This window comes from Argentina silus, assembly GCF_951799395.1.
Source record: "Argentina silus genome assembly, chromosome: 18".
In the NCBI taxonomy this organism is placed as follows: Eukaryota; Metazoa; Chordata; class Actinopteri; order Argentiniformes; family Argentinidae; genus Argentina; species Argentina silus.
In genome coordinates, this window is record NC_139672.1 from 5,574,790 (window position 1) to 5,857,311 (window position 282,522).

The window sequence follows — 282,522 nt, forward strand, 5'->3', positions numbered from 1 at the left end:
ACAAGAGAGATGTCTTGGGGTGCTGCTGCTGCTGCTGCTGCTGGGCTCCATTACCTCCTGGTGTGTTCTCTGCATCATCCTCCATTAATGATGCAAATCAAGTCTTTTGTCTCCTAGGAGCCATTCTTTTGATAAGCAAACTATATGATACGGCACTCTACCGACTCACTTGTACTGTAACACCCAGCCTGGATTTGATACTGTAGTGTACCGTGTCCTCTGCAATCTAAAGTCTGTAACACTAAGGGCTCTATGGTGCAACAAAAAAAAATGGTGCAAAAAAAAAAAACGGTCTTTGTGCAAACACAGGGTGTTTGTGGAGGGGGGGGGTGCTGGCGGGGGTGTGCTGGCGGGGGGGGTGCTGGGGGGGGACGCTGGCGGTGGCGCTCGGTGGTGTGTCTGAAATATTATTTCTTTTCAAGGCCAGAATTCTCAGCGCTCCTGATGGCACTTGACCTGGTCATTGACATGAACACGCCTCTACTACCAGTACCCCACCCACCTGAGCGCAGACAGCGCTCCAGTGCAGTGGTCATTTCACCTGTTACTGCCTGCACAAATTGCCAAGACTTGCATCTACAGTTGATAGTTGGTACTCCAGGTGTCAGGGCATGACAGCGTACGGCAATGCAAGAAGCCCCTAGCTTACCTCTGCAACAACCTTTGCAGCAGTGCACCAGAGCTCCAAGTCACATGTACCAATGTAACATGTCAGCTACCTTACCTGTATTGAATAGGCCTACCATTCTCCCACCAGCACTCCACTCTCAACAAGTCAATGGATTATTCAATTTGTATCCTACCATTAGACCATAATAAACCCAGCATCTATCATCAAGATGAGACAACAACAGGTAGGCCTATTTAGATTCACTAATTGATTAATTGCTCCCCTGCCTCGCACACTTCTTTCCAAAATCTCTCAAATCAGTGTTGCATTGGTGTCTATCCTCAAACTTGGTGGACTTTAAGACCATGCAGTACTACAACAGCCAACATCTGTCGCCTTCTCTCTATGAATTGCGCTTGGGTTCCAGTCCATCCACACGGGCGGTAATCTGACATACAGCTAGAAGCCATGCACTGCACTGTGTTGATGTGAGGCTGATACGACATGCGAGGTCTTTATAAATTGCGTACCATACCATGAGGAAAAGTGGACCCACATGTGGAGACCCGTGGAAATAAGACAGCGTGCCGCAAAATGAAGACACCTATGGTAACAGCTTTTTTAAACTACAGTTGTTTGTTTCTGTTCAAATTAATCATTCTTCTTGAAGTATTGCATGTTTTAATCGCCATAATGCTGAACACTGTCGGATCAAAAGAAGGAGACAATAGACAGCCAGCTGTGCGATTATAAAGAAATAGGGAATTTCTTATAAGAAAAGGACATTATTGCCCAGATGTTTAACTATCTTTTACAGCAAGTCTTCATACACACTTGAATAATGTTAATAGAAATAATGTTTGCCCATTTTTAATTATTTGATATTTGCGTAATGCATGCACTGGACGGTACAACAACACCATTTAGCCTACTGTAAAGAGAGCATATATTTCATGAAAAAATAAAACAATTGTGTGCAGTAGCATATAGTTGATCATATTTGCTGTAAATGTAGCCTAATCGATGATGATTGATGATGAAACCATGATTGGTTTTGACAAGCATTTGATCCACCTGTAACGTGCTGCTGGGCAAGACGGGAAAATTACAGGATTGGCCACCGCAGCCTGTAGGCTTCTGAACATCTGTAATTCCCTCGGAACTTCCATGGTGTTTATCTTGAAGTTGTGTAGGCCTACTTGTGTATTCATCATAGATAATCTGTGAAGTTTCGTTTTATTCTGTATTTGGTCTACCCCTTTGAGGACAAAATATCTGCCGCGCACATTCGGCAGTTCATAGCAGCAGCATTCCTTGATATCTACAGACACTCCAGGGAGCCTAAATCATTCAGTCTTGTGTGGGGGTAATGTCTACAGTGAGCCTACTGTAATGCGGCTAATTTGTCAGCATCTGTCTCTTTCCCTTGTTCCAGCGCCATGGGGTAGCCGTGTTTTTGGTGATTACTCTGTGCGCCAGCCTGTTCCTTGTGTACAACACCAGTTTCAGCAACGCTTCCAGAGATGCGAACGAAACGCGGAACCGACAGACAGAGCCGACCACCAAAACCCCCGTCAAAGTGCCCAAGCCGAAACCTCACCCTCCCGTGCTGCAGGGATACACTGGCATCATAGACCACAAGGTAAGCAGAGATGGCAAGACAAGATTAGTCTGATGACTAATGTAATACGCGGCTGAGGAGAGAGAGAGACTATGAAGGGCTTTTCTTCTGCCAATAAACAGTGCATCAAACCTCTCTCATGCTTTTTCATATGCCTCCCTCCCTCCCTGTCCCTGTCCCTTTCCCTCTCCCTCTCCCTCTCCCTCTCCCCCTCCCTCCCCCTCCCCCTCCCCCTGTCTATTGGTGATAGGTGTAATTTAATGAATTATTCGGCAGTCATCTGCACAGCTCTTTCCTCTCTGCTTCTGTCATTTATCACAATTTTCTCAGGCCCAGGGTAGCGCTGCACTTAATACACACCTGCACACACACACACACACACACACACACACACACACACACACACACACACACACACACACACACGCACACACACACACACACACACACACACACACACACACACACAGGCCCAGGGTAGCGCTGCACTCAATACACACCTGTCGTTACCAATATCAGCTTAGGGCGCAAATGAAATCCTTCACTGCACTCTTTAATGTCTAATTGATACACCCAGGGGAGTTACACCTAGGTGAGGCCTGACGTCACTGTAGGGCAATCGACTGGCGTCTATTTACAAAGCGATCAATGGAAACCCAAGGTAGTGCAAATAAAGCAGAACGGATCACTGCTGAAACTATGCATATACATAGGCTACATATCTCACTTCACATCAGTCAGTCAGTCACATCTCTTCTCCAGTTTAATGTGTTGTTTATTGTACAGATTAGATTCATGCCTGGACTAGGAGATATTATATGGCAGTGACGTGAGTTGTGGTCAATATTTGTTTTGTAGATTGGATTTTGGCTGTAATGTATGGTTGATGTTTGGCCTTGCCCTTTGCAAGTGAATCAACATCAACACACGGTTTATGCAGTGCACACTGACTGACACACACATATTTACCATGAGTCACCCATTTCCATGACCCATGTCCAGCCAGGCGGAAATATTTTTCTCTCTGAAATGTCAATATTCAGTGACCGAGCACATTTGATTTGATGAGGATCCCTCTGTAATGCTTCAGTACAACCCAGCGTATGGATAAGTATTGATTTTTTCCCCTCTGATGTGGGCAGCAGAGCATAAAAAATAAACGTCCAATTTATTCTCCTGTGTTTTTTCCTTCTGGCCATAAACCTATTGACATTTTGGAGACAAGGGACACCAATTAAAGGCCACGGCTCTACTGAACATCCTTTAAGCAACTGTGAAATCCTCTATTACAGACAACAATAGCATTCCTATGGTGCAGTAACATACAATGGGCCCATGTACTGTATGAACAGTACTGTATATCCATCAAAATACAGTAATAAAACCCACATGCTGTGCTACATGTTCAGCTGATACAATACAAAGATGAAAATCAACAATGAGCCGTCTGGAGCTAGCAGATTTCCAGTGTAAACAGCTTGGTATTGGCAGCTTGGAGTCATATTCAAAGACACTCCACTGCTGTTCTTGTATGTATGGGCATATGGGTTTACTACAAGCAGCACGTTTCTGCACTGTTTATTGTGTGGAAGACAAAAAAGTACCATGAATTAAACAGTCAAAAACAATTTTATCCAAATAAATTCCCATGCTGCATTGGCAATGTTTGTAATAGATAATCATTATATCACATGTCCATAGCCATGTCTGAGTCATGTCAAATTCACAATCATTCCAAAGGTCCAATTAATTGAGTGTGAAATACTGGTATTGATGAGGACCATGCAGCCATACATTGAATTGTCTCTCTCTGCCTCGTGTGATTTGTGGTTCTCTACAATAATAATAATAATAATAATAATAACAAGAATTTATTGATATTAAAAATAAAAATAAATTAAAAAAGCTAAACAAATATATATATAACCTTATCATAAGAGCAGCGATCAGGAGGAAGGGTAGGTCAGTCGAAAAAGATTAAGGCCTGCTTTAAAAGCTCCAACAGTGAACAGCCCTTAGATTGTCAGTAAGAGAGTTCCAAAAACAAGGAGGAATACCCCTGCCACTCTCCACGAGCAAGGATTTTAAATACGCTCACACCACACCATTGTCTCTCATTAAGGTACTGAGAATAAATGCAAATCCTATTGAGCAATCAGTGATAACAATTATCCCTGTGCACACATTTACCTTTGCATGTGCATTTTGTTGACAATTCTGTATTATCATCCTTTTTAAAGACATTTGCAAAACCATTCCCAGCTGGCATTCTACAGTCCCCTCTCGGTCTCCTGGGTCCTTCTTTTTGCCATAGCAAAAACATCAAACTAATCTACATTCAAAGAGAGGGAAGAGAGAGAGAGAGAGAGAGAGAGAGAGAGAGAGAGAGAGGGGAGAGAAAGAGAGAGAGAGAGAGAGAGAGAGAGAGAGGGGAGAGAGAGAGAGAGAGGGGAGAGAGAGAGAGAAAGAGAGAGAGAGAGAGAGAGAGAGAGGGGAGAGAAAGAGAGAGAGATGGGAGAGAGAGAGAGGGGAGAGAGAGAGAGAGAGGGGAGAGAGAGAGAGAAAGAGAGAGAGAGAGAGAGCTGCCAGGGGAATAGCTTCTGCTTCTACACACCATCCCTGAGTTTGATTTCTCCAGTGTAAGGAGGATTGGAGCCACTCTGCCTCTCCTCTCTGTGGAGAACAAAAAGAGAGAGCACAGCCACTTCTCTCAGATTGCCTCTCAGACACACAGAGTCGTGCAGACACACAGCTGAAATAACATGGTTGGACAGCAAGAGCACAGGGAGTGATGGAAGATGCAGCTCTGTACATCAGTGCAGAAAACAGCAAAAAAACCTCATAAAAGTACTCCTTCGTACTGTAGCACGAACCCACGCTAAAGTAGGAGGAACGCAGGTTGCTTTGCAGACTCGAACATCAAAGTCACATAAGAAGTTTCATAAGATTCTCTAGACCTGCTTTGTTTACAGCACAGTGTAGGTGAAGGACAAAGTACTGTACATGTCTATGTTGAAAGACTCTTTGACTTTCATGACTTTGGGTTCAGTCATGTTTGTTACTGTAGTTTAGTTTCAAGGAGAACCCAACCATCTGTGCCAGAGGAAGATATATAGGAGCACCTCAGTAACGGCTCTGGTGTTGACAGCTGGAGGAGTGAGATGTTTCATATTTCATTATTTCACAAGCGGCCACATCTTGTTGCTGTTTTTTTCTCTGATAGAGAAAGCCATTTTTCACCGTTCATTAGGATCTCTTCTAGGGCCATCAACCAGCTGGATACCAACACAACAACTTGCCAATTAGGCCTTTAAGTCTACCGCAGGTAGTTATGCCTCTTTCATGTAAAGCTTAGGCTTGTTCAATGGTCAAGGGTGTTTTCAGGTCATATGTGTATGAACAGTATTGTATATCCATCAAAATACAGTAACAAACCCACATGCTGTGCTACATGTTCAGTTGATACAATACAAAGATGAAAATCAACAATGAGCCGTCTGGAGCTAGCAGATTTCCAGTGTAAACAGCTTGGTATTGGCAGCTTGGAGACATATTCAAAGACACCCCATTGCTGTTCTTGTATGTATGGGCATATGGGTTTTCTACAAGCAGCACATTTCTGCACTGTTTATTATGTGGAAGACAAAAAAGTACCATGAATTAAACAGTCAAAAACAATGTCATCCAAATAAATTCCCATGCTGCATTGGCAATGTTTGTAATGGATAATCATTATATCACATGTCCATAGCCATGTCTGAGTCATGGACCATGCAGCCATACACTGAATTGCCTTTCTCTGCATTGTGTGATTTGTTGTTCTCTACAATAATAATAATAATAGTAATCATAATAATAATAGTAATCACAAGTTATATAATAACAAGAACACAATAACAAGAATGTGTAACTGCACAATAATAACTGTGTTATTAACATTGTACTTGCATAGTAACTACAGTACTATGTGACTGCTATATAATTAGAGTCTAGCAGTATCAGTTATTACACAAGTGGTTATGTGATTGGCCAGTCTGCTTGATCAATGTCAAAACTCTCTCTCCCTGGCAATCCAGTAGATAACAGTATAACTCTTTAACATGTTAAAAATAGTCAAAGGTGACGCCAAATATCCCAGTGCATTCCCCTTGTGTAATAACCAATACCGCTAGACTGTAATTATATAGCAGTTACATAGTAACAGTATGTAAGTACAATGTTAATACTACAGTTATTAATTCTGTATCTAGTTACTTACATATACGGGCAACTTCATGTAAAGTGTTAAGTGTTACCTCCTTATTTTTTCATATTATGTGAAAGCATACAGAGAGAATGACAAAACTAAAACCTGTGACTTTCAAATAATGGAAACAATGTGCTGGTTTTCATTGTGCCACACTGGTCCCTGTAGCCCCTCATCCTTGGATTCCAGCTTATCTCCGGTGCATTTCTCCACTGCCAAACAAACCCAAGCTCCAGGCTCTTTCCAAGCACAGGCCTGAAAAGCAATTATGGATGAGAGGGAGCGCTCTCTCTCTCTCTTGAAGCATTCCCATGACGGGGTAATCTCGCGCTCTGTGCCTTTTGGCATTCTCCTGGTTAGGGAATCACTGGTGAACTCAAACATTTTCAACACAAAAGAAAGTGGTGGCAGAAAGATTTGATGGTGTGCGTCGTGAGCAGAATGGGAATTTCATGTTTTAACCTTTTGGCAATCCGTAAGCCCAGCCGGCAGGCGTTCCCTCATACGCGGCCTTGTGAGAGAAGGAGCCTAAAAGGTTAAACAATGATAAATGGATGATACCGCTGGCAAGACGGCAACAGATAGATAAATGGCTGACTTCTAGTCCTGGGAGAGAGCGAAGACAGGGTAAGCGCGGATGAATGCATCACATTAAAAAGCCTTTCTTTTCTCTCTCCCACTCTCTCTCTCACTCTCTCTCTCTCTCTCTCTCTCTCTCTCTCCCTCTCTCTCTCTCTCTCTCTCTCTCTCTTTCCTTCTCCCACACACTCTCTCTCTCTCTCCCTCTCCCTCTCTCTCTCTCTCCCTCTCTCTCCCTCTGTGCTACCTCTATATTACTCAGCCATTTAGGCATGATTGATGAGCGTGTCCTTCACGCTGAGAGAAGAATGATCAAAGTATTGTTTGTGTTTCTGTGTAATCTCCCTCCATATGCCGATAGCATTTCCCCACAGATTAGCAACATATTGTATGTAGCTGTTATTAATTATGAGACTTGAAACTTTCCAAATGACATTCTTTTACTCCCCAGGAGAAAAGGAGCCATTTTGCTCTAAAATTGCAACGTTAGGACCAAGATGTGAAAGTAGGCTGCCCTGGACCGTGGATGTCATAAGGATGGTGTGTCAAGACTAATAGGTTACAGTGCAAATGGATGACATAGCACAAATACGTTTTTCCAACTTACATCCTCAAACACTGTGCTTGATGTCCATGTGTAACCTAGTGTAACATTGATGATAGACACCACTGACATCTCTGGCTGATGTTGAGGAGATGTTGTCGCATGGTTGAGCATCGATGGCGGCGCGTTAGTCTCAAACACTCCTTGACAGACCTCCTGATTACACGTCCACACAGTGCTGAAGAGTAAGCACTTTATTGAACTCATGCAGAGCCTCCCCATCTCCCGTGGGAAGTCAATTCAGGTTAAGTAGAATCTCTTACTCAAAGATCAACAGCAGGGGTTTCGTCATGGGAACTAAACCTTCTGTTGTGTGAAATGGATTCTTTGATGTGTAGGCATTTCTCTTTTCATGCCCCTGGGCTGTGAATGTGTGTCTGTGTGCTGTGCTGCATTGTAAGCTATGGCTGGAGTCCAGTAAACCAAGTTAGGTAATAAAAAAACATTCTGGGCTTTGTTTTTTAAGGTGCAGAGAAGTGCTGCCACAGTAGGGTTAAACAAGTCTGGATCATTTTTCCGATGCAGGGTCGGGATAATTTACCGGGGTTTGGGATGCAACGAGGTGGAGGTAAAAGATGCATGATGCTATTGTTGTCATTGTTGCAGAAACTAAAGGTTAATTACTTCTCATGAACAGGTGACAAAGGCTGTATATTCCAGCATTCTGGTTCCAGCATTCTGGATTAATTATGTTTTTAGAAAACAATACTGTAACCAATGTATCAGATAATAATAATAATAATAATAATAATAATAATAATAATAAGTATTGCCATTTCCATTTCCTCATCTTGTATGTTCCCCCTGTGCATAAAAAGTCACTGTTTTCTACCAATCTCATTACTAATTCAACAAAGGTGCTAACGATGATAGCATCTGATGCTAGTCGAATTACCTAGCAGAACCGCAACAACCAACTATACCAATATCAATAACAATCTTAATCCTCCTAATACCCTGTTGAGATCCGCAAAACACTGCCAACATGACACAGATGGTTATCAAACGCACACACGCCTTCCTTTCCTTCCTTCGGTGAGGAACGAGATATTGTGAAAGAGGCCTATCAGCCTCATTACGGGATAAAGAGGTGTTGGATAACTCCCTGTCAGAGGCAGAGGAGGAGGCAGAGGAGGGGGTGTGGGGAGGAGTCGACTCCTGTGGGGAGGAAGACACCAGATGAGACTAATGAGGCCTGTGTGTCTGTGTGGGAGGCACATCACCCAGGTTACTAACCTGCTGGCCTGAGAAACCAGAAGCACAGAACAGAACGACGAATGGTATCAAACACACTTAGTTTGATACCTTTCCTCATTCCGTTTCAATGCATTACAATGAGCCCTTCCTCCAATTTCTACCTCCACTAGCCTCCCCTGCTGCTCACAAACCCGTACAGGTTTCTTGATGTAAATCTACCTGTATGGTTGTTTTTTTTCTTATTTCAAGTGCTCACAATCACCAGTTCTTCTCTAATCTTAGGTGCATGGATGTTAAGGAAATAAATAGCCATTTGCTTGGTAGTAAACATGAGTTGCTCCTTGTATCACAATGTGCTACTGTATTCACTTAGGGACTATGTAACAATTGATGCTCAATGGTAGGTCATGGTAGGTCTGGTTCCTCCAGCCAGTTGTCAGGTCTGGTTCCTCCAGCCAGTTGCCAGTTGGTTCACACAGTAGCACTGTTAAGCCCTTCTTGAATTACATGTTCACACCTCTCTTTCGGCAGAATCATAGACTCCTACATCATGAGTTATTCCATCTTGCGGCGAGCGCGCGCGCGCACACACACACACACACACACACACACACACACACACACACACACACACACACACACCACTCATTCATACAAGACACCCAGTTGTGTTCTGATTGCCAACATGAAATCAATCTCCCTCTTCCCCAGGAGGCCTTGACAGCTTGACTGTTGCAGAGGAGGCTGGTGGGGGTTGAAATCGGAGGACGGGCTCCATGCATTACAATGACCCCATCCTTTGATTTCTATCTCCACCAGCCTCCACTGGACTGTTTACTTTCACCCCCCTTAGTGACTATGATAAATTACTTTTACAATTGCAGATAAATGGTCACACTAGAAATTATCACACTTTTTAAGTAGCACATTTGGACATTTGAGTAAACTTTTATTTGTCTTTGACAATCAGGACATATAGCTGGTGCAGTATGTATAATGAATGGCTTTTGTTTTCAAGTTTTGTGAAACTGCTGAAATATGGAAGTACACTACTAATTGCTCCTTTGGGATCATTAGACCTGTATTATTCCCGTTCTCTCTGAGATTTACCACTCTTGAGGAAGTTCTGTAGGTGTCAAATTGCTGTTTGCATCCAATTTGTCCATTTAAATTTGACAGCAAACAGTGCCATAGTCAGATTTAGTTTCTCGCAGCTTCTCTTCTCTTACATATATTCAACAGAATAACCAGTCTAGGATTATACTGCTCCTCTATCTTTACAGTTTAATTTTCAATTCCTTGAATCTTGTATAAAAAGGGACTTTTCCCTGGATGAGAGGCTGGACATGATCTGAATCTGTAATGGTTACAGCACATAGAGCATAGAGCTAGCCTAAGCCTTTACTTTCTTTTACCCATTAGTCTCACAAGATCTTACTGTAAAGGTTTGTTTGGTTAATTGTTTTCAACAGTCAGAAACTGTATGTAATATGAGCATAGCCTACTGATTTTAGACCAACTTGACAACATGTTGATATCTGAAAAACAAACCACATGTTGGGAAATCATGGGAAACCATTAGCAACAACCGTACCCACGTTGGTTTGACACCCACCCAATCACCTCCTTTTACAAGGAATATTGATTTAAATGTAAATACATTGATTTCAGTGGGAATACATAGATTTTAATGGGAATGTCAGTATTACCGCAAGGTAGAATACAGTGCCCAAATTAATTTTTAGAGGGTATCTCCTATCTCCTCTCTCTTATCTTTAACGATTGCTTGCAAAAACCTGAGTGTAGTAGTTATATCCTACTTTGTTGCAACGGAGAGAATGTGCTATCTTAACCATTCTCACAGAATGCCACAGAAATCCCTAATGCCTCTCCAAAGGCCCTGCCCTACTTTTCTATCTCTCTAAAGCACTTCTTTCTGACAGCCACTCCTCTTTTTTGCTCTTCTTTTTCATCTATCAGATTGCCTTTCATTTTTCCCCTCCTCCTCCCTACCCCCTCTCACCCCCTTCTTCCACCGCTCTGTCACCATTCTCCTTGAGAGAAAGGAACTGGTAACCATCTCTCTCACACGCACGCACACACACACACACACACACACACACACACACACACACACACACACACACCTGTAATTCAACATTGAAACAGTGGGGTGATCTCAAACAACTGGGTCTTTCACATATTCTTAACTGTCATAAACAACTTCTACTTCTCTATTCTACTTCTGCTTCTCTACAGTTCATAAGCAATACTTCTACAGTACTTATCTATTCTAATTGTCTACTCAAGTCATGAGCAAAGGGAGACTCTCAGGTCACACAGTTGTTATAGACAAACATGTTTAATGCTTACATGATTAAATGCTTAAATGATTAGCATTATCAACATTATTAACGCTTACTAGCATTTCATAGTACAGATACTAATTGAACCATTACATTCCCTCCTTTTGATCATTCAGCTGATCAACCAAAAAAAACAAAAAAAGTGAAATCAGCATGTGTCAGTCCTTTTACTCACAGTCCTGTGTTCTAGTCATAACTTCATAGTCAGGGATGGGATAGAGGTCAGGGATCTGAAACATTCTACGTGTGTGATTCATGCTAAGTGCCAGAAACGTATTGATACCGCTATGCCCATCTCTGTGGGTGTGGATAGCAATTTGTGTCTCTCTCTTTGTTCTAATTTGCCTAGAGTCAGTCCTGGTCCTTTTTAGAGTCGGTGTGCCATGTGGGAGTGAGGTGGTAGTAGGTGTAGGGAGAGGTGTCGGTGTGTGTGGGTGCAGGGGTGGAACGGCTGCTATTTGAGTCCTGCCGTAGGACCTTTCCTTCTAGAAGCCAAAAAGTGGGGATCACAATGAGGCAGGAGATGATCACTAGACTGCAGAGTCCTCATCGCAGGGAACATCCCAGTCCACCGGAACAGATGCCAGGGGCGCTTCCTCTCCATCTCTGGGCTGCTCTGCAGGTTGTGTTGGAGTCAGAGGTTACTAGCACATGACTCTTGTTGGAGTGTATCTCCCTGGTCACTCTGGTTAGGTGGGGCTGTTCTCCTCCAGGGTTTGGCTACCCTGGTCCGGCTGGGGCGTCTCCTCCTTGTCTGGCTCTGGCTCCAGTGGTGGTGCTTTCTTGCAGTGGCTGGCGTGGACCCAGGGGATGCGTTCCGCAACTTTTACCACTGAGTTGGTGCAGAGAAGAACCTGGTCTGGGCCTCGCCACCTCTCATCATGCCAGTATTTCCTACTCACCTTTGAAGACCACCCAGTTGCCTGGCTGGAGGGATTGCAAGGGTCCTTCCAGCAGCCATGGCAACGCTGCTTTCACCTGTGAATGTATAGAACTCGGAACCTTGTAGTTCAACATACCCTCGTTGCATTCTTCTGCTGCCAGCGGGGGTCTCTCCACTGGGCTTGACGCTTCCCCGTCTCCATTGGTCTCCCCATGAGCACTTCATACGCCGTGAGTGCCTGTGTTTACTGTGCCATTTTCTCTTTCCACCGCCCCTCCGCTCCGAGGGTGGTATGAACAGTGTTTTTTTTTTGCTGTGATAATAGTTGGATGCTGTTATTTACAAAATGGCTGCCGTTATCACTACATACACCGCTTTATTAGGTACACCTGTTCAACTGCTCGTTAACGCAAATATCTAATCAGCCAATCACATAGCAGCAACTCAATGCATTTAGGCATGTAGACATGGTCAAGACGACCTGCTGAAGTTCAAACCAAGCATCAGAATGGGGAAGAAAGGTGATTTAAGTGACTTTTACATTTACATTTATGGCATTTAGCAGACGCCTTTATCTAAAGCGACTTACAACAAATACATTTGTAAGTGAATAATCTATCCAACAGTCATCATAAGACAAAGTAATCAATGCTCAGACCAGGGGCCATTGGCAGTCGTAATGCCAGAAGCCTATTTTTTTTATTTTTTTATTTTTTTTATTAACAGGAGAGAACTTGTACAGGGGTGAAGAGGTCTCAAGGGTTGGGGTTAGGGTTAGATCTACTGGGATTTTCACGCACAACCATTTCTAGGGTTTACAGAGAATGGTCAGAAAAAGAGAAAATATCCAGTGAGCGGCTGTTCTCTGGGCGAAAATGCCTTGTTGATGCCAGAGGTCAGAGGAGAATGGCCAGACTGGTTCGAGATGATTGAAAGGCAACAGTAACTCAAATAACCACTCGTTACAACCAAGGTTGTAGAAGACCATCTCTGAATGCACAACACGTCAAACCTTGAAGCAGATGGGCTACAGCAGCAGAAGACCACACCGGGTGCCACTCCTGTCAGCCTAGAACAGGAAACTGAGGCTACAATTTGCACGGGCTCACCAAAATTGGACAATAGAAGATTGGAAAAACGATGCCTGGTCTGATGAGTCTTGATTTCTGCTGCGACATTCAGATGGTAGGGTCAGAATTTGGCGTAAACAACATGAAAGCATGGATCCATCCATCAACGGTTCAGGCTGGTGGTGGTGGTGTAATGGTGTGGGGGATATTTTCTTGGCACACTTTGGGCCCCTTAGTACCAATTGAGCATTGTTTAAATGCCACAGCCTACCTGAGTATTGTTGCTGACCATGTCCATCCCTTTATGACCACAGTGTACCCATCTTCTGATGGCTACTTCCAGCAGGATAACGTGCCATGTCACAAAGCTCACATCATCTCAAACTGGTTTCTTGAACATGACAATGAGTTCACTGTACTCCAATGGCCTCCACAGTCACCAGATCTCAATCCAATAGAGCACATTTGGGATGTAGTGGAACGGGAGATTCGCATCATGGATGTGCAGCCGACAAATCTGCAGCAACTGCGTGATGCTATCATGTCAATATGGACCAAAATCTCTGAGGAATGTTTCCAGCACCTTGTTGAATCTATGCCACAAAGAATTAAGGCAGTTCTGAAGGCGAAAGGGGGTCCAACCCGGTACTAGCAAGGTGTACGCAATAAAGTGACCGGTGAGTGTATTTTCCTAGGCGCTCCCCATCTGAGAATGATTTCTCTTTTCAATACTTTAGCTACAGCCATAGCATCAGCTTTTCCTGTGGGGAAAACTTTAACCCATTTTAAAAACATGTCAACAATTACCAGACAGTACTTTTTCTTTTCATATGGGGTTAGTTCAATGAAACCCATCATGACATGATCAAACGGGCCAGCCGGCACCGGATGACTGGAATTGAGCTCTCTGTTGTCCCCTGCCAATGTTGTGATTAGACATAGTTCACAAAAACATTTTGAGATTCATTTGAGAATGAGTAAGTGTGCCAATATCTGTTTACAAGGTCTACCATCCCTCCTTTTGACACATGGTCTTTCCCATGTGACAACTTTGCATAACCTAGAAACAGTGATATTGGTAAGCATGGTTTTCCTGTGGGGCCAAACCAGACCCCGTTCGTACAAGTGCCTCCTTTGTTCCACATCACTTTTCCCTGTGGAGAAGCATCCTGTTGACATTTGATTAGATCCTCAATTGAGGCTGTGGGTGTTAATTCAGCGTGTTTTACAAGTTGTAAGACAGGGGCGGCGTTACTTGATGCTGCGGCTTTGGCAGCTGCATTCGCTCAGGCGTTCCCCAGCGACACGGTATCACTTCCTCCTGTATGAGCAGCACACTAGCAGATAGCAGTTTGTTTAGGGAGCAAGATAGCATCAAGCAAGTTAGTTACAAGTTGGGCATGCATAATGGATTTACCTGTTGATGTGAGGAAACCCCTATTCTTCCATAGGGTACCAAAATCATGACATACACCAAATGCATCCCTGCTGTCAGTGTAAATTGTAACTGTTTTGCCTTTAGCTAATACACTTGCTCTTGTTAGTGCAAACCGTTCGGCTGTTTGTGCTGATAAATGGCCCGGTAGTCTTGCCGATTCAATTACATCATTATCAGAGGTTATTCCATATGCTGCTACTGATACATTTGTGGCAGTGTTTTTGCGCAGATCCATCTACATACAAAATCATGTCGCAGTTTGGTATGGGCGTTTCAGTCAGATCTGGGCAAGGAGTCACTTGCTTGCTTATTAGCGCCAGGCTGTCATGTGATTCACCATCATCTGGTGTGGGCAGAAGGGTTGCAGGGATAAGAACAGTACAGCGCTTTGCTTCCACATTTGGCAGAGACAACAACAAATGTTGGCGATGTAACAAACGAGGGGTGGAGAAATGGCTGGTGTTTTGTTTCAACAAAATTTCATTCACCCCGTGAGGCAGCAGCAGTGTTAGAGGTCGATAGGCCACAATCCCCCGTGACCAATTAACGACCATGGATGCTGCTGATACTGCTTTTAAGCATGCTGGTAACCCACTTACCACTGAGTCTAATTTGCTTGAGTAGTATGCGACAGGACGCATCTTCCCTCGCTGTTCCTGTAATAGCACTGAAGTCATATACCCACCCTACTCATCAGCTATTTGAGTGCGTGGTTTAGTCATGTCAGGCAGCCTTAGTCATGTCAGGGCTACAGTCAGTTGTTGTTTCAGTTCCTCAAAGCTTTTTAAAGCTTCTTCAGTCCATGTTACTTTGTCATTTGGGGTTAAGCCATGGCCACGTGCCAGATTTTGTAACGACTGAGCATGCTGTGCTCCTCTGTGGCTCAGTTGGCAGAGTGCTAACAACGCTTAGGGGGGTTCGATTCCCGCTGGGACCATATAGTCGCTTTGGATAAAAGTGTCAGCTAAATGGCATATGTAATCAGGTATCCCCTGCCTACAGTAGCCTGTCATGCCTAAAAAGACATTACTTGTTTTTTACTGACTGGTTTTGGAATATCCAGGATGGCCTGTGTTCTCTTTGTCCCTAACGTTCTACCAGCCTGTGAAATGTCATGCCCTATGTATTTGACCTTTGTCTGAGCAAACTGTAATTTGGAGAGGCTGGCCTTATGGCCTTCTGCTGAGAATTGGAGAAGTGATGGCTTATTGTCAAATTCAAAGCTGAACCGGTCCTGTGAGCTCCTAGCCACAGGTACTGAGAAAAATGCATTAGCTAGGTCTACCACACTAAACACTTTACTGTTAGATGGTACCTGAGACATGATTGTTGACGGATCAGGGACAATGGGAGCATGTGTTTGGACCAAGTTGTTGACTTTTCTTAAGTCCTGCACGAAGCACCATTGGGTTGGTTCACCTGGTTTACCAAGTTTTTTAACTGGGGGGATAGGAGTTCGACATGGTGAATCTGGACATGGAACAATTATGCCTGCCTTCAACAGCGACTGAAACACAGGCCTAATTCCTTCTTCCTTCCAACCATTACAGCACACACTCGCATACACACACACACACACACACACACACATGCATGTATGCACACACACACACACACACATACATGCACACACACACACACACACACACACACACACATACACATACACACACACACACACACACACACACACACACACATACACACACACGCACACACCCACTCTTTCACCCTTCCCTGCTATTCCTCTACCTTCTCTGCTGTATGTCTCCACCGGTTATCTCAGCTCAGAGAGGGAAGATTCTTTCGGCCCCGTAAATTGCACCCCATCTTTTGTATTCATGCCAAGGCAATCATCCCAACAGGGAATGTCTTCATGGCCTCTCGGCAGTAGTATTTCTCTCTCTCTCTCTCTCTCTCTCTCTCTCTGTCTCTCTGTCTCTGTCTCTGTCTCTCTGTCTCTCTCTCTGTCTCTGTCTCTGTCTCTGTCTCTGTCTCTCTCTCTGTCTCTGTCTCTGTCTCTGTCTCTGTCTCTGTCTCTCTCTCTCTCTCTCTCTCTCTCTCTCTCTCTCTCTCTCTCTCTCTCTCTCTCTCTCTCTGTCTGTGGGTGGAGGGTGTGAGGGATCAGGTGACTGGTTGTTTTATGACCAGTACAGGCAGCAGGCAGAGAACAATATTGTGCCAATTAAGAGAAAGATTGGGTTGCAACCTGCAAGTCTCAACCACTTCTCCAGAGTTGACACAGAGGGTTGATCTCTGCCTGCTGCTACACATATAAATGAGGCCTCCTGCCAAGAGGGAGCTTGTGTTGTATTCCAAGGGTCACTCACTGTGTACACGATGTTTGAAGACATGGATTTCATGGAGGTTACGAGACTAGTTTCACTGTGTACTGTTGTTCCCAGTGTTCTCCTTCTCTTGTGTTACAAGTGCACGTTAATGATATGGTGTCTGTGTGTGGCCCAGTGTTGAATAGTGGACTAGACGGGGACTGGGGTAGTGTTTGTTGTTTGGTCACAGGTTGACATTTGATGTCGTTTTAGATGTTGACTGGGAGATGAGAAGGAGATGTGATGTTTCGGTCAGATTTTCAGGCTTAGATATGCCTGCTTTAATCTGGTCCTCGTCAATAGCAGTACAAGATCAGTCAATCATGTGTGTGATACAAAGAGATACACACACACACACACACACACACACACACACACACACCGTGCTCAAAGTATAAGTCAAGTTCTGTCTTTCATTCCCTCTTACTATGAAGATCAGAGCTTTGCCACAAATCTGGCTTTCGTCTTCAAAAAACTGAATAATATCAGTTCTCATTTTAACAACCTCATGACAAGAGATCAACCGTGTTCGTGTCACTTATCCCCCCGATACTGAATCACTAAAACCATCTCTCAGCCTCAGCAGACCTATCTGATCAGTCCCATTCAGGTCAGGTGCAGTCATTTCCAGAGTAGATAATTGCCCTCCATCAAAGTTGTCTTTTTTTCAAGGGGACTCTCAGAAAATGGTGTCCCAATTAAGAGCTCACAGCGGGATGGGCGGAGCTCTAGCTCCAGCTGCCATCCCTGGGAATGATCACCGATCAGTGGAACTCTGTTAATTGCCTCTGTTTCGGTAGCGACCATCCATCCACCCCCCCCCCCTCCACCCCCCCCCCCCGCCCCCCTCCTCTCCTTCATTAGGTCTCGGTGGTGTCTCTTCCCTGAGTCCCTCTGATGTCTGGGCAGACGCGTAGAGCAGCCGGCCGGTCCCAGCAGATCCCTTCCATCCACTCTGTCCCCGAGCATCCGCCCGGCTCTTGTCTGCACAATGGAAACGCAGTTTGATTTAGTTTCAATAGTGCTTTTAAAGCAATATCTGGTTTTTTAGCTGTTGCTATTGAGTCTAATTGGTACCCCTCTCTCCTGGTCCTTACTCTCTCTCTTGTTCTCTTTTGATGCTATCGACCACAATTGATATCTGTCCTACTGGGTCTCTCTCGTTCTCTCTCCCCCTTCCCCCTCTCTCTCCCTCTCTCTCTGTCTCTCTCTCTCTCTCTCTCTCGTATCAAGCATTGCACATTTCCAGTTCTCAGTGTGAACAGCATTCACAGACATTATGACTCCAGTTTAGAAACAAAAGGCAGCTTTAAGAGAGCCCAGAGAGGTCTGGGGAGACAAAGCGCTGTATTGTGTTGTGGGAGAATGACACATGTGTCCTGCTGGGTAGGAGGATTGCTGCCTCACAGCAGTGCTGTTCACTGTTCTTAGCCTCCATTTCACCACTGTTCCTGTCTGTTCCGCTCTAGAACACCAGGCTTCTTCACCAAAGCCCATCCTGTGTCCTCTCTCACTGGATAACCCTAACCCTAACCCTAACCCTAACCCTAAGATCAACAACACCTGCCTAAGGCTATGGTCTTTGCTTTGAGGGTAATAATGCTGAAACCTTTATTTGAAGCTTTTTTTTTCATACATAACGTTCTCAGCATTGACGTACCCTGGCCAAAACAATCCACAGTGTACTTTAATCTTTCAACTCATTGTAAAATTGTTTAAGATTATATTCTAATCTTTCCTCAGGGAGGTCCTCCATGAGCTAGTAGAGAAAGGAAATGAAAGTCAGATTTAATCACATAAAACCTTGTGAGATTTTAATACCAATTACCACTCGTGCCCATGGGCAGTAACACTACAGAAGGGCACAGTGCTGACCACTGGGATAATCAAACAGGCAGATCTGCATAATCTTACAATCACATTGTAATTATAATGGTCAAGACAGCACAGACGCTCTCCTTCAAATCAGGACTAAAATATCACCTCTTCAGGCAGGGCTTCCTGTACTCTTCTTTGTTGTTAATACTGTATTGCTTGTTTTTCTGTTTATCTATTTTCAAATGCACTCAGCTCTATGCCCTTCAGATTGTTCAAATGATGAAAATGAAAATGAAAAGTGCTTTACAAATAAAATGTATTATTAGTTATCATTATTCCTGTCTCTACAGTAATGTTTTTAGGGCATTAGGAAGGATGGGTGAGAGAGAGGAGGGATGACATGCAAGATATTTCGAGGGTCTGAATCGAACCAGGAACCTTGCGATTACGTGGTATGCGCAGTAGTGTGCTACGCCACTAAGTTCCCTGTCTCTACACCTTTTATTTTGGGTTACTGTCCTGTCTAATGACACTCGAGTATCTCCTGCGTCTGAGTCACTAGTAGAGATGTAGAGAACTATAATTCTAGAATTGTCAGGTGACAGATACTGATACTGGTGGTTTTCTTGTTTATTATGCATATTTCTTGGAAACAACACGTCTGTTTTCTCAAAACACATTCCCTATTGTATTGAACTCTCCAGACTTGCTGGGGCTATTGGTTTGTCACCTAGCATTTTCCAGTTTACGGTCACGTTGCACTCCTGATGTGTAATTACAGAATATATCATTTAAAAATAACATTCATTGAGTTCAAGGTAAAAGTTAAGCCTGATCTAAACCACAAGTGCAGAAGACAGAGTGGAACAGAGCAATCAAGTTTAAGCAGCTTTGAGTCTAAATTCTGTACGTGTGTCTCTGTTGGATTTAGACAGCACGACTATGCTAAGCTAACTGTCAGAGCAATACCCCCGCTGTGTTCTCAAAGATATCCAACCTCCCTGGTGATGTGAGCCACTCCAACCTCCTCTTTGAGGCCCTTATGCTTTCCCAAGGTTAATCTCTGTAGCCCTTAAGATCACGTTTTCCTCCTTTAACTCATGGAGGGAGTCTGGCCACACAGTGATGTGCAACGTGACAGCTGGGTGAAAGACAGGCTCTCTGGCGGATGCTGCTTGAAATGCCAGTGGAATAAGGAAGAGTGGCCTGCTGCCCGGCGATCCGGCAGACGGAGTAGGGATATGACTGATTTAGTCTGCCGGTCTTGTCTGTGAGCTCAGCTCTCTTGCTGGGCCACGGGTGCTGAATGGCTGGGCTTAGTAATGAAACCAGGTCAGCTCACTGTCTCTGCTACAAGTTGAACAAATCTTTGTGCTCTATTTTCAGCCCGGTGGCAAAACGGACACAGGTCCAAGCGCAGGCGTGTCGCCAATTTGTGTCGGTGGTAACAGGTGAAAATACCACAGCGCTGGAGTGCTGTCTTGTCTGCGCTTAGGCGGGTGGAGTAGTGGTAATAGAGGCTTCTTCATGACAATGTTGACACAGGTCAGGTGCCATCAGTTGACACACCCCCTAGCGCCACCAGCAGCGTCCGCGTTTGCGCAAAGGCTCTGTTACAATATAGGCCTATCATTTTTGGCTAAAAACAGGGAGCAACAGCTTCAAATACCCAACAATTATATTGAAAACAATACATTTCATTCCATGCTGATTACAATGAGCCTATCCTCCGATTTCTACCTCCAACAGCCTCCCCTGCTCCGTACTAGGCTTCAAGTAGGCAACAGGTAAACTGCCCATGCATCACTGACAGCATCGTCTCAACTCAGCCACCCTGTTGGAAGGGTCATGCAGTTTCACCTGAGATAGAGAGCCTCATCCATACTACCATCCTTCTCTGTAATAGCCACAGTACCTTCCCAGAGAGCACAATCTGGCCAGTGGACCCACTTAAAAACTTGGTACAGAAGCCTATGTACCCACTTACAGTATAGAATGGGCTGCCTCTGACATGCTCCAGTATATGTATGTGTGTGTGTGTGTGTGTGTGTGTGTATATATGTGTGTGTGTGTGTGTGTGTGTGTATATATGTGTGTGTGTGTGTGTGTGTGTGTGTGTGTGTGTGTGTGTGTGTGTATATATGTGTGTGTGTGTGTGTGTGTGTGTGTGTGTGTGTGTGTGTGTGTCTGTGCGTGTGATGCCCTGGAGGATAGGCTGTCAAGCTAGGCTAGAGAGGGCCATGGAGGACAGGAAGGGAGAGCTGTGCTGTGAACCACTAGGACCTCATTAGGCCAATGCTTCATCAAACACTATGTCAGTAGAACCGCTCTGCTTCTATACAGTAGCTCTCTTTCTCTTTCCCCTCTCTCTCTTTCTCTCTATCCGTCTCTCTCTCTCTCTCTCTCTCTCTCTCTGTCTCTCACACCCTTTCAGTGTCCCCCTCTCTCTCTATCTGTCAGATACCCCCTTAACCACCTGGATCCAAGCCTACAGTAGTCCAATACTAAGCCAAAGACATGCCTGAAGAAAACATGTATGGTAATAACATCTTATTAGGAGACGTCCCCAGGGAGCTGCACGCCGTCATCGTTTGTTATTGTTATGGTTATGAGAATATAAATAATTATCATATTCTTGCTCAGGAGATATTTCAGTATATGTTACAGGGGTTTTTTCGGGGCCTAGTTTGCATATCATTGATTTAAAGAGCAGAGTGCTGTCTTGGAGCAATGCACTGGAAATAGAACACCTCCAGGGGGAAGACCTGGACACATACACACATACACACACGCACACACACGCACACACACACATACACCTGCATACATGCAATCACTCTGTATCCATATCTACACATCAGGGATTAGCCCCCTATGAATGACAATGGGGTCGTTCAGATATGCTGAATAATTCATATGAAAATGTGCATAGCAATATAGCCTACCATACAGAAGAGTGTGTGTATCATGGGGATGGATGTGTACCTTGTAAGTGTGTGTGTGTAGGCGTGACTTTCTAAGTGTGTGTTAGAGAAAGAGTTTCAGGGGAAAGCCTTGGTGAGAAGCAAAGGTATTTGACAGCTGTGAGGCAATGACAAGCCATGCTAGCCAACAGCCCCTGTCAGAATGAATTTGTCAACAAAGCTTTCTCTTCCTCATACAGGTGTGTCTTCCTTGAGGTGCACATTTCTCGCCTGCATATTGCTATGCTGGATATACATTACTGTGCTGATGCAGAATGTATTTCTCTAAGGCATTTTAACCATTCATCTTTCTCCCCTTTCTCTCTCTCTCTCTCTCTCTCTCTCTCAGCCTCTCAAGATGCACTGTAATAGCTGCGCCCTGGTAACCAGCTCAGGTCACCTAACCGGCGGTGGCCGTGGAGACGAGATCGACCAGGCTGAGTGTGTCATCCGCATGAACGACGCCCCCACGGCCAGGGGCTACGGCCGAGATGTGGGCCGCCGCACCTCCCTGCGCGTCATCGCCCACTCCAGCATGCAGAGGGTTCTACGCAGCCGCCATGAACTGCTCAACGCCAGCCAGGACACGGTCTTCATCTTCTGGGGTCCCAGTAGCTACATGAGGAGGGATGGTAAAGGCCTGGTGTACAACAACCTGCGGCTGATGAACCAGGTGCTGCCCAAGCTCAAGGTCTACATCATCTCCTGGCAGAAGATGCTGCAGTTTGACGAGCTCTTCAAGAGGGAGACGGGCAAAGACAGGTTGGTGCAGTAGAGCTGGATGTAGTTAAGAAACCCGGTAGGACTTGTTGAGAAGCCTCCTCCCAAAAGTTATAAAACAATAAGAGCAATGACATTTTTGGCTAGTGTAAAATCTGCATTGTGAGACAGAAAAGTATCCCAACAAAATGTTAATTAAATAAAACATTGTGGTTAAATTTGAGATTATTCTCTGAAAAGAAACTCATAAATTGATTGTAGACTAACCTTTCTACTACTTTGGCGAGGCATGGGAGAATTGAGATTGGTCGGCAGTTGGAGAATACAGAAGGATCATCAGATTTAAAAAGAGGAATAACTTTAGCCCATTTAAACTGATCGGGGAAATACACCGTTTAGAAGAGAGCGATTAACTGTATGCAATAGTGGTTTAGAGATGGATGACAAACACTTTTTGAGCAAGCTGGGTTTTAATGGCCAGCATCTGTTGTTTTGAGTTCAGAGATTATGCCTTATGACTATAACTAGCTAATGTTCTGATATTAGTTTAAATATGAATTCTGTCAAAGTGGGTTGGATGCAAGAATAGGACATCTGGGTATGGGGTATGTTATTAACGAGAGAGTGTCCAATATTCACAAAGAAGGATCAGAGGTAATGTCATTCCTAGTTTCCTAGTTTTCCAAACCTCTTTGTTAGGTGTGGAACGAATTTACACCTTTTTATTTATCAGCTGTTCAGAGTGTTCATAGCTCAATCCATTACCCAGCCTTGGGCCATTGATGCTGAATGGAAATGGAAATAGAAATCTCTCTCTCTCTCTCTCTCTCTCTCTCTCTCTCTCTCTCTTCTCTCTCTCTTCTCTCTCTCTTCTCTCTCTCTCTCTCTCTCTCTCTCTCTCTCTCTCTCTCTCTCTCTGTCTCTGTCTCTCTCTCTCTCTCTCTGTCTGAGGCATCGCCCAGAGATGTTTGTGGAGATTGAATCTGATCTCATCTCAAGACAGACATCCCAAGGGAAATTGCTTTGGAGAGGATTTTTTTGTGAATAACTTTTACACATTATCCCATTGAATCAGGCGTGCAAGTACAGCAATTGTTTACCTTATGTAAGGGCTAAGCTCTCATGACGTGTAATCCTTTCTTACCCAATCTGTGTGTCTTATCTCTCATCATACAAAGTCTATAAGGGTTTCTATTTGGTTTTGGCTGTCTGTTCCCAGAGGCGGATGCACTCTATATTGTTAAATATCATCAGTATGCAGCACGCATACTATATACCCGTTTTATATCAGGGCAGCGAATCATAAAACCTCTAACTGTAAATAGCCTTTTCAGTGTCACAGGAGTTTCAGCCATCAGGGGGAAAGTGCTGGTAACACACTGCCTTATTAATCAGTCAAAGCCACTGCAGAGCTATAATTGTGGATTACTAACTGTGTCATTTCACTGAAGGTAATTAGGATTGTGCGGGCCGTCATCGCCACAACACCCCGGGTTGATGACATCAACAGGACAGCGTAAAAAAAAGCAGGTGTCCTTCAGAATCCTCCGCACGTAATTGCAGGGAAAATGGCGTCACAGAACGATTAAAAAGAAATTACGTATTGAATGATCCCATCATTTCATCAGTTGAGTCTTTTATGTCCTCATTTACTTGTAATGGTATAGTTCAATCACTGACAGTGGATTTCAGTTCTCACAGAGCACCAGCTCATCATCTAGCCTCTGATTAGTGGCTGTTCTGTAAATCGGAAGTGTCCCTTTTGGACAAAATAAACAACATTGATATTTTATTCAACCTATATATTTAGCAGACACTCTTGTCCAGACCGACTTACAATACTTACAATATTTACAAGTACATTCGTCAAAAGTAAGTAAATCAACTGTACATCACAGTCATCACAAGTAAAACGTTCCTGTTCCAAAAGCAATGCAACAGTAAGGGAAGAAAATGTATGTTGTTTTTAGAATTGAGATGGAAACACTGCTATATTGGCTTGAACAATACACACAAATTTCCCTGTTATGTTTACTTACTGTATGTTCTGGCATTTTCTTCTTTGAAGACAATTACAAAATAGATGCAGATGGGGAATATGACATTTTGCACCACATTATTCATCCGCATGATGGTAAACAACAAAATTGAGAATCGTTATTTAGCAGGATTAGTGGTGCCTCTCACGAAGCACCCTGCATGCCCAAGACAGATTGTTAGATGACTGATTCTTACTCTTATTCAAGCATTTCTAATTTAAAATGAGAATGCTTGGCTTATTAAAAAACTGACAGGAACACTGCACTTGCACATCTCAACAAATAAACACGTTCCAGGCACCTGGTTTGTCTTTTAATTAAATCAAAAACAGACTTTTGTTTGAGACATGATATGATCAGTCTGAGTTTACTTTGTGTTTGTCAGTTTTAGACATTCCACTAAGATGAGTTGAAGTCAACCCCATCACGGTTTGATAAACAGTGTTTGGCCATTGTTGACGGACTGTCTCTGACTGTGTCAGAAATAACTGACATTGTTTTGGCTCTATTGGTTCTCTGTCTCCCTCTCATAAAATAACTGACATTGTTTTGGCTCTATTGGTTCTCTGTCTCCCTCTCATAAAATAACTGACATTGTTGGCTACCTTGTTTCTGTCTCCCTCTCAGCTATACCAAATTGCAGTATGACTTTAACCCTCGTATTGTCTTCACTTTTTGGACCCTTTGGAAGTCTTCGGGTCAAATTGACCCGGGACATTATTGGGGCTTTAAAAGCAATACAAAAATACAAATTTCCATTCAAAACTCTTTAACATATATTGTCTTTATCTCAATTCCAAACAATATAGATAACATGTATGATTAATATTTGCAATTAATCTCTGCTAGATCATATTTAACAGTGGAAGTGTAATTCGTTTTTTGTGATAAAGTTATAATTTATGTAAAAGATCTGCTATAATAAGGACTTGGGTGGAATGCTTATCTCTGAAAAGTTGAAATGAAACAATGTTTTCATTGATGTTTATTATTTTTGAGGAGATATTCTCATTTGATTTTCATCTTTATCTTATTATAATCAAAGCTGTGAAAAGCAAATACAGGTGATGAACGACAATAGAAACACGAGAACCAAACTTAGATCGATTTAGTCACTGGATATGAAATACATCTCTCAAAAATGTCTCCAAAATAATTTGAGATGATTTACAATAAATAGAAACACAAAACATGAACGAAATGCTTTATTCACTGTCAATGAAATACAGTACACTGAAAAATACATCTTTCAAGCAATTCTGAAATAATATTGGATACATACAATTTGAGAGTATGTGTACTACAGACTTTTAGCAGTTTCTGCATGTGGTTTGTGTCTTTGAGTCCTTTGAGGGTTCACACACCTCGCTGTGCTTCCTCTTGTTGCCACCAGCTGCAATCTAGAATAATGAAAATACTTTATTAGTTCAGGATTTTTTTCCCACCACATCTTCTAATAGTCAATTTCAATTTGACCCACATACATACAGAGATACTCAGAAACATACACACACACAGATACATGCACACATAAACAACAACAACAACAACAGGACACTTACTTCAGGCACTGGAGGTTGTGGTTGTGTGGGTCGTGCAGGTGGGACAGCAGGAGCCTCCTCCACCCTCCTCACTATGGCTAGAGAAGCTGGGTTCCTGGGCACATGTTGTCTCCTCTGTATGTGCGGTGTCACCAGTGCTCATAAGCATCACATTTTTGCCCTTTTTGGGTATGTAGGATACCAGGGCCATGTTGGCCGTAAACACAAAGTGGGAGGAATGGACTGGCCTGTTCTTTACAGTTAGAAGCTGAGGTGGGAGCTCTGTCTTATTTTTTCTGACTGTTCCACCCATTGTCAGCTTTCTTTTGAGAAGTTCCTGTCCCGGGCTGTACGATGTGAAAAAATTATCCCAAGTGATGTTGTGGCCACTGAGGCCCTGTGACATATCCAGTACCACCCGTGTTCCCTGGTGTCTCTCAGGGTCTCCTCCCTCTGGCTTCCCAGAATGTTTTGTAACAACATTGTGCAGATTCTGTGTGTGTGTGTGTGTTTGTATGTGTGTGAGTGAGTGTGTGTGTGCATGTTTCTGTGAGTCTGTGTGTCTCTGTGTATATGCGGGTCAAATTGACCCGAAGACCTTGTGAAGGACATAAATGTGTAGGGGGGGTGTAGCATGTGCACTCAATGATTTTTTTTCTTTGACATGTTCTTCACAGTAAATAAGCCAAGGCCATGGAGTTTCAGGTTGAAAAAATGTTTCCTTGTATATTTTTTCTTCAAGTAAAAATTTAAAACGGGTCAATTTGACCCGAAGACCACACAAGGGTTAAGAAGTTATAGTTTTATGAGGTTTTGTAAAAAATCTCAGCATACACACACACACACACACACACACACACATACACACACACTCCTACAGAGCCAAATTTCACAGACACCCCAGACAACTCAGCATGTCTTTCCAGACATGTTACTTGACACACACACACACACACACACACACACACACACACACACACACACACACACACACACACACACACACAGACACACACACACACACACACACACACACACACACACACACACTCCTACAGAGCCAAATTTCACAGACACCCCAGACAACTCAGCATGTCTTTCCACTTACACTGAGGGGTCCTGTATACTTGATCCCCCCTCAATTCAGACTGCCACTGTGAACATTCTCCCACCCAAAGGCATTCTGGGTAGATTGTCCTAGGTATTATCTCACCCCCCTAGGAGGAACTGTTCAAAATGCAAATGCTAAACCAGTCTTTTATTTTAGCGTTTTACCAGACACAAATCCCCTCTCCGCAGAGAGGCAGCAGTCTCAAACTGGCAGGTAAACCCTGCACTCCAGTTCCATCTCCATCCATCTGTCAGAGTTGAGTTGTGCTTGAAGGTGCCTGGTTGTTCTGGAAAAGGCTTTCTTACTGTTTGTTTTATGACTGTGTTTTGTCATGGGGAAACCAACTGTTATACAGTTGTCGTGTTGATTTGTAAAGAAAGAATAGAATGGTGATGATAACCATTCTGAAGAATTGTAGGTTTTAAAAAAAAAAGAAAGTTGAGTTGAGTTGATGAAAAATAGATGATTTATGATATTTTCTTGTTCTCCTTCTTTGGAGAGTTAGACCTACTGTAATTGTTGTGTTTTAGTAGACTTTGGTTGAAGAAACGCAACATGATAAATCCCTAAATGTCGACTTGGTACAGAGATTCAGATTCTGTTGGTATCCTTCTTGTTTTCATTTGACTACAGTTTCTCAGTAACACATTTCAGTGCGTAAATTAGATGTGTTCTTGATTGGCTCCAGAGAGCCAGCGCTCTTGTAAAAGTCAGCGAGATCTATGACTGACTGAGAGGCCCCTTTACAAAGTAGACACACACTGTTACTTCCCTTATACTGGAGATTATAGACATGGACCCGCAGCCCTGTGGCCAAGTGCCCAATGTTATGAATCCCCTATGAACAATCAAATGAATGAATGATACAAAAGAGGCAGTTTTGAATAAGTGGGTATTTAGGGACAGTCTTTCTTAAATTATATTTTAGTGTTTTTTCATTGCCACATATTTCTTTAGACTGTCATAAGGGCTCAATTATTAGTTGGCAAGAACCAAAATTGTGCAGTCTTAAAAAGGATAAATCACTCTGCCACCGAAGAGAGCAACATCGTTCTTAAGGTATCACCTCAAGCCTGGATGTACCTCCGCTCTTTTCTGATTAACAGTTAGATTATTTGACAAGCCTTGCTTGCACATCAATCAATATGTGGGATGGATTTGTATTTTAATTAAGCTTTGAAGGAACTTAAATGATCTTACAGCCAGGAGGATATTGATCTTTGAATTTTAATACATCTTTATTCTACCCCTATTGCATCGACATGGGATTGAAATCTATCCCAGGCAAACTGATGCCAGGAATCAGATCTCACCTCTCACCTCTATTTCCATTTGCTGCCCACATTTGAATATTTTCTCTCTCCCTCCCTCCCTCCCTCCCTCCCCCATCTCCCCCCCCCCCCCCTCCTCTCTCCCTGTTGTAGGAGGATCTCTAACTCCTGGTTAAGCACAGGCTGGTTCACTATGACCATCGCCCTGGAGCTGTGTGACAGGATCAATGTCTACGGCATGGTAGCTCCCGACTTCTGCAGGTGAGCCTGGCTCAAATGAGAAGCTCAGCCTTATACCTCATTAAAACGGTCTCTCTAACATACATCACACCCAACACCCAAGAGAACAATTTTACTAATCATTTTATTTTGCTACAGTATAGTATGCAGTATATGGTAGATCTTATGGGCTTATACATGAAACAAACTTTGGTAGCAATTAAATTCACATCTCTCACAATTGATTAAAATGTTAATTAGGATTTACGACTATTCTCAGGATGTTAACAAAGAGGTAAGTTGCCTCGATTATTGTTTTAGTGGAGTCATTAGCTACAGTAGTAGCTATTTATTCTCAGCGGTGTATAAGGTGGTTCTGTAGATATAAACAGTTTTGACAGCATTTTCTTCAAAACCCCCCTGTTCTCTCTCTCTCCTCGTATGTCCCCAGGGAGCCCCAGCACCCCTCTGTCCCCTACCACTACTACGAGCCCCTGGGACCAGATGAGTGTGCCATGTACATCTCCCACGAGCGCGGCCGCCGCGGAAGCCACCACCGCTTCATCACAGAGAAGAGGGTCTTCGCCAGCTGGGCTCGGACGTTCGACATCCACTTCTACCAGCCAGACTGGAGCCCCCCGGCCCTCCCCGCCAACCAGACACTGGGGGACAAGGTCACGTTGGCTCCCTACATGCTCCAGAACACGTGACTGGTGTCTACTGGGCTTCCTGAGGAAGACAGGCTACTCAGAAGGACTGAGGATTGGGTTGGAAGCACCACACAAGTCCTACACTGACCATAACTGGACCACAAGCGGTCTTTCACTGAGGAGCTTATTGTCCTCCTTTCTGCCTGACGTGGACAATTACGTTGGTTTATGATGTGATTCAGTGGAAAGGGGACCGGCAGAGAATGAACCACTGTATTATGTGAACCCCTCTGCGTTTTCACCTTCTGATTGAGAAACTGTTTGAAGTTGAATGTTCCTGTGGATACAGGGTGCTTTTCTAATATGGTTTTAAAGGTTACATGCCATTTTACATTCTACTCAGCCAAAAGGAACTCACTGAAGGTTGGGGTATTGTTGGAGCGTAGACTGTGTGTGTGAGTGGGGGTGAGAGAGAGAGTGAGACAGAGATAGAGACAGAGATAGAAAGAAAGAAAGATTTTACAGAGGGATATGGATTTTGGTTTGCAGGAGCTGTTGCACAGCCGTTAAAAAAAGTAGAAAAAAAGTAACACTTCTCTTTGTCATGTTGTCATCTCTGTGTAGGTGTCTAATTATTTCACTCAGTAAGACATTGCAGTATGGGTTAAATATAGGTAATTCAATTACAGTTTTTCTCGATTGCTTGAGCACATTTCTTGAAAGAGTATTCAACTTTTCAAAACAGTTAACATGTTTGCCAAATCACCACATTTCTTTTGCAAAAGGCACCACAACTTACTAACTTACTAACAATACATGTCACAAAAGCAAATCAATTCATCAAAAAAGTATAATTTGTCTTCTAATGAAAAATGTATTCCACCATTCATTTCATAATGACACTAAATAGTAACGATAACCATCAATATACATTGTGTAGGTTGACCAATTTTCCATTGAAAACAAAGGTGAAAAAATCACAATAAAAATTTTATTCAGCAACCTTGTACTATATCTTTTCTTTTTTGTAGTTCTGATTCAGCAGATATTTACAACAGCAACAATTGCATTACTGATTGTCAGTTGAACTGTTGAGCAATGAGAGTTTACTTGTATGAGGGTGATTCATTTATGATTCACTATAATGTAAGAAATAGCTATATGCTATAAGGAAATAATTCTGTTTTGTTTGTCAACACTTACTCAATTGATTGTTGTGTCTTATGTACAGTGTTGTGTTAACTGTTTTCCAAAAAGGTGCTTGAGATTTGTATTTTGTGAAAGCAATGAAAAATGACTATGTTTGACTATTGCTGTGGGCATGTGAACTTCAGTTTCATACAAATGGTGTTAGCAGTGGAAAAAAACACTGTAATCAAGGACAAGTACTAAGGACTTTCCACACACTGTTCATGGTGTTTCATAGACTCGTGTTTTATTTACTGGACCTGCAGTGCCTCACATCCCCAAATGATGAAAACAGCACTGTCCTATAGCGATCGAGAAAAACTGCTTTTTGGCTGTCAAAGGCAGAGACACATGAATCTTTTAGTAGGTCCTTACTCTGCCTGTCACATATGCAGATAGGCGCACATGTCACATGTCAAACCCTGCTCTTTATCTCTATCTGACTCTGAGCCGGGTGAATGACAGATGTGTGTGTGTGTGTGTGTGTGTGTGTGTGTGTGTGTGTGTGTGTGTGTGTGAGTGTGTGTGAGTGTGTGTGTGTGTCTAAGCACTGTGCTGTATGCATCACACCAGGCTTTGTGAGATCTGGCATCATTTAATAGGGCAATCTATACAGCGACAAGCAGGGTTGTCATGAAAATGCTGATGCATGTCACACAACACAAGCCAGAGATTAAGATCGAGGGCTCGGATGTGACAAAGCATTCATCCAATTGTATTCATTCATGGCTTCGCTCGGGATGAAGGTGGTGGAGAAGGTGGTGTCATTTTTTGAAGAAATATTAGATATGTACACTATGTGGACTGTCCAATCTCTCTTCCCCGCCCCCCCCCCCCCCCTTCTATCTCTCTCTCTCTCTCTCTCTCTCTCTCTCTTCAAAATGAATCAATGAGAATCAGGGTACATGGAGGAGAAAGGAAGGGGTTGCTATTCCTAATGATTGATCCTGGTGCTACAGCCATATCGATTCTGCCCTTATCGCTTTAATCTAAGTAATGTGATGTGAGCTGCTGTGGGCCAGGGACGTACGCGCTTACACAAAGGGAACATGCTTCATATCATGTTCTCATATCATGTTCTCATATCATGTTCCTCCACAGAACATTACAATTCCACTGATACCCCCAACCCGTCGCAAAGACCTGTTTCTACCACGATATCTGCTTGGGATCATGCGGTAGGCTACTGTAGCCTTTGTACCTGTTGCACATAAGTGTTTTCCAAAAGATTTCAACCATTCTTTTGATGTGAATTTGTATTGCAAAAGTCTATGTCCCATAAATTATTAGGACTCAAGGCTATTGGTCTTGACTTGCGTATTAACACACTGCCCAAGGTGTTTGGCAAAGGCCTTCTCTTTTTAACTCGGAAAACTGTATGAAAATTCATTAAACATAATAAAACACATATTTCTCAGAAGGCTGCACTGCTTTTCATTGTATTGTGCAAGGTTTTCTAAGAAAAGTGGACGGAATCGTGGAGGGAACAAAATAATTAAAAGGGAGAGAGAGAGACGGGGGGAGAGAGAGAGATGGGGGGAGAGAGGGGGGGGGGGGGGGGAGAAAGAGGGAGGCGTGTACATACCATATGTACTGTGGCTCAGTCCATGCAGTGAAAGACAGAAGGCCAGTAGCTCTACCTGCAGTACACTGACAGCAGGACCTTCCAGCATTTCATTCAATGTGCCTTCCTGCCACTCTGGCAGTGTTGCCATGCTCCCTCACACTGAAATAATAATGAAAGACAGGGAGGACAGGGAGGGCTACAAGGACTCCTCATCCCCAGGGCTAAATATAGCCTCTCTCATGGAGGCTGCTATTCAATGAACCCTCTGCTCCTCTTTCTCCAGCTCTGCCTTACAGTAGTAGACCACAGGCTGATATTGCCTCTCGGAAACATATGAACATAAATCAAACCGTAGCGTTCTCAAGATTAAGCCAACCTCAATCATTGTGCCTGCTCAATTCATCCTGGCTTCTGTCTTTTTTATGTCCGTCGTTAGCTTTGACGGTTAAAACCAAAAGACGACTAAAGACCACCCATTACTCCACCATGTTCAATGTGCGCCGTTTCTGCACTGTGGTGAGTGTGGGTGATCATTATGGACTATGAGTAATGAAATTACTATTATCATCACGGATGGTTGTCATTATAGAGGCTCACTGAGGCACAAGTAGACTCAAATCAAGAGTTTCTACAGCAGTCTGGCAGTAATCAGCCTGTCGTTCACTCCTCTCTCGTTTCCCAAACTGTGTGTGTGAGTGTGTGTGAGTGTGTGTGCGTGTGTGTGTGTGTGTGTGAGGATAACGTATGCCTGCGTAGGCTCCTGACCCTGTAAAAGAGAGTCAAGCATGGCAATCAAGGCTAAAATCTGCTTGGCTGTGGCTGTGAGTCTGCTCCACATCTTGTTATTCCTTCTCTTTCTCTCTCTCTCTCTCTCTCTGTCTCTTTCTCGAAGATCAATTGTGTGCGTCCATGTGTTAGTGAACGTCTATCCTACTTACCGTAAGCAAGATCATTTTTAAAAGGACAATAGGACATGCTACCCTGTGTGTACCCTCCATTTCTCTCAAGCCTGATTTGGTTCCTGCTCCTTTGAGGTGAGTCATGTACTGTAGTCTGTCCTATCAGCACTGGGCCTCCACCCAGGTGTGAAATAGGACAGACGCTGATCGCTATTAGCATGTAGAAACCATAGAGACAGCAAAGGCAGAGCGGGGAGAATACAAGGCACAAAGGATTCAATACAAATCAGCATGCTGTGTATGGGTGAGTGGGAGGATGGGCTATTCAGCAGATATATAGTATTCTGTCATATTTTAAAGTGGGTTTTGGAACAAACAAATTCAGTCCTGATAGTAGTGTCAATGTTTTGAGTGTGTGTGTGTGTGTGTGTGTGTGTGTGTATTTGTGTGCATAGCCAGGAAAAGAGGTTCATAACGCAGTAAGCTGGCACATCAATATACTGTGGTTCTTGAGGAATAAAATAAATCAGAAAAAAGTGCATTAAAATATCACTAGATAAGGTTTGGTTTAACCTTTCCAGTAAATAAGTTCAGCACACACAAATAATAATTATAATAATAAAACATCTTCTGATGTTTATTGATATTTAATTCATTTCTGTATGATATTTAGTGAGTTTTCATAACAGCTTAGCAGGCGTACCTTCAAATGTTTACTTAGAAAAACAATTAAAAGGCAGTTCACTGATTTATTTTTACCTCAAACTTGGTGTCCTGATCCCCTTACGAACGAGTAAAGTCACAAATACATTTTTAGATTCAAACAAAACCCTCATGTTTATTTAAGCAAGACGTAAAAAACATATGAATACAAGGCAAGAAAAAAAAAAAAACTGCTTTCACTCCCCAAAAGAGAATGAGAAAAATGAGATGAAAGAAACAGGGGGAGGGAATAAAGCGTAGGATAAATAATGTATAAGGAAAGTGGCGGTCGCTGGTGCAGCAGCACTCACAGCCATATGGCTTCATTTCCCAGTCCATCTCGGCTCCCCCACAGCCACGGGAGAGTGACGGGGGAGACAACCGCCAAAATAGAAAAGAAAAACTACCAGAGATTCAATCCATGTCATCAGTCACTCCCCCAAACAATGAGGCCAATGTGGGGCTGGTACCAGAGAGAGACAGGCAAGAGAAAACACACACACACACACACACACACACACACACACACACACACACACACACACACACACACACACACACACACACACACACACACACACACACACACACACACACACACACACACACATCTGTAGGGGAAACTGAATTTGGACAGGGCCTCTCAGGTGGTCACTCACTTACCACTGTTGTAACGAAAAAAGTAGTTTTAACTGAAAAAATGACTCCATTTAAGAATGGAATTGGTGGAGGGCAGGGCAGTGGGGCACTAGGAGGGCAGGGCAGCGGGGCACTAGGAGGGCAGGGCAGTGGGGCACTAGGAGGGCAGGGCAGTGGGGCACTAATGGATGGATCCAGGGGAGAGAGGGCAATTTGGTGGGAATGGAAAAGTGGCAGGTCCTTCTCCGTCAAGTGAGATTATCTATGATTGGTATCCATCACACCCTCTCAGACGTGGTGTAGCGGTCATGAAACACGTGTCCATGGCGGGCGCGACATTACGAACTCCTCTCAGCAGCACCTTCTAAGCCCTAAATACCACCGGTGCTGAAATATGCAAAGCAGTATGCTCAGAGACATTAAATGACTATATCCAAACCAGACCCAATTCAGTGCATTTCACCTCAATTGTGGAATAGACTGCAACGTGTACAGAACAGCACCGGACAAACAATGATTAAAGTCCACATACACATAAAACCATGCATCCCCCTCTCTCACAGTACACATCTGTTTATGCAAAACAGACAACCTGTATTTCCATGCTTACTGTGTATATCCTTCATCTAATTCCGTTTAAACCCGTTTAACGACTCTGATGCAAATAAATACAAACAAAGAAACATTGCAGACCAAGGATGAATGAGCATCCACAAGTCGTCAGTAGTTAATCCTCTCCCAAAAGGCACAGCATAAGCTCAGCATCTCTCTCTTTGAGCAGTTCAGTGTACAGTAGTTAGTGCCAAGAAATATCTCCTCCAATCCAGCTTAAAGCAACAGAAAATTAAAAAAAAAGCTGTGATGTGTTATAAATCTAAAGAATGTTCGGCTGGGAGTAAAAGCCTTGAAGTGTCCAGAGGGCTCCTGGTCGGTGGCAAAGTCAAGACGGGCCCTGAAGATGGGACGAGGAAGCCGTTGTGTATGGGTGGGGGTCAGGGGTCAGAAGATGTGTTTGAGGTGCTTGACACCGTAGGTCTTGAAGAACACCAGCAGGATGAGGGTCCACAGGCCCAGGATGAAGCCGTCCGGAGGGTGCCAGTCCTTCTGCTTGGGTTTCTGATGGAGGAGGTGGAGAGAGAAGGGTCAAGAGAAGAACACGACACTGTTGGTTAGCAACAGGCAATGGCATAGATCAACAAAGTGTTGATGCCATTGATGACGTTTTTACAAGACATTCACACACTTAAACGCAAAAACTGGTGAGCCTACATACACGTTAGGCAGACAACACACAATTTATCTCTGACACGCACGCGCACACACACACACACACACACACACACACACACACACACACACACACACACACACACACACTCATCAGTACACCTTCCTTGTTCGTGTTTGCCCGTTCCCTCCCACATCATCGCTTTATATATGATTATACTTTTAAATCTGGGCTGTATTAAACATGCATCACAAGGAGTGCATTTATATGCTAATGAAGAGAGAATATTCTGTTGAGAGAATAGATTTAACCTCTGAAGAATCTTCAGAAGTCTCCCATTTCCAGTACAGGCATCAAGGCAGCAGGGACACACTCAAGAGAGTTTGTTACCTACACAGCTCTCTACAAGAGCAAGAAACGCACACACACGCACGCACGACCACACACACACCCGCACACCCACACACAGACACACACACAAACACACACACAGACACCCACACACACACACGCACAGACACACAAACACACACAGACACCCGCACACAGACACACAAACACACACACACACGACCACACACAGACACACAAACAAACCCAGTAGTGAGAGACAGCGTGATGGCAGGCCCCACAGGAGAGGAGCTGGGTGAGAACACCCAGCCTGGGGTCAGGACTGACATGCACCGTTCCCACAATGTTGGGAGGATTTCATGTGAGCACAAGGTTCTATTTGAGTGTTTGTGTGTGTGTGTGTGTGTGTGTGTGTGCACCTGCGGCCCTCCTCCCCACTCACCCAGGCTCAGTGTGAGGTGAGGGCACTGCCACTTAACGGACTTATGTGCCAGAACTGCAGTTGGATCACGTTAAATCCAAATTCTTTCGTCAGCTCGATGGAACGGAATCAAGCTACAGTATTGTCACCAGTCGTGCAGTGGCAGAGCACCAGTGCTGGGTCAGGGGGCAAAAATGCGGGGGGTTAGGGTTAGGGGGGGGGGGGGGGGGGGGGGGGGGGGCAGTGGCAGGACTATGGGACGCCGATTAGATTGGAGAGAGAGAGCGCGTGGCAGCCGGGAATGGTTGACCTCCATGATAGAGAGGGAGGCAGGAGTGTGTGCTCAGAACCCACACAGAGCCCCCCTGGGTAGGGGACTAGAGAGGGAGATGGATGGGCTTTGACAGGGGGGCTGCGTCAGCAGACATACGAGAGAGGGAGGGGGAGAGAGGAAGAGAGAGGGAGGACCATATGTCAGGAGCAGAGAGATAGAGGGGGTGAGGAGGGAGTGAGAGAGAGAGAGAAGAGAGAAGAGAGAGGGAGGGAGTGAGTGAGCGAGAGAAAGAGGAAGAGAGAGAGAGAAAGGGAGAGTGAGCGTGTGAGAGAGAGAAGCAAGATATAGGGAAGTAGAAGTAGAAAAGAGAGAAGAATGCCAGCTTCACACTTTAGCTGTTTTATGTGCAAAGTACAGGGTGTCAGGAAACGAAACTTTCATTGAAAAAACTCAATTAATTACTGCCCATCTGATTGATGGTAACTAATTCACCAAGCCATGTGGGGTGTTAATGGTCGTTCAGGGGGGCTGAAAGGCCAATTAGAAGGCCTTCAAGGTCACACCGCCATTGGGAAATTAATGTTTTGTGGTGCCCAATGACGAAACACCAACTGTCCTACTATGAATATCCTTGACATTCACACCCCTGGCAAGAATAGTAGGATGAAATGTAAGCAACTCACACCTTCACAAGGGATGTTATCTGCAAGAAAAAATATTGTGAGTTCAAATGATGAGTACTGAAAGAAACTCTAATTGAAAAGTGGTGCTTTCAGAGCGTTATGCCTCGAGTTGGTCTATGAACTGCCGCAAATTCTGAATGTCAAATTCTCTCTTTTTGTTCAGCAAGCGTAAGAGAAGGAAAAAAACAACTATTAACTTTCACTGCGGCTTCTTTTAAATTCTACAAAAGCATATGGTACGACATCAAACTGGCAGGGTGACAAATAGCAATTTGACGCAAGAGAACAGGAATCATCACGGCAAAGGAAAAAACTTATAGAGTGAATAAGGGAAGGAGAAGAAAAAAAAAAAAAAAACCCTCACACCTTTTCAGTGGAACATATTGTGATTAGCGCTTTGGCATTGTGATGGGGAGTTGGATGGGGGTGTAGCATATGAGGGGGCTCACCCCATCTCCAGCCCTGAGACAGCTGCCACAGGAGACAGCACATTAATCAACTCCTCATTCACACTCACACACACACACACACACACACACACACACACACACACACACACACACACACACACACACACACACACACAGTGTTTGTATACCAGCAGGGCCATGCTACAGTGGCTTACATACTCACTGTCAGCGTCACAGAACTTTTCTATTACGCTGGCTGGAGACAAGCCATTGTCTTGTGTTCTCTAAGGGTATATTTGGAAAATGGAAAACTGGATGGATGAGTTGATGGATGAGGAGGACTCACAGACCTAGTCAGAAAGACGGCTGAGACCACCGTGTTCTGATGTTCAAGACAGATTTTGATCAAAGCCTTTATGTAAGAGGTTAGTGCACAGGTCCAGTGCTCTGCGTCAGTGTATCCCCCGAAATGAAAGGAAAATATCATTCCTTACAAATCACAAAGAACAAGACAACTGTGAAAACAACACCCGCATAATCCTTTACTTCTTAACGCACAGAATGTATGACATGAAACCAAAGTGAAGCGATTGTTCTGAGACGGTTGAGCTGCCTGGTGGCCGCCGGCCACGGTGCTCTGGCAGTGCCAGCCTGTGGTGATGTGAGAGAGGCATCTGCTAAAATGCCATAAATGTAAAAATGAAAACGCAACATCTCCAAGTGCTTACCCGGAAAATGTCACGCGAGTAGTCTGCAGCGGACTCGAAACAGGACAGGACTTATTTCGCAAGAGCTCTAGCTTCCATTCGGCGACTCATCGTTTCCATGGTTATACTGTAGGCTAATTCAATTAAATTCAGAATTCATTGGTAATCAATAATGTAAAAGGAATAAAGGAAACAATTGGAATTTGTCTGAGTGCCAATTATGTCAGACAATCGTGCAAGACGGTAGAGTAAAACAACAAAGAGACCATTTGTACTGTAAACTCACATGTCTATACAATGCCTGAGGGCAGAGAGAGTGTGTGGGGGGATAAAGGGCATGGGTTATTTAGAGTTCAGGGATTCGTACCGCCTTGAGGAAGAAACTGCCTGTTGCGGCCGTGTTGTCCTGGTAGCAACCGAGGCTGTTCTTTCTGATTCTGGTCACTCTCTATTGCTTCTGGGTGCAACTTCCTCTCCTTCAAGTCTGTGCCGTGTTTCTAACCGTTTGAGCAGCTTGGAATAGGTTGCGTTAAGAGAACTGACAGATCTTAGAAGATACTCTATCACGGTCCCGTACCTTTGCGGCGCGTGCCGTGTGTACACTGTGAATGCAAGGTGATGGGATTTCAATGGGCCGCAACTTGAGTACATTGCCAAGTCCATCACGGAGTGATGGGATGGGATTGGATTCACAATTCGAATGCAGTGGTGGTGGTGGCAGTCGTTCACTAGGGGAGGGAAAAATATATTCTTTTGTAAAAAAAGCGGTGCTCAGCCTCTGATGAAACTCCCATTCCATTCGGGATGTGGAGTACGTTTCGCTACAACACTCCCAAAAATCTATTCGGGAGGATTTCACAGCGCTTCACCGACATGGAGAGTGCTGGGGAGGCTCGCAATACACACACACACGCACAGACACAGACACGCATATGAACACACACGTTTCCATAGAAACAGCACAGACACATCTGCTCGCGAGTGTCGCATGTAACTTTCTGACTTGAAATGAAAGAGGACGGACAGACACAGAGCGCCTGCCACACACTCTTATCCAGAACGACCTGCCACGGTCGTGACAAAACTAGAGTGCGCCCGGGCATGAATCTTCATTATGCAAAGAACATCTGTGTATTAAAAGCAGTTGCATTGACTTCTCAGATCATAGAGCTTTATCATTGCACTTAATGATGTCAGACAGGTTCTGATAGGCTAAAGTGGGATAGTTTTGGCTTGTTTTGTGAGCGACGCTCTGACTGTGTCCTCGGGGAATGTGTGTGTCCAGGACTCACCTGATGAATGATCTCAGCCACTGGTAGCTGGTCCACGTACAACTGGGTCTCTCTCTGCCGCTCTGCATTCAAAGGCCTGGCAGGAAACAACACAGAGACACACCGTTAGATTCCACACTGACGCCCCCTTGTTAACAATGAAGAGAATACTGTTACCTCTGATACAGCATGTTGACTTATGTCATCTCCAGCACCATTATTCAAAGAAAGAAAAACAGAGAGCTGTTAGCAGACGGTGTAGCAATGATTGACAGGTCATTTTCGACCCAAACCAATGATACACAGTACAAATTGCTGCAAATGAACCCTATTTTCCCTGCTGATAAAAACCCAAATAACTAAATAACTGTCAAAGAATAATTTGAGGGACAAAATTGGTGTGCAAGGAGTGTGTGAGGTGACATAGTTGTGTGTGTGTGTGTGTGTGTGTGTGTGTGTATGTATGTATGTATGTATGTATGTATGTGTGTGTGTGTGTGTGTGTGTGTGTGTGTGTGTGTGTGTGTGTGTGTGTGTGTGTGTGTGTGTTTGTGTGCACGTGTGTGTGTGTATGTATGTATGTATGTATGTATGTGTGTATGTGTGTGTGTGTGTGTGTGTGTGTATGTATGCGTGCGTGTATGCGTGTGCGCGTGCGTGTGTGTCATAGTTGGACAGGCTTGAGTGTCTCTCAGCTAAAAGGTCACTCTTGCGTCTGTTGAGTGAGTGAAGGATGGATATTAATTCACACCGGCTGCCTGAACTCTCTGGCTGCTTTTCCCCCATTAGCCAATGGAGTGGGCTGTCACACCCAGCAGGGCCTCCTGCTATTGACCACCATGCCTCTGATTTGACCACTTGCTGCGTCAAGCTGTCTGTTCTATTCTGTTCTACTCATGCTGCTTAGGGCCAGAAATGAAGCACACTGCTCCTCTGATGGACAGACAGCCGGACAGACAGGGCAGCTTCCCGCTGAGCTCACAACATGGGCTGCCCTATTGCTGCCATTGGATGTGAGAGCACTAAGAACCAGGGTTGGGCTCAATTCCATTTCAATTGTGCACAGTCCAGGAGATGAACTGGCTTGGAGATGGCCGCTTTATTTCCTTCGGGGGATTTATCAATCCACTTCCAGTACTAGAGTTCCAAAGGATCTGACCCCAACTCTGATATTAAGAAGTAGGGAGCAACCACTTCAGGACAACCCAACATCCTTTTAAAGAACTAGACCACTTACGTTAACAAGTACTATATAATGTTTTTTTTAGTACTGCATAAAATGTAGTCTTTTTGGGGAAGAGGGATTTTCATTGAGTTAGTTTTTCATGGCTGAATGGCTGTTTGGAAATGAGAAAAAGATGGAGGGGGAGAGACAGAGAGAGAGAGAGAAATATACACCAGTGGCGGCTGGTGGAGGTAGAAATCGGAGGATAGGCTCATTGTAATGCATGGATTGGAATCAGGAATTCCTCATTCTATTCCATGCATCACAATGAGCCCATTCTCTGAATTCTGCCTCCGCCAGCCTCCCCTGATACATAGCATCACTACATCTTCTCCTTCACTTGTCTGAGTGAATCACAGTGATACTAGGTGCATTAAAGCTGGACTGTAATTAATCACAGTTGATTTCAAACGGGCATCCGTATACAGTAACCTCCGTACCGTGAGTGTACGGTCTGGGGCGAGGAATGGTGCATGTTCAGGGCTAGTCATTATATACATCGGGTAATGACTCATTAAGAGAGCTCTTCAGGTCCTCAGAAAGATACTCTTTGATGGTGATGATTGCTTGCAATGGGAGGCCTTAATGGGTGGCCTAAGCTAGGCGGAGACGTCTTATGTAGCCCAGTGACAGGTTTATCAGTACTCCGCTTTTGACCTTCATTTGGGCGGCCATTGGTATGAAGAAAGATACAATGAATGAATGGGGTCACTTTATGAAGTGATCATCATCTTCTTCTTCCAATACACAAAGATCTCATTGGAAATCAGAAGAGTTCAGCACTATCTGAAGCCATAAAATAACACATATTTCAACCATAGCGACTGTGTTTCCAAAGCAAGGCGCTCAGACAACTCCTTATTAACACATTGTAAAAAAAGAAAAGAAAAAAAAAAGAAAAAGTTTAAATGACTATAAATCTTCTCTATTAGTCTCAGCAACAAAACATTATGACTCATCGCTTGTGGAGCCTCAGCGAGGCACGATACCGCGTCTCATTAGCCTGTTCTCCTCTGCAAGTTAAGGACATGAGAATGAGGGACCATGGGCCTGTGCTGCTCTGCCTGCCACAAACACAGACGCAATAACAATAAGCGGGAATAACAAACTTCTAGCCTGAATCTGTACTAGGTGATAAATAAATCCTTGATATCACTCATTGAGGACCAGAGGTGCCGGCGCATTTGCCAAATTGAACAGGCAAATTGAACACCATTCAATGTCTACCCAAACAGGATATTACCAGTTCCTCAGGCTAGAATTAGGATAATGACTTTCTGTACGACTATGGAGTAATGTAAGGACACGCGGCTCAATTAGCTTTCTCATTTAGTTTTCGTGGCACTGCAGCTCTTCCATTCCATGCTAGGGATGGCGTGCTGCGTTAGCTTTCTAATCAATAATAAAGTGATGGGGAGGGGGGGGGTGTTGGTGGTGGTGAATCTCGTATCATACCACCCAAGGCCAAACAGCAAAAGCAGCAAATGCAAACTCATATCTGGAATGCCAATTAGCTCTAATTAGTAATTAGCAATAAACCATATCAGATATCTGTGACTATAGCGTAGCAGTGTTTCAATTATAATGACAACAGGCAGCCTAATCCTGGGTTAGTTTTAATTTGCAGGCATCTAACATACATCTGTTAGTAACTCAAGCAATTCATTACAAGTAGAGTAGGACTAACACTTCATATTGTGACTGGTTTGTTTATGTTTACATTTTGTGTCTTTACTATTGGTTTACTCCAATTCCCTTTGATGGTCTTTATTTATGGATTAGTGTGTTTGGGACTAATATGAGTAAATAACCACACGTGGTCGGCCTGCTTATTGAGATGTACCACAAAGGCCCACAGTAGAGTGAACCCAGTGTTGGGTAGGGCATGCGACAAGTATCTAGAGCCATCTAGTGGCCAACTCCTGTAATCACTGTCTGAGACGCAGTGTCATAGTAATAGTAACATGTGGATGGGATGAATTATAGTCACACTCACAGAGAGAAAACAAAGCTCTTTTTAAATGAATGAACTAATGAAAAGGTAAGAGCAACAATCGAATGACCATGAAGTCCATTACACACAGGCAGTGAGCTACAGGACGACCTCATGTATGCTCCACGGTAACCATAGTGACTACTACTAACCATAGTGACTAACCCATATGGACTACTGCTAACAGTTTATTCAACAGGTCATTAGCAGAATCATTATTCCCTAATGAGGGCTCTCTCTCTCTCTCTCCACAGAGCTAACACAGGCCTGTTATGTTATGACCAAAAATAAAATCATTTTTTTCCCAAACTGGAAAAAGGTTAATGCATTAAGGGCAAAAAAAAAAAATGAAGTGCACCATAATTTTAGGGTACTTCTAAGTGCACTGATTTTCTTTCAAAGCCAATTGAAATTTGGTTAACAATAGAATATGAATTTGGATTTCTTTTGACCTTTATGACATGGGATGGTGAGTGTACATGCGTACTTCCTGCTACTGAAGCTGTGAGCTGGGATTAATATGGCAGTGTATCAATAGATAGATATATTGAACTTAGAATGTGAGATATGAGGCAATATTCTACAACAGGGGTTCCCAAACCTTTTTCCCAAACATAGCCCGCAATCAAGTTGTTGGGGTCACAGGAAATTATTGATGTCAGTTTGGGACATCAATCATTTCCTGTGACCCCAACAACTTGATTGCGGGCTATGTCAACAACACATAATATTGACGTGCAGATGTATTCTAATTGCCTAGAAGATGCTCTAATTGGTTGGATATTAACCCAAAACACTGCAATATACAGCAGGCTACAGGTGCAATACACAGACAATGTTTGTCTTCATAAAACATTTAAATTATTATTGTTATTATTTTTTTAATCTAATTACAGAGGTTAGTTTGACTTTCTCAGGGGACCCCAATTTGAAATCAGGTGACCCCACATGGGGTCCTGACCCAAGCTTGGGAACTGCTGTTCTACCATCACCATGGCAATAATCAACAGGGTTATCATAGATGGAAAATCAGAACAGTCTGCTTACTTCTCCTCCAGAGGCACGATGGCAGATGTCAGGTCGATGGTCTCCATGGTGATCTCTATTTTGCGAACACTGCCAAAGAAGTCGGTGATGAGAACACTTCCAGGGTCCCTCAGGAAGAGGTCCGTACGGTGGCCCGGAGTGGACACACACTGACTCTTAGGACACACCTTGAACTGTGAAAACACACATAGACGCACACAGACGCAACAGTTTAAACAGCTACATATGAGACTATGACATGCAGAACAGAGACTAAGATGGAGAGTCATCAAGTATTTTACGGTTGACAAAATCATAACAAATTGTAAGCACCAGTTCATTTGGTAATCAAGAAATAATGATGGGGTCCTGAGTAACTTCTTATTCATCTCCCAACAGCTGACAGTTTGTGTCTGTTCTGGTTCATATCACTGAGCTGAGAGAACATGGAGAAAACCTCTGCGTGAAGAGAGACCAGTGAGACCTTTGAGGAGAAAGGTCGCTCCCTGAAATGACATTGATCTAATTGCAAAGGGGAAATGCCACTTCATAGGCATGGCACTTGACATTTGTGCATGTCATCTTCAACAGTTATTCTATTAATGGGGGGAATAAGGCGGGTTGTAATCCTCTTAAGTGTGTGATTGGTCATTGGGGTGTCAATCAAAGCTAAGGTGCTCTTCATTAAATTCTTATAAGTAAACTCTTATCTCCAGCTGTCAAACACCACTCACAGAGAAGGTGTCCTGGAGGATCTAGAGAGGTAGACAATTGGACAATTTCTATTTCATTAGAGCGCCCCTTTGCTGCTGGGATAAAAAAAACCTTTTTGGGCTAGGAGAAAATCTATAGTATTGATTGTTAAAACCACAAAATGGGCCTTTCAAAGAAAGTGCATCTTCAAAAACAAGAAAATTGGAGGAAATAATATGCGTTAGTGGAAGGCTCATCGATCAGAGCCGTGGTTCTGGCCAACACAGACCACAGTGGCCAGGGCTGGTCCAGTCTTGCGGGGGCCCCAGGTGAGAGCCAAAAATTATTTCAATTTTTAACATTTTAACATATTTAACATTTTAATTCACATTTTTTATAAATTTAGAAATATTTTTTCTGTCACATTTGGGGAGCCCTTTTGACATTCTGCGGCACTAGGCTGCCATCTGTTCGGCCTGTGGGCCAGGCCGGCCCTGACAGCGGTGGGGGATTGAAGTGTGTGATCGAATCCCCCTCAGGGTAGGAGGGAGTCGGAGGGGGTCGCCCAAGGGCCAGCCTATCTCCTTCGGAAACTGCCTAGATAAAGGGGGACGCCACAGAGCGCAAACTGTAGGCCAGAGATGTGAGGGCTGCCCCCTGCATCCTCTCAAAGACCCGCGCCATTAGCCAGTCTGTTTCAAGTGCTGTGTCCAGTGAGGCAGAAGCGGCCAGCCTGGGGCTTTCATCTATGCGGGGGAGGGTTAAACACTGGTATGCTCTGATCCACAAGGCTATTCTGGGAAGATTGCCGCTTTGTCAATGTTCTTCTTCGATCAAATGAGAAAATAAATACCAACTTCTCTCTCGCTTATTCTTAAAGGGACACTTCACCAATGTTTAACATCACATTCATTATCTCCAGCACCATACCAGTGTTTACATATGTGAAAACGGAGATTTCTACATTCTGTAGTCAAAAAGATAAGAGAAAAGGTGCTAAGGAAATTACCCCTTATGATGTCATTAGGGGGTAAAAAATGTGGGGGGTGTGTTTGTGGTTGTAGTTTTTGAAAATCTATGAATCCAATATATTTTTCACCCTCAAGAGAGAGATAAAGCCCTTAACACTTTCACATTCTGGCACTGCGGATTGTCCATTAATGAATAAAGGGTCATTATTGGTCGAGATTCTGTTTCCACCACAACACAGGCATAGAGAAGAGGAGCTGAACCTGGGCTGGAACCTCAGAAGTGCACATTCTACAATAAAATAATCCTGGTGTGAGTAAAAACAAACAAGTGAGAAAAGTGGAAGAAAAGGCCCCTTAGCAGGCTTAGGTAAAAAGAAAACAAACATTCAAAAGGAGTCTTACACTAGGAGGCAAACACCCAGCCTCCCCCACACCCCTCCCCACTCCACCCACACACCCACCCACACCCACACACCCACACCCCCCACACCCACACCCACCCATTCTTACCAGGTCATTCATGTTGGCTGAGCTGGAGGGGTGAATGTCCTCCAGGAACTCAAGCAGGTAGAAGGTGTACCTGTCCATCAGGTGAACCCCTATGGCCAGATCTGGCTGATGCTGGGGATCAAGGGTCAGAGGAAAGAGAATGGGGTTACTAGTCCCCAACTCACACACAGATAGCCAATGGAGGTTTGCTTTATGATCCAATTGGAAACAAAACAAAGGTCAGTGTGGAGATGTAGGTGTCATGTCATACGACTCTGCACTACACAGGTGCAAGAGGAAGAGTTGAAAAGGTGTCTTCCGTGGCGCTTAGTGGCATAGCACATGAACTTGGTCCAGGTCACCGTGCTTTCACAATCATTCCCTTCACGACTTTGGACATGTTGCCTCACTTAAATGGACATCTACTGTATGTTCAATGATCAGCTGTTAGATGGCCAGTGTCAAGACATGGATGTAGGTCTATGTGAGTGTGTTTCCCAGAGCCGGGGGTGTGGGGGGGTCTGGGGGGGTGTGGGGGGGTCTGGGGGGGTGTGGGGGGGTCTGGGGACCTGAGCAGTGAACTCACAGACAGGGAGTCCTCTCCCACTTGGCTGCTGGCCAGGGCCATGAGGTTTGGGGAGTAGAACCTCTCATACATGGAGGCCCCCTGGCAGGTGTCAATGATGAACAGTAGCTCGTTGTACCTGTAGAGCAGACACACACACACACACACACACACATTGTTCACTCACTGAGAACTTTATTAGGAACACTACACTAATACTGGGAAGGGCCTCCCTTTGCTTTCAAAACAGCCTCAATTCTTCGTGGCATTGATTTCACAAGAACATTGAGGCCACTGAAGAACAATGAACTCATTGTCATGTTCATGAAACCAGTTTGAGGCGACTTTTGCTTTGTGACATGGTGCATTATCATGCTGGAAGCAGCCATTAGAAGATAGGTAAATTGTGGCCATGAAGGGACGCACATGGTCAGCAACAATACTCAAATAGGCTGTGGCATTCAAGTGATGACCATTACACCACCTCCACCATGAGAAGGTGTACAGGTGTTCCTAATAAAGTGTTTTGTGAGTGTACATGCGCATGCACAGGCATGCACACGCACACGCACGCACGCACTCCAAAAGAGAGCTTAGCCCACAACCTCCAAATTCGGTTAGCAGTTGCCGTGGAGACGAGGAGAAGCCTACTGCTCCCTCCCACTCCTCTCCTCTCCTCTCCTCTCCTCTCCTCTTCTCAATGGGGAATTTTAATGTGACTTCCTTTTTCCACCATGCTTTTTCTATCAAACATTAGAAAGCACTTATGTCTACCTCTGTGACATGTGCGGAGGGAGGAGGGGAGGGACGGCTTAAAAGACTAATGAAGGACCCATCAGCCAAGAGGTGACACGGCAGCCCTAATTGGGCGGATCAAGCCTGCAATTAGCGCATCATTGGCGAAACCGGCGCCACTGTGCTTTTATCTACCTCTCTGTGTCCTGCTTCGCCAGTCAGACAGGCTCGATTAGCACGGACGCAGGACACATCTAGGGAGGGCTGGTGGGAGGCTGTTGTGCCTTGTTTATTCACATCTAAGCACACTCACTAATTTACCACCATAAACATAACATTAGCCCATACAAAAAGACTCAATAGGGAAAAGCCTCCCCTCTCAGGGTGTTGTGTTGATGTTGGTGTCAATTCCCTGGCCATAACAATGATGTCATTGTTCAAAAGCAAGAGTCAGCAAAACACCTTTTTTTCCTCTCAACACTTTTACCTCCTTTTCTGCCACATTTGCTCAAAGGCGTCAGCCAGTTCCACATTACTGATCTCTTCAGAGTCCTGGAACTTCAAGAAACCATTTCCACCATGGCCTGTAAATACACACACACGCGCACGCACATGCGCGCGCGCGCGCACACACACACACACACACACACACACACACACACACACACACACACACACACACACACACACACACACACACACACACACACACAGTGTAAGGATGCGTGCATTTGCCAATCATCATTACTGTCTTTCATCAACATAAATTCTTCAGACAACAATTGAGACAGACAGGGGACCGATCAAATGAAAAGTCATGCTGCTGATGTAGGACATAGCTGCTGTTTGGGTGCTTTAGGTAACAGATGAAAGGATCATACCAGTCAAGTAAATGAGGATGTTGCTGTTGTCATCAGAGAGAAGCCGTTTGGACCGTGGAGTGCTGGGTGGCAGCCTTCCTGTGAGAACACGTAGGAAGTTCTCCACAGTGACCTGAAACAAGGTCATGACAGAGAGGGACACTTAGTAGTCAATCGGCAGAAAACTTTTCAGTTCAACATGGCTCTACAGCTGCACGGCTTCTGTGCACGCACTAAAAACAAATATATATTATGTTTGTTTGTTTGTTTGTTTACCCTCAGGGAAAAAGACACTCTGTGCTGTCTTCCTTATCTATTAAATAATGCTCTGAGCCAGACGAGAGTGCGACGCGTAATCTATGTCTCGCAGTTCTTGGCCAATCAACGTGGTTTTGGGCTTCAGCGAACCACCGTGCCCGTGAGCATGATGAGGTCTACTTTACAATTTCCTCCGTTGCGCAGTGTTGTTTTTTTTGGGGTGATTTGGGTGAATTTTGGGGTGATTTCCGGTAGTCGGGAACGTGGGGCAACGGGCATTAGAAGCGATTGTGATCATATTTTGCTGTGGGCCATTTAGAACTACGTTAATGGGTTAGCCGTTATCTCTATAAAACATTCTGTTTTGTCATAATGAAATAAAGCTTCAGAAATGTTCCATGTGCATCCCTCTCCACAGAGCGCGCGTTGTGCATCTATGCCCACAGGCGTAGTGCAACTCTGCATCCACGATGTCCCGTCTAGCCTACCTCAACTCCTACCCTCAAATCCTTGCCCTTAATGGGCTGTCTCTCCAATAGGCCTAGTAAGCAAGGTTGACTATGAATTAAACAGGCTAAGCAACTTGGGCTACGATTAGTCACCTGCCTCGCACAAACCGTGCTCTCAAAATGACTCCCAACTCACCCAAATCTGTGGGCCGATTTCAAATAATGCTATAAAATAAGACAAAGTAAATGTATGATCCACGTGAATAAAAGAAGCATAGGCTACAATGTAGTCGACAAACATCCACAACTTTCATTGAATCAAGCACGCGTAAAAGGTATATCGTGATGCAAGACTCTGAAATGGAGGGGGATAGAGACCTTTTCTTTGAATGTGCTGTACCACTGCCACTTTCTGCTTTCCCACTTGGTGACAATGGCATTGTAAAAATGGCCTTGCTGTATAAAATATAGCCTCACAACATTCAGTTAAAGCAATCAGATCCAATGATTTTTGACCATCCATAGGATGGGTTGCCTCTAGTCATTTATACCTACAGTGTAATGGAAGTGGTCCAAATGTTAAAATCAGTTTTAGTCCTTTCATCTTTCTCTTTATGCACTTCACCATGGTAAGGTGGTTTGTCTGTGTGTCCTTAGTGAAACAAACACTTCAAACCAAGTAAATAATCGAAAACAAACTCTGATAAAACACTGATAAGCCACTGGAATGTTGCTATGGAGATGGATAAGCAATGTATGTGATATCAAGTCATTTCCAGACACACAGGCATGGTAAACATTGGATAGATCTGTGTGTACGTACGTACGGGGGGGGGGGGGGGGGGGGGTTCAGCAGGGTGTGTGAGAGAGCATAACACAAGCTCACCTCGTATCCACGGTAATCCACCTCCACATCGTCCCCGTACACATTCAGCTCCATGTTCTTGTGGCTGAACACCGTGGCTGGCTTGGGGTTTCTATGGTTACAGGCCATGTCGTCCGCCAACATCAGCACAATGTGACTGGAGGGAGGGTGGAAGGAAAAAGACAGAGAGAGAGAGAGAGAGAGAGAGCGACAGGGTTGCTATGTGTTTTGGTTTTCATTGAAACAAGACACTGCCTTTAAACTGGTGAGGACATGTATGTGATCAAAGAGCTGTCAGTTCCTGTCTACTCCACTTGTAGTGCATTACCTGTCTGGGATGCCCAGTCGCTTGACACTACGATACACTGACAGTGTATTGGCCACATGACGATAATTAAACCAGAATCTGGACGTACACACCTGAGGAAAGGTGACAAAAGCACATCATGACATCTGCAATGTTTAGCCCTCACCAAAAAAAAACACTTTTGTGCATTGTTTCGCTTTGGAAAATTGAAGGCTGAAAACTGCAGACAAATGACGCTGATTGATTATATTGATTAGTATATGAATCCTGATCCTAATGCCTTTACTCACCAAAACTGCCCAGTTGTTAGTGTGACCACTGCTGAAGAATTTCCCAGCTTTAGCCTTCATTGCAAAGAGAGAGAGAGAATAAGATACAATCGTGTCATTAAGCAAATATCTTGGTTTTCTGATAAATACGTTGCCTACCATTACTCACCGTGGGGCTAGCAAGCTAATCAAATCAAAGGAGTGATGAACCTGACATGGATGCTACTCTAGTTAGCTTGCAAGCTAAAATGACAGCGATTTTGCAGGTGAAAATGCAATATGAAACGAATGTCTAGAACAAAGATTTATAAAACAATGATGAGTATATGTATTTACCTCAATGTTATTACTTTCCACCACCGTTTGGAGAATGAATAAGCTAAAAATTGTAAATATGATCAGGGTGCAGCAGCTAGCCATGTTGATGCAGGAAGGGCTAACACTGACTGGCACCGCCCATAGAGGAAAGAGTACTTCCTGTTCAACTCTTATGTGTCAAAATAAAAGTCCAACATTGGAGCTGTAAATACATTTTCCCTAGCCCAAATACTGAGGTGTTTTAGGCATGATTTGACACATACTATTTCTATTATTAATAATGCAAATGTTTTGTTCATTTCACTCGAACCGTAGGCCTATCATTGCAGCTGCACATCCACTAAATGAAAATTTAGAGCTACATAAATAAAATATGTTATTTAATTCTCTGTAGTTTTTTTCTATATCAAAAAATAATGTTGACATCGAGACTGTTGAAAAAAGTGTGGCTGTATTATAGTGTTTTATGTATTATCCATGTGTCCTAATTGAGTGGAAACATACATCAACTGACAGCAAACTGTAGCTGTGAATCTATGTCAAAATTACACAGGCTCATGAATCTAACAGGCACATCAAACTGATTTGCCTTTACCATATTGGGAACATTCGAGATGCCATTAGATTGAGGGTCTGCACTGAGCCATTAGATTGAGGGTGTATAATTGTTTATATAATTGGGCTTTTTTCACAAAATGAATGTGAAATTCTAACGATCAAATAGACTTTGGTACTGGAGGCTACATTTATTTATTTTTTCCTTGCTGATGTTACAATGGGATTAGAATTTGTTGTCACATTTGGCTTGTTTTGAGTACACATTTGATCAACAGGTGACCAACTGCTGTCACCCTGTGAACCGATCGATAAGAAATCATCCTTTCATCGTATTCTCATCCAGCAGCACACCACAGACTCATCAGTCTGAGAGTAGCGACGGATCTAGAATCCTGCATCAAAATCAACTTTGTCACGCTATGGGGGGTCTTAAAATAGACTGTGTGCCTATAAGTCTGCCAGCCATTTAATCCACCTCTGCTCCTCCTCCACCTGCTGCTTTATGTCTCCAGGATTCAATCACTTACCACCACCACTGAGTTACAATGCTCCTCTAAAATATCCCCAGCATTTCATATTGAAATGATGCACAATATCCCCCCCCCCGAGTAGCAGAGGTGGTTTGGAACCACTCAAACACAATCACTACCCCCCCCCCCCCCCACCCCGCCAGTAGCAGAGGTGGTTTGGAACCACTCAAACACAATCACTAACTTTGCCTGAGACCCTAAAGATGTGCTTCAGTTTAGTGAGCTAAGTGGATTAGTATCCAGAGCAATCAAATCCTATATGGGCTATACTGCCATTTAATTGGGCCTTGCATAGAGCCACTAAATCTGGAATAGCCGGAAAAAGCCTTGCCCCTAACCTCATGCCCCAAAGAGGCTTTATCTCTTATTAAACCCAAAGAAGAGCTCCTGCATGCAGTCTTGCATAGCTTATGTTTATTATACCTTGCAACTAAACAGCAGTTAGGTGTATTGTACTGTTTTCCATTGTAGTGTATGGTATTGTATTGAACTGCATTTCATTGCATTTAGTTACTGTAATCAAATCATATGGAATTAGAATAACTGTGTGTTGATCGTTAGTGTTTTCTCTTAGTTTGTGGGAGACTAAACTATCCCTGTCCATTTTCACCAACATAAAAAATAACAAAAATAAACAGGTCTATTACAGGCGTGTGCTTTTGAATTGATAAATGTAATATGTTTGATTAATTAAAGCACATTCACTATAATTCAAAATCACGAAGCTGTATTTATGTTTTAGTAAATCAACTACTCAATATTACAAGGTAACAGTTCTCACCCCCGTTGCATTTCACTTATTACACTCAGGTAGACCACGTGTCTAAAACTGTGACAAAACTAAACAAGTCTAAACTTATTACAGTATAATATTCGCTTAGGTTTGGCTGAGCCTTTCGCAGTCACGATGCTCAATCCAACCCAAGGATGTACCAAGTCTATTGCCTACTCTTGGGCTTCTGAGCGCGTCGACTGAGAGGCAGGATATGTTATAGAGAGAGAGACAGGAGTCACACTGCTCTGAGGAGGGTGGTAAAGTGGCATTGCCTACAGGAATCCTGTTATAAAGTCACTGGGAAAATGCGCTGAGGCTCTATCAGACCTCGGAGTTCGTTCCGTCATCATTGTCACCAAACGACAACGCACTTCGCGTTATTATTATTTTTTACTAAGACAAAAACCGGTGAATACCGGAGGAGTGATATTTCTTAGGATCTCCGTAGAGATGAATACCAACGATGCCAAGGAGTATCTCGCAAAACGAGAGATACCTCAACTATTCGAGGTGAGATAAATTGAATACCGTGATTCGCGCGTTCTTGTTTGCAGAATACTTTTATGGAAATATATTGGTTTAGTCTGGGTTAGGTCTAAGGATGATAATGATATTCAGGAATGCTTTTTGATTTCGTTTTGACTGTAATCTACATTGAATAGCTCAGAAAATCTCTCAGATGGCAATGTTAAATGTGCACATAATTTATTACATAAACTGTATGTTTAGGCCTACTCTATCATCCAGATAATAGGTCATTCATTACAACTGATAATGGAAAAGAAAACACTGCGCACAGTGAAGGGCAGTCCCCATGTGCAACCAAATGTATTTCAAGCCATGCGCGTGAAATTGATGTTTACAACTAACTGTCAGACGAAATAAACAGCCGTTAATAATATGGCGCAAAGAGGCTAGACATTCCATTCCAATTGGTCTGAAATCTATATTTTACAGTTCAATTGTGTTATCCTTACCATAACATGTCTAACCTTCGAATGAATTGTCTTTTTTTCAAATTATATTGAAGAACTTGATTTTGTGTATAATGTAGCCTATGGATAGAACCCTAATCAGTTTATGCCAAAAATAATTAGCATCTTGCAAAATGGCAATAGCATTGATTACATGTGTGATGCATCATTATCATGCATACAGTCAACTGGCACCTGACATTGGCAATCTATCTAATTACTAATTTTGATGAAAATTGTATAGATGATGTAAACACATTTGACAATCATATAATCAATTAAGCAGGTTTAAATCTACCAACTAATTTGTTATAAAAGCCATTGTGTGACCCTTCATTGTAAATTAATTCATTATCTGTTACATTATTATCTTTGGCTACAAACCCCATCCATTGTGTAGTCTTGGGAAAGGCAATAAATTCTTGGGCTCTGGGAGTAATTCTTTAAGAGGGTGGATACTTAGTTGGAAGGATGTCTTTGTCCCAGGGGAAAGCATTGTTTAAGAACATTCAGGGTCAGCGGACAACTCACTTACAAACATACGCTTAGTATTTATCTCTGCATGGAAAATTCTCACATAAAATGGAGTCATTCATTACTCTACAAAATAGAACATAGCAATGTCACCCTAGAGGTCCTGTATCTTTGTGTGATTTCTGTGAATGTCAATTACTGATTTCATGGCCTGTACAAATTGCCTCAGAGTATTTCAAAATATGCCAGGGTGAAATATCTCTGTATCTCATTCCCATTGTGTTGTGTTGTCTTCTCCAGAGCTTGCTGACAGGGTTGATGTACTACCGGCCTGATGACCCTGTGGAGTACTTGGAGGGCTGTCTGAAGAAGGTGAAAGATCTGGGAGGGCCAGATAAAGTCAGATGGGACACCTTTGTGGGACAAGAGAAGAAGTCTTTGACCCCCCTCAATGGGGGCCAGTCTCGGAGGTCCTTCTTCAGAAACGGTAATTAGTGAGGAAGGAATAAGGGGGAAGGTGTGGGGTGGGAGGTTGTAAAGGGGGGCACGCTAATTCCAAATGATGAAGATGGTATATGATGCTGTTGGGGTGAATAAGATATGCAGGACTTGACAATGCCACTAGCCCGCTGGCCCGGAGAGGGTTCACAAAGCCTCCAGGCTAGTGAATTCTCCAATTCAATGGCCTGCTGGGCCAGTAAAAATGTAAGAAGAAATGATGAAAGTGCTGTCATTCTTGGCCTAGTAGTTGAGATAAATGATGAGAATCAGATAAATACCCTCGTTTGTTCGAACGCTGTGAGGTTTGTTTATAATATCAAGTCTAATTGTGCAAAATACAGGGAGCACTCAGCTCCAAAAACAACCGGTTGTTTGCCAGTAAAACGGTAGTGAAGAACGACAGATATGGAGCGGCCAAACATGTACGATGTAATGTTTGTGTGCCCCCTCTGACCTGTGTTATTGTTAGCTCATTACATGATAACATAACATTCCTATACTTAATCATCACTTTGACATGTGCACAATCCCAAGAGCACACGGATCACACAAGGCCTTTGTCCTTCCTTCAAGTCAGTGATATTGTAAGGTGCCCTCAGGTCTAGCAGATAGGGAAGTACTGTAGATGCAAAGTGGTTGTGAGCCGCAATTCATATGGAATCATTTGCTAATCAAAGCAGCTGTCATTGCCTGCCGTTGACCGCGGTGGGTCACAATGGCAGTGTTTTGACTATCTTCTTCTTCTTCTTCTGCATCCTGGCGCCATGTGTTTCATTTCTCTCTAGCTGTTTGTATTTGTATGATGTTGAGTCCATTTTGAATAAAGAGAATAGAAATCACAGAATGACAGTTTGATAGAACAATTTATTCATGGTAGGTCTAATGCTGGTACATACATTATGGTACATACATTATATATAGTAATAAAGACATTCATAGAATTTTACTAGAATTAGCTCTTATGGCATGGCCCAGCAAGTGTAAAGCCACATTAAAATATACTGACTACACAAGCAAGCATGTCATCTTTTGTGTGCTGGTGCATCGGAGGACGGGCTAATTGTAATGCATGGAACTGAATGAGGAACGGTAGGAATGGTATCAAACACCATGGCTGATACCATTCCTACCATTCCTCATTCCGTTCCAATTATTATTCCATTACAATGAGCCCGTCCTCCGATTTCTACCTCCACCAGCCTCACCTGGTGGAGACAGATATTATTTTGTCTGCGCGTTGTGCTTTCCATCTTACAATGTGAGCCTCAACCGCCAGCTGATGCTAAAGTAACTGCAGGTCACTGATGATTCATAAGGTCTGCTCAGTAGGAGCTGCTGCCTCACGTGGTTCTTCACCTAAGTTGTATGTCTCGCATGACTGCAGCATTGTGACGAAATGATGATGGAAATAAATGGGTGTCCAAGAGTTGCCTGTTTTGTCTTCGGTTCCCCTGAGTTAGGCACAGTGCACCTCCATTTCTTCAGTGAATAAATGTGTCACAATGAGAAAGAAACAATACTGTGTGTACAGTAAATGTCAGAATTACATCTTTGCATTTGTGTGCGTTCTGTTACCGCAGTGATGCCGGACAGCCCCAACTTCCCCTACAGGCGGTACGATCGCCTCCCTCCCATCAGCCAGTTCTCCATAGAGAGCGACTCCGACCTGTCGGAGACGGCAGAGCTCATCGACGAGTATGAGGTGTTCGACCCCTCCAGACCCCGACCCAAAGTTATCCTCATCATTGGTAAAAAAAAATTGACAGTGTGTGTGCGTATGTGTGTGTGCGTATGTGTGTGTGTGTGTGCGTGCGTGCGTGCCTGCCTGCCTGGGTGAGTGCGTATGTGTGTGTGTGTGTGTGTGTGTGTGTGTGCCTGCCTCCCTGCCTGCCTGGGTGAGTGCTTGCGTGCGCCCTGTTTATCCCATAGTCATAAGAACAAGGAACAACTCCAGTCAAATACAGAGCTATCAAAAATATATTAGCTAGCAGCAAATTTTCCTTTGTGATTTTATTGATTGTCCTTTTTGATAAAAGGAAATTACAAAAATATGTAACATTTTGTTCAGACCGTCAGATACTTATCCTCTCTTGATCTTATTATCATGATGGGCATGTGCACTTTACAGCACGTCAAATGAATTATCTATTTGAATTAGCATATCAGAGGGATGTTGAATGATAGCATGTTGTACAGTATTCACGTATTCAGTGCAGTGAATCGACCATGCTAATATGGCTACAGTAGCTTTTCCTAATGCCACTTTACCTGTGCTGAAATTCATGATCCCCCCCCCCTCAGTTCCGCTTGTTATGAACACATGACACACTGTGTGGGAGAAAGGCAGGATGGATGCAGTTGTCACCTCCTGTGTGGATCATGACAGACCTGTAGTCTATCAATTTCACACAGTGAAAAGGAGCTAGAGGGAGACGCAATTCGAGGGTTGTATGTTGAGAATCTCTTTCAGATGTCGGACGCTGAGTGTTGTTCGACATCCCTCACTGTTGTTGGGCCAATATGAAGCCATATGGACCATTGTGCCCCCGCTGTCTGTCCTCCCACTTTTCAATGTTGTCTGAGACAACACACATACAGATACACACACACACACACACACACAGATATACACCCCCACACACACATACACACACACACACACACACAAACACTTAGAAACACACAAACAACCACAACCCCTCCCTCTGTAACTCCCTCCAGGCGGCCCCGGCAGTGGTAAGGGCACCCAGAGCACCAAGATCGCCGAGCGCTACGGGTTTCAGTACGTCTCCGTGGGCGAGCTGCTGAGGAAGAAGATGATCCACAACGCAACCAGCAACAGGAAGTGGAGTCTGATCGCAAAAATCATCACCAACGGGGAGCTGGCACCCCAGGTATGAAAGAGAGGGCCCAGGAAGGGAGAGATGGAGGGTGGAAGGGAGAGAGGAGGGAGGAGGGAGGAGGGAGGATGGAGGGGAAGACAAGTCCTGCGTGTCCACACACCTATAGGTCATTAGCACAGCGTGAATGCAACAGGGGACTAATTAGGGACATCTATATCTCAAGCAGGCTGGAGACGGAGGGATGCTTATCCGCCTTATTAGGGTCCTCGTCTGCCAAGTAATGAGTCAGCCTGCGGAGAAATGAGAGCAGACTCCTGTGGTTTTTATTAGGCACGCAACCAGGCTTGTCATCTACCCATCCTCACTTCCATTAAACACCTTAAAAACCCCTTGTTTTCTGTATATGTGTGTGTGTGTGTGTGTGTGTGTGTGTGTGTGTGTTATGCCAAAGTGATTGCTTTATTTAATGCTCTGCTTAGATGGATGGACACCTCTGCACTAAACCTGAACCTATATGCTACATATTTGTTCACTGGGGAGCTAATCACATTTCATTACAGTGGATTACCCTGTTCTGTCCTCCTTTCCTATGTCGTCTTGCAACACATTTAAGCCTTTCTGAAATTGATGAATAGTTTCGTCCCCATTTCTATAGCAGAGAGTCTGCTCAATACCCCGTGCTAAGGCTCTACCATAACCCTCAGACCTCCCCAGTCACCTAAAAGACATCAATTCAGGGGCGCTCAAGTGGCGTAGCACACTAAGGCGCATACCATATTATTGCAAGGTCCCTGGTTCAATTCTGGCCATCGACATATCCTGCATGTAATCCCTCCCCTCTCTCTCTCTCTCCCATCCTTCCTGTCAGTCTCTATTATCTCTTTCCCAATAAAGCAGAAATGCCCTAAAAGCATATTGAAAAAAAAAGAAAAAAAAAGAAGACATCAATGCAGAGCATATTGAGATGATAAGTGGATTCCTCTATCGAACGTTGATGAGAGAAGATGATAATGACGGATTAGACGATGCCATTAGGCTTTTAATCCCAGGCCATATTAGATCTGCACCACCGTGATCAGCCTCGGAGTATGTTGGAGCACGGAAGACCTTGAGGCAATATGAGGGGAAAACAAGACTAGAATTATGATCAACAAGGCAGTATAACATGGTAAATGTAACAGGTACTATGCCTCTCTGTCATGGAAAATGTCATGTGACAACCATATGTATACATAGCAAGTATTTTTGACTGGGTTCATAATGTTTGAAAGTCTGTTAAAAGGCTTTTACTCTGCCAAGGTTGCAGGAAGTGCTATGTTTTTGGACTGTAGCCTCGCTTTCAGCAAAAATGCGATCACATTGGCACAGAGGTTTATGTGGGGGGGGCTTCGTGGATGGATGTTTTTAGTGTCTTTTAGAGGGTGTTATTGGTGACTTAATCTAAGCAGATGTTTTTTATTCTAGGGGTGGGCTGGGAGGGGATAGGTAGTTTTTCACCTCAGAGTTTGGGCGTCCGTAGGGAGAGTTGTTTGATGTCTGGCATTCGGAGCACAGCGTTAAACCTCAGGCCGGACACTAAGGCTTAACTTGTTTACAGGCAGAGCTCAATCATAAAGATGGATTTGACATAAAAGGCTAAGCTATATCTGCCCTGGCCTGCCTGTTGGAAAATAAGAACATTCAGTGGAGGAGAATTACAATTCCATATTCGTTATCGAAGGAAATAAATATGACTTTGGTCATTGATATTTTAGGTTCTTCCATGTACTAAATGATGCATCTCTGGAGAACAGTCTATTACTATGTACTATAATAATAATAATAATTTGCATGCATTTATATGATAGACCACGCCCACAAGCCCAACAGTATGGCCAATCAAGACCATGTTTAAGATATTGGTTAAGACTGTACTCTAGATAACATATGTTGCCTATGATATTGTTATACGGAGATTTCAAGTCTGATAGATACAATAGAGAAAACAACAACATGTGTTTTACAGTGTTACGGCTTATGGGAAAACAAGGTCGATACTGACAGGGGATTTTTACAGTAGAATTATCATGTCCGGGAACTTCCCCACTGTCCTCAGAGGACCGTTTGTGAGTGTTCTAGATTCACTCTTCATGTCTTTGTGTCTGAGTTGATTGATTTTACTATTGACTCAAGTTCCATTGTTGATTGTGTGGCTGTCTCTGTTGTCTGCCTCGCAGGAGACCACCATAACAGAGATCAAACAGAAGATAATGAAGATACCGGATGCTAGTGGCATCGTCATAGACGGGTTCCCTCGCGATGTCGGACAGGCCCTGTCTTTTGAGGATCAGGTGAGCTCTCCTCAAGCCTCCTTCAAAAACAGAGAAGCTGACAAGATTATTAACAGAGAGCTCCAGAGGCTGGTTATTCATCAGGCCCCCGGAACCTGCCCAGATGAGGTGCTTAAAATGAGCCAATTTCACATGCACCAACGGTTGCTTTCATCTTTACAATGTGAATAAAGGGGGCCAGGACCGACAGGACAGGTGATCCTCTGTGGCTCAGTTGGTAGAGCATGGCACTAACAATGCTTAGGTTGTGGGTTTGATTCCTGCTGGGACCATATATACTGAAAAAGAAGTGTATGCACTCGCTGCAATGTAAGTTGCTTTGGATAAAAGCGTCAGCTAAATAGCATATATATACAGTTATATGTCTGTTCGGACTGTGTAACAGATATGAGAGATTCTTTAACCATTCACAACATGTCGCCTCACTCCTCGATCAAGTTGGCGATCAGCTATTCAAGTGCTTTTCCGTTTCGCTGTGTGGTCGCCTCGCTACAGGCACGACGTCCCAGCGATGTTTGCTTGCCGCTTGGTAGCTTTGTTGTGGTTGTTGCTCGTCAGCTAGCGGCAAATTCCTCCTTTCCAGTTGAGTGGCCGATTGTGAGGACGGTCGATTGCATTTAAATGGCGGGGTGTTGTCATTACCACATTTAAGCTCACTTAGCATTTAGCAGCGTTTATACAAGTCCGGGTCAGTAGCGGGAGGCTTTGGCTTGAGAATAAAGGAAGACAGAGCAGACTTTGTCGTGTTCTACTTTTTAAGTCTTCTCTTTTTCTTCAAAATGTGATAGGCCTGCTTTCCCGTTTTCCGATGCTGATGGTAATCGGTGTTTTTTTGTTTTGTTTGTTTGCTGTCGTTTGTTTCCTGTTAGGCTGTTAACTGTCTTGCACAGCATGATAATGTCTTGATAGATGCCCATGTTGCTCTATGAATTAAAAAATTAATAGATGTTGACTGGTTGGCTGCTTTTGCACCTGGGTGTTGAATTGCAAGCAATACAATATGATTATGTTTTTATCTACGGAAATCATTTCTTCACACAACCTCTCACCATCTTATTGTTACTGTGGTTGTTTTTGTACATATTTGTACATATTCTATTGTAGTTCATATTTTTCATGCACTCTTTTTGTATCCATGTCAGATGTTTATGTACGTTGTAAAGACTACCCAGAAACTACAGAGACGACACACTCAGTGATTTCCCCCTGCAGGCACAGAATGACAGCTCATGTAGTGTGATTAAATGCATTTTATTGGCTTTTGGAGAGGAAACCGGCTTGCGGAGAGGCCTGTTGTGAAAAGGTTACCTCTTAAATAAGTGGGAGAGATCGTTAGGCTCTCTATCTCATCATCGCCGCGGTGGCCAGATGTAAATGTCCTCGTAAACAGGGCTTCCGCGACCACTCAGCTCGTTGAATTGGGTCTGTCTGCTTTGCTTGTGAAAGTTAACGAGGCAACAATGGCAATCTCCCGCCCATCCTGTCTGGTCCTTCCTTGTTTCACACCAATTACGGTGCCGAGCATCGCACACAAACAGGCGACAGTGTGGTGAAGTGGCTGGGGAATCAGCCCGGCGACCTGAATATAACAGATTTGAAATCCTTCTTAGATACAAGCTGAGTGAGACAGGAAGCCTCTCCCACCCCCCCTCCCCCCTCCTTCTCCCCTCCCCCCCCACGGTACTGGGTTTTCACTTGTATTAATAGATTATGATAAACTAGGAAGAAAGTGAGATGTAATTATGGGATTTCAATGTTGTGTTTGTTTTTATCTCTGTACAGTATGTGTGCTTCGATGGAGATATGGAGATATGGATTTGGCTCATTTGATTTCTATGTATATCATGTGTTTTGTTGTGGTTATCACAGAGATAAACCAATAACCAAATTCAGTGTCCTATATCTACACTTTATCTAGAAGTCACTCAAATTGATATTATTTCCGGTGTTAGTGGCAACGGTCCGTCTGAACTATCATACTGTACCAGGGGAGGCTGGTGGAGGCAGACAACAGAGGACAGGCTCATTGTAATGCATGGAATGGAATTGTTTGATACCATTCCTCATTCCATTCCATGCATTACAATGAGTCCGTCCTCCGATTTCTACCTCAAACAGCCTCCACTGTACTGTATTCATTGGGAATACATGTGCATGTCAACTATCATATGCTTTGGGAAGTTAATTTGTGAGTGTCTTTCATACGTACAGTATCTTCTGTGAATCTTCCAGCAATGTACTGCATCACGTCTATTTTGTGGTTGCTGCGGTTGTTCTTCTGGCTGGCTTAACGACGATCTGAGTTATGACTGCTGTCTTCATCCAGTTTTCCCTCTCTGCCAGCCGATCACAGTCAGTCAATTGTTTCCCTCTGATAGTGGGCCAAGGCAAACAAAACAAAGAAACTAAATAAATGATTTGTGACTAGTTTGAGTGCATCTGCCAAGGGGAGTATAATGCATTTGCGAGGAAGCTTGTCCAAGTCCTTGCTGTTAATCTAATGCCAGAATCTTCTACCACACAACTCTACCACCACAGATAATGTTCCTCTGAGCTCAAACATCAACCCTTTTTGATAAACTGTAGTGCTAGCTACTAACAAAATTGAGATGATTGGATGCATCTCTCACAGAGCCTCGGTTAGACCATTTGTTAGAGGTAACAGTGAAAGGCATAGCTTGCTACATAAACACCAGCCCATCTTATCACACATCTCACATCTGCTTGCAGTTACACACAGAGTCTCCCAGGGCCCGGAGTGGGTGGTCAGTCAGTGTCATTGCAGAAACAAGGCCAGGATGAGAAAACATAACAGGGATGGGAGCAAGGTAAAGGACAAGGTAGAGTTTACTGTTGGAGAGAGGTTGTTACGGATCTCCACTGTTGTCTTTATGGCCTTGTCCAAGCAACCAATTAGCATAACTCCTCCTCAGTCACTCTTTGATTGGGTCGCTGATGCTCTGGGAATAGTGAAGAGTTACTGCGGCGACAGGATCTCATTATGTGACAACTGGTTATTAAAAAGGGCTTTTCTCCAGCTTACAGACACAGGGACAAAATGGCTCTGAAATACTACAGTGACAGAAAAAATTATGAGCATTGCCAAAAAGCCAGGCGTACCTGGCTGGCTACACTTTTTGTGTCCACTTACAGTATATCATGAACAGTCATGAATTGTTATGAGTGATTCTAATCTTAGCCCATACAGTATATCTACAATTCAGTAGGATATAAATGAAGGTAGATGGTTAATTAAATGGTTGGAAGCTGAGTTTGATGAGTTGCCCTTGAATGAGTCCTATGGTGGTTGTCAGAACATAATGGAGGGGAGAGTCTGAGGCCTGTCAGCTGTGGTGGACCGAGCCTCTCTGTTTCCCTAGACACCCCGTGCAGCTGTTGCGCCCTTTAAAACATCACAACATCCATTTGTGTGCTGCCCTCTGGGACTCAGTACACCTTTTTTAGAACAGTCTTGCTCCCTTGTTGACTTCCCCTCAAGCCCTTCTCCTCCCTTTCCTCTCCTCTGTTTCCATCCCTCCATCCCTTCCCGGCAGTCTCTGGTGACTCCACCCCCTTCCCCCTCCACCACACCCTTCTGCTGTGGAGGAACCACTGCATCATGGGAAGTTGCCAGTTGGCACAAGCTTTGTCATATGTTGGGACTGGATTACAGTTGCACATGCCATGCGAGTATCTTTAGCCTAATTGAAAGTGCAGGCAAATTGCATTAGTTGGCTGGCTTAGTGGCACGGCTCCATGCAACTCTTTGCAAACTGTGCAGTCAATTCAATTTATTTTTTTCTCTAGGAGCAGTCATTTTAGAAATGATGTTTTTTAATTTAATCTTCTAATACTGATCTTTTTGGCCTCTACAAATTAAATGCCAGAGAAAGCATACATTAGGTGTAGATCCAATCAAACACGATCAAATTCCATTTAATTTAAATTTTGAACATGTCATTGTTATGAAAAATGACCAGCTCTTTGGTGAAACCGAATGGATTATCTAATGTGTGTGATGCATCTGATATGTTTATTCTATGTCTCTGGTGAGTCTATCCATGTTCCCTGTTGGGTCTGTGGACGGATGGGTGCTACCTCTCCTCTCTCCGTGTGTAGCTACGTGCTTTGTGAAGGATGCTGAACTTACTTACAGCAGCTGTGGGCATAAATAGCCAGATTGTTACGCTTGGTGGGTTGCCCTGGATCTGTTTTTTTAACTGACAGTCTGTGGTTTTTGGAGAGAGTCTAATTAAAAACATGTTCCCGCTAAAGGGGCCTTAAGAGAAGAAATCTCTGGAACTGCTCCTTCATCGGGTCAACATCCGCCTCTCTGTGTCGTTAATATAGGCTTATGCGTCACCATTTTGAAGAAACATTCAGTCTAAATACACACACTGTAGTTTGTGAAGACACACATTTTACTGAAATGCTAGACTAGACTAGAAACAAAGTTGGGTTTTTTTGGTGAGAAAAATACCACGTTAGTAATATTTGGGAGTAAAAGGGGGAAATACAGAGTGGACTCCAGAAATAGCAAACAGGAGGATAAGCAAGCATACACATCATTTAGTACTCACTCATGCATTACAGTCAACTCACAACACACATAAGTGCTGCTACCTGACACAGTTAGGGCAGAAGTTTGGTAGCTATGGAAACAGAAACTTTGATTTTACAAGTCCCACCACTCAGCTGTGCTGTAAAACAACTTCATTCATGTTCTATTTTTAGCGAAACCCTATTTGTACGAGTCAGCCAGATTAAAAATAGGACGCAGGAGCAACCTCTCCATATGCTGCCTCTATACGCTTCATCTTAACATCAGAGAAGAGACTAGGAAGAAAACAAAAGGTGTTTAAGATGCAGCGACGCGTGAAAAGCAATAGCTTGGCTCTTACTTTCTATAGACCACATACCCCACTGATAATCTGGACGGAACATTGAATGGTGGTGTGCATACCGTGAAGTCTTTCATGTGACAAACAACTGAAGCCTGTTGATAAATTCCTCCTCATGAGCATGTAACCATAGAAACCAAATGATTTCTCTCTCCGTGTAGATATTGGCTTACCAACCAACACCTCAGTCCTCTAACCCAGTGGTATGGAGGCAGCTTCAGTCTAAGTATTGCACCTGGATCCAATCATATTCATGCTGTTTCTCCTCCTCCACCCAGATCTGCACGCCTGACCTGGTGGTGTTCCTGTCCTTAGCCAACCACCGCTTGAAGGAGCGTCTGGAAAAGCGGGCGGAGCAGCAGGGTCGCCCAGACGACAACCCCAAGGCCACTGAGCGCCGCCTGACCAACTTTAAACAGAACACCATCCCCCTGGTCAAGTACTTCCAGGAGAGGGGTCTCATCGTCACGGTATGACTACTACTGTGTGTGTGTGTGTGTGTGTGTGTGTGTGTGTGTGTGTGTGTGTGTGTTTGCGTGTGTGTGTGTGTTTGCGTGTGTGTGTGTGTGTGTGTGTGTGTGTGTACATACATGGGTGTTTTCTAAGGAATTCACGGCTCACCTCTCTCTACTGCACAAACAGTTGCTTATCGCTGAGGTTCTTTATCTCTTCATCGATTTCACAGGCCGAAACCCATGACGATGGTTTGAATGTCGACAAGGGTGTTAATTTGATGCCCTCCGGAGCCTTGTGTGACGTGTGACCGGGATGCTAATGGAGTCGCCTCGCTTTGTTCTCAGAGAACAAAACAGGAACGGCTTGTCAATTCACGTCGTGTTGTCTAGGGCCTATCGATCTGTCTGAGTCCGTGATCATCATTAGCACTGTTCACGCACTGGACAGACCTTTATCACGTCACCACTGAGTTCATTGGATTAGATTAGCGACTTGAGAGGAAACGTCAGAGAATACTTTGTTCCTAGTCTCACTAGACTAGTCACACTCTCTTCATTTAAATGGAAAGTCTGAATGTGAGGATGAGAGGCGGTTCATCCGGTGAATTTTACCAGCACCACGGATTCTGGCAATCGAATAGACGGTTGAGGAGGTGCTTTAAAAGGCAGGGATTTCAACCAGATTTTATTTTAAAACATATAATTGAATGCACTGTGAAATGATGGCATTTTATTTATAACCTCCTCAGCTAAGTCCATGTTTTCATATCGTGCAACGCATGTAAATCGAGTTGTAAACAAGAGCATGTGCAGAAGAGGAGGGTCATCGCGAGCGTTTAGGCCGGCGGACACCAGCTGCCAACTTCCGCCCCCACTTTTCACTTCCTTCCCCCCCAGAATCTCAACCGAGAGATGAAATTCTGGGATCCCAGATTACTTTGTTTCTAATCCCTATCTAAATCAAAATATATAATCTTCTAAACCTAGCTACGTCATAATCCCTATCAGAACCCTACAGTAGAATAACTCCAGTTCCGCTCAAAGTTGGGGAAGCCATTAAAAGTGTAACCAGATGTCTCTCAGAAGTCAGAACCCAATGTTTACTTTCACCTCACTGCACACGCTGACTTTCAGTGCTTTAACCCTTTCCTCTACGGTTCACTGTGCAGTGTTGGAGAGTCAGCGGCCACTGGGTGAAACTGCCATGGAAGTAAACAACACATAATCACACAGAGACACAAGGACAGCACATGGGTGGGTGCTTTAGACCTCACCTTATGGCTGTCGTTAAAATTAAATCATCTCCCTCATCTCCATCTCTGTCTCTGATGTCGTTTCAGTGTCTGTCTCTGTCTATTTTTTTCTGTCTCCGTCTCTCTGTCTCTGTCTCTGTCTCTGTGTGTCTCTCTCTCTCTCTCTCTCTCTCTCTCTCTCTCTTAAAAGTCTTCTGTATATCTCTCTCACATGCACATTACTTGATCTTTGCCTGTGTGTCTACATTGTTATACACCTATGGCCTTGCTTCCGGCATACAAGAATATGAAGTTCATGAAAATGTCATGTCTGTATTGCCGACCCATTTCCCTAAAACATGATCTTCCCCCAGTAACTTGGTTCTGCAATCAGCTCTCCCAGCCAAGACTACAAATTAACCAACCAGGGTCTCTTGTAGCTGGCTGGGTCAAGAAGGGATTGATTTCTTATCAGCAGAGCAAATGTAAATGTAAATGGAAGCAGAGCATGCTTCTTGAGGGTGCCCTCCAAACTAACCTCCTATTACACATTCAGAGTCAATGAGGGGCTTTTGCGAGGCCAAGCTTTTGACACTATTCCTGATTAGGTGCTCTAATCCGCTGGGATGCACAAAGGAGCCTTTCAAAGAGACCATGCTAGCATAATATTAATGTATGTGTATGACAGTTCATAACAAAGTAAGATATGATTGCAAGGCAATTATTTTTCAGTTGGTTATTGTTAACCTCAAAGCCAATATACCTGTACCAGACTCACACGGGGCTACTGATAAACATAGAGCCACAGTGACATTCCCCTTATCATCAGGCTTACGGCTTTTTCTTTTTTTGGCTCTACAGTCCAAAAGTTTAGATTTTAAGTCAAACATGACATGCAAGTGAGGTTAAAGTAGAAAAAGTTTAGATTTGAAGTCAAACATGCTTTTATTTGAGGGTATTTCTGTACACGTTGGCTTCACCCTTTAGAAATGACAACACTTTTTGTACATAGTCCCCCTATTTCAGGGCAAAAATGCTTCACTGTTTCATTAATTATGCAGGTCACTTTGTGTCCTCTCTAATAGATCTTCATGACGAGCACAGACAGCAGGGAAGAGGAGGACTTGGTCCATGTCTCTCCCAGCAGAGAAATGTTTTGAAACAGAGTGTAGCATTCCCCTGCTGCATGGCCTTGGCCATCACAGAGTTGTTACCACAGAGAGGTTGTGGTAGAGGCAAGGACAGCGATGTCCTGTACCTACTACCTATTTAACAAAGAACTGCAGGCTCTGTTTGTCTGCTCAGTAGAGTGCTAGCTAGCTGGAGAAAGAAAAAAGGGAAAAGGAGATTAGATCATGTCGTGTGTAGCTGACACATCTGTTTCAGACCTCCTGGCTACAGCCGTCATCCTCACTCCTGGAATACCTCCCCCACAGACTCTGTGTATTCCCAGCGTTCCCTGTTACATACTGCAGCCGAGTTCAATCTGGCGTAGAAATGATATTATATTAACGCAAGGAGGCTGTGTACTGTATCTAGCGTGGCCATTGCTCAAAGTTCCACATTTTATCACAAAATATGGCAATACATGTGATGAATAGTCATCAAAGCAATGCATACACATTATACAGAACATATGTGGATAATGTATATGTCATTGGTTCACAAGGTGAATGTGTCAAGTTGCCACAACAGGTGTAGCTTCAAAGGATGTCTCAGGATGCTTCTGAACTGACAGGACTTGAAATGAACTGGAACCTTAGCATTTCTACTCCAGTTCTATCACACTTGTGAGTGAGTAAAGTCCATGCTGGTCATTTCAACCAGGCCATGCCTCTTTATTGATAGATTGCCTTTCCTGTGAATATTAGTTACTATTAGTCACTTCCTTTTGCCGTATGACAGCGTTTCAAGGGGGTTCCCTGAATTTCTCGGGGGAACTCTATTACACTGCTTTGAATACATTTCCAACACATGTCAAACACCCACCAATTGTCACGACAACCGTGCAAAAGCTTGACACCTTAAAAATAGGAATAGCTCATTTGTCCACTTATTTTTTAGCCTCTCTCAACAACTTTAGTTACTGTTTGTCACTCTCAAGCTTTATGCCAGGAATGACACTTACATTCATTAGTAGTATTTGCATTTAAATAGTAAAATCACATTGAAAGTATCCTATTTAGATGCTCAGAGCATCTCAAGTGAGACTGCAGTGACATTCATCTGAATAGCTGAAAATTATAGTTTATTTCACTCCCTTACTCCTTAAAGTGTTCAGTGCTTAAATGACATTGGAACATTTAACGTATAATTGAATTTCCAGAGAATATCCTAAATCAATCAAAGAATTAATTACTTAGAATTGGCAGTTAGAGCCACCATAAACTAGTATTTCTACATATTTCTATTTTGACACCCACACAACCGTCAAATTCACAGTAATTACTGTAATAATAATTACTGTGGCTAATAGAATCTATGTATGAGTCATTACATGCCGAGTCTTAAATTCTCATTGCATTTTGAATGTTTTGTTTTGTTGTACAAATCTGTGCGCATAAGCTGGACTCCAATGGTTAAAGCATTTACTACATTATATGATGCATGATCTTAATGTTTTGAGGAGTTAGGACAAATGCTCTGAGATAGGAGAGAAGACCTTTTAATCACACTTAAGGAAAGGTGAGGATTAAGGTTGTCATTAAACGTTCATTTAAGATTAGCGATTATTGTGATTCATCAACAGAATTGTACTCCATTAACTTTATCCCCTCTGAGAGATAATCCAATAAGGGGTAGGCAAAAAGCAAAGTCAGTAAACCAATCGTAGATCAAAAATCAGGAATACTTAAGACTAGGAAAATAGCTGTGACGTATGACACGAAGGTACAAAGACGAACTGGCGCAGAGACAGGGGACACACAGACTAAATACACAGGGAAGGATGATGAGGAACAGGTGAAGCCAATCAGGGCGGGGTAGACAATCACACAGGCGGGAAACACACAAGGGCAGGTGGTGAAGTGTCTGAAACGAGAGACGAAGGTGAGGGACACAAAAAATAAACAGGAAACAAGAAATGAATAACATGAAACAAAGACAAACGTAAACTAAGAAACAGGGCAAGACGTTACACAGGATCCCTCAGTAGAGTGCCTCAGCACTTTCTTGACTAATGAATGCAATAACATTGTACACGTAATTGCTTTTTCTCTGCATTAGAGTTGCAGTGGAAATAAGTCCATTAATTTAACTGCCCGTTCTAGTAGTGCAATAAACAACTCTCGAAGACAATCGCAGCAATGACCCTAGCAGGAATCAACATTTGATAAGTTATTACTGATATCAACACGTGGATATTACACACTGCTGTGCATTCAATTAAGATTGTTATATTGCTGTATTCTCAACTCTCCAGTCAAATTTGGCACGTCCACCATGGTGTTTGCTCAGACAATTACACCAAAAATAATTGTTCACCATTCATTAATGGCAACCACCAATGTAACAATGCCACCCCGTGAAGCTGCCGTTAAGTAACCATATGATGAGACCATCTTTATGGTATAATCTTGTCAGACAATGATCATTCTTATATAACTGTGAGATGTTAATAGATTGGTAGAGAATTGATTAAGATTACTGACATTTCTGCTTTAAACAGGCTCAGCAGGCTGAACATGCTGAGATGCAATTACATGGTTTTATTTGTTGTTGAGAATATATCAATTTCTACTGCCTTTCAGTTCCAATACACACACAGGGGATATGGAATTTCCAATCCTTAAAAATGAAATTGCTTTCTAACTGGTATGGAATTGCTGTTTTTGGATTGTAATGGCAATCCTTAGCAATCTTCTACAGGAAACCTCAACTGATTAGACCAACACACACAGGCACAGGCACACACACACCACATGCATGCACACACGCACACACGCACACGCACACACACACACACACACACACACCACATGTACATGCACACACGCGCGCACGCACACACACACACACACACACACCACATGTACGTGCACACGCATGCACACACGCACGCACACACACACCACATGCATGCACACACGCACGCATGCACACACACACACAGACACACCACATGCACGTGCACACACACTTGCAAGCATCATAGGAAATTGCTGCGGAGGGAGAGATAATTGTTTGTTGTGGCCTCGATTGAAGTTGGCTCATCATTCTAGGAAGTCGGACCAATTTAATTAACGGTCCCATGAGCTTGCTCAGCCCAGGCCTTCATCATTCCCACATGGGCCTTCATGTCATGCAAATGAAGAAAAACAATCTCAATTTGTTTCTCAGAAAGCTGTATACCTAGCTTAATGGCTTGTTGCTCTGGTGTCATACACAAAACCCCAGGTGACACGGTCCTTTCACACACATTTAATGTCACATCTCTGTCAATATGGTCAATATCAGTGCAATATACACTCACCGAACACTTTATTAGGAACACCTGTACACCTTCTCATGGTGGAGGTGGTGTAATGGCGTGGGGAATGTTTTCTTGGCACACTTTGGGCCCGTTAATACCAATCAATCATCGCTTGAATATCACAGCCTATTTGAGTATTGTTGCTGACCATGTGCATCCCTTCATGGCCACAATTTACCCATCTTCTAATGGCTACTTCCTGCATGATAATGCACCATGTCACAAAGCAAAAGTCGTCTCAAACTGGTTTCATGAACATGACAATGAGTTCAGTGTTCTTCAGTGGCCTTCCCAGTAACCGGATCTGAATCCAATAGAACACCTTTGGGATGTGGTAGAACGGGAGATTCACAGCTTGAAAGTGCACCTGAAACATCTGCAGCAATCATGCGATGCATTCATGTCATCATGGACCAGAATCTCAAAGGAATGTTTCCAACATCTTGTGGAATCAATGCCATGAAGAATTGAGGCTGTGTTGAGAGCAAAGGGAGGCCCTACCCAGTATTTGTATAGTGTCCCTAATGAAGTGCTCAGTGAGTGTATAATGTTTGTGAAATCACTCATAAATGTTTTTGTTATTCAAGAAAAAATGCCCCTAGAACCAGTCCCCCCCTCACCCTGTGATGATAAGGTTGACTCCCACTTGTACAGTGTTTCAGCTGATGATGGCAGGCTGTCTTTCCCCAAGTGGGGAAAATTGCTGTTTTACCATAGAAGAGAGCACTTGCGCTAAATAGCTTCAGTCAGTCCCTTACCAAATAAATGGATTACACTGGAGCGGCCCTTAGACACAGAGCATCACTGAGCAACAAGAGCCTATTGAATGATTATAAATTCCTAGTGTTTTTAAGGACCCAGCAACACAGCAAAGCTCCCATAATAACCCCCTCCACCACTCAACTGTGCAACAGGTACTGTACACTAGACAGGATCCAAAGGCTCGGGGGACTCGTCCCCACAACACACATGAGGCACTGGTCTCTTTTTTCGTCTGTTGTCATGGAAACCAGCAGATGGAAGTGGTGGGGGGTCATTCCTATGACTTCCCAGCACTTGTGATTTTTGTCTCCGTGGTTCTACAGTAACCCTGTGAAGTGCCGAGCACAAAGGCATCCCTGCAGGTCACTGATGGAGCAGCGTCAATTATCGACAACCCCCCCCCCCCCCCCCCACCACCCCCCAAATACACTGTATGTATGATCCTAGCAAATCAGGCAACTGCCGTTTCCTCAAGAATTTCAATGGCAGCCATTGAACGCCAGAGGATTAGGTAGGATGAGAAGTGCTTTTCCACTTTACCCCCTTATGCATGACTTAACACTGCAGGTGGATTTCATTTATAAGGGAGGGGGTGTGTGCAAAACCAGGTCAAGAATGTGAAAGAGGCCAATTAAAATGAGGAAATGAACCCCTAACCCAGTGTTTAAGACCCCCCCCCCACACACACACACACACACACACACAGTATTCTGCACTATGCTGTCTCCACAATCCCTCAATCCACAGTCTCCTCCAGAGCGCTGACTAACAATGCCGTAACAGTGATCTGACTCAAAATCAAATTGTTGTAGAGGTCATTTAAAAAAAATTAAAAAGAATAATCATAATTTCTTCTCTTTCAGCTGGATGCAGACAGAGATGAAGAGGAGGTCTTCTATGACATCAGCATGACATTCGATAACAAGCTGTTTCCCAATAAAGAACCTGTTGCTGGTAAGAACAATATAACTGTGTGGCCTGCGGTGGTCCAGTGGTCTAGCACCGCGGCCTACAGTCCACACATACGCCCATGTCTGCTGATATACCCTCTCCTCCTCACGTTCCTGTCTATCCTCACTATCTCTATCCAATAAAATATAGGAGTGCCACACTAAAAAAAGAACCTTGAAAAAAAAGAACGATATAACTCAGAGATAAACAAGGAAACACCTCAGAGGGATTCACACTTTGTTATTGTTATCACACTTGTTTGCTTCTGAAATCCTGGCTTAGGTTATTTGCAGAGATCGGGTAACAACAGGTCTGCCATGCTCTGCCAAATCCTTTATACAATAGATAAGAACCTTATATGTAACCCAATATGTTAAAGGACCTCAACGACATTGAAACTGCTGCATAACAAATCCAATATACAGTATGTTGTATGGAGAGTTTGCAGAGCACCTTGGAACTTGTCCCATCCAAGCAGAGCATTCAGACCTTGAGGTTGTATTAACTGCCAACAGGCTGTAGAGGAAGATTAGGATATGAATTAGGAGAGGGGGAGGCAGTGACTCTCAGATAATGTACGTATTAAAAATGTTCTCTTCCCATCAAGCATCAAACGGAGCCTAGCTTGCGTTGACCTTCACCAACATGGGCATAAATTGAACAGCCAAGCTTTGGTTGACAGCAGAGGTCTACAAATTGATGTGGCCATGAAAGGCCATGAAATCTAAAGCTTTGTACTAGTTGAATAGTATAGGATAGACATATAGAGGAAAAAACGATCGTTGTAACAGCAGAAATACAGTATATTTTCATAAAAACTTCAGTCAAAGTCAAGTTTAATGTCACATACACATGTTTCAGTAGGCTGCAAACGGTACAGTGAAGTTCTTACTTCACAAGCAGCTCTCAACAATGCAATATAAAGGATATCAAAATATCAATCTATCAACAATATAAATATATATAAATATAAAAATTATATATATATATATATATATATATCAAATTAAATCAAAGACAATATCACAAACAAAATGGCAGCAGTGGTAGAAATAAATATATGCAGCATTATGGTGAATGTCAAAGTACCTTAGTTAGTTAGTTAGTTAGTTAGGTGGTAAGATAATTGGATAGGAGGATGAGTTATAGACTGTAAAAACTGTGAGGAACGTTAGTTGTAGTCTTTTGCTAAATATGTATTTATTGGCATCATTAGACAATCCTGAGACAGCCGTTTTCGTCACGTTCTTGAGAGCTGAAGGCCATTTATTTTCCAAAGTGATTTTCAGCAAGCTAAAGAATTTATTCATTCTCAGACGATCATTAACAAATGATCAGTCAGACAGAACAAATTTCCGCTGATGTAGTCTCTCCACTTCAGATTATAGATAACTCCTGTGGAAATGGAATCTCTCACAGGAAATTGTTCTTTGGTCCCTCATCTATTTTGCTTTTCAATGACATAATAGGCTACTGTTCTTTGTGCCAAATTCCATTTACTTGCAGCAATTAAGCACTAACATTACCTAACAATGATGTACTTTAGTCTATAATTTTCTATCACCTGCACTTTTCATAAACCAGTTTGAGTTTGTGCTTGTCAGCTGTTTGATTCATTGCATTAGAGCACAAAGAGACAGTTGTCCTACCTCTACATGTTCTCTAGATGTTTTCAAGATGTTCTTAAGATTTTCTATCAGTGTTTTCTTAATTTTATGGAATCAAAAGCAGGTGTTACCATTATTCTCCCAGTGGGGAGGTGCTGACCATCTGAAAACACATCAACTTAGAGCGGAGCACCACTGTGGTCACTAAATGACTTTTGAAGTGGCTTTGTACACCTTGCATTCCAATAGGCAGACCTGCACAGACTCACTAGGAAACCCATTTGGAAGATGACCTGTCACTCTCATAGATAATATGTCCACAGGTTCGCTTCTCTACCTTCTGGTACCCAGGTGCACAATCTATTGTAGCATTAATACAACTCTCTGCCATCACTTCACCCCAAACCTTTGAAATCTTTGAACATTATCTCTGAGAGGTTTTCTTTCATCAGCAGATTCGTGGAAGATTGCTCTGCGAACAAGGGAGAGAGAGGTACATGAAGCCACAAAGGGGGACAAAGAGAGAGTGTGAATGAGAGAAACCAGCCTGGATCACAGATTAAATTTCTATCATGATTGTCATCTTAATGAGATGCTACAGGATTTTTGTAGCTAATTCTTCATGTTATAATGTTAGTGGATTTCCAATCTCATTAGACCACACAGTCCTCAGGCCCAACAAACTTTAACAAAATAAGCTTTTACACACGGGAGTGGGGAGTTCTGCCCCTCTTTGTCCAATCACGTAATTTCGTGTCTATTTCATTTTTTTGCTTGTGAACACTAATTTTAGTTATAATAATGTACACTCACTGAACACTTTATTAGGAACACTATACTAATACACTGGGTAGGGCCTCCCTTTGCATTACATTTAAGCTTGGTGTAATTGGATGGCTCCGCTCTGTAAAGCTCCCTGTCTGGAGTTTAAACGACCCAAACAAACAAATAACTATATTATTTATCAAACCCCCTGTACGTAGGCTAAATATAGAGCGACCAAGCAGGTGGAGGCACACCACACAAAACATACTCTCATAACCAGCACGATCACGTCACACTGTTTAACTATGGTGGAGTGTAAAACTGCTTTTAAGTCTGGTCCCTTGAACATGTGATGGATGTTTTTGCGTACGTGTGAACCAGCTCTCCTCTCACCTGTCTGAACTAACGCTAGCTTCATAACTAGAAAATAAATCCTGTAGTATCTCTTGAACACACTAAAGAGGGATCAGTGCTATTCTCTCCCTATGCTATCCCAGTGCTCCTCTCCCTGTGCTATCTCAGTGCTCCTCTCCCTGTGCTATCCCAGTGCTCCTCTCCCTGTGCTATCTCAGTGCTCCTCTCCCTGTGCTATCTCAGTGCTCCTCTCCCTATGCTATCCCAGTGCTCCTCTCCCTATGCTATCTCAGTGCTCCTCTCCCTGTGCTATCTCAGTGCTCCTCTCCCTGTGCTATCTCAGTGCTCCTCTCCCTGTGCTATCTCAGTGCTCCTCTCCCTGTGCTATCTCAGTGCTCCTCTCCCTATGCTATCTCAGTGCTCCTCTCCCTGTGCTATCTCAGTGCTCATCTCCCTGTGCTATCTCAGTGCTCCTCTCCCTATGCTATCTCAGTGCTCCTCTCCCTGTGCTATCTCAGTGCTCCTCTCCCTGTGCTATCCCAGTGCTACACCCTCTCTATGCTCTGCCAGAGTTAGCCTCTCCTGGGGCTTGAGACGGGGCCGGCTGCTGCTGGAAGCCATTTTCCCCCGTCCCCGACTGTCACTCTGCGTTTCCTGTCTCTCGACCGTGAGCTGAAGTACAGCTGACGGCCGCAGCCGTCGCGTGACACCCATGGCCTCGCCAGCGAGAAAGCAGAGATGCTTCCACCGTCATCATCTCTCCCCCAATGAATCCACTCCGGCATATCACTGAATCATCCAATCACAGTCCATACATGACTGCATGGGTGCAAAAGGCAAATTTAACTGCAGCCTCTGTTTCTATATGCCTGGTTTAAGCCAAGCGTACAATGACATATTTCCCACTTTTATTTCCGAATGTATTTATATTGCTGTGTATTTGAAGTTATGGCCTTCCTTTAAGTATCTCAGCCCCCCAACGTGACAAGCCGCTCTAGTCCCCAGCCCATGTCTGTAGCTACAGAGCTATGCAGACACAGTACCACAGGGCCTATTACTCACAGCCCATTTATACAGTACACACAAGAGGGGGCTTCTCTGCTAGTGCTTTGGTTCTCTATGCTTCTCTGAATTCAACAATGATGTACAACATGATAGGCTTTATTAGAATGAGAGAAACATTTTAGAAAATTAGATTTTGTATCGGCATTGTGTAGCATCAGTCAAGATTAAATGTCAACATCCAAAAAACTGTAACTGCCTTATTATGAAACATGATCCAATCTAGTGGTAATAATACGCATGGTGTTATTGTTCACAACCAAACAAGCAGTGCATACTGAATTGATTTAAAGGAATAAAAACAAATGATTTTTCATAAATGCATTTTTTTTTTCCATGCTGAGATATCAAAGGAACAGAAACGGAAGGAAAAAAAATCAAAAAGGAAAAATATCAATATCATAGATTTGGGGCAGTTCTGGTTAATGCCTGGAAACCCAATCAACATGATATGAATGGAAACATAGAACAAATACCATTGCCTGTGTTGTTGCTCAAAATGACCTGGGCAAAAACATAAAGGCTTTCTTTTGGATGTTTTCAAAGGTTTGTTAACATAATCCCATTATCCATAATATATTGCATGTGTAGTTGCATCTCCTAGTGAGTCACATGAGCCTTTTCAAGCCACTTTTTTGAAATATGAGAGAGATATGGAAGGAAAGTGGGTCATTTAGTATGAATCACCAGATGTAGCCCGCAGTCTCTGCTTTGGCTCCCCTGACCATACAGCACTCTCTCCCACTGTGTTAAGTGTTTATGGAGCATGTCATTAATGTCTTTCTCTCTCTCTCTGCCTCTCTCTGCAGGCCCTAGTGAACTGGACCTCAGTCTAGTGGGAGATACCAACAGCCTTGCAGATGTTGCCTGCAAATATGAGGATGAGGTAAGCCCTGTCTGAACTTCCTCTCTGATATAACCACCTGTTGGCTCTCTCTCAGAAAACCCCTGACACTTGTGCTTTCATGTGTCATAGCATCACAGGCACAGCCTCTTGTTCCACAGGGAACACTAAACGAATAACAATTCTTATCATACATTCAGAAATACATAATAAGGCGGTGTTAGGCCCATGGCTATTACTGTAATCAAATGTCACACTGGCATTTGAATCACCACAATCATTATAAAGCAAAATATCCTCCTCCCAATTCTTATCCCCCTGCACCTGCCACACTATAATTAATTTGCGAAAGTGATGTCAGAAATGAATGCACATATTCAAATTATCTTTTGAAGAAAGGAGATAGAGAACACAGCCATTTCAAAGGCCAGATGAATCATCCCTAGAGAGTCAGCCATTGTTTAATGCTAGTGGAAGGAGCATGCGTGGTGGTGAGCATGGGTGGTGAGCATGGGTGAGAATCAATCTTCTGCACTTTACCTGTCTCTTTGTGTGTACTACAGTATACCCTCTATAAGAATGTACTAAACCCTCTATTAGTGTGTACTGAACTCGCTATTAAATTACATTACATACATGACATTTATGGCATTTAGCAGACGCCTTTATCCAAAGCGACATTTAAATACATTTGTTTAAGTAAGTGAATCATCTATCCATCAGTCATCATAAGATAAAGTAATCAATGCTCGGACCAGGGGCCTTAGGCAGACACAATTAGTGTGTACTAAACCCTCTCAGTGTGTACTAAACCCTCTTTTAGTGTATACTAAACCCTCTTTTAGTGTGTACTAAACCCTCTTTTAGTGTATACTAAACCCTCTTTTAGTGTATACTAAACCCTCTTTTAGTGTGTACTAAACTTTCTCTAAGATTGTACTATACCCTCTATTAGAGTGTACTAAACCCTCTCTTAGAGTGCACTAAAGCCTTGACCATTACTGTTCTTATGTGACCCAAGATGAACAGCTTCATTCTCTCTCCTCAGCTTTCTGTGTCATCATCATCTGTGTCGTTGTCGAGAATTTGGTTAGGCCGTGATGAAAAACGAATGAAAAAAATGTCTGTTGTATTGAAACAACTGAGATTGGACCTTGAATCCTCTCAGGATTAATCGCACAAAGAGGAGGTGCTGGCTGGAGTTCTGTCAGAGCAGAGTGTGGGGGGGGGGGGGTGGGGGGGGCTCAGCACAGATCATCGTGCTGTGCCAGCCCGTGTCTGTGCCTGTGCCGTAGTCTGTCTGTCTGTTGGTCTGTCTGTCTGTCTTTCTGTCTGTCTGTCTGTATGTTTTGGAATGAAATCTGATAAAAGGACACGGTGAAGCTCTGTGTGTGTCCGCCCTCTCCGTCCCACACTGGGACCTCATCATCTGTCCCTTATCAGCGGGGGAGACTCTGTGCCATCAACAGCCTGCGAGCACCAGGCGCCTTCCCACATTGTTACCCACCTCCCCCACATCGTAACCCAGGGCTCGGTATGTGTCTTAGCAACTACATAATGCATACATACTGCACATACAGCCAGCAGAGATCTGTCACAATGGCCCTGTTATGATCATACTGAAGAACTAATAACCATGTCGGATTACATTTATTTAGCCATTGGAAAACGTCCATCTGTCTGTGCCACAGCCGCCTTGGCAGCCAGTAGCATAAACCTGTTCAGAAATGGACTGTTAATTATCTCTAGCAGGAAGGACGTGTTACGTGAAGGCTGCCCTCCCACTGGGTGTCTTTAACAGTTCATAGAAGTGACCGTACATGATGTCTTCATAACACTGATATGGAAATGACTGACCGGAAATGACAGGATATGACATCAAACTTGTGATAATTAGCAACATGATAACTCATATGTTAACAGACTGACATCACCTCACTGTTATCAGGTCTGAACATTGAATAGAGCACAGATGTTTGGTTTTCATCATTCAAATTTACGCAACATAGGATTATACGCACCGTTCTAATAACTGTAACCAAGTTGTAGGGTTTTATAACCGCCGATCCATGGACAATGGAAACTGGAGGATGGCCCTTCAGAAGCCCATCCCTGTGTGGTCGTCTGTGGAGAGTGGAGAGTGGCACTCCTCTGTTCGTTCCTGTGGTGCAAAGGAGGATGAGTTCCGACCTTGTTATCTCGGCGCTGTGGCCTTGCTAATGACGCAGAGGCAGATTTAGTACAAACATGCTGTTGCACAGGAGGACACTGGGAAGAGGGAGGGGAGGGAGGGAGGGAGGGAGGGAGAGGTGGGGGAGCTGTCATAAGCTCCTTTGATTACTACTCTGTGGAAAAACTTCTTCCCAATTTCCGACTTTCTGTCGCTCTTTTCTCTTGACTTGGGGAACATCGCTTGCACATAGTTCTTCTAGACTCAGTCTGACAGTTAAGTCGTGGAGTCTTGATGTTTAAATGTAATGACTGGTGGAACTTATTTGATTCGTTCAAACTGGTGACTCATTAAAGCAGGATGTCAAAGTCGTGTTGTGAATCTGAGTGCTAGCAAGGATGATGGCTGCTGCTAATGATGTTGTTCTCTCAGTTCATAAGATGTGATTGTACAGTGTGTTTATTTATGGACACATAGTTCGGGAGAGACTTTGTGTTTGAATGAATATATATGCATGTTTATGAACTGGCAAGGGCTATTTACATAGGAAGTCTCATCCGAAGGACGGCATCCTCTGCAAGGCAGTGCCCCATTCACTGCCCTGGGGCATTGGTGTCTCTTAGACCAGATCTTCCAGTAGCCTGTTTTGGTACCCCCATCCAAGGATTGATTGACCAAGAGGCATACACTGCTTAGCTTCCCAGACAAGCCAGCAGAGGGATGCATACTGTGGTGGAGAGTCTTCCGCCATATCTCTCACTAGCTCTAGCTCTATCTCTCTTGCTCTGCGTCCTTCTTCCCCCATTAACCTCTCCTTCGTCTTGTCTCCAGCACCACATTAGCAGAGAGAGACCTCAAAGCAGGCTAATTGATCTCTCTCTCCATCTCTCTCTCTTTCTCTCTCTCTCTCTTAGTTAGTGGAGAAGCTCTATGTCCCTCGTCCCCTACCAACCTTCCTCTCCTCCGTCTCCTCTCCCCACCATCTCTCTCTTTCTCTCTATCTCTATCTCTATCTCTGTGACTCATTGGACCGGCTGGTGTTCCCACGTGACAGTCAGTCTGGCTCATCATTGGCACCCCCAGTCAGTGCCACCACTCCCCCACAGAGACCAGAGCTGTAACCCACCAAAACTCAGGGCAACTCTCCTCCAGTCTCACTAGTAGGCCACTCAGGTTAACCACATCCTGGACAACCATCTGTCAGGCCATGTCAGGTCAATAGGTACAGCTGGAGTTGGATGCCTCTCCAGGAAACCAATTCCTCTTCCGTCTGGTCTCTTCTGGTGTAGTTATTACCACTGTGACCCTTCCCTTGGCATTTGGGTTGTTTTGGCCAGGGAATCAGTTTGTCCACTGACCTGGACTAATCGGAGTAAACCTCAACTCACTGAAACTGTACTCTTCCAATGACAGTTCAGAGAGAAACTAATTTGTTTCCGTTGTGAGAACATTGACTCCAACTGACTGTCTAAGCATGTCTGCAGCCAGCTAGCCAGCCAGCAGAGAGATGGACCCAGGGTTTAAGTCAGATGCCCCTGCTGCACGATCTGGAGTCAGGTTTTCTGATGCCCCTGTCAGTCAGGCTAGGCTCGGTGATGAGCAGAACTGGAGAGAGGATCATTAATGTCAATCAAAGCCAGCCGTCACGGCAACATGAATCACTCAATCTGAGTCTGTCAGTCCCGACCAGACATCCTGACAAATAATCTGGCACATCATGGAGATGTGTATGTCCATCGTGTTCTGTTTTTTCCCCCTCTGATCATCACAATCAGTCAAAAATATTAAATCATGCATGTTGCTTAAAGTCCTAATCCTAGAAAATCAAGGTTTTGGTCGATTTTAAGTTTATATAATGCATATAATGGCATGCTTTGATGGAATCTTTCTACAGCTGTGGAGTAATAGTCCTGAATCTTTTGTTGCTGACATTAGAGCTGGAAGTAGATGACCACTGAAACCTTAGTGAAATGTATCTAGTGACCTAAAACACTGTCCCAAAGTGCTGACCATGGTGTCACTTCCTCTCTGTTTCTGTTGAGTCATCATCTTGGTGCCTCTGCTGAGGACAGGCCCAGCCGGAGCGTACCGCATCCCGGTCAGAGTCAGACTCTCTCCTCCACTGTCCTCTGTCAGAGGCCACTGTTTTGCTCCAGAGAGAAGAAAGGGACTTATTTGAAGAGTGAGTCTTCATTCTCTTATCTCTCTGTCTCTTTCTCTGATAGGATGAAGGGGAGGAAGAGGAGATGGGGTACGCTGAAGGGACGGCAGAGAGTGAGTACATGAGCCTGGATTGATTTTGCGATAGGGCATGTGTGTGCGTGCGTGCGTGTGTGCGTGCGTGCGTGCGTGTCTCCCTAACTGTAGTGCTATGCCACTCACAAAGCCCACATACTGTTACATGATTAGTCTTGAACACACATCGATTTTCATAGAAACGGTTTCCTTTCAACTTCTTTTTCACACGTCCTGTGTATCCAAACTTGAAGATTGCTGAAAGAAAACTCAATCAAATATCTTGTTATGTAATATTCCGGGCATTTTATATTATGGAATGGCTCTTGTTAAATCATGAAATGTCATTGCTGTCATGTAATTCTTACAGCTGACGGTTACTTCCTCAGTTCCCTGTGTTTTATCTGACTGGCTCTGGCTACCCAGCAGTTAGTAGACAATGAGGAAGGTGTTCTGTTGACTCACCGTCTGCTGAAGACACGATGCTTATCTCCGATCACATCTGCTGTCGCTTCGCTAAATGCTCCATGAGGCATTTCAACCAGGGAGAGAATAAAGCAAAATTGATTCCTATCTGTCTGAATACAAGACTAAAAAAAAAGAGAAAAAGACACCATAGAAAAACATTTAAAAAAAACGACAGCATTACACATACAAGGGGATGTAGTGTAGAATGTGTTGTAGAATGTGTTATCATTTAGTAGGGGGTATGTTAATATGTCCCCTGTGCTCTGCCTCTGTTTTCTGACTCGCAGGTTATTCTACAGAGCGGAAGAAACCAAAGGTCATCTTTGTGATAGGTATGTACATACAGCAACGCAGGCACATGTCCCTCTGGAGGAAACCTCATTAGGATGTGCATACACCATGAGCACACACACACACACACACACACACACACACACACACACACACACACACACACACACAAGAAAATAACAAGCCCCTGTTATTTCTGCTTCACATTGCTTCTAAAGGAGTGGGGAGTGAGACTCCTTAGCTTTGAGCTAGGCCGGCCTTCATTCTCACTGCCTGACACACACTCCACCTCATTAGATTGTGCATACGCCATGAGCATGCACACACACACACACACACACACACACACACACACACACACACACACACACACACACACACACACACACACTGGCTGTAAACACACTGGTTAATGACATGGAATAATAATGATCAACTCCGCTTCAGCAAGGCTCTGTCTTCATGCAAGCAGCATTCTAAGCTAGTGTTCCTTAGTCGACGTGCATTAATGAATAAAAGAGAGTCTGCTCAAGGAGCAAATTAAAGTTTTTTCTTGGTGAATTGAGATTCTAAACAGAGGTGTTGAGTTGACTGACAGGGTAACATTATTGAACGTATGTGCCTTAGTTTTCCAGCACTCTTCCCACCCGGAGAAAACATTATAACAAGTCATTTATAATGGAGACATTGCAACAAATAACCAATGAGAGTAAAAGAAAGAAAGAGAGAGACAGACAGACACACAGAGAGAGAGAGAGAGAGAGAGGTAGAGAGAGAGAATGAGGGAGAGAGAGAAAACGAGGGAGAGAGACAGAGAGAGCGAGGGAGGATCAATTAGCCTGCTGTAAGAAAGGAGCCTGTGGTCTCCGTCTCATTCTGCTAATTGTGGTTGGGAGGAAGGTTAATGGGGGATGAGGAACATAGAGCTTCTTCACCCCTGTTCACTTTACACCACTGGGGAATACTGAAGACTGCTGGAATACATCATCATCAATGCATGAGCACTGAAAGTTGCTAGACTAGACTCAACTGTAATGGTGTGTGTGTGCGTGCCTGTGTGTCTGCCTGCAACTAATGGGTCAGATTTGTGGTGTGTAAGACAAGCACAATAAAATGAACCACCACTCTATAAAACGTTGTCTACGTCTTCAATTAAAAGATCAGTCACACAGGATTGGGTTAGAACACGGCGTTTGCCCTCCCTGTTGATCCTAATTAGGTTCTGTCGCAGAGCATCAAAGAGCTTCCTGAATAGACATTACAACAAGACATTACAACAACATTCTTTTAGAGAGACCCGGTAATTGGGAGCAATGTGAACTGCACACACAGTGGAGAAGAACGAATAATGATGCAGAAAAGGCAGGCGCTAGGCTCTCTCACACCCTCGCAGGACCTTCTGCAAATCAAATGTTTATGTCCTCAAAACGTCCCTTGGTTTCCTCTCCTACTGTGGGCTGTCACAGTGAACGGATGTGGCTCTTTAGTTATTGGTGCCTGTGGAACAGAGGTCTGCTGTCAGAGACGGAAGCTGGCTCCATGCAGGTCTATTTTAGGGGAGCATTACCTGGAGGAGTCACTTTGTACCCACTCTACGCCCTCTGAAATGCAGATGCGAGGCTTGTTGGCATCAGAGGAGAGAGAGAGAGAGAGAGACAGAGTAGAGTTGTTAACTCTCCCCATCAATCTCAATCTGGCGTTCTCTCTCTTCCCTTTGTCTTTTTCTTCTCTCTCCTTCGCTCTCTCTCTCTCTCCTTCTGCTCTCTCTCTCTCTACCTCACTGTTTTTTGTCTTCCCCCATCTCTCTCTCTCCTTCTGCTCTCTTTCTCTACCTCTCTCGAGCTTCCCTTAATCCCGGCTATCACTCTCTTGTTCTCTCTCTCTCTCTCTCTCTCTCTCTCTCTTTCTCTCTCTCTCTCTCTTACTCGTTCTCTCTCTCATCCCTCCTCTCTCTAATATGCTCCATCTGTCACCTTGGCTCTCCTCAAGGACAGCTCTGTGTGTGATTTACATGCGGTGGGATTGTGTGTGTGTGTGTGTGTGTGCGTGGATGAGTGCGTGTGTGTGCGTGTGCGTGTGTGTGTGTGTGTGTGTGCGTTTGCGTGCGTGCGTGTGCCTGTGTCTGTGTGTGCGTTTGCGTGCATGAGTGCGTGCGTGTGCGTGTGTGTGTGTGTGTGTGTGTGTGTGTGTGTGTGTGTGTGTGTGTGTGTGTGTGTGTGTGTGTGTGTGTGTGTGTGTGTGTGTGTGTGTGTGTGGTTGTCAGTGCACCACCACCACCTTGACAGAGCAGTCTGGTGGGGTCCTGTAGAACCATGTGGCTCCTGCTCCAATGCCTCGTCGTTAACTGCCGGGAGAGCAATATATGGAGTCATTTATTCAATTATTGAATATCCTGTCAAAGCCTTGAGAGGGGTTTAAATGGCCCAGGATATTACATGTGGTGGCTTAGCCATTCTATAGCATGGCACCTCACCAGCACACTCAACATTGATTATAATGGCTCTTGACAGACATGTTTGTCAGGGAGAAAATTGACGTTTTAACACAGCCCCACTTACACAGCTGGATACACTCTTGAGCTATTCAGGCTGAGTGGCTGTGCTAAAGGGCTTCACAGCGGGAACTTCTTAACCTCACTGGTCTTTAGTTCATTTCCTTACAAGTCAAGACTTCCTGTTGGTGTTAGAGAGCCACAGAGCGGACTAGCAGTGGGTTGTAACGCGTCAAGTTCAATGAATGCACAGTGAACAGTGAATACACCAGGGGAGGCTGGTGGAGGTAGAAATCGGATACCATTCCTCATTCCGTGTCATGCATTACAATGAGCATCATTGTATCATCCGATTTCTACCTCCACCGGCCTCCCCTAGAATACACATTGAATATACAATGAATGAATGTACTACTCTGAATAATAAAGAAAACCATTCCACCTCCGCCTTTGAGTGGAGGAATCGAGTCCTCCATCATACCTCTCGACCATATCTGGCGTTCCCTCAGAGAGACTGGTTATCTGGCTGCTTGTTTTGAAGCCCTCCTGCCTGCTCCTCGGAGGCAGTGGAGGGCAATGACACCTGCACTCAAGGAGAATATAAATGGCGTCGGATGCCACTGTACCTTCCTAGACAACTCAGACAGTGAGCCCTCTCATTTCCCCCCTCTCTCATCTCAGCTTAGACCCATCACCTTACCCCCCGAAGCTTCAACCCATCTGATTATGCAGATCATACTGTTATGTAGATCATCAAGTTGACTGCAAAATCAGCTTGTGAACAAAACAACGACATGTGGTTCCATAAACAGAGCATCCCACCCACTTGCTAGCTGTGAAATGACTCCTACTACTGACTTCAGTACCCGTAGCTAAGTAAAATCCATCAAACACTCAAACACACACAGACACAAAAAAAACAAACTGAAATAAACAGAGCTGGATTTGCCTGCGGGTGGTGTCTGACTGTCTGGCTAAGCAGATAAGTGTGTGGTGTGGGTTGGCTGTGGCCTACAGGTTGCGGGTTAATTATCTGGCAGATAGTGGTGGCAGGTAGGGGCAGTTAGGGTCCGTGGAGGTGGCCACAGGAACAACAGATATACATCTGTGCGATAACCTCGCTCCGAGCCGCAGGCGGTAGATCACACCAGTGCCACACTCCTCCTCGCCCACCTCTGCTTCCTGTTCTCCCTCTCTCTCCCTGACTCTCTCGCTCCCTCATTCCCACACTTCCCACCTCAGCTCATTTTCTGTCACTCGCTCGCTTGAACTTCCTTCTTCCCATCTCTCTCTCTCTTGTACTCTCCATACTTCATTGGTTAGCTCTCCGCAGCTTTCTGGCTAGTATTCTGTACTGCATGTCTTTATCTTTTGCTATTTCAGTATGTTAATGTGTGTGTGTGTGTGTGTGTGTGTGTGTGTGTGTGTGTGTGTGTGTGTGTGTGTGTGTGTGTGTGTGTGTGTGTGTGTGTGTGTGTGTGTGTGTGTGTGTGTGTGTGTGTGTGTGTGTGTGTGTGTGTGTCTCCAGGTGGCCCAGGTTCAGGGAAGGCTCTCCAGTGTGAGAAGATGGAGGAGAGGTTTGGTCTGCGACGTGTGACTCCGGGGGACGTGCTCTGCAGCGAGCTGCAGTCCCACAGCGAGAGAGGACTCTACCTACGGGACATCCTGGAGAGAGGTGAACAGCTACCCGAGGTCAGACACACTCCTGCACCCTCTAACACACACACATGCTCTACAATATGTGTAGACACACACACACACACACACACACACACACTCACACACACACACTCACACACACACACACACACACACACACACACACACACTCACACACACACACACACACACACACACACACACACACACACACACACACACACACACACGAACAAGCACACTCGTACAGTACAGCCATCACACACACTCTTGTGCCCTCCAAGACACTGTCATAAACAAATTTCATCACAGACACTGACACACATGCGCACACACACCGCACAATCACAGGCACTGTCCCAAATAGACCTGACACTGCTGTCCTACCAGATATTAATGCTAGCGATTGCAGAAACTGTGGCAGCAATTCACCTGGACAAAGCATAGAGGAACTGAGGACAGATGACAAAAGTCCAGATTGGTGTAACAAAGGTAAATGTAATTTTACCTCTGGGTAAAGTGATCTATGCCTTTTTGATACCCTCTATCCATAGCAACAATACAAATCAAACATACTCATCATAATTCATCATACTGCTATATGAACGCTGTACAACAGAATACAATGTTCCTCCATAGGCACTTTGCCAGGCGGTCATTATACAGAAGAATTCATTAACCTGCCTGGTTAAATAAAGGTTAAATAAATAAAATAAGAAGTGTTTGTCCCCTGCACCATAATGTAATCTGGTTGCTACAGGCACCAGGCAGCATCCCTCAGACCAAGGTGTTTCTGAGGTTTCTAATTAGAATATCCTGGAGTAAAGTCAGTGACATTTCACATCAAAACCAGTCCTTGCCATGCCCATATGTTCAAAGAGTAAGAGAGTGAGTGTGTGTGCGTGTGTGTGTGTGTGTGTGTGTTTGTGCATCTGAAATGGAAATTCTGATTGTCTACACACACGCACACACACACACACACACACACACACACACACACACACACACACACACACACACACACATTTGAAATGAAATCTTCACTGGATGGGAGTGCATCTACAATGAAATCTGCACTTGATCTCCGATGTTATGTTGGTTCAGACAGACAGTCAGACAGACAGACAGACAGACAGACAGATATGGTCCAGACAGACAGACAGACAGGCAGCCAGGCAGCCAGCCAGACAGACAGACAGACAGACAGACAGATATGGTCCAGACAGACAGACAGACAGACAGACAGACAGACAGACAGACAGACATGGTCCAGACAGACAGACAGACAGACAGATATAGTCCAGACAGACAGACAGACAGAATACAAATGGTATTCGACCATTTATAGATGGAGGCTTCTGAAAGATAAACCACCGTCTGCAATTAACTGATTATAGGCCTCTGTTTTATGAGAAAAATCATGGACCGAAATGAGTTATTCTACAGAGTTGGTTTCGTCTCTGTGCAAATTAAAGAGATCAATCTATCAGTGTATGTCTCAGTCCAAACAGCTATTGTACCATGTGTCTGCTCCAACTTGGGGCATAACCATAGGCATGTGTGTGTGTGTGTGTGTGTGTGTGTGTGTGTGTGTGTGTGTGTGTGTGTGTGTGTGTGTGTGTTTTGTGCATGGATGAGCAGATAAACACTCCATGAGTCACATACAGAGTGCTTCTCCAGGGTTAGACATACAGAACAACTAAACATCTGGTTAGCACTGTTCTGGGGCTAATGTCACAGTAAGCACCATTGAATCAAACCATAAACAGCCTGTACTATTACTATCACAGGGTCTTGGTCTTTAATCCGATATAAATCCTGTGGTTCTTCATGAAAGTGCAACTTGCCACAAAGCTGAGCACTCTTCTCGTGGTTCCTGTCGTGCAGTTTATGTCTTGTTGCCAGTAAATAACATGGGATTGGACATGAACGTTGAGATTTGGATTTGATTAAATGTTACAGTATAGTTGCCTAGCAACACAGATGTGAAGTGCGACATTAGTATTCTCTGTGAACTACATTCCACATTTGACTTCCTGTCTGTCCAGCTGTTTGTCATCTACAGTATATATGTACGTGAATGTGTGTGTGTGTGTGTGTGTGTGTGTGTGTATACAATTTAGGTATGTAGGTCAAGGTATGTATGTACAGTATGGGATTTTTTTTCCCCTTCCAATTTATACTCTCTGTATGTTCATGCCTCCTATGTGTGTGTGTGTGTGTGTGTGTGTGTGTGTGTGTGTGTGTGTGTGTGTGTGTGTGTGTGTGTGTGTGTGTGTGGCCATCAGGACACGCTGCTGGAGTTGCTGTGTGAGGCGGTTACGGTGGCCTTGCGACAGGGGAAGGGCCTCCTGATCAGCGGGTTCCCTCGAGACGTCCGGCAGGCAGTGGAGTACGAGGCCAAGGTCAGAGCACAGAGGACAGAGGGGGGGGGGGGAAGGTGACATCCCTTTGTGATGTCACCTTCCTGAGATCTACCTGTCTCTCCGGGACCAACAAGCTGTGAGATTGGCTTATAGTGCCAATATTAGCAGCCAGTCCCAGTAAGGACTGGTACCTAGATTCCACATGTGCTGATGCCTGTTCCCTGTGTGTGTCTGTGTGTGTGTGTGTGTGTGTGTGTGTGTGTGTGTGTGTGTGTGTGTGTCTTAGATGGAGGAGCCCAGTATGGTGCTGCTGCTGGAGTGTTCCTCTGACACCATGTCCACGAGGCTGCAGTGCCGCGCCCGCTCCTCCTTGTGCTCTGGCTTCCCTCCAGTCAGGGACAGAGACAGCGCCCCCCGCAGGAGAGTGGAGAGCTTCTGCGACAACGATTGCAAACCTGTGGCATCTCACTATGAACGCAGGAGGCTCCTACACAAGGTAAGGGACCCACTGTACCACGTGTGTGTGTGTGTGTGTGTGTGTGTGTGTGTGTGTGTGTGTGTGTCTGTGTCTGTGTAACGTGTGGATGTATATTAACAAGAATAGTTAAGTAATTAAGTACTTGTATAGGGTAATGTATTAAGTAATGTATAGGGCTTTGACCTAGATTTCTTAGATCAATAGCAAGGACTTGTCTAAATGTTGCTTTTGTGCAAAACTAGATCGATGCAGAGAGGCCCCCAGAAGAAGTGTTTGAGCAGATCTGCCAGGCCATGGATTCCTGCTAGAGGTTCTACAACCTCTAGAACCTCACTGCCACCCACCAGTGTCCAGGAAGTCCAACTGCTGCGCCTGAGCAGACTGACCTACTCTCCACCGGCGAACCAACTCTGAAGAGACCCAGTCAAAACAGACTCACAATCCCATGCTATCATACACAGACATGCTCATAAGACTCATTACAAATGCACGTCTCGTTCAATGTCCTGGAAAACTGCCAACATAATCAACCGTGAGAAAAACACGTGCTTGTATCACCGTCTCTACAGCAGTGGAGGCTAGTTGAGGTAGAAATCGGAGGACGGGCTCATTGTAATACCATTCCCTATTCCATTCCATATATTACAATGAATCTGTCTTCTGATTTCTACCTCAACCAGCCTCCCCTGCTCCACTGCACATGCTCCCAATTAGTACCCAAAACAGGTAGAGGAACATCTGTGCAGACTAATACTGCTGCCTGCTGTGTGAGAGTATGTGACTCTAGTTGAACGCTGAAACTCTCAGAATGAAGTGCTCTGCGTCCCCAAGGCACGGAGAGAGGGTTCCCACTTAGCTAAAAAGCTAACGTCAGGTAGCAAGTGGGTAGAGGTGTGTGTGTGTGTGTGTGTGTGTCTGTGTGTGTGTGTCTGTGCGTGCGTGTGTGTGTGTGTGTGCTCATGCTCTCATGTACAGTATGCTTTATATTGTAGCAAGCATGCAAGGATTACAATCAAGCTTAATGCCTGTATTTAATGAAAAATAAATGTTGCACTTATATATGTCGTTTTGCGAGCTTCTCGCATGGGACAATGTCACATCTAAGTGCTTGTTGAGTCCAATGCTTAACATCAAATAAAGCCAGTTATCTTGCTAAATCGAGACTCCTGAAATATATTTATAATGTACTGAATAAATCATCGCCACAGATTCAATATATTTTGTTAAAGCGCGCGGGGTTGGGGGGGGGGGGGGGGTCAGGGGGATTGGATGGCTGCCATAAATGTTGATAATGATAATGTAAATCATCATTGTAATTGGTCATTGTAAGTCACTGAGATTCAGGGTATACATCTCAATTGCCAAAAGTGGCCTCTCCGTCTCCTCTCTCCATCCTCTGCACTGATCTGTATCAATGAACTCAACATGATGTTGTGGCCCGACTGGGAATTTCCCTTCAGCATTCTAGTGTTCTTTCACCTCAGTGCAGAATGTGATGGATAGGACCCGAGGAGAGGCCACTAGACTATTGAAGTGCATCCTCCTCATCCCGTAGTCCTGCATCTGCCGCTGTGCAGTGGTGTGTTCATGGTGTCAGTGTGCAGTGATCTGTTCAGCAGGCAGCCAACACAGACATGCTGTTACGGTTAATCCTAATCCCTCTCTGCAGAATCCAGAAATAAAAGATGCATCTTTCTCTGCCTCTGCTGTGTTATTGTATGACAGATCCTAATCACCACCTTGTGTAATGAACATGCGCTTATGCGCTTCATAAATTGAATAAATGATTGTTATTATTGTTATGATTATTATTACCTCAGCAGTGGCTTCACTACATGTCTAAATATAGATCTATCTGCTTTGACTCTCTCAATAAGTGTGAAGGAAATATTTGAGGTCATATGAAAGTTTATCTCTCATGACTCATTTGAAACAATCCAGAGATAATTAAACAAAAATGGGACACCATTTACTTAATATTGTGATATGCATGTATATGTTTGTCTTATTTCCATCGACTGTATGAACAGTCTAAACCGATCTGATAGCTCCACCTAGTGGCTGAAGAATTCTACACAGTAAACGGGGCATTATGTAACAGTGTGTAACAGGGTTTAGGGTTATGGGCAGATACACATCCCTCCGCTGACATGCTATTGGTACTTCTCACTATACATGAAACTCCACTGGAGTTGTAGGAAATACATTTAGTTAACATACTCAAATGAATGAATGAATGTGAGTCATTAATATGTTTATTCATTCATTCAGAAATTCAGTGCGTGCTCTGGCACCCCTCACATACACAGTTGTGTCACTTGGCAAGGCAAATAACCCAAACAATAATGAACAGGGAGTCAGGGTGTAGAAAGACTATTTTCACATACTTTTATTTCCACAGTTCTCCTCTAGCATTTTTTCTTTTTTTTTTACATTATTTAAGAACAGACTGTTATACACAGATATTGAAGCGGGCAAGGGGTGAGGAGGGGGACGAAACAAAAACCATACAAAAATGGTGTCTAATCAAGCACAACAAAATCTATGTGTATAAAATAACGTGGGTTTTTTTCCACTGCTGCGGTGGAGGCAACCACCACCTCGATTCTTCTCTTCTTCTTTTTTTTTTAAATAGATTAATAAAAATACAATCTTTTTATGGACCTTAAGCAGACTGCAAAATCAAAGAGGATCTAGAGGTGTGATGATTGGGCAGATTCCATGGAGGACACGGTTCCGCAAGGTCGAAGGTCACGGCCAGGTTCAGAGGTGGAATTCTCCAGACAAGAATGGCACACTGCAACTACCACTGGCTACTTTTCACCATATATTTGTATACTCCACATGATCAACAACAGCACACAGAGAGAAAAAAAAAACAGGAAAAAAAAACAAAAAAAAACTCTACATCCTTTCATTTTCATACGTCTATAATATGCATCCCACAAGTCTTCCTTTTGCTTGTGCTCTCCATGCTGTAGTGCTTCTTTGTTGGAAACTGAACAGGTTTAGTGGAGAGAGAGAGGTTGAAACATTTAAAAAAGAAAAAGAAACAACAGAGTGAGAGAGAGAGAGAGAGAAGTGAGGAAGAGATAGAGAGCGGGGGAGAGAGAGAGAGAGAGAGAGAGAGACATTGAGTGACAGTGGTAAGTCGCCCCATGGAGAGACATGGTGCAGGGTTCGTTTACAGGTTTGTTATTACAGATTTGACTGGATCAGCAAGCTGATTTTAACCACTGGTTAAAAAAACCTGGTACGAGTCAATGACACTCATCTCCACACCAAGTTCCTCCCCCAAACCCCCCGCCCCCCCCCCAATATTCATTCATGACAACCCTGCTCACACTGAGGAAGCTTGATTCATAAATACTCGACTACAGATATCTAGCTATGACATTTTTCACTCTCGCGTCATGACACAGAGACCACACACACTACTGTCGGATGAAGAGTAGGTTAGTAGATCCACTACACTGGGAGACTGACCACACGTTCACATGGTTCCATACAGTGGAGCTTCACCAGGTTGGCCATCTCTTCTCCAGTTTAAAAAGCAGCACAGGGATGGAAAGGGGGGGGGGGGGGGTGTTGGGGGAGAAGGGCCCTCCTGGAGTCTTGGAGGCCTCGGGAATGTAGGTGTGCCTTTTCCTGCTTGTGTTTAAAATAGTGTGTTGTTGTTGTTGTTAATTTCAGAAGTCCTGTTTTCCGTTACGGTAACCTGGCCGAGGGGGGAGGGAGTGATGCCCCCCCCTCTCTGAAAGCCAACATGGCCTCCCTGTCCCATGGAAGGATGGCCAGTTTCCCACCACGTTCCCCACCACCACCACCACCACTGTGGTCTGGGCCCCAGCCGCCTGCCTGCCTACCTGGCGGCAGGTTAAGCGATTATCTTGGACTTGGAAGGTGGAGCCATGCACAGAGTTGGCCTATGGGTTGTTGCCGGGGCTGCTTGGGCCCCTGTCATCTGTTGGCAGGGAAGTAGTTGGGGTCCAGGTAGTTGTAGCCCGTGGTCTGAGGGAGACAGTAGTCCCGGTCCAGGAAGCTCTCATGGTGGTACACAGCCTCCAGGCGGTGGCTGGGTTTGTGGGTCTCTGTCTTGAACAAGCTGGGAAGGGAAGCAGAAATGTCAAGTCAACACAAGCTGAGGGGTTGATCAATATTGTGTGTGTGATACACTGCACTGCTTTGGGAAAAGAGCCGGTGCCAGTCTGAGTGTGTGAGCGGTGCGGAGTGGGAGTGGAAGGGACATAATTTGACAGAAGCGTGGAGAGGGTATTTATTGGCCTTATCTCCCAATCCACTACCACGTCACGAGCTCAGGGCATAATCCGACCAAAATATTTTGTAGATAATCCTGCGTGGGAACGCGTTTAGTCAATGACATGATAAAGCCACGACATCGCCTACCGCTCAGGTGCCAGTAGCTAACATCGTTTGGCAAAAGTAATATACTGTCAAGACATCAACACATCAAGACAACCAGCAAAATTAACTCTGTTTCACTGAAAATCCTTTTAGCTGTGGACCAAATGGTGAACACCTGTCACCATCAATGACAGTGACAGAAGTCGCTCCTCAGTACAACAGCGAAGCCCTCACCAGTCAGAGCAGTTGGAGCAGAAGTCCACAGCGTTGTCCGAGGGACATTCCTGACAGTGCCACCGCACCCCCTGGATAGGCTCCATACCACAGACGTCACACTAACAACAGAAATGTTACAGACACACAGTTTACCAACAGCCATAATGGTGTGTGTCACAGTCAGGCATACCGGTAATATGCACCTAGGCTTTGCGCATTGTACGAATCATGCAGTTATATATTCATGTATGATGTCAGTGAAGGGTAACACTTTACATTAAGGTCACATTTGTAAAAGATTTATAATTAGTTAATAAAAATCACTTATAATCAGTGTGTTATTCAATTATAAAACATTTACAAACTGTTGTATGTCATTAGTTTAGACTGTTTTAAGACTGTTTCGATGGCAGCAATGTCATGAGTATGTAACCTTCATATAGATTGTTTGTCTCCAACAGCCCTGCACCTTGTGCTTTATTCCTTTAGTAATGTCATGTATATGTAGCCTTTATGTATGCTTCATAGAGCATCACCTTGTAGCCTACGTGCTGAGCCAGATCGCTCTCTGCCTGGATCTCCTGCAGCTTCTGTTTCTTCAGCCTCTTGAGCTCCAGCAGTTCCTTGTACTCTGGTAAGTGTCTGTACTCCAGGGGAACACTGTCCTCATCCTGATGGGAGGGGAGGGGGAGAGGGAGAGAGAGAGAGAGGGAGGGGGAGAGAGAGAGAGCTTATCATGAGCCACAATGTTAGAAAATGTTCTGAAGCACTGCAGGAAGATGTCGGACAGCCCATAGACTAACCTTGGCTACAGGAGGTACATCATGTAACTATACAGTGACAGGGGATATAGAGTCTTAAGCCCACAAGCAGCCAGAGTTAAGATTCTCTTAGGGATCTCTCCAGGTCCCTGCTGGCATCACCTGTGTGACCTGCTCTGTATAAGTAGTGCTAGTGTTCTCTGCTGCTGACGCACTAGAAGCACTAGAAGACCAAGCAGCCTGTGTTCTCAGTAGGGCACAGCGACCCAGCTTTTCTTAAAAGGTTACAGGCATCAGAGGGAGAGACAAAATGTCAGCCATTGCATGACGGGAGTGTGAGCGTTGGTGTCGTACGGTGCAGGTGGCAATAAAGGTTATGCTGGGAGGAAGCGTAGCCCAGCCTTGCAATTTTGAATAACACTCACAGCCATGAGTGTTATCATAAATTATTTGAACGCGCAATCATCAAGGGCTAATTGCTCTGTTGTTTCACAAGCAAACAAGGTGAAGAGGACGGGGGGGTCTTCACTGAACGAGAGTGGGTGTGAGTAGAAGGGAAGGGAGCTTTCTCAGGGGAGAGGAGGAAGAGGGAGAAAAGAGGCTGATGCACAGAATGTATCAACAGTCTTATGCGTCTCATTTCCTCTATTTCGCACTGATGTGAACAAACTAGACAGGCGACAAAATAATTCCCAGTGGACATCAGTCTACCATATGGCTTTGTCCTGTACTGTGTTTGTTTACACATCACTGAGGGGAGGAAGCCACTGTAGACTATAACAATGGACAAGTCTAGGCCTAACTGGGACCCTTAGGATAGCCTGACTCTGACACCACTACATTTAAAGTTGAGATAAGAGAAAAAATACATTTAAAAAGTACATTTTATAGTTAGGGTCAGGGTTATGGTTAGGGTTCAGGGTAGGGTCATCCAAAGGACAGCACTTAGCATCTACCCTATTGAAAGGCAGCCATTAAGAAAAGGGAGGAGCTTCCATTGAGCGGTGGTCTCTGACTGACTGACTGACTGACTAACTAACTACCACCACTACCACCACACGAGTACTGACCGAGTCGTCTGCGTTGGGGTCCTGCAGGCTGTTGAAGAAGCTGGAGCGCTCATCCTCATCGTCCATGTAGACTGGAGGTTCGTATGAGGTCAGGAAGGTCGACGGCCGGTACAGGTGCTTGTTCAGGTGGTGTTGCCGCTTATTGGACACCTACAAACAACAACAACATGGTCAATAAGTGATCCTACAGATCACAGGGGAGTGAAGGTAGGGCTCCCCTTCATAAACACTGGTCCTTTATAACCTGATTTGCCTTAGCTCAAATTGATGGGTACCTTTTTGCTGTACATGCACATGTTGGGTGTCCTTCCAGGCACAGGGATACCAGCTTTTGTCAGTTTTATGAAATACTTCTGAACCCTACTGGCAACCTGGACAAAAACAAAACATGAACACAAAACGTTTTTTTTCTTAATCAGCCCCCTGTGGTCAGTTGTGGTACTTCAGATTCTCAATTGCAGTGCAAGTTAATTACATTGCGGTCTTATGTATGGGGGATAACACCTGATGAGTTCTGCTTCCAAACAAGTACATAGTGTAAAGGTGTGGGAGGTCACCTGTTTGGCAGTTCTGTTTCCAAGCGCATCAGCGACCTTCTGCCACCGCTTTGACTCCACCTCCTCAGGGGGGAACTTCAGGAGAAGCTGCTCCAGCTTTTTCTGCACATGCACACACACGTATGCAACACACACACACACACACACACAGTCATTAGTCCATAGAGGAAGATTAAGAGACCACCCACAGGTGTAATGATGGGTCAGATCACTAACAAATCTGGAGCAAAAAAATATCAATACGCTCAGCAGCTCAAAATAACTCAAATCGCTCGCTCACTCAAATCAATTCAAACAAATGGGTCCATTGACACTCCCTCCTACATACCTGCTCCTCCACGGTCCACAGCTGGTTAAAGGTATCTGGTTTGCTCTGGTGACATAATCTCCCTCTGATTATCTGTGAAGACATGAAGGATGGACATGTTCATAGACTGTGACAGCCAACCACAATGGTGCAGCATCCTGAACAATATGCATCCCGTCTATATGCACTGACGGGTGGATTGAGCATTCCAGGGAGGATGTGAATGCTCCCTCTGCCTGTCACCGTCTCTCTGAATACTGCTGCAAAGACAAAGGGAATGACAACTATTTTGATTGACTCTCTGGGCATGGAAATGCAAATGTGTTCACAGTGGGAAACAACAAGTGGACAAAAGAAATAATTACAAGATAATAATTACATTCCTTGGTTGGTCCGTCTACTCATCAGGATAAATTGAACAGACACATATATACACACACACACACACACACACACACAACAAAGCACATGAAAGAGGGGCAATAGGAGGGGGGTAGAGGGAGGGGTCATCTGCTCTCATGTTTCCATAGATACCATCTTTTGTGCTTGCATGCACTGCACGATTAACTCTGCTAGTCAGAATGGGGGAACGGGGTGGGAGGGAGGCAGGGTGCGGGAAAACGGCAATAACCTGCTGATTTATGAACCACACCCCCCAGCAGGAAACCCAAAGCTCTCTGAACACAACTGGTAGAGAATGTTGGCATACCTGCCGTTGAGGTTCTGCAAGACTGAGGAATCCATAAAATGTTCTTTCCATTGAGATGACAAAACTAAAGTGGCTTGTGTTGAATCAAGGGGTTTTACCTGTGCTTGCCTGCTGTTCTCTAGAGCATCACTAGAGGGCAGAGCAGAGTACAGGGTTGAGGATTCACCTTCCTTCTTCGGCTCCAAAGGACTTTTTGGTCGATCTGGTAACCCCACTGTAAAGAAAAAACATTTATTATAAAGTGATAAAAAAAAATGTAAGGATATCCAAAACAGTCAAACAGAAAAAAATAAAAATAAAAACAACATTTGCACCTCTCAAAATAAATAAATAAAATGCCTTTTCCATTGGGGGTACATACCCTTATCGAATATGAGCTTCAACCTCCTGGTTTTGCGTTTCTTGTCGCAAAACTCCCTTTCAAAGTCCCCTAGACCTGAGGTGTATTGGTCCCATGCAACGTCAGGGAGCTGCACCACTCGCTGGGGGCAGGGCAAGCCCAATTCCGCCTAGGGTGGTAAAGGTCAGGGGACAGGGGTCAGAGTTCAACAAGAAGCCGTCTAATACAGATTAATCAAACTTATGAAGCTAGATGTTAGCATTGCATAGGCACTAAGCAGATGGCCTTCCAACCAGTTACTCAGCAAGGCACTTGACAAACCGCCAACATGTACTGCTGAGAACTGTCATGTGAGCCATCTTGAGAAACAACAGCATCTTGTTGTAACCGAGGGAGAGTCGTGGAGCACGAGCAGCATGATGGCTACCTGTTTCTGCAGCTGCTCTACGAAGATGATGGGGTCTGAGAGCGCTTCTCTCTGGTGCCTCGCCAGCGTCTCCAGGTCCGCAATGGCCTGAGTGCGCTGGGCCTCCAACACTCCGATGGTCTGCAGCAGCCTCTGGTAGCTAACATGGGGGGGAAGGGTGAGACAAGTGAAGGAGTGTGAGACCAGGGAGGGAGGGGTGAGATGGGGGAGGGAGGGGTGAGACGGGGGAGGGAGGTGGTGAGACCAGGGAGGGAGGACATGACTTGCATTATTTAGGTTGACACTTGCCGCGCATCAAACTTTAAGGACTTGAGCAATGCATAATTCAATCACGGTGCTGAGAAACTAAATGGGTGAAAAAGACAAGAGGCATGTTATCACCTAACAGTTTGCCAATATTCAGAGGATACACTGAGGTCTTTTTGGTCTGCATAAGAACAAGATAAACTTTGGTTTTGATTTGCATGAATGTGAAGGTTCTCATTTTTTAATAATGCATCTGGCCTTATCAAAATCCTCTCATGACATCACAATGCTTAGTCCTCTCAGAGAAACTCCACTGGCAGGGAAATATGACCTTTCCACGCAAGTCCTCAAGCAAAACAGAAACCACAAATTAGCTCACGGAACACAGAAATGGGAGTGGGATTCATTGGTAATAGCATTTCACTGAACTGTAGAAGAGGTGGACTGGGAGGTTCCAGCATCCTGCATAGATTTAATCTAATGCAGGTGCTCAGCGGACCAAATAGAATCAATCTCCACTAACAAGACATGAACAAAAATCAATGGGAAGCCTGAATTCATTCAATATCTGCCGGTATTTCTGAAATCCTCCTTGAAGAAGCCCAACACTCAAAAGTTAGCTTAACCCCCCCCCCCCCTTCAGACAACCTTAAGACATCAGTTCATCTCTTCAGAAAATACAAAATGAACTGACCGACTTTCCCTGATGAAGAGATTGGGTTACCACTAGGGTTATCAAGTGAACTTCAGTATGGCAGTATTCAGTGGTATGGCAGCCATCCAGTAGTCGAGGAACAAGCCTAGTGCCCCTTCGCCACCTGCTGGGCCTAAGGTCCCACTGACTAACAGGGATGCCAACTACACAACAGTGAAACAAGAGGGGTGCCATGTCATAACCATAATGGCATGGGAGTCTGATTTTTGAAAGCCTTATTGAGACAGACAGCCTGGGGGGAAGTTGAAATAAGTTGTATTCCTGTAATCCTTAGAAATAACATTCGAGCCTTGAAAAATTAGGTTAAAGTTGAAACAACTGTTCGTCAACTGATCTTCCATCAACAACTACTGTAGCTGGTTGTGATGTCAGCTTCTCAGGAACTGCTCCTACAACCAACTATAACATAAATCATGTCTACATGGACAGCAGCCTTCCAGGAGCAGATTTCCCAGCACTGCTTTCACTGATCCCTACATTCATTCCAGCCTTCCAAAATCCTAATTCTCAGCTTTGCCAATCTGGCTGCCAATATGTCTGACAACCTTAATCGAATTACCAAGATTATATGGAACATCTTCCTCCTTGATAACTTACACTTTTCAAACCACGCCTTAAAATTGGATGCTAGCATTTGGGGTACCATTTGTTCGTGAAAGAGGGTTGGTTTGAGTGTGTCTACAAGTCCCAGAGGGCCCATTCCCCCTTCCCCCTCTAGCTGGATCAGCTGACCTCCCACGCCACGGAGAGCATGGTCTGATTGAGTACAGCACTGGACAACCTGTCCAACCAGCAACAGCTCACAAACCCACTGTCACAGGAGCCTCACCATCAAAAACTCATTTCCACCAGCTTATCATTCTTATCACAAGGTGAGAGGAGAAATCATTGCACATCATCTTTGACATTCAATTTGCTGGTTGCCATAGGTGTTATATCACACTGTGCTTGCAAACCCTGAATTTGGCAACTAACGACACAAAATCTACAGTAGCAACAGCACTACGGAGGAGGCACTGCTGATCTGCTGAAAAACTAAATGATAAGACATCATTCGAGCTGGGGGGCATTATGTGTGGCTCTGAAAAATAACTGGCATCAAACATAGCCCTTGTTGTAGTTAATAAATCTGAAAAGAATACTGCTCCGCTATTATACCAAAATATAGATTTTTCAAAACAACAATAATCTAAAAGAAATCTAAAATGTTAATGCCAAAGCCTACAACGAACAAAGGTATAATTAATGTTTTATTTATTATTTATTTATTATTACTGAGTTAACCAGCATGATGTGTTCTTGAGAGGGGTGCAGTCACAGAAACATAACGACCCCAGACAGGACAGAATACCCCGGGCTCTCACATACTCTTTGTTGTGTTTGAGAGCCAGGTGGTCAGACTCGAAGTAGTACACGTCTGGTTCCTCCTCCTCGTCCTCCTCCTCTGCAGCTTGGCTGCCTGCTGGCTCCTTGCTGGATCTGGCCCCTCTGCCCTCCAAATACCCACTGTCCCCACCTGCCTTCTCCCCATGTTCTACGGAGCGCTCCCCGCCCTGTTCACCGGAGGGGACTGAACCGTCTGAGGGAGCAGCTGGCTCCTCCAGCCTCAGACAGGCATCCTCCAATCCAACCATCCCCATTCCCCCCTCCTCCCTCAGGGGCCCGTTGTCTCTGGGAGGGGAGCTGGCCTTGGGGGAGGTAGCCTTGCCACCGCAGGCTGCTCTCCTGGGTGAAGTCCTCAGAGTGTATCTGTGTTCATGGGGCTCTGTGAACGAGGGGGGAGTACCAGACACTGAGGGCGTGCATCCTGGCTCTAAGGGTGATGGGGTTGGTGCTAGCAGGGGCGTTGTTTCTCCTGAGTTGTTGTTGTTGTTTGGGCTGTTGTCTATGTTGTTGTTGTTGTTGTTTTTGGTGACGGGGGAGGCAGCGGCGTCCGGCTCCGGCGTTACTGGCCGACCGTTAGTGCTTTCCTCCTCCGTCACTTGCTCTTCACGGACTGAACAAATAGAGTCCCCAACGACGTCCACCTCCACCTCCTCCAGCTCCTGCTCCCTGACAATGGGGGCAGGATCCTCCGGAGTGGCCGACGGCAGAGCAGGGGATTCCCCTGAGCTGCTGTCTTCCGTCTGCCCAGGGACAGAGTTTCTACAAGGCACAATGGGGTCAGGGGATGAGGGCGCCCCCACCTGCTTGCCATTGAGCAGTGCCGGGCTGTTGGTGACAGAAGTGGGATTCACACAAAGCTCTCCAGTGGGCGTGCACGGCTGAGTGTCCACGACACTGGTCTCTCCAAGCCCGTTAGAGGCCTTGTGGTGGGTGTTTTGGGGCTGAGCGGGACCATCACACTCAACATGACCATGACCATCCTCATCCTCCTCCTCCTCCTCCTTCTCACCTTCCTCTTTACTGAGGTCAGGTGAGGAGGAGGCTGGGATGGTCAGGTTTTGGCTGGGCGAATCCCCTTCATTGTTCTCCTTGACAGGTGTGGGGCCAGAAACAGGGCTCTCGGGTTTCAGGGGCGGGGATTCATCCTCAGGTCCCTGTGACTCACTAGATCGGGAACACCTCTTGGCCTTTTTAAGGATCGGCGAGGCATCCCGCACGGCTGCTTTCCCTCGCTCACAGTTCTCAGATTTCTCCGGACCACTGTCCCTGTCTGAGCAGGACAGGCCCCGTTTCCTGGGGCTCGCCCATGGCTCCCCCTCCGCCGAGGACACCTTGGAGTCGGCTACCTTTCCGTGCTGACTCCCGGGCTGCGACGAGGTCTTCTTGGGCGAGCGGGCCCTGGGCAGAGGAGACCCAGAGGACTCCTCCGGCGGGGCGATGCTCCGGTTCCTGAGGGTTCGGCCACAAAAGTTCTCGTCCAATCCATTGAGCCCCACTGATGACCTTGTGACGCGCGAGGAACGGGACGCGGCCATGCTACGGCGGATGCCTACTGTCTCCTCATCGTGGTGCTCTCTCCTCTGCAGCAGAATGTGGGGACCTACAGGAGACATAGAGAGTTCATCAGGGCTTCGGGGAACACATCTGTTGGCGTCATTTAGCTCTGAGTCCTTAAAAAGGAAATTATTGATTTTACACACTTTCTGAGTACATCTTTGTAAGCATGTAATATACTCTTGTGGGAAAATGGATCTTTTCGGATTAACAGAGAATATTCCAAGAAAACTGATTCAAAGTTGGGAGATGCTCTGCTGACATAAACAATGACTGAGGCCAGTATCTTTCATCTAGTCCTGGTTCAAAGAACCTCTGGACTTTTCAAATGTCAGCCGAGCTTTGAAGCTCAGCTGTGAGTGCTTTGTGACTGGAAAAACAGGGCAAAAAAACCTGAAACTTTGTCCACCTTATTCATGACAAGGAGATGGATGCAAATGCACCACACACATGCTGTCCTCTTTCCCCTAATACTGTGGAGATAAGGGGGCGCAGGTTGGTCATCATGGCAGATGTTACTTATCTACACTAAAAAGGTGCTCTCCACTATCAAAGCATCCATGTAAAAGATCATCACTCTGGATACGCCACTCCATCCTAGATCTATAGTATAGTATTACTATATTAGTACAATAATCTTAAACAGCACAGAATAAGCTTTCTGTGTGAATCACCATGCATGACATGATTAACGTCCAGTGCCTCATTGTCATTCAAAACTAACCTTCGTAAACCTGTTCTGAGTGCTGAGAAGCAGTATCCCATAAATAATAGTAAGTCCCAGCTACAACCATAAATCTGGCAGCGGTGGACAATACCACAGGGAGCATCAAAGTGACATTCAGGGGAAGTATGATATCAGAGACTGACTCCCTTCTGCATGTGTAGGATGAGAATTGGTTCAGTTTAGAACACAGCAACCTTGATATGAAATAGGGGACAAAGTACCCTTGCGTAAACTCTCTCTCGTCTTAACCCCATCTGTACTACGCCTTTATATGTCACAACTGGTTGAAAATCCCTTGACAAAGAGAGGTCTGTTAAGACCTAGGCCTGACCATTACTTTACCCAGTGTGTTTAACTTAACCAAAGCTAATCTAACAATTGTCTTACAAAATAATCAGGTCTGCCCATAACTGGAATCCTACAACATGAATCTGTCTACGGAGCTCTGAGGTGATGCTCACCTGGAATTAGTTCTACAGTGCAGTTGTATCCCTCATTCACACTCCCCAGAACTCCAGCTGAGCAAGCTAATGTGATTTGACCATGCATAACATAAGGGAGGGACAGAAAAACAGAAAGGGGGGTCATCCTCAGACTCCATATGACAACTAATTACTCAACAAATGCATTCTCAAAACCTATGATTAGGCTATTTCTTGCACACATATCTGCGATTAAAGCTAGATATTCTAACAATTTTGACGGTGCCATGGGGTTGCATAACGGCCTGTGGTTGGTCAATTATTGTAACACGTTCAGCTGACCATCTCTATCCCACAAACTGCTATATATTAGCTACTGTACAAAATAAGCACCAATAGAATTCCATATTTCTCAAATTCAACACACGCTTGTTTCACTTGTCAAGCCTCTGCAACTTCCTGCTCAGAGCGCGTGTTGCGTTATCATGAACTTTAAAATTGACACGTGCTAACTTAGCTGGTTACACTAGTAGTTGAACTCAGTTCCAATTCCAGCCTTCGCGTGGCATTGAGCCTCGCACTGAGCAAAGCAATACACGGCTTATGAATTTGTAATGTTTTGATACATGCTGACAAATAAAGCCAATACAACACTAACAGTCATAAATTGGCTTGTGAGACGATGAGCAAGCTAGCTGGATAAAATTGAATTAGTATGGGTGTTAGCTATCAAATTAAAAACCATTAGTGTTCGTTCTCACCCTAATCTCGAATTTTGTTGACTTCAGTAACCATCTTCATTCAGCGGGCCTCACTGGTTACATCAAATCCGCGGATTGTCATGGCACTAAAGCCGATAGGGAGCACGCGCTAACCCCCAGCCTGCCTGGACCCCCCGAGCCCAAAGTTGCAGAAGAAATGATGCGCGAGCTAAGGGTGCAGTTTGCATAAATAGTTTGTTGTGTCGCGCACAATCACAACATGTCATAAATTATGGTTTACTTTTTGTTCTTCAAATAGCAAGCTAGACAACAAGAACTAGAGACCTGAGGTCCTCTTAACAAGACTATCGTATAGCATAGCTAACCCCCTTAGCCCCACACATGCTAGCAAACCCATTAAAAGGCTGCGCAAAGCTGACCGAATGTGCAAGCTTGGTCGCACCCTTATGCATAATGTACCATAAAATGTTTGCTTATATCAAACAATTCGCCATATTCCTGGACATCTAACCTCTTCCTTTCAACTAAATTTGCAAGTGACCATAAAGCTAGCTCGAAACAAAGCTATGTAGCTTTGTTTTATTACATGCAATAACTCGCTACAATTTGCGCACAACGATAGCTAGGTGTCAGTTAGCAAGATAGCCAACTTAATTAATATTAGTCAAACTTGTCGATTGGCTGTAAACATTACATATTTCCCATACTCATTGATAAACGAGTTAAAACACTGAACTGCCCACATTAGTTGATAAAACACTTTGCAAGCTGAACCTGAGTAGTTACGAAGTGATGGACATTAGCTCACTGGCTAGTTAGCTTTTTAGCGATCTTGGATCATTGACATAGCAGGCTGGGATGCACACACACAGGCGCGAGGCTGCTGCTGTCGGCTAACTGCGGCTAGTAGCCGATTGTTCCGCGCAACAACTTTCCCAAAGCATTCACATGTACAATGACCCGACAAATAGTCGACTTCGCTAAAATGTCCAGTAGGCAAGAAGTTCAGGTTTCACGCCTAATCATATTAGGCGCGACCGCTTTATAGTTTATTGTAAAATGGTTTATGAAGCTACAGAATTACACTTACCTCACTTCCGCAAATCGTTTGCTGCACACTCGGCAGCAGCCATATTTTCTATCCAGTCAACTGGTCGGTGTGTGTGCTGCCCCGAAACCCACAATCCCGCCGCGCTAGTCAAAATGCAGCACAGTACATTTTTGCTCTTGCCAAGAGTGCAGTGTCAAAGTGGTCCATGGCCAAGCAAAAGCTGATCAAAACATGTGTCCCCCACGTCCCATGTAATATCTCAGGTAAGAGTCACATTAGCTTGTAGTTGCTCTATAACTGGTTAACTCAACAATCAGTTGCCATGCACACATTAGAGAATATTACTTATTTTAATTTTAAGGATCTCACATAATGCGCTTTCCCTAGTGTTGCAATAAGATCTGGTCTGTATAAGTAAGTACCACTTTCATTGAATAAATCCAAGGAGCGAGAAAGGTATGTCCCTTAAATGGCACAAGGACACAGCAGGGACAATGTTGATGAAAGTAAGAGAATATCAAGAGTCAGGGTTTTGTCAGAGTTTAATAGTATCAGCCAGCCGAAAACCAGAACAGACTTCAGGAGGCATTCAGACTGTATGCATTATCCCAAGTACAAGTACAGCATTCTTCACATCGTTTTTCCCATCAGTGAACACATAAGCAACACCATGCCCATAAACAGAAATTAATGCCTTCAGTTGAGATAGCTGATGGAGATAAGTGACAGCTCATTATGTATTCTGTACATATACATTTCAGACAAGTTAGCCACAACAGATTCGCAATTGTGTAGATATTAGGCCATGAGCAGCTTTGCATTTACATGCAATTTAATATGGTGTCTGTGGACAGCAAGGTTTTAATTCGCTTTTGTGAGTGTGTCTAAGCATGCATTCTGAACAAACTCTGCCTGCCAAATATTTTCTACAAAAAGTCTATTAACATCATACTAAATCACACCCCTCAGGGATAAATAACATTGAAGTGCTGGGACTCCTGACTCACGTACTATCAGTACTGGTACATTCAAATACAAATCAGACATTTTGTGTGAGCATGCCACTTAGCCAGTCTACAGTACAATGCAAAACATAAAATGTGTTCCTGAGACTACTTAGTTAGTACTTAGTATCCCTTGATAATCTTTAAGATTTTTCTTCACCTAAGGAAAATGCCAGAGCTTGCACTTTTAACCATTCACTTGGACAGTATTTTTTAAAATGAGATCCATATCAATATCTACAGTACGATGCATTGTGATTATTCATCATTTGCAACACACAAGACAGGTCAACATTTGCTCAATTTGGTCAAGAAAAAAAAAATGGCATTCAGTTAAATTCTTAGCTGCACACAAAATGAAATGCTTGGATCTGGACACAACCTGACACATTGTTGATGTAATCTACAGTGCTAATAGAAATTTAGGAGATATTTATACATATATGTACAAACATGACATTCTCTGACATTTTTATTCCTTCTGTGAGTTGTCAAGAGCTGTCATGTACTGGTCGAGGTGAAGTCCTTTGCTCGGATGCTTTTAAAATAAAAAGTCAAGTGCAAAATAAAAAGGCTTTTGTATTTTTCTCAGGTCTGGCTTTCCGTTGGGGAATCTTTAAACCGAGCGCGTCTCCACCTCAATCTTCTCCTCCGACTGCGAGGACTCCATTTCCTGGTGGCTGACATTGGGCCGGACCGTCACGACTGGACCTCCCCCGTGGATCGAGTGTAGGAAGTTCCACGTCTCTTCAGAGATCTGCCCAGAGTCAGCACCTGTAGGGTCAACGCACAAATTGTCAATAACAAATCTCAGCCTATAACCATATTAATGCTATTCACAAATCCACAGGCAAAGTTAAATTTACTCTCTAGCTCTACACTAGTCTATACATGATGTCCCCATACCATCCTCGATTTAATAAATAAAACTTGTGCCCCTCATCCCTGGAATAATACACTAGATAGGGTTAAGTTAAGATAGGGTTAAGTATCTTTTGCAAAGCCTGTTGGATGGACACTGCTAGAATGCTGTTTGGACAGCATCTGATCTAGTCATGTTGTTCCGCCCAGACAGCACTGTGAGAAGCAATGTTCCAGACGGAGAAACAAGACAGCCAAACACAGCTTGCAGTCCATGTTCAAAGAAAGCTGCCTCCTTGGTAAATGGGTACTAGGTAAATATACTACCAAATGGAAGAGAGAGAAAGAATAAGACACCTTTCAATATGGGTGACTATAGCAACAGCACTGAATGAAATCTGGAACAGTGGTCCTTAACAATGATTGAATATCATAAATAATTTTTTAGTTGAACAATTAAATAATGCTAATATTTTGTTGATGTTCAGAGGAATTAGATATGAGCACGTTGATGGAATACAGTCCAATCATACCTCTTATCCATCAACAGCAATCAAGTTATGACTAACATTCAGTACAACCACATGATTTACAAAAGAGTGAACTCCAACAGGGTTGACAAGGACAGGACTTTACCTTGTTTGAGTGTTAAATGGCCGCTCTTGTTTATGGCAATCTTTGTGTTATCGATTGGCCCTGGTGGATCTGAAAGAGAGAGGAAAATAAAACATCTGGTCAACATCACACACTGTAGTGCAATACGCAGCCACAATCAAAATAATCTGAGAGAGAACCATTCACGAGTGCAATTTCCCTGATTTGCAAGGTCAAATGTTTCATTCACACTATAAAAGACATTTCTGCTCACAACATAGGGATATGAAAAACATACTGAGCATGTTAAGATCCAGTCAAAAGAATTGTTTACAGACAGTAGATCTCAACTCAGGAGGAGAACAGATGTGACAATACAAAGGAGGGCGAGCATAAAAAGAAAGGACAGCTGAGATAAATTAGAATGCGTTTTGACGCTTCGTTTTGGTACAGTAGCAAGGCAAACTTGACACAAGGAACTAAAGATAGGAATCACATTTCTTTGAAGATGAAACGAGAGAAGATGAAAACATTTTCCTCCACCTTCATTTAGACAAGACCAGGCCAATACATCATAAACACATTTTAAACACATTGACATTGTTATAGTTCTGCTGTTCAAAAGTGTATTAATAATAATAACAACAACAATAATAATACTTGTATTGTTCACTATCCTTTGTCTTATTCATAAAACAGATTTAGGTTTACATTTAATATGAGTTAACAGAAGTATCAGTGATTTCAGTTTTTGGAAAATATCTATTTGAAGGTTTACAATCAATCACTAGCAAACAGCCACCAGATGAAGGCACTACAGCAAAGTAGTAAGCATTTGCCCCTTTAAACACACAATGAAGTCACAATTAGGGGAGGAGACTCAAGGACTCTGGCCACTCACCATTGTCCTTGCCTTTCACAAAGCCCTCCCACTCACGGAACCACTGCATGCTGATGCAGTATATGACCACCGGCGACTCCTCCTCCTGGAACGCCTTGTTCAGCTACAGAGACGGTGCAGAGGAGGGGAGGGAGGAGGGGGAGGAAAGAGAGAGGAGGGGGTAGATAAGGGGGGGAGGGAGAGATGGGGGGGGGGGGGGGGGGAATGTAGAGAGGCAAAATAGGAGGGTTGAGAGAGAGAAAAATTGAGTACATAATCAATTTTCTCTCCAAATGATAGTGGCCATTACTTGTGCTACCATACCCCACGTCATACAGGGTTGAGTCTACACTTTCTATTCACCCTAATTTCCTCCTAAATTAAATCATCAGACCTAATCCCCAGTTCGTGACTTTCCCTACCTCTCTCCGTCTGCCTGTTCTCTCTTCCCTCCTCCTATTCTCCCTGTCTCCATCTCCATCTCCCCCTCTGTGGCTGTATGCAGTGCAGTCATTGAGTGCTGGGGCAGCTGAGACCAGGTACATCTGTTCCTATGCATTAATGATGAGTGTCTCAGACCCCTGGTGTCCCAGTAGGGGTGGGGGAGAGCTCCAGCAGGCAGGGTAACCACCTGCTAAACTAGACTAGAATGGAGGATATCCCCTCACACACACCCTCTCCATTTTCATCATACCATACAATTGATTATACGCCCCCCTCCCAAGGTCTTTTCCCTCGCCTGTAACTCTGCAAAGCTGCGTCCCTCTCGTCTGTCCCTCTTTCTGAATCTGCATCCGCCTCCCCATCATATCAGACAGTGTACCTCTCACTGCTCAATACGTAGCTCTCGTTAGGACAAAGGGAAAGACTTGGTGAGGATGAAAGGCTGTACCCGGACAAACATGTCGAGCTCCGTCTTGCGTCTTTTCTCCAGCTTCTCGATCTCCGTCTGGCACGTGTGGCAAACGTACAGGTGGTTGACAGCTGGTCCCCCTCCGTATCTGACCAGGGAGCATGTCCAGACTTAGTGTAACAGTCTAGATAAAAACCTCCCAGAAGCGTATGATACCAAAACATGAATGATTTCCTTGATGGTGCTTGAAACTGGTGCTTGAAACTAGCATGGCACGCATGTAAATACTTGCTTTACATTTCTCATTCAGGGTTGTCTAAAATGTGCATCAATGCTCAGTGCTTAATTTCTCCAGACAACCAATCGACATCAAGAAGCAAGCACACAGCAAGTACACATGAGCTTACCTGCTGTAAAGGTGGTCCCACACGTTCTGAGGAAGCATTACCACCAGGTCATCAATGGACGTTGCCTTGTGGGGCGGCACACCTGAAACAACACAACAGCAAAACACACCATCACCACCACAACACATTATCACCACCACAACACATTATCACCACCACAACACATTATCACCACCACAATACATTATCAGCATCACTGAATACATTATCAGCATCACTGCCATCACAGCTAACTCCCTCAATAGTACATAGAAGACACATATCCATTTGCCTCATTCCTTCATCATCTATTGACAAAATTAACCAGGAAAAAAAAAATCAAAGCCCTTTGAAGTATTCTAAACTCCATGGGGATTCATCTGAAGCCCTTAGCCCCAGGTAATCTCTGACTAAGATCAAAGTAGAGACCTCAAAGTGGGAAAGAACACTGTACGCGGGGGGTAGGGTGGGGTGTGGAGAGTGAACAAGCCTTGGGCCTGGGCCTCTGGCATACCTCCGTGAGCACATAGGAAGTCGTCGTTCGAGATGGGTCCTGGCTCGGCGAAGGTCTTGAACTTGTTGAGCCACTGCCGTGAGACATAGAACTGCAGCAGGCTGGGCTCCATCATGTTCAGCAGGCCCGTAACCCTCCGCCTCTCCTTCAGGGCATCCTCATTGCTCTTCCTGAAGCACACATCGCACACATCACACATCATTAACTTTACCACAGGCTCACACATAAAAAAATGTACCTAGCGACCGAAGATATTCTTCGAATATACATATTGACATAGACATTCCATGAGTGTTTGTCGTTTCGGTGGCGCGAGTTGAACCAAAGTTCAGTCTTACTTGTAAAAGAGCACGTAGGCTTCTGCGTTCTGGACACATGACTCTGAGACCTCGGTCACGCTTTGGTCATCAAACTCGTACCACAGGTTGTTGAGGTCGTTCCTGCAGTAGGCGATGTAGTGGCCACCTGAGGTTTGACAGGAAGAGGAGGCGTGTAAAGGTCACGTAAACAACATCATGCATGTAATCAAATCCATACGACAGCATGCTAATGATTACACGCATGTCAATGTTGACTAAGGGCTAGTTACTCTAAGACAAGTGACCCTGTTAACCAATACAATACATACATATTGTGAGTGCATCACATACACGGTTCTCCCCAGGATTTTTAAACAGCGTAGCACTGGATTGCATTAAAACACTTGACTCGAGTTTATTCATGTCCAAATGCGCAAAAAAATACAGCTAAAACACTGAATTCACTGCGGAACATTGTAACACTTTCACTTTCTTTTTTTTAATAGCAATGTTGTTGGCGATCAAAGATAGTTACCCTGTCATTACTAAATATATAGGTTAATTTGCCTTGAAATGTTTACATAGTGTTACCGCCAAGATCACAGCGTGGTGCAACGCCGCGCTTACATTCTTTTGGGAGAACCCTGATATACATCATATCATCTGAGCCCTAGCTCCCACTAGCTTGGACAGAGAGGGGGAGGGGCCTGACACACTCACTGCTGGCGGTGCCATGGTGACAGATGACAGACAGCAAGTCGTAGCTGGTGGTCTGGGCAGAGCTGTCCTTGGCCAGGAAGGGCTGGAGGTCGAGGCCCTCCAGGGGGAAGGAGACGTGGGTCCCTATCTTAGTGGAGAACATAAGCTCATGCCTGAACCGCTTCAGGTGGACACACAGAATCTGCAGAGGAGGGATTAAGGAGAGGAGTGTCACTGAATTGATACTGTAATCATGAACAAGACGGTAGTAGAGAGGATGGTAAAGGCTGCAATTCTGCTTCAAGAATAAGTGTGACATCTGTCAGGATTAGGTGTGAAATGCACCACCTCACATTTCCACGGTGTTCAAGCACTTACCTCCGGCAAACTCTGAACTTTGCAGAATTTGACTCCGTTTCGTAATCTAGAAGACGAAAGAAAAACAGAGGCATTTTTATAAAAAAAAAAAAGCTATTTGTTTCCAGTGCAGGAAAATAAATAAATAAAATAAATTACATCAAGTCATCCAACATGATTTAAAATTCCATAAAGAGTCAGCCAGATGAGGTACTCACTTCTTGCATTTTTCACAGCTATACATGTTGTCCCCTGGGGATATACAAAAGTGTTCAGTGATGGTCCAAACACTGACTGTATATAATTAGAATGTCTGTCATAGGAGAGTGTCTATTCTTTCACCTTTCAGCTCATCTCTGGCGAAGAAGGCAGCCAGGCAGTCTTGAAGTGTGACCACTGGTCCCCAGAACCAGCTGCAACAGGAGAACACACACATTTTTGTTTTTTGGCATTTACAATACAGAAAATACTTAAACACCAGACACTATCATACCATACATTTGATCTTATTAATCAATATACCATCTGTTGTACGAGCTGTTAATGTTGTGTCTTAGCTGTTGGAGTTATTAGTTATAAGTTCTTATGTCTGGTGGGGAGTGGGGTCGCACCTCTTGATGTACTCCATGACAAAGGAGATCCAACCCTGGGGGGCGTAGGCCTCCCCGCAGGAGCCAGCTTTTACCAGGGAAGTCTGGTGAGAGGATGAGTGCAGCTTGGCTAGATCCTCCTTCCCTGGGATGGGCAGAGAGATGTCCTGGAAGTTCTCCAGGGTCACAGACACCTGAGCAGGGCAGGAGGGAGAGAAGGGGGAAGGGTTAGGATTCAGCTGTCAAAATCACATGACGCTATTGTGATTTTTTAGAATAGAATAGAATAGAATACAGCACATGTTCTTGACATCAGTTTATGTCAGAATAGAATTGAGTAGAATAGACTAGAATAACAAACTCTGTCCATTTCGGTCATAAACGTACTCACCCGATCACAGGTCAGGCACTGCACCGAGCTGACGATGGTCCCATCGAACACGTCCGAGATCACACTGCGGTACTTTTTCTGCCGCCTGCTGCTCTTCTGCGGGGCGAACATGGTCACTGTGATGTGAAAGGGAAGAGAGGGGGAGAGAGAGCGATTCAGCGAAGGAGACACCAAACCAACTACCATACACTTCTGTATTTGCAGCCTTGCAGATGTCAGGGAGCCAGTGATCGGTACCTTTCTTGTGGGCAGAGCTGATACCGGGCCACATGGACGAAGCCTTGGGGGGGCTGCTAGACATCTTGGGAATGTGTCCCTCCATGGGAACTGGACTCTTTGGCCTGGTGGTGCTGGTCACCTGGACGTCTGGGAACGAGTCTGGGAAGGTGGGACAGAGAGGAGGGGTGAGGCTGAGGTCAGATGTTGACAGAGACTCTAAAGTCAACGCACACAGTGCTGTCAGTAAAATGTGAAACTCCAACTTTGTTCTTTCCCAGCTGGCTAGAGAAAGGAAGTAGATCGAACTAGACAGGAAGCCCCTGTTTATCTTCCATCTTTACATGTCTCTGTTGACCTACGACACCATGACTTCTAGGGTTGGCGCGTGAAAGAGATTTCATGATCATTACCTGCCGTCCTGCCTTGGATCTGGACTTTGATGGCTCCCTGGCTGCTGATAATGGGTGTGGCCTCGTTGGTGGTGGTGTCCACGTCCTTGTCCAGGTCGCCCCCCAAGCCACCGTTAACCCCCCCGCCCCGATACATGTCGTTGATCAGGTTCTTCTCCTTCTGCCACTCCCGGTTGGACTGGACCTCATCGGGGATGAGCATCTCTGCCTCGTTGGACTCCTCCTGCCCCCGGCAGTCGCCGCTGCCGCCGTGGCCATCGCTGTCGGCCTGGTCGCTGCTGCCGCACGACTCGCACGACTGGAAGTCGTTGTCCGACTGGCTATGGTTGTCGTCGTCGGGGCCGTCGTCCATGGAGATGGCATGCGAGTCACGGTCGCCGGGCTCAACCAACGGCTCCTTGAGCTCCTCGTGGAGCTGGTCCATCAGGCAGCGCAGGAACTCCTGAGAGTCCTGGTGGACACAGAGGGAAACACATGACCATGTATGGACATTCATAACCATGTAACGATAAAGAACACCATAAGTAGATTAATTTAAGATACATGCAAAACAAAAATATTTAAGAATAACCAAATATAACCATCTCTTTCATTTATCTGTACATATTCCACCATATTGATGCGCTTGAATAATGATAACTGAATAATGACTGACTTATTATTAATGATTGTATTTAATACTTCACTGTACCTTATTGCCTATTATGTTTGTTATTGTTATATTTTATTCCTATCTTTTTATTTTCACTACACTGTTGAGAGGTAGCTTGTGATAAGTATTTCATTGTTGCGTTTACGTCTGTGTCCTGTGCATATGATAAATCAACTTTGATTTGACATACAAGAGGTAAAGACAATTGGTCTGTTCCTCAAATCAAAATGATGGTCCTGATAAAGCCTTGATAAAGTGTTCCAACTGTGAACCTCCTGAAACGGCCCCGCTTTGCTTGCCGCTGTTAGGAGTCAAACCTCATGAATCACTGCTATCCAATCTCACAGGCTAGCCCTAACAACTCCATTCTCCCGAGACCGTTTGAGATGCTCCATTCATGAAGATGCTAATTCTCAGGCCGCTGTGCTGCTGCGTAGTGTGGCGTGACGAATGGATATTCCCTGGCTAACACGATTGAACAAACACTGGCAACCCAGAAGAAACACTCCTTCAATCATATCCCTATTGAGGCTTTGGGTCTACTTGTGATGCCTGATTACTGTCATAGAAGGAATACCGAACTGCCTTTCAGGGACTGCCTGAAAGAGCCTTCTTCTTCTTCTTCTTCTATGCATAAAAACACTGCATTAAAACCAATTTACCTTTTGCTTTTTAAGTGTCGGCATTTCTGTGCTGTCGTGTTTGAAAGAGATGTTGTGTTTGTGTGTGTGTGTGTGGAGTGAAAGAGAGAGAGATAAAGCAAGCAAGTGTGAGTCAGTAATTACGAGTCAGAAGATTCTCCTTATCATGCCGAGTGATTCAAGCCTGAACTAATGTAATTGCTGAATCGCAAAGAGCTCTGAAGGATGTGGAGTGGACGTGAAAGACAAGTGACTCTTTAAGTGCTGTGACGACTCTATATGATCTTGATAGACTGTGCTTAATGCTGTAGTCTTTACAATATTGGCCAATAGAGGCCATACAGACAACAGAACTGGACCTCTTCAACCCTATTAGTGACTATAAGCTCTGTTATACAGTATATGGTTTACTCTGACTGTGCTTGATATTATATTGCCTGTTTTGTCATTTCAAGAGCCTGCGAGCCTGCGAGCCTGCATTTCGTTGTCTCTGTACTTGTACTCTGCACAATGACAATAAAGTTGAATCTAATCTAATCTAATCTGTGCAGACTCACCTGCTGGGAATATCCACGGAACATGGGATTGACAGCCTTGATCCCCTGGAACAAGTTAGTTGGGACGACATAGGAGGGCCTGCAAGACCACAAAAGCATCCTTTAGCAACATACCACTGCAGAGTTGATAAAATAGAAAAATAGAGAAAGAGAGAGAGAGAGAGAGAGGGGGAGAGAGAGAGAGAGAGGGAGAGAGAGAGAGAGAGAGAACAAGAGGGCTACCTGTTCTTGTGCCAGAGGTCAGACACTAGTTTCTGGTAGCTCTTGCACAGCGCTGGCTTCTTGTCTGTCCTCACCATGCCACCGCATTCCAGAAAGAACTGAGTCAGAGGCGGACTACACAGGGAAGAGGAACATGTCACGGTCATGCGTCTGAGTCAAATGTACAGAATATATACCCATGTGTATGAAGCTAATGAAGATCTGTCTATGGTAGCAGCAATGGCTCATTAGTGAATATACGGAATGATCTTTTCTACAAATGATAATTGTTTTGTTATCAGTGATCATTATGGCACTGTTGGAAAATACTTTTAGTGGTTGAAATAACAAAAAGGTACATAACGAATAGAATAGTTAACACAGCAAACACACACCGCACGCACCCACACTTCAAACAAAAATGTTTACACCCTCCCACTCCAGCTTAATGACTCACTACTTATATTTTTGGAACCTGATTTAGATTGCAAATTCTGACCCACATCTTTTCCAATGTATTTCACATCCAGCTGCATACTGTCAAGTGTATATTCAAGCCACAAACACTGGCAACTCCCTTTGGGATCTAAATGAACTTTAGGCCATTTCTCCCACACTCTCTCTCTCTCTGCGCTCTAAACATGACCATTGCCGGGGAAATTCTAGTGAAAATCCTGCTTGAGGTCACCAAGGGAGTAGTCTAACCTCAGGCAGCAGCCATTCTGTAAAGTACAATAAAACTGACCATACAAGCAGTCACATCACATAAATCAAATAAAAAAACACAGGCAGTCCAATAACTGCTAGCTATAAAAACCAATGAGAGAGAGAGAAGGGAGAATGAGACACAAAGAGTTGAAACCAACAGGGACTATAAAAGAGGTGGAGAGAGAGAGAAAGAGAGAGAGAGAGAAAGAGAGAAAAGGCAAAGGGAGAAAAGGAGTTAGAGTTCAATTGGATCTGAAAGCCCTACAGGGAAATACAAAAGGCCATCTCAGTCTTAAATGGCGCACTGCAGCAACTTTCACAGCGCCTTCACTCTCTCAAACGAGCCGAGCCGGTGGTTATTTTTCCACCGCCAACGAGAACCGAGCCAGGAATGAAAAATAGAAGAGACCGCTGAAATAGAACTTGTTGAAAAATTGAGCAGCGACAGGGAAGAGGGGGCCCCTGTTGGCACAGCGGGGTTTCAGAAGATGGGAGGTGCAGGGGAGGCTGGTGGAGGCAGAAATCGGAGGACAGGCTCATCCAAGCATTACAATGGGCCCGTCCCACGATGTCCACCTCCACCTCCACCTCCACCAGCCTCCCCTGGTAAAGTGGTTCACAGGAGCAGGTCTCACCAGTTAGAGAGAGCCTGGAGAGCTGCGTTCATGTAGCAGGTGTTCCCGATGTTCTTCAGTCCTGTCAGGCCTGGAGGAGAGATACACATGCCTCAAACACAAATTCAGCTTCAGTGATGAACATTGTTATTAGGCCATGAGATCTATCGTTGGACGGCCACCCTTTGCCTCGTCTAGTCGTGACGAAAAACCCTGCTGATGCCTGAGCTCTGAGGTGTTCCAGATTCAGCTAGATGATTGTTACCTCGGGCACGCAACTCGTCCTCTTCCTCCGTCTCCATGTCCAGGTCCTCACAGCCACCAGTAGGGGGCACTCTCAGAGAGGTAGGACTCCCTGGCACCCGGGTGCTCTCCTGGGAACACAAACACCATATCTAATGTCTCCTTATCTACACTACAGACGATAAGCTGATAAACCCAAAAAGGCCAGGTAAGCATGACTCATGGCACCAGAAGAAGTCCTTATCAAACTGAAGCATTTGATAGTGACAATCCGTGTTGCGCAACTGAATGATTATTAACCTGGCATGTGTATCCATAAAACGCAAATTTAATCCAATTTGAAGGTCAACATTAAGTGCCCAGTACAGTGATAAGTGATTGACAATTCCATGTTGTGCAGAACATTTTCCAAGACGCTAAACAAAAACACAGGTTCCAGACAGAAACAGCTTGATTTGGCTGGGCTGTGTGGCGGTTTGGAGCTGACCCCTCACCTGTGTGGTGGTTTGGAGCTGACCCCTCACCTGTGTGGTGGTTTGGAGCTGACCCCTCACCTGTGTGGTGGTTGGTGGAGGAGAGAGGGGCTTGCTGGTGGAGATGGGCGATCGAGGGCCCAGTTTGCGCTCCAGGAACACCTCCTTTCCGCAGGCGTAGCACCACACCCGCAGCGTGGTCAGGTTCACTGTCAGGTTGTGGCGCGTCTCCTACACAGGGGTGTGATAAAGGTGTTGTAACCACACATACGCAAACAAAACAATGACCCATGAGCGCTCAATGTAATGCCTGGAATGGAATGAGGAATGGTATCAAACACACATTACAATGAGCCCGTCCTCCGATTTCTACCTCCACCAGCCTCCCCTGCTGTGGGAGTACCAGTGAATAACATTCCCCTATTCCACTGGCCTAAACCCTGCTTTAACAGTGAAAACATACTGGACCCAGGTTCATTTGAACATCCTGACTATCCCTGTACTGTCTGAATGGGAGATACAATACTGTATGGGTATTAAGGTCAAATACACTCCTGGGTTCAATAGATCATGATGAGCTAATTCATTGGAGATATTGGCTATATCTAAAGGACATTTAAGAATAGCCGAAGGAAAACCTCTCCTCCGATTACAGTCTCTGATTACAGAGGGAAAGAGTGGGCGCTCAGATGTATCGTGGCTGTGTTCTGCTGAGCCACATCTCCACAGGCAAGGCTTGCAGACAGACACAGAGCAGGCAGCAGCAGACCAGCAGGTCCTGCATTATTCATGGGGCTGCATTAGCTTTCACACAGCAGAGCAGCACAGAGCAGAGCAGAGCAGAGGAGAGGAGAGGAGAGGAGAGCAGAGCTGGCAGAAGGGGACAGACCACAGCCATGAAACCCCCCCCAGGCTAAATCGTTTATGAGAGGAGAGACCTTTTCCAATCTAGAAGAATAACAGCATGATTTACATTATATATATCGGACATATTTGTCAACTGGTAAAATACCAGGTCAGTCAATCACAAGACTGATTTCCTTTGACATAAAATGCCATGGCTTGGCCTTCATCTGGGGACTGGAATCATGTTGTAACCTGTCTGGGTCCCTGACAACTATATCACATCAGCGAAAGAAGGAAAGAGAGAGAGAGGGGGGGGGGGGGGGCTCTCCAGTTAAATAAACATTGGTTTGTATTGATTGGCTGTTCCTTCTGGATGGCTATTTCAGGCTTGAGGTCCAAGTCATTCTTTCTTTTCTATTGCACAGGTGTCGATGAAAGGAATTAAATCAAGGAGAGAAGCTGTTGCTCGAGACTTTTGTTCATTTGTTGTTCGACCCTGAATTCTGAAATTCTGATCCTGTCAACTCGTTTTTATATCTGGTTGCCACTCCTTTACACACACACACACACACACACACACACACACACACACACACACACACACACACACACACACACACACACACACACACACACACACACACACACACACACACACACACACACACACACACACACACACACACGTCTGATCTATTCCTACAGCACTAGTCTCTTCCTCATTACATAGTCAGGGATTAAAATGTTCCCTTCCCCTCGGGGGCCACAGGAGCTTTAATTAAACTCTGCCTGGTTCCTTTAAAGGAGGCTTCCCTGAGAAACAATAGCGTGCCGTGCCATGCTGCGGACAGCTACCCTGGGGGCGGGAGACAATTACAGCCAGTGTTGGTGACAGGCCCTGGTCAGAGTCCTGGTCACACTGGTCAGAGTCATGACATGAGCCACTCATCACCACACTTTACAGGCCTATCCCTACACACAGGGTCTGGGAAGTAGGATTACAAAGAACAAACCATACATTCATTTCATGGCCTACCATTGACCTGCAGTGCCTACAGTGTCTCTTTTTCTACTGTACTGTTGGGTATCCGAGTCTTGTCTTGTTCTGACAAAATTAAAAAAAACAAAAAACAATAGGCATCCTCAATTCTAGCTCTCCCTTAACCCCCCTTTAACCCCTCCCACCCCTACTCTCTTGGGGGAAAGACCCCACCTACCCCCTGAACAGCATCAGAGAGGATGTGTAAAAGGGGCCACGGGGGGTTGACAATGCTGTATCTATGGAGCTGAGTGCAGTGACTAACCCCCACTTCCCCAAGGAATATGGATTAATAATGGATGATCCAATACTGGATTTCTAGAGGCAGCAAGGCACTGTTTGCAGGATGTCTTTCACAACATGTGCATAAAAAGCAAGAAAGATCTGATTGCGACAGCATTGAACGGTCTTTGATGTTGAAGAGCGGATGATGAAATCAGGTAATGCCAGATGATAATGTTGTTCTTATTCATGGCGATGGGAACTGGGACTCTATTCCCTTCTTTTCTCTGTTCTCTCCCCCGGGATAAACACACATCATTGTGTTTATTGATTTCAATGATTTCATGAAGGACGTGGTAGGGTTAGGGTTAGGGTTAGGGTTAGGGTTAGGGTTAGGCAATCAGGGGTCACTCACCTGTGAATGGACGGTGCTGTGGTCGGCGTGAGACTCTCCACAGCCCACATAGGCACAGCCATTCTACAGACAGACGGAGAGCAAAGGATCGTTACAACAGAGCAGTGCAGTCTTTTCAACGACAAAGCCAAATGGTCGCGAGGGGTCCTTTCCATTCCGAAAGAAATGTTTGCTTCAGTACATTCCCTCAAGGGGGGAATCCCAGTTTTACTCGGATGTAAGATGGCGTTGGAAAGCAAGGTGATTCCATTCTGTTGTCAGCAAGGGAAAGGGGAATTATATCCCCTTCCATAAAGTCAAGAAAAAACATCCCTTTGGCACAAAGGGTATCCCACAATTCATTGCATCTCTTCTTCCCACATTTAAAATGCAATTCAAAGATGTCTGGTAAAGCCTGTACACATAAGTAAAGCCCGACCGATATTGGATTTTTGGGTCCGATACAGGGGTTTATGGGGGGCAAAATTCACCAATATATCTGCTGATATATATATATTTTTTTTTTTACAGAATTCCTTTTTAGCACAGTTTTCATTGGCAACAATGGGAAGAAAGATGCTCTTATTGCTAATTAGGCATTAAATGTCTAAATAATTACATGAAATTATCTCCACTGATAAATAGAACAACACTTATTTATTTTATGTGGACAGTTATTTGCCAGATGAAAACTTCACATGTTGAGTGCACTGCATATTGGTATTGCTGGTGTGGTATTGCTGCAGTGATTTGCTGGTGTATCGGTGGAATATGTGATACAGATATTTCTGTAAAAGGCCAATATCGGCCGATAACACGTAGTAGGTAGGGAAGGGAGTCAGGGAAGGGGGTGTATCAATTTGTAATGGAAAGAACCAATAGGTGTTGAGAATGTTCTAAGTGTACGAAAAACAACTTCCAACAACACTGAAGCGCCAGTCTGTCAACACGGTAGCCTTGCCACACTCATCCAGTTGTGACACAAGCCCCTCCCACTCACCTCTAGGCACGCCCACAGATTTGGTCCTCCAACCTTGCAGTCTTGACACTGGCCCTGCAACCACAAACACACTCAGGTTACATCACTTTCAACCAAACAAACCGGGGACTTAAGATAGCATCACGGTTTAAGAAAACGCAACATAAAAGTGGGTGGCAGTCTCAAATCACAATGATATTTCCTTTGGATCTTCATAGAGCCCTTCAATAAATCATATCTATTCTTGAAACTGAAACACTTCAGTTAGCTTCCTCTGTTACTCTTGGTGGTTGTTTATGTCAGTGCTAGTCCCGTCAGAGAACTGAAGGCATAGAGCAGAGCAGAGCTGAGCAGAAAAGAAAGTCTGACTCAGTAGTAGACTTCTGTAGACTTTGCGGTGTGCAGTGCGGGACTGTGAAGAGGGACTCACATGGGATTTGTGGATGAGCTCCTCCTTGGTGATCTCTCCCACACACTCCAGGTGGGGGCAATCGCTGCTCGGCCCAGATGGCATCACTCACACACACTGGTCTAGAAGAGAGGCAGAGGTAGACAGAGAGGAGGAACAGAGGGAGGGATAGACAGAGAGGAGGAACAGAAGGAGGGATAGACAGGGAGGAGGAATAGAGGCAGAGATAGACAGAGAGAGAGACAGACAGAGAGGAGGAACAGAAGGAGGGATAGACAGGGAGGAGGAATAGAGGCAGAGATAGACAGAGAGAGAGACAGACAGAGAGGAGGAACAGAAGGAGGGATAGACAGAGAGGAGGAACAGAAGGAGGGATAGACAGGGAGGAGGAATAGAGGCAGAGATAGACAGAGAGGAGGAACAGAGAGAGGGATAGACAGAGAGAGGTACCAGAGGGAGGGATAGACAGAGAGGAGGAACAGAAGGAGGGATAGACAGGGAGGAGGAACAGAAGGAGGGATATACATAGAGGAGGAATAGAGGGAGGGATGGACAGAGAGGGGGAACAGAGGCAGAGATAGACAGAGAGGAGGAACAGAGGCAGAGATAGACAGAGAGGAGGAACAGAGGCAGAGATAGACAGAGAGGAGGAACAGAGGGAGACAGACAGAGAGGGGGAAGAAAAGAGCAATAAGCATTCAACATTTAGGCAAAAGTGATGGGCGTGTCAAGCTAATGTAGGATAATAAATACATCATACTTGGCAGCATCACCAGAAGAAGCATTTCAAATGCCCTACAGACAACAAACAAGCTTAGGAGTGTAATCTTATTAATGAAGAAAACAGGCAACATGACAGACTGCTGTCTGAAACCTGAGACTCCACAACCAGTTTTTTCTCACTTCCGTGTAATCAACCCATAACAACGTCCTCGCCTTATCCGACAGACATATTTCCAGCACATTCCTCCTCCTCCTCCTCCTCCTCTCATCTTAGTTAGGATCTGATCTGCATTCAGCGCTGACTGGGCTGGCATCCTTATGTGACCTTGAACTCTGACTCCAATTCAGCCTCTGAGACTGAGAGGCATTGAAAGCAGACAAATGCACCATTATTAGCCTACTGCATTTCCTTGGACTGCGGGGATGTGAACCCTGGTACTGAGAAGTTGAAGTTAACCCTAATCCTACTACCCTATCTCTGCAGGCATACTCAACTTATTAAAAAGCATCACTTCTATGAACTATCTGATTCAACCAAACACAATGACATGTAGTCTCCCTTTCTGGTCCTGGTTCAGACAGAAATAACTATTCCAATCCAAGCTCATTCTGTGTGCATGACACAGGCCTAGCGTAAGCTCCGTTTAATCATAAGCGAATGACCGTGACTCGTGATTATAGAGTTAAAACAGCTTTGTCATCAAAGTAGCAAGACGGGTGACGCCCGCAGCGGCCCATTTCATAGATATACTACCCCAGTGCAGTGGGGTGACAAGGACAGGCTGGAGGTTTGCATTGTGGAGTTGTGAGTACATTTCCTTAGCGGGGGGGGGGGGGGGGAATGAGTCCAGCACAGCATACTGCCTCAGAATGACAGCCCTGTAGGGAATAGGGCTGATGCTTGGGAGGGTTTTTTTACGAGGAAATAAAAAAGGAAAAGATAAATGTGGACAACAACTGTACCTGGGGGGAAATTCATTTGATGAAGCCTGTAGCCTGAACACGAGCACAATAGACCTCATAATGGACATGATTGTCTTCATCGCAACAAGGCCTAGCTGTTTTCCCTGTCAGGAGGAGTTGCGTGACAAGGCCGTGTTGACAATAGCAACTCACTGGAGACGGCCTCTCCCTCCACGTGATCCAGGGACTCTCACTGAGTCAAGGTTCAAACAGGCAGAGCACCGATAAGAGAATGCTCTAGAATGTCACTAGATAGACTCCAGACCTGCATGTGTCTTTCATATCAACAAGAGGGCATCAAACAGAAAAAAGCACACCTCACGCAGCAACTGCTTCCTTCCTTCCTTCTCTTGGATGCAGTGATTTTGCAGGAAACAGTGATTGCATGCCAACTTCTAGTTGGATCTGCAGAAAGTTCTACTGTCATTCCAAAAGATTTAAAAAATGCTAGTGGTACCTCGGTACAAGCACAGAGCAGTCAATAAGCAGCAAGCTGAGCGGTAGAAAACAGCCTGTTGAGTTTAAGACACTGTGCAGCCAGGTTATGTCCAATCCTTTGCTGATCGATAAGTGCATTTCCTTAGTTCAGCAGAGCCATCAGTCGGTATTGATCAAGCCTGTCTGATTGGTTTCCCACCAGCTTCTTTATCAGCCTAGCAGTGCTACTGCACATGTGAGCGCACACACACACACGTGTGCATGCACACATGCACTCTTTTGCTTCCTTAACCACTGATAGTGTGTTAGCTGACAAGGACACAGTTATCCCTACAAACATAACATTTGTTTTCTCAAGGTTAAGATGGGAAACGACTCAAGATTAGACATCTAGCCATCTTACAGTACACGACTGCTTAGTAGGCCTATCCATTTTCCTTTGCAGTCTTCAAAACCAGTTGCAGAGGCAAAAACGTGTATGCCAGATTCCAGCTCCAGATTAATGTCTTCTGTCACCCAGCCTAGACGACAATTTAGCACAATGAGCAGCAATGCCTGATAGCTGTCATGATTCAAACTGGAGAGATTGAAATCACGGTGCCTCTAGCAAGCAGCACTTAGCACCACCAGCACTGTTCGGTAGGACAATCCAATTAGAGCAATCTGAGACTACCCATGCCTCTGGGGGGGCTTCAGTGTCAAACCACCAAATAGATTACCTCGGGAAGAACAGGGACTCAAACATGGAAATTGAGAGATGCCCTTTCACTTTCTTCAGGGGTGATACTAAAGAATAGCTATTTAATCTCTGTTGAAACTTTAAACACTTTTCACACACTGAATCTGGTTTAATTATTCATGATCAAAATGAAATGGGCGGGGTATCGAGCCCAGCAATGTTGTCAATTCGTGTTTTCATAAATTCTGCACATTTATGGTGGCAAGATGTCCTTAGCCATGAGGATACAGAAGATCCATATAGTCGCCCAGCATTCAAATGCTCTGGCAGTCCAGCTTTAAGCTGATTCACACTCATGAACATGCCCATCATCATCATCCGGTCTCAATTGTCATTCTACTCATCTTGTAACAAAAGCGGACAGCTAGCTAGCTGGTCACCAACAAATATGCCATGCAAACATATGTGATAGCTAAAGGTAGTTAAATGCATTGCGCATCATACAATCTGTGTGACAGCCGTCAATACTGACATTTACAGAAGCTAACGTTAGCTAGCGTTATGGCTACTCTTGCAAGTAGTAGCTAGCCAGTTAGCTAGTCATACTACTGGCTGCTACCACCACCTGTGTTGAAAAGAGGAGACTATCATTAGATTAGAGGCAAATCAGACTATTCTCTGTCACTATTAACATGCTTTAGCTAACACTGGCTACCTAGCGACATGGGAACAGTCAGGATACTTTGACAGGTGGGTGACGGTAGCTAGCAATCCGGCTAGGTGCTGTCATGCTAGCTAGCTGACGTCAACTGAACTGGCTTGAGTGGAGGCTGCTCGTTACTGCTAGGTTATCTCTGCAGCATCGAACGAAAATAACCACATCTGCTTACCTACACGTGAAGAAACACTATGGATGAATCGCTCCGTTTTTCTCCGAACTCTAACACAACGGTTCAAGATATATCCATGGCATATCTCAAATGGTTTGCCTTCAAAAAAAATGTTACAGTTCGACGAGAAAGCGTTCGATACGCACAACTTCCAGGTTGGAGCTGTCCGTTGTCCCCGCCTTGTTCTGACACAGCGGCGTTGTCTTCCGGTTTTGCTGGGTAGCGGAGAACGTGAGTCAGTGGTGGAGCGGATCGCTACGCCCCCTGGTGGCCAACAGTTGCCTCTAGAGAGGGTGAGAAAAAAAACGGAACGATAACTCTATGGGAAAAACCCAGCCCAAGCGCCCCCAACTGACCAATAAACAAACTGAAATAGATCAAGGATTTAATTTCATGTTTGATTGAATCAGTGAATATATATATATGATTTTATATATTACTTATTTTTAATATTTTGCTCCGACTATCTCTTTCTGATACAATGCCGGAATATTTAATTCAGGGGATAACCACTTCACTGTGTGTGTGTGTGTGTGTGTGTGTGTGTGTGTGTGTGTGTGTGTGTGTGCGTGTGCGTGTGCGTGTGCGTGTTCATTATTGCTGGGTTATAGTCATAATATTGTAAGCATCCCTTACGTTTGAAAACGCACAGATTACACACGGCAGCTGTGCTTCATGCACAGCATGGTGACTGTAAAAACGGGCCCATAAGGTTTCCACTTTTATTTTGAAAGCAGCACACGTTGGGAGACAGGAAGAGTGACCTTTGCAACCATGACGCCGCGGAGACGAGATTCGCTGGTTTCATCATCGGACCCCACAGCTGCTGGAGGACGCAGCCAAGCTTGTAGCCGAAAGCGGGCTTGTGAACAAATCGAAGGTAAATGACGTCTTTCTGCTGTATATTTTCCCTTCTGTGCCGGGGCAGTTGTAGCATATTAATTATACAGAAATATCTGTTATATAAATGGTGGCCACTTGACGCAGGAAGGCTAATCCTACACATTCAACGTTGGCTACTATTAGCTAGCTTGCTACTACTAGTATTACAGTGCACACCAAAGCATGTATGTGTGCGATTACTATCGTTATCCCTGCTGGCCAGCTGGCAGTTTTCCCTAAGCCACCGGTGATCAATCTATTTCAAGTTATTGTTGTAATGTCACCTTTTAAATAGCCCACATTTACATCAGGGGGGTGTTATTCTCTCCTTCTGCGTCTTTCACCATTGATTCTGAGCCCCTTTCAGTCTGGGGGCATGCTAGAAAGACCACCTGCTCTGTTGACTGTTGTCTTCCGTCCTGTTCATTGTCAGGCTGAACTAACTGTTACTGACAATTTCACAACAGACACAGTAAGGCTGGACAGTGGCAATCAATGAAACTAAAGATTAGGCCTAGCCTTTACTGTTTGATTTCAAATGTTCCAGTTTCCAATATTCCATTGGACTCAAGCATGGGTATTGCCTTAGCTGGATCAGCTTTTATAAATGCACATGTCATTGTTATTGCAAACTGGCAGGTGGATCTCTCCCATGTTGTAGGCCTATGCACCCTTTGAATTATATATCATTTGTCACATGCCATAGCTATCTTATGTCGTACCTGGGCAGGGGAATGGAGATTTAGGATTCACTGTTGGTTTCAGCCCAGAAAAGGATGCCCGCAGGATAATCAATCATGTGATAAGCCCTGTGTTTGTCCTGTCAACTTAATTGGATGTAGCACGCTCTCAGGAGAAGGCAGACGGACATGGGCTCAGAAGATGTAGTCTACATGACAATAACAATGTTATTGAGCTGAAGATAGACCTGTGTTTCATTTGTGGGAAACAAGGAGAGAGTTTTATTTATCTGTTTTCCCAAGAGACCTGTTTGTTTGTCCAGTCATTTATATCATGTCAGATGCAACAGACAGACAGTGAAAATTGCCCCTGAATATTGCCTCCTATTCCTGTTCATCAGGTATGATAGACAGCGAAGCCTTCGGTGTCTGACATGCTGGGCTTTAATTAATCATAACAAAAATAGCATCATCAGGATATCATCGCTAGATGACCCCTGACATGTTGGCACAGAATATTTTCCACTCATGTTTATTTCCAGTTGTAGACAAAAACATATCAGGAACAAAGGTCATGTAGGCTAATAATTGTGAATAATGACAGTTTTCGGTCATACGGCTATCCTGGCACGTAAGGCCTTATGTAAGTATGTCCTCCCCCCTGGCCCCATGGTTAAATCTATGCATGTCATGCCTGTCATCCTTCACAGCCCGAGCACAATGGTGGAGGCGACAGGGTAGTGTGACGTGTTACCTGAACCTGCAGGGTCATGGGTAGACAGCCACAATGACTGACGACACCCTAGGCTCCGAGCTGTCCTTCAAGGTGGCTGCCCTGCGTGTGGTCGACCTGCCCCTCTCGGTCTATAACTCCCTGGCACAGGTAAGAACATACGTGTAGGTCCTCTGTGGCTCCGTTGGTAGATCGTGGTGCTAACAACGCTTACCTTGTGGGTTCAATTCCCAACTGGGACTATATATACAGAAAAATGTATGCACTCACTGCAGTGTAAATCGTTTTGGATAAAAGCGTCAGCTAAATGGCATATATTATTATAATTATTATTATATTACTTGTATGGTCTAATCATACTTAGCCTAAGTCTACTGGCATAAATACAGGTGTAGGGAATGGCGCTGGAAATGTGGTCTATTGTTATTACTATTGTTTTTACTATTGTTATTACTCAGGGTTGAGTTGTCTGACACATATGGGGTGCTGTTTGAAACATGCTTTATTTTAGTGAGCAAATTGTGAATGTCAGTAAGTAGTCTGTGTTGCTAGTGATACACAAGTGAGGAGCTGATTTGGTAAGGTGTGTTATGGGAAAGAGGAAAAGGAATTCAGTGTATAGATTGTAGAAGCCATGCAGTATGTGAACACAAATCCCATGAGGGAAGCTTTGGTGGGTGCTGTTTATCATCATAGCTATCAGTTCAAAGATTCAGTCATGAAAACGGATCAGCTGTACTCTTTTGAGGAATTAAAAGAACATAAATAAATGTTAGACTGGCAAATAAACTGACTCAGTGCATCAAATTAGTTTTTTCAGCCATAGCATGACTTCAGCCACAAATGTGACCTCCAGGCTCTGCATGACTTATGGGTCTGTGTGTCTCTGTTTTCTCTGATGCACCCCACGAACAAGTTTCCTCTAAACAGGTTTAGGGTGGTGCTGCATGTGTTTGGCAAGCCCCAAGGTGCCACTGCCACTGCCTGGACTCACCTTGGGGCTTAATAGAAAGAGTTGTCGCCCTGTGGTCTGACTTGTTAACGAGAGGGGTGAGGCGTGTTACCAAGGGGACACATTGCCAACCGAAAAGGAGCAGCCAAAAGTGTGTGTGTGTATGCTGTGTGTATGCTGTGTGTATGCTGTGCCTAAGATGTCACGTAGCGCCTGAGATGTCAACAGTGAACTGGTGGAGACATGCTGAAGATTTGTCAGTAGCATGCAGAGTGACAGGAAATAGACCCAGAGTGAAATGCCGTGGGGGACCAGCTGTGTTTATGTAATCAATATCCTGTCCCATCAGCCACACAAGGAGGCACGTAGCAGAGCTCAATATTATAGCTGTCATTATTATAACCCCCATTCAACCTTTATGTAATGCTCATTTTGCCAGTAGAAATGTGAAAATCGATAAGCCCCTCACCGTCACTAGCCCCCTCACCATGAGTAGCCATCGAGATGTAAGTCAGGTGTGAATCTGATACTTTGGATCTTATGCCAGAGAGTTGGCTGTAACCTCGGGGACGACCATGTCCCCGTCTGAGCTCTCTGTCCCGTGTCATTTATCAGTCAGGATGCCTCTGCTGAGCAGTGGTTCTTATGTAAGAGACTGACTGATCTCCTCCCTCTCTCCCTGGTTCTCTCCCACAGGTGAGCCTCAGCACAGGCACCAAGAAGCTGGTCGCCGCCACGGCCTTCGGCGCCGTCTCCCTCCTCTTCCTCGCGCGTCACTTCCAGAGGAGGAAGGGTCGGAAGAAGGCCCAGTCACCCCAGTGGGAGCAGGGGGGGTTTGAGTTCCCCTCCCCAGTCGCCCCTGAGAAAGGTAAGGGTTCAGCTGAGGGCTTGGCTCGCTCACCGTGGATCATATAACCAGTATAAGAGGTGCCTCGCTGACTTGGCATCTTATTTTAGTATCTGAGTCTAGCGTTTTGTCGTCTGAGTACTATGCTATGCTGTTTTTTGATTTTTTGATTACCTTTCATTATGAGTAGATTATAAAAAGTTATAATCAGTGCTGTTAGTGTTATAAGTAGTAGCAGTAAGATAATAAGTACTGCCTAAGCAGCAGTTGAAGCAACGGCTAGATCAAATGCATCAGTGAAAACAGTTGTGATGATCGTAGTCATTTAAGCATTGCCAGCACTGCAGAAGCAGTAGCAGATGTAGCAGTTGAATTAATGTACAGCACTGTGCTAGTTTTGCCTGCCTTCCCGTCCATTGCGTTAAATCCCCAGACATCATTACCATGTCCTGTAGCCTGACGGTCGTCCTTGGGTGTCTGTGCGTTCCTCTCTGTAGACTCCAACAGTCGGCAGACCCTCACCCTCTCACTCAACCCAAAGAACGGCTACTCCTGTGGACCGCTACCCAGCAGAGGACCCTACAGCAAGCTGTCTGGATCCCTACAGAGCCTGGGCTCGGTAAAACATCTACACACACACACACACACACACACACACGCACGCTCGTACATGAATACTCATACACACACACACACTTCATACACTCTGCTTAATATGGAGTAGTTGTTGGTCTGGGGCTGCTCACAGTAGGAAAAGCAGCATCCCAAGCAGTAGTAGTGGCTAAGGTTGATCTGTCAATCAATAAGATGGGAATGGTCCACTGATGAGGTTGGAGTGCGTTGCATCATGTCAGTGCTGCTACCTTGAAGATAACAGTGTGTTTACCTTACCCAGGTGAAGAGCATCAACTCCTCCAGTAGCTGTACCTGTGCTAACGGCTCTAGCTGCTGGGACAGACCAGGAGATGATGATATCTGCAATGTGGTCAACATCCCCGTCACAACACCTGAAAACCTCTACCTGATGGGTGAGGAGAGAGCTCACACCTGTGTGTGTGTGTGTGTGTGTGTGTGTGTGTGTGTGTGTGTGTGTGTGTGTGTGTGTGTGTGTGTGTGTGTGTGTCTGTGTCTGTGTCTGTGTCTGTGTGTGTCTGTGTCTGTGTCTGTGTCTGTGTCTGTGTCTGTGTCTGTGTGTGTGTGTGTGTGTCTGTGTCTGTGTCTGTGTCTGTGTCTGTGTCTGTGTCTGTGTGTGTGTGTGTGCGTGCATGTTTATCTTGTAACTCCTCTGTGTTGTGGACCCCAGGTATGGAGCTGTTTGAGGAGGCTTTGAGGAGGTGGGAGCAGGCCCTGAATTTCAGGAGCAGGCAGGCGGACGATGAAGCCAGCTGTGCCTCCGTCAAACTGGGGGCAGGAGACGCCATCGCTGAGGAGAGTGTGGAGGTGAGTCTGCAGACACCCTGTCCTCACACATACACACACACACTACTATACATATGTTACATACACTATACAATACATTATTTACTAATACACTGGTAGTAACTGGTACATAGTCATTTTATGATCCTATGGAGGAGATTAATTGACGGGAGATCCTCTCATTGGACTTTTAATCTGAAAATAGCTCCTCTGGATATACACCCTGGACAGACAGAGCAACATTGTTTGTGCAAACCAAAACTGACAAATTTCAACAGTAAATCAATGCTCCCTTGTCTAGATCAATGCCCCCTAATGGGGCTATTAGGAATGCAGGCTATCCTACAGATGCATGAATAGACAAATAAACATAATTTGATCCGTCTCTCATTGGAGAGCTGAGACCAGTGCTGTGAGGACAACCACCCATACAGCAAGCTAAATGCACCACACTCCTCCTCTGTTAGTCACGTTCAGTCGATGGCCTTTTCATCTGATAGTCACGTATCGTTGAGCAGCCAGGTTCAGGCCTGGATCAGAGGACTTGGGTTACCAGAGGGGTAGCTGGGGGTAGCTTTAAGCTCTCCCAACCAAAAAGCTGTCCAGTCAGGCGCTCGGCCTCCTGATTAGGATAGTAACTGATCTATATGCCATGAACCAGAGAGTAGGAAGCCTGTGGAAAAGCTTACCAACGATTACAGCAAGACAGGTCTCCGTAGTGAGAGTTGATCAGTGTGTGTGTGTTCCATTGTTAAATATCTCACTCCCAGCTTTGCAGGTTGGCCACAGTGCTACTGAATCCCTCAGTCTGACCTTAAAGGAAACGGATACAGCAGTGCCTACTGAGCAATGCTCTTCAATAATGCACTTAAGAAATCCAGCCGTATCTTGTTCTTTAAACATGGACATATGTTTCCAGGCCTTGTGCCCACAGTTTAGCTCTGGCGGTCTAATAATAACTCGAGTTAGTACACTAGCAGACAAACACTACGCTCGAAGAACATGAGCTGTACAACACAATGTTACTATGCGGTAGTGAATGTAGAATATCTGGTTGTTGAGTATTTACGACTTGTGAATACAGATTAGCCTGCTATATATTCTGGTCTACGAGTGCTCACATTTTATGAGGTTTTGTGGGAGAGGGTCAATAGATTTGTCAGATAAAGTGTCGATGGATGTGAGTGAATGATTTTGATAACATACCTCCAGTAACTCTATATTAAGAGGTGTAGTTTGTTTGTATAACCTGAACGTCTGTTCCGTGTTCAGGACATCATCAGTGCTGAGTTCGTCCATAAGCTGGAGTCTCTGCTGCAGAGAGCTTACCGCCTCCAAGAGGAGTTTGAGGGGGCACTGGGGATGTCAGTGCCCCCCTCCCTTAGCAACAGCAATGGTGAGTCAACCCTGAACACACACACACACACACACACAGACACAGACACACACGCAGCCTTTTAAGACGTCTGGGCTTGTTTTTCTCTTATTAAGCTGTAGCTTTCCTGTTGGGCTTCTTTGAATTCCACCTGCTGGTTTGGTATTTATACACTGTCTGAGCCCTGCAGAGAATGTCAACTGGCCTTTTACACTGACATTATTCACCTCTGCTTACCTCTCTACGTGTCCTGTATGTACAGTGTACCTTACAGGCTAAACATAGGCCCTGCTGGAATCAAGCCAAGGCCCTTCTGTTACATAGTGACTGGAAAATTAGCCTTTATCCAAAGCGACTTACAACAGATACAATACAGTAGAGAAACTGTACAGGGGGGTAGTGGGGATGAAGAGGTCTTTAGAAGGGACAGTCAAGATGTTTATGCAGTGGAAACACCCAGATTCTTATCACTGTATGCCGAATGTGAAGATTGCTGATAATACTCATGTGTTGCGCATGCTTTTACTTGACACAGTTCTGTGTCAGTTATCCATTGACCGCCACAATGCAGGATGTGTTGTGATGTGTGTGGGAGTCTGAGTACTGAGTCCCAATACCCTGTGTTTGTATGTGTCATCCTTCTTCCCTCTTCCAGATAAGAACCTGGACGTGTCAGTGAGGGAGGACCTGGATGAGTCCTGTCTGAGAGACTCTATGAGCATCGCCTCCAACGACTCATTTGTGTCTGCTGCAGAGGTAGGAGGACCTCCCCGCACGACGCTACGACACCACAGCACTCTACACTGACCACACACTATAGCCCAGTAGCCTACACTACAGCACTACACTGACCACACACTATAGCCCAGTAGCCTACATAACACACTATAGCACAGTAGCCTACATAACACACTATAGCACAGTAGCCTACACAACACACTATAGCACAGTAGCCTACATAACACACTATAGCACAGTAGCCTACATAACACACTATAGCACAGTAGCCTACATAACACACTATAGCCCAGTAGCCTACATAACACACTATAGCCCAGTAGCCTACATAACACACTATAGCCCAGTAGCCTACATAACACACTATAGCCCAGTAGCTACTGTGCAGTCTATTCTCCAAACATCCATATATGTGTGTGATGTGTTAAAATGCAACGAGTGATGCTAGTCTAGTGGATATGCTAATAGTCTGCTAGTTCCATGCTGGGGAGGTGGAGGTGGAGGTGAAGTGTATTTGATCCAACAAACATTAACTCTATATGAACACTGTAGCACTGTCGTGCCTGGACAGAACTGTGATGCCCACGTAATCTCAGGGGGATTTAATCCCTGTGCCAAAACGGTTACACTCTGACCGCAGGGAGTGTGATTCAAATAGACTGTAGATAAACTCTCACAGTGTGTTCCTTATCTCATTTCCGTATTAAGACACAGGAGGAGGTTGATCCAGAGATCCGACTCTGGTGGACACGAATGGGATTCAGATTTAGCAGAAAATCGATGTAGAGAATTTCTAAATCAAATTGCAATATGCTTCTTGATTGGTTGCCTAATTGACTGATGTACCTTAACAGAAATCCCTTTCTCCTCCTGACCTGCGGTCAGCGAAGGTGCTGCTTGCCTTATTACCACATCAGTCAAGTCTGCTTGGCGTGTATAACCACAGAGGAAGTCAGTCAGAACTCCACCAGTAAAAGTGGGTCACCGCTGCGTGCAGAGTGTGGAGGAGTCGCTATAAATAGCATTAAACGTTCTCACATCCGTGCTCTGAATATACAGCTTGTTATTACCCATGGGAATACAGCTGTTTCTGTTGAAACAGTTCCCTGCACTAGGACTAGCAGGAGAGACCTCTCTTGAAGCTAAATTGTGTGTTTGAGGGAACCTGACTTGCCTGTTAAAAGTCAAGCCTGTGAGCTCCACCCTCAGGCCTCCAGTTGAGCCAGGAAGCCAGGCCGAGGTGACCACTTAACTGGTTGAGTGTCAGTAGTGTCAAGTTCAGGACTAAACCCATGCCTCAGCTGTTTACAATGTGCACAGTCATCTCATTCACTTTTTTTTTTCTTCTTTTTTTTTTAAATTATTTTTATTATTATTTGTATACTTTCATTGTGCATGCATAGGATATATGTGCCTAGTGGAGGGGGAATAATAAACGTATTGGGCCGTAATAATAATAGCCGATTGCTATCATTGATATCTCCCCCGTCTCTTTATTACTGTTGTATTCGATTATATGCAATTTGTGACCCGCTTCCCCTCCTCTCTCTCTCTCAGCTGTCGGAGCACAGGGAGCTGAGGAGTGCCTATGCCCTGGGGACGCTGTGCCATTACCCCTTCTACGAGGACGCTCTGCAGATGGCAGAGGACGGCAAGATCTCCTGCAGGGTGCTCCGGTGAGAAGAACTCCCTGCCGTGCCTCAGTAGGCTTCGCAGATAACCCTACAAGCCAGGCTATTGTATACCTGAGGAGGGACATACTGTCTAGATTTGATGGTGTTGAAAACTGAGGTCTTGTCTTTCAGCATGTTCTCTTTGTTGGGATTTTAATCATTTTAATCAATCATTCAATCATTCCCTGTTTCTTGTTGGGTTTTTTTTTGGGTTTTTTATCAGGACCGAGATGCTTGAATGTCTGGGGGATACAGACTTCCTGGCCAAGTTGCATTGTGTGCGGCAGGCATGTCAGGTATGTGTCTATACAGTATATGCCTTATTATAAGCCAGTATATGCCTTATTATGTCCTAATATGATCTTTAATGCCATGGTCTTCTGAACTCATGATTGATGTGTGGCACCGACAGCTCATTCTGTGTGAAAGGGCAACAAGGACGTTTCTGGCTGACACGGGAAAGAAGATCTTGTCTTCTATAATTGTAAAAGCACGTAAGGTGAGACATGTTTGGTCGATTGTGAAGGAATTACGGTTTCTGACTGACTGACTGGCTGGTTGACAGAACCCTGGTTTGATCAGTTGATATATGAACACTGAGATTTGGGATTGGTTGTACAGAGCCCAAAGAGATTTGAGGAGGTGTTTGAAGAGATGATCTCCTTCATGGAGCATACAGAGCACTGGGAGAACACGGAGGTGGAGCTGGCCACGCGAGGGGTAAGACAGACTCACTCACATACATATACACAAACAAAATGAAGAGCATAGTTATACTGCACCAAATTGTTAACTGACATGCTGCCTTTCAAGAAAAACAATACATCCATGACACTTGCAAAGATTCAGTTGAGCTGAAAAGATGCAGAGCATGTCATCATACAGTGCATCGTCACTCCAAGACACAACTGCTGTTTTCCTAATGTGCGTATCTTGAATGTTCCTCCCGACCAGGTCAAGCATTTGAACTTCTATGACATTGTGTTGGACTTCATCCTCATGGACTCCTTTGAGGACCTGGAGAACCCTCCCATCTCCATCCAGAATGTGGTGAACAACCGCTGGCTCAACAGCTCCTTCAAAGAGACGGTGAGCTTATGAGTATGACCCTCCTATCTGTCCTACACTTGCTTCACCAACGGGTGTTCAGTTAACTCTGATGATGTGTGTATGGAGGATTTTGTTAGTGGCAGCATGTTAATGACAGGTCTGTTTTGGATTCACAGGCGGTGGCATCAAGCTGTTGGTCTGTGCTGAAGCAGAAGAGGCAGCACATGAAGGTACAGTACTGTTAATGTCATCTATCCCTTAACATAATTCTTCTCGTGAAAATGTTTCTTTCCTACATAGGCCTATTATTAACATCTGTCCTCCATTGGCCGCAGGTGTCTGATGGTTTCATTGCCCACTTCTACGCGGTGTGTGAGCAGATCAGTCCTGTCCTGGCCTGGGGCTTCCTAGGACCTAAGAGCTCCCTGCATGACTTCTGCTGCTTCTTCAAGGTAATAAGCAACTCTCACTAATGTACTTTAGATGGGGAAATATGGTTTGTGTGTTTTTTGTTTGTGGGTAGTTCTAATGTCTCTCTTTCGAAATCTGTTTCAGTGGGTCAATAACTGATAAAAATAGAATTACATAAGGGTCTCCTCGTTATTATCCGCCACAAAGACTTTCACTCAATGTTCCTTGTTTTCATGTAATAGTGTGACTGTGTCTCCTAATCTCAACCCCTCCCCAGGACCAGGTGTTGTTCTTCCTGAAGGACATCTTTGACCTGGAGAAGGTGAGGTACTCCACGGTGGAGAGCCTGGCTGAGGACATGCTTCACCTGCTCCACCGGCGCTCTGAGCTCCTGCTAGCCTACCTGGGGGTCGACTCCCTGCGCCACCTCAACAGCTGTGTCACCACGCAGGTGCACCTGGTGCCCAACGCCCTCCTGGAGGCCCGGGTGCAGTAGGAGAGACCGGAACCTGACTGACTGTCTCAAACCCCCTCATTTCACTCATTCAAAGTCCTACTCACCCTCTCTTTGGGACTCCTCTCGGACTCCCAGCAGGACAAGCTTTATTCAAAGTCCCACTCACCTTCTGAAAGGCCCCACATACTGGGAGTCCTCCCCTGGACACCTATCATGACCCCCCCCCATACTCCTAGACCACTTCACGGACTCGAGACTAATCCGTTCTTCCATTTGGAAAGACTAGTTCACTCTCATGAGCCCCTGTCCTGCTCTGAGGGCGACTTGCTTCTCCGTTCGATACTTTCCTGTTACTCGAAGAAGATGTATAATTTCTTCTTCACATTATTCCCTTATTATCATGGTGCCATGTCAATGCACGTTTATATGGATGTTCTTTTTTCACCACCATATGAGAACGGTCATGTACTTTTGCAGTGATGTTTGGACAAAATATTTTTTTTGGGGGGGGGGGGGAGCATAAAAGCATAAAAGTATGCATTGTAAATACAGATAGAACTTGAAAAGGACGATGCACACATTAGTTTCAGTGCCGTTTAGAGCAGTTTGTGGAGAAAACACTACTGTTGTATCTCATAGTATTTATTTTATTGTACTTGAAAGGTATGTGTGACATCTATATATTTTTAGAGGTTGAAATTGTCCTTTTACATAACAATGTTATGGTTGTACTGCATTGTGGATTATCTTGCTAGTGTCCTCTACAAGTGAAGGGAAAGTACAACAGAAGAAGCATACTGTAGTCAGATTGAAGGTCGAAGCAATGTTTGTGGTTTAATTGGACTGAAATACCAAACGTTGAAAATATCTGCCATAAGAGATCACTCTGGTTCAGTGTTTTTCAGTTCCAGTCCTTCGACCTCCCTCTGGCTGCACATTTGTGTTCTAGAACAGCACTAGCTCACCTGAGTCAACAAGTCAAGGAGTACCTGGTCCGGAATTGAAAAACACTGCTTTTGTTGAATCACCTTCGGTCTAAGTCTACTGTATGCACCTTGCTGCTAACATGCCTTGTCAAAGTTATCCCCTTCACTGACCTTAAAGCAACAAACACAAAGCTCAGCTTGTACTGGGGGAGAGAATCAGTTACAAGCTGTTACAAGTTTGGAGAACTGCCATATCAGCCGGCTTAATAATGTACCAACCACAGGGTCCATTGAATCAGATTCTGCAGCTGTCTACAGTGCATTGAGAAATGTAAGTAGTTCAAACATTAATGACTAAGAATGAAGTTCCTAACACAACATAGCCAGACTGAGTAGCCTAATGATCTAATGATATTCCTTTCACAGTGAATTGAAATTCATTCTCCCGGTATCTGACCTTTGGCCTAGAAAGAACCAGACACTAATGTAATGCCTCCACATACTGGTCAGTCGACTGTGGCACTGTACTCATGCTGGGCTGTTGTGGATGCACCATTTTCTTCATATTGAACTAATAAATATATAAAGCCTTACTGTCAACAATGTGCAAGCACTGTCTATAGTTAGTCAATGTGTGAACCTAGTTTCTCTCCTGGTTTGTGTTGCCTAAGAGCTGTCTTCCATGACCAATACCATATACTCTTGATTGTACAGCAGTGACATGCTACAAACAGTAACTGTATATTATGAAATGTATGAGCAATATATGGTAGTCTTGTTCAGAGATCACTTTGATACCAGACATGTGCTTTTAGCAAAGAAACTTGCATTGCATTTACCCCATGTGTGTACAGAGCTGAAGTGTGTCCACAGTACACTGGTGTCTATGCACAACAAGCAACAAAAAAAAAAAAGGGACTGTCAAAAAGTGGTGATACGTGATTGTATGTTTTCTTGTGCATGCAGTCTGTCTGAATAAAGAACAATTGGACCACTGTTAACAGGACAGAACTACGTATAACCAGGATGAGATCTCTGCCATCTTCCTCAACCTCCGTCTGATTCATACCTTTGAGAATGTGATGCATTTGTAAGAGTTCAAGAAAGGAAGGAGACAGAATCAAAATTTGTAACAATTTTATTCTTTGACATGGCAACAATGCAGAACAGTCAAAAACTGATCTCAAAACAAACCAAAAAAGTACATTCGATAATATACACGGCACATGAAACCTTTTTGTTTACCTCTAAGGCATGCTCCAAATTTCTCACTTCTGTTTTTGTCTTCTAGACCCCCACGAACTCTGTCTTGAAACACTTAGCTCAGAGGGAAAGAGCATCTCATACGCATATAGAGAAATATATGCAGCTTAAAACAATATGCAAAAATTCACTATCAGGGACAAATTGGGTTCTATGAAGAAAACACACTTATACTCTCCGATTAACTGCCAAAAGAGTTGAAAGAGCCTGACATCGAAAGTCACAACATACAGTTCCTGGTCTTCATCCAACTATCTAAAGCATTGGTTCAACTATGCACAATCCCTATTCATAACAGTGAGTGGCAAAAGGCATTCAAGAGAATCATGAAATATGAAAAAGCCATCAGACAACTAGCAAAACTATTGCATGTTCAAACAGACTAGGTTATGGTTTTAGAAATAGAGAAACCTAAGCTCAGAAGACATGTCCCTGAGCTAACAGCATGTACTTTGCAATCACAGATACTGTATTTCATTGCATTGCTTTTTTGTTTGGTTTGTTACCTTATCAGTGGAGCCCTCGATTGGTCTAGGTTCAGCAGTGGGATAGACAAAGGATTCCTCCTTATGGGACAAACTACCACAGGGCCTGATTCTATGACCTACTCTTGCAGCATCTTCCAACACTGTGAGTGAGAAGTGAAGGCAGCAGTTTTTGAAAGGTATATTAGCACTGCATTGGGGCATTGTCACAGGTTTCACACCAAATGTCACAGCATGAGCATCATATGCATGTACTTCACTGTTGAAACCAATTAGTACGCACATTGTTGCTGACCTCTGACAACAGGATTGCACAGCATGCAGTACGTTTTACTCAGGTTAAAATGAAGACTAAAGCTCTATGCATCATTGTCACACTGCAAGACTTACCGGAAGGCGTAAATAGTTGTTTATGGGAAATACTAAGCAGCACATTTTAAATGACAAAATGACCTCAGAAGAAATTAAACTAAACAACATGTAGTAGAATCCTTTGCAAATTGTACTATTAAAAAGGTCAGATGAAAAGCTAAAAAAACCACATTGCATTGGCTAAAGAATCAAACGTTTCTCCTAAGTCATACAACTCATAACCATGCAAGTCAGTTACGATGAGAGCACATTATTACATCTAAAAAAGGAAACCCGAGCTGTTGATATCACTGGAGAAATTCTGAGCACAGCTACGATTAACATGTAACTACACAGATAGATGCTGTAAATCAGGTAAGCTGAGCATGTGTATTGTTGATCATATCTGGGTCACAGGTCAAACACTGGTTTCCTTAGGTTTCGCTTACCTGTGTTTTTGCAGCAGAACCTAAGGTGCAAGGTCTTGGATGACACTGCAAAGATAATTGCACTGTATGCCATCAGTGAACAGTTCACTCATTCATTTGACTCAATTCAACAGCCTTTGGTACAACAGTGCTCGTTTGAATGGCATGTCAGATAAAACAAAGGCAATTTCTGCATCACTTCTCAGCTAATCAGAAGCACTTTAACATACTACTGACGGTCCACATGCTGATGATAACAGACATCAATAAACAGCATTACACCTCTTCACATGCTGTGCAAAACGGTCATATTTCAGTGCTTAAATCACGGTATTACTGCAGTAGAAATTACTTCACTAAGAGCAACTTCAAATGTTTCTGGCTATAAATGGCATTTGTGTAAAACAAGTCATCAGTAAATCACTGTGTTCTAGCTAAGCAAATGGCACATACGCAGTTCAAAGATACTCAGCTCATCAGTATAGTGCAACTGCCTTTCAATAACAAAACATCTACCAAGAGTGCATGTACTAGAGGTTCACACAGAATTCTAGCATATTACAAGCCCTCAGTTCAGAGTTCAAAGCAGAACAGTCCAACTGGCATCAAGATCCTATCTACACAAAAAGTCTAGGATAACAAACTACAATGCAATGTTTAACGTACTGAAGGGTTCCACGGTCTAAATGCAGTTATGTGGTCATGGCAAAACAAGGGGAGAATGTAAGTGTCCAAATTGTCAAAGGCAAGTTTATGGTTCAGAAATCACAAACTATTCCAGAGAAATACAGTACTTCTCTTTTCAGAACTTGGATACTTACCCAAATGTTTTAAGGAAAAAGCTGCAATTCGACAGAAACACTACAGTTTTTTTTTTCTTTCGTTTTTTTTGTGCAATAATCGGTCAAAGCAATACATTGACAGCGAAACAGAAACTTGCTTGGTTTCTCATAGTCACAGTATTGTACTTACAGTATAGGAGGGCTGAACTCACGGATGAAGGACTGCTTAGCCACTCCCGGCCCTACAAACCTATGTTCTTATACTGGATAAATGCTAACAAAGAATGGGCAGAGCAAAAAAACGACTTTTGCAAATCACGTTTTTATGATATAAAAGTATTTTTGTTTTTTTAAAAGGCCAGCAAATTCATACATTTTAGGGATTTCTTTCAAACACTTCGTAATGAGGGGAGAAAACAAACTTTTGAATGCAATGAATATTTGATATAGCAGAACACATTACCTGTCCTGAAAAAAAGCAGCAAAAATACACTAAAAACTTATGCAACATTTTGCAGCCACATTTACTGAGGAACATTTTTGGTTTAAAAAAAATACTTGCTTACCGCTTTTCTAAACTTGCCTGTGAGGGAGGAAGTTTCTCACATTATAAAACAGTGCACACTACTTCTGCAAAGTCAGCAAACCAGGCAAGTACACTTTGAGATGCCACCACACTGCAGTTAATGCATGAGTCACATAGTTTGTACTGGCAAAACGTGTCTTCTCATAAGAAATATCTGTCTACCACTACAGGTCAGGGCAATAATCAATAAGAGGGAAGTATAAAAACAAAGTCTAAAACAAGGATATTCAATTGGTTTGAACCACTCAAGAGTCATTACACGCACATATCTATAGCATAACCAGGAGCCTTGTAGACAGTTGGAGAGAGACACAGACAGGACAGCGGAACTTTCAGTCAGGAAATTTGGACAGTCAAAGAAGAGGTCTGCATTTTTACGCTTTCAATATACCACGGTAAAACAAAAACGTACATGATTTTTAATTTCACTTCACCCATTTATATCTGCCACCCCGACTTACCAACACAGAAGTTTTCATTTTGTTTTATTGCAAAACAACAGGCATATCACTTTAAAACTGAGATGATTTACATGGTAATGACTACAGTTTATAAACATGAGCTCTAGACCACAAAGCATGAAGATACAGGGCTGGAATGACCATACGTGTTATTATTACCACCTCACTAAAAACAAACTGTTCATTTACAAGAAAAACAAAAAACAAAACATGAAAAGAAAACAACTTGTTCTCCGGGGGGGGGGGGGGGGAGGGGGGGGAATCTGCCATCTATGTGAAACACTTTTCAAACCAAGGAAATTTAAAGATCTTCATCAAGACGTCTGCATCCAAACATTTAACAAAGGATTTTGTTTCGACAATGTAGCATTTACTTTATGTCCACTTCACATTACTGGCCCTGTGCAGAAGAAATACATAAAAGATACATTGCATGTTAACAGCAGAAACATTGGACTCAGCTCCCAAAATAAATAAGCCTGTTTAGGGAGGGAAGTGTTTGGTTAATTGCTGAGCCATCCACTCCACCGGAACCCTGTAAAACCTGAGGGAGGAAGGGGTTAAAGCAAAACAAATGAGGTACAATTCAATAAATTCGTCTGACCACACAGGGTTTTGAAATGGGGGTTAAGAGAGCGTAAACAAGAGAGAGAGACAATACAGAGAACAAACAGAAGAGGAGGGAGGGAGGGTGGGAGAGGGAAGACTCTTAGAGGGGGTGTACCTGAGGGGCTTGTGGTGCTGCGCCCATGGCCTGGGGACTGCCCTGGCCGTAGTAGGCAGCCTGCTGGCGGTAGTACTCTGCCCAGGCAGCGCTGTAGTCTGGCTGGCCGCCGGGCTGGGAGGCAGCTGCTGCTGCCTGTGCTGTGGCCTGGGGGGCTGCTTGCCCTGGGGGGGGAGGGATAGACAAACTTTCAAAATCACAACACCACTGTTGCTTTATCAATATTTCATGCTCCACGGGAAAACTAAAAAGTCTGGCCCAACATAAAGCTAAATCTGGGCTCTCCCCTCAGGGAGTGTAGGAAGGGGAACGAACCCACCATTCTTTCTTAGCTTGGCGGGACAGAAACCTTCTGCCTTTCTCTGGGGCAGCCGTGTGTGCAGACACTCTACTGCAGAGGGCTGCTGGGGGGCACAGCTGCCCACGACTACTAAAACAGGTCTTACTATGTAAAATAATCCAAAACCTCAGCAAAATAATCATATGCATCATTGTTTGGCAACAATGTCTCACCTTGTTTTTTATAATACTCTTCCCAAGCCTTTGTGTAGTCCTGTGGCTGCTGGCCCTGCTGACCTGAAATGATATCAAAGCATGGTTAAACTAAAAACTAAAACCTCCACAGAGCTCAAACCACTAAATACATCTCTTACAACGGCAAAAGTATGATTAATATTAAATCGCAGTGTACATTCAATGACAGTACTACGACCATAGCACATGAGCAAGCCTACAGTATGGACAGAGCCCTGAGGTAAACTACTCGTCATCATGTTCTTCTGCATTCCCTGACTACTCTGGAGCCTGTGAGTAGAGAAAGCACCAAAGTCTAAACAGCATGGGCTTGAAAGCAAAACCAACCAGTCACTGCAGCCAGTGAACAATACCTCAAAACCCCCCCCCCCAAAAAAATCCACTGAGGTTGCCATTTCAATGCCCCTTCGCTGTTTAGACTGGTTCTCAGAGTAATCTGAAGCTACATTTGGCGAAACAGTTATATACCCAATTTCTTGTAATAATCCTCCCAGGCCTTGGTGTAATCTCCCTGTCCACTCTGACCTGGAGCCTGTGGGTCACCTGTTAAAAATGGTACAATATAGAATTGATAACCATTCTTTATTAGACTGCAGTTAGTCCTCCACCTGGCTAGGTGGGGCTCTTGGTGAACAAAAAGCTATCCTTGTGTGTGAAGTAAAAAAAAAAAAAAAAAGAAAGAAAAAAGGCGGCACCCCCTGCTAAAAGCGAAGCAATGCAAGACGGACGAAGCCAATTTTATCACTGGTCGGTAAGAAACCGGTAAGCATTAGATGACGAGCAGATAGCGTTAATAAGCCAGGCTTACTACTACACTCCACTCGCAAGGCTGCTACAAAATGATTCTGTTCTCTAGAGAGCAAGCCAAAGGGTAAAAGAAGGAGCCTGTGAAAGAGGGGGGAGGGAGTTACCTTGGCCGTTGGCCTGTGCTGTGCCTGGGGCTCCACTGGTGGGGGTCATGGCTGCCTGAGGTTGCTGCTGGTACTGAGAGTAGTAAGCGGCCCAGGCTGCTGCGTTGGCATCTGCTGCTGCTTTACCTACAGACCAGGTACAAACAGTCATTTCTGAGTAAAGATAATGGTCTTGTAACAAGGATTTCCTATATATATATATATATATATATATATATATATATATATATATATATATTAAAAAAATAATAATAATAATAATAACCAGACAGTGGATGGTGCTGGTGAAAGTAGACACTCACCAGGATCGGGCTGGCCCTGCTGCCAGTGTGGGAAACCGTTGCCCCAGCCCTGAGGCTGGTATGGCTGAGGAGGACCACTAAGGGGAGAAGAGAGAATCCATGAGTCTTCTCTTTGGACAGAGGGCAGGGGAGAGATGGGAAGTTTCACAGATTTTGCTTTACATCATTAAGTAGTGTAGGAAGGGGAACGAACCCACCATTCTTTCTTAGCTTGGCGGGACAGAAACCTTCTGCCTTTCTCTGGGGCAGCTGTGTGTGCAGACACTCTACTGCAGAGGGCTGCTGGGGGGCACAGCTGGCCATGACAACTAACCGGGTCTTACTAAATATTTTCAAGGGGCAATAATCGTACACTAAGTGAAATAACCTGCTGGGGAATCCCTAGCGAAATATGGAGGTTAGGGGAGAAATATGAATAGAGTTGTCCTTACTGTGGTCCGGGAGGTCCCTGGTTGTATGGACCGGGGTTGTATGGTCCCATAGGAGCAGGGGGTCCTGGTGGGCCAGGGGGCCCATGTGGGGACGGACCTCCATGGGGACCAGGTGGGCCGTGTGGGCCTCCCATTGGACTTACGGGACCCTGGAAAATATGGACGAGAGGAGGGGTATCAAACAACGTTCAGGCTGTGATAAGTCTAATCACCTTACACATTTAAAAAATTCACATAAGCACAAAGCAATGAGGCTACAATTGCTTACTGGGAAACCACCTAGCCTTGTTGTCCCAGGTCTGTGTTGTTTAGCAAACCTACTGTCATTGGCCTAAGCTCAAACAGATCATGGGTAACATGGCTAGCAACCACCCATTCATTAACACTAACACAACCAAGTGCCTCACCCCAATCTTCTCCTCAACAAGCTGCCTGGCGTAGTCAATCTGTTGGTGGGACCCTCGGACGGTGAACATCTTGATGTTGGGGTCGGCGTTGGGTGGAGGGTTCCTCTGGAGCTCGATCCTGGCCCCCGACTGTTGGCTTATACCTTTAATGGTCTCACCACCTGTAGGGAGTTGGAGGAGGGAGATGAGTATTTTTAAATCATCATCCCAAAGGCATACACACACTTGCTGTCAGCTATACAACACAGGAAGTTGTGAGGAGAGAAATCCAAGATGTGCTGTATTTTTACGACTAAGATTGGAAAACTACTGTGAAAGGTGCACAAATAGTGTTGTAAAGCCTTTAAGACGGGTCAGAGGTCATCTGAAGCCTTGTACCTTTTCCAATGATGAGGCCAGTCTTCATAGTTGGGACGGTGAAGGTGAACTCTTGCAGGCCTCCAGGAGGGCCTCCCATGTTCCAGTTGCCCTGCCCACGGCCTCTACCCCTGCCGCCGCCTCCGTGACCAGGAGGTCCCCCGGCCTGGACACTCCTCAGCAGGTCTGAGATGATCTCTGCTGCATGCTGGGACTGGTCAGGAGGACCCATGATCTGCGCTATCCTCTCTGGTGTGCTGCCATCGTCTACAGAGACGGGGGGGGGGTAAAAATGACCACAGGTGAGAAATCTTGGTCCTAATAAGCTGCAGTGTCTATAGACTGTGCTTCTAACAAGCGGCTAATGAAACCAATATCACTAGGCTTGGTCATCAGAATAATATGTTAACAATTATTACTACAACATGCAACAATGGACAGTCAACACTCACCTGGTTTAAACTGGATCCTGACACCTGTGTCACTTTGAATTTTCTTGATCATTTCTCCATTTCTTCCTATCACAATTCCCACTGCAAACCTGGGGACAGGGACCTGAGGAAGGAGTTTAAAAGAGCACGGTCAGGATATAAAACATTGATTAAGAGAGCCCACAGTTGAGCGTCAGAAAATTCACCTTGCCCAAACCACGATGTAACAACGTTGACTCACATCTAAGCTCTCTCCTCCTCCATTGCCGCCTCCACCGCCGCCGCCGCCTCCTCCTCCTCCTCCTCCTCCTCCCCCCATTCTGGAGCCATACTCTCCCCTCTGCTCCCTAAAGCCCTGTTCTCTGATCAGTTCCATCACCATGTCTTTGGCTTGCTGGGGGGGCAGAAAACAGACCAGTCAACATCACAGCACCACTCAGTCAGGTAACACACAAGCAAATAAAATGCTACGCAAATCAGTGCACAACTTTCTGAAAGTCACAACTCCGGGGAAGAGAACTTACCTGAACTTTAAAAGGCTCTCCAGAAATCCGGAGAGGTTTGTCTGCGCCTGTGTTTTGTGGGCCCTCTTGGATCATGACCATCTTCACTCCGGCACGTTCCTGAAGTTGTTTGATGGTCTCCCCTCCCTTCCCAATGACCAGGCCAGCTTTGGAGGCGGGGACCAGGATCTCCTGGACTGACATTCCCGGCCCGTCGTTGCAGTGGAACGCTGGGGTGGGTCGTCCCTTCTCCACAATCTCTGTTAACAGCCTCTTTGCAGATCTGATTGGGAACATCAGGAACATTAACATAGTTCGCCAATTTGCATGACCAGCGTGACTGTAGCCCACATACGGAGGTAATTATAACAATGCTTGTGAAAGCATGCGATACACACTGCACGGGCACCTGAGGAATAATGCTAAGCAACTACAATGTTACGGTTAAGCAGTAGCTAAATATATTCCCATCTGAGAAATGAACAAACAACTGTTCATTTGCGGCTGTAACAGATGCGTCAGAACTGAGGAAGGAGGGAACAGCTGTGCACGTACTGGATGGCGTCTGGGGATCCCGTTAAAGTCACCGACCGGTCAGGCATACCTCCGCTGTCTGGATCACAGAGGGAGAGGAGGACATTAATGTGGAGCTTATGATAATTCCCCTTCCATCACAGTATCAAAAAACCTTCAGATGTTACATAAATTAGACGTACCAGGGGCGATTTGTATTTTGCAGCCCGACTCCTGTTGCATGCGGGATATCTGCTCTCCTCCTCTTCCAATAACTGACACAAAAGACATACAGTTGGAAATGAGTACCAAAAGAATAGCGGGGAAGTGAAATTTGCCTGTAAATATAGTCTGACTATGCCTCTCTCTGTACATATGAATAATTCAATTCCACTTACTGAATCCAACCATTCCGTCAGGAACTTTAAACTCCTCTGATGCCGATCTTAAAATAGAACAAATTGAAAAACAGTCAGGTCAAAGCAATATATGAATTGGTTATTTACACCATTTTAATCCGGTGAGAAAAACAACATCCTGAAGTAACATTGATATCTTACCGTGGACCACCACCACCACCCCCCATTCCTCCCATGCCACCCATCGCTGCTGAAAATGCTGCAAGGACAAAATTCAAGAAATTCAGGCACAGAAGAATGGTGAATCGTCAACCAGGTACGTAAATTGAAGGGTTCTTTGATAACAGGCTTGAGATACTTACGGTCATTTGGCGCCACCTTCTTTGTTTCTGGCTGGTCTGCAAAGAGAAAAGAAAACAACCTCCATAAGCAAGCGAATGGTGTTCATGTTATTGGCCTGCCGGGGTCCTCAAAGCTGGGGCTGAGATGAGGATTCATATTACTGTGGTGGAAAAAGGGCTTTCTTAAAGAACCCCCTAATAGTGCATCAGCTTAAGGATAACAAGCAACACATACAGAATGTTCTATACACACACATGGCTAAACACAGAATGTAGCAACCATTAATTAGTTTTTATCCAAAATCTTCAGGCTAAATACACAGTTGGTTCCACTCTTTCAAGCCAAATAACTATTAATGACCAGCCCTTTGGGCACATCTGAATACACATTACACAACTAAGCCAAGTCAAGCACATTTTGCAGAGTCTGCTGACGACATCACGCTACTAAAAATGCTATATGGCAATTAAAATATAGTGATGATTTCTACCATACCAACCACACGAACTATACAATAGTAAACATAATGATGAATTCAGTTTCTGACAATTGGCCTAGGTGCCTATGGTGAGCAAAAGAATCCTGCCTGAGAAAGGAGAGTGCATTCCCTCCCGGTGAGTTCTACTGTTCAGACTTGTCCAACAGTCATCTACATAGAACGAATAGAATGAAGACAGTCATACACAAAAACGGCACTAGGAAACCTGGTTGAAAAGCCTTGAGTACATTCACCACTCACTGAAGTACTATACGTAATACTGTAATAACTTGATAATAGGCAAAAATGGACAGTACAGTAGCTAACATTAACATAAATTTCAAAGCTCCGACTTAAACGTGGGAGCACAGGTGTTCTATCCGGTTCTGAACACATTTGCACGGATAGAATTAATTCGGTAGATGAAGCATAAAACAAGATAGATACATATGAAAATAAATCAGCAAATTAAACAAATCAATAACACAAAGTAGACATCAGTTCGCACTATCAGGCAAACAATACTCCACCAACAAGTGTATACTGTACACTGCTATATCCATGCAAAATAAATAGTCACAATAAGTGACGGGTAGGGATTAGACACGCAAATCCAATCCATTAATCAATGGCTGGGTAACGTGAACACTTACCAGCATCTTCCAGAGGCCTCTTCTGGCCCCCGTATCCAAATTCATTGGTCGAGGGTGGTGGGGCAACGCCATCACCTCCAATCTTAGCGGCGATCTGAAATGCAATAAATCACATTCAGCCGGAATTTCAGGACCACCGAAACCTAACCCCTTAGACTTCGTCTCGTGATGACTTGTTGTTAGACCCGCAACACCTACCTCACAACTTCCTTAGCCTAACTTAATTTGATATAGCCTAGCCAAAACTTCCACGAATTAGACGTAATCAACTACCACAGACGGATATAATGCCAAGTTCAGCTGTAATAATCATCTTTTCACACCGTTTTAACGTGACCGAGCTAGTGTCGTGAGATAAGGGGTGCGTTTCTTTAGGTCACTCAGTCACAAAGAATTGGTTTCTTCTGAACAATGGCGGGGCACAGACACCCTTACACTAAGGCCCTGCCTAACTGGTAGCTAAATAGCACTTTGGCGCACCATATATCTGCAATATGAACTGCCGATGAACACCAATGGCCAATTAATAAGCTGGCTATAATTAAAAAGCTCTTGCAATTTGCTGCATTCCTTTGTTGGGTACCAACTTCCGAGCAAAGGCAAGCAAGGCCGCAAATCTGCTCGTTGCGTTAGCATGGAACGAGCTGACTAAATTGGCTTTTTAGCTCATGATATGGATAATCAATTTTCGACGCCATTGCATCGGTTATGATACATGACTTACACTTACCTGTCTAGCTCGCTGAAGCGCGTCTTTAAAAGCGTCGTTCATTCCAGCACCGTTCCCGGACGGCGGAGCCACGTTAGAATAGTCAGCCATATCTGATGCAGCACTTCTCTTCTCTTGCCTATAAAGAGAAGATGGCCGCTCTCATTGATGGGGACAGGATCCTCTCGCGCTGCCTGGCCTGGCTTGCTGCTACGACACAACACAGGAGAAAAGCTACGCAAAGCTCGCGATGGCCAGACGGCTGGCTGTGATACGTCAATCAAGGACGAAGGCGGGGGATGTAGCCTCAAAAGTCGGTGACATCCTCTCCTCGTCTACTTTCGTTAATGTACGCTGATCTTTGGTTAAAACCATAAAAGCAATCTAAATCTGCTTTCACCTTTTCAGCTCTTTCATGTCAGTGCAAATGAAGGAATGGGGTCAAGGAGAGGAAGTAAGTGTGGACCATTGAAATGCACCCCCAATGTATGCTACTAGTTTCAGTGCATACTGTACATATGAACATATTACAACAATTCACATATTTACATAATTTAACCATTTCTATAAAATTGAGATACTGGGTTAGCAAATGTCCTTTCTACAGTCAAATACTATTTTACTTGTGTTATTTACATTGTTAAATAGATATTCTCACCTTAACTGATGGTCATAGAAGAAAGACAATGACAAATGCATTGAAACTTCACACTGATTTAATGGTATTGTTGGGAAACAAAGGTTTGGTCAAGGCCCAAAGGTTTAGTCATAGATTGGGCCCACTACCCTACACCCTCCAACAGAGCAATCTGGACATCCAATGCTTTGATTGGGGCTCAATGGCACCTTTCAATGACTAAGGGCTGTGCTATAATCATGCAAAAAACTTGTGGATCACTACTCATAACTATCCTGTGTGGATTTCAAACCTACACTTTGATGTCAACCATCAGTACCACTATACACAGCTTCTATGATTCAGGGGTGATTTCAGGCAACGATGGTTCATTGAGGGGATGTCACAGCTTGAGGTAACGCTGGCAGCAACTTGCTTCTGTGACAGAACATTTTGGAAGATCATTGTGATTTTGTAGCATTTTGCAAAGTTCACAACGATAATTGCAACATTTCCTTGGTCTTTTTAGATACAATCACAAAAATAAAATGCTAGAACAAATATCTTTGGCTACATTGAGGAGAGGAACATGTCTAGTTTTGTGGTTAAGGTGTAGTTTAACAGAGCACATGGAATTGCCCTGACAAAACTGGCCCCCATTCCATTGTAATATCCTCGTACCCCATGCCTCTCATAGATTCCCATAAGTCCTTGAAGAACACTTGAAGTGGATGGCGAAACTGAACTGAAAGCTGAAATACAAGAACATTAGATGAGCCGATCTTGTGAGAAAAAGAAAAAAAAGAAGGGGTAACGCGTTTATGTAATATGTTTTGTACAGCATTTATATTTAGTACATACAGTTATAACTGTTTATTACTAATTCAAAATAGATCTTAATATAATGGTCTATAAGCTAATTATAAATGCTTTAAACTGTCTTTAACATTTACCTTTACAGTGTTACCAACAGTTCTTAATATTTGTTGCATCAAACGTTACCCTGAGCTTGTTGCTGTGTCCGGATCACAGCCAGTGGGTAACTGGTCATCTGACCAGAAGCGAAGGCCACAAAACTGAAGAAGAAGAGATTGGAGTCCCTGCTGTATATTGGGTCATTCTTTGCCCAGCTCATGATTGACTGCAAACAAAGAAAGAAGAAAGGGTGCCTATTAGAATGAAAACCTAGAGAAAAGGGGCAATATAGGGTCTTTAATTCAGTAAAATACAGCATTTGGATGTGTTAGAGAGGGTTGAGTTCTCTCACCTGATGAACTGCACACTCCACACCAGCATATGGTATCATACAGAGAATACTGGGTTTGAACCCCCTGTAGAAGGAGGCCACAGACTCGTTTCTGTAAATTGATCGGGCACACTCCAAAACTCCACTATAGGTGCCAGACTGCTGCAGGTTAAGCCGGACCTTCAACACCTGAGTGAAGTGGGGGGAGAGAGTTATCTGCCAAGTTCTGAATGAGAATAGTAAGATGTCAGTACCATTACAGATAGTCTGATGTGCCACTTTAATGTATGGGTATTTCAAATAGTGCCTTTTCATTGCACATTTGGACAATGACCACATATCAGTCACCACACTGTTTATGGCATATACAACAACTTAATCAAATACCAATTGCATTACCTGGAAAGATGCATGGTGGCATTAAAAGACATTAGAGGAATCAATAGAAAAAAAGGCTTCTGTTCATGCTACAAGCATATGACAAAGAAACAGTAAAGCACCTGTCATAGCGCTCTGATACCTCTAGAGGGTAGAAGGCAGCATGAGTCACGGCACCAGAAACACATCCCAGTCCGAAACGTTGCTGCACAGTGAGACTCTCCTGTCGACCCACAGTGTACACCTTCATCTGATAGGGAGGTCAGAGACAGTGGGTAAGTGTGTGTGTGTGTGTGTGTGTGTGTGTGTGTGTGTGTGTGTGTGTGTGTGTGTGTGTGTGTGTGTGAGAGAGAGAAAGTCTCTCACCTGGGCATAGATGAGGCACTGAAGAGTAGATTGGGGCGTTCCTTTAAGAACATTAACTGTGTTTCCTTGCCACATAGCCTTCAGACCACCAGCTCTTAGTTCTCGAAACCCTTGAGAGAATGCCTTGGAGCCATACACCTACAAACATACACCAAATATCTAGTTGGGGATTATCAAGCTGGATCAAGTCGGTATGGAGAGTTCTAGACCTGCCTCTGGGAGTGGGGTGGCTGAGTCTGGAGCTGACCTGGAGCTGGGTCTTCAGGCGGTCGATGGGAGCGGTCACAGTTCTGGACACAGCATCAGCCAGCCCTGCTGCCAGGACAAACCTCCTCCACAGCTCAGGGTCTGACTCCTCATTAGGGAACTCCATGGGCATCGTGCGACTCTCGCCCACATCGAAAACCTGCAGTCCATCACAATGACACACACAACAAAGTCACAAAGAAGTAGTGGTACTGTTACTGCCTTGCACCTAGTCCATCATTGACCAGGTCCAGCAGTATCAGTTACATAGGTGTATAGGTTTCCACAGGTAAACAACACAGGGGATGGTCAGAGGTTGACACAAAACAAACAGGATTACAAACATGATAACAATGTTGCAAGAAGTTCTTACCAAGCTGCGTTTCCATGATGACACCAGCTCACCAAGGTTTTCCACTGGGTTGAGGATGATATGCTGCAGGAATTCTCCCCAGTCGACCGTCATGGAGCTGTCCTCATCCATCCTGACAACAGTAGCACAACAACTATAGATAGCATGGTGATTGTCAATGTATGAAGGAATACACTGACAAAGTGAGGGGAGTTTTCAAACATCAGTATGCAGTTTTTGCTGTGCCTGATGAAAACAACCTTGTATGGGTCCTTCTGATAAAGTACAGTATGTGTGTGTGAGATTATTGTCGAGGCAGACATTTATTCTGAATATGGAATCTAATAAAACTCAATGTAGTTAAGTCACTACTAAATGTAATTAAAGTAGTATAACAATGTTATCCAAGACAGCAAACATTTGAGGGGATAGGGGCAAAAAAACACTCTTACATTTGGATTATTCTTTTTGCATTCGGCCTTGATATGGCTACTCCTAAATCCTTAAACAAACGTATGATTTCCTCCTGGTCAATCACCCCTGATCAGGGAAGAGATGGATATAAATACACAGTGATATATTGATGTTTTTTTGTTATTAAACTCAAATCAGTTTCTGTTGGAGAGAGTGAGAGTACAACAGTGCAGTAAAAGTTGTGTATCTTCGCCCTCATACAAATGGTCTATTGTTATGAGTACAGGGTCCAGTTTCTGGTGTACTGTATATGTCATAAACAAACCATAACAGTGCATGCCTCCATTGAGCTTGTATTTGACCTTGAAAACTACACTTTGCACAATAATAAAGCAATTTAACTGACCCCTAAGAATACACATGTGTTAAGCCTAGGCTATGATGTGACAAAGAATAATCACTTCATTATGCATTTGCTTTGGTGAAAAACACAATAGAGACCAATACATTCTTAGAATGCCCCCTACGACATTGGAATGGCCTCAGGGTGGGCCATAGAATGTAGACCACTTACCGCATTTGTTCTTATCAAGATCATGAAAGTGTATTTTCCATTTCTTTTCTCTGTCCATAATGTATCTTAGGAACTCCTCATAATCTAAACGCCCATCATCATTTCGGTCATAGTTGCTGAAGATAGTCTGGAAGAGTTGAACAGTTTAAATCAAGTGGCTGACAATATAGGCGTATTAATTAAAATGTTAGGCATAGGCTAACTCTACATGTGTTGCCTGCTAGACAGCTTAGGCCAACGGTAATATTTTTCTTAGGTTTAAGAGATCGCTCACTGTTATAATAAAAAATATATAGAAGGGGATACCTGAGCCTTCTCATCCACAGACTTAATTCCTTTTTTTTCCATCTCATTATGAAGTTCTGCGACAGATATGAAGCCATCCTTATCCTTGTCTAGTTTCTGAAATAAATCACGAAATTGATCCATTCTTCAATGATAGAAATGTAAGAACAAGTACTATTGAAATTCATATAAAATCATCAATGTTATTCTGTCTTCATTTTGCAATACGGTAAGACTAAAAAAAAGCAATGCGCTTTTTGAAATGCACGCTGAGTCATAAGCCGGTGTCTTAAATGCGGTAGATGCTTCTATGTATGAAGAAGCCTACTGTAAAATCCTCTAACTTGAACTTCCAATGCTATACAGCAGATGGCGCTCTGGCATGTCTAAACAGAGCCAATGCAGCTCATTCTAATTTCGGAGAAGGGGAGGCCCAAATAAAAATAGGATATGATGACAACCCTCTAGCCCTAATAAAATCTAAATCCTTAATTTCTCACAAGCTAATTCTCTGTCCGATGAGGTGGGCATTACAATGGTTCACCTCTTCATCAAAAGTTCAACATATTGTTTTAGCTAGACCACTAGTGCTGGAATGGTCCGGACACAACATATAGTTCAGTGTCTGGGGGAGGGGGTGGGGGGTCATTTAGTTCCATACAGTAGTGCGTCTTTGTATTTTCAATTAGTATGGTCAAACTAAGCCTGCATGTAGTGATCACAAATTAAGTAGCCCTAAATCAGTCATAGGCCACCCACACATGCATACACACAACACACACACACACACACACACACACACACACACACACACACACACACACTCTCTCTCTCTCTCTCTCTCTCTCTCTCTCTCCAAACGTATCTCTCAATTGGCCCTGTCTTGTCTTATCAGGTCAACTCCTAATTCTAGACATAGGCCTGTATTAACTTGGCCTAGACCTATAGGGGGGCTGACTTTTCAGTCAAGTTGGGTTGTTAACTTTATTTGTGTGGGTGTCTGAATAAAAAAACGAAATCTTTGCACCACGACAGTTGAATTCAAAAAAGGGCCGAATATGGGAAATGACGTGCCTCAGCATTTACTTTCTAGAAAGAGCCCCTGAATTCCAGCGAGCAGCCCGGACGCAGGGGAGGGTGCGATGGCTATTTAAAGAGGGTCGTTGGGAGGGATAAATAACACAAGGTCCACAGCGTTGAGTAACAGCCTCTAAACGTACATCATCCCTACTCACTCTTAACTGTCGCTATTATTGTTTATAACAGCAGTGGTTTTCCACTTGCCGCCATATAATAAGGGTCTCCTGGATATTTTCACAACGGACTGACAGCGCCCGTCGACGGCACCGAGACTGTAGTTTCTCTTCCACGTTGGGCCGCTTTGGGGGAAAATGGGGAAAGATTATTATAAAATACTGGGGATTTCGAAAGGAGCTGCGGACGAGGACATCAAAAAGGCGTACAGAAAGCAGGCTTTGAAATGGCACCCGGATAAAAACAAAGCAGCCAACGCAGAGGAGAAATTTAAGGAAATCGCCGAGGCATATGAAGTCCTCAGTGATCCGAAGAAAAGGGAAATATATGATCAATACGGAGAGGAAGGTAATAAGGCTACGCTCCCCGTTGTTCTGCTGTCAGCTGTTGTATTTTTCATATCGTTCATTAAGCTACAGTTCATTATTTCTACATCATGAGGCAGGCATAATAAATAGGTGTTGCTGTGCATTACACAAAAATTGGACCTTACGACCGACAGTTTCAACCATAGCCTATTGATTATGGAACACCGCAACATTCAACGCGCCTTCCAACGTTTATTTCCATGAGCTGTTGTGTTCTAGGGAGGTAACGGTATGCCCACATTATACTGTTGGTCAAAATACAGGGATTTAAATCCCACCAAAATACAGGGATCTAAAGGCTGATGTCATATTGTATAATACTATGTTCAATAATAGCCTAGATATAGAAAATGTGATACAGACATCTAAAAAAGGGGTGGGAAAGATCATATGCCATGGGAAGCACGACCTGCCCCATATGACTCCATATGACATGGGAACATTTAACATCCATATTTGAGAAAATATCATGGGCTTATACACTTTATGACTATAACTTGTGGTCCTCTGTGGCTCAGTTGGTAGAGCATGGCGCTAACAACACTTAGGTTGTGGGTTTTATTCCTGCTGGGACCTTATATACTGAAATGTATGCACTCACTGCAATGTAAGTCGCTTTGGATAAAAGCGTCAGCTAAATGGCATATATTATTATATTATATAAATGCATAAATGTAGAAATGGAACCCTTTCCCCTGATATCCTTTCCCCCCCATAGTTGTTCTCTGTAAATGTGCATTAGGTTACAGTTATCAGTATCAATGATTGGTTGATGACCCCAGTGTAATTTCTGCCCTTTGTCAGGTCTGAAAGGAGGAAATGGACCCACAGGTGATGGACAGGGGAGCAACTTCACCTACACCTTCCATGGAGACCCCCACGCAACCTTCAACACATTCTTCGGGGGTGCCAACCCCTTTGAAATGTTTTTTGGGCGCAAGGCCAATGGGCGTGATGACGATGACATGGAAGTGGACGGCAACGACCCCTTCGGCTCCTTCACCAGTTTCAACCTCAATGGATTCCCTCGCGACCGGCATGTGGGCCTCGGCGGGCAGCAGCGGCGCAAACAGGACCCGGCCATCCACCACGAACTGCGGGTCTCCCTGGAGGAGGTCTTCCATGGCTGCACAAAGCGGATGAAGATCTCACGCAAGAGGCTTAATCCTGACGGGAGGACCATGCGCACAGAGGATAAGATTCTAACCATCGAGATCAAGCGGGGCTGGAAGGAAGGCACCAAGATCACTTTCCCACGGGAGGGTGATGAGTCCCCCAACACCATTCCTGCTGACATCGTTTTCGTCATCAAGGACAAGCCACACGCACACTTTAGGCGGGAAGGCTCTGATATTGTGTATCCGGTGCGGGTCAGTCTACGTCAGGTAAGACAATTTTCCTTGGGTGCCTGTCTGATCACCTGATCAATGGTAGGGGAAACACTGCCAATAGAGAACTGCCAACAGAACCAATCATAGATATGCTAATAACAAGCTTAGATTTCCCTCCTGCAATAGTCTCATGATGATGCATTTTGACACAGAATGCATCACTATGAGACTATTCCAGAAATTAAATCTGATCATGCTACTAGGATATCTTTGAGATTTGTATGTACAAAGTAATCATGTTTTGGCACTATATCAATACTGGGTTGATGAGAAATATGCACATAAATGATCTTTGGGTAAAATTCTGCTTTAAATGAGGACAGAGGACAGTCTGGTAGGCCTATATATGCTGTAAAGGCTGGTATATATGTTATACAATTGAGCATTTAAAAGCTTGGTAATAGAAAGGCAAAGGGAGGGGTTACATTTAACTCCCTTGTGTAAAAACTGTAATTATACACCAAGTTACAGCATAATGAGCTGTCAGTTATGTAATTGACACTGTAAACGGTGAGGAACACGCACTGCCTCACTTGAGGGGTGCAGAGACAGAATGCTTCCCACGCACACGATGTAGGAGGTGCTTATATGGTCTTCCCTTCTCCTCTCTTCTACAAGATCTCATGACTTCAAGTTGTTTTGATTATTGTAAAAAACACTGGGCATGATGTCATGGAATGTGGTCATTAGTCATGAAAGGAAAACAACAGATGAATTTGCTTGGCCCTTGCTTATCAATCTAGTGAAGGAGCATAGTTTCTGTTGTAAGGCCAGTCTACTTTAGCAAACCAAACCGTAACTCATCTGTCACACACATACAGAGAAAAGGCAGTGTTAGGCCTCCAGATTTATACAATACTTATTTTGTGGGTTGTGTTGAGTACTGTGCTCACTTCTTGTTATTGACCTTCATACTCCTTCTGTTGCAGTCATTGTGTGGTTGCTCAGTGACGGTGTCCACGATAGATGGGAAAACCTGCAACATGAAGATAACGGACGTCATCAAGCCTGGCATGAGAAAGACAGTTGCGGGGCAGGGGCTGCCCCTCCCCAAAAACCCAGACCAGAGAGGGGACCTGGTGGTGGAGTTTGATGTCACATTTCCAGAAAGTCTCCCGACCAATGCCAAGGACGTCCTGAAACGGCATTTACCTGCCTCGTAAAGAGAGAAGTGGACAGAACAGGGGGTGATACCAGCATACCAGCGCTCACTCTTCCTCACACTAAGAACAATGCTGACAATCCACAAATGGACCCCCTTCTAATGAATGTGCAATTTATATTTTTTATCTATTTGGTGTTTTTATAAATACCACGCATGCCAATAAGTTGATATAAGTGCAAGTGAAAATATGTTGATATCCGAAAGTAAACATTTCATGTGGGTCCTTTCCACATTCGCTTTATTTTCTCTCTTTGATTTGTGTGATTTGTGTGACATGAAATGTAACATTGATTATGAAACACAAGAAAATAATGTACCAATATGGGGGGGTGTCAAACTGACATGTTCATATATGAAATCACATACTGATAATGTATTTCATGTTCATTGCTAATAAGGTCTATTCTCATAAAGGCACAAGCACTTCTGAAAACTGAAAACAAGCCTATAAGATCATCCTCATTGATAGTAGCCGCATTACATTTTCTGGGCAAAAACAGCTACCAGTAAAAGCAACGTACTGTTAATTTTGTAATACATGTAGCCTATATTTCTCACCTGCATACTTGAAATGGAACCTTATAAACAGAAGAGTTTGGATGGATTATCTTGTATAGGCTTCAAAAGGGCCCTCAAACTATATTTGAATAGATGGGTTGCCTGAAACTGTGTCCTTTAAAATACCTTTCTAAAGGAACTACTTGTACTGTAAATGAATATAATCAATGATTGTGATTTCTGAAATGTGAATACTTTTATGTGCCAAACAAGATTTTTAAACAAATGTTCTTCTTTAACGTGTTTGGGTGGTAAGGGGTGAAAGTATTTTCAGGTCTTTAATATTCATGTTTTATAACCACAGACACTGAAGTCAGACATAATCGCCCAACAATAACACATTTGAGCAAATTGGAGAGTAAATATAGCCCACACTGTTCACAGCTGCTCACCAACACATAGATGACCTTTACATGTTCCACCAGGGGACGCCACATCATTCAACAACATTTGTATTTATAGTTGCCCACTTAGTGAGCTTTTTAATCTAATTTATTAACTCAATCATCTATTGTACAGTTTACCCTTAAAATGGACTGGAGAAAACTGAATGTATAATGCAAAAGAATAGAAAATAACAGATTTTCACCTCTGAGATGAATACATTATTAAAACAATTAATACTCAAAATACTAATTGTAAATACTAGTATGGGCTCCAGTGGCCTTGTCTTTCACTGGGAGAATCTGTACGTTTTCTGTACTGAGGTGCCAAAACAATTTCTGTGAGTGGCCTTGCTGGAATAAAGTGCAAATCTATCTATTGCGTAAATGTCTGTAGGGTTAAGAAGAAATCCCTAACACTTCACTAATGACTTATGACCCTAACCAGGTGTACATGAAGTGGCCCTAGGTGCCAATTGCACAATGATGATTTATTTACATTGGTCCAAATCCAATTATGCGACACATAGCCTAAGTCTTTTCATACCCAGATCATTTCAGAGCACTTGTCGTAGCTCCATTCATATCATTACAAATATATCAGCAAAAACATAAGTGTAAAAGTAAAGTCTTAGTATGTCTACGTCCGACCTCGTAATTTGTGTTGTTTTTGGGTGAAAATTGACACCTGAGACAGGTGAGGAGAATGTGCTTCTGGATGGCGCTCCTCTCGTCGCTCTCGCTCAGGATTCCTCCTCGCACTGCGCGTGCGTTCCCAGCATGTTGGAACAGAGTAGCTATTGTTTGCGGACCAGCAGGCTGTGACAGAGTTTACAGTAGATAGTGGAACGAGGAAGACGCCGTGCATTCGCCACCTACCTGTTGAATATTTAGAATATTAATTTGCAAGTCAGGGTTGAGTCACTGTCGAAGAACAAAGTCGAACCTGGAATCGAGCGTAGCCGAGGTAGGCGGAAGAAGAAACTGCAACAGGTAGCCACCCCAATGTTATAGCTGTACAGACTTCCCACGGATTTACGTCAAAATGCCATTGGGACTAAGGAAAAAGAAAAACAAGTCGAAGGAAAGCTCAAATTTGGTCGAAAATGAAGAGGTCGGTGGAAATGCCGGTGGAAGCGCAGCGAAATCGGCCGTTAACGGCGCTGGACTCCCACCTCCACCTGCCAACCTGCGACCGAAACTAGTGTTCCATACGCAGCTGGCCCATGGAAGCCCCACGGGCAGGATTGAGGGATTTACAAATGTAAAAGAACTCTACGGAAAAATAGCCCATGCGTTCAATTTAAGTCCACCAGAGGTAATATTGCACACTTTATTTTTGTTTTACGCACAGTAGACCTATTATGAATTAGTGTGTTTATTGGGGATGGGAACATATAGGCTCCAAGACACAACGTTGTCTCTTTCTGTTTGTGATGGTCATTTTGAAATCAAAGTAGGCCGAAAAAAATGAAATTGCGTCTGTAACGACTAAGGTGTGTTTGCGTAAGGTGCGACAACTAATGCACGAGGCCCAGTTCCAATAAGAGGTGAGCATAAACACCTGACGTTCACTCTCCTTTGAAAGTGAATTAAAGGCGAGGCCCTCAACCTAACCTGTAAGATCTATACTGGTTTGACATTTATTCAATAACTTGAACATTTGAACTGGTTGCTGATGCAATTTGTTGAGGCTTTTGAATTCCCATCTAAAGCAACATTATTTGAGAGGATGTCCCTTGATATTTGGGTTGTGGTCCTCTGTATTGGTTTTCGGTCCTTCAAATGTACATTTGTTTAAATTTGGGAAGGACATTTTTCAGGAAATTGTATTTTAGATGAAAGGATAATAGAAAGAGTAGCTGTGAATCGTTGAACGGTGGACTCCTCCTTGACTTAGTTGGACTTAGTTTATAGGGTTAAATTCTGTCCTATGAACAGACTTGAAGGCCTTACAGGCACTGCAAACGCTGCATTTCTACCAGGGGGAAAAAATGAAGGCCCCAGTAAAGAATTGCACAAAAACCCTCCTCCAAGGCCAGACTCTTTGTGCTGTTCTTTTTAGAGGAGTTTGTGAGTGACATGTCTGCCTTTTGTCTCCCCTGGCTGGACCAGATAGGCCGGCCAGGCCGCCTGCTATCAGCCAGCCAGAGCCATCCCCCTACCTCGACCAGACAGTGTAGTTAGATCACACACTGACACTGGAGTGAGAGAGAAGCCTCCTCTCAGAAACCAGTCAAACCTGAGTCTGACAGATGGATCGAGTCACACACTTTAAAGGTCACGTTTAAAAAGAAAAGTGTCATAAGTATTTTTCTCAGAACATTAATTGTACCACTTCCCTCTGTCAATTACTTTCGTAATTATTTTTTCTCTGACTTTCTTCAAACTTGAGATGAACTTTTCTCCTCCCTGGCTTCAGGCAAATTGATTATCATGAACACCCACATCTGGGGGCGGGGGCGGTGTTGAGCTCCTTGGCATCTGCCGGAGGAAGTCCCTCACGTCCTGAGCAGTGGGCACAGCCTAAATCCAATAAGATAACACCTCCCACCCTGCCCAGACCTCCCCAGGAGAGTGAGAGACTGCTGACTCCCTTAAATGCACTCTACAGATCACTAACCCACACATCAGGGCACGATGACCTGGGCTGTTTTCAATTGGAACACAACAGGAAAGAATGTTACGACAGTGATGGAGCACCACCTGAAATTGTCTCACATTCAAATTAATTTAGTTTTCTGCTCCAAAAATGTTTTCTTGGACATGACGTGCACTCTCTCGGTTAAACAGGAAGCAATGCAATCTTGAGTAGGACATGGAAAAGCTTTAGAACAGCCAGCTTTTATGGCCTTGAGGTCACCTGAACATCCATTGTGCCAGATGTGAAATGTTAGTGACGTGGTCTTCATGGTGCACATTCCCTTAAACAAACACCAAAGCATCATTCAGATTCACCACCATGGTGTCATTTTGGGTTTCTCTAAGACTCTGTCACTTATTGATGGGTCTAAAGACGGTAGTCATCATTTCACTGTGATCTCTGTTACATTATGAGGATGTGAATGTTTTCAGACAATCTATTTTTACCGCGTAGGTCAAAGTCTGTGTATTGCCCCTGCAGCTGTACAGTTTTATCACAGGTGTGGCTGCACGACTTCACTAGTACTAACCACCAAGTCATTTGTTTAGAGTTTGAATGTTCTGGCAACCCTCCTCCGGTCAGATCACATGTTTTGTCTTTGCTTTACTGATAAGTGTGCATTTCTGTCAAAGTGTAGTAGACACAGCTGGAGCTAGAGCCATTGTTATTGAAAGGACCATGAATCCATGGCAGGCCCTCAAAGTAGTCTTGGTGTGGTTGTGTTGTTTCCAGATACATAGCCACATTGTGAATTGTATAAGGATTAAATAACAATCCCATTTGATGGAAGCTGACTTAAACACTGTTATTGTTTGTGTGATTCTACTTTTTTATTGGTTTTCAACAAACAACAAAAAAGTGTAATGCCACTATAATACATGCATGCAACAATAGATAATAATAAGTGTTAAACATAGCTAACAAAACTAAAAAGATAGGGAGGGAGAAGACCTAAAACAAAAACAGATCGGCAGCACATAATCAAACACACCAAGGACAATTTGATAACAATGAATCATGCTGTGTGTGTGTGTGTGCGTGTGTGTGTGCGTGTGTGTGTGCGTGTGTGTGTGCGTGTGTGTGCGTGTGTGTGTGCGTGTGTGTGCGCACTTTCATTTAACAGAGACACCTTCATAACTGAACAAGTATCACTCCACACTATTGTTACATCCTCACATCACAGAAGAGAAACATATGATACTGACAACATCGACTGGCTTTTCACACTAAGTCAGAGATGGCTGGAGCTTAACCTGAATTATGTTGCAGATATAATTACTACCTTAAAAATGAATGGGTCAGCTTAATAATTAAGTTCTTTATTGTGAGTCTGAGCTTATTAGATTTCTTCGTCCTGTGCTTCTTGTTATTTCACTGCCCAGCAGTATAAAAGTGGCTACTTGGCATTTCACGTCTCGTTGGTTTACCGGTTTTATATTCATTCAGCTTTTGACTTGTAAGGGGATTCCTCTCTATAAAACAAAACGTTCTTAGAATGCCATTTCTTTTCAAGAAAAGAGGGCATAATCTGCCTCTTTTCATACAGATCTATGAGCCATGCTTATGTTAAGTATCTCCTATACCTGTGTTATAACTATGTAATTACTCAGTAATAACACAATGTTACAATATTGTATTAACATTGTACTGTTACATACGGTAGTACATCAGAAATTGCTTTGTAATTGCATAGTAATAAAGTTGAAGGAAAATGTCAGCAACAGCAAGTTATTAGTTGTCTTTGTTGTCTAAATAGGAAATATAAAAATGCTTAGCAAATAAGCGAGAAAATAGCCTTTTAATCGGACCAGGAAGTAATATGAATGAAAGCCTGAATGATCAACTCCTACAACGATCATTGGGATTAAGTGAAGATGCACATTAGTAAACACAAGTGGTACAGTAGGCAGGGGTTTAATCCCTGGACGCCGCTGCTGCACTTCAAAGGCGGCGCCACACCGTATATGTGGTGTGAAGTGCTGCCGAAAGCCACCACAAGGTGGTGAGAAGAGCTGTAAAGGATGTTTGAAAGGAGAATGGTTTGCCTTATCAGATAGATTGGCAAAATCGAGTTTATTATAGAAGCTTAGGAAGAGTGGAAATGGTTTAAATAGGGGACCAAGCAATGGGACCAACTCCTATCTACTCTCATACCATCATCACGCATTCTCTCACAGCGCAGAGAAGTGGAGGAAATGTTTTAGCGTAATTATTTTGTGAGGGGGTGCTGCCTCAAATGCTGTGAGGGGGGTGATGATGTCTTTGGATGAACCTTAATTTAGAAATAATGAATGTCTTTATGGACACTTGATAAAATGATGTCAGACATGGAATATATGTGGCAGTGTGTCCGCAATATTGCGTATTAATTAACTCGATATTAACAATATAATGTTTCTCAGTTGATTCCGTGCATTTCAGCTACATGGACATACATATGTTCAATGTGAACTCGGTGCCAGAGCAGGATGTTGAAATGTGAAAAATCAAGTTTCTTATTTATTATTATAACGCATTAGTTTTTTTTTTACATGCCCACACTTCTTAAGGTGATCTGGACAAAGATTTTGAGGTAGAAGAATCTGTCATTTTAAGCAGTTTGTGTCTGTTTGTGTTACACAAGTGGAATAAAGACTACATAATGTTATGTACTGTTATGCACTGTAACAACATGTTAATACAATGTTGTTTCTACAGTACAGTTCTACAGTACTATAGAGTATGAATAGTTATTAATCTATATTCTCAGGGCAAATATAGCTGACCACTGTCTTCAAGTGTGTACAAGCCCTCATGCAACAGGTTTCAACAGCAACATGGAATGTGTTCATCAGTTTGCAGACAGGCCGCAGGTGTGAGTTCAGCTCAGCAGCTCATGATTAAAGTGAAAGGACTGAGATTACGTGGTTGTTTTCCTGCAGCGAGAAGAATGGGGTTGCCACGGCATCACTGTCACAGGCTGCACTCAACAAGGACAACAAGGTCCTCTGAACAGATAATGTCCATTAGACGCTCAGAGATTGGCTGTAATGATGTCACAGACAGGAAGGATCAGATAAGAGTGACACTGTTGTCACCTGTTTGTTCTCAGAATGGGTGTGTTTGTTTGTGTGTGTGTCGGTGTGTGTGGGAGGCGGTGGGGATGTTTTGCGCAACCATGTTCTTGCTATGCTGTCATTGACACTGTTAAAAACACATCTTGGTTATACTTGATGATGTATTTTTTCAAATGTATGTGTAAGCCCCTTCCAGACAGTACAGTGTACCTCCCTTTCGATTCCAACACACACACACACACACACACACACACACACACACACACACACCTTAAGGTTATTCCCCATAAAGAAGAGTCTGATAATGGTCAATGTCTCCAGTGGTATTTTTTGTCATCATGTCCTTATTACTCATCCTCAAGCATGTTACATCCTCAGACAAGTGAATAATTAACATGGCATACTTGCTGATGAGCTTTATTCCCATACGAGAAATGGACCTTCATGGTCATTTGGAAAGTTAGTCCGTCAGACAGTCTTTTAATGAATGACTAATAACTAGCTATAACTTCCTCCATCTAATGCTTTGCTTGACAAATTACACTGCTTTTGTGTGGTCAGCATTTCCGTTTTGGCAAATGGATTAGTTTTTGAGAAATGTCATCATATTTTCATTATAGAAAACTGTATGTTGCTGACCTCTGTGACTGTGGCATAACAATGACAGAGGAGTTGGCTAAAGCATAAAGTCTCGGAAGCATAGACAGATCTGCAGCCAACGTCCTGAACCTAAATTCCACAATCAACTCCCAATTATCCTCTCTCATGGTTCTATTTTTATCTCTTTGGCCCTCTATTGAAAGGGCCCATTGAAATGCCTGTGAATGAACAGTACAGTACAGAAGTTCAGTAACCAAAGAAACAGGTTTCCCAAGCTTTGTTATGTAGAGGACGCCATCTCATTATCAACACCGTATGTCAACACCATACGCTATTTATCCTTTGATTTATCGCGGACAAGTTGTTTCTTACCAGGTCTTGTACTTGATGTGTGGCTATTGGGATTACCTGTAGGTAGGTAGTAACAGATGGAGAAGGGAGAAAGTAAAGAACACTGAATGATATTGTTTCGTGTCTAGCATAGTCTGCAGATGGACGGAGTTGTGTGTGTGTGTGTGTGGTGTGTGTGTGTGTGTGTGTGTTTTCTGGCTCCTGAATGACATCGAACTGACAGAGAGCCGTTCCTTTACACTACCTTTGTCCACGTGGAGCGCCCCTCTCAGTGCTTGTAGCTCAGTCAGTGGGAGGTCTGTGTGTCCTTGTGAGTCAGGGAGGGAGGTGGAGGTGGAGGTGAGAGAGGCGTGAGAGTGACGTCGGCTGTATCCTAGCTGCGTGGTGAGTGTGTGTGTGTACGCAGCGGGTGACACCCAGCAATAAGGAGAGAAAGTGCCGAGAACATCCTGTGAGAGAGGGAGAGAGAAGCGGCTTGATGTAAGAAGCGGCAGCCTTGGTAACGGGGTGTAGGAGGCATTGCCGTTCCCTCCCACAGGCTCATGGGTAAAGCCCTGGCCTGCTTTCCCAGAGGGGGTTCTGTTCTGTGGCGAAAGCAGGGAGCTTAGCCAAGTAGAGAGTCCACTTCAGCCCATAGCCCCCCTGCCTCCTCCTCCTACTCCTCCGCTCTCTCTCACTCTCTCTCTGCCTCCCACCTCTACCAACCCCCCCCCCACCCCCCCACCCCTTCCTAATCCCATTCTTTTATGCTCCAGTAGCCAGGGGCAAGGCTTGTGTCTGTGTCAGCTGATGTCTGTGCGCAGTGCCTGTTGGTACACAAAAGGGGCCAAAAAAGGTTGTGTTTTGTTTTGGGTGCCAGGGCCTCATTGCGCTCAAAGGTCATCCTGATGCACCGGACACAAATCGATGCTTTTTTTTTAAGCAATCCGGAAGTCGTAAAAAACAGACAAAAGACTTTTAAACCTCTAGTGGTTAGAAAGTTTGATACTACTGTTCACAATTATGTTTTTAACTCCCACAAGAGGAAAGTATTCTATTCTCTAGTCTGCTATTCTCTGCGGATATCTCATTCGATTCAAATAAAGAAAGAGATTAAAGGAGTACGTATTAATAGCCCCCTGTGCCCCGTCGGTGTGAGGTATTGCGGAACAAATGATTCACCATGAGCAGGCCCCTCCCTTTAGCTTTCACTAGCCAACTGCAGTTTAAAGGGCCTTTTAAATCAGGCCACAAGTGTATCGCGTTCATGGTGATCGCATTTCCCCTGTCCTGCCAAGAGGTTGCAACCAAAGGTGTGAAGCCAGATTTCGGCATCACTGGCACTGCTGAAAAGGTCACCTTCCCTGTCTCTTTTTTTTTACCATAGGATGTGCCTGCCTGGGGAGAAAAAAACACAGCTGCCTCAGGCACATTAATCTCGGAACCCAGAATCTCATGGAGAGTCTGACTTAGTGAGACACTGATCACACCGTTGGAAAAAAGGCGACATAACTGCACAGAAATAAAAACACTGTTCACTGGTGATTCCCCTCTTAGCTATACTGACCTATGCTATGTCCAGAAACAGGCTGTGTAAATGCTAAAATATAGCCTAGATATAAAGAAGGAATCACAATAATGTATTTTCCTTCCACACAGTTTGGCGCAGGTGTTTCCTGAATATTTTATGTGTCGTTTAGCTCCCACAACAACTGTTTTACCAATATGTCCCGCCATGTGTGTAACATAACATGATGTGTCTGTGTGGCCAGATCCTGTTCTGTACGCTGAACACCCATAAGATCGACATGGAGAAGCTGCTTGGGGGCCAGATTGGCCTGGAGGACTTCATCTTCGCCCACATCAAAGGGATCAAGAAGGAGGTGGAGGTGTTCAAGTCTGAGGACGCTCTGGGTCTCACAATCACAGACAACGGAGCCGGCTATGCCTTCATAAAGGTGGGACAAGAATAACCTGATACACAATGTTTGAATCATTCAAAAGGGCCATGTCTCAGATATCATGATCACTAGGCTATCACATGGTCAAGAGATCATCTGGGGGTCAAATATGTGTGGGATATAATCAACAACACCAGAGAGTAAGGCTTTGTGCTCAAACAATTTGAGAAGACCTTATGTATTCATCAAGTCATGTTTTGAAAATGTCAACTTTACCCCATAAATTCAAATGATTTTGAAGGGGAAACTGACACTGAGCTGGTATTTGTTTTATCCGCGTGTAAGCATTAGAGGGCTGGTCTTCTACATGAAGGTCTAGTATGGTTAGATTGCTCCAAGATGCCATCTTGTGTCATGAAAGCATCATCACATCACGAAAGCCTTATGCAGCATTCACTGTACATTAGACACTTGTTGCTCTGTGCTTCCTATAACTGCGGTATAGGAAGGAACCCTTAGGGAGCCGGCACTGTAGGTCTTTGAAGTAAGGCTGCATGAAGAAAAGCTTAGGAACGATTGTAATTGTTCAGTGAACCCACCCTCCCATTTACCCATCCTCAGCAGAAATGAATCATTCATATTCAAAGGAACCAAAACCCAGGCAGTGTGCAGAAGCTCCTAAATGAGAAAGAAAATCTGCATTGCAAATGTCTGTTCTCTTTTTAAAGCTTTTGAAGTCTCTTATTATTGATGAAAAGGCTCTCACTTGCCCTCTACTGCTAGTTTTTTCTTCTCATCTAGGACAAGTTGTTTTTTCATCTTAATGGGATCACTTCAATGTGCTTTTGCATGTCTGAGGCAATAAGCAGTTTTTTGTCCATGTTAATCTGGGTTTCTCTTTCTCTTCCTCTCTGTATTCCTCTCTTCTTCCATTTATGTCCTCCATCCCCTCTCTCCCCCCCCCCCCCCCCCCCCCCCTCTCTCTCTACCTGCATGACAGCGCATCAAGGATGGCAGTGTGGTGGACAACGTGAAGGTGATCTGCGTGGGGGACCATATAGAGTGCATTAATGGGCAGAACATCGTGGGCACGCGGCACTACGAGGTGGCACGCATGCTGAAAGAATTGCCACGAGACAAGACCTTCACCCTCAAACTGGTGGAGCCTATGAAGGCCTTCGGTGAGTGCATGGGACTGGGGGAGTACCAGAGTGGAAGGGCAGTCTAGATACTGGAGTACCATAACTGGGTTGTTGACATTCTAAACTGTGAACAGCCGTTCAGCCCAGTCAGATGTTGAGCAGTCATAAGCAGTCATTGCACACCCTATTTATAACACATTTGTAGAGCTGAAATTACATGATAGTAGTATCCTTTGAACCAGTTGCTTAAAGTGTATTTTTTTATTAACAGAGATGCTTGAGCCGAGGTCAAAGGGCGCCAAACCTGCCAGCGAGAACAAGATTGGCACAGGGAGGGGAACTCTGAGGCTGCGTGCCAAGGGCCCCGCTACTGTGGAGGAAGTGGTGAGTGTACCCACTTCCCCTGTGGAGAATGTGGCCTCCAGAGAGGTGGGCCAGACATCTGAGTGTCCCGCTGTGGCCTAGCGTGTGTGGGTGGGTGGGTGGTTGGGGTTGGGGTTGGGGTTGTTTTAATCATTATATACTGAAACTGTCTTTTCTAGCCGACAGAGTTTGAGGAGAAAGCAGTGAAGAAGGTGGACGACCTCCTGGAGAGCTACATGGGCATCAGAGATACTGAACTGGGTGTGTGGGCATTCTTCTCACAGACTAGTAGAAACTATTGCTGAATAGAAAATAATGAAAAAAATAATGTTAACAACATGTTATTGCTGTTACTGAAACTCTGACTTACAGTACATATGCAATTAGAATAGCATATGCTGTTATGCATATAATATGCTACACCCTTTTTAGTCAGGAAGTGAGAAGTGTTCACTACAAAGCATAAACATACAGATATCAAGCATTTTTTTATTCTTGTATAGTAAGCGATAATGACATTCTCATTGATGAAAGTTGTTCCAGCAATCTAACCAACACTCCTTCTCTATAGCTGCCACTATGGTGGAGGTTGGCCGGGACAAGAAGAACCCAGACGAGTTCGCCATGGCACTGGATGAGGCCCTCGGAGACTTTGCCTTTCCGGATGAGTTTGTTTTCGATGTCTGGGGGGCCATCGGAGATGCCAAGCAGGGACGTTTTTAATGTTCTAAACCCACCCCAAGCACAATCCCAAGCACACATCCAACACACCCTCATCAAGCCAACTGGACAAATTTCAACCAGTAAAAAGGGGTGGATTTTGGTTTTGTTAACTGCACTGTTTATAGGGGTAGTTTTGCACTGGGATCTAATATTGTATTCACGTCACTCTTTATGATGAGTGGGTGCGGTTTACATAAGGCTGTAATGATCTGCCTTAGAGATGCTTGTATGTCAACATTCAGGGACATTTGAGGCATGTGGAATCCAGTTCTTGCATGGATAAGACTTCTACTAAGCAATGATTTGGCATTCTAGAACACAGTATACCCTCCCAAAGACACATGAAAGCACATATGTAATTGGTTCCATCTAAACTAGTTCTCTGTATTCTTATACACTTCTTATACCCTGGTAACATAGGGCCCTGCACCTCTGTTGAAATCATTCACTGAAATTCAGTCACACTTATCTGATAACTGTGGTAAATATAAATGTAATGATCACAATGTATCTTGGCTTTTTATAGGTTTTTTTATATTATGACAAAATGTTGCTGAGATGTTTGACGAGCAACAGATTTAATTGGAATTATAGTGATTATTCTAGCAGTATCCTGCCGATGAATTCCCCTACCCTCTATCCTCTGTGGATAGGACCACGGGTTTTTCCAGACGAACTACTGGTCCCAGTTATGACAGCCAGGTGGGATGAGGAGTCATTGATGTCAGTTATTTCATGTTATTGTGTAAACATATCATTTTTAAGTTAATTGGCTTGTTCCTTTGCTCCCCTCTTCTGTCAACAAGGATGCTCTCACAAACTGTTTTTAGATATTAATTTGACCAGGAACATAAACTATTACAGTATAGTCATATCTGAATCTGTACAACACTGGAACATAATGAAGAGACTGTCTTTTAGCACCAGAGAAATATAGGGTTTTATGTTTTTATCTTAGATAAAGAGAGGTGATGGCATACTTTCAACTAACATTCCTTCACTTTTAGTAGCATTTTTGTACAGGCTGCTAGTGTAATTGAGTTGTAATAAATAGATACTTATATATGTTTTGTTTTTTTAATTTATTTGTTCAATAAAGATTTGATATTTCAATCTGGAAAATATGTTTACAATCTCCAGACCTGGCTCCACCACACATCTGAACTCTTTCTGAATTTTAGAATCTTGAAGGCTGTGAAGGTTTACTGTGTGGTCAGTTGCAATTCAAACTTCCTACACTAAATGGAATCGATACCAGCATCATACTGAATTTAAATAGTAATTCAATTTAAATGTAGTGTCATTTATTGATGAAAATGTGTTTCAGAGCATTGTTTACTGAACAGTAGACAGCTGCATACAGTATATTGTTTTTGAACAATCCATAAGGGATCATTGTTTGTTAGAGAATAAAATAAATACTCTTTCATAGCTGAGTGTTGTACATTCCTTTTGACTGACTGATTTGGATGGAAAATTAGACAAAAAGGATGAGTTGTACACTTGTTTAATTGATTCCACTCTAGTGTAAAAACATAATCACAGAAACAAATAATTCTGTACAACAAACTTTATTTGCACACTTCGCTGTGTACATACATGTAAAAAATACAGCATGACAAAAGACATTTCATCACTTAGTTCATCCCTTCATCAAAGAAAGTTTGGCAATGCCATTAAAAATGATGAGCCAGTTGGTTTCACTTTTCCACAGGCAGCAAAATAAAATCATTTTTTTTGTCTCTTTTTAAATCATCTTTAGATTTTCTACATTTTTAAATGCCCAGAAATTGGCAGGATAATTGGTTCAATAATTGATTGACATCCTGGTTTTAAAGAAAGAAATCCCCCTCCACGAAACAAAACAAAAACAGAATGATACAGAAATACAAGGCCCCTTTAGACATTGCTGGAGCTAGTGTTTAAAATACAATAGCATTGTAGAGAACTTGGAAGCACATTGCTGTTGGTATAGGACATCTATCTTATGAAGTATCGTATGCAGGAGTGGGTTTTTTTTTTTTTAAACCACTAGATTCATATGGCATTTATTCATGTACAGTACAATTCAACTGCCGTATGCACAGTATTTGTTATTACAAAAGGGTGAACGATGTTAAATATTCTACAACTTTAATAATATGCCTGTCATATTAAAATGTTGGATGAGGAAACAATACTTCAGCAGCTATGTGTCAAATGGACAGCTTGCTTTGGTAACCAAGATGGAACTCTGACAATTCATCCCCACTGCTCTTGCACCTTACATACAGTGTGATCCTACAAGTCATTGTTTGTACATGACCAAAGTAAACTATAAGGAGTTGATTCATGGGCCCTGTCCACAGGGTCTAGGGAGGTATTCCTTGGCTTGGCATTCGGGCTGATAGAGAGGTAGCCCTTGCAGCCTCCTACCTGCTCCTGCCTCTTACAGTTCATCTTCAGCATGGGCCTTCCTGAAGGCATCACCGGTCAGCTTCTCCTGTGCCTCTTTCATTCCAGAGACAACTGCAGGGGGAGGACAACAAAACAGTCAGAGAAACACACTTCTTTTAAGGGCCTAGAGTTTTCCCTGGTCATGTCACTTGGTCAGGCCATACTGATCAAGCACAACATCTGATGACAACTTGTGTTACCTAAAACCTAAAGTGTTACCTTGGTCTGCATTGCTGTAGAAATACTTGTAGTTGGGGTTCCCATTTGTATTGGTAATCTCAGGATGGACTTTGCCACTGGGATCTGAGGGGAGAATATACAGAAACAAGAGTGATAATTGTAGTAATATCATTCACTAACAATAATTACAATGTCTACAAGAGAAAGGGTATTGAACATCCTCTTACCTAGGAAAAGTATCCTGGGAATGTATCCACCATCAGGACTGTAGGCCTCATCCTTCGGCTCCTCCTCATCCTGTTGACATGAGTAACAAGCAGCCAATCATGTTAGCGTCATCATACACAAATTAGTATCTCCTGTTTTACTAACGTCTCTGTGAAAGTGAAAGTAACCTTAGTTTGACTGTAAAGGGAAACAGGTTCTGTGGGACCAATTGGACTGATTAGACCTCAAAGGGGCTTTAATATCCATGGAGCCTGGTAACTTTATAAAAGAGAATGGTAAGAAGGAAATACCCAGCCCATCTTTACCTCAAGGTTGACCATAACAAAGTTGTGAGCCAGTTCAGAGATATCCTTGGATTCAGCAAACTTTGGCTTCAGGGCTTGTGGGAGAAAACAGAATCAGCATGACATAATTTACCAAAATGTGTATATCTTAGATTCTGTCTGTCTTATTTTGCTTTAATATGAATTTTTTGCTTCCATGGGTATAGATTGCACAGAGATAAAACACAATGAGGCATAAATGATGAGGTTGAGAGAGGGGGTATTCACCTTTGCAGGCTCCACACCAGGTCTTGTGGAGGATGACCATCAGTGGCAGTCCACTGTGCAGAGGATAGGTTTTGGGTAAGATTACTCATCTCAAAAGAAGAACTATAGTGACCAAAGTATCAGTCACTTGTGTAACATACTGACATGTCATTTTTAATATCTGACAAGTTCTATCATATGATATATCTTACTTACCTAGCCTCTGCCTCCTTCTTTCCATCATCCAGGCTCCTCCAGTGGATGTTGTCTCCAAATCCTAAAACAGAATAATATTATTAGTCAATACCCTGACCTAATATGACTGCAGGAATTACTAGGGCTGGGGTGTGTCTTTATGAAAGGATGAGAGAGGATCTTCTGGGAACTACACTACCTTTTGTTCGAAAACAGAGAATACCGGAAGAACTGTAATTCAAGACCTTCTGATATGGGGTGACCTGCCCTGGAGTTATCAAATCTGGCCAACTAAAAGTATCACTAGTTATATTAAAGAAAGATAAAGTAAGCATGTCAGATAAGTAAAGTAAGCATGTCAGATAAGCTAATAGCGTTCGTTGCATGGCCAGGAGAGAAAGACTCACTAGTCCATTCCGTCTGTCGCAGAAAAAGAAAATTGTAACAGTTGATATAGCTTTGCTAAGTTAGCCAGGTAGCTAGCTTCTCCCCACAGTGGCCATGATATGGCTGGTTAGCATGACCAGATTTCAAAGACCGTGCTAGATTTGACTCGCTTACCTCTGGCATTCCCTTCAGCTGCAACATTCTGGAGGTAAGACAAAGAAAATAAAACGTTGAAAGAGGACAAGAAAGCAACGTTAACAAGAGGGGACAGCATCTTTGTATGGCCTTTCTTTTACAAACTCCAGCTCTGTGCTTTAAACCGGTAATGATGCACCAGCTGACAGGATAGGGCGGGGTGACTTCGGATCAAATGTCGTAATATCACAATAAAAGTCCTTATGTGGAACCAAATGTGAAGTATGTAGTATAGGTTAGGTAACACCAAAACAGTAAAATGATTACCTTAACACTAATTTACCCTTCTTGACAAAACTGTGCTACCTCACAGCAACTGTGTGTGTGTGTGTGTGTGTGTGTGTGTGTGTGTGTGTGTGTGTGTGTGTGTGTGTGTGTGTGTGTGTGTGTGTGTGTATGTGTGTGTGCGTGTTGTGGGTCTGTAAACACGAAAAGTCCCTCTAGACATTGACATAGGCCTATAAGGATGTTGACACTGGACAACTGGTGCAATAGATATTGTACTCCTTTCCATAATCTCAAACAGTTGACAACAGGTTTTTGTTTTCAGAGGTGAACATCTAAAAAAAAAATCCTATCCAAGATATCTCACAAGTTTTACAAACAAAAACGAATCTAAACTGGAAAGTCGCTCTATCAGTGATCAGGTAGCTACTTCACTGAAAAACTATATCCCCACCTAGTGGTAAGAAAACACCCTCTCGCTAGGGGACTCGCCATCACCAACCGCGTGCTGCTGATCTTGTCCTGCCTGCGCTCGAGTCCAGTGTGTATGTGCCTGACTGCTTGTGAACGTGTGGAAAGAGAAGTCTTGTGATTGAATTACTACTGACCGCTGTCTTCTTGCCCCAGGTGAATGATCCTCACTGAGAATTTAGACTATTGACAGCCCTGTTTTTATCTCTCGGTTTGCTGAGAGTATTCTATTGTTTACTACTAGACAATGCAATTATGTTAGCTTGTTAGCTAGCCAGCTGGCTTTTGATTGCGGCTTTATTCAGCGATCAAAAATGTGAAATGCGTTTTTTTTTCTATCTAGATATACTCTGTTTTAGGTTGTCTAACGTGTTTTATCAATGACACCTGCTCACGTATTAAGTGCAGCTCGCTAGTCAAAAGAGGCTAGCAAGCTAATGTAAGCAACCTGTTAGTTAGCTTGACAGCTACTGAGCTACCCTACTAGCCAACGTTACACATCATGCTGTTGATATGCTCCGTGTGTGCTTGGTTAATTATAGTCTGCTGTATTTAGGTAGTCAGATCCAGCTGTCAGAACTCTTGCTTAGGTTACTTAGTTGCGGGGGACTAGAGAGCTTCAGGCCTGGCAACATATTTGGTGGCATGTTTGCCATGACTCACGGTAGCAGATTGGCCTATATGATCAGTGTGTTAAGTTTGTAATTTGATGCTAAGTAATTCACGGGGTAATGTGACTGACAATTCTTATTCTTTCCTCTTTTTCAGATAAAACAATGAATCAAGAGAAGCTTGCCAAACTTCAGGCTCAAGTCCGGATAGGCGGAAAGGTAGAACAACTCTTGAATTTACTTATCTGCTGTTTAGGGTCTGCCACTAGCCTTTTCCCCCTGACCTCAGCATTCCTATTATAGACAGATGCTTTGACCCATTCAACTGTGGCCTCTGGCATTGTCCCTTCTTGTATAGGAGCCTCCTAATCTCCTCTTTCATCAACTAGATGGCGCTGTTCATGGTCAGGATCCTTAGCCTGTAATTTCAGTGGGGTTGATTGTTAATTATGTTTTTTTGTATTTATAACAGTGTTAGTGTAGTACTGACATATGTGAGTTGAGGAGTGTGTATAAGTAAAGACAAAACGCACTAAAATGTTTCTCAACCAAAGTGCTTTTGAGTGAGGGAAGCAGGGGATTCTATCTGTCATTGTATTTGTCACATGAATTCCCATTCATTGCTGCTTCGTTCTTTTGTTTGTAACATTTTCCACTCATCTGATACGACCACCTGTTCCGTTTCCTCAGGGAACAGCCCGTAGGAAGAAAAAGGTTGTTCACAGGACAGCAACAGCTGACGACAAAAAACTTCAGAGCTCGTTGAAGAAGCTGGCAGTGAACAACATTGCTGGTATAGAGGAGGTAATTCATCCCAGCAATCAAGGGGCAACGGAAGAAGTCAAATTAAGTCTCTCAATGCCCTTTACTCTACATTCCCTTCTGTTAACGATGCCGGGTTCTAATCTCATCCGTCTTTTCCATCAGGTTAACATGATTAAGGACGATGGGATGGTAATCCACTTCAACAACCCCAAAGTGCAAGCCTCGCTGTCAGCCAACACCTTCGCCATCACCGGCCACGCAGAGACCAAGCAGCTCACAGAGATGCTCCCGGGCATCCTCAGCCAGCTGGGCTCAGACAGCCTTACCAGCCTGCGCAAACTGGCAGAGCAGTTCCCCCGGCAAGGTGGGTGGATACACACACACACACACACACACGACGCAAGCAAGCAAACGCATACTGTACATGCACACACACACACACACACACAGACAATAATTGGTGTTGAAATAAAGATGGCTAATTGTGCTTTTGTCCTTCTCAATTGTAGTACTTGACAACAAAGCAATCAAAGTAGAAGATATTGAGGAGGAAGATGACGACGTACCAGGTATTATTGCATTGAACTGTCACACAGCATTATTGTTGTAACCTTCAACGATTTATGGTCAGGATATTGAAGTCAATATGTTGTTATTCCTGGTGTGATGTGGTGGTGGTAGGGAGGAAGATCTCAACTAAATGTTCTGACAATTAAGTCACAAACAATTAAGTAACAATCTTCTGCCTATTATTTTCTCAGTGAAACATGTTTATCACAGTATATAGAATTGAAACTCTGGTTACCTTTGCACCATATGGGATGTTCCTCAATGTTTAAATTTCTCCTCTTACAGATCTTGTAGAAAACTTTGATGAAGCCTCAAAGAATGAAGCAAACTGATGAACCAAACTCACCACTTCCCACTCTCCCATCTTGTGGACTCAAAAGGACATTTCGCTTATGGGGGACTGTCATTCAAGGAGTGTCATTGTCCAGTCTTTTAACTTGACACCATGTACCAACAACACTACAACATGCAGATGTTTTTTTTTTGTACTTAAATGGGCTGTTAGATTCAGGTCCCCCCTGAATGGCTATGGCACTTGATATCAGTACAGCTGTCAAAAAACATCCATAGGTTTAAATTGCCCTGAAAATAGGCTGTCCAACCCGTTAAACCAGCGGTGAGGAAGATCATTAGTCTTATTTAATTTTTTTCCTGTTTACTAAAAACAAAAATAAAGTCATTCATGAATAGTTTACTTGTTTTGGTGTCTCATTTGATGTGGGATGTAATTTACTTCACTCCATTTTATGAATATTCATAATACATAAAATAATGTTTTTTTCCTGAACATAATTGATGTTTATTTTTAAATTGGGATCTGTACGTTATTGTTTGTTTTGGTGCTTAATCTATAAACAAATACGCTTATTCAGGAGTTTGGAGCCTCGCCTCACATTGCATTGTATGGAACAGTTTACTCTATATCTGCAAAGTTATATAACAATGTTAAATCGCGTTAAAATTGATCTCCATCGATGACGTATCATGGTCGTGATCATGGCCCTGGTCTGTTCTAAACTGCATATACTCCGGTTCAAGGGGCGCTATGTATCCCGGGCTCTGGAAAAGCGATCTTGCAAGGTTATGAAATGAATGCCATTTTGGCTCAACGGTGGACCGCATCGTAAGCACGGCTCACCATTTGGACGGCTTGAGCCAAGATGTCTCTCGGCTGCAGCTCGAAGTAACCTTTCCTATGTTAAACCTTGGGGGAGGGATCCATGAGTGCTGTCGCACAAGTATTACTTTCCGACTTCTACTGTTCGAGTCTGCACAACTGTGGTTTACAGGAGGATACTTAGAATTTAGAATTTAAAGGCGATTGTGTACCTGTGAGAAAATGACAGATACTAACGGAAGGGTTTCGTGGCACTGTGCGTAAAGATGAGGATTCCTCCAGTGAGTATAAGAAACGCGAATTTGTTTTCCAAGTCATCCCTTATAGCGTTTATGTTACAGACACTAAGGCCATTGCAAGGAGTCACACCTGTATTCATCAGTATTATGAACGCTATGCTATGCTATGTATGTTGTTGTTAGCTAATTGTATTGGATCTATGCGGGACCTTCTGATTAGGTGCTTATTTGATATAGTATAGCATCGCCTCTACTTATATCGAGGGCTTTGCTCCTCTCTTGAGTAAAAGAGACACCACACAAACAACATTAGCAAGCTATAGCTAAGTGGCAATCCTGTCTTACGGCGGTTAACAGCTTTACCGTCAGCCTAATGAAGAAACAACCAGTTACGCTGGGTATTAGCCATTATAAGCGCAGCGGGGCCATGACGATATGCCTGTCCATGATTGAAACAACCAATGCAGCAAGTAGCTGCTGCTACTCCGCGCGCGACCACCCGCAACATTTGATGGTGCTGCTTGTTAGAATGTATCCCATTGTTCCCAACGTGTTTACCTCTGATCATTTCCACTCTCAGTTGCCACTGTATCCACAATACTGTTTTAAAGTTTCGCAACATTGTTCACATGAATGATTTCTATTTATTTTGTAACTTATGCGCGGCCTCCAGAGTGGATTCTGGATTGGGTTTTAGCTAGCATACCGCAGCGGATGAAGCTGGCAGCAGTAAGTCCCTGCTTGCACAAGTCAACTAAAAACAACCGACCAAATGACTAGATTGCTCGGTTGCCATGTGTTAATCTTATTCATTATTAAACGTACTAACGACCTAAGACATATATTGTCGGTATGATACTGAATGTGCCTTTGCAGATAGGCTACTGAGTCTCCCTTTTGGCCTGGTCTTACTCCAATTATTACACTGTGAGTAGCTGTACTGCTGCTATACAGTTTTTGTGTGTGTTCTGTTACATAGATTATGCAATTCTTTTCCTCCCTTAACTTGCTCTGATATGGCGCTCTAGATTTATGGCACTTTCATGTTGATCATATACATTTAATTGTTTAAAGATGTGGATGGGGTGCAGTATTTTCCTGTCAGACACCAGGGTAATCAAAGTCTTAATGATTTGTTAAGAAACCTGGATCTGGATTTAACAGATAAACAGTCAGCCATTCAAAGTAAGCATGAGGCTGCTGGCATTTGTTAAATGTATTAGTTCCCAGTACAAAGATCTGTGACACTGACTCAATTCAGAGATCTTGCACTGCAGTATGAATATTAATAGTAGTTCCATTAAGTGTATGGATGTCATTTAACCAGTCATGGTTCACCTTGGTCTAGTCCGATCTGACGTCTCTCCTTGTCATGGAGACCTACATGCTCTATCTGTTGAAGGGCAAGGACGGGTCCTAAAGCTGATGGAGGACATTTGCCATGACAGGACCTCATACCTACAGCAACAGAGGACGTTAATTAATATTAAGTGGCTCTTAAAGCAGTGTCAAACCCAGGGGATCTACTGTAGCCTACTGAGCTTTAATGTAGTAGCAGCCTGTTGGTTTACTGTGTAGACATCTAAGATGTAGGTTACTGTATGCACTCAGACAGTATTACATCCCCTTCTTGTGGTAGCAGCCCAGTAGCTTGCTCCTGCTGTCTTTTGTCTCTTGGTGTTTAAATGTAGATCAAAGCGCTGGGAGGGAAAAAAAAAGAGAAATCTGGTAATAGCCGTTGACGTCTGCTATGAGGCAGAGAGCCCTAAGAGGCACTTTTCTATGACAAGATGACGGCCACTTTCTTTACCTTTCCCCGGCTTTAAATCTCTGCGGGTTTCGTTTTTTTTTTTTTTTTTCCTCTAGTCTTGTCAGAGCAATTAGGCCGATCACAAGAGAACGTACAAGGGAAGTGTAGAGCCCAGGCTATGTCTTCTTGTGGGGATACACACAATGCCATTTCATTTTTGTTTGTTTTTCAGTCTCTATCAAGATTTTGAGAGAGGACTGGCATTTAACGTCAAAATCAAACATGACATGGAGAATGGGGACAACTACAAGGGAGACAGTAGGGCTTACCTTTCTGTTGCTGTTAGCAAAGCATGTTGAACAATCATTGAGCAATACAGGGTCATTTAGGCTTGCTGTCTAGGACTTATAAAGTGATGTCAGACCATTCTTAAAGCGAGGAAGTAATCGTTTGAGGTTTCCTGTGACCACCACCCTACCCCGCACCGCCATGTCCAAGCTGACAGACTGGAGTGCCGGAGCAACAACAGGAAATGAGGCCCGTGCAGACAGACAGACAGACAGACCTAACCAATCTTATTAATGTGTTCGCATTCCAGCATGTCCAAGTGTTCCAATATATCCTCATTCCATTTAATTTTCACAACAGTATGTCCCAGCAGGCTACTCCAGTGAGTCATGGGTGTTACTATGTTACGCCTCAGTAATACACATGTAATAGAACATGTAATCCGTATGTCAGGATATTCCATTTTAGGCAATTTAAGGCTACTGTGAATTGGTTTCACTGTCAATAAGATGGTTTCAAGGTTGAAAAACTGACTCTATTCTCCTTGAGATTGTACGGATGGATTGGTTGATTAAACAAAATTATTCTGAAATAGTTTTTTGGTTTTTGAAGAAGTGCCATAGCTAAATATGTATGCTAGAATTGTGTACAATGAAAGAAATCCCTTGTTGCGCATTTTGTGCCTTGTATAACAAAGTGTGTTGACATTAACCTTGCATCTCCCTGGTATGCAGTCAGACACACCAAAAGAGCATTATCAGAAACCAGTTCATGGATGAAGTGGGGTATGTGTGTGTACATGCAGAAAAGTCCTGAATTTCTTGTTTTACTTTGAGCCACCTTAAATGTAATTGCCTGCTCCGCTGCTCCGTCTTGTTTTAACAGATTACATTTTTACATTTACATTTATGACATTTAGCAGATCCTTTATCCAAAGCGGCTTACAACAAATACATTTGTCTAAGTAAGGGAATCATCTATCCATCAGTCATCATAAGAAAAAGTAATCTATGCTAGGACCAGGGGCCATTGGCACTCACAATGCTAGAAGAAGGAAAAATTACTTTATTTTATTTTATTATTAATTTATTAACAGTAGAGAAACTTGTACAGAGGGGTAGTGGGGATGAAGAGGTCTTCAGGAGGGACTGATACTGAGTGTAATGTATTGTAAGAGGAGACTCGCTGCCAAAGTCATTAGCTTGGTTAGTCAAGGGTCAGGTAGTTGGGTCGTAGATGGGTCGTTGCATGAATTGTACAACATCCTGACCCCTCTGAGGCACTGTCACGAGTCGAACAAACTATGCAGACAGACCTGCACTTTCCTGTCTACTCTACACACACACACACACACACTCAGACACACACACATGTCTCCTCTAGAACCTCAAACCAAGTTTACAAGTCTAAAAATACACCTCGCTCACTTACTTGGACTATAGATGCATTATTCAGGGCCTCTGCAGAGTAATTAAATCTTAATCAGGGACAGGCTCCTGTCCTCACGGAGAAGTGTGTGTCTCTCTGTGTGTTCTGTCCTGGAGTTCTCCCAAACATTCATACTCCTACAGGACCCATGTGAGAGGTTTGAGTCTGTCTGACATTTGAATAGAATTGTAAGGAAATCCAGTTATTCCATGTTGAAGGCTTGGGATAAATAAAGCATTTGTATGCCAGGAGTTGAAAAACAAGCAAGTGGGTCAGGTGAAAGTGGTTATCTTGGTCCAGAGCAGCTATATTAGCTTACAATGTAATTTAATTTGAGATGAGATTTAAGATGTTTGTTTGTTTGTTTGCTTGCTTGTTTGTTTGTTGACTTTAAATGTACCTCATCATCTACTGAGGCACTCATCTACTACGCCCCCAAAATTTAATTATAGGCTACAGATCACTAATAACGTATCACATGATCAACACCATAGTATTAAACTATTGTGTAAGTGACACACAGAGGATGGGTGTGCTTAACATTTGTACGTCAAATTGAAGTGCCATCTAGTGTCTATTAAAATAATATGTAAAAACAAGGATGCATTTAGATCAGTGAGTGATTTATGTACCCTTGTTTGGTTATTGCACTTTGCATGTGTTTGGATGCTCATGGTTTGTCCGCAGTGCTTCCTTCCCAAGTGATGTACCATCTGTTACCTTCAGGTTTGTGATGTACTGCAATTAAATCACTTTCGCTTAGTTTTGTGCACCTTTTTATTATTCATGTTGCCTGATTTGGCGAGAGGATGCTCATTGGGAGTGTTCCACTTTTTCGGCAGAGGTGTGGTGTTTTCATTTGGATAGGAGGGTGTTGTATGGGAGGCGTCATGGCTGATACCCTGATACTGTTGCTGTGATGGTTTGGCCCTTGCTGTGTAGGCTGTATGAAGAGCACCTACCCCGCCTGTGTCTTCCTTGCTTTGTGCTGACAGTGGGCCAAAGCGTGCATCTTAAACTAAGCGGAAAAAGTGTTGACTCTGCTCCTTTTCTCTAAACCCTTCACTCTGCGGAATATCTAGTCTCTGGTGTAATCCGCAGTTTGCTGTTGTCCTTATGCGTATGACCCTGAAGTTCAACTGTGCAGTTTTCACCTGCAACTTTGGGAGGACTCTGTCAGCAAGAAGGCACTGGCCAGGAGAAGGAGTGTTGTGCACTACTGCACAGCAGGGCAGGCTGGTGGAGGTAGAAATCGTGTTTTGATACCGTTCCTCATTCCGTACCTTGCATTACAATGAGCCCTGTCGTCTGATTTCTACCTCCACCAGCCTCCACTACTGCACACCCACTTACAATGTTCTTCGATTTGTCTTGGTTTCCGTTGTTATTACACCCCTGACAACGGTGCACTAATTATGCTCCATGGTAGACTACGAGGAGAATACTAGGCCACTGGGATGAAACGTTGACACAAGTGATTAGTCATTAAGTCGATGAATGGGTCTGAGTTGTTGACGCTGATGTAAGGTACGGAATGATCGTGTTAATGATTGTGTTAAGGTACGGAATGATCGCTGAAACCTCCGAATAGAGGCCTCCTGTCTTAGACCACCCCACCTTCACAACTGAGACTGTCATCTCCTGTCTCAGGTATGGGCGCTTGGCGCGTGCCAGACTGGTTGAAGTGAGGGCCGAGAGAGAAGCCTGCTGAGAGCACCGCTACCTGTGACTGCTGAAGAGGACCTCTGTGCAGGTGAGAGGGGGAGGGAGGGAGGGAGGGAGGGAGAGAGGGAGAGAGGGAGAGAGATCATCTTTACCCATTGTGAATGTCGACCGATGTAAACAATGTTGATTATGTGAATAGTCATCCATGATAATGACAGTTCCTTGTCTGTGAAAGTCCTGACCATTCTGGTGTGTGTTGCTGACTAACTGAGCAATCAAGTGGATCTGTTGAGGCACCTCCTATTCCAGAAAGTAATCATTCAAGTGACCCTCCATCTTGGACGTCCTCTTGACCCCACCTCTCCTGCCTCTACCCCCAGGTTCACACAGCACTCGGCAGGGTGGAGCTGCCTGACCCATGGAGAATTACTTCCAGGCCGAGGCCTTTAACCTGGACAAGGTGCTGGACGAGTTTGAGCAGAACGAAGGTGAGTCGAGGCAGGTGATGGACATGCCTGACCAGAGCGGTGTAGCCACTGTAGATCCTCGTAACACAACCTAATAATATTAGCTTTTATCCAAAGCGCCTTACATTGCAGTGAGTGCATACATTTCAGTATATATGGTCCTAGAGGGAATCAAACCCACAACCTAAGCGTTGTTAGCGCCATGCTTTACCAACCGAGCCACAAAGGACCGATGTCCTCTTGTAAACGCTAAGCTTGTGCAGAATGACTGTGAGGGAATGTGAAGACAGCGCAGGTGCTGGGGGAGTTTCAACAGAACAACAGTTGATAATGAGCGCAGGTGCTGGATGGCAGCATGGCGCAGGTGCTGTGTGAGTTTGAGCAGAACGAGGGGGCATGGGAACGCAGGTGCTGGCAGAGTTTGAACCCAGTAAACGTTGGTAGTATTTGCAGGTGGTAAACGAGGGTGGGCGGGGAGGGAATAGAGCTAATTGGATTAGCCTTTTCCCCCGGGGTTACTTGAGACTGTGAAATTGGTGCCAAGCAGTCCAGGGCATAAAATATATTTTTGTCAAGGACTTTGGGGGTGGTGGTGGTTAGAGAGGGAAATTGTATTATTGGTGCATTTTGAAAACAGTGACTAGGTGGATGGGGCTTGCTTGGCAGACATGTCGTGCATGGTCATTACACTTCAGGCTATCTATAGACATGACCAGTCTGTTGACATTCAAGTTTGGAATCAGCAGACTGAGGTTTACCATGTGAGGTAAGCTATGATGCGAGTGAGAGAGTAAGATTGCATTCGTTTCCACAATTTCTCAAAGGTGACCTAGGAATCAGCGCCGCTCCTGCCGATTATCACACACACACAGTCCTTTGTGCCTGCCATGGCAATGAGAGCTCAGTGTGTGTTCTGGCTGTGAGTGATTATCTGTGTGTCCTCTGCCAGAGATCCAGCTTGGCAGATTAACGGCAGCAGTGTGTGTGTGTGTGTGTGTGTGTGTATATTCACACACACACACAAACATTCGGGTTAGAAGGCAATGTGCAGCACGTGCTTGAGCGGCTTAGTGTGAATTCCACTGAAGGGTGTGAGAGTCATTCTCTCAGTTCTTGTTTTTGTGTATTTGATGTATGTTTCTGAGTGTCTGGCCAATGTCTATCTATCTATGTGTTTGTGTGTGTTTGTGTGTGTTTGTGTGTGTGTGTGTGTGTGTGTGTGTGTGTGTGTGTGTGTGTGTGTGTGTGTGTGTGTGTGTGTGTGTGTGTGTGTGTGTGTGTGTGTGTGTGTGTATATGTATGTGAATGTTTAGGAATGTCCTCCACATTCCAAAGCATTCATGTGTTAGGTTGACTGATGGATCCCAGGGGGAGGAGCCCAGATTGGCCCACATTCAGAGAATTTCCCAGTCCATCCTGACACTAATTTCCCAATCCATCCCAACCTAATTTCTCAATTTATCTATCGTTCCGCTCCTCCCTTTTTCTTTTCTTTTTTTTTAACTCTTTCAGCGCCAAATAATTAGTTTGGTAACGTACAGTATTTCCTCCCTCCTTTGTTCTTTCATTCCAGCGCTCCTGTTTTCTCCGGTACCTCGAGCCTTCTTTCCTGTTATGTTTGTCATGCATTCTCTCGTTTCCTGTTTTGTGGCTCATCCTCTCTCTCTTCTCCCTCCTCTCTTTCCTTCACAGATGAGACGGACACTCCCACACTCTCAGACGCTAAGTGGACCCAGATCCTGGCCCCGCCGGCCCACCTCCTGTCTCTGAACCCCGCCCTGGCCCATGCAGACCTGAGCCCCGGGGAGAGCCCGCTTCCCTTCAAGACCCTCCCAGACACCCCCTCCAGTGGCTCCCGCGGGGCCGACTCCAAGCGGCCCCCAGGCCCCGAGCCTCCGTCCTGGGGGGAGGACAGGCCGGCGGACGTACACAGCCCTCCTCTTCCTCAACCCAACATCGGCAAGCTGGTGGGCCCAGACGACACCTCGCCACCCCCTGTGTCTACCTGTAGCACCCCTCCTCACCCAGCCCTGGAGAACGGCTGCCCTGCCAGCCCTGCCAGCCCTAACCTCAACGGGCTCACTGAGGAGCCCTCGGACAGCTCCCCTCCTCCCCCTGCTGATCACCAGCCTGGTGCCTCCGATGCCCCTGAGGAGGGGAGGGCTGCTCACAGGAGAGGGGAAGGCTCCCACTTAAATCACACCCATTTTACTTTTGAGGAGGGGCTGGGGCGTGACGAGTCGTCAACAGAGGAGGTGAAGCCGGCATCGGTGCCTGAGAGCAACGGGTCATCCATAGAGGAGAGGCCCAGAGAGGAGGCTGTGATGGCTGTTTCACAGGACAATGGTGAAGGAGAAGGAGGACGAATAGCGAACTTTGGTGATGAAGGTCACAGGGAAAGTGTTCAGAATGGAGGAGGGGTGGGACATGGTGGGAGTGAGGAGGAGGAGTGTACTATGTCCTCCATTGAGGAGAGGCTGAGAGGAGAGGTGGAGAATGGTGGTGGTCAGGAGGGAGAAACAGCCCAGCTCTCGGAAATGGCCCTCCACAACGGCCTAGGTAAAGAAGGACAGGAAATAGGTGGTTATGGTGGGTACAAGTTGGAAGAGGAGGGCCCCCCTTTCACCTCTCCCCCTTCCAAAGAGGACTCTGTCACAGAGGAGAAGGAGATGGAGGAGAGTAAGCAGGAGAATGGCGATGGGGGAGGAGGAGGGCCGGGGGGCGGTCTTCCAAAACTCAACAACAACCGCCTGCAGCCCGTCAGCGTGCCCTACGGAGGGGCGCGGCCTAAGCAGCCTGTTACTCTCAAACTCCAGATCCCCCGCCCCCTCTCGGGCCAGGTCCAGAACCAGCTCGGCCCCGCCCCTCCTGGCAAGAACAAAAACCTTGAGTCCCAGTGTCGAACTGGCATAGCCACGGAGACCGCCATCGCCGGGGGCGACCCATGTGTTGTCGGGGTGAATGGAGAGAGTGGAGAGCCTCCCTTGGGCCTGCTGATGTCCTCAGGCAGCCCTGATAACGACCTCCAGGCAGGCCAACAGGGGGCGCTGTCTAAAAAGCCCCTTAGCTCTCTGGGTGAGGTGGCGCCTGTGTGGGTGCCTGACTCCCAGGCTCCCATCTGTATGAAGTGTGAGGTCAAGTTCACCTTCACTAAGAGGAGGCACCACTGCAGAGCCTGCGGCAAGGTTAGTGTGTCTCTGGTGCTAATTTTAACCCGTTCATCCCTGTATAAGCAGCATTGCAGTCGTAGTGGTAGTAGTAGAAAATATTTTTTGGTCAGGAAAATAACACATTGGTCGCTGACACTGCACTGGGAAATAGCTGGACGGCTGTGAACGCTGCTTAATTTCCCAGGGTGGTAAACAAACAGACACTGTAGCAGGGAAGAGCTGGCACAGCAATAATTTTGACACCAACAGTGGGCAAAGAATGGAGACTGAATGTGTGTTTCTATGCTCAGTGTTTCTGTATGAGTACCAATGTGTGTGTGTGTGTGTGTGTGTGTGTGTGTGTGTGTGTGTGTGTCTCCTCTCTCAGGTGTTCTGTGCGGCCTGCTGCAGTCTGAAGTGCAGGTTGATGTACATGGACAGGAAGGAGGCCCGCGTCTGTGTCACCTGTCACTCGGCTCTGATGAGTGGTGAGTATAGCTGCAGAGCTATACTCCTGCAGATCTATACGGCTGCAGATCTATACTCCGGCAGAGCTATACTCCTGCAGATCTATACTCCTGCAGACCTATACGGCTGCAGATCTATACGGCTGCAGAGCTATACTCCTGCAGAGCTATACTCCTGCAGATCTATACGGCTGCAGAGCTATACTCCTGCAGATCTATACGGCTGCAGAGCTATACTCCTGCAGATCTATACGGCTGCAGAGCTATACTCCTGCAGAGCTATACTCCTGCAGATCTATACGGCTGCAGATCCATACTCCTGCAGATCTATACGGCTGCAGAGCTATACTCCTGCAGAGCTATACTCCTGCAGATCTATACGGCTGCAGAGCTATACTCCTGCAGATCTATACGGCTGCAGAGCTATACTCCTGCAGATCTATACGGCTGCAGAGCTATACTCCTGCAGAGCTATACTCCTGCAGATCTATACGGCTGCAGATCTATACGGCTGCAGATCTATACGGCTGCAGAGCTATACTCCTGCAGATCTATACGGCTGCAGAGCTATACGGCTGCAGAGCTATACTGCGGGGTAGTAGTTCTTGCCTAAAGGCACTGATCTCTGATCAGCCTACCCTCTCCAATCCAAGCCTTAACCATGAGGATTAAAAATGACTTTAGACCTCTGCCTACAAGCTACTTTATCCTGATCCTAGGTCTGTGCAGCCTCCTTATCTTGCGCTACGGGTTCATCATGTGTGGCATTGTTTCACAAGAGTCCTCCTGTGTAGTGAAATCGTCCCGTAGCCTGAGTTCTATCTCTCTCCCCTCAGCTCAATCATGGGAGAACATGGCGAGTGGCTGCAACCAGAGTCCCAACCCCAACAACCCAGCAGAGTACTGCTCCACCATCCCACCACTGCAGCAGGCCCAGGCCTCTGGGGCCCTCGGCTCCCCTCCGCCCACCGTTATGGTGCCGGTAGGGGTCCTCAAGCATTCTGGCTCAGAGGGTAGGTGACCTCATCTGTCGTGTTCCTTTTTTTCGGTTAGTTTTTTTTCTTTGGAATCTTGTTGCAATTCTATGATATTTTGCTTCCTCTTGTCACTTCCTCTGAGACTGGGAAAGTTTGTGACTGTGATTTCCGTAGAAGTAATGTGTGTGTGTGTGTGTGTGTGTGTGTGTGTGTGTGCGCTTCAGGGTCCCTCCCACGTGAGCAGAGGAGAGTTTGGTTTGCTGATGGAATCCTGCCTAATGGGGAAGCAGCAGAGTCCCCCAACGCTCCAGCTCCCAGCCCCACCCACTCACAACCATTGGCAGTGTCACAGTACTCCAACAAATCCTCTGTTTCTGATTCGCCAGAGGTATGGTTGACATCAGATCAAAGGTTAAAAGTAAACATTTACAAGACAGCCCTAGCCTAACCATAGCCTAGAGTTAGACATTGTGCTGGGTTAAAAGAACAGAAACTACAGTGTTTCCCATAAACAGCGACCGGCTCTAACTCGTTTAAGTTCCCCTCACAGCATATGACTGAACACATAATTCAGTTTAGTTGTTTATGTGTGTTGTGGAGCACAGTCACGTAACTTGGAGACGTAGCTGTTTAGGTGACTCATACATATCGGTCATCTCTTAAATGGAATCATTGTTGCTTTTTTGTGCCTTTTTTTACTGTAATGACTTATAACTCATCAGATGGGTGTGGCTCCCAAGTCTTACACTTATGACACACCTATGTTGCTGAATGTGAACGGTGGAGTGACAAGGCCATGCATGTTATATACACTTTTCTATCTCTATGGACATGGCACTCTTGAGAGTCACACTCCCAACGTTCTAGAACGGAATCTCAAAACCTGCTCTCACTTGCCAAGCCTTTTCAGCAGAGAACCATCCATGTCACCAGTGTACACACACTGCCCCCCCTGTGCTATAACCTCTCTGCCCCTCTCCGTCTCCAGGCAGCCCAGGCCCCTGCGGCCCCGGTGGGCAGCCCCGTGGGCAGCTCCCTCAGCCTGATTCCGGAGGACGGGCTCCCTCCCATCCTCATCTCCACAGGAGTCAAAGGAGGTACGGGAGGCCACATCACAGGTGCTTGCCTTCATCCTCACCATTCAGCTGCCTCTGCACTGGCTGTGCTGCTGTCTGCTGCTGCTGCTGCTGTTGTTGTTGTTTATGTCTGTGTCTCTGTGTGCTTTCATTGTCTCTGCTTCTTCGCCCACCACCCATGCCAATGGAGGGAGCGGGAGCTGGGGAGGAGGGTGGTGTTCATGGAGGAGTTATCACGGGGTGGGGTGGGGGGGCACAATAGTTGGCTGCATGTCATTGGTTGGACCAATTTGAGATCTCCCTGTTTGTTTACTTACTTGTGTCTATTTCTATCACCTCTTCAATTTATACCCCCATCTACCTTCCCCTGCCTCTCCTTAACCCCTGACCCTGACCATAATCCCTCATCTCCCTCCCCCAACCCTTCCTTTAATCCCAACCCTAACCTTACATCGACCCGGTTCCTGCCTGGACCCTGACACCTCACCAGACTATGCGGTGGAGGAGAGGCCTTCAGAGATCGTGCTCATGCAGCAGTTGGAGGAAGGAGGACCTGACCCTCTGGTCTTCGTGCTCAACGCTAACTTACTGGCCATGGTCAAGCTTGTCAACTGTGAGTGCCCAGATATCCCGTTAGCCATCATTTCACCTGAAGGAGGTGATGCGTAATCATACATAATTGATTAGTAGTCCTGTATGACATGAGACCGAGGGTGTTGTCATGTTCAGTAGTACAGCTCAGGATCTGACTAGTAGCTACAATAAACCTACAGTAGCGAACTGACTAAGTCTGATGTGTTCTCCCTGTACAGACGTAAACAGGAAGTGCTGGTACGTGACAACGAAGGGCATGCATGCAGTGGGTCAGGCGGAGGTGGTGATACTGCTGCAGTGTCTGCCAGATGAGAAGAGCATCCCCAAGGACATCTTCAGCCACTTTGTGCAGCTCTACCAGGAGGCCCTCACTGGTGAGAGAGAGAGAGAGAGAGAGAGAGAGAGACATAAGCAACTCAACCAAGAGACCCACTAAAACAAAAATAGGCTCCTCTGTCTGGAGGCCCTCAAGGGAAACATTTGTAGTTCAGTCTAGAGGTCTGCAGGTGTGTTGATCCATCTCAGTCAGGCCTTCCGAGTTAAATTGAGGTAACCTTAAATTGTTCCCGCGCTGGAGAAAAGTCACAGCTCTACTTTGAGGTCTTCAGAGAGAACAGATGCACCACTTACCGGAGGTCTTTAGATAAAACGAGGCTAGCGTCTGCCATTGCTGATGTTGTGCGTCGACCTCCTCAGGAAAACATTGTTCAAATATTAGCGTCCTGCTGTCAGGTTGCCTCCCTCCAGCCGTACATGATGTAGCATCCCATCAACGTTTTCTGTGTCTCGCCGCCGTATGCTGTGCAGAAAACCAGTTAATATTGGGTGACATTGATGGGTTCCTCCCCCAGGCTCCTCTTGTTACATATTCATAGCACACTGTGGCTAATTCAGGCTTGTGGAAGCGCTGCATATTGTCTGTCTTTTCTGGTTTAGTTGCTGTCAATCAGCCTGGTGCCGTACAATAAGTGCTTACTTAAGCATTAGTCTCTCTCACATGCCATAGCCATAACAGTGCTTGTGTTGTGTATTATCTGACGCTAAATCTCAAATGGATGCAACATGAAACCTTGTGTTGGTAACATTGGATATGTGGGCCAGGCGTACTCGGTGTGAGGGTGAATGACCTTATGAGAACTGCAGTAGTTCTGTAGGTGCGGAAGCAGTTGGGCTTTGACTATACTAGGCTCAGCTCTTCTCTCGCATATGGTATTATCCAGGGAACATGCTTTGATCTTCAACCTGTCAAATCTTGTCTTGCTCTGGGGATTAATGTCCAATTGCTCTCTTTTCTCCCTTCTCCCTCTCCCTGCCTTTTACAACCTCTCTCCTCGTCCACACCGCATCTCTCCTTCTCCCCTTTTCCTCCTCCTGCCCCATCCCCCCCTCCGCAGGCAACGTGCTGAGCCACCTAAGCCACTCCTTCTTCACTCAGAGCTTCCTGGGCAGTAAGGAGCATGGGGGCTTCGTCTACATCAACCCCTCCTTCCAGTCCCTGCAGGACCTGCTGCTGCCCAACCCACCCTACCTCTTCGGCATCCTGGTCCAGAAGTGGGAGACCCCCTGGGCCAAGGTCTTCCCCATCCGCCTCATGCTGCGGCTGGGTGCCGAGTACAGATGTGAGTCTTGACTCTGGCCGGTGCCTGTTTTTGCCTCGGTTTGGATTGAGTATGATTGTGGATTGTGTGAAAATGACAAGAAATGGATGTTTAGAATTGACATAGAAATAGTATCAAGACAGGTGTCAAAAGGAGCTTACTCACTCTTAGTACCTCTTCACTAGCTAAGCACTGTAAATTGTAGTTTTTATGCACCTTACGTATTCTCACTGTTACCCATGGATACACAGAGCAATGTAAACGTGTGGGGTTTGTCTTTGGAGAAGAAGCACGTCCTCAGTAAGTCCCCTCCTCTCACAGATGGGCCTTCCAGAGCAGGGTTGAGCCAGGCACTGTTAAGCCTCAGACATACTTACATTACCGGGTGTAAGGATAGAATACATTAACAAAGCCACTTACGCTGAGTCGCTTAAACACAGAATCTCAGCAGTGGCACCACCAGAGAATTAATCTCCCTCAGAAACAGCCCTGTTCAGCTCCATCTCACCTTTTAGCACTGAAAATGTAACTGAAAGTGGGCCGTAAGGTTGTTGGTTTTCCCATGTGAAGATGCCGTTTTGGTGATATAGGGACACTGACTCTGTGATGCTGTTTTACCATGTAAACTTATTTATTGATTGCACGCACAATAACAAATTAAAATAGACAGAATGACAATGACAAATAAAGACAATTGTGCAGGGGAGGTTAAGAAACCCTGTAGGGATTGTCGAGAAGTCTGCCCTTAAAAAGTAATACAATTATAAGAAAATAGAAAATTAAACTGTGACCTACTTGAAGCGACAGTAAACATGGGAACAGAGTTCAAGTTGCCATGGATGAGAGTGCTATCTTTATAGATTTATATTTGTGTAGCTGTTGTGACCAGCTCTATGCTTTGAATTGCGGTAATAAACTGGTGAACCAAAGGAGACTGGTTTTAATCTTGTATGGGTCATATTGCTCTTGTGCTGTGTTGATAGAAAATATCCAGCTGTTTTCGGAGATAATGTAAAAATAGTAATGTAAGTAGCTTTGGTTTGAAGCCTCTGCTGGTGAAAAAATGTGTTATTGTTATGAATACGTGGATTAGCATCATTCATCATAACTGCAAGGACTTCCAACAGTCATTGATGTCTATGTGGGGGTTGACTTGCTTCTGTATGTTTAGGTGAATGTGAGTGTAGAAATGTGTGGTAAGTCCTGACCATTGTGTTTTGCAGTCTATCCTTGCCCACTGTTCAGCGTGCGATTCAGAAAACCCCTTTTTGGAGAGACTGGTCACACCATCATGAACCTGCTAGCCGTAAGAACCTTTGTTTTCTGTCATATTATTCATGCAGTATGTTTGTTATTTTTCTCTGTTTCTAAGTTGGATATTATTTTTCTAAATCCTCATAATACCTTCCTTAATCCCCAGGATTTCCGTAACTACCAGTACACGTTACCGATGGTCAAGGGTCTGGTTGTGGACATGGAAGTGAAGAAGACGTGCATCAAGATCCCCAGCAACCGTTATAATGAAGTGAGCGTCTCAACCAGGCTCCCCAACCAATAAACTAAATAAATAATAATACACTAAATAAACAATAAAATAAAACCAGCTTTAGCCTGTGTAGCTGATGCCGGAATGATAGATGTTCACATTATTGTAGGTCTCCCATGCAAAGAGACATTGTGTATCAATAGGCTTTTCCTGGTTAATAGAAAAAAAAATGCACGTTTATCCACAGGGAAGTATAGGCTTGAGTAGTTGGTTGGGAGGGGAGGTGGTTCTAGGTGAATATAAGGATGAACACTACTGTATTAGTACAGGATCTAGTCTTTTTTTTCTTTGCACAAAATAAGTAGTACACCAGGCTGCATGTCTCCATTTAAGCCATAGTGATGGGTAGAGAGGCTCAGTTGGTTACACTGCTTGGCCACAGACAAACTGACAGATGGGAACTCAGTGATATAAAATGTGGACTATTTCACAACAGCTTGTACTACAGTTCTTATCACAGTGAGTGGTTAAAAACCTCCAGATTTTTGGGTTTATTTCTGGCATGTGAACGAAAGCTTAGATTAAATATAAAGATGAAGTCAGTCATATTTCTCAGACGTTGAAAAAAAACTCAGTTTATTACTTTGTGCAGAAATATGGCGCAAATCTACCTCATCCGAATGGAACCCATTTTTCCATGTGCTCACTGTAACTGTTTTAACAGGCAGCCCCTTTGCCCTACTTTCCTATCTACAACTCATACTGGGACGTGTCGTTTTCTCCCACAGCTAATGAAGGCCATGAACAAGTCCAATGAGCATGTGCTGGCTATGGGAGCGTGCTTCAACGAGCGGGCCGACTCCCACCTGGTCTGTGTACAGAACGACGACGGTAACTACCAGACTCAGGCCATCAGCATCCATCACCAGCCACGAAAAGGTAAGCACAGTTTCAAGGTTCACTTCCATGTCCACAAACACACACACACACTGACATTGGGAATAAACATGGTGGTCCTCTGTGGCTCAGTTGGTAGAGCATGACGTTAACAACGCTTAGGTTGTGGGTTTGATTCCTGCTGGGACCACATATACTGAAATGGAAGTCGCTTTGGATAAAAGTGTCAGCTAAATGGCATATATTATATTATATTACATGAGCTCAGAGGTGGACAGTGGACCCACAGATTTAAGGATGATGTTACAGCATCAATACATATACCATCAGTCATTTCCTCGTCTTTTTTTTCCAGTTACTGGCGCCTGCTTCTTTGTGTTCAGTGGTGCTTTGAAAGCCTCAATGGGATACTTGGCGAAGACCAGTATCGTAGAAGGTAAGAACATCCTCATGACTGAAATGTAGACAATTATGCACAGGTAACCTTTGGACTTTTGCTTTGTGTATGTGTGTCAGGTAGTCGGTGTAGATCTGTGTACACATCTGTATGTGTGTGAGATGGTACAGTAATGCTGTGTAATTGTTCCAGACGGTGTGATGGTTCAGATCACAGCAGAGACCATGGATTCACTGCGCCAGGCCCTTCGAGACATGAAGGACTTCACCATCGCATGTGGCAAGGCCGACCAGGAGGAGAGCCAGGAGCACGTCCACATTCAGTGGATGGACGACGACCATAACTTCAACAAGGGGTGAGGGAAGGAGAGACGGGATGAGAGAGAGAGGAAAGGGGTGAGGGAACGAGAGACGGGATGAGAGAGAGAGGAAAGGGGTGAGGGAGGGAAAGAATGACTGAGGAGAATGAGGAAGGGAGTGGGAGAGGGAAAGAACAGCATGAAGGGAGGGATGGATTCAAATATGTATAAGTTAGCATTGGCAACAGTCAATTTGTTTTTATTGTGTTTCCCCCCTCTCTTGCCTTCTTATACCTCTGACATAACATTTGTGAACCTTGACATCTGAAACTGAACACTATCCCTGTGTCCCTGAATCACAGAGTCATCAGCCCCATCGATGGGAAGTCCATGGAGTCCATCACCAGTGTCAAGATCTTCCATGGGTCTGAGTTCAAGGCCAATGGCAAGGTCATCCGCTGGACAGAGGTATGTGACATCACCGTCTCACACAACACCAGGGATATGTGTTTTTTTACACTCTGTAGCTTCATCTGATTTTCACACACCATGTGTCCACATCGCAATTTATTTCCAACACTTTCCAAAAATGTTGTTTGTTTTATTGCGATCTCACAAAAACTTGACATACATTTACATCCATTATTGTTTTAAAAGCCTCAACCATACTGCACACAGACCCATTCTCAGACCCTATGTTCCTTCAGGTGTTCTTCCTACAGAGCGAGGACCAACCCAATGGTCTGAGTGATCCTGCTGACCACAGCAGGCTGACGGAGACAGTCGCACGGTCCTTCTGCATGGCGCTGTGCCCGCACCTCAAACTGCTGAAGGAGGATGGCATGGCCAAGCTGGGGCTACGAGTCACTCTGGACTCTGACCAGGTAAGAGTCCAGAGTAGTAGTGCATTGGTTTGTTGCTCATCAAAACCTCACGGGTCAGTCGATGTATCTGGGTCACTGGGTGTTAATGATGTTTGGGTGTATAGTAAAACCACCGTGTTTTAGCATTACAGCCTGTGTCATTCCACTGTCCTACACATCCAGATGTAATGGCTATAACATCCATTGTAACAGTCATATATAATAGCCCATCTTCTTTGTAAACAAACCTGTGAACCCAATAGCTTTTCTGTGATTAACGTGACATAGTCGGGTGGTTGTACTCTTCGGTAACCTCTCTGCCCTGTGTTCCAGGTGGGCTACCTGGCAGGGAGCAACGGGCAGCCCCTGCTGCCTCAGTACCTGAGTGACCTGGACAGCGCTCTGATCCCCGTCATCCACGGAGGAGCCTGCCAACTTAGCGAGGGCCCTGTCGTCATGGAACTGGTCTTCTACATCCTGGAGATCATCTTGTAGGGGAGAGGCGATCTCTCCAACCCTGTTTCCTGTCTCAGACGGAGTCTTAAGACACTCCGTCGTGTCTCTCTGCCTCCACCTCTCTCTCTCTTTCTCCCTCTCTTTTTCCTACCATGCCTCACCCCATCACCCCTCTCCACCCCTTCACCTCTCCACCTCCCCCCCATTTGCACTTCAGAGAGCCTGAAAGCTGTGTTGTGCTGTGCCGTGCCATGCGGAGTAGCATTCCCCCAGTCCACCTATGCACCATCTCCACTCCTCCTGCTCTTGGACCCAGGCTCACCTGGAGGAACTGTGAGCAGGACTATCTTCATCCCTCCCCTGCACTGTGCTGTTGAGTTCTCCTCCCACACCCCTCACCCTTTCCCACCCACCCCCCCCCTCCCCCATTCCAGTTCCACTGTGGTAGCCAGAAGTCCTGTGGGCAAAAGCAGAAGCACTGCACCCTGGGTAATGTCTCCAAAAGCCTCCGTGTAGCATGGGTGCTCTGAGGACGCCCAGGAGGGGGTGCGTCGTCCTCCACTGTGGCCGATCGGGATTTCATCTGACAGGGACTTACTGTACCAAGTTCATCGAGCTTGGAAGAAAGGAGAAAATCACCGACATGGAGAGAGAGTGAGAGAGCCTCCGCTTGGTGATGCCGTTTATTTGCACCCTGGTGCACAGTGCCTGCAGCAGCAACTCTTCACAGAGGAAGAAGAATTAGAAAAGAGAAGAAGAGAGAACTCCTCTGGGCTTCAGTCTTGCCTCTTAGCTTTATCCAATAATCACCAGATGCTTTATTTCATGACATGGACTGCTAGAGTTTTGAATATTATTTTGCTTGTACATACATTTTTTTAGGTTGCGCACTGCCTCCATATAGCTTCACCTCTGTAGCTTCCAGAAATCCTAAATAAAAGGGTGTCTGTTTCACCAGGACTGCTAAGCAGTTGGACTTTGAGGTACAGTGGAAGAGATGATGGCGTTACTGTCATGGACTTTGATTCGGTCAACTCAATACTCCTGAATGACGCTTGGTGATATCAACAAAGCTGCAGAATGTCAAATTTCACGTCGACCACCCTTTTGTCTTAGACAGGAATTCAGCTAACAAATAAAGGTTTCAATGCTTTACTCACATATTTCCCATTTACACCTGGACACCTAGGATGTGAAGTTCAGCACCATTAACTAGCCACAGTCTAATCCTCTTTCTATAAGCAATGGAAAAGCAGAGGACGTGGTTGTTGTTGCTTAAACGTCACACCCTCCTGACCTCTACCCCAAATAAACTAGTCACATCAATGCACGTCTCTCATACTCCACCGACCCGATAGCATCAGCTCTCTGTTTTTTGTATGATGGGCGGTTAAAAAAAAAAATCACTGGACTGATTTTGGCCCGTCTTCATTATACAAAGAAGAAATTAAATTATGAAAAAGAAGAAGACAAAAAAAAAAACTGTAAAAGACTGTATAAAATACAGAAGCAGTGCACTGGATTCTAAGCCATTTACAGGAGAACAGAACAAAAAGATGACACAGACACTGAGGGAGGGGTCAGCCAAAGTCGGGGGTCAGTAGTTAGAAGTTTAGCCGCTGGGTAAAAAACCAACAGGCTCTGTGGCCCATCAAGACCTGGATTGCCCTCTCCTTCAGGGACATGGATCTGAAAAGACAAGAATGTATTTCTCCTGTCACTGTTGATAAACTGTACCCATGTGTTTTATTTTAATTTTTGACTGATCTGTCTAATTTGTTGTCGCTGCAATTGGCAACTTGGCAGAGACCCTGTATCAAAATTCTATCTGTTGTAGACCTCTGACATTAGTGAAATGTTACATTTCTCCATATTCAATATAGGCTGCGACATCAGATAAGACTAAGTGGCCAAACAGACACAAAATACATTATATCAAAAACAAGAGGCATGGCCATTTGTGGTTTTGTCAAGTGTTTTATTTTAATAAAACAATATGCCTATGAACATTGCAACAGAGATAATTGGGCAGCACCATAACAGACAATCACATATGATATGAATATCTGCAGAAGAGCCAATGCATTGACAAACAGCGTTAGTGTGTAAGTTCAAGTAAACTGTAGCTATTAAAGATAGCCAGTCATTTAGATCATTTAAAAATGCGGCTGGCAGCATTGAGGACCTACCAGGATAAGAATCGGGCTGTGCTTTAACAAGACTGTATGAAAGCGCAGAGGCAACTGCTATGGTTGGAAAAGATCCCGATGGTCATTGGAGGATTTCACCCTTCCTGTTCTACCTGAGTTGGTATTGTTCATCACTGTGTTAGTCCTCTCCTGTGTGCAAGTCAGCTCTCTGGAGAGAAGCTTTCATCGCTCTCCGACAACTGATAGTGTGACTTCTTTCCACACATCTCTGACATGAAGATGAGGCATCCTAAGGATTTTGTCTTAAAATCTGTGGCAGTTCAAGATGCTTATTATTCCTTGTTTTCCATGACTTGTCTTTGGCATTATTTTTGGTGTGCAATACCTTATATCCAAAAGGTGCAATTGTTTTATTGATAGTAGCATTTTTTTTATTCAATTATAACAGACTTACTACCAGAACTCTAACACTGCATGCATACAGAAACAAACAAGCTTGCAATGGGGAAGAGAGCAAATCAACATTGCGTTTTGACAATATTTTTCTGTTCTGTGGAAAACAAAAATCCATTCATTACAATCCTGAAAGTGGCTGGGTTTTCAGAAAATGCTGTTTTTTTTTTTTATTTTAACATTGACATCAATCAAAAAGAAATGAAATGTATGAAAAGCCAAAAACCCTGTACATCTTTTTTTCTTTATTGTACACAACAAATGTCAATAAAAGCAGTCTTTATCAAAAACTGTAGTATATGTATAATAAAACTTATAGAAAAAAGTGAAATGCATGCTTCGTTTTTGCCCAAAATACATTGTTAACTGGTGTTGATTGACTGCGGCCCTGAGCCTTTTACAATATATGGTCAAGTCTCTTTTCAGGGTAAACACTCCTACACAAACATGTATCAGAGCTGAGGACAGCAAACACATTTTGATGAGAAAGAAAATGTTGAGAGTATGTCATGGTTCAACAAACTGAATAGTAACAAAGGCCTTTCCAGCCAAAGCTTTCTAGTTCACATAAGCCCAATGCCGTTTCCTAAAGTGTTCACTCATCCTCATGGATTTAAAGGACAAAGATTAGTGTAGGAAATATGGTAAATCCATTTATTTTAAGCCCTTGAGGGGTAGTAAACAAGTGCTCACATCAGGGAGAAGAGGGGAATGTAGTTTGACCGTCTTAGCCCTTACCTGTTGGTTCCTACGGTTTGTCTTGAGATGAGAAAGATAATATAATTAAATATAAATATATAATATAATCTGAATAAACTACATAGAAATGATGGGATTCTGATTCTTGGCAGTATTTCATATGTATAGAGATATATGAACTGGGGATGGTCTCCAATTTGCTCAGACTTCGATCCATTATGGCTTTCTGTAAGCATTTTCAGGAGACTTCACCTCCCTTTATCCTATGATAATATACTGTACAACTTTGACTTGCTCAAGCATGAACAATTAACTGCTAAAAGGTCAACTCACTTATATGATTCCAATGTGCACAGCTGATAGCTATACAGTGTGTAAATGTGAGTTTGTTCAACACGAGACATAACTTCAAAAGATAAGTGACTATTATTTTCTAGCAATGTGCAGTAGCAACCACATATCATGTGGTGAGACAGTATATTTAAGATAACAGTAAAATAACATACATATTAATCAGAACAAAGTGACAAGTGCCACAAATGGGAGACTTGGGCCTTATGGAGCCTTTAAAATTATTATATTTCACTGTATATAGTACCTTTGACAAGACAGTTGGTAAATGGCTTATGCATGTCAAGCTACAGTATTAGATATCTGTGAGGGTTCCATGTCTGCCTGAGCCTCTGTGTACCCTCTCTGCCATTGAAATACTCTAGTGAAATTAAACTAAACACTCAAACAGTCCTGGAAACAACATTGGAAAAAAAAAAAAACTTTAGAACTCTCTACTCAGAACTTTCAATCATACCCATTATTGTCAGTTAACAGTATGGCAGCTAAAAGGCAATTCAAATAATGCAGGATCTTCCAGCAACAGTGATTACTTTGGTATTAGTGCATAGGTGCTATATAAACTGTCATCGAGGGCAGCAGGATCAGGTTAGCATACATTGAGCCCCTTCACATAAGAGAAGGCCACACGAGCATGCTCTCAGACCTAGACCCTTTCAATACTTTCAAAATGCGTCCTTCTTTCTTGGAAGTGATCACTGACCTTACATGATTGGATTGGTCAAAGCAAGCTTTTCACTGATTTGCTTTCACCAATCAAGCCATGTCAAATTCGTGATTTCTTCGAGTAAGGATGCATTTTGAGAGTATCCCAAAAAAAAGGGCCCTTTGTCATAGAAAGGGGAGAGAGGCTGATCGTCACTGGAGGTGTCACTGTTTCCTCCAGGGTAACGCCACATCTCCTCCTATAGGAGGCGCTGTGTGAAAAGGGGCTCCGCGTCTTTCAGCGTGCAAAACTTTCAAAATAAAAGACCCGTGTGGGACTATGTTGGGCTGACAGGGCCTGGAAGACTCCACAGACCAGCCACGACACGAAACCACCATCTTCTTCTAAATCCTATCTTCCTTCTCCCGTCTTCTTCTCAGAGTACTTTTGAGTGAGTGCTTTTCATCTGCAAGACAAAAGGGTCATTGAGTAGATAGATTTCTCTCAGCATTTCATTCCCAACAAAAGTAGGTTGGGGAAAAAAATGACTCCACATACCCAGTTAGAGTGTTGTAACTTTCACACTAGCAGCATCATTTAGAGAAGAATCTGGAGGGGAAAACCAGGGTAAAAGATTAAGAGTCTGGAGGGTAGATCCAATGAATACAGCCCATCATAGCCAAAACAGTGATGTCTCTGCTAGTAATATTGTCTCTGATAGTAATATTGATGCTGCAGCTACTACTTCTAATACAATGATTTTATTTATTTATCCTTTATGTATTAAGGTTAGCCGCATTCAGATGGAATCTATTTTTCAAGAGAGACCTGGTCCAAGACAGCAGCCAAGGAGAACAATGTTTGAGAAAAATCACAAACGTCGACACACATACACAAGATACTTGTATGGTTACAGTACCTGTGACTGATCTAGGACGAGCCAGCGCTCTGTGGTGGTCTGCAGGTCCTGTCCACTAAGAGGCTCTCTGAGACGGACCCTCACCTCCACACGACCCCCCGTAGGCTTCCGACCATCCATAACCTGGGAACACGAACACACACACACACACACACACACACACACACACACACACACACACACACACACACACACACACACACACACACACACACACACACACAGTAATATTAGTACAACCACAGAGTAACTGAGCATTGGATAATATCATACATAGAGGAATCTCTTCACCATCTCAGTCTCACCTCTATGATCTCCCGTACTTCACTCTCCGTCTGTAGTTTCTCCAGCTTCAGTAGGGCCGTCCCGACAGGCTTGTCGCTCCGCAGGAAGCCACTGTCACATGACACACAACAATGACATCAACACACTGGGTACACACCTCAATGGTCTAACCTGGCTCCTTCTCCTTGCCTTCTCCCCTTCATCTTACTCTTCTGAAAACACAGGCTAGGTGAAAGTAATGTAAAGGACAACCACCACCAATCCCCTATAACCTGGCCCAGTCTTTAACCTGGCCCAGTCTTTAACCTGGCCCAGTCTTTAACCTGGCCCAGTCTTTAACCTGGCCTAGTCTTTAACCTGGCCTAGTCTTTAACCTGGCCTAGTCTTTAACCTGGCCTAGTCATTAACCTGGCCTAGTCTTTAACCTGGCCTAGTCATTAACCTGGCCTAGTCTTTACTTTCAAGTCAAAGTCAAAGTGGCTTTATTGTCAATTCTTCACATGTCAAGACATACAAAGGAATCGAGAGGACGTTTCTCACTCTCCCACGGTGAGACAGATAAAGTGCCCAGGCACAACAGATAACACATACTAAAAGTAAAACATTCAATAAAAATAATTTAAACAGTGCAAAAAGAGCAGTCAGTAAAGACAGTAAGTAGCAGCCAAATACTGTGTATTCTGTATAAAAAAAATAATAATAGTGCAATAGTGCATTGTAGCAATAGAATAGTGGATTGTCCAGGGTCCGTAGTGTTTTTTGGGGGGGGGGGGGGGCTGAAGGGTTGGGAGGGGGGGTGGTGGTTTCAGCTTCTTGACAGCTTGGAGGATGTGGCTGGGGGAAGTGAGGGGAGAGAATTTAGCTTCCTGACAGCTTGGGGTATGAAGCTTTTCGTGAGTCTGGTGGTGTGGGCACGGAGGCTCCTATACCTTCTTCCAGAAGGCAGGAGGCTGAACAGACTGTGTGCGGGGTGGCTTGCGTCGCTCACAATCGAGGTAGCTTTGCGGGTGAGGCGGGTGGAGTAAGTCTCTTGCAGGGAAGGGAGTGGGGCACCAATGATCTTAGCAGCTGTGTTCACAATGCGTTGCAGTGCTTTCCTACTGTGTTCGGTGCAGCTACCGCCCCACACAGTGATGCAGCTGGACAGGATGCTTTCAATGGTGCCTCGGTAGAATGTTGTCAGGATCGGTGTGGGAGCTTTCGCTCGCTTCAGCTTGCGGAGGAAGTAGAGGCGCCGCTGGGCTGTCTTCGCCAGTGATGCGGTGTTGGTGGTCCAGGAGAGGTCCTCACTGATGTGCACCCCCAGGAATTTGGTGCTGCTCACTCTCTCCACAGCAGCACCATCGATGGTCAGTGGTGGGTGTTCGGTGTGCCCTCTCCGGAAGTCGACCACAATCTCCTTCGTTTTGCTGACATTCAGCAGGAGGTTGTTGTCTCTGCACCACGTGGTCAGAAGGTTGACCTCCTTTCTATAGTGGGTCTCGTCGTTCTTGGAGATGAGACCCACCAGAGTTGTGTCGTCCGCAAACTTCACCATGTGATTGGTGCTGTGGGTTGATGTGCAGTCGTGAGTCAGCAGGGTGAAGAGCAGGGGACTGAGCACACAGCCTTGGGGGGCCCCTGTGCTGAGTGTGATGCTGCTCGAGGTGTTGTTGCCGACTCGTACTGCTTGTGGTCTCTCGCTGAGGAAGTCCAGCAGCCAGTTGCAGAGGGAGGTGTTGAGCCCCAGCTGGTCCAGTTTACAGATCAGTTGTTGCGGGATTATGGTGTTAAATGCTGTCCATCAACCGGCCTAGTCATTAACCTGGCCTAGTCTTTAACCTAGCCTAGTCATTAACCTGGCCTAGTCTTTAATCTGGCCTAGTCTTTCATGTGATTGCACATGGATGAAAGAAAAAGAGAAAAGTGGAGCCACTTTAGACTATTGAAATGCACCCCTGTCCCCTCACATATCCTCCACCTTCACAGAAGGACTGGACTCACCCTTTGTGCAGCACCTCCAGTTTGAGGCCTTTGGACTGCACCACCCTCTTGAAGCCTCTGTGGTTACGGTTGATGGACAGCGTGAAGCTCTGGTTGTACTCTGGAGTCATAGAGACACAAACCATACATTACAGGTGTAAATACTGTAACACACAAACTAACACACCAGTGCAGACTGTGATGCATAAACAGCCAGTCAGTAGAAATAACAGACCGATGAATATCCATACGGTCCTATGCTTTACCTGGAGAGTTAGTGTTTTTGATGACAGCAGTTTTGTGTTTCTGTGGTTGCTCCTAGGATGAACACAGAAGGAAACATTACTTCAGCTGGCGACGGCTTGAATGAGCTACAGTAGCTTTGATTGGAACGATGTCTACATTTTCCACGAGACCTGACAACACAGTTAGCTTCCACAGGAAATAGGAGGAGGGGGGGGGTATGGGGCACCGTTTTAGCCCACTTACCGTACTGGGGTAGGGGAAGTCAAATTTGACGTATGCATCCAGGTCATTTGTTTGTATACCTGAGGAAGGAAGAGCACAGAGAGGTAGAATCTGCTAGGTATGACCATTGTGTGTAATATTAAGCATCTGACTGGTACAAAGGTAGGATATAAAGGGTTGTGGGTATTATTTGGGTATGTAGAGATGAAGAGAAGCCAATGTTACCTTGAGGAGCAGGCAGGTTCATTCCTCTCACTACAACCACTACCATCTCAGTGCTGCTGAGCTCTGGAAATATCCTGGAGGAAGAGAAGAGAGAGAGAGGGTGGTGGTCAGATACAGTCTACAGGAAGGAAACAAAGGTGGGAAGAGAGAGGGAGAGAAGCTTCTTAGGTAGAGGTCTTTTAGGTTCACACAATACAAGGTACAGGCCTAATCCTTCGATAGACTCATGCCAACCTGACAGTGTTGTAGGTCCTCTGCTCAAAGTGGTGTTTGGGCGGATCCAACCCCTTAGACTGAGACAGCTTCAAGATCTCCAGACTCTTCTTACAGCTGTTCGCCAATTTCTCAAACCTGACAAACACACAAGGAACATCACCACCGGGACAACACTCAACTCTACAACTGAACAGGGTGTTAAAGTTTGTGTTAGTTCACGGTGCTGTAGTTTGTGTTTGTTTGTGTACTGTAACTTGCGGTGGTGTTGAGTGATTTCATATGCAGGCTGGATGCATTATGAGGGGCTTACTTGGTGGTCTCTGTGATGTTACCCAGGTGGGTGAACTGCTTGGCATAAGTCATGCATTTCTGAAGAGGAGGGAAAGAAGACCGTCATCTATTAGTAAAAAAAGTACAGTTAGTGCTTGGTCATTAAGACACCACCACCACCACACTGTAACAACAAGATGTTCCACAGAACCTCATACTGCTCCTTCAGTATCTTGGCGAGTTGCGAGTAAACCTCCTCGGCCCTCTCTGAGATCTGGACGTCACTGTGGTGTACCAGGATGAAGTCCTCGTCTTCGTCACCAGGGGGCGATGGTACCTAGAGCCCAGCAGAGAGGTACACGTGTTTTAGGGTTCTCTCTCCAGCCATTAGGGTTGAGGAGTCAATTGCCCAACCCTATATGTACATCTAGCCCCTACCCACAAGGCACTAATGAAAATGTGATAATTGAATATGGAGAAATTAACGCAGGACTACAAGTACATGTGATAGAATGCCCCTGTGAGTGACATTTCTCTCCATCTGTCAGGGTGCTGACCTTGCTTATGTCCACAGTCTTGCCGCTGCGAGCGGCCTCGATCATGGGGTCGAAGCCCCTGGCGGCCCGCAGGAAACTCCTGGCCTGCTCCATGTCGTTCTTCTGCTTGGCCTGCAGTGCTGCCTTCATGTACTGCTTCTTACGGCCTTCCAGGAAGTCCAGCTGCTGTACCACTACAGGATGGGGGGGGGGGGGTCACAAGGAAATGAGATCGACAATCAGCTGTAAATGTTGGGAAATATCACATGAGGGGACAATGTCGTTTGTCAGATGTTCATGCATGGTGACAGTAGGTGTCATGTCAGAGTAGTGATCAAGTTGACCTACTGTTGAGTACACTACTGTTGAGTACACTAGTGGAGATATCTTGACTGACCTGTGGGGGAAAGGCCCTCTTTCTGGGATATCCTGTCTGGGGAGGGTGAGGGGGTTCTCTTGGGCCCCTGTGCTGTGGGTGGTACAGCCAACATGGGCGTCTTTGGCTTCTGTGGAACAGGAGGCTTGCTCTGTAAAGACACACAGTGGACACAGTCAACACTCTATTAAGATCACACAACTGAACACTTGTTATTAGACGTCATAAACAGCAGAATATGATCACATGATGTTGTTAATTCAGGGTTGAAACAGCCCAACCACCTCCTGCTCTTTCTCTCCATCTTTATCCTCTTCCTCCTCCCCCATCTCTGTGGCTTCCTCAGAGGCCAGCTTATCGGCTGCCTCCAGCACAGCAGCAAATCCCTGCTCAGCTCCTGCCGCCTTCTGGCCCGGGATTGGAGGAAACCCTGTGGGACCCAGACACCATTTCTTTAACTTACTAGCGTAAATAACCAACTCAACAGTTTCAACTACTACTACTACAGTACCACTACAATATGACATACATAACAATATTAAGGGCTTCACAGGTTCTTACCTGGGGGGACTGGTAGCTCATCAAAGTTGACTGCTTTTCCTGCCTTATGGGCACGGATGGCACTCTGGTATTGCTGTGGAGGGAAGGTCAAAGTTTATTTGGAGCGGAACATGTCATGACTATTGTCTTTTATCTAAAAATCGGATAATTGTGCATCGCCAATCATACAAGGCTTGGCTCAATGTAGCGGTACATGGTTCGGCCTGGGGCTCACCTTGGCAATGCGGTCGTGCATACGGGCCTTGCGGTCGTCCCCGCTTGCCTTGGCCTGGGCGCAGGCCTCCAGGTACTTGGCTCTTCTCTGCTCCAGGGCCTCCAGGACATCCTTGGGCTGGGCTGGGGCCGCAGAGGCTGCGGAGGCCGCTGGGGCTGGAGAAGTTAGAGAGCATCCTAAATAAATCTTAAAGCTCATCTTATTGCTGATAGAATTACTTAGATCCTTATGACATCATGACCCTTGATTGAGAGAGAGAGAACTAGGGAAAGACACAAATATGAAGTCACTAGGCAACGGGAATGTTGTTGTCACCTGGTTCTGTGGAGGCAGGGTAGGTGACGTTGGTAGTTTTCTCCAGGGCAGACTCCTTCACTGCAACAGATGAGCTCAAGCTCTGCTTCCCGCCTAATGACAGAGAAACAGGTGTTTATGAAAACATCACACACCCGTAGCCTTATAATGATGTTAGGTATGTTAATATCAAATTAGAAGACAGATAACAGACGTTCATCCAAATACATTTCACTCAAGGCAAATACACCAATTAAATCAATATTTTTCAATGTGCTGGCTTTAACAATGTGCTGTAGTGTTAATTCTACAAAGTGACTATTACTTAATACCTGGTAAACAGGGGTAAATATCCGAAGCCATTTTACATAGTGCCATTTGAAATAAAAAACATAGTAACAGCTGAGACAACAATCGATGACCTTCTATCAGCCCTTACCCTCCGCTGGGGATGAAGGCAGGCCACTCAGGTCCACTGCCTGCCCCTTCTCCAATGCTTCGATCACCGCCTCAAACCTCTGCACCAAAATAAAACAACATCATCATCATAATGGTTGTCTTTGTTTTCTTCCTACACGGTTGGCATGCTTCAGATAGCTCAGGCAATTCTGGGGTAAACAAGGCAATGAGAGAAGGCAGCCAGCAAGGGACAGACAGAGGAACTCAAACATCAGGTTAACAAGCATGCTGCTCAGCCTCCTGTCACATTCCAGAGACTCTCCATGCATTCAGTTGGGAAGAGTAGAGAACTACAGCTAATTTGCAAACTGAAATATATCAGTAAGGACCGTATGATAAACCACACTACTTGGTGGCCTCTGATACACTATAAATACAAAGCCAAGGGATTCGCTGTTAGATTACTGATCCAGTGTTCGGAAGCAAAACACCACAAATAGACATATACCGTACATGGCAAGAAAAAAAACTAAGTTTCAATTATTTATAATGAAAACAACCTACACCACTTGCAATTCCTGTAAAAGTATATAAATAATTATTTTTTTGGGGGGGGGGGGGGGGGTTTCATCATTCTGAAAAACAGTGGTCATTCGTCATAATTTGCACATTTTACTCACCCACACACAAGACACAAACACTCCATAAGGTATTCCTTTGTTTTCCATTTACCTTGCTAGTCCTTATGCACAGCTTTGCTTGGTCTATGTCTCCCTGCTGCTTGGCTCTTAGTGCTGCCATCTTGTACTCTTTCTGCCGTTCCAAAAGCATTGCCTTGGTGGCCTCGCCCACTGTGGGTTTGTGAGAGAGAGTGAGAGAGAGAGAGGGAGAGAAAGAGAGAGAGGGAGGGAGACACACACACACAATGAACGCCTGTATTCATTACACATCCAGGGGTATAGTGCAGTCCATCTTTAAAGAAGAGTAAAAGGCCAGGTCTGACTGGCTTATTAGAAATCAATAAACACAAGTCATAAATATGTGAAATGAAAATGGCGGCAAAGGGAGAGGCACAGTTGCACTGCAATAAAAAAGGTACCTGTCACCAAAGTAACAGCTCTGATGATTGGCTGATGAATTCGTGCCAACTAAAACTGACATTTTGACTGACTTGTATTAGACTGGCCAGTCTGCTCCTCTCTCTCCTCCTCCTCTGGAGTGGGCTGGCAGCTCACAGTGGCCAGGGTGGCCGCCTCATTGCTGGGCTCTGTCTGGGGTGAGACGGGCGACGTCACTGTAGCAGCCTCAGGCTCCCCCAGCTGCTCTGGAGGTGTTAGCTCAGGTGATGTTGTTACAGGTGCAGCGGGCCTTGGGGGGGCACCAGGGCCCCCACAGGAAACAGGTGGGGGGATACCTGCCTCGTCCACCATCCTCCCATTTTTGACTGAGGTTAGCATGGACTCCAGGGTCTGCAGAGAAACACAAAGTGATAGGAGGCAGGGACATTCAGAACATCCTTCCTTGTACTGCAAATAACTTGGTGTGGAACATCACATAAATCTTTCGCCATTCTGCGAGTATTTTTCAGTACATGAATGTAATCAACCCCTTAAATTTGAGGTATATGTGAATTTGGAGAGATCCAAAATGGTAACATCGCCAACCTTTAGGCCCCTGTCAAATCTCCGGGCTTTAGACGACTCCCCTGATGACTTGGCGTTCTTTATGGCAGTCTTGTACATGGCTATTCTCTCCTCCAGGGTGTGCTGGAGACTTCCTGGAGCTGAGACGACCCCTGCTTCCTGGTGTTAGGAATAAGAACATGGTTTTGTCCTCATCATGCATGCACACGATACCGGTACACATGAGGCAGCTCTCCAAACAAAACACAAACCACCTGACACTGAGAGTTCCAGATGAGTGTATTTTGCACTGATATGTGAAGTATAGGATTTGTTGGACAATCACAATGGTTTTGCTGATGTTACTGATAGTGTGTATAGGCAGAAGAGACGTGTGATGTACCTGCAGTGGTGATTCTGGTGTTCCTGCTTCAGACGTTTTAACTGAGACAGGGGAGGTTGCTACAGCATCCTCTACTTCTTCCTCACCCACCACTTCCTGCAGCTCCGCCTGGTAAGACAGGCATAAGACAAGAATTCAAAACACCTACCCAAATGTTCCATAAGTGAAGAAGTATGAAAATGAATTTAGCTGACACAAACAGTTACCAATAAGTCTTCATCATCTTCCAGGTTGTCGTCGTCCTCATCATCATCATAGTCTCTCATACATTCCTCTGCCATTCTTGCAATATCTTCCATTGGCAATGGGGCTAAAAAGGGACATCAAATATCAAATAATTCACTGATATACAAGTGTGTGAAACAGACTTGTTTCACACACTTCAATTCATTGATCTTCATGGTGCAATAATTTACTAAAGCAGGCATCATAGCTAGGAGGAGGAAATTGAGTCCATCCTTCAAACGACCAAATAACAGCTCATACACTCACTCTTGGCTTTTGGTTTTCGCTTCCCACCCGCAGGTTTGTTCCCTGTGATGGCAGCTAACTCAGCCTCTAAATCAGGGTCGTCCAGGTTTTGATCCACACCCAGCATGTCTTCCGGGTTGAAGTCTAAAAATAAACCCATCTGAAACAAGGTAAACAGTTAGGCCACTGAGGTCTTCGTGTCAAGTTGCCACATCACATTGCTCCAGTGATTCCATCTCCTTTAGGGACCATAACAAACGCCTTCTTACCTGTTTTGCTGCAGCAGCACCCTGCCCCTTGGCCACTGGTGCCCGCTTATTCTTTTTACCAAACATGTTGCTTGTTTCACCCTCAAGCAACAGCACGAATTAGATGCAACTCGTCGCTTATGTGAACGGAAGAGAAAAAGAACATAGACCAAAGAATAAGTATTCGCTTCTATGCTACTGTCAACAACTGTGTGAGGTCATGTGAACATCGCAATGGTCGGCACCACCACCACCACCCAAACAAAGCTAGTTTATTAGCTAGCCTAGAGAGGGCTTCCGAAAAGCAAAAGTCGCTAGCGCTAGCTAACTTTACAGCTAGCCTATCACGGCTTTAGTGATCACTATGCTCACTTACCACTAGTGGTGCGTAGCAAATGATATTATCGTAGCTTAGACGATCCTATTGCCTTGTATCACGGGAACACCAACTACTTGCTAGCAAGCAGCGTCGAATTTTAGGTTAGCCACAATGTTTTGACACTTGCTTGCCTGCTTGAGAATCATTCGTGCGTAATGTTTGCGCAGACGGCAGAACCTGGATGGGTGCGTTCCAGAAACCAGACAGAATACCTCGAGAGACTATAGCAGTGATGTCTGATGCATTTTGTTTTAATCAGGGGAGGCTAGTGGAGGTAGAGATCGGAGGACGGGATCATTGTAATGCATGGAACGGAATGAGGAATGGTATCCAAGTTTGATACCATTCTTCATTCCGTCCCATGCATTACAATGAGCCTGTCCTCCGATTTCAATCTCCACCAGCCTCCACTGATTTTTATGAATATGACCAAGTGTCGTAACTAAGTCAATATCATTACATTAACGTAAGAATCATTACATAGAACCATTACATTAATGGTTCATACATTAAATTAAAGAAGTTTTTTTTTTTTTTTTTTTTTTTACTATTCTGGTAGAAAAGGGGGATACCACTTGGATGGGTGACGAGCGTGAATTCTGTCTGCGCAGCGTGGAATACCGTTTGACTTCTCTAACACACCAGAGACTTCTGTAGGCCAATCACGGCCGTTTCCTTTCCACTTTCGTTATGGCCGAGACCACCGGTATTTAAATTGATGGGCGGGATATTATTATTTTTTGCCCAGACATGATATTCAGATATTGGAGGAAAGTAAGAAGACTTTCTCTCAATATTTAGTTTATTCACTTATGGAAGAAGAATACTGCAGAATATCGTAAATAACCCTCGGGTTTAAGAGGTAATCTTTTACTTGTCATAGGCTCCGCTCCGTTTATCTCTGGGTGAATCTAGTAGAAAATCAAATCTGTTTGTAGGTGGTCTGGCGTTTGATCTCTTAGTTATGGAAACATTCAAACACACAATAATCATCACTGCTGGGGCAAAGGAAATACCCTACTGTATACAATCACTCTCTCACACACAGTTTAAGCAAATTGTATATCTTATCTTATCTATTTAGATTTATTTATTTTTAAAAATTTTTACTTTGAATCAGACCAACTCTTGTATGAATGTGAAATTACACGATAGTTAAGCTACATCCTGTTTAGCTACGTACGTCCTGTCAACATTACAGAAGACAAACAATAGTCGGATCCCACCTTTAGTAGGCGTCGACCAAATGCTACGTATACCTGTGTATTTGAGGGGAAAATAATGACAATATTGACATGATAATCTAGATAATTTGCGTTGTTTTTGAGAGCAGAGTCGCAGCTGATTTCACTGAGAGCCTCACCGAGATTTCCGTAAATTGATGTAGCCTAGTATGTGGGTTAAAAAAGGAAAATAAATAGAAAACAAGCAAATTGACATGCTATATCTTTAAGGTATAATTATCAGTAGACTTCGTCATCTGCTATTTCCAGGAAGTATGTATGCATGATAAAAGCTTGTATACAAACCGGTTGACTGTTTGAGTCATGAGAAATATAGAATTTATTAGGAACACTATACTAATACTGGGTAGGGCCTCCCTTTGCTCTCAAAACAGCCGCATTTCTTCGTGGCATTGATTCCACAAGATGTTGGAAACATTCCTAATAATAAAAGATTATAGTGTATTACACATGTATTGGACTGAAAAAAATTAGAATATGGGTCCATGAAAGTTCCGGTGGGAAGTTGTCAGTAGAATAACCACAACAAGTAAGTTTGAAAAGAAATGAGTGTCTTCAGGATGGTGCTAGGTGGAAGTCGTGCCCGTGGGGGTCATAATGCGCTGAAGGGCAGGCATTGAACTACACAGAAGAAGACGTGTGTCTCAATGAAAAAGGGGTACAACATATTCAACAGACTGCCTTGTAAATGAGTGTGTTAGACGTGAACAGGAAATAGGCTCATCTCTGGACTACATTTTGACGACAAAGCTTCGGCTACTTATTGTCTTTGACATTGTCTCCCAACAGGTTTTGTCATCTGGTGGCACATACCTGACGCCAGTCTTTTGACTAGTGCTTTGACCAGTAAATGACGTGAGGCAATGGGGGATCAAACGAAGAAAAAAATGAAGACACAAACAGTGGACACATTTGTTACGGTATTTTGTAGTAAATAATAAAATCTTTCATAAGTTCTACAATTTGATATTGAGATTTTAGCTTTTTAGAATGAACTGACTCTGTACTAGGACTGGTAATGTACTGGTATGTTTTCTATTACAGAGGACTCCTGGTCAGAGTGACTCCTCAGACAACCAGCAAAACAGACCTAGCCAATCAATCGACCCTGATGCTAAGGTTAGACACGCATTCATCTGTTGATATTTCATTGACAGTTGATCCTCTTACAAGTAGCCTGAATCAGTTTCATTTTATAATCAAATATTTATACAATTTGTTCCCAAGTATTCCCATTTAGCATGATAATAATAGGTGCTTTATTAACTTATTATTATGATTTATAACAAATTATTATTATTATTATTATTATTATTATTATTATTATTATTATTAGTGTCTCTGGTAAAACAGAGTTTTAATTTTGGGGTAAAAAACTGTTACAAAAAAGTGGGTTAACTTAGAGCTTTCACACCAGAAGTAAAACTTTCACACCATGAAACATGTTCTGATATATGATCTGGAAGTTGCCAATCATCACTCCATTGCGTTAAAAGAAACCTGTCACATTACTCAAATTGTATCCCCTGTATTCCAAGGATGACCCGAACTTCTAGGAAGGTCGGAGATCATATGAATGATGAATTTGTGGCAAATATTGTATAATGTGAATGCAGCTTTAGAGCATAGCTTATGCTAAGTTCAGTTTTACTTTGTCAAATGTTCTGTTCATCAAACAGATTGTTTTCATTAAAGGCACAATCCTTAATATTTCCTGCTGTTCAATGGTTGTTGATTATATTGAGACTTGAAAGGATCTATCTTTTGCAAGTGATATTGCTGATATTAGTGCGTTATGCCAAGACTAGAGAGAGAATGTTTTTTTAGTGTCCACAAAGTCATTGTACATATCGCAGCCACAGGCTGACTTACAGGTACAATTTACAATTCACAGACATTTATACTGACTACCCTGTGATTTTGTCTTTTGTCTGTGAGGTGGAAAGTCAGAAATATTAACTTGAAACTGAACTGAAAAAGGAACTTGAAGGAACTGAATATACGTTACTGTCCAATGTTTTACCACCTTACAGAATGTTTCTGTCCACAGGAAGAAGCACATAAAAAACATTCGTTTGAATACCGCTTACAAGATATAAAGAAAATCAGAGTCACATGCGATAGATCTGTGACAGTCCTGGATGCCCTTAAAACAAGCAAGAACTTTAGAGACAAGATGAAAAAGAACGAGGGGAAAGAGATTGTCATCGAAAGAGGGAAGGGGCAAAGGGCAGCTTTTAACACACAATCCCCATGCCATCTAATTGATGATCATGAGCTACTGACAATAAGCTTCATCAGAGCTGCAGAAGTGGGCAGTTCCTCAGCTAACGGCAGTTCCTCAGCTAAAAAAGACCCACATTACAAAAGCAGGAAGTTATCTGATGAGTGGATAACTTTCAATGTTGAAACAAAGGGAGGAGCAAAAATCATTAATAAAGTTATGAAAAATCCAGTGCTAAAGACAAAAGTGAGGCAGGTTTGTGTATCCGCATACAAAGGGGAAAGAGTCAGGCAAGCTTTGAAGAGAGATGGGCGGTTTGCCAAAACCATCTTCACAAAAGGCTGTGTTCTCTCAGAGCCAGCGATAGATGTCACCACTGAAATGTCCAGTCTTGTTGATGATCTTGAGGGCAGAAGTTTTCAAGTGACACAATACAGTAGTTTGAATCAGCCAGACAGTCAGGATTGTTATGTGAGTCCAGCATCTTCCTCAACTTTAAAAGCAGATTCTGAAAATTCCCCACAACAATCTACTACACTTGAACCAAAAGAGACCCATTTGTCCCCACAACGCTGTGGTCCTTCGCTGGCAAAGGAAACATGGCATGAGATTCCAAACTCGAACAAAATCATTCAAATCTTGCGTTCACAGTTTGCAGATTCAGTCGAACATATGAAAACTAGAGAGAATCTGCACAACTCTGCAGATGTGCAATGCTTCCTTAGAAAGGAGTTTGGGAAGAATACCCAGAACTGCCTTGAGGTTAAAAGAGTGAAGAAACTGATGAGGTTGAGTGCATCTGTTTGTCAGGTGCGAATTGATGGTACAGCAATGGGAACTGGCTTTCTTCTGTTTGAAAACTTCGTCCTCACAAATGGTCATGTGGTGAATTCAATATATGACCAACACACAAGGCAGCTGCAAAACTCAGTAACTGTCACTTTTGAATTTGAGGACCTAGGCATGACAGTTAGGCAAATACCAGTGAAAAAGGAGGTTGTTGCCTATGAGTACAATAAGAATGTGATTCGTTGTTTTCCTGACATGGCTTTGCTGGAGCTCAAACCAGACCCTGCCTTCTCATTACCTCCTGGCTTGCTTAGCTACTTCAGCTTTCCGCGTGCAGAGGCTGGCATATGCATCATTGGACACCCTGAGGGCGGGGTGAAAAAAATAGACCCCTGCATTATCATTAAACCTGAGGATCGTGCAGAAGCTGCTCAAAGCCATTACAATGAAAATATGGATTACCTGCATGTAATCTCTGAAAGATATTTTATGGAGAAATGGGACATAGATACAAGTCTAAAGAGTGACAATCGTAGGATCACTTATGACTCCTGTTTCTTTCATGGAGCCTCTGGCTCACCTGTCTTCGATGAGCACTGCCAGCTGATTGCTATGCACACAGCAGGCTATGCCTACAAGGGCAAAAAGCAAAGAACACAGAGCGTCATTGAGTACGCTATCCCATTATCACTCACACTTGAGAGTATCGTCACTGAATTGGTGCTTAGGGGGGAGGGGGATGTGATCAACACATTCCGGATCCAGGGGAAAATAAATAGCGACGTAGGTAAAGTACTAAATACCATTAAAGAGAGGATTGGCCGAGAACACCCCTGGTTCAATGAATCTATGGAGAATTCAGTACATACTCAGCAGGGTTGCTTGTCAGGAATCCAGCAGGGAGAGGTGGTCATCCCTGTGAGAGATGAAGCCATGGATGTTGAGTAAAGCTGACAAATCTGGTCTGCTGTACTGCAATACATCTGGGACTGTTATGGGACAGTGTGTGTGTCTACCTGATCTTATTATATTTCTATTCTAAACCACAAAAGATGCATGTATCTATATTTCCTCTATATTTCATTTGTTTGTACTTTATGTTCGCTGATGAAATGGAAGAGAACATTGAAAGAACATTCAAATCTATGGTTCTGGATAGCTTTACTGTGACAGAGAAGAACAATTTAATCTGTGTTCTATTCATACTTTTTATTTTATCCACAATATGTCTTGGTATTCATGTTATTGTGTTCATTATCACTTTGAATCACTGTTTAAGGCCTGATATTGACCTGATATTGGCCAATGATGGCTACTGTATGGATATTTTGTTTGATTGAATAAAATGCACCTGAGAAGATACTTTGTTTTGTCACACTTGTGTCCATACACATACATAGTCCATACACATACATAGTCCATACACATACATAGTCCATGCAATTTCTTCAGGAATTTCGCAGTTTTGCATTATTGTATTTTTTGTCATTTACTGAAAAAGTTTAGCCACTGAGATTGAATAAAAAAAACAGATCCAAACATTATAATTGTAAACATATAGTTTAATTTCTTCAATAGGATATGCCACAATCATCTGGCAATGACAGTCATGGCCATAAAATAGTTATATTATGTTCAACAAAAGCCTGGTCCATGATCAGTACTGTTATCACCATACTTTAGTGTAAATGATAATTAGTGATAATTAAAAAATGATAATTAATCAACCTTTTACATGATAGTTGATTCTAAATCCTAGATTCTAGAATAGAATCTTGTATGACAAACTTGCTGGAGTAGCATTGTACACTACCACCTAGAGGTGGTTTTGCCACAACAATTCTGTAAATATTCTGGAGCGTTCACAGTCAAAGAACCCCTTCACAATAAACAAATCTGTTGTGGCAAATGTGTTGTAAGGTGTTGTAGAAACCTGAACAGGGTCTTAGAATTCACATCTCTGTTGTTGCTGCTGAGCAGTTTGGTGTAGGAGGTGCCGATAGAGCGCCCATGTCGATACACCATCACCTCCAGCACGTACTCATCCACCTTCACCACAACGGTAGTCATTTTCTCAGTGGACATGAGGAAGACCATGGTGAATAGCACCACCTCAAACACAGGGCTGACCCCGATGAAGCAGCCGCCCACTTCTTCATCAAGTCTTCATCATCTTCAAGGTTGTCATCGTCCTACTCATCATAGTCCTCTGCCATTCTTGTTTTGTCAAAAGCAAATGCTGCACTCAAAGACACACAGACAGACAATATTTAGACAATTACAAATACATATATTGATTTTAAATCAGACAACTGTCTTATGAAAAATGGAGAAGGGAGGGAGGAAATCACAAAAAAATTGCTATCACTTTATCAATGTTATTAAACGTGTAATACCTCTTTTAGTAGGCGTTGTTCAATGTACTTGAAGTCAAAATCAAATATTTGCACGTCGTCTGTGTGGGTAGATGAGATCAGTAGCAGCTCATTACACTGCAAGCCTGCCTTACCAATACATATTTACGTAAATTGATGTGGGTTAAAAGGGAATATTAGGATATTTCTTTCAAATAAATTATTAGTTTAACGTCTTTACTGCGCGAAGACAGGCAGTAAGTAAACATTCGCTGACTAAGTAGGCTAGAGCCTTATTTCCCACGGAAAACCATCAATTTAACCAGGTAAGCTGACTGATTCTGTCGACATCTCAACAACCACTATACTAAGAGCAACCTTTAATATTTAAAATAATCAAGTTTTAATCAAGGTTTTATATGGGTTAATGCTGCCACGCATAGCCGTTTAACTCGCACAATAAGTCATGGTCTGCTGGTGCACACTCGTTGAGCGGGAAGACGTGAAACGTGATCAGACAGAATTCGACAGTCTGACAAGGGCGCTCCACCATTATGCAACTTTCTTCTTGTTTTCTCCGTGTTAATTATAACTCGCAGTAAGAGTTAAATGACAGATGGACATAACCAAAATGCATTCATAATAACCGAAACTTAATAAGAAATATGGAATGCGGGATACGGAAGTAATGCTACGCGCCAAAAAAGTTTGCAAATGCGCGTGATTAAGTGATCACGTGACCAGAGAGTAGCCTATAGTAAGAGTTCCAGAAAAGGCACTACCAATAGAAATCCCCCATCACGCTTGTAAGCTAGCTGTGTCATAGCGGCCGCTAGCCAATAGCATCCATGGCAACATGACGTGTGTCAAGTTTCAGAGCGGCGGGAAACTCAAATCAACTTTTATTTGTCACTTATACCGCATACAGTTGTAATAGACAAAGTGAAGTGTTTTGGGATCTTGCTCCACGCTCAACAACAGCAGCAGCAACAACAATTAAATAATAAGTAATAAGTAACAAGTGTGCTTCAAATTCAAATGTAGATGTCCTTATTACTTAATTAATCCATGTTTTCTTTTTTCTTTTTCTTTTTACTCTCCTCCTAGGAGCTAAGTTTGACTATTTTTGATAGGACTAATTATATTTTTTAATAATTATTATATATTTCATATTTACCTTTTTATTAAAGGCATTATCCGATTTAAAATGCAGACACACAATGTGTGCTTATCTCTTTATGAATAAGAGGATTCTTGAAGGAAAGATGTACATATATTTAAATCCACCATTAATCCTCATGTTGTTTGGAAAATAAACAAAACAAATACTGGGTAACACCAATCTTTAAGGTTTTATGTTCCACTCATGAATACTTTCTTTTGCATATTACTTGCTTGAAACTTAGCCAAGGAAAAACGTGAAGGTGATCAAGAATAACCCTAACCCTAAATCCTAAACCCTAAACCCTAACTAAATGCAAATGACATGATCTACTAATATGTCCATTTATTCTATTACTTTGTTTGGCCCTCAAATATAATTCAAATTTGGCTTTTCAAGACACTCTGTATTGCCAGTCCTGTAAGGTAGTATTTCAAACTCACAAGAGACCATCTTGTTTTTGGATATTAGGTTCGCTTACTCACTTACTTGTAGATTCTTTATATTATTTAGTTTTTGCTAGCAATATGCTTCCCATAGGGCCCCATTCATTCTGTTATTAAAATGACTTGCAAACATGCCAATCCAACTCCTATCACACAATGCCTCTTGGAATTGTATGTCTAATTTATATTGTGGAGGCACTATGAATTTGAATTGTGATGTTCATAATGCCCAAAATGTGTCTCAATAAAAGTGGGGTGCAAAATATTCATCAGACTGCCTTGTAAATGGATGGGGTTAAGACATGAACCGAAAATAAACTTATGCCAGCTTTCTGAACTACATTTTAACGACAAGGCTTCGGTGCCATATTATGTTTGACATTGTCTCCCAACAGGTGCTGTCATCTAGTGGCACATACCTGATGCCAGTCTTTTGACCAGTGCTTTGACCAGTAAATGACAACATGGCAACGAGGCAAACAATGAAGAAGAAAATGAAGACACAAGCAACAATGGACAATTTTGTTACGGTACTTTGTTGTAAAGAATCTAATCCATTCATACATACATTTTCTATTTTGGCTTTCTAGAATAAAGTGCCTCGCCATAATATACTGTAGTTTAATATCTTATGTAATGGTACGTTCTCCATTACAGAGGACTCCTGGTCAGAGTAACTCCTCAGACAACCAGCAAAACAGACCTAGCCAATCAATCGACCCTGATGCCAAGGTTAGACACGTATTCAGCTGTTGATATTTGTTTAACAGCTGATCCTCTTACAAGTAGCCTGAATCAGTTTCATTTTTATAATCAAGTATTTATACAATTTACCATTTCCGGATAGTTATTCTGATGCCCTGCGATTTTGTCATTTGCCTGTGAGGTGTAATGTCAGAATATTTTTCAGAAATGTGTCCATCTCCTTTTGATGTTCTTTTGGAATATAGGTTACTATTTAGTAATTTAATGTTTTACCACCTTACAAACTTACTTTTCTGTCCACAGAAAGAAGCACATCAGAAACATACTTTTCAATACCGCTTCCAACATATTCAGCAAAACAGTGTCACATGCGATAAATCTGCAACGATCCTGGATGCCCTTAAAACAAGCAAGAAGTTCAGAGACAAGATGAAAAAGAACGAGGGGAAAGAGATTGTCATCGAAAGAGGGAAGGGGGAAAGGGCAGCTTTTAACACACAATCCCCATGCCATCTAATTGATGATCATGAGCTACTGACAATAAGCTTCATCAGAGCTGCAGAAGTGGGCAGTTCCTTAGCTAACGGCAGTTCCTCAGCTAATGGCAGTTCCTCAGCTAAAAAAGACCCACAAAGCAGGAAGTTATCTGACCAGCGTATAACTTTTAACGTTGAAACAAAGGGAGGGAAAAAAATACTGAATAAAGTTATGATAAATCTAGCACTGATGACAAAAGTGAGGCAGGTTTGTGTATCTGCATACAAAGGGGAAAAAGTCAGACAAGCTTTGAAGAGAGATGGGCGGTTTGCCAAAACCATTTTCACAAAAGGCTGTGCACTCAATGAGCCAGCGAAAGATGTCACCACTGAAATGTCCAGTCTTGTTGATGATCTTGAGGGCAAAAGTTTCCAGGTGACACAAGTCAGCCGTTTCAGTCAGCCAGATAGTCTTGAGGAATGTTATGAGAATCAACCATCTTCCCCTATTACTCCACAAACGTCTACTACACCTGAACCAGGAGAATCCAAGTCGCCGTCAAAGGAGGAAACACCAGGGCTGGCAAAGCAAAAATGGCGTGATATTCAAAACTCGAATGAGATCCTAAACATCCTGCGTTCCCAGTTCCAAGATTTGTTTCAGCACATGAAAACTAGAGAGAATCTGCGCAACTCTGCAGATGTGAAACGCTTCTTTAGAGAAGAGTTTGGAAAGAAAGCACAGAGCTGCCTTGAGGTGAGGACAGCTGGCATACTGCTAGAGTATAGTAAATCTGTTTGTCAGTTGCGAATTGATGGAAAACCAATAGGAACTGGCTTTCTTCTGTTTGATAAGTTTGTCCTTACATGTGGTCATGTGGTCGAGTCAGTATATGACCAAGACACAAGACAGTTGCGAAACGCAGTAACTGTCACTTTTGGTTTTTTAGCTCTGAACATTTCAGCTGAGGAAATACCAGTGGAAAAGGAGGTTGTTGCCTATGAGTACAATAAGAATGTGATTCGTTGTTTTCCTGACATGGCTTTGCTGGAGCTCAAACCAGACCCTGCCTTCTCATTACCGCCTGGCTTGCTTAGCTACTTCAGGTTTCCGCGTGCAAAGGCTGGCATATGCATCATTGGACACCCTGAGGGCAGGGTGAAAAAAATAGACCCCTGCATTATCATTAAACCTGAGGATCGTGCAGAAGCTGCTCAAAGCCATTACAATGAAAATATGGATTACCTGCATGTGATCTCTGAAAGATATTTTATGGAGAAATGGGACATAGATACATGTCTAAAGAGTGACAATCGGAGGATCACTTATGACTCCTGTTTCTTTCATGGAGCCTCTGGCTCACCTGTCTTCGATGAGCACTGCCAGCTGATTGGTATGCACACAGCAGGCTATGCCTACGAGGGCAAAAAGCAAAGAACACAGAGCGTCATTGAGTACGCTATCCCATTATCACTCACACTTGAGAGTATCGTCACTGAATTGGTGCTTAGGGGGGAGGGGGATGTGATCAACACATTCCGGATCCAGGGGGAAGGGAATAGCGACGTAGGTAAAGTACTAAATACCATTAAAGAGAGGATTGGCCGAGAACACCCCTGGTTCAATGAATCTATGGAGAATTCAGTACATACTCAGCAGGGTTGCTTGTCAGGAATCCAGCAGGGAGAGGTGGTCATCTCTGTGAGAGATGAAGCCATGGATGTTGAGTAAAGCTGACAAATCTGGTCTGCTGTACTGCAATACATCTGGGACTGTTATGGGACAGTGTGTGTGTCTACCTGATCTTATTATATTTCTATTCTAAACCACAAAAGATGCATGTATCTATATTTCCTCTATATTTCATTTGTTTGTACTTTATGTTCTCTGATGAAATGGAAGAGAACATTGAAAGAACATTCAAATCTATGGTTCTGGATAGTTTTACTGTGACAGAGAAGAACAATTTAATCTGTGCTCTATTCATACTTTTTATTTTATCCGCAATATGTTATGTATATATATTTGTTTGTACTTTATGTTCTCTGATGAAATTTACTTATGGGGTAAAAAGTAAAGAGTACTTAAATGATCTCCAGATAAGAATCAACCTTTTACATAATAGTTGATTCTTTATGCTCTCTGATGAAATGGAAGATGAATTTAAGAAAATTCAAAAGTGTGTCTGAATAGCTTTACTGTGACGGAAGAAAAAATAAATCTGCTCTATTCATACTTTCTATGTTGGCTAACAAAGCGGGTAGAGCCTTAGGATCTTTTATTAGTAAATTGAAAGTTTGTGAAGATCTTGGCTAATCAAATAACAAAAAATCTACCTATCCAGAATGTCTTACTACCAATGCTATTGTTCATTGTTGTTGTTCATCACTTATCTTATTAAAGACCTGTTCTCAGGCAGATCATGGTTTATATGGATATATTGGATAATTGAATAAAATACACTTTAAAAGATCTTCACTTTTGTACATGGACTTTGTGGACCTTAAAATATTTTTGTCAGAAAATCATGTCATAAATCTGAGTGAGTTCAGAAAAAAACGGATCCAGACACTGTTATTGTAAACATGTTTTAATTTCTTCCATGCAATAGGATATGCCACAATCAGCTTACAGTGACAGTCATGACCATAAAAAAAAAACTAATACTACGTTCAACAAAAGCCTGGTCCTTTATTAGCTGTACTGTTTTCGCCATAGTTTAATGCAAATTATAATTGTGAAGGATTCGACGAGACACCCCCACTACAATGATATACATATATGGGGTAAATCTTCACTTCAATGAACATGTACTTCAATGATCTCCACATAAGAATTGACCTTTTGCATGATAGTTGATTCTAAATCCTAGATTCAACATGAAACAAACATGCTTCCTGACTGGTAGTGTTCTAAACTACAGGTCTCTGTTGTTGCTGCTGAGCAGTTTCGGGTAGGAGGTGCCGATAGAGCGCCCATGTCGATACACCATCACCTCCAGCACATACTCATCCACCTTCACCACAACGGTAGTCATTTTCTCAGTGGACATGAGGAAGACAATGGTGAATAGCGCCACCTCAAACTCAGGGCTGACCCCGATGAAGCAGCCGCCCACTGGCTTCACCAGTCCCTTCCAGCTGAACTGAAGGTTCAGGACGTGGTCATCCTCATCAGGCTGCAGGAGAAGTCACAGACTTCAGGCATAAGACTTATTATGGTGTAATATGATTTTGAATTTGAACACAACGATTTGGAGTAAGGCAACAAAATGTAATATGATTTTGATTTTGAACACAATGATTTGGAGTAAGGCAACAAAATAATATGATTTATTGAAAATCGTCAATAAAAAATGCTTTTGAGAGGGTCTCTTTACCGTGTCCTTGTTGTCCCTGGCTTTGTAGCCTTTATAGTCCACATGGTCGTGCTTCTCCTGCAGGTAGAACTGGACCCAGTTGTGAAAGCCTGTAACCTCTTTGCCGTATTTAGTCTCCCCAACAAAGACATGCTCAAAACCACAGGAATCCTGACTGGATAGGGCATAAGGACACATACAGAAACACACACAGGTTTTGTCCATTAAAGCTGCAAACTTCCACTTTGATTTTGTTGATGAGTGATCACATTAAAAACTGTCGATTTCTTCTATCCAAATACATATATATTGCAAACAGTATATTTAGCCGTAGATATTACATATACACTTATGTAAATGTTATGAAGAAAAAGAAATGCAGAATACTCTCTAAACCAGAGGACATAAATCACACACACACAAAAAAACAAATCGACATAAAACAATTGCATCATATGAGAAGGTAGGACAGCAGACACTCACCCTCCACTCCTGTCCCTGTGGTAGAGGCGGAACCAGATATCATAGAGCTGCCTCTTGAACTGAGTCTGGTCCGAAGGAGCCTGTCCTTTACTCACTAGGTACTTGTGAGTGCACTATGAGGAGACAAAATAGTCAGGCATCAACATAGGATCAACACAGAGCACTGTACCTGTTAACATAAAAAATACAAATAAAAGCATCCATGGCAATAACCACATAACAATAGTTGGGGAAGTTTCAGTATTATGATTAACCAATATAGGCCTAGTAAAGGAAATAAAGAGCAGCTTAAAGTAAGTGTAAAATGAAAATGCAGAATAGTAAAGTTGTAAAAATGTGGTACCTTCATGACCTCTGTCTCCAGAATGGCATCAAGAAAGAGATGGTTCTCCATCAGCTCCTCTGAGGTGACTGTCTCTGACACACCTGTGGACGTCTCATAGTTGTCCAGCAGGTTTATGAAGTCTGTGAAGGAAAATAAATGGGGATCTCAAGTATACAGTTATTGAAGTTTTACTTAAAAATGACAGTAAATTGTACAGTATCTATAGCCAACTCTTCTGATCTCTAACTGCTTATTCAAAACCAATGTTGGCTTTTGACTCTCCTTAGCTCTGGATGAGTCCCTCATAAGGCTAAGATGAACCAGATCAGCGGGAGAAACCTTCAAGAGGTCCTTAGGTTGTGAAGTGAAAGTAGAGGACATACGAGCGTAGGTCTTGATACTTTTGAGTTTTTCCTCGTTGACGTTGGAGAATAAAGGAGCCCTGGCCCTGTCCCTGGCATAGTTACTGCCCTTGTCCACATAACCTGCTCGTCCCTGAATGAACAAATCACACACAAATATGAGTCAAACCATTAACATCCCCGACACACATGACCACTACACATACTGTATGTACAATAAAAGCAAAACATATACCCAGTATACTTTTGTTAAAATGTTGCTTGGAAATGGGCAGTTTGATAATGTGAATACCCCATTTTCATTGTCTCAACACAAAATGTGTCAGTCTTACTTGCTATTTGAATAGAATAGGACACTTTATCTGGGTATCCTTCATAGTGTCTAGAGAGATATCTGTCAGCAAAACCCATGCATATGCAAATGGGGTATAGCAATTGTTTCAGTTACATTTTAATGTTTTATCTGGACAAGAGTGATTTGCATTGAAGTTGGATTGCATTGAAGTATATACACTCACCGAGCACTTTAATGGTGTAATGGGGTGGGGAATATTTTCTTGGCACACTTTGGGCCCATTAATACCAATCAATGCAACAGCCTATTTGAGTATTGTTGCTGACTATGTGCATCCCTTCATGGCCACAATTTACCCATCTTCTAATGGCTACTTCCAGCATGATAATGCACCATGTCACAAAGCAAAAGTCGTCTCAAACTGGTTTCATGAACATGACAATGAATTCAGTGTTCTTCAGTGGTCTTCCCAGTCACCGGATCAGAATCCAATAGAACACCTTTGGGACGTGGTAGAATGGGAGATTCACAGTTGCATTCACAGTGCACCTGAAAAATCTGCAGGAATTGCATGATGCAATCATGTCATCATGGACCAGAATCTCAAAGGAATGTTTCCAACATCTTGTGGAATCAATGCCACGAAGAATTGAGGCTGTTTTGAGAGCAAAGGGAGGCCCTACCCAGTATTAGTATATTGTTCCTAATAAAGTGCTCAGTGAGTGTATGTTATGTCGTGGCTCCTGTAATATTCTAAAACCTCCTCACCTGCAGGGAGATTGTGTAGTCAGTTCCAGGCTTGAGGCGGTTGCTATCCAAGCTCCATAGCTGGTTCAGGACCCCAGAGAGCTCCTGGTTCACACCTTGACTATAGATATGAACAAACAGTATTCAAAAACACTTATGTGATATTTTGATTCATCACACATGTTCTGTACAAAACTATCACATGTCACTGTTCAAAAAGGTTAGAAAAATGACAAACAAAAGAAACCGGATTTTGGGAGATTTAGTTTCAAAAATCTTTAGAAGTCCCTGTTGATTCTTATCTGTCTCTTCATTGCTACAATAGGCAATGCCTTGGAGACTTGATAAACCAAAAGGGAATACCCAGGCTGTAACAGCCACACCTCTACCAAATTATCTCTATTATGCTGAATAACCCTCCTAAAAGAGGGCCATATGTGACACCTTACACTGTGACAGTCACTCGCCTACAAAGGACCGATGCTCAAATGGTTTGTTTACTAATGTTTTGATCCAGATTCTACTGCCACTATGACAGCCAATCACAGGCAACAGGCCACACATTGTCTAAACCGTGTCTAACCACTCTAGATAGTACTGGGCACAAAATATTGGGGAAGTGTTTGTGGCAGGAAATGATAAATCATATCTACCAAAATAGTTCTTCAGAATTTCCCTTTTCCATTGATTGCATTATAGCTGAGTTGGTTTACTGTTTCCTGTGCTTGTTTTATTGTGTGTAATTTAGAACACTAATGACTGCAAGGCCTGCGTTCTCATCCCAGACCACACTTCCCACCATGCACTGCACTTACATCTTGGTGCTCTTGGAACTTCAAAGGACTTTGGTCTTTTTTTAATCTCAACAAAGGGACTGCTGTTTACAATTCTTGCTGACAAAATTAAGGCAATTCCTTGAGTGTTCAGTCACAGGAACCAACACAGATAACACCTATTAGGACCATAGCATGAAAAGCATGATCATTTCATCATTTACATACAGTATTTAATAGGGCAAATACACTTCATACTAAGAGTACCATAATGATGAACATAGTGTTGGCATAATGTGGGCTACATTACATAGATTGCATGGTAGTACGTGATGCAGTTTACTTTGCTCTGTAAAAAGAACAATTCTAGACTGTAACACAAATGCAATCGATCAATGTTCTCATCCCCTGTTGCAGCACTTCTTCCTTTATTACGATACTGTTCCATGATAGTCTTTTTTTAAATCGGACACAGCGCTACTCTATTCATTTCCGTAATGAATGTCAGATTGTTGTCAATTCCAAACCAGATGTGTTTTATTATTAACTGTTTCATAACTATCAACAACTGTGCATTTATACTTTGCACAAAAAGGCATACGTTCCAAAACGAATAAAGAAGCACCAAGTATATCACAAAAAATAGTTTTTTTTGGTTTGTTTTTGTTTTTTACAGATGGGCATTAGAATTCTTGAACAGATCAAAAGAGTCAAAAGTAGGCAAAAGACAGAAGAACTGAAGATATCTCACCTCCGTGCCATAGTATTCCTCGAGACAGAAATGTAACTTTTTTGTCCTTACACAATGAACGTCTGCATGAAGACAGTTATCTGACATGTCAGTCAAAATGTCATTATATATGTATCCAATAATATTACAGAATGAGTCAAACGCCCTCTTGCCTACAGCACATATTGCCTGTAAGAAGAAAGGCGTATCCAGTTATATTGCCCAGTGCGTCTCCCAAATCCATCCATTTTCACACAAAACATAACTAAAGTAGTTTATTAATGTAATGCACGTGCTTGATTGTGATTCAAATGTGTTTTTGGAAAATGTTCTTTAATTGACACGTTTAATCATAACATACTAATAAAACAAACTATAAGCAATAGTATCATAATGTTCTTAATCTCCTCGCATTGTTGCTGGAACGCCCCCAAAGAACACACCCATGCTGCTCTAGACTTTTATTTTGAAATCCATACCAAAACAATCGGAAGTAGATTTCTCCACTACGCACTCACATAGCTAACTCGAGGACATGTGTTCTACAACACGAACACATTGATTGCACCCTTATTTATTTGAGAAATTAACACTTGACTTGATTCAGGGACAGTGTTTTGTTTTTTTGTCATCCCAGGGTAGTCCGATAATCTCAACAGAAACACGCAAGGACCTAAGGATTGTTTGTTAGCCAGTAGCCTAGCTAGTTACCCTCTCTCTCCCTGGCAGCATGGGACCCGTAGTGCAGCTCATAGCTGGAAGTTATGAGCAGATAGCCTTTGGTTATCGTCTGTGCACGGATGAACAGGTATGTTGGCTCACTGTCACTTGAGTTATATCCCAAACTCATCCCCCCCCTCCCTCTCTTTACGTTTACCATTATAGCTTTGTTGGGCTACTTGTTTATCTTTGCTAATCAGCCATCTTCAGCTAACTTCAAGTCTTGTGGTTCTGTGTAAGTACAGTATTCAGTTTCAGTGTGGAATACTGTGGTTAAAACATTGTTGGTCAATGCAAAGTGTCATGCAGTTCACCCATGCAGACTGTCACACTAAATAGCCAGATCTAAGCTATTCTTGGCCTCATCATTTGCTGCGTAAGATATGCTCTTATGTTTTACATTTGCAGGAGTGGACAGCCACAGCAGACTTCACACATCATGCTCACAGAGCATCCCTATCTGCAGTGGCGACCAGTGAGAGATTCATCGCCACTGGAAGTAAAGATGAAACCATACAGCTCTATGACATGAAGAAGAGAATTGAACATGGTGCTTTGTTGCATCATGATGGTACGAAATGGGCGTCTTGATTTATCCCTTATGCTGAGGGCTGCAGCATCAACAGAATAATGTCAGACTAATTATGCCCAGCACAAATGAATGATTGCCTGCAGGTGCTGTATAGACTGTGCCCGAGCCATAATGGGAAGGCAGTGAGGTAGTCACTGACAGAATTCCTTGTTTCGAACAGGCACCATCTCCTGTCTGGAATTCTATGGTACTTCTCACTTACTAAGCGGAGGAGAGGACGGCCTGCTGTGTGTGTGGGGCACCAAGAAGTGGGATTGTCTGAAGTCCATCAGAGCTCACAAGTAAGAGTCACAGATATAACTTGCTAAAGGCTGTCATGCAATGTAATGTCCATCAAGCATTTGCATGATTTGATGATGTGTATGGTGATGTCATGTAATGCACCTATACATATAATGTGCTTTGTTTTTTCTGTTCCTCAGAGGTCAAGTCTCATCACTGTCCGTCCATCCCTCTGGGAAACTTGCACTTTCAGTTGGGACAGACAAGACACTCCGGTAAGCACTTAAGGCTACATATTACACAACATCTCCTTCTATGCCATGTAATTTCAATGCAGCTGTCAGGAATTTCCATTTTCAAAGTTCCTTTTACTATTAACCAAAGTTCACTCTGATTATGTTGTGGATGTAGAACATGGAATCTTATTGACGGGAGATCGGCCTTCATCAAAAACATAAAACAGAGTAAGCTGTCACTTCATACTGTAGGCCTACCTGGTGTTAATGCCTTCACTGGAGGTGTGTGTCTGTCTGTCTGTCTGTCTGTCTGTCATAATAATAATAATAATAATAATAATATTATTATTATAATAATTTGTTTTCTCTTCATTTTCCCTCAGATGCCCACATTGTCAAGTGGTCTCCTGATGGGGATAAATATGTTGTGGTGATCAGGAACTTGGTGGACATCTACAACCTGGAGACAGCCACCCTGACTGGAACTGTCACTAACCCCATTAGGATCTCATCCATCAAGTTTTTAAATGTAAGTATTGCGACATTTAAATAAACTCACAGTTCTGTACTCTTTGACTTTTATCTCACAGAACTGCAGCCTTTGCTTGTTTTTTATTTCCTCCCTTCACACTGAGTCAGTGAAAGCTTGCTTGTTTTTCAGAACTCCATCCTGGTCATTGCGGGCGATGATGAGACAGTCCGGTTGTGTGACGTGGACACAGAGAAGTTACTCTGTGAGTTCAAGGCTCATGATACCAGGTAGCTGTTGGGATTCTTCTTCTCTTATCACTTCATTCCTCTGTAGTATGGGACAGAAAAATACTTATGCAAGTTGCAACCACTACTCATTGAAGATATTTCACTTGTACCTCTGTGTTTTCAGGGTCAAAGCAGTCGACAGTTTCACCATGGAAGACTACTGTGTTCTGGTAACGGCATCAAATGATGGATTCATAAAAATGTGGAAACTCCACCTTGATAAGGTATATATCTGCCTTTATTCGTAAGTGAACAGATATGGAATATACGATACCAAAATGCATTCATAACAGCGTTAAATCAATCATGTCAGTGTAAGTAATCATCATTTTTGTATGTAGTGGTTCTTGCCATCAGTTTGCTTACTGCCTTCAATGTCTGTGATGTGCCTCTGCTCTCTCTCAGTTGTCAGAGCCACCAGTTCTGCTAGGTAAGGTGAACACCACGGCCAGACTAAACTGTCTTGCTGTGTGGAAACCATCTTCACTGCAGGAGGCAGCAGAGAAGCCAACAGAAAAGCCAACAACCTCTGAAGGTATCATTCAATGTGTCAGTGCTGGATAAGTCATTTAGTTTCTTAATGTAAACATCAGGGGTTGTTTTCTACAGACATATGTACAAGAACAGATCAAGACATACATTGATGTTTTCTCTTCAACAGTCATTAAGGATACACTTCAGTCTTCAAAGACGAAAAGAGTCAAGATTTCAGCTGAGGAAGTGATCTTGGAAGAGGACAATAGACCCAAGAAACAGAAAAAGGATGGTGGCAAAAAGAAGGAGAAAACCTAAATAAATTGTTTTTATTAAAACTTTTCTTCATCATATGTATTTTTTCATATTGCATATATTATGGTCTCATAAATGTATGATGATGCTTGCCACTGGGAGCTGGCATACAAAACAGCTCAAATGCATACGTGTCAATCTGAGGTCTTAGAATAATAATAAATAGTAATAATACATTGATTTATAGAGCCCATTTTCGTCCAGAGACTGCAGCTCAAAGTGCTCTACATAAAAAGTCAGAGAAACAATAGTACATGACAAGAAAAGTGAAATAGGAAAACAATAAATAAACAGCAGTAGCCTACATGTTAATATGATACAAGCAATATTTTCGTACACTATCAGTACTCTTTTCTATCAATAAATGTAAGCATGAAGTTGTATTTATTGTTCGAGTTCACACTTGATTTGTACGAAAAAAACTTTGTCATTCAGTAAAATCATACCGAGTGTGCCTAAGACTTTTATTTCGGAAGTTCGGGAATAACATCCGGAAATGCAACAAGGAAATTCTCTACTTGTCTACCACCTGATTTTGACTTGATTGTAGTTGTGGAATCGTTACAGGTATGTGTGGCTTAAAAGTTACAATATTTCATTTAATTATACATGGGAACAAAAATAAACGAAATATTTTGTTTTGCTTTCTGTATCTTTACCTTGAGTTTTGACACGTTCTTCCTGTTAGCTTTGAATTAGATTTGAGAATGGCTATAGATTGGATTGGGTTCAGCTATGCAGCCCTGATCACAGCAGGAGGGACGATGGGTTATATTAAAGCGGGTATGGATGAGACTGTCAAGCTTTCACACCAATGTAATTTCTCAAATGTTATTGAAAATCGATATAATAAAACTGGTCACACCAACATGCCAATGTTTGTTCCCTTTACAGGAAGTGTAGCCTCATTGTTTGCAGGACTTTTCTTTGGAGTTTTGACTGGCATTGGTGCCTACCTGATATCTCAGAATTCAAGGAATGTCTGGGTTTCTCTAGGTGGGCAAATACCGCAACCATAACAATGCCAACATGTAAATGATGTGTGCGTAAACACAGTGCAATTAATTGTATTCTTGCTACAATCAGGTACCTCAGGAACATTGGCAGTTGTCATGGGAATGAGATTTCTAAACTCTTGGAAGTTCATGCCAGCTGGTCTCATAGCAGGGGCAAGGTACTGTGGAGTATGTAGAATCCTAATCATGGCTTTGGTTATTTCACCAAGATATAATGAAATAGGAAGGTAGTATTACACAAAAAAGATGAGGTACTCATGAGGTACTCATGAGGTACTTTCCAATAGCCCTCTGTTCTAAACATGTAGGAATATTTGAGTGTACAGTTGCAGTGAATTGTTCCCATAAAAAGAAGGTTCAACCAGAGAAACCATAATGCATGCTCTTCTCTCTCGTTTCTCTCTTTTCTAGTATGCTGATGGTTGGGAAGATTGTCGTGGGAATACTCAAGAGGCCACACAAGTCATGAATGTGTAGAATCTATGCACTTTACATGTTTATGTACACATTTGTAAATGATAAGCGCATGTCATCATTGTGAAAGGAACATTTATTTTTCAAGCAATGTACAGTATGTCTGAAAATTATATTCAAGAGGATTTTTCTCAATATAACAAAATAGTTTTCAACATTTTACACATCATTCCCATAAATGAGTAGAGCAAAGACACAAAACCAGGTTTACTCATACAATGCAAACAACACTGATATTGACATTGGTTAAGCAGTTTGATCCTACAGCTCTCAAACTCTACCATGTTGAGTGTACTGTGGTATGGGTGGACCTGTAATCCTACCTGTTGGTTAGAATGGCTATATGTTAATCATGCTATATTTCTTTCATTTTGTGTACAGATGCTATTTTTCACTTTTTCTCAATAAAAAAAAGATATACAGAATGCGATGCAGACACATATTATCTTACAGAAATACAAGTATGAACTAACTCATTGGCTGTAATAGTAAAATATTTTTTTTATTTCAGTCACAACTCACTCACCTAAAAAAATAATGAACGCGGTGAAGGAATACATACATTTGACTGGAAGATGCTACACATGTGATATTGACAACAGTTGACACATCGCAAATGGTCTGGTATGGTAGAGACTAGACATGACGCTGTGCTTATGCTGACAGCAAGAAATGGTCCCTCTCTCTCTCCCTAGCTGGGGCGCCCTTCCTCTCAAAGTGCGATGCAGGAATTCTTCCCTCTGAGATTGTCAATGGGAAAACACACCGGGCTGTGCTACCGATGACCACCGTACTTGGTTGCCCAGTCTACCCGTCCATGCACTGTCTGAATTGGAGGATTTTTGGACACAGTGTTTTTTCCTCCTGTGTTGACACTTGATCCTGGAATCTGAGGCTTTGTGGGTTTGTTCTTCCAGCCCTCATACTCTGTGAGGTCAAAGTTAACAGTTAGTTGACAGATATTGTAGCTAGTCCATACAGTATACAAGAGCAATAACTCTCAGTTGAAAAACACAAACAGTACAACTAGACACAAGAGCCTCTATTCTATTTACCTTCATTTGATTCAATCAATTTATTGGGCTTAAGCTGTGATGATTTGAGTTTTGAGTCAATTCTAAGATCGGTAGCAGAGGAGAGGTCAACTAAGAGTACAGAGAAAGAGAAAACAACGAGAAAGGACGTTTAAGAGTTCAGGAAACAATGAAATGCAAGACCACATGAAAGGCAAAGTGGATATACTGTAATGTGGCCATACTAGAGTCATCTGAATCAATAGCACTTGAGCATCTGAATGTTTAATGATTGTGGAACTGAACTCCGTATACTGGAAAAAAAGTACTGTCCATGAAGATGACTCACTTGCAGAAGGGCCTCCTATAGGTGCCAGTGTAATCCTCTGTCCAGCTGATCCAATATCTTTCTTCTGGTAGGGTGACATGTAACTGCCAACTGGGCTGTAGTTGGTAGTACTCATGAAGTGGCCTGAAAATAACACACTTTTTAGTTACTATTAGTTACTATTAGTTACTATTAGTTACTATTCCCTAAATCAATGAGAACATAAGAAGAACAGTCCTGTTGCCATTACACCATGTATCAAGGCTAAGACTGTTATTCACACACTACTAGATAAAGTTGAGATATACCTTTGGATTGCTCCAGTTTCTCAAGAGTCTTTTCTTTAAGGGGAAGTTTATCTGTTAATTTAGGAAGACTGTCCTCTGTTCCCACACACAGAGTGGAAAGAAAAGAAGAGCGAGAGGAAGAAGGACACAGCATGAACATAAGTGGAGGAAAGGGTGGTAGGTATGATGAAAATAAGACGGTGGTACTATGATGCATGAACATAAAGGGTAGAAAGTTCACAGAACCAAGAGGCAAGTTTTTGACAGTGACCAAAGGGTTAGTAGGACAAGCAGAGGGAACAGAAGTCTTGGATGAATCTGTCTCAGATGAAACTGATCTCCAGCCGCAATCTTGGGTGGATATTTGATCGTGGACTTGAGGCTTAATACTCCCCTAATCTCATTAATAAAGGATTGAAGGGAAGCAATATGTGCTTTTTGTGTGATGGGCAACATATCATGAATAATACAGTACACGTTTCCTCTTTGACTGGGATCTGATGCTTGAGCTCATTACAAACACGTTGTTGTGTTCAACTACCATGAAAAGACCAGACGTAGACAAAGCTAGAAAGGTTTTCAGAGGGAACTGGAAGCTTAATGTGTTTGTCATATGTCATATGCTTGCGCTCTGTAGCTGTGTAAGTGGTGCAAGCATTTACCTTTGGTAAGTGGCAGTCCAGACTCATATGTTCTGGATAAGGAAGAGTTGGCCCACACATTTCTGCCTTGCTGTTGGTTCCCTGTTACAGAGTTGTTTTTGGGGTTGACTCCTGAAAAAGACACATACAGTAGCTCAGAGGAACAGACATGGATGAGCACAGCTAGGAGAGATGTATGGATGTGATACTATAAGGACCAACAACAGTACGACAATTTCTGATCCTCTCCAGCTTTACCTGCATATATTCATACTGTAATGAAAAAACAACTACAACATCACCTGCAATAGTATGGAATAAGGGTCTTATTCAATCGAACCAGAGTCTACTTGAGTGAGAATAGGAGGTCACACTCTGATGTACTCTGACAACTGACTTTTTTTTCAGTTATTTGTCAGGTTGACAGCAGGGGTCATCCCAACACCCACTGTAAGGCAGCCACTTCAAGTGTGTGTTTCGGTGTCTCGTTGACTCTCTTACCAGGGAGATATCTGGACTGGCGGAGATAATGTTGCTTCACTGAGGAGACATTGGAGTCTGTTCTGTTCAGTCCACTGTTGCTTGGTAGTTTCATCCCTGTATTGTGTTTACTGATGGACTTGGGTTCTGTAAACCTAAACAAAAACAATCCATTCATTTATCATGCAATATATAGAAAGTACACTATACAGCAACACCTTAAAAAATATGATTTTACGAGATAAAACATGTGGTTTCATGACATTAGAAAAATGGACTTGCCGGTAGTTGGACTCGTCCTGCCTTTTCTCCTTCAGGGACCCAATGCTAGGCTTTTTGGAGTAGGAGACGCCAGTGTCTGAGTCGTCAAACTCGTCCCAGCTGTCGGCGGCTTTCACTGATGTCTGTCCCCATCGTCTACGCCCGCTTCGTACCCCAGCCAAGTTGTTCTCTGTCCCTGCTGCAGCTGCTCTCTGTCACAAACACAAATAGAAAACACTATCACTATCACACAAATAAAGACTTACAAATGAGTATTTCTAGAAGCTGGACAGGACAAGCATGCTCAATACTGCCAGACCACTCACCAATTGTGCATTCTTGACCAAGCTGAGTGGCGCTGGCTGGTCCTGTTTGTTCGTGTCAGCATTGTGGCCGCAGTGGTCTATGTTCTGCTGTGGCAGGGGGATCTGCTGTAAGGGCTGATGGTGGACTCTGCCCTGGGTCTGGGTCTGGGTCTGGGCCTGGTACTGGGTGTCTGTTGGAGCGGGCTCAGAGATGACCTGGTAGTCAGCCTTACAGAGGGAGAGGGGCTTGGCCTCTGCGGCCACGGCTGCCTGTGCTGCCCTGGCCTGGGCCTTCTGCTGCTCCATGTACTGAGGGGGAGGGCCTAAAGCCTGGCCTACCTGGAAGTAAGGGTATCTCAGAGCCTGGAACAGAACAGAAAATACAAAACATGTTTGCAAGTTATGAGATCTCTCAGGAAGAATGTGGACGTGTCAGAGACTGATACTAAGACATATTGTAATCTTAGTACTACACAGATGTTATCACAGACAGAATAGGCTAGTATGTCATTGTGCAGCTTGTGATGTTATCAGCCAGTAAGCCAGCCCTGTAAGAGAGGCAGTGACGCATCCCTGTACCTGGATAGCCGTGGGCCTCTTCTGGGGGTCCCACTGCAGCATGTCTCTCAACAGGGCCACGGCGTCGTTGCTAGCGTTGGGTATTAGCGTTCTCAGGCTGGTTGGAACACACTGAGGAAAGCGGAAATTCATTGAAGCAGCCAGGTTATAACCCTCAGGCCAGTCCGACTTCCATGGAAAAAAACAACAACAACAAGGTTAGTTTGAGTACAGTCAAGAGTTGCTATTAATCATACATCAGTGTGTCCAATTATTTATTACAGTGTGTGTGTGTGTGTGTGTGTGTGTGTGTGTGTGCTTTGACTCTTTACAGATGGGCACCTTTTTCAGTGTCCCCAGCACCTGACAGATCTTGAAGATCTCGTCCACCTCGCTGTTGCCTGGGAACAGAGGCCTGAGTGTGTAGAGCTCGGCCATGATGCAGCCCACGGCCCACATGTCAATGGGAGAGCTGTAGGTGTTGGACTTGAGCAGCACCTCAGGGGCCCGATACCTGAGCACACAACAGCACAGGAGACTCATATGGACTACAAACAACATGAATGTTCACAGATCTAGTCTATCAAACAGTTCCCAACATGAATATCCATGTATATTCGTGCCCTGATCAATCTTTAGCATCTCACAAGGTTGCACGTTCTCATGGTTTCTTCCTTTCAATCCACCAAATACCATTATGCACAACAATTAAACAGATAGGCTAATGAGATAATAGGGAAGTATAATTCTAAATTGTCACTGGATTTTTGCATTAGACTGTAGGGTAAGATCATAAATGACAGGTAACAAACTGAACACTGAATCCTTCCAATGTGTCTCTGATGTCCAGTCAGTTTGTTTTTGCCTTTCTCCTGTCTCCTGGGGGGATTTACCTGCTATGTGTCAGCAGTGATTTAATCACTCTTCTTATGCATCTGTTTTTTTTTTTTTTAAATCACATGCTAGCAGAAATGAACCTCACATGCCAGCCAGGTTAGGATGTCTGACGTGTTTAAACTCAGACGAACAAACACAGTCTATGATAAACCACTTGTACTGCACTGATAACATCTCTGACCCTGAAGACTTTCAGTTTCATGGACAGACTAACCCAGAGGGGATATTAAAATCAGCATTTAATAAGTATCTGCACCTGACATTGCTTTAAGGAACACTGCAGCTCATAGTCATGAGTTCCATCATACAGATGCTGTGCTGTTCAGACAATACCAAAAGAATACAATCCACTTTACCATCTCGTGGACACATAGTCAGTGTAGGGTGGTTGGGAGCGGATTTCTCTGGCCAATCCAAAATCTGCAATCTTAACCAGCTCTGGGCCCATGCAGAGTAAGTTCTCTGGTTTTATGTCCCGGTGGAAGTAACCTGGATCAAGTGAATAGGCTAAATTAGCAATGTATTGACTGATGTCTGTCAGTTTTACTGAACCTAAATTACTGTGTTGAGTTATCTCAAAGATCAAAAAGTCTCCCAAACAAATTAATACCAAACCTTAAAGTGACAGGAGGAAATGAGAAGGAAGAAAGACTCTTACCGTGCTTATGCACAAACGCTAACCCAGACAGAACTTGGAACAAAATGTTCCTTATTTCATTTTCAGAAAACATCTTATCTTCCCTGGCAGCAGAAATGTGCAGGGAGAAAGAGGAAAGAAAGGATAGATAAGGGAAAACAAGGCAGAGAATACACACACACACACACACACACACACACACACACACACACACACACACACACACACACACACACACACACACACACACACACACACACACACACACACACACACACAGTCCTCATAGGGAGAGTGATACCAATAGCCATGAACACAGGCTAATCTGGCACAGAGCTAATTTCGACTGATTGGGGTGAGACAAATTGAAATGATTGGATAATTTTGGCTCCTGCAAGCAACTTCACCAACAGCTTGAGCCAGATCGGATGTCACCACAAGCAACTATTTGTGCATTTTGTCTTGGTATCACTTACTACACCTCTGCATCTTAAGAAGGCACAAGAGAGAGTGAGTCATCTTGGGGTATGTATCCGGTATGTGTGTCCTCTTATCAACAGTGACCAAGTCAGTACATGTAGCCAAACACAGTGTACTGATTGTATGGTTATAAAACATATAACCAAGCTGATATAAAGATAATAATGGCAGATTAACAACAATACTGTCATGGACTAGTTATCGGTGTGGTAAACACTGAGAGTGGACAATGTCTATTAAAAGATCTATCATATTCTGACTCAGTTTCTCTTGTGCCTCAGATAAGAGGCCTTGGGTAAGAAACCTACCATGTCTATGAATAAATGACAGTCCCTGTAATATTTGAAATGTCATGTTTCTGACGACTGACTCAGGGAACAACTTGTTTCTGTAAAATGAAGACGACACATAGTGACTCAACTAACAACTTGCCCCAAAATAGTCTTCACAAGCACAGTAAAAAAAAAAAATCAACAGCCACAGAAAAACATATCCACTTAACTAATGGGTCAGACACTGTGAACACGATCTACTAGTACTAGGCGATTTACTGAAAAGAAATTCACTTCCAACTCATCTTTCATTCTTTCTCCTCTCATATTATCTATTTAATACAGCTGTAATCATCATGTGATACATAGTGGTTGATGTTACCTGTCTCTCATTAGTTGGTATAGATCTTCCTTCATGTACTCAAAGACAAAGTAGAGGTAGTCATTCTCTCTGATGACCTCCTTCAGTTTCACCACGTTGGCATGGCTCAGCTTTTTCAGCGACTAGTCATAAAACATAAACAAGCAATCTTTTAGTCGCACGTTGCCCCAGTACCTGTGTAGTAACTCTGCGTTTGTAATTGCGTGCATAGTAATAGAGTTTAGCCGTTTGTGTTATTACACATGTGAAATAAGGACTGTTCCTTATTCCACTTGTGTAAACACACAACAAACAGCTCAACTCCATATACAGTACCATGTAATTACCTAATTACGACGTAATTAGCAACTTGTACGACGTAATTAGGAACCGTGTTTTTAGCAAAAGTGATGTGGTGTTAGGTTGCCTTAATTATTCGTACCTTCACTTCTCTTAGGTTCATACACTCATCCCAAGAGTAAAATTTTCTTTTCATCCTGCAGGCAAAAAAAGCATATTTTCATTACATTCTATAGAAGTTAGAGACATTTACTCTCACTTTCAAGGTGACATACTGGTATTTACAATTAGTATGAAATTAGTATGAAAAAAAGAGAGAAGCATTTTGAACAGTTCTTATTGGCCTATGTTTATATTAACCTTATAAAGTATATATAGTATTGGGAGACCTATAAGACACCTTTCCCTTACTCCCGTGGCAACTCAACACTGTGTACTTTCACTCCTTTCACCGTCGTCCATGGTGTCACCTTGCTCTATAACCTTACATTTACAAACGCTAGCAGAGCCTCCGTGACACATCCATTATTCACTCTCTCCCATGACAGACTGACTCCTAAGCCAGTGATCCTTCAAAAAGAAAATAACCATTTAGGGCTAATCAAGTTTGAAGTATGGCGAAAGTGATGAACGCTCAACACAGCTGGCACAAAATGGAAAAGCCATTTTTTAAATTCATATAAGCCGTGTACAAATGTAGCCTACTTCACAACAATGACAGTAAATGTCACTAAAAGCAGTTTGTATCAGATTTTTTACCAAATATACAGTAATGCTTGAGATGAATCCCTGACTTGGAAGGTCCCTTATCCAATCAACAATTCACATGATTCAAAATAGTAAATAATCTAAATAATCCACTTTACAGTTTGGATCAACAACCTTTGCTGACATTCACTAAAAGCAGATTACAAAAGCGGTCTAAGAGGGTTTAAATAATTGAAGACTGAAGACTACAAGAGAAGATGCGCTAAGGAACAGTTAAATCCTATGTCTGAGTGTGTTGAGGGCAGACACCAGACTCACTTCTTGATGGCCACCAGCTCCCCAGACTCGTTGCTCTTGCCCATGAGCACGCTGCCAAAAGTGCCATCCCCCAGCTGTCTCATGGTGGTGTAGCGGTTCATCTCCCACAGAGGCAACGGCAATGAGCCCTGCTTGTCCTTCAGTGGGGAGCCTTTGACTGTCCCACACAGTCCCACAGAGTCAGTCATCATGAGTACTCAGCACAGAGCAACATTACCTCCCCTCTAAGAGAATACTGATGGGAGCTCAACGCAGGGTCACAAGCACAGTGAGGCTACCGCTTGTCATCTCCTCTAGAAACACAGAAACACTGCAATAATAAATACACCTGTTACTTTTACCTCGATTCAGATGTGCCTGCCTGCCTTGTGGTGGTGGTGGTGGTGGAGGATGTCAAACTGGTAAGGGAGGGTGGAAAACTGAAGCAGCGCTGATACTGCATTTTCCCTCACTGGAGAAAATCCCACTGTGTCTCACCTAACCTTAGCCTTCATTACAGGAGGAGGAGGGAGGCAGGGTGCTCCCTTGTGAGGGGAAGTGGATTAGGCTGGCGTCCGCTCTGAAAAGCGTGCCAAGAAATGGGCTCATGGGGGAAGCCATCAAACATGATTAGAGTGTAGATCCAACCAAATAGTAACTGCCCTATTTGCTATGACATCAGTTCAGGATCAGAATAATCAAGGCAGTTGTAATGGTAGCCTATTTAATTGCAAACCTTGCAGGGACCTCATGTAGAAAGTAGTTGGCTGCTCTGTGACATTGACATGTTCAGTGTTGTAAACAACAGAGTAGCCTACAGGAGACAATCCTACAAATGTAAAAATAATAAAATAATAATGTGTAAACTAACGTGTAAAGTGCCAGCAAATATCCTTTTATAAAGAATTTAAATGCTGCATAAATCATGCCACTATCTGTAGGCCTAGATTAATCTATAACCGTCCTTTGCTACTCTCATGAACAGTCTTTTTTTAATTAGGGGTAGTTAAAGCTGTGTGGTGAGAGACTGAAATATGAAAATAATTCAGTTCAGTGTTGTTACTGTGTATCTGAATAACTGCTTGCAACCCCAGACTCCGACACCTGTCTCTTTGCACGCAATCTAGCATTCACTGTCTATGCACAAGCAACCTGTCAGTGCCGGTGTCAACAACGAGGAGATGAGGAGATGACAACTAGCTACCAGTAAACTACTACTAGCTGGCTAGCTCCATAGTCAGTTTATCTAACCCGTTCGCAAGCAACATTCAACACAGCTATCTATTTTGAGTGCAGGCCAGTAACATTTTCATGTAAACCTACCAATAATGGCATTTTCGTTTTGATTTACTCCGTTGACAAAAAGAAACAATATCCAGTAGCAATCCTCCAGCGAACAGGAGTGGCTTCCTTTCTCCTTGGTAACGGGAACGTCAAGAGTGAGGATTACGCAATGCTTTACGGGACGTGTAGTGCCCTTATCGGAAAATACATTCTCAGAGATGTATGATTTAACAGCAAACAATGAAATGAACGGACGCTTATATTCGGCGTAATGCACAATATAAAAAATAAATAATCTAAATGTACCCACTTATTCTTTATTATTTCAGCTATCTATTTGTTTTGCTATTTTTTACACTGAACTTGTGTGATACACTACCATCTAGTGGTACCCTTATAATACTACATCTCGACCTCATTCATGTTAGGTCTAACCCCATATCAATGAGGCCAACATTGATACTAATATATTTAAATCAGTCAATGAATGAAGGATGCAACCAGATTAGTGGAAATCGGTCATAGCGATGTAAATGTTGTGAATGTAAATTGATATGTGGGGGACTGGCCACAAGATAAGGAATTATACAACCCCCCCCCAGATAAATAAAATAAATGTTCTGTTTGTGATAATTGAGTTTAGACATCACTATGAAATTAGAATCTTATGAGCCCATCACTATGAAATTAGAATCCTATCCCAGATTCAAGATTCATTCAAGATTCAAGACTCAACTGCCATACCAATCGGTATTCCACACAATAACATCCATACATATATTCTTAGAAAGGGATAAGCTTCAAGCAAACAATTCACTCACTCGACACATACAATAAACAAAGACAGAGCAACACCAGGTCGCCATACACCGGCGCCATCATAACCATCATAATCCAGAATGGAATGACGACTCTGATAATCACAGAGACAACAGCAGCCTTGTTAAGACCTACGAGGTGTGGACCTTTTGGCATGGCCCTAGACATTGGACTGACAAGCACACATTTGTGTGACAGGCACTACATTGTGTGCGAGTGACACACTTTCCTCAAATTCAGTCATTAATTCATCCCTGGGGAAAATGAGGTTCTGTCAGATATTGGATAGACTTTAAAGAGGCTTAGGTTCTGTCCACTGATCTGTCCATTGTAGTAGAGCCACACAATGGACCAGTGGAGTAGTCAGTGTCACTGAACATGTCAGAGTGGCAGACAATAAGGTAAACCAACTAAAATAGCCAATGTTACATAACGCATGACAACTATTTTTCATTTCTGTTTTAAGACATTAAGGGTGTGCATGTATGATAGAAATAGAAAGGGACACAACCAGCTCTAGCAACAGAGTGATTATAATAAAGGCCAACTTTACAATCAGTCTTTCATTGTCAAGGGTAAATACAATTACCATTTATATAACTTACAATTGTTGGAGTACATTCTACTCCAGGGCTATTGTAGGCCTACATGTGTTAAATTAAAACACATTAAAATATAGACAGAACACTGGCCATCACATGCTCTGTCTAGGACAAGTCTAGTGTGTGTGGCCATAAAATGTGTGAAATAAAGATCCATGACCAGCATTCTGGAAATGGCCATAGTAAGAAATACAGTATGACGTACTGATTATTTCTCCCTAAGAACTGTGCAGATAGATTCTGTTTCTTTGCACCGTCGATGGTTGCGTTTTTCTCAAATGTTGTGCTTTTGGTTTACTTACGGTAAGGTGGACCCGCAGTGTCCACTCAGGGATCAGGTGATCCACTAACTACGGAGCGTAGGCTGACTGGTGAAAATGCAAAATGACATATAGCAAATGTCGGAGCATAATTCATTCACGTTTTCGGATCAAATTTGAATTTAAATCACATCACTGGAGCTCCAATGTAACTATGACGCGCTAAGATTGGTGCGTAAGGGCGGATTTGTGCTATTTTAATTTATGAAAAAACATATTTACAGATAAATATTGGCTACAACATGGGGCTGTGCTACAGTTTGCGTCCCCGGCTCTTTGGGGACCTGAGTGGATCTATTTCAAACGCTACCTCGGACTCGGATCAGCCTCCCGACCCAGCTGTACCTTCACGCGCCGGGGGACCTCGTCAAGAGGACACGGGGGGATATGGCGAGACTTCATCACTCCGCGGCTGCGGCCAAGTACGCCATGGGGATACAGCGAAGCTCCCGGCCGGGGAGCTCCGCCGTGGAGACACGGGCACTGACGGAGTGTTGATACAAAACGGGGGTGGCGGAGGAGGCAAGGGAACGGGGAAGGACCGTAGTCGACGCTTACAATTGCTGCAGAAGACCAGCACCCAAAAGCAGAAAAACTGGGACAAACTGCTGGTGGAGGAGAAGGAGGCCGAAAGGGAGGCGAAGAAAGTCAGTAAGACCATTGACAGAGCGCTCAAGGAGCTCAAACGGGAGTATAAACAGACCCATCGACTGCTATTACTCGGTAGGTTATTTTAACTATCTATTTGTGCGATTGTTTTTTTTTCCGTGTCATTAGTAACCTAATGTATCTGGGAAAAGATGTCACTGCTTGTGTCACTGTATTCCACGTGAAATGGTATCCCGCCGGCATTCGTCAACTGGAGGATGAAGATGGACGTTGTGTGTAGCCTACCTCTACGCACCAGTTTTGCCCTTGCCCTATCTCTGAGTTTTGGGTTGCGGTTACATTGAAGGTGATAGAAACAAATACACACACAGACACACAATTTGAACTAATGAGCAAGTTACTGTTCTACTGTGATAGTAATGTAATTCCTGTAGATTTTAAATAAATTGACACAGTTCTGAAGACCATTATCGACAGAATGACAAGTCTTTTATTTGAACTTAGTATACTCTCTTTATTCCCATGACGTTTGATAATGATTTCTCCCTCGGTCTCAACCACCCTTTAGATATGGGTGGCACTTTCAACATCAATATATTATCCTGTGTCATTGTTGTGGGAAAGATGACCTCATCACATCCTTATAAATCACGGGTTGTCGGTCTTATTCCTCTTTCTTCCTCTCCTGACTGAACCGGCGAAATGTGTGATTTGCATCAGAGGACCAAAGTTTAACACACACACACACACACACACACACACACACACACACACACACACACACACACACACACACACACACACACCTCCGCTTTATAGGCTTTCATATCACTATTATATTAAATTATTATATTATAAGTGCTTTGTAATTACATATTAATAAAGTTAAGCGTTTTTTGACTGAATCATGTTGAATATTGTTATTCCACATGTGTAATAACAAAAAGTGCATACCTTAATTGCTATGTAAACAATACAATACAACAATATGTTAAAATACAATGTTGATAACTAGTGTAATTACAGTTTTGCCACATTGGTATTGAGCAACTACAGTAATGTTAGGCCTACTGTAAGTGTTTACCATTCATGTGTTCGCCCCCTGTTGAGAGCTACTGTTCTAAGTTGACTATTGTTTGTTGTCCCATGTAACTGGGTAATTATAGAGCTGTATCTACACCATTAGACCTATTGTCTGGGCTTGTGTCACTCAGTCACCACAGAGTCATATTTATTTTAGTGTTATCTGTCCGAGTCCACACAAGGGCCTCGGCAACCACAAAGAGACAAATTTACTTCCTTGAGAAATCATTGGGACTTTAGACCCTCCACTTCCCCACACTAGGACTCTTGTTGCATGCCGGAGGACTGTGGTGTATGTTCCTCTGAAAGTGGATACCTTCCAAATAGTGTTACATTTCAGGGCAAGGTATGCTGGCTAATCTGGGTCACTTTATCTGTTTGCATAAGCGGCATGTGTTTTCTGGAATAATGATACTGCCATAAGGAAGTATATTACAGAGGTACCTCATTGGAATTCATTGCCATATGCAGGGCGCCCTGGAATTGAATCTAGAATCCACCACAGCTCATGTTCTAGACCTGTTAATTTTAGTATTTACAATTTTTATGACATGGTTGCCACCTTGATGAGAGCTTTTTGCTTATCAGCTTGGCTTCATTTACGTTCAAGCCACTTGACATTGGCAGAAATACTTTGATATTTTTTTGCACTGCACTCTGATTTGGTCACCTGCCAAGTTCCCAGTGATTCCAGGAAAGGAAGCAACTTCATTGTTAGGCCACATATGGACCCCACTCGAAGGAAGAGGACTCCTCCTGTGATAGGATCCGTTAGTAGCAGCCTTCCTAGATGTCCTTAACTGCCTGTTCATATTGGTCTTTTCTAGAGAGAACTTGATGTGTTGAAAGCAATACGATAGAGTTGTTTTCTTGTATAGGTAGTATTGTAACTATATGAAGTCATCTGTGTCTCAGGAGAGTAAGGGAATGTATGATGACCCATGAGCATTGGGACACAGCCATTGTGGGTTTCTTGTCAGTGCCCAGCCTATATTTCACTCATTAGAAATATGAAGCTACTGTACATTAGGAAGAGGATGATTCATCCTGAGAAATCGAAACACATAGTGGGATCCACCACAGCTTCCTTTGTCCTCCCCTTTAAATACTGGAAGGTATTACTTTAAAAGCAGGTGACCTTTGCTTCTCTCTAAATGGGTGTTATCATTGACCATCGCTGAACTTTGGTACCCACTGCATGGAGATCCCAGTTCCCACAGAATGTTGTGAAGTTGGAATTATTGACACTTGTTATGATATTTATTCTACTGTTTATTAGTTGTGTAGCTGCTTGTCCAGCTCAATGAAAGTGAGGGCAACTCAAAAAGTGATGATACCATGCTTGTGTTCTTCAACAGGATTGTGACTGTTATGGCTCTACAAGTATAGCTATCATATATAGTAACACTGTAATTACTCTGGGAACAACATGGTAATAACTTTGGTAATTGCATGGTGTACTGTATTGAGTTGAGTATTTTTTGGTATTATACAAGTGGAATAAGGAATATTCTTTATTTCACTTGTATAATAACATTAACCACTCAACTCCATTACTATGTAATTACACGGTTATTACAGTTATGGATTTAGGACAACCTTGGAGGTTATTCTATGAGAACAACATTGGTCCAGTTGTGCATCGATGTTTAAATCTAAAACACGTTGCACTTCACAGTGGAAGGTTCAAAGATGCATTTGATTTTTGGTGAATATCAATATATTTGTATTTTAACTCAATCTCTCTAGAATAGTTAGGCTACACAGCTAAATTACTTTGATCTTCAACTTAAATCATTAATGTACCTGTCTGATCATAGAAGGCAGCACTAATGAAGATGCCATATCCCAGCTGCCATGTATGCTATGCTCTGTGTAACCACTAGAGGGGGATGTGAGCTAGTCACTTGTTTTGACCTTGCACTCTGAGGTGGTGAGACAGGGGTTAAAATACCATCACCAGTTCATGGATGAAATGCGCCAGTCTGGATTTGCATTCAGAAGAACAAGGCTCCACTCAATTCGCTATACTAAATAACATTTGCATCGTTGTTATCATAATGGCTATTACAAAAAACATGTTTAGTATTATTTAGTGACATAAATAATCACTTGTATTGACAGTGGTCTTGTTTCATGGCATATGATGATCTCAAATATGATGATTTGTAATATACCGTGAGATCAGGCATTCATATTGTCTTGCTAACTTGGGTTTGGTGCTATTCATTCTATGGTGCTTCCATAGTTAAAATCTGAACAATTATCAAGTTCAGTTAGTTTAAATGTAGGAAAATGCATCAAATTACTGCAAATGCATGCAATTTAAGCCCTTGTTCCAGTGTCAATTACTTGAAATTGTATGACAAAAGATACCTTTTCATACAAACTACATTACAAGGCTTCTAATTATTTGTAGCAGCTGTATACAAAGTTATTCTTAGTATTATTTATTTATCAAATAGTGATGGGTTTAGCCCAGTCTTTCTGCCAGTTAGTTTAGTGATAAAGTAAATTGGACATGAAAGTTTGAAGGTACAGCGCAAATTAGTTCTCCAGAAAAACGGTGAAATTACTTTGATTCATCAGCTGCAGGAAATAGGCTCCTACATCGCCTGTCTGTCCGTCCGTCCGTCCGTCCGTCCGTCCGTCCGTCTGTCTCTCTGTCTGTCTGTCTGTCTGTCTGTCACATTGAAAGTGTATGTCATAGAGAGATCATTACTGACCATTGCTACAGTGAGAATTGCATGTATTCTTTATGCTGAGAGAGATTCAATGTAACATTTAATAGAATCGAAAATGATATATCATACTGCTTGACGTGAAGCCATTTGAAGGCTACAGTAAACATCCGTGAATATGCGCAGTACTGTGCATATTTTGGCCTACAGTACGGGACTAAACTGTCAGTTGCGCGCCAGTGTGGAGAATTACCGCGGCGGCGTGAACCCGCTTTCCCACGGGTGCTCGCGAATCCTTTTGGAGAGAGGGCTCTGTTGCACACGCGCACAATAGAAAACAGAATCCCATGGAGAATTTATCTGACGACAGGACTGTGGCCGCGTGAGCTGTGTGAATGCAAATGGTAGTGATAGTTTTGGAGAGCAAAACTTTTGGCAGGGCTAGAAAATGCTTTATAGCCTAGGTTTTGTTTAGTTTCAGTTTTGTTTTAGGCGACTTGTTTTAGTTTTGTTCTTTTCACTTCTAACTTGTGGCAGTTATTGCTATTAGGCTGCATCGCCAAAATAGGCCTATGTGACTGACAAGTTCTGTATGCTGTAGTGTAAAATCAGCTAATTAGTCGTAGGCTACGGTTGACAACCTAAACCCGAGGTCAGGGCCACCTCACGGACTGTAGCCGACTCCCGTTCATTTCGGTCGACAAGAGACCCAACCCTCTAACTCAGTCTGGAGAGAGAGAGAGAGAGAGAGAGAGAGAGAGAGAGAGAGAGAGAGAGAGAGAGAGAGAGAGAGAGAGAGAGAGAGAGAGAGAGAGAGAGAGAGAGAGAGAGAGAGAGAGAGAGAGAGAGAGAGAGAGAGAGAGAGAGAGAGAGAGAGAGAGAGAGAGAGAGAGAGAGAGAGAGAGAGAGAGAGAGAGAGAGAGAGAGAGAGAGAGAGAGAGAGAGAGAGACGGATAGTTTCCCCCCTCGTCGTGGTTGATAGCTGGCTCGTGAAGGTCTTGGTGACAAATGTGATTGTTATGGCCCTCCTACCTTTGTCACACAAGTTATAAAATGATATCTGAACGGATTATAAGTGTGAGCGTTACATTGTAGCGAAGGTTTTTCCATGGTTCAGGGTTACTTCCTGGTGCCACAGAGAGAGGCAGTGCTGAGTTAAAGAGACCGAAATACTGATAGAAATTTAGATAGAAAAATACTGAGAGAAGAGGGGAGGAACGAGATAGGAACAGTTGGCTGGTTTCCAGAAATCGAAGCCTTCTTTCTCTGTGTATTTCCTCAATTATTTTAACGATTCGTTTTTTTTTTTTTTTTGTAAATCAAGAATTCATTTGGATGACTCGGATGCCGAAGGTCCGGTTGGTTGCGGCTAAAACGGAATTGTAACGGGGAACATATTCCTCCCTCCGACGGAGAAGCGTCGCACAGATTTTCTTTCGCACCGTTGCTTTTTCATTATAACATCTTAGGTATTATTTCATATTTTCGATTGACGAGGTAGGGCAACGGAAGATGGGTTGTTTGGGCAACAGCAAGACTGAAGATCAACGCATCGACGAAAAGGCACAACGAGAGGCGAATAAGAAAATAGAAAAACAGTTGCAAAAAGAAAGACAAGCATATAAAGCTACGCACAGGCTCTTATTATTGGGTAAGGTGTTATAAATGTATTTACCGAAGACTGTATGAAATATATATCCTTCGTTTTACCCGAACACGTATTTGACAGCTCTCGCAATATGTCATGGGGGTGGATATTGATGGAAGCGAAGCCCACAATTGGCTTCATTTCGAAAACATTTCTATTCATTTTAACGCTAACAGAGGACCCTTCATTCGGTTCCTGGTAAAATTCTAACATTATGTCTGTATGTTTTATTCCGAAGGTGCTGGAGAGTCCGGAAAAAGCACTATTGTGAAGCAGATGAGGATCCTACACGTCAATGGTTTTAACGCAGAGTGAGTGTGCTGTTATTTGTAATGTACATCTTATACAGATATGTATTTCAAAATGTATTTGGTTATCATTGCGGTCTCCCTCCCAGTGAGTGAGACTGTCGAGGCGAGAATATATAGGCTGAATGGATTTTCCTCAGGCACTGCAGCGCCTGTTGGGCCCAGTGTCCAACAACGCAAAGGCGACCAGCTCTCTGATCTCTCCCCACTTCTTAGATGAGACACGAAATGTGTAGGCTTCAGTGTACATGAAGCATCTCATTCTATTCAAATTGCATGATTGTTTACTATTTAGGAGCATGACATTGTTGTGAATTATGCAAGGTTGGAGATATTTATGATTTTATTTTGCTCCAAGGCCTTGTGCATTGGATTGATCTTAACTGAAGCCTGTTTTTGAGTAGGCCTATAGTCTATGTTACAAAGGTCTACAATTGTCTGAATATCTTGCTGTACACATACAGTAACTGATCTGTCTATGACCAGGCCTACTTTGTTGTAACTACCTTGATGGTTCACCTTTTAGGTTTTAATTTTCAATCTGTTGTGGTTGTCTCAACCGTCACTGTCACCTCACACCTGTACTCTGTCCTCACGCAGAGAAAAGAAACAGAAAATCCAAGATATTCGGAAAAACGTGAAGGATGCCATAGTGGTGAGTTTCATGTCAAGCTTCCCTTGTCTCCTGTTGTAATTAAGTGATTAAATTAAGTGTGTCCAGTTTTCTCTGTGTTAGATTGAACACGGCAATCCCATTTTCCTGATTAGACAGGCTTATCATCTGATTTATCCTGTATTCATCCTGCTTAATGCTTGTGTTTTTTTTTCTTCTGCTTTCTAGACTATAGTGTCTGCAATGAGCACTTTAATACCCCCAGTCCTACTAGCCAACCCAGAGGACCAGTTCAGAATCGACTACATCAAAAGCATAGCGCCTCTCTCGGACTTCGACTACACACAGGTGAGAGAGAGTGAGAGAGAGAGTGAGAGAGAGAGAGACACTAAAGTTGTAGATTCCATTTTGTGCATTTTACATCTCAAATCTTTCTGCATACAAACTGTAGTCTTTTGCTGTGGGGTTATGATTGGAGATGACTATGTTAGCCTAAATTGATAGTGAAATACTGTATATGTAAGACCAACAGTTGAGGGATCTAGTTGCAACTCAGGCTTTAGTTTCCTCTCTGTAAAAGGACTATTGACATATTTGGGTTTGAATGCAAGTGGAAGAACATGGGATTCTTTTCAGTTATGATATGTTATCTGATAGGGCTTGGTCACATGCTGGGGCAAATGGAATACAGATAGGCCTAATGTTTTTCATGTTTTTGAAAATCACATTCTATCAGCTTTGCAAATTCTGAATGACAAAAGAAGGTGTTGCTGTTCTCAAACTTTGGGGTGGTTCCATTTAGCTGACATTCATTGATGCATGGCATGGTGTCATGTTTTCACTATGTGGAGGTTTTCCAGGTGATTATTATGGAGGAAAGAGAATGATACGTTTTATCTCATACTAGTATATTTTTTTGTTATTGGAATAAGAAAACAGTAGGCCTACTTTTGAAGTTATACTTACACTGCTTATACTAGCCATATAGCATTAAAGTTACAAATGAGGAATAGGGAAGTTGAATTTCAACATTTTGATTTAAATATTACTCTTTTACAAATAAAAGTTCAGGTGTCTGGATTGGTGATAGTGTCAGAGCTCCTGGTTGTGATAATTATGTTATATCCTAATACTTCTCCTGGAGTTAGTTGTCTTGCAGTTTTTAGTTACCAAAACAGTTTCCCGGTAATTTCTAGCCCCCCCCCCCCCACACACACACTCCCCCCACACCATTCTTGCTTTGGATATCATAACCAATTGCGATGGCTCCCCTTACTTTGTTGTGTGATGTTTCCTTTTTCTTTAAGCGTGGTTATTTGATGACACATGAGAGGAATATACATTAACTGGATTAGGGCGTATGACAAGGCTCTCTGTGAGTGTGGGCACAGGACAGGATGACTCTGTGCTGCGATGGGAGGGCCTGTGTGACTGACTGAGCCATGGGGAGACTTGCTGTTCAGTTCCCAGGCCGGGCCTAGCAAAGGCGAACAACATGTCTCTGTTTGGTGTGTCTGTACTTGTCATCAGTCTCAGGCTTCACTTATCCCGTCAGTGTCACCACTGCATTGTCACTTAGTGCCACAGCGGTTTGATACCGGTTACAGTACCACTTCTGAGACATTTTAGCTAATTTAGCCTCCCTCACTTGTCGTGGACTAGACTACCTCAAATCCAGCTCAAGTTGTTGATTCTATGTTTTGCTTACAAGATAAGGATATTTCCAGAGAGATCACGTAAAACATATTAGAACTTAATATAGAACGTCTGAAGCATTTGTTGACACTAGTATAAAGCCCATGTTGTCGTGCTGTTGAAGCTCCAAGTGGTATTGAATAGGTTGCTTAGGCCTAATCAGTTTCATTTCAGTTGTCTTAATCTCAAAATCTTAACCTTAGTATATGGCATTTTAGAGTCCAGTACATATTGAATACATAAGTTCTCAAACTTTCTTGAGTTACACTGCTTGCTTAGAAACTCAAGGTTTGTGAATGGGCGTATTTGATTGTTGAACAATTTTAAACTGGCAGGGAGTTTGTGCTCAGTGAAATTTGTGTCATCTTTACTTTGGCATACGTTTAATTCTGCAAATATGTATTACAAATTGTTTGATTTTGAAAAATATGTATTGTTCAAAGTAACCCTCTGATTGTTCAGATTTAACCCTTGCCTAAAGTACCTTTTGAAAGAAATAGAATGTGAGTTAACCTTGTGTAACCTGGGTAAACAATGATAAATCAACATAAAGATCTGTAGAGAGATACGAACAGTTGATCGTTTGGAATTTTACAGTTCACCATGTACTCTTACTTGTACCCATTTATTTTTTATAAGTGATGACATTATTAGATTGTAGTAATAATCTTAAAGTGGTGAATCTATTTTCATATGAAGCTGGTATTATGATTTTTTTTTTCTATAGGGCCAGAACCTGCTAGCAACCTTTGAGGAAGTAGATCAAAACCAGTGGCCTGTATTACAGCTTTGATATGAAAGGGGAACACATCCAAAAGCCAACCAGTGGCTTTCACCCATTGGTGTGCTTTTTAATGTTTGGAAATTATACTATTGTCTTTATTTCATGCTAAATAACATTCACAAAATTTCAGCAAGTTAAAATGACATATCATCAAAAATAGACAAGGTTTGCTATCAACAAGGCAAAATCTGTATGCCTTACATTTAAATTAGCATTCAAAATGTTTGGACTAGATATTACTAATCAACAAAAAACACCCTTTTATATAAACCCTTCCTCACTTGACCATTTCAGCCAGGCATACCGTATGGAATATAATAGTCTGATATGCACGGTTGTCTATGCAAAATGGAAACAAATGCCTGCCTCAGCGTGGTACGGCAGCCTTGCCTCCCCCTGTATCTGTCGACTCAAGTGGAGCAAATTCAAATGAGCTCACTGCTCCTGTTGGGCAGAAGAGTGTTCCCTCTCCCTCTGACATGTTTTGTCTAATATGGAACCCTTATTGATACAATATACTTCAAGAGACTAGGAGAGACTACTGGAGGTTGTGACCTATATAACTGTAATGTTGAATATAATCAAACAGTCTAAACTGACAGTTATTTCAGGCTGCATAATGCTAATCTTATTTGTCTAAGGTATGAATAGCGATGACTTTGTTGCGTCCATTTGGAAGATAAGTGCTGCAGCTTATTTACTTCCATTGAACCCCACCCTTCATTGAACCGTTGCATATTCATATGGTGGAATTCAGGGGAAGTGTTTACATGAGGTTAGGCAAAGACTGATACTTCAAGTTCTGCTTGACTTGAACCGATGTTGTACCCCTCAAACATTAGCCTACAACCAGCAGATAGCCTACCATTCAGCCGTCTGACATTTTGATAGAAAATGTGAAACATCCGTACCATTGTTTTTATGTTGTCAGATGATGGTATTTTGTCTTTTTCACAGGTAACCAGCCAGAGTCCGACAGATTATGAATACGTAACGTTATTCAACCATGTTTGATGTCAGTGTGTCGGCCAACCCGTGATGAAGGCTTTCTCTTAAGTAACATGACCTGCTCCTCTTTACCCTTGTTTTATGGTTGAGCCTTGTAGAATAATGCCTTAACATCCTCTCGTAATTTGATTCTACTTTATTATTATGTTTTTTTGTTGAGTTGTTGGTTCAAATTTGTAATTCTACAAAATACTTCTTGTTTTGTAAGTAATAGCTTGATACGTTTTGCTGCTTGGTGGGTCAAGGAGAGACACTAAGGGCTGCTCTGTTACTGGGGAGATGTTATGAAAGGAAGAGTCTTGAACAGTCGCTCTCTCTTTCTTTTAGCTAAATTTGTCTGTACTCTTTAACTGAAGTAACACATGAAAGTCAGGTCTCTCTGTGCTCTGTGCTGGGTGCCTGTTATCTAATACAGATCTTTTCCAATCTAATAAAACTAGTGATGATGGCTATCATGGGTTTCAGTGGAGCTCCCTGGCTGGGCAGGAGGGAATGAAGGTTGTTGGCCATAGCTGTACGTTTGCTCCAAGGGGAGAATGGAGGTCACTCAAACTTTAACAGGGGTTTTACTTCAACTCAGTCACTGCTAATATTTTCTACAGCCTGCGTCAAGTCAGAAATGTATTTTTATCTTTTGTCTTTTGACTGACCAATATGACTGCCGTATATACTGCTATACCCTAACTCTTTATATATACAGGAACTAATCTGAAAGCCAGAATATATTAAAACTATGCCTAATATTCAACTGAAAGTATGAAGTCACTGGAGGAACAAAGCTGTGATTAGTGATCAGCGATCAGTAATGATGAGGATGACTGTTGCAGCAAAGAGTTAAAAGCTCCCTCCTGGTTTCTCTCTGTTATCAGTTCCTCTGTAGGGCACTGCAGCACACACTGCATTTATTCAAAGGCCCAGTGTCACACGCCTCTGTGGAAAAGGGCCCTGAGGACCAGGCTTGGCTTCTCTTTTTTTTTCTCTCTCTCTCTCTCTCTCTCTCTCTCTCCCTCTCTCTCTCCATCAAGCCCAACATTTGCTAGCATTGTTGGGCCCTTCCTTGTTTATCTGTCTGTCTGTCTGTCCATCCGTCTGTAGCTGAAGGAATGGGAGAGAGCAGCAGAACCAGCACTAGGGAGATTGAAGCTGCCCATTCAAGCTATATTGGTGATATGTTGATGGTGGTCTGGTGCAGTATATCGCAAGAGGGTTAGACGTAAAACACACCCAAACTAATGAGCATGGCTGAAGTTTTGACCCGATCCCAAGTTAGAGCTTTTGTTCGTGGTGTATGAAGTGGGTTCTTCCCAAGTGTGTTGTAGAGTCCTGTTATCGATACCTGAACTATGGCGGTAGCCTGCTATCATGGTTTCATGCTCTCTCTCTATCCGTTATAGCCTTTCTTTGATTGTTGTGACGTCGAGTGAGTAGAAAAGCATTGAGCTCTATGCTTGTCTGGTGCGTTATGTGATAAATTAACTTTGTACATTTGCACATACAGTATTGAGATACAGGCACATTTCTATGACACTCTATCAGGACCCCTTCCTTTATAAATGTAATAAGGACCCCTTCCTTTATAAAGGTAATAAGGGATCCCTTCCTTTATAAAGGTAATAAGGACCCCTTCCTTTATAAAGGTAATAAGGACCCCTTCCTTTATAAAGGTAATAAGGGATCCCTTCCTTTATAAAGGTAATAAGGGATCCCTTCCTTTATAAAGGTAATAAGGACCCCTTCCTTTATAAAGGTAATAAGGGATCCCTTCCTTCGGTGTGGAATAAACCTCTGGATCTATGAGTGGAGATCTGGGAGAGCATGTGATCATTTATCAGGATCTCGTCTGGTCGGAGCTGCTGCTCTCACCCTCTCCAGTCAGAGTGCAGAGCAGAGCAAGTGTGGAGTGCAGAGGGTCATGTGGTGGTTTAAGGCCAGAGGAGGAGCCCGCCATCTGAAAGGCATGTGCATAGGCTAGGAGGCTAGGATGAATATAAGAGCAATACGCTTTGTTCAGGGCATACAGAGAGTCCTGGGAAATGTTTCATAAAGTCATTGATAAGACAGGCTCTCCACATAATGCGGCCCATTGTCTGATGACAGGAAGTCAGCTGAAGCAATGAGACTTGTGCGTGTCATAATATATGATATTTATGTATAGCGTTTATCTGCTGTGTTCATTTGGGCCAAAGTTTGAGAATGTTAACTGTCAGTTATGTACATTTGTTTTAACGTAATGAGAAAAAAGAAGGCTGTATTGTAATGATGTCTTGTTTTAAATGCTCTTTCTTGTCTTACAGTATGTTGGTAAGTTGTCTTGAAATACGAAGTTATAGGTTTACGCATTAGATCGTTGTGTAAAGGAGCTCAAAGGAAAAAAACATTATCTGAGAGTATGAAAACCCATTTATAAGAGGCTATGGAGTTCTATGAAGTTAAATTACTCATGTGATCTGGCCTCAGTCCTCATGCATGATACAGTAGTGTGAACATTATGAGGTCAAAAAAATACATTTTGGTGCTACTTTTAGACTCTTCCTCAGAAATGTTTTGATGAATGTTTGAGAGGTCCCATCCGCACAATGAATGAAGGGGAATTTCATGATAACTTTCCAGAAGCAGCATTACCTCTTCCTATGGCTTATTTTGCACTACAGAGCTGAGCTGAGCCGAGCTGAGCTGTACTCTGCTGGCCTGGTGGTTACACATCCATCATAGCTGTTATAGAAGTGCTGAAAAGGACAATGTCGGCCCAGTCATGTATAAAGCCCCAATCTCTCTTGATAAAAAAAGAAGTTCAACAAGACAATTCACTCCCCTAGTTTCCTGCTATAAAGGTGTCATTTTAGGGGCAAAGTTCTCAGTTCTCATATGGTCAAGAATTGAGTTGGGCTGGTGCTGAACCAAATTGACTATATAGTGCTGATTTTAGCCTGTTATATCTTTGAAACAAGAGGGATACAAGGCTGTTGATTGATGCTTGTCGACACGTATCACCTTGTGTTGGGCCTTCTGCAGGTTGTAGATCGAGCGTGGATGGATTTGTGTGAAGCGGTTACGACGGTCTAGTCTAGGGTGTAAAAAAAAAAGCTGCAGCCTAACTTCTCCCAGGGAGCCGTAGTGTGGGTGAGGATGGTGAACAGGCCTAGCCTGCATGTTTGCACTACTCTACGTTAAGGATATGGTTCGTAAAAGGGGCAAAAATGTTGCCGCATTGGCCGATGATGAAGCCTATTTTTATCACATGGACAATGAATGACATATCAGAGTATCAGAGATGTTCTGTTCCTGACGCTGTTTCTCTTCAGAGTGAAAGGGAGGCCTGCAGCATAGGAAACAAGAACATGATAGTGGTATAGTTGTGGTGGTGGTAATGAAACAACTGTTGTGTGGTTTGAGTGTTGGCGAGACAGTTTTGGGTATGACCCCCAATGAGACAACCTGTTGCAGGATGTGGCATTTTTTTGGTTTTATGTACATGCTTGAACATGTTCACACTTTTGTAATGCTTATGCTGGTTGGTATGCCAGTCAACACTGCTTATGTATGAGATGTACCACTGAATATGTCACTAAGCGATGTGTTATCACTCTATGTGGTGCCCTGTGTTCTTTTCACATGGTCACTTACAACACCTAGCTTTTTGATGTGAACAATTCTAGGTTAGCAATCTGTCATGCAGAGTTTGTTTATAGTACAGTATGTCATTTTCCTCCTTTTTTAACGCTTCTCTCTCCATCTCTCTGAACAGGAGTTCTTTGACCATGCGAAGAAGCTATGGGACGATGAAGGAGTTAAGGCGTGCTTCGAGAGGTCCAACGAGTATCAGCTCATCGACTGCGCACAATAGTGAGTTCCAGCATATTCCTTACACTACGACGGGTGAACAAAGAAACGCTACTTCGTTATTATTTGGGATTTATCCGAGCGGAATTTGTGTCATGGGTAATTTAGGGAGTTAGCTTTTGCGTTGCATCGCTCGTTGTGCTGAATCGGTTGGTACTTGGTAGTTAGTTTGCTGTACTGTTACCGTCTTTGCTCCTCAGTTTTGAGTATGTCCTCTATGGGAAATGAGTGTCCTTGAGAGCTTTACAGCATGTACTGTACCGATGATATGAATATGACCTAAATGGATGTTTACATTGGGTGGGGCACAACTTCTGTTGTGTCCTCAAGAACGATGGGAAACCTGTTTTGGCTTAGTAGCATGTCCAACTGTATTGTGTACTTTGTTAGTCATATATATTAGTCTCTTTGAGTTAGTGTGTCTGCAAAGCCAGAGGAATATTATTTCTCATGGTGTCTGGTTGTTAGGAGGATATTCCCAATCCCGAAACTAGGGCTGGGTAGTTGATAGACTTGATTTGTCTGTTATTCAAGGCTGGGTGGGGCAACAAATATAGGTCAGCCCCGCCTTAGTTATGTACAGTATGACACGGAAGTCATTGAAGTTTTCCTCTACACATTACACCTAGCAACTACGCTCACATAGAGATACTGTAGGCATAGAGGGGGACAGCCTGCAATGTCAACCTGCCTTCTCTTCTCTACATTTGTCCATGGCTTGAGACCTTTTGGTGGGTTGTATCATAGGTTGCATGTAAACGTTTGGATATTCAAACTGCCTCAGCTCTGGATTCAGATGGAAATGTTAGAATGTGAATAACGCCATGCGGTGTGGGACTTTGTTGAAAGTTGTCTTTTGTCCCAAGTAGTTGGGTAGCGGGTTCGAGTCATGTTTTCTAGAGCATGTTACTTAAGCTATCTCAAGCTTGGGTCGAATTGACTCTGTGTCCAGATGGGTTAAGGTGGTCTTGCAGATGCCTCCATCGACAAATGTGTCTGTAATATTTTCCTGGTCGACAGTAGCCCTCCTCCTAGCATACATTTGACATGGGTCAAATTCTCCCTCTTGCCCTGCCTGTGACCAGCTCTGATAGAGAAAGTCAGGTGATGGTTGGGGAGTCACATGAAGCTGTAAGGTGGAGCTGATCGTGTGTGTGTGTGTGTGTGTGTGTGTGTGTGTGTGTGTGTGTGTGTGTGTGTGTGTGTGTGTGTGTGTGTGTGTGTGTGTGTGTGTGTATGTGCGTGTGCACAGGGGGGGGGGGGGGGGGGCGGGGTCGGTCTGATCGTCTGTGTGTACAGTATGTGTGTATGTGCCTGTCTGATTGTGTGTTCAATGTATCTGTATACAGTGTGTGTGGGCAAGAGTGTGTAATGTCTTGAATCTGCCAGACAGCATGCCCTCTCCCTCACTTCCTCTCCAAGCCATAAACTATGTGAACTTGCAGGGGAAATGTCTGAAGATACCATGATGTGCTCCATGGCGGTCAGCCTGTGTGTGTAGAGACCCCCGCTCCCATATCGTGTGTTATGACTGCCACAGCAAGCACAATCACACAGCTTTCCAATGTTTTCGATTCAGGAAGTTTACAATTCCATCTCCCATTTATCCCCGTTGTTTTTCACGTGTGCTCTGACGTAAAGTAAGGAGGGTCTATCTTCACTATTGTGTTTTTAGGCCTTTACCTTTGATTTACCTTGTGCCACAGATGTAAAGAAAAGCAACTTTTGAGACCTTTGCTTTCCGAATAGAATTGAGAACCTCTCAGCTACCGTCAGAGGAAGCTGTGACACAGGTGTCTGTTGGTCTGGAGGACCAGGTTGGCAAGTATGAACGTGCTGTGGAATTACAGAACGATTAGTGGAATTCAAAGACGATATAAAGACCATGTTGAGCTAATGTGAGATATTCTAAGATGACATGGCGCTTCGTAGGCCAATATGTGCCGTTATAGTGTTGTGATTTCATGATATTATGAGAAACAAGTCAACAAATCATATTCTAAGTAGACAAAACGTTGTCGGTGTTGATAATCATTTCTCATATTATTGCTGCGACCTAATGGGACATTATTGTCCTACATTGTCCTTCAGAGAGCTTGTTACTCTGTTAAGTTTGTACGCAGACATGTTTATTTATTTATTTTTCAACGGGCTAACGAATGATTGGACAAAGGGACTGGAAATAAGTATAGGCAGATTGTGAGCGGTTGTTATGCCAAAGAGCATGTCCGTATCGACGGTTTGAAATTCTGTCAGCGATCGATGCGGACTCTGCATTGCACATTTTATACGTTTTAAGAGCACAGATATGTGTCTGCATGTGGATTGATTATGAGCTATTTTAAGCTATGTGGTCTGGTTTCATTCTAATGCATTGTGGAAAAAGTCAGTCATATCCTTTTCATGCATAAATACAATACAAGTCTAACTCCTTTCTTTTGTGTCGTAAATGTTTGTTATATTCCTCAAGCCAACATGACACAATCCATACCATGAGTTATTTTTAACTCTGAAGGATGATTGTCACTCTCTGTTAAACGGTGGCTGGTTTGTTACGGAGCCCTGTGTTCAGCTTCTCAGTGTGGAGCTGTTATGGCCGTGATGTCAGGCAGAGAGGGAGAGAGAGAGCCAGAGCAGAGCTACAGGGGCAGGGGCTGGAGCTGGGGCTGGGATCAGATGGTGCTGGAGCTGGAGCTGGAGCTGGGGATGGGGCTGGGATGGAGCTGGGGCTGGGGCTGGGGCTGGGGCTGGGGCTGGGGCTGGGGTGTAGTGGTGGTCACGGGACTCTGTCACCAGCCTGGGGGCCACTGACACAGTCATCTGGGGCAGTAACGCACAAAGAATGGCGGGCATTGTCACTCAGCCCCGGCCCCTGAAGGGCCTAGAGAAACAGAGGGACTACGCTTCACAAACACTGGCTCTCCTCAATAAGGAGCCTCTTCTGTTCATGGAAGAGCCGGAGAGAGCGATATTTATACACCGGCTGCATGTCACTGTTGCTTTTTCCTGTCAGATTTTAATTTCTTTATTTGTTCATATCATTTGTTGGGTGTCTTTTTATGCCTCGACATAAGACCAGGGGTTGATAGAGCTGGGATAGTGAGGTTCTTGATTGTATGCTGACATTTGCAAGTTTGTTGGGTTTGTTCAGCGCTTTATGTATATGTTTTGGTTCCGTTTCCATGTACATTTTACCATTTAAGATATCTGATTATATTCTGAGTAGTTTCACAAGCCGTCTATTTTAGGATTTCGGTCAATACGGAATATCAGTATGGTCTAGATTTATTAGGTTAAATTCATGAACAATAAAGGTGTTTGTAAATGTACCAACTTGCTATTTTAGTGTTTGTATGTTATGTACTGTAAAGTTGTGTCAACCTTAATAGACTTTTTTGTTTCGTCCAGATTAACAAAAAGCTTTGTGTCACTTGCGAAAATCAGATGACCTGCCGTCAGCTGACTGAGGCATATTCAAAGGAGGCACTATGAAAGTGTGTGTGTGTGTGTGTGTGTGTGTGTGCGTGTGCATCGTTTCTGAGGGGGAGCGAGGAATCATTATGCTCTCAACTCAACTGTAGGCCCTAGATGATATAATATCATCCTGGGAGCCCATAGGGACGACGTACACAAAAAACACTGTCCTTAAGTTTGTTGGAACCCCCTTTGGGACCACAATCTCCCCTGCTCTTTCTCTCTGGAGTCGTCTGATACAGAGGATGTTTTGTAGCACTTGTGGATCCCTATATGAGGCTCTTATGAAACACTGTGTGAAAGGTTCTTTTTTGGAAAGGCCCTGTGCGTCATTTAGCACAATGTGTATCAATGAATCTGTGGCTCGACAATTTGTGTCTGATTAAATTCCGTTATACCGTATACTACAAACGGGCGAGATGAGACAGATGTGGTTTAATCTATAGATTTCAGCATTGTGTTCCTCTCTGGGTTTAGTTTTGACCTCATAGTGGCACATGTATATACAAGGATTATCAAAAATGAGGTTTGAATAACATTTTATAGGGTTGACTAAGGGGGTCAACAGATTGTTTCTGGCATTACTCTACATAAGCAATACATTTGTGTACATATTTTCCTATGCTATGAATACAAGTGGAGACTTCTATATTTGAACTTTAGTGCAATTTTTTATTCTATGGTTTCATCCCAGACTGTAGGCACTTCTGTTGGCTATTGGCTAGGCTATGTCACAAGATTACATTTATTTTTTAATTTGGTTTCTAGAGACCAGTGGCCTGTAAAGCCATGACAACATGAAATTGATTATGTAGATGATCACATTGCAAGCTATTTTTATTGTGGTGGGAAAAAAAATATTTCTTGTAATAGATGGACTTTCAGCATTTTTACCCCAAAATAGTTGTAATGCTTTGCGCAGATATCAGTAACCTAAATCATTCATTCGTCCACTGTCCTTCCTGGCTAAATGACAGAATATATAGCACCAGAGGCACAAAAATACTCTCTTTAACGTCAGCGATAAATACAGATGTTATTCTATTTTCACTGCTTATGCTTTCCCTCCCTTTCGTCTTTCTTCTTGATTGGTCAATACATAAATGTATGTATTTAATATAGTATAAGTGAAAAGCCAGTATATTTGGAATCTACAATCTCAACAATGTAAACCAGCTTTTTTAATGCACAAAGCCGTGTGTGTCTGTCTGTGTGTCTGTGTGTGTGTGTGTGTCTGTGTGTGTGTGTTGTGATGAGGTAGAACAAGTGGGTATGATAACATAGACCTAACCCTAACCCTGTCGAAGGACAGACAGAGACATAGTATGGGAAGAGAGAGACTGGTGAATAGTGGATATCTGTCCGTCTGTAACAGTGTGCTGACACACACACACACACACCCACACACACACACCCACACACACACACACACACACACGCTGCCCTGGAGAGTGAAGGCATTGACTGCTGGAGGACAGCAGTGGCGCTGCAGGTTCCCTGCACAGAGATTGTAGGCATGGTCGTCCGTAGCTCACCCCCCTCCACGGAGGCTCCCCCCCTCCTCTCCCCCCCCCCTCCCCCTCCCCCCCACCCCCCTTAGAGCTTATGTAAACTAGCTGTGGAGCCAGGGCAAGCTGAGGCTATTTTTAGCAGCAGTACTGCAGAGCAGAAACTGGCGGAGGGTCACGTGTGCACAGCCGAATCAAAGGGAGTATCCCGGCAATGCGCTGTAAACAAAGGAAGGTCAGCAGCAGAAGGTGAGACACAAAACGCCTCTGTGTGTGTTTTGTGTGTGTGTGTGTCCGTGTTGCCAGTCCTTACCTGTACTGTAATGTGCTGACACAAAACATATACATATACATATATATATATATATATATATATATATATATATATATATATATATACACACACACACACACACACACACACACACACATACATACATACACATACATGAGCACACACTTGATGTGTTTGTGTTCTCACACATTTACTTACCGACACACGGAACAGAAATAAACCCTTTCACTCATTCTTTCAGTGCAGTCATTCACAGCGACAGCGCCTGCGAGAAACAGAGGAAATGGAATTGATCAAAGAGCAGTTTGACACGCGAGCAGCCATTTTGCTGTATAATCATGACTGGGACTCCCAGCCCCTAGTCCCTCACTGTTGGATCAACCTATCAGAGAGCAGCAGACGAAGGCATGCTCAATTCATCAAAACAACCATGACCATTTGTATTAGCAGCAACATTAGCGTTAGCTACAGGATACATCAGATGGGCTTTAGACCCCTCTAGTAGTGTGTCCATTTTAGTTTGGCTGCCTAGCTCAGGGGTGTAAGACATTAAGGACGCTGAAGATAGAAATGTAATTTATAGAGCTGAAATGACTGCCTCGTCTACACGACAGACACCCATACCTGTTCTACACACCACGTTTCTATTTGAACGTTCCGTGACGTTCCAACCTCCTGAACAAAGCTCTAGGTTTAGCCTCCTGTGGTCTCTTCTGCTAGGCTAGCCACTAGCCACTAGCCACTAGCCACTGCCACAGCCAGCCACACCCAGACCAGTGGTTCCCCTGTTCCACCTCCACTGGTCAAACAAGCCTCAACTTTCACCTTGGCTGGAATGTGGTCGGAGGGGGGCACACAGGGCTATTTTTAGAAACCTTTATATTTTGCCCTCACGGTGGTTTGTTTACAGAGACAGTTTGAGCTGTTGGGGGTTTCACCGGCCAGGACAGATGCTAGCGAGCTAACTAATGTATGTAAACAATTGGGTTCAAGTCAGGGTAACTGCCTCTAGGAGGTGGCTCACCTTTTCAGACAGGTGGATTATTACTACGGACGAATCCATGAATCCTTAATCTGTAACCTGCTCTCGGCCTAACTCCACCCCATCCTATTGTGTCTGCGTCCTCATATTGGTAACCAATCAAATCAGCTTCCCCCTCTCACTCTTGCATGGAGAGGGCGATTGCTCCTGGAATGTAACGTCACTATCTGGAAGTCAAGCCATTTCCTCCTCAGAGATTATACTACACTACCACACCATTAGTATGCTGAGCAATTTGGTCACAACCCATTTCCTTGACCTTATGAATCTGCATACCATATGTGGCCTATTTTAGAGATATCACTGTTTCCCCTCAATCTGGCCTTTTTAGATTTTTTGTTTTGATTGCTTAAGTGTTTCATATAATATAAAGGTCTTATTGACCGGTTTGTGGTTTTGAAAATCATTATCAGTCATTACCATGGTTAAGCGCTAACCTCGTATAACCTTTAGCTGTTCATGCATGCAATCTTTTTTATCCATAAATGTATCATACGCTTGAGACTCTAGATTATGTATAACTCGCCCTTATATAAATATATATCTTATTATGCATACACACACGCACGCATATGCACTCTCTCTCTCTCTCTCTCTCTCTCTCTCTCTCTCTCTCTAATTCACGCACGCGCTTGGGGGGGTGGGGGGGCACAACAGATGCAGGAGACTCTCCTCTGCTCCGTGTGCACAGATCTGGCCTGTGTAAATGTATGGGAGTCTGGCAATGGAAGGATACAAGTATGGCCTGGCTTAGGAAGAGACGAGAGGAGTGGTATCGACCGACTGGGGTTGCCATGGGAACCCAGCTGCTAAAAGCGGGCAGGGTCAGTGGAAGAGAGCTGTTTGTGGCAGGAGCGAAGGGATGCCACCTGGTGGCTGGCTCGGGAACTACACAAACAGTATTGCAATGGCGCACACACAGGCATCTTCAGCGGGGGTTATTCTCAACAAGAGAGCTTGTGGGACTACTGGTTATTAATCTCTCTCTGTTGGTCAACAACTGGTTGAACCGAGGGAGCCAGCTGGGTTGTTGACCCTCTGGCTGAACAAGGACAGCATTTGAGCAGTGTCACAGGGGAAAGTAGCAGCAGAACTGAGGCTGTGGAGGGATAGGCCTATCCCTGGTATAGGCCAAACCTAGCGATTTCTTGAGGCATGATCCTTAGTCCTCTCTCTACATTTTCAGTTGAGCAGACAGTGCCGGCTTGAGGCTTATGTAATACACAGATATACAGTAGGCTGTCTGATATTGACTATTGGTTATTGAGTTCTGATTAGGGAGATGAGGAAAAGCTAATTTTCAGTGGGTCAATGGTTCAGCTTCAACCGGAACAATCTATTGGCCTTGAGGTTGCAGCCATTTATGGGTGAGAGTTTAGCTGGGAACCTACTCCATATATAGCACAGTCTCTTCTTCCTGTTTTCTACAAGTTTATGCATTGATTGAAAGCTAACCTATTGATGTTTAGTCTTGATTATTATTGTTAGACATGTAGGTTTAAAGGACTTGATAAAAACATGTCCAATAACTTTTGTCAAGTAGATTTGCATGTAAGAGTCCTAAAAATTGACTTGTTTGAGACCTGAGTAGATTTGTATTTCTTCAAAAACTCTTGCCAAGTCAAGGTAGCTTCAACGATGAATTGGAGAGTGTTATTCTAGGCAGAGCTGATGTAATGCTCCCCTTAGACATTTAACAGAGACATGTAACATTACAATGTATCTTACATTTTTATACAACACCTTTCAGAACCAAGACTTAATGCTCTGGAGAGTGTATTCATGGAGTTGAAGTAAAGCAGGTACTTGTGTTTACACAGTATTCGGTTTGACTTTCAGGAGTGTCTCCGTTCTGGGTGCTATATTTAGGAAGCGCCCACAGAGCAGTTGATGGATTTGTCTAGTTTCAGATCCTTTTCTGAAACTGGTGAATGTCTCTGTCGGGATGGGAGAGTTCAACCTCAGCTCACATCTTTCCACCAGGTGACACAGACAAAGATGAGAGTTGCGTTTCAGCTTTGTCTCGTCCGTAGAAGTATTTTCAATGCCTTTTTTTTTATTAGTAAAACTGATGCCCAGAATGTCTTCAACTTTTAAGAAATGTAAAGAATGCAGAAAATCGTATGTTTCACAAATGTTACGGTGTTTTGTGGACCACACACAAACAGTTTAGATACTGGTACCTATGTTTAGATACCCTAAATGTTATGTAGGTCTCAGAAGAAGGACAGTTTGGAAGTGGGATAGTTAAGTTATATTTACTCCTGAATGGCTTTGAATTTAAATATTGTGGTTGCAAATCCATGTACTAGAGTGTGTGTGATGGTTTGGCACCCCCAGTTGTGTGTTTTTAAATGGCAGCCGTGGTGAGTCGGAGAGGCTAGAGTGAGTTGCTGCACTGGGCCATTATGCTGGGCAGAGCCGGTCAAAATATGGAAACTATTGATCCCCCTCTCTCCACTGCTAATTAAAGATGGTCTACTATTTGTAAAAAGTCAACCCAATTATCAAATGACCACATGAGGCTGGGCTTGCTGTCATTGACATGAAGGTTGTCTGTCTGTGGAGGTTTTTTTTCCTACTGCCTAACATCTGACAACCACGCAACTGGGGACTTTTTAGTGGTTTGACGGCGTTTTCCTTGTGTTCCGTCAATGGTTCTGATTTTGACAATCAGTTCCTTTTCACCAGATGAATCATGACCAGACTCACTCTCACAAGAAGGGCATTGGGCGGGGGGGGGGGGGGTAGCAGATTCTCTGGAAATGAATACAACATGTTGGTTATGTACAGTATAATGATTTGGATCATCTCAAAGTAGCCTCCAGATATCCTGCTTAGCCAAGGCCTTTGTCAGTTAACGGGTCTGCCTGTTTGTTTGTTTGTTTGTTTGTTTTCCATTTTAGTTTTTTGCTTGTTGTTTGCCGTGTTTGTTTGTTAGGTGTTCCATAACTACGAGAAAGCAACCTAATCAGACAGAGCACCCTAAACCGCTCAGCAGCTCTGCTATGCTGCTTTTTTGGTCTCTGGTGGAGCCCCTCTGGAGCTGGGTGACCCATGTCCCCAAGCCCCAACACTGAGCGCTTTACTGTCCCCCCCCCCCCCCCTCTCTCTCTCACCCTCACCCTCCCTCAATCGCTCTCCCCCTCCTCTCTTCCCTCTCTCTCTCTCTCTCTTCCCTCCCTCCCCTTCCTCCCCTCTCTCCCTACCCTCCCTCTCACCCTCTCCCATCCCTCCCCCTCTCATTGTGCACAGAGTGCTCCATGGGCCGCGCCACATGTGACCTGCACCACGTGGGGCTGCAGTGCAGGAGTGCTGGGCTGGCCCGGAGGCCCTGCAGCCTCAACTGGCCCTCATAATAGACAGAGAGAGAGTCAGGGAGACCAGGCTAAACGCTCACAGAGAGACACCAGGCCAAAAACAATGCAGAGAGAGAGAGAGAGAGAGAGAGAGAGAAGCACTAGGAGAGGCTGGCTAGAACGCAGAGAGGTACTGAGATGAAATAACCCAACCCATCTGCATAGTGAAAGAGTGGCCTGAGCACAGATAAAGGGAGTGTCCATACATAAGAGAGAAGCTGGCCCATACATAAGAGAGAGGCTAGCCCATACACAGACAGAGGCTAGCCCATACATAAGAGAGAGGCTAGCCCATACATAAGAGAGAGGCTAGCCCATACATAAGAGAGAGGCTAGCCCATACATAAGAGAGAGGCTAGCCCATACATAAGAGAGAGGCTAGCCCATACATAAGAGAGAGGCTGGCCCATACATAAGAGAGAGGCTAGCCCATACATAAGAGAGAAGCTGGCCCATACATAAGAGAGAGGCTGGCCCATACACAGACAGAGACTGGCCCATACATAAGAGAGAGGCTAGCCCATACATAAGAGAGAGGCTGGCCCATACATAAGAGAGAGGCTAGCCCATACATAAGAGAGAGACTGGCCCATACATAAGAGAGAGGCTAGCCCATACATAAGAGAGAGGCTGGCCCATACATAAGAGAGAGGCTGGCCCATACATAAGAGAGAGGCTAGCCCATACATAAGAGAGAGGCTGGCCCATACATAAGAGAGAGGCTAGCCCATACATAAGAGAGAGGCTAGCCCATACATAAGAGAGAGGCTAGCCCATACATAAGAGAGAGGCTGGCCCATACATAAGAGAGAGGCTAGCCCATACATAAGAGAGAGGCTAGCCCATACATAAGAGAGAGGCTGGCCCATACATAAGAGAGAGGCTAGCCCATACATAAGAGAGAGACTGGCCCATACATAAGAGAGAGGCTAGCCCATACATAAGAGAGAGGCTGGCCCATACATAAGAGAGAGGCTGGCCCATACATAAGAGAGAGGCTAGCCCATACATAAGAGAGAGGCTGGCCCATACATAAGAGAGAGGCTAGCCCATACATAAGAGAGAGGCTAGCCCATACATAAGAGAGAGGCTAGCCCATACATAAGAGAGAGGCTGGCCCATACATAAGAGAGAGGCTAGCCCATACACAGACAGAGGCTGGCCCATACATAAGAGAGAGGCTAGCCCATACATAAGAGAGAGGCTAGCCCATACATAAGAGAGAGGCTGGCCCATACACAGACAGAGACTGGCCCATACATAAGAGAGAGGCTAGCCCATACATAAGAGAGAGGCTGGCCCATACATAAGAGAGAGGCTGGCCCATACACAGACAGAGACTGGCCCATAAGATTGGATTCATTTATTGTCAGATGGTGAAAAGATCTAGCTTGATCCCAGACAGACCACTACATCCTAGAGACATGGGCTAGATGGACCTGGAACTAGTCACATCTATTTACAGTTACTCAGCCAGAGAAACTAGGCCTATCATCTTCATATTGTACCAGAGCCTTTATAAATCTATGTCTGGAAGGACACTCGATAATCAATGTTATCTTTTTTTGGCCTTTCCTGGAGCAGCTTGTTGTGGCTGAGTATAGAGCCTATATTTGGCTCCCCAGCTCTCTACCAATAGCACTTGTCACATGGCAGTCACAGAACACGGGGTAATTATAACCTACGTTTCTGCACGGAAGACTGACTAAAAATACCCCACATTGTTGCAGTGATGGGGCACAAGCTGTCTGTGTGTGTGTCTGTGTGTGTGTGTGTCTGTGTGTCTGTGTGTGTGTCTGTGTGTGTGTCTGTGTGTGTGTGTGTGTCTATGTGTGTGTCTGTGTGTGTGTGCTTGTGTCCAGGCTTTTGGCTGGTTCGGAAACCGACAGTACTCTACCCTGTTTTCTTCAATCCAGGTCACAGCACATGGTGTGCAGGCTTTTGTTCCAGCACAATACTAACACATCAGACTCAATCAATTGAGGGCTTGACGATCCACTGATTTTGTGGTTACTGGGTACTGGGCTGGATCAAAAGCATGCACATCGTGTGGGTCCTCAGCATCAGGATATACTACAAGAACATCACTCAAACCAAGTCTTCTCTATCTCTGGCCTACTGTCCTGTAGCCATTTGTCACAACAAGGCAGAGGTTATTAATGGTTATTAATATTGGAGGCTGTACTATGGGTTTAGCAAGTGTGGCACACACACATGTAAGCCTATGCAGGGTTTTGAGATTGATCGTTAAAGCCACAGACCGTTCACAACTGGAAAAATTGCCTGGTTTCATTTGAATTTGTTTTCTTTTTTCTGTTTGTGGCCTGTATGTATGTATGTATGTATGTATGTATGTATGTATGTATGTATGTATATAGATAGATAGATAGATAGATAGATAGATAGATAGATAGATAGATATATGCATATGCATGTCTTGCCAAACAGATAAGATGATTCCTTTGAGCCAAGCCCTCAAACATTCTGTTGCTATATCACTGGAAATGGGAGGAACAGCAGCGCTGGCCCTATGGCTTGAAAGCAGAATGTCAGTGAATATGTACCTAGCTAATGTACATGTCTTATTATTAATGTAGCCTACGTACTGTATATGTTGTGTGTGTGTGTGGAGTGTGTCTGGCCTGGGGCCTGGTTGGTGTGTATATCATGGTGCAGGCCAGGCAGGCCTCCTCTCTGTCCTCAGTCCTGGGCCTTGCCTGGGTCATCCTGCTGTGCTGCAGGAGAGGAGAGGAGAGGAGAGGAGAGTGGAGGGAAGCACAGCCCAGCCTTGCTTCCTAGCCTGCACACGCTCTCTCCGTAGTGGAGAGGCATCAGCAACAGCAAGCCATCTAACCTCCACAATAACCGCCTTATGTAATCGCTCCAACAAGAGACAGACAAAAATAGCTCAGCCTGAGCGGACCTGCCCTCTAGTGGTCAAATGCTGTACTGACGTTGCACCCAAACCACCATGACGCTAGAATCAGACATGGCGTCTGATAGTGTAATGTACTGAAGAGGATTCTATGTTGTGGAACTATACACAATAGTGGAGCTTGTTTCAGTATAATACTAAATCTTGGCATTTTATTGTACACTTCTAACCTCCCAGATAATTCAAAGGGACAGCTTGCTTGGAACATGGCATCTTGATTTTTCCTCGAGCTGGCTGAGACAGTGATCATAGGCCTCTCTCTGGTATCGGCCCCCTGGGTAACAGGATTTTCCCAGCTGATTGATACGAACCCTCTTCTTTCACTGTTTCACTGAATGACAAGTAATACGTTTTCCGTGTATTTCCCTTGCAGTTTCCTGGACAGAATTGACTCGGTCAGACAGAGCGACTATACCCCGACAGATCAGGTAGCCCAAGGCTCTATGTCTATGTCCCTTATTTTTTTTTTTTTATGTTTCAATGTTTTCTGTACGCTTTGCTTTCATTGAATCAGACACGTGACATGCCCTTTGACCTCCCTTCGTAGGACTTGCTACGCTGCAGAGTGTTAACTTCAGGGATTTTTGAGACGAGATTCCAAGTAGACAAGGTCAACTTTCAGTAAGTCTCTCTTTCTTGTCAGGTGATGATGATGATGATGATGATGATGATGATGATATTGATGGTACACCCTCATACTCAGAAAATCATAGATGGAAGTGTTTACGTGGATTTTTGTAGTATTTGATTTGTGTTACACTAACTAACTGACTAAAGGATTTATATGAATAAGCATGCATTAATAAATAAGAGATCAAAAGGTATATAATACATGTTATATGACTGGCTCTTGTGCTTGTAGACATACTTGGCCGTTTGCTGCCGGAGCTCGTTTCCCTATATGTCCACAGGAGGGAGCCATTGTCATCACAGCCAGTGTTACATGATGTTTTTGTGTGACCTAATATTCTGTCTCCTCTTCCTCAGTATGTTTGATGTTGGAGGCCAGAGAGACGAGAGGAGAAAATGGATCCAGTGCTTTAATGGTGAGTTGGGATGTGCTTTTGTGTTTGCGTGTGTGTGTGTGTGTGTGTGTGTCTGTGTGTGTGTGTGTGAGAGTGTGAACGTATGTGTGTGTGTGTGTGTGTGTGTGTGTGTGTATGTGTGTGTGTGTGTGAACGTGTGTAAAGCTCTGTATTCACTGCCACTTTCCTGTAAGAGGTGGTGTCTGTGTGTGTGTGTGTGTGTGTGTGTGTGTGTGTGTGTGTGTGTGTGTGTGTGTGAACGTGTGTAAAGCTCTGTATTCACTGCCACTTTCCTGTAAGAGGTGGTGTCTGTGTGTGTGTGTGTGTGTGTGTGTGTGTGTGTGTGTGTGTGTGTGTGTGAGTGTGTGTGTGTGTGTGTGTGTGTGTGTGTGTGTGTGTGTTCAAAGCGCTTTCCTCTCATTCTCTGATAGATGTCACTGCTATCATCTTCGTGGTTGCGAGCAGCAGCTACAACATGGTAATAAGGGAAGACAATAACACCAACCGGCTACGAGAAGCCTTGGATCTCTTCCGCAGTATTTGGAATAACAGGTACGTCAACAGCTTTACACACTGTAGGTCCTTCACACTGGATCGGTGTGTTCTCCCAGTAACAGTCTAGTCCACTTCAGGAGTTTGGGGAGGCTGGTGGAGGCAGAAATCGGAAAGACGGGCACATTGTAACGCATGGTATTCCTCATTCCATTCCATGCATTACAATGAGCCTGTCCTCCGATTTCTACCTCGACCAGCCTCCCCTGGCTTAGTGACAGTCAAATCTGCTTTATGAGCTTCATGTTTTTTCTAATGGTGTGTTTGTTTGTTTGTTTGTTTGTCTTCCAGATGGTTACGCACTATATCAGTCATATTATTCCTCAACAAGCAGGACATGTTGGCTGAGAAAGTATTAGCTGGAAAATCCAAAATAGAAGACTACTTCCCTGAATATGCTCGCTACACTATACCAAATGAAGGTACACAGCCGTAACGTAACGTAACGTACCACAGGCATTTACCCCGTCCAGCACTGTGAAGGGGAGGCTGGTGGAGGTCGAAATCGGAGGACGGGGCTCATTGTAATGCTTTCAATGCCTGAATGGAAGGAGGGACAGGTATCACATTAATCCATGCATTACAATGAGCCTGTCCTCCGATTTCTACCTCCACCAGCCTCCACTGGTACTGTGTTACAGTCAGAGTTAATGGGGCATTAAGAAGCCCACTAGAGGCACGGCCTACACCACTACTGCAGTGGTTTGGAAGACCGTGTTGTACCATTGTTACTCTGACAGCCCTGACAGTTCAATCTGATGCCTTTCTGTTCTGTTCTTTTTACCAGCAACTCCTGAACCTGGTGAAGACCCAAAAGTGACGAGAGCTAAGTTTTTCATCCGAGATGAGTTTCTTGTAAGTATTTATCATGACTATAGATTTGGGCTGTTTAAACGTCAAATATGATTGACGTTTAAATGCGAATGGTTAGTTTATTCATGTTTAGCTTATTTATAACATACCATTTTAATTAGTACTTTAATTAGTAATTAGTACTATGAATTAGTACTCATAGTCAACAGATAAGTCACTTTGGAATTTTGCTGAAGCTGTTTTTTGTTTTTTTTTGGACTTGGACCAGTTGGGGGACCCTCATGTAGCCAAGGCTAACACACTTGTTCCTCCTCTCTCTCTTTCACTCTCCCCTTCTCTCCCCATCCCTCCCTCCCTCCCTCCCTCCCTCCCTCCATCTCCCCTACCACAGCGGATCAGCACTGCGAGTGGCGACGGCAGACACTACTGCTACCCCCACTTCACCTGCGCCGTGGACACAGAGAACATCCGCCGGGTGTTTAATGACTGCCGGGACATCATCCAGAGAATGCACCTGCGGCAGTACGAACTCTTGTGATGGGACAAACCTGACCATCGGCCTTCTGTGTTTTTTCAACCATTCTGCATCCTCGACCCAAAAACAAACCCAACCGAACCCAAGCCCCCCCTGCTGGGGACTATGAAGTACTACTGAAGTGTGTCAAATCCTCTTCCTCCTTTTTTTTTTTTTCTTTTTTTTTTTTCTTTTTTGGGCAGACCGATTTATCCCCATTTCACAGATGTAAGGAAGGTTGGGGAACAAAGTTGTGCGTGTTGCTTTTTTTAAAACATTTTTATCCTTCCTGTTTTTCGAATGCTTGATTTTTTGTCATTCCACTAAGCCTTTGGCTACCTCCTTATTTTTTTCTTTTTGTCCTTTTTTTTTTTTGTCGATGGCTGTCATTGGACCTAGACTGGCTTGGCGGGTGTGTTAGTGTGTGAGAAGCACAGACAGGACCTCAGTGTAGAGGCAATGTGTGTGTGTGTATGCGAGAGAGAGTGTGTGTGTGTGTGTGTGTGTCACTTGCCAGTCGGAGCTGGCATCACCCCCTGACCCCCCCCCCCCCACCCCTCCTCCATCAGAGCGGTCCCTCTGCTTCTTCTCTCCAACATGACAGAAAGCTTGATAAACGGATGGAGAGAGAGAGAGGGAGGAGGAAGAAGAAGAAGAAGAAGAGGAGGAGGAGGAGAAGAAGAAGAAGAAGAAGAGATAATGCACTTTGCATCAGGTTACTTAATACCTTTTTGGAGGAAGTATACACACAATGTAGCATCACAATATTTATTACTCTGTCACAATTTTAGTGTTCCGAGTTGCAGGTCGACTGAGGGGGGGGGGGGGGGGGGGTACCGTGACCCCTGACCTCCTGCTTGGTGTGGCTCAGAGACACAGACATGGAGCAGGGAGTGAGAGAGAGAGAGAGAGAGAGAGGGAGGGAGAGAGAGAGGGAGAGAGAGAGAGGGAGGGAGAGAGAGGGGGGGGGGGGGAGCAGCAGCCAGGAAAACAACAGAACGATGGAACCAACGAATGAAGGAACAGGACTGAGCTCTCTGCACCTTAGCCCTGCCGCTGCTGTCTGCCTAACATGTCCAAGGAGGAGAAGCCACCACACTCATTACTCGGACCTGTCTGTTCACACAAACAACCATCCTTTTAGCTTAGACATCTTCTTGGGGAGGGACGGGAGAGCAAATTTAGTCCTATTATTATTATTATTATTTTTTGTTTTGTTTCTTAACTTGTACAGACTGTGCAAGGTTGATTTATCCTGTACAGACTGTAAAATGTAATATTATTTTGTACAACTTTATTGAAAGAAAAACAAATCTACTTGTAGATCTTTGTGCCTTGATTATGGCTGTACCTGTAAATGAGCTGAGATGTAAGTATGTTTTTGACTGCGCTGTACAGCTTGATGTCAACCTCTATCAGCAGAAGAAGACTGCGGGTAGGGACTTTCTCTGTAGAGTTTAGTTTTTTCTGGTTTATAAAAAAAGGAAATGCTGTTTAGTAAAAAATAAAAAATAGGGAAAAAATCCTAAAAACCTGTATACATTATGCAAATTAACCACTTACCTGCAGTGAAGACCAGATGTTGCAGCGCCATGCCTTTTTTTTTGTTTGTTTTTCCTCCTTTTTATTTTGAATTTCACAGCTTTAAAAACATTGGAAATCCATTGAAAGTGTCCAAAATTGCAACCTGGTGTTGTTTTAATAGGAACCAACTTTTTTCGATATGAAGTATGTCTGAGATCTGTACATGTGTGTGCCTGTGTGTGTGTGTGTGTGCCTGTGTGTGCCTGTGCGTGTGTGTGTGTGTGTGTGTGTGTGTGTGTGTGTGTGTGTGTGTGTGTGTGTGTGTGTGTGTGTGTGTGTGTGTGTGTGTGTGTGTGTGTGTGTGTGTGTGTGTGTGCGCGTGTGTGTGCGCGCGCGCCCGCGCATGTGTACATAAAACAAACATAGACTCACAGACGCATTGTGTGTGTGTATGAGAGTTGAGCGTGCGTTGTGTGTAATCTTCTATAAATGTATGTACATGTAAATTTATAGGTCTATATAAATATATATGTACAATTATACATGTTTAATTATGTGTGTGCCTAGGTGTATACATACCTATGTATGTATACGGTAAATATGTATGCATACACACATAGGTAAGCATGTTTAGAATGGAGATGAATAAATGAGAGTGTGCAATATTAGTAATTCTTTGGTCCTTTGGAGCCATACCCAATGGCACAGGCACTATGAATGTGTGAGCAGCACCCAACAAGACAAGCTCTTCTCCTTGTACAAACAGCATCAGCCTTCTCTTCTACAGTACACGTCTATCCCCAACAGAGAGAGAGCTGACCGGAGGTGTGAACCCGTGTCTGGCCGGGGAGGATGATGAAATGACATTTTTATTTTCTTTAAATAAAGAGGCACATTAGAGGACTTGGCTTTATTTCCATCCCGGTGTTGACCTGCGTGCGTGTTTCTACGTATATTATATATTATTATTATTATATTATATATTATTATTATATTATATATTTCTTTGTATATTCTCATCACAATGACGTATCTATGGAAACTGCATCTCACTAGCCGAAGGAGGGAAATGTTGACAATAATGACCTGGTCATGTTGCTCTGATGCCATAGCGGTTGCAGTCTCTTTTTCAGGAAATATGCAATTTCAGTGGAAGTAACTTATAACCTCCAATTACCCTCTACACACAAATTCTCATTATTTTCCGTATTAGTGAATGGTTATGGCCATTACTTGGTTCTTATCTGGTTATTAACAGTAAGAGATCTCAAGGTACCGTACTGTAAAAGAAAGTGTTATCACTAGGTAAATATGTCTCTGCATAGGCAAACATCACTACAGCGTCACTGACTCCATTGTTTGAACATATTTTTGCTTTATTCTGTACATCAGGAATTATATACATTTGGCACATAAAATCAACATCATTTTAAAAACTTTTCTACTCGACAAAACTTTTCTTTCTGACAAAGTGTCAGAAAAGAGAGAAATTCCAGTCTTCCAAAACAAGTGCATGTAAAGCTATTAAAGCCTTATTGTGCTTCATCGATAACTTCATAGTAACATTAGTACCATCTGGAAACTACAACCATTTCAAGATGTGTCTCCTACAGTATCAAACATTTTTAAGACATAAAACTACCTATAATTGGCAACAAATACTGGTAATAATGTGAATCTATAGATTTGTGCTTGTATAAGAGTATAAGTGAAGACCAGAGGAACATCTGATGCATGTATTAAACTTGAATTTGGCAGCCTTAACCAGATACATTGAATCTATAGATTTGTGCTTGTATCGGGCTATAGAATATAAGTGGAGAGAGGTACATGGGATACATGTATTAAACATTGAATTTAGCAGCCGTAACCAGATACCTGCCAGTTATAGGAAGAAGAGAAGGGTGTACAACAATATAAAATTGGCTCATTTCGAAGTAGAACAACATATTTTCACCATCATAACAATAATACACAAAGTTGTTTTGGCCCATATTATAGAACAACACGTATTCTTCTTTGAATCAGGAACGCTCAATCTGTACACGGTGAGATATTGACTGCGGTCAGCCAGGATTGCATTCAGTGGAGTGCAACGTTCTAGAACATTCAGATAGAAGTACATCACACAGAACAGACATGCTCCTCTGTTATACTACAACAGGGAATTACTCTGAAGACATGTCGTTTCCATACAAGACATTTCAATCTGTAACATTTATAACGTTGGATTCTCCTGAACGCAGCCCTGGCGCGGTATGTCAGAGGGTCTTGTGCTTCCTCAGTAGGCAGAGGCTGCTGACGCACTGCTGCAGCAGGCCCCTCATCCACAGACAGTGGGCCAGGAGGAGCAGCAGCAGGCTGGCACCAGCTGAACAGTACAGGGCGATGACCGTGCTCTCCTCTGGGAGGAAACACTTAGACAGGGCATAGCTGCCTGGGGAGAATGAACCCTGGAGGAGAGAGAGGAAAGTACGAAGGTAGATAGATCAGTGAACCAAGGCTGTGAATGGCAAACTAGGAGGCCATGACCCATTCATAAGATGACAATTTCTGACCACCACTCATGGTAAGTGGACTATACAGATGATTCAACACGCATGATTAGAATGGTCAACACAAGAATATCCACTACAATGTCAAACAGAAGAATATGCAGATACAATGATTTTACCAGGATGAAGCTGGGGTTGTTGCGGTTTCTCCAGCTGAAGGATGGCACACTGATCTCTGGGTACTTGTTGTCATGGAGAACTTCACATCCGCTGTGGGTGTGGCCACTGAGAATGAGGCGGGGCTTAAACCACCGCAGGAGCTGTGAGAAGGAAAGAGTTACTGCACATGACACCTGTGATCCAATCTAACCACTTTAGATAGGACTTACTGTGGCTCTACACAAACCACTGCTAATGCTTTGATGCTTCTGCCAAGCCAGTCAAAACAGACACAATAGGCCCGCTTTTCTTGAAAGGTGAATGGATGAAGTGAAGTGACTCATCACTGTACAGCAGGGACATGAACGGTGGTGGTGAAAGGGGGCAAAAACCCTGCCCTTTTACCCTGCCACTCACAAAGTGCCCTCCTGGATGCTGTTTTTTCACATCAACCCCCCCCCTCCCCCCAACCCTACAGCAGGGTAGCTTATACAATACATACCCTCTGGGAGGCCTCTTGAGACAGCACGTCATACTTTTCTCTGAACAGTAGATGGCGCTCTGCTGGAGGAGCAGCATCCCGGCCTGTACAGCCGGCGTCACTCACACGGTACAGAGGGTAATGCTGAGAGGAAAGGTGCACAGGAGGAGCATCGTTTTAATGTTCAAGTCTCTCAATGCCAAATTATTGTGTGGTCAGTTGGGGCCTGTGCATTTGAGGATCCCACCTGCAAGATGATGGGCAGGGAGGGAGGATAGCTTTGTGTGTCTCTACAGTATTCTTTTATAATGCTGGACTGTATATCCTGTCAACAGAAGAGGCACAACAGCCATACCATGGGTTAATATACGACACTGATCATAACACAGGGCAAAGTCTGAGTGCAAGTGTGAGGAGTCGGACAGGTACCTGAAGAGAGCAGTTGAGATCTCGGGACAGTTGGAACAGCTCCTTCTCCACCGCCTGGCATATGGGACATCCATCTCCATGCAAGGCCACGCTGTTCACCAACAGGAAGCTATAGGGAAACACACACAGAAAACCCACCAAGACATTTTAGTAACGTCTCCTTCCACAACTAACCCACACATGGGTAACTAACCTACACTGGATACAATACACTCATTTGACTTGGCACTGAGGGAGGGTAGTTACATAGCAGGGACCTTTATTATTATTATTATTAGTAGTAGTAGTATAATAATAATAATAATAATAATAATAATAATAATAATAATAATAATAATAATGATGATCGACCATACTATGACCTAAAATTCTTCTTATTTCTTTTTTTTTTATTATTGTAGAGGAATCCTGCACATTCCCATGGTTGAACACATAGAAAGCAGAGAGGAACACAGTACACACAACTTGAATGTCACCTTACTTACTTGACTCCTTTCTTGGTGACAATCCTGGTAGAGGTGGCATTGAAAACCTTCTCAAAGCGCTGTAACTTGAACCAGTCCATTCTTCCACAGGAGAGAGAAAGAAGCAAGTCAGTTCTGTGTGAAGTCCACACAGTCCAGTCCAACAACATGGTGCTGTCTGTATTTTGGGATCTTATGGTCCTTAAGGTTTTATTTTTTAAGATTAAAAAATGATTATCCTTCTTATTCTTATCCGTATGATAATTAATTGAAAATCATATTTCACACTCAGAATTTATAGTCAGTAATATTGGGATTGGGACAAACATACTCATAGTGAAAGCCAATGTCATGGTTTCCAACCAGGACTATCAGTTCGGTGTCTCTTGAGTGTCTGAACATTCGATGGAAACGACGCACATCATCCTCCCAGTCCTGTTGCATGAATAAGAAAGGCAGCATTAAGTGATTTTTCGTAACCAGAATCAGACACTGGGGCAACTGTGGCCATGTTTGGGAGCCTACCTTTGGAGAGCTCCACTTTCCCTCATCAAAGACATCCCCCAGTATGAACACCATCTCCGGCCGTAGCAACGATAGTGCAGTCTGGAAAGCCCTCTCCATCTGCCATTCCCTGTGTGGTACAGGAGAAATGTCAGTCTTCCATCAAAACAACACACTGCCAGTGTTATTGTTGACAACTGAGCAAATCTGCTTAGATACAGCGTGGATGAGGGGACGTCTCCTTGAAAATGATGTTTTCATTTGATGCGAAGCGCACACAGTCTGCTAACCCTGAATCGCTTTTAAATAAGCTATTGTTTAAAAACGTACTCAGTAATGAGAAAAAAAAACATTACCTTCGCAGTTTGTCAAACCAGTGCCCCCCTATCGCGCCGAGGAGATGCGTGTCCGACAGCACCATTGCGCGGAGAGTTGAAGCAGCTGGCTGGCCGTCGTCGCTTTCTCCCCGCGCATGATCTATCTTTGGCCAAGCACACTTGGATATCGCGGGGTAATAGATAAGATACTCACAGAATATGAAAACGCTGCATACCACTCCAAACAGAACAATGACAGCGCTCCATTTGGCGCTCAAATCCGGCATATCTGGATTTTGAGATGCCCTGCACTGGCGCACTGATGATGGAGCGATTCATTAGGCATATTTTCGTTTTTCAAACCTAAATATCAGAATGTCGGGGTGACACTCTTTGCATTATCAACAACAGCATCGACAAATAGGCCTGCAATACATTATGTTTCTCTCTGTCTCTCTTAATTCAATGATACGACAGCCTTATCTCCGAGCTGTTGACAGCGCTGTTGTCACACGGGCCAGAAAGACAGGATTTCGCAATGAGTCCCTCACGCATTCACAGTTGGTTAGGGGGGGGGGGGGGGGGCGGCTTTAGGGTACCTTGTTACCACTTCCGGAGAGAGGAGAGAACTGATGGAGATTCTTATCTGATTATTAGTAGGCTTGCTTAAACCTACTCCTACAATTTTTTAAGATAGTCACATCAATGCAACTGTACACCGTGCAGAGAGGTATGACTCGCGTTTCTATGATTTAGACTTTTGGTTTTGGTACCTATTCAACTTTTAAATTATACAAACTTGAAAGTGCACTTTTTAACATAGAGTCTATGGAAACCAAAATATGACATTTTTGAACCACTGCCGCTCTTACACCTTTTAAGCTAGTAACACCAATTCAACTGTAAAATGTGCCAAAAACAAAAAAATATGAACCTTGATATGCTTTTTGTAACTCCAAAAACTCTCATCTGTTAACATGGTGGATGTTCAGTCGATATCTATCTACCTGTCTATCTATCTGTTATCCTAACCTGCTCTCAGATTAGATTAGATTTGATTCAACTTTATTGTCATTGCACAGAGTACTGAGACAAGTACTGAGACAACGTACTATCCGCATATGCTACCCTCTGACCATCTTTTATCCATTGGTCCATCCTACTATCTGACTTTCTTTCAACTACCCAGCTAATCTATCTATCAATCCATCTATATATCTATCGAACCCTATGTCATCAGAATCAGAATCAGAATCAGAATCAGAATTATTTTATTTGCACATACAGGTAATTGACTTGGTGAGGTTAGTGCATGGGACATAAAAAACAGCAATATCTATATAAGCAAAATATTAACAGAAAAAATTACAAAAAGCAAAATATTAACAAAATAGCAACAAAAAAACACTATACAAAATAGAACATTAAAACAATAAATCCATCTTTCCATCATCTATCTAACCTTCTCTCATCTATCTATCTCTAGATCTACCTATCTTACTATCTATCAATTCAACCATCCATCCAACCAACCAACCAACCAACCAACCATTCATCCTCCACCCCACCAACCAAACCATTTCTAGCTGGAGTTTGTTGTCCACCTTACATGGAGGAATTGAATCAGGGGAACTGATTTAATGACAGATTGAATGTACAGGTGCATATAATAGAATATAATACAATAGCTTTTACAGGGAACTATTCATAAATTCATAATTTTACATTTTTCATGTGAGATGGAGTAGGCCTACACTAAATCAGAAAACCAGATAAGAAATTAGATTAATTAGCTAATAGCATCGAATTCCGGCATCGAATTCCTGAGTTTATGACATGCAGAGATTAGACATCTCCTAGTGAGTAGATTGAATGAGGGGATTTGACCAGCAGGACTCTGCTCATGGTGAGTCTTGACCTAGATAAACTAAGGAGGACTGTATGTAATGAGATTATTCCTAATGGTTTAAGAGCAGTGATGAAACAGATTTAAGGCAGTTACCTGCCTAACCAGTTTGTTCGCAATGAATAGTACAGTACCACACCACAGCACAGTTAACGCAAATACTGTGTTTTAAAGTTATGCATGTTGTTGGATTACTTTGCCCTCTTTCAATTCTCTCGTAAATTCTACGGTATCCTTTGTCATGGCTCAACAGGGACTAGCATGTCAAGAACAAATACTGAAGTGTAGACAATCAGAATATTATTACATGTTTGCTACTATTATTGTGCTATTACTGAAGCTACAGTACAGTACAATTTGTTAGTACTGGCAGAAATTACCCTTCATTCATATCACTTTTGATATTATTATTCTACAGCCACGAGAATATTATGAATCTGTTATGCTATTTATTGCTATTTATTTATCGGAAAACATTGTCTACATTTGCACTAAAATGCTGTGTGCTCATGAGATAATCATTCCTTATTACAGTAACAAGGTGCTTCATTTGCTCCAGGTGCTCAGAGTGAGTAAATAAACTTAGAAAATGGAAAAACCTTGAGCACACTGGCTTTCTTGCTACTAAACATTTATGTAAAAAGACACCAACGTTCCAGTCAACAGACCTGAAGGTAACAAGAAAGTTGTAACAAGAAAGTTGTAACAAGGAAATTGAAAGCATTTCGCAAATGCATCAGAGATAGGATCTGGTATCCTTATAAGTGCAAGGAAATTATGTGGAAGTGATTCATTCATTCTCATAATGTGCAAAATCTGCATTTCATACAATTTGACACCATAACCAGTTGATAACATAAATGAAGTTTACGTAAGTTCAGGCAGGACACTTTAAATCGAACACCGTGTCAGTTGATGGACAGCTGATCTCACTTATGCAAAACACATAACATGTTCATTGGATTAGGCTTGAAAGAGCCGAGTTATGCAACACTCCACCATGGTTAAATAGTGTACACCACTGGCTATGAGTTATACTTACTGGTCATCCCACCTACCGCCCCAGCCTTCACCCGCTTGGTTGCTCTGTATTTAACCTACCTAGGGGGGGTTTGAGAACTTATGGGCTCCCTGCCTTATATTGTATTTTAAGTTGTTAAACGTCAGCCGGGGAGCTATACAGAGCAGAGCCATCCAATTACGCCAAACCTAATGTACTACCATTTCATTAAACAACATTAAATCAACGTAAGTGTCCTGACTGAACTGGGAAACTGTTTGAGTGATGCATCTCATCAAGTAGTAACATTCTAAGAAATGTCCAGAATGACCCATCAATCAGGGTCCTTTGATAAGATGACTCCTCTTTCTTCTACACAATAGGGTCTGCATAGGCACAGCTTTTCTCAATGGCCAGGTTGTACCAGTTGCCTTTTCCTCCTTTATAGGCACTTGTGACAATTCTCGCCCATCCATATTCTCCCTGCAAATACAAAACAAACAAAAAGATGTGGTCTTTATTATATGAGTAGTGTCAAACTGTAGTGTTACGGTGGAAGAAACAAACATGAGAGACGAACCCAAGGCTCTCCCCAGGAGTTCCTGACGACCCAGTACTCTGCGCCGTCCTCAGTCACGCCCCAACCAGCCACCGAAATGATGTGGTTCATAAGAGAGAGGGGGTGGAACTCTGCAAAGAGCCCTCCAGCATACGCCTCCAAGCCTTTTGTAGCCATTACCCCACAGCTAAGAGACAAGCAATGCGAAAACGGGAGACATTCATTTATCAAAATGGTAAACACTAGAGAACATTAGTGAACACTAGAGAGAAAGTCAGTCACAACACTTGAAATGTTTACGCCTGACTACGAATGTGATAATAGAATGTTGTATAATTGTGAGACAACTGCACTGCAGATAATATTGCAAGATACTTTTCTAAATGTGGTAAATAATTGTTCTCACTGTTCTCAAATTAGGAATGCAGTGATTTCTTCACAGTTTTGAAAGGGAGAATACTTGCCTGATGGGCCCATTGGTGTAAATCTCAGCTTTCATCTTGTCCCGGCCTGACACCTCTCCATAGTCTCCCACCTTCCAGCGGGTGTAGTTCTGCACAACATCACATGCCTTAAAGAAGGTGCATGTGCCGCATTGGTTGAACAGCTCACACTCTGCAGGTTACCAAGCACAAGGTTTAGCTTATTATGTTTTAGTCAAATTTGAGACAAAGGTGTTAACTATTCCATAATGAAAATAATGTAATAACGAATGATTATCTCACTAGTATCATCAGCCTGCATCGGAGTGCAACTGTAGACAATGTTTACCAAAATAAATAAATAAACAGATTTGTAATATTTTTGTGGCTATAGAATAATGAGATGAAAACATCAATTCTTTATCACTTTGATTTTTGGCCTGGTAGTTGTTGCAGGTTTCATCCGGGATGCCTTTCCTATGTGCATAGGAATAGACTCCCAGATGATCTCCCCCATAGCAGGATCCTGCCCCTCCACAGTCAATCACATTCTGGACAGATAGGTAGGCAGACGGCCAGGCTCCTTTACGTTTGATGTTAATGCGGTCTAAAATGAAAAACAATCGTTAAAACATATATGATGCACATCAGTAGTCTGTCATTAATGTGCTGGCCTATTGATGACAGACTGATACATAGTCTACTGTAAAAATGCATCACGACAGCAGTTAGTCATTTCTAACTGTGTCTGATCCCTTGAAATACGCACTTGGGGATTGTCTCAAATGTATACAAATGTGATCCACTTGCTAGTTTGGGGAAGATGTTTACCTGCGAGGGCACTGGTCGCTCCCATGGCCCAGCACGACCCGCAGTACTGAGGAATGTGTTGGTTGCGCGTGCTGCTCACATAATTTTTGCCATCGATGTTTCTCCAGTCCCACGTTGACGGGAGGTCCGAGACGTTCACATACTCGTGAGGCCTGGGATATGTCCTGATGAATGAAAATGGGTTTGTGTCACTCTAATATTGGTCTGCCGAAAATATCTCAGTTATATTGGGGTATATGACATTTAATGCACATTCCACTGGAAATGTTTCAGGTTCCAGATGTCAACTTCTGACCAAGATCAACGCATGCAACAAACATCTACCAGAAAAAAGCAAACAGACAAAACTAACAAAGAATAAGCA

At 43.6% G+C, this 282,522-nt stretch overlaps 23 protein-coding genes across 32 annotated transcripts in view; 12 read left to right on the plus strand and 11 right to left on the minus strand.

Moving 5' to 3' along the window:
• Positions 1-1,098: 1,098 nt before the first annotated feature.
• st6galnac5a (ST6 (alpha-N-acetyl-neuraminyl-2,3-beta-galactosyl-1,3)-N-acetylgalactosaminide alpha-2,6-sialyltransferase 5a) lies at positions 1,099-30,264 on the plus strand. The gene is made up of 5 exons (XM_083689799.1): positions 1,099-1,219; positions 2,046-2,252; positions 22,075-22,487; positions 28,561-28,668; positions 29,078-30,264. The coding sequence occupies exons 1-5, from the start codon at positions 1,205-1,207 to the stop codon at positions 29,334-29,336; spliced, it is 1,002 nt and encodes a 333-aa protein (XP_083545925.1). The 5' UTR covers positions 1,099-1,204; the 3' UTR covers positions 29,337-30,264.
• Positions 30,265-33,568: 3,304 nt separating this feature from the next.
• On the minus strand, positions 33,569-50,759 carry pigk (phosphatidylinositol glycan anchor biosynthesis, class K). The gene is made up of 11 exons (XM_083689677.1): positions 50,658-50,759; positions 50,343-50,396; positions 50,074-50,165; positions 49,767-49,902; positions 48,195-48,306; positions 47,801-47,897; positions 46,600-46,717; positions 46,035-46,145; positions 43,882-44,054; positions 39,638-39,713; positions 33,569-35,387 (listed from the first exon to the last, which is right to left on the minus strand). Exons 1-11 carry the CDS (start codon positions 50,739-50,741, stop codon positions 35,271-35,273), a joined length of 1,170 nt encoding a protein of 389 aa, XP_083545803.1. The 5' UTR covers positions 50,742-50,759; the 3' UTR covers positions 33,569-35,270.
• A 2,126-nt stretch (positions 50,760-52,885) lies between these two features.
• On the plus strand, positions 52,886-90,412 carry ak5 (adenylate kinase 5). Its single transcript, XM_083689637.1, has 14 exons — positions 52,886-53,012; positions 54,251-54,437; positions 56,032-56,199; positions 57,173-57,345; positions 59,511-59,624; positions 64,804-64,995; positions 72,309-72,399; positions 76,994-77,070; positions 81,424-81,472; positions 82,189-82,233; positions 86,212-86,375; positions 88,631-88,747; positions 88,995-89,204; positions 89,429-90,412. Exons 1-14 carry the CDS (start codon positions 52,953-52,955, stop codon positions 89,492-89,494), a joined length of 1,713 nt encoding a protein of 570 aa, XP_083545763.1. The 5' UTR covers positions 52,886-52,952; the 3' UTR covers positions 89,495-90,412.
• A 1,139-nt stretch (positions 90,413-91,551) lies between these two features.
• Positions 91,552-104,849, minus strand: zzz3 (zinc finger, ZZ-type containing 3). Of its 2 annotated transcripts, XM_083690198.1 has the most exons (12): positions 104,801-104,849; positions 100,268-101,885; positions 97,939-98,077; positions 97,533-97,680; positions 97,270-97,385; positions 96,484-96,555; positions 96,156-96,257; positions 95,874-95,969; positions 95,599-95,748; positions 94,304-94,438; positions 93,786-93,886; positions 91,552-93,291 (listed from the first exon to the last, which is right to left on the minus strand). In XM_083690198.1, exons 2-12 carry the CDS (start codon positions 101,818-101,820, stop codon positions 93,147-93,149), a joined length of 2,757 nt encoding a protein of 918 aa, XP_083546324.1. In that variant the 5' UTR covers positions 101,821-101,885; positions 104,801-104,849; the 3' UTR covers positions 91,552-93,146. The 2 variants fall into 2 exon arrangements, with proteins under 2 accessions (XP_083546324.1, XP_083546325.1); XM_083690199.1 differs by lacking the exon at positions 104,801-104,849 and having other exon boundaries at positions 100,264-100,571.
• A 436-nt stretch (positions 104,850-105,285) lies between these two features.
• On the minus strand, positions 105,286-124,646 carry usp33 (ubiquitin specific peptidase 33). Of its 2 annotated transcripts, none has more exons than XM_083689878.1 (24): positions 124,494-124,646; positions 120,818-120,918; positions 120,409-120,462; positions 119,430-119,492; positions 116,989-117,138; positions 116,457-116,565; positions 116,213-116,282; positions 114,891-115,004; positions 114,669-114,747; positions 112,819-113,269; positions 112,427-112,567; positions 112,190-112,305; positions 111,820-111,992; positions 111,551-111,621; positions 111,427-111,460; positions 111,230-111,275; positions 110,873-111,053; positions 110,192-110,318; positions 109,854-110,023; positions 109,361-109,442; positions 108,993-109,101; positions 108,122-108,224; positions 107,263-107,331; positions 105,286-106,539 (listed from the first exon to the last, which is right to left on the minus strand). In XM_083689878.1, exons 2-24 carry the CDS (start codon positions 120,899-120,901, stop codon positions 106,382-106,384), a joined length of 2,754 nt encoding a protein of 917 aa, XP_083546004.1. In that variant the 5' UTR covers positions 120,902-120,918; positions 124,494-124,646; the 3' UTR covers positions 105,286-106,381. The 2 variants fall into 2 exon arrangements, with proteins under 2 accessions (XP_083546004.1, XP_083546003.1); XM_083689877.1 differs by having other exon boundaries at positions 124,490-124,646.
• A 652-nt stretch (positions 124,647-125,298) lies between these two features.
• miga1 (mitoguardin 1) lies at positions 125,299-137,628 on the plus strand. Its single transcript, XM_083690396.1, has 16 exons — positions 125,299-125,369; positions 126,762-126,934; positions 128,433-128,604; positions 129,081-129,202; positions 129,479-129,611; positions 129,887-130,023; positions 131,275-131,398; positions 132,033-132,133; positions 133,673-133,791; positions 134,012-134,084; positions 134,201-134,287; positions 134,410-134,508; positions 134,743-134,877; positions 135,015-135,068; positions 135,174-135,290; positions 135,527-137,628. Exons 2-16 carry the CDS (start codon positions 126,839-126,841, stop codon positions 135,743-135,745), a joined length of 1,788 nt encoding a protein of 595 aa, XP_083546522.1. The 5' UTR covers positions 125,299-125,369; positions 126,762-126,838; the 3' UTR covers positions 135,746-137,628.
• Positions 137,629-137,752: 124 nt separating this feature from the next.
• Positions 137,753-148,805, minus strand: fubp1 (far upstream element (FUSE) binding protein 1; the record flags this gene model as incomplete). 5 transcript variants are annotated; one of them, XM_083689883.1, is made up of 20 exons in its annotated part: positions 148,664-148,805; positions 147,934-148,027; positions 147,389-147,451; positions 146,823-146,858; positions 146,662-146,719; positions 146,500-146,546; positions 146,305-146,376; positions 146,144-146,201; positions 145,610-145,871; positions 145,327-145,479; positions 145,107-145,209; positions 144,676-144,921; positions 144,298-144,458; positions 143,891-144,039; positions 143,460-143,536; positions 143,158-143,283; positions 142,715-142,789; positions 142,226-142,288; positions 141,713-141,876; positions 137,753-141,388 (listed from the first exon to the last, which is right to left on the minus strand). In XM_083689883.1, exons 1-20 carry the CDS (start codon positions 148,751-148,753, stop codon positions 141,380-141,382), a joined length of 2,106 nt encoding a protein of 701 aa, XP_083546009.1. In that variant the 5' UTR covers positions 148,754-148,805. The 5 variants fall into 5 exon arrangements, with proteins under 5 accessions (XP_083546009.1, XP_083546008.1, XP_083546010.1 ...); XM_083689882.1 differs by lacking the exon at positions 137,753-141,388 and having other exon boundaries at positions 141,698-141,876; XM_083689884.1 differs by lacking the exons at positions 137,753-141,388; positions 147,389-147,451 and having other exon boundaries at positions 141,698-141,876.
• A 543-nt stretch (positions 148,806-149,348) lies between these two features.
• Positions 149,349-153,371, minus strand: slc25a24l (solute carrier family 25 member 24, like). The gene is made up of 10 exons (XM_083689582.1): positions 153,141-153,371; positions 152,835-152,961; positions 152,299-152,386; positions 151,868-151,979; positions 151,496-151,654; positions 151,249-151,386; positions 151,025-151,132; positions 150,526-150,693; positions 150,261-150,399; positions 149,349-150,010 (listed from the first exon to the last, which is right to left on the minus strand). Exons 1-10 carry the CDS (start codon positions 153,261-153,263, stop codon positions 149,829-149,831), a joined length of 1,344 nt encoding a protein of 447 aa, XP_083545708.1. The 5' UTR covers positions 153,264-153,371; the 3' UTR covers positions 149,349-149,828.
• Positions 153,372-154,319: 948 nt separating this feature from the next.
• On the plus strand, positions 154,320-158,578 carry dnajb4 (DnaJ heat shock protein family (Hsp40) member B4). Its single transcript, XM_083690323.1, has 3 exons — positions 154,320-154,721; positions 155,546-156,126; positions 157,062-158,578. Exons 1-3 carry the CDS (start codon positions 154,511-154,513, stop codon positions 157,293-157,295), a joined length of 1,026 nt encoding a protein of 341 aa, XP_083546449.1. The 5' UTR covers positions 154,320-154,510; the 3' UTR covers positions 157,296-158,578.
• A 469-nt stretch (positions 158,579-159,047) lies between these two features.
• On the plus strand, positions 159,048-170,433 carry gipc2 (GIPC PDZ domain containing family, member 2). Its single transcript, XM_083689656.1, has 6 exons — positions 159,048-159,556; positions 166,641-166,826; positions 167,770-167,950; positions 168,183-168,295; positions 168,454-168,535; positions 168,846-170,433. Exons 1-6 carry the CDS (start codon positions 159,284-159,286, stop codon positions 168,995-168,997), a joined length of 987 nt encoding a protein of 328 aa, XP_083545782.1. The 5' UTR covers positions 159,048-159,283; the 3' UTR covers positions 168,998-170,433.
• Positions 170,434-170,552: 119 nt separating this feature from the next.
• On the minus strand, positions 170,553-173,267 carry txndc12 (thioredoxin domain containing 12 (endoplasmic reticulum)). Its single transcript, XM_083690281.1, has 7 exons — positions 173,128-173,267; positions 172,588-172,648; positions 172,393-172,445; positions 172,147-172,220; positions 171,841-171,910; positions 171,653-171,736; positions 170,553-171,505 (listed from the first exon to the last, which is right to left on the minus strand). The coding sequence occupies exons 1-7, from the start codon at positions 173,225-173,227 to the stop codon at positions 171,426-171,428; spliced, it is 522 nt and encodes a 173-aa protein (XP_083546407.1). The 5' UTR covers positions 173,228-173,267; the 3' UTR covers positions 170,553-171,425.
• Positions 173,268-173,860: 593 nt separating this feature from the next.
• LOC310818581 (transcription factor BTF3 homolog 4-like) lies at positions 173,861-176,482 on the plus strand. Its single transcript, XM_083689571.1, has 6 exons — positions 173,861-174,000; positions 174,613-174,674; positions 175,146-175,259; positions 175,383-175,584; positions 175,730-175,789; positions 176,076-176,482. Exons 2-6 carry the CDS (start codon positions 174,621-174,623, stop codon positions 176,120-176,122), a joined length of 477 nt encoding a protein of 158 aa, XP_083545697.1. The 5' UTR covers positions 173,861-174,000; positions 174,613-174,620; the 3' UTR covers positions 176,123-176,482.
• Positions 176,483-177,061: 579 nt separating this feature from the next.
• On the plus strand, positions 177,062-198,932 carry zfyve9a (zinc finger, FYVE domain containing 9a). Its single transcript, XM_083690455.1, has 20 exons — positions 177,062-177,188; positions 182,263-182,365; positions 182,658-182,765; positions 184,437-185,065; positions 185,186-185,929; positions 186,282-186,381; positions 187,197-187,373; positions 187,562-187,725; positions 188,326-188,455; positions 188,904-189,026; positions 189,226-189,381; positions 190,402-190,626; positions 191,829-191,911; positions 192,026-192,130; positions 192,880-193,030; positions 193,344-193,424; positions 193,578-193,740; positions 194,046-194,151; positions 194,391-194,567; positions 194,880-198,932. The coding sequence occupies exons 3-20, from the start codon at positions 182,696-182,698 to the stop codon at positions 195,039-195,041; spliced, it is 3,546 nt and encodes a 1,181-aa protein (XP_083546581.1). The 5' UTR covers positions 177,062-177,188; positions 182,263-182,365; positions 182,658-182,695; the 3' UTR covers positions 195,042-198,932.
• Positions 198,933-199,078: 146 nt separating this feature from the next.
• Positions 199,079-209,271, minus strand: cc2d1b (coiled-coil and C2 domain containing 1B). Of its 2 annotated transcripts, none has more exons than XM_083690638.1 (26): positions 209,147-209,271; positions 208,792-208,907; positions 208,544-208,682; positions 208,258-208,361; positions 208,052-208,159; positions 207,691-207,828; positions 207,198-207,495; positions 206,759-206,877; positions 206,067-206,145; positions 205,649-205,741; positions 205,334-205,488; positions 205,120-205,192; positions 204,843-204,988; positions 204,580-204,709; positions 204,204-204,376; positions 203,858-203,983; positions 203,687-203,745; positions 203,395-203,511; positions 203,161-203,234; positions 202,957-203,015; positions 202,734-202,785; positions 202,489-202,588; positions 200,526-200,616; positions 200,221-200,343; positions 199,860-199,910; positions 199,079-199,767 (listed from the first exon to the last, which is right to left on the minus strand). In XM_083690638.1, the coding sequence occupies exons 2-25, from the start codon at positions 208,855-208,857 to the stop codon at positions 199,899-199,901; spliced, it is 2,634 nt and encodes an 877-aa protein (XP_083546764.1). In that variant the 5' UTR covers positions 208,858-208,907; positions 209,147-209,271; the 3' UTR covers positions 199,079-199,767; positions 199,860-199,898. The 2 variants fall into 2 exon arrangements, with proteins under 2 accessions (XP_083546764.1, XP_083546763.1); XM_083690637.1 differs by having other exon boundaries at positions 207,186-207,495.
• A 1,119-nt stretch (positions 209,272-210,390) lies between these two features.
• Positions 210,391-214,978, plus strand: LOC310819045 (serine protease FAM111A-like). Of its 2 annotated transcripts, none has more exons than XM_083690251.1 (4): positions 210,391-210,522; positions 211,183-211,313; positions 211,438-211,512; positions 212,444-214,969. In XM_083690251.1, exons 2-4 carry the CDS (start codon positions 211,257-211,259, stop codon positions 214,352-214,354), a joined length of 2,043 nt encoding a protein of 680 aa, XP_083546377.1. In that variant the 5' UTR covers positions 210,391-210,522; positions 211,183-211,256; the 3' UTR covers positions 214,355-214,969. The 2 variants fall into 2 exon arrangements, with proteins under 2 accessions (XP_083546377.1, XP_083546378.1); XM_083690252.1 differs by lacking the exon at positions 210,391-210,522 and adding an exon at positions 210,752-211,051 and having other exon boundaries at positions 212,444-214,978.
• Positions 214,979-215,884: 906 nt separating this feature from the next.
• Positions 215,885-221,035, plus strand: LOC310819043 (serine protease FAM111A-like). The gene is made up of 4 exons (XM_083690249.1): positions 215,885-216,086; positions 217,764-217,898; positions 218,026-218,100; positions 218,377-221,035. The coding sequence occupies exons 2-4, from the start codon at positions 217,833-217,835 to the stop codon at positions 220,279-220,281; spliced, it is 2,046 nt and encodes a 681-aa protein (XP_083546375.1). The 5' UTR covers positions 215,885-216,086; positions 217,764-217,832; the 3' UTR covers positions 220,282-221,035.
• Positions 221,036-221,122: 87 nt separating this feature from the next.
• LOC310819046 (uridylate-specific endoribonuclease C) lies at positions 221,123-225,743 on the minus strand. Its single transcript, XM_083690253.1, has 7 exons — positions 225,645-225,743; positions 224,142-224,241; positions 223,100-223,211; positions 222,735-222,856; positions 222,392-222,504; positions 221,930-222,083; positions 221,123-221,728 (listed from the first exon to the last, which is right to left on the minus strand). Exons 1-7 carry the CDS (start codon positions 225,653-225,655, stop codon positions 221,468-221,470), a joined length of 873 nt encoding a protein of 290 aa, XP_083546379.1. The 5' UTR covers positions 225,656-225,743; the 3' UTR covers positions 221,123-221,467.
• Positions 225,744-226,130: 387 nt separating this feature from the next.
• Positions 226,131-229,264, plus strand: pak1ip1 (PAK1 interacting protein 1). The gene is made up of 10 exons (XM_083689552.1): positions 226,131-226,431; positions 226,752-226,914; positions 227,096-227,216; positions 227,358-227,432; positions 227,569-227,621; positions 227,777-227,922; positions 228,055-228,152; positions 228,277-228,376; positions 228,558-228,687; positions 228,814-229,264. The coding sequence occupies exons 1-10, from the start codon at positions 226,354-226,356 to the stop codon at positions 228,942-228,944; spliced, it is 1,095 nt and encodes a 364-aa protein (XP_083545678.1). The 5' UTR covers positions 226,131-226,353; the 3' UTR covers positions 228,945-229,264.
• Positions 229,265-229,421: 157 nt separating this feature from the next.
• On the plus strand, positions 229,422-231,149 carry LOC310818567 (transmembrane protein 14C-like). The gene is made up of 5 exons (XM_083689554.1): positions 229,422-229,508; positions 229,630-229,724; positions 229,836-229,937; positions 230,028-230,125; positions 230,369-231,149. The coding sequence occupies exons 2-5, from the start codon at positions 229,649-229,651 to the stop codon at positions 230,432-230,434; spliced, it is 342 nt and encodes a 113-aa protein (XP_083545680.1). The 5' UTR covers positions 229,422-229,508; positions 229,630-229,648; the 3' UTR covers positions 230,435-231,149.
• On the minus strand, positions 230,511-238,378 carry LOC310818566 (serine/threonine-protein kinase MAK-like; the record flags this gene model as incomplete). The annotated part of the gene is made up of 14 exons (XM_083689553.1): positions 230,511-231,358; positions 231,487-231,576; positions 231,794-231,916; positions 232,722-232,832; positions 233,202-233,335; positions 233,463-233,653; positions 233,768-234,109; positions 234,326-234,493; positions 234,647-234,818; positions 235,558-235,690; positions 235,860-235,942; positions 236,973-237,094; positions 237,394-237,448; positions 238,278-238,378. 14 exons carry the CDS (start codon positions 238,376-238,378, stop codon positions 231,207-231,209), a joined length of 1,977 nt encoding a protein of 658 aa, XP_083545679.1. The 3' UTR covers positions 230,511-231,206.
• Positions 238,379-241,345: 2,967 nt separating this feature from the next.
• On the plus strand, positions 241,346-271,973 carry gnal2 (guanine nucleotide binding protein (G protein), alpha activating activity polypeptide, olfactory type 2). 2 transcript variants are annotated; one of them, XM_083690074.1, is made up of 12 exons: positions 241,346-242,004; positions 247,541-247,613; positions 248,211-248,265; positions 248,452-248,571; positions 255,456-255,553; positions 268,537-268,591; positions 268,711-268,784; positions 269,151-269,209; positions 269,620-269,740; positions 270,032-270,162; positions 270,528-270,595; positions 270,945-271,973. In XM_083690074.1, exons 1-12 carry the CDS (start codon positions 241,524-241,526, stop codon positions 271,089-271,091), a joined length of 1,482 nt encoding a protein of 493 aa, XP_083546200.1. In that variant the 5' UTR covers positions 241,346-241,523; the 3' UTR covers positions 271,092-271,973. The 2 variants fall into 2 exon arrangements, with proteins under 2 accessions (XP_083546200.1, XP_083546201.1); XM_083690075.1 differs by lacking the exon at positions 241,346-242,004 and adding an exon at positions 246,571-247,305.
• Positions 271,974-274,852: 2,879 nt separating this feature from the next.
• Positions 274,853-277,727, minus strand: LOC310819212 (metallophosphoesterase 1-like; the record flags this gene model as incomplete). The annotated part of the gene is made up of 9 exons (XM_083690456.1): positions 274,853-275,044; positions 275,266-275,406; positions 275,748-275,870; positions 275,974-276,051; positions 276,156-276,264; positions 276,641-276,721; positions 276,951-277,054; positions 277,145-277,253; positions 277,480-277,727. The coding sequence occupies 9 exons, from the start codon at positions 277,725-277,727 to the stop codon at positions 274,853-274,855; spliced, it is 1,185 nt and encodes a 394-aa protein (XP_083546582.1).
• A 1,164-nt stretch (positions 277,728-278,891) lies between these two features.
• LOC310819035 (cathepsin Z) overlaps positions 278,892-282,522 on the minus strand; it is a gene marked incomplete at its 5' end in the record, with an annotated part of 3,838 nt that continues 207 nt past the window's right edge. Inside the window, 5 exons of the mRNA XM_083690234.1 lie at positions 278,892-280,829; positions 280,927-281,092; positions 281,370-281,520; positions 281,755-281,934; positions 282,159-282,322. Of these exons, the coding sequence (XP_083546360.1) occupies positions 280,719-280,829; positions 280,927-281,092; positions 281,370-281,520; positions 281,755-281,934; positions 282,159-282,322 (772 nt within the window). The 3' untranslated portion in view covers positions 278,892-280,718. The remainder of the gene's footprint in view (positions 280,830-280,926; positions 281,093-281,369; positions 281,521-281,754; positions 281,935-282,158; positions 282,323-282,522) is intronic.

What these genes read in the sequence shown, in the direction of transcription:
- st6galnac5a (XM_083689799.1), top strand. An exon ending in AGGGAGACGGGCAAAGACAG is followed by an intron (nt 22,488 to 28,560) that starts GTTGGTGCAGTA and finishes TCCCTGTTGTAG; the next exon opens with GAGGATCTCTAACTCCTGGT. An exon ending in GTAGCTCCCGACTTCTGCAG is followed by an intron (nt 28,669 to 29,077) that starts GTGAGCCTGGCT and finishes GTATGTCCCCAG; the next exon opens with GGAGCCCCAGCACCCCTCTG.
- pigk (XM_083689677.1), bottom strand. Translation starts at nt 50,741, where the DNA reads ATGGCTAGCTGCTGCACCCTGATCATATTTACAATTTTTAGCTTATTC. An exon ending in TGGGAGAGGACTCCCTGTCT is followed by an intron (nt 46,146 to 46,599) that starts GTGAGTTCACTG and finishes CTTGATCCCCAG; the next exon opens with CATCAGCCAGATCTGGCCAT. An exon ending in ATCGTGCCTCTGGAGGAGAA is followed by an intron (nt 39,714 to 43,881) that starts GTAAGCAGACTG and finishes GTTTCCTGCCAG; the next exon opens with GCCTTTGAATGCAGAGCGGC.
- ak5 (XM_083689637.1), top strand. Translation starts at nt 52,953, where the DNA reads ATGAATACCAACGATGCCAAGGAGTATCTCGCAAAACGAGAGATACCT. An exon ending in ACGGGGAGCTGGCACCCCAG is followed by an intron (nt 57,346 to 59,510) that starts GTATGAAAGAGA and finishes TCTGCCTCGCAG; the next exon opens with GAGACCACCATAACAGAGAT. An exon ending in CCTGCAAATATGAGGATGAG is followed by an intron (nt 77,071 to 81,423) that starts GTAAGCCCTGTC and finishes TTTCTCTGATAG; the next exon opens with GATGAAGGGGAGGAAGAGGA.
- zzz3 (XM_083690198.1), bottom strand. Translation starts at nt 101,820, where the DNA reads ATGGCCGCGTCCCGTTCCTCGCGCGTCACAAGGTCATCAGTGGGGCTC. An exon ending in TAGAGCAGCTGCAGAAACAG is followed by an intron (nt 97,681 to 97,938) that starts GTAGCCATCATG and finishes TTACCACCCTAG; the next exon opens with GCGGAATTGGGCTTGCCCTG. An exon ending in GAAGCTCATATTCGATAAGG is followed by an intron (nt 97,386 to 97,532) that starts GTATGTACCCCC and finishes TTTTCTTTACAG; the next exon opens with TGGGGTTACCAGATCGACCA.
- usp33 (XM_083689878.1), bottom strand. Translation starts at nt 120,901, where the DNA reads ATGCCATCTGGGCCGAGCAGCGATTGCCCCCACCTGGAGTGTGTGGGA. An exon ending in GCCTACGTGCTCTTTTACAA is followed by an intron (nt 110,024 to 110,191) that starts GTAAGACTGAAC and finishes TGTGTGCTTCAG; the next exon opens with GAAGAGCAATGAGGATGCCC. An exon ending in CTTCCTATGTGCTCACGGAG is followed by an intron (nt 109,443 to 109,853) that starts GTATGCCAGAGG and finishes GTGTTGTTTCAG; the next exon opens with GTGTGCCGCCCCACAAGGCA.
- miga1 (XM_083690396.1), top strand. Translation starts at nt 126,839, where the DNA reads ATGACTGACGACACCCTAGGCTCCGAGCTGTCCTTCAAGGTGGCTGCC. An exon ending in TCTATAACTCCCTGGCACAG is followed by an intron (nt 126,935 to 128,432) that starts GTAAGAACATAC and finishes TCTCTCCCACAG; the next exon opens with GTGAGCCTCAGCACAGGCAC. An exon ending in CTCCCTTAGCAACAGCAATG is followed by an intron (nt 131,399 to 132,032) that starts GTGAGTCAACCC and finishes TCCCTCTTCCAG; the next exon opens with ATAAGAACCTGGACGTGTCA.
- slc25a24l (XM_083689582.1), bottom strand. Translation starts at nt 153,263, where the DNA reads ATGGATCAATTTCGTGATTTATTTCAGAAACTAGACAAGGATAAGGAT. An exon ending in GCAAAAAGAATAATCCAAAT is followed by an intron (nt 151,980 to 152,298) that starts GTAAGAGTGTTT and finishes TACTGTTGTCAG; the next exon opens with GATGGATGAGGACAGCTCCA. An exon ending in CTGCCTTCTACCCTCTAGAG is followed by an intron (nt 150,694 to 151,024) that starts GTATCAGAGCGC and finishes CACTTCACTCAG; the next exon opens with GTGTTGAAGGTCCGGCTTAA.
- dnajb4 (XM_083690323.1), top strand. Translation starts at nt 154,511, where the DNA reads ATGGGGAAAGATTATTATAAAATACTGGGGATTTCGAAAGGAGCTGCG. An exon ending in TGATCAATACGGAGAGGAAG is followed by an intron (nt 154,722 to 155,545) that starts GTAATAAGGCTA and finishes GCCCTTTGTCAG; the next exon opens with GTCTGAAAGGAGGAAATGGA. An exon ending in TGCGGGTCAGTCTACGTCAG is followed by an intron (nt 156,127 to 157,061) that starts GTAAGACAATTT and finishes CTTCTGTTGCAG; the next exon opens with TCATTGTGTGGTTGCTCAGT.
- gipc2 (XM_083689656.1), top strand. Translation starts at nt 159,284, where the DNA reads ATGCCATTGGGACTAAGGAAAAAGAAAAACAAGTCGAAGGAAAGCTCA. An exon ending in CCGGCTATGCCTTCATAAAG is followed by an intron (nt 166,827 to 167,769) that starts GTGGGACAAGAA and finishes CCTGCATGACAG; the next exon opens with CGCATCAAGGATGGCAGTGT. An exon ending in GGAGCCTATGAAGGCCTTCG is followed by an intron (nt 167,951 to 168,182) that starts GTGAGTGCATGG and finishes TTTTATTAACAG; the next exon opens with AGATGCTTGAGCCGAGGTCA.
- txndc12 (XM_083690281.1), bottom strand. Translation starts at nt 173,227, where the DNA reads ATGCTGTCCCCTCTTGTTAACGTTGCTTTCTTGTCCTCTTTCAACGTT. An exon ending in AAGAAGGAGGCAGAGGCTAG is followed by an intron (nt 172,446 to 172,587) that starts GTAAGTAAGATA and finishes TCCTCTGCACAG; the next exon opens with TGGACTGCCACTGATGGTCA. An exon ending in CTGGTGTGGAGCCTGCAAAG is followed by an intron (nt 172,221 to 172,392) that starts GTGAATACCCCC and finishes TTCTCCCACAAG; the next exon opens with CCCTGAAGCCAAAGTTTGCT.
- LOC310818581 (XM_083689571.1), top strand. Translation starts at nt 174,621, where the DNA reads ATGAATCAAGAGAAGCTTGCCAAACTTCAGGCTCAAGTCCGGATAGGC. An exon ending in AGAGCAGTTCCCCCGGCAAG is followed by an intron (nt 175,585 to 175,729) that starts GTGGGTGGATAC and finishes TCTCAATTGTAG; the next exon opens with TACTTGACAACAAAGCAATC. An exon ending in GGAAGATGACGACGTACCAG is followed by an intron (nt 175,790 to 176,075) that starts GTATTATTGCAT and finishes CTCCTCTTACAG; the next exon opens with ATCTTGTAGAAAACTTTGAT.
- zfyve9a (XM_083690455.1), top strand. Translation starts at nt 182,696, where the DNA reads ATGGAGAATTACTTCCAGGCCGAGGCCTTTAACCTGGACAAGGTGCTG. An exon ending in CTGTTTCTGATTCGCCAGAG is followed by an intron (nt 187,726 to 188,325) that starts GTATGGTTGACA and finishes CTCCGTCTCCAG; the next exon opens with GCAGCCCAGGCCCCTGCGGC. An exon ending in GACCATAACTTCAACAAGGG is followed by an intron (nt 193,741 to 194,045) that starts GTGAGGGAAGGA and finishes CCTGAATCACAG; the next exon opens with AGTCATCAGCCCCATCGATG.
- cc2d1b (XM_083690637.1), bottom strand. Translation starts at nt 208,857, where the DNA reads ATGTTTGGTAAAAAGAATAAGCGGGCACCAGTGGCCAAGGGGCAGGGT. An exon ending in AAGATGATGAAGACTTATTG is followed by an intron (nt 208,160 to 208,257) that starts GTAACTGTTTGT and finishes CTGTCTTACCAG; the next exon opens with GCGGAGCTGCAGGAAGTGGT. An exon ending in CACCAGAATCACCACTGCAG is followed by an intron (nt 207,829 to 208,051) that starts GTACATCACACG and finishes TCCTAACACCAG; the next exon opens with GAAGCAGGGGTCGTCTCAGC.
- LOC310819045 (XM_083690251.1), top strand. Translation starts at nt 211,257, where the DNA reads ATGGGGGATCAAACGAAGAAAAAAATGAAGACACAAACAGTGGACACA. An exon ending in CAGTGGACACATTTGTTACG is followed by an intron (nt 211,314 to 211,437) that starts GTATTTTGTAGT and finishes TTTCTATTACAG; the next exon opens with AGGACTCCTGGTCAGAGTGA. An exon ending in CAATCGACCCTGATGCTAAG is followed by an intron (nt 211,513 to 212,443) that starts GTTAGACACGCA and finishes TTCTGTCCACAG; the next exon opens with GAAGAAGCACATAAAAAACA.
- LOC310819043 (XM_083690249.1), top strand. Translation starts at nt 217,833, where the DNA reads ATGGCAACGAGGCAAACAATGAAGAAGAAAATGAAGACACAAGCAACA. An exon ending in CAATGGACAATTTTGTTACG is followed by an intron (nt 217,899 to 218,025) that starts GTACTTTGTTGT and finishes TCTCCATTACAG; the next exon opens with AGGACTCCTGGTCAGAGTAA. An exon ending in CAATCGACCCTGATGCCAAG is followed by an intron (nt 218,101 to 218,376) that starts GTTAGACACGTA and finishes TTCTGTCCACAG; the next exon opens with AAAGAAGCACATCAGAAACA.
- LOC310819046 (XM_083690253.1), bottom strand. An exon ending in ACTACACAATCTCCCTGCAG is followed by an intron (nt 223,212 to 224,141) that starts GTGAGGAGGTTT and finishes TTGTTCATTCAG; the next exon opens with GGACGAGCAGGTTATGTGGA. An exon ending in AAGTATCAAGACCTACGCTC is followed by an intron (nt 222,857 to 223,099) that starts GTATGTCCTCTA and finishes TTTCCTTCACAG; the next exon opens with ACTTCATAAACCTGCTGGAC.
- pak1ip1 (XM_083689552.1), top strand. Translation starts at nt 226,354, where the DNA reads ATGGGACCCGTAGTGCAGCTCATAGCTGGAAGTTATGAGCAGATAGCC. An exon ending in GTCTGTGCACGGATGAACAG is followed by an intron (nt 226,432 to 226,751) that starts GTATGTTGGCTC and finishes TTACATTTGCAG; the next exon opens with GAGTGGACAGCCACAGCAGA. An exon ending in TGCTTTGTTGCATCATGATG is followed by an intron (nt 226,915 to 227,095) that starts GTACGAAATGGG and finishes TGTTTCGAACAG; the next exon opens with GCACCATCTCCTGTCTGGAA.
- LOC310818567 (XM_083689554.1), top strand. Translation starts at nt 229,649, where the DNA reads ATGGCTATAGATTGGATTGGGTTCAGCTATGCAGCCCTGATCACAGCA. An exon ending in GATGGGTTATATTAAAGCGG is followed by an intron (nt 229,725 to 229,835) that starts GTATGGATGAGA and finishes TTCCCTTTACAG; the next exon opens with GAAGTGTAGCCTCATTGTTT. An exon ending in CAGGGGCAAGGTACTGTGGA is followed by an intron (nt 230,126 to 230,368) that starts GTATGTAGAATC and finishes TCTCTTTTCTAG; the next exon opens with TATGCTGATGGTTGGGAAGA.
- gnal2 (XM_083690074.1), top strand. Translation starts at nt 241,524, where the DNA reads ATGGGGCTGTGCTACAGTTTGCGTCCCCGGCTCTTTGGGGACCTGAGT. An exon ending in ACGTGAAGGATGCCATAGTG is followed by an intron (nt 248,266 to 248,451) that starts GTGAGTTTCATG and finishes TCTGCTTTCTAG; the next exon opens with ACTATAGTGTCTGCAATGAG. An exon ending in CGGACTTCGACTACACACAG is followed by an intron (nt 248,572 to 255,455) that starts GTGAGAGAGAGT and finishes CTCTCTGAACAG; the next exon opens with GAGTTCTTTGACCATGCGAA.